The 288,358-nt window shown below is 38.3% G+C and overlaps 2 protein-coding genes across 10 annotated transcripts; both read right to left on the bottom strand.

Moving 5' to 3' along the window:
• Nucleotides 1-146,836: 146,836 nt before the first annotated feature.
• On the bottom strand, nucleotides 146,837-215,108 carry HSD17B4 (hydroxysteroid 17-beta dehydrogenase 4). 5 transcript variants are annotated; one of them, XM_062018779.1, is made up of 25 exons: nucleotides 214,964-215,108; nucleotides 212,072-212,125; nucleotides 210,587-210,694; nucleotides 210,028-210,087; nucleotides 208,094-208,115; nucleotides 207,915-207,961; nucleotides 207,139-207,223; nucleotides 205,307-205,494; nucleotides 201,403-201,494; nucleotides 200,782-200,806; nucleotides 198,228-198,356; nucleotides 192,784-192,890; nucleotides 191,870-192,103; nucleotides 191,361-191,412; nucleotides 188,509-188,580; nucleotides 185,984-186,087; nucleotides 182,514-182,579; nucleotides 170,300-170,369; nucleotides 166,967-167,073; nucleotides 166,565-166,651; nucleotides 164,104-164,193; nucleotides 163,663-163,683; nucleotides 162,044-162,182; nucleotides 152,170-152,297; nucleotides 146,838-147,344 (listed from the first exon to the last, which is right to left on the bottom strand). In XM_062018779.1, exons 1-25 carry the CDS (start codon nucleotides 215,019-215,021, stop codon nucleotides 147,255-147,257), a joined length of 2,235 nt encoding a protein of 744 aa, XP_061874763.1. In that variant the 5' UTR covers nucleotides 215,022-215,108; the 3' UTR covers nucleotides 146,838-147,254. The 5 variants fall into 5 exon arrangements, with proteins under 5 accessions (XP_061874765.1, XP_061874763.1, XP_061874768.1 ...); XM_062018784.1 differs by lacking the exon at nucleotides 214,964-215,108 and adding an exon at nucleotides 214,543-214,560; XM_062018781.1 differs by lacking the exon at nucleotides 166,565-166,651 and having other exon boundaries at nucleotides 146,837-147,344.
• Nucleotides 215,109-226,086: 10,978 nt separating this feature from the next.
• Nucleotides 226,087-288,005, bottom strand: TNFAIP8 (TNF alpha induced protein 8). Of its 5 annotated transcripts, none has more exons than XM_062018178.1 (2): nucleotides 287,916-288,005; nucleotides 226,087-228,009 (listed from the first exon to the last, which is right to left on the bottom strand). In XM_062018178.1, coding segments are annotated over exons 1-2 (567 nt in total). In that variant the 5' UTR covers nucleotides 287,917-288,005; the 3' UTR covers nucleotides 226,087-227,443. The 5 variants fall into 5 exon arrangements, with proteins under 5 accessions (XP_061874162.1, XP_061874165.1, XP_061874160.1 ...); XM_062018181.1 differs by lacking the exon at nucleotides 287,916-288,005 and adding an exon at nucleotides 281,025-281,048; XM_062018176.1 differs by lacking the exon at nucleotides 287,916-288,005 and adding an exon at nucleotides 246,030-246,121.
• Between the last annotated feature and the right edge of the window lie 353 nt (nucleotides 288,006-288,358).

Raw genomic sequence — 288,358 nt, 5'->3', positions numbered from 1 at the left:
AAATGCCCAGTGTAACTGCTCACCACCCGCAGCCCGGGGCTCAGCCCGGTACACCAGTTGCAGCTCCCACACCTCCCTCAGCGCTGCCACGGCCAGGCCGCTGCACTGATATCCTGAGCGTGACTTCATATGGACTTGAATAGCCTGGCCACGCCCCCTGGTGGTGACTGGGGAGAGTTAGCTAACAAATCTTTCTGGGCTGCTCCATTGTGGCAAGACATTACTTCCCACCTGGAAAAGCTGGTTGTGAAGGTGTGAAGTATAGATGCCCATGTACCCAAGAACTGGACCAGTGAAGAACTTCAGCATAACCAGTAAGTGGACAAGACTGCCGAGACTGAAGGGGCTCAAGTGGATTTGGACTGATAACTCAAGGGTGAGTTATTTATAACTTGGTTGGCCCATGACACATCAGGCTATAAGGGAAGAGATGCAACATACAAACGAGCTTGTGATGGATGGGTGGACTTAACTTTGGACACTATTGCACAGGTTATCTATGAATGTGAAATGTGCTGCCATCAAACAAGCTAAATGATTGATGCCTCTGTTGTATGGAGTATGATTGCTGAAATAAAAATTTGGGGAGGCCTGGCAGATTGACTATATCACACTCCCATAAACTCACCAGGGAAAGCACCATGTGCTTAGAATGGTGGAAGTGACCACTGGATGACCACACCTTATGCTACTGCTCAGAACACCATCCAGGGACTTGAAGGGAAAATCCAATGGTGACAAAGTATCTCAGAAAGGATTGAGACAGACAATGAGACACATTTCTGGAACAACCTTATAGACACCTGGGCCAAAAAGCATGGCATTTGTAGGGTCTGTCACATCCCCTATCATGCACAAGCCTCTAGAAAAACTGCACTATACAATGGACTGTTAGAAACCACACTGAGAGCAATGGGGGGTGTGACTTTCAGTCATTGGGATATACATTTAGTGAAGGCCATTTGGTTAATCAACTCTAAGGGATCTGTCAGTTGAGCTGGCCCTGCCCAATCAGACATTCTACATACTGTGGAAGCGAATAAAGTCTTTGTCCCATGGGAGGGTCCCTGTATCCAAGCAGAGGAAGAATGCCAGGAGTCATCCTTATCTGAGAAGAGAGAAGTGGCAGAGCCCATCTGTGAGAGACTGAACACATCCCCCATTCCCTGCCCCACTGAGTTGTTGAGGAGGGAGGACGTAGAGATATTGGGAGCAGTGAGCTGGGCCTGGGAAGAAAGGAGGGATAGGGGAGGGAGATCTTAAAGTGCTGTTTGTGTTTTTCTCGTTACCCTACTCCCTTTTTGCATTTTGTTCTGTTCTGTTTCTTGTAGGTAAAACAATAAACTTTCCTTACTTTCCTCTCCAAGTTGAGTACTGGAGTCTATTTTACCCGGAACCATAATTGGTAGCGAGTCTTCCCTGCCCTTGTCTCAATCTACAACATCCTTGATTATCTTTTTACTCTCATTTTGCTGGGGCCTCCACCACCATAACAAGAGTGGGAGGTGGATGAGGGGCACCAAGCAAGAGACTGTTGTGATGCCTCATTGCTAGCTGGGCAAAACCACAACAGTCCTGTTCTTTTAATAGTGAGTGAGTGTCAGAAAGGACAAATGATCCAAGAGGAGTATATCTTTTCAATTTCTCTTTTCATTCTTTTACCATTAAAGATAAAACTTTCTGTAAGTTTCCAAAACAAATCTCAGGAAGGTCTCCCTACACCTCCCTCTAAGAAAAAGGACTTCATTAGCTTTCACCTAATATTAGGTCTCAAAGTGCTTATACATGAGAAGAAGCATCAATATCTTTACTGGGAAAACAAAGGCACAGAAGAGTGTTTCTTTAAATTCCTGTGAGTTAGTGACAAATGGCAAGCAAATCTTTTACTTCCTGTTATAAGGTTTTAGCCACCCAAAATGATAACTTTCAGTCAACAAAGAATTTCCAAAGACCTCTCTCATTGTGCCTCTCTTTTTCTAGAGCAGTGATGCTGCAGACAAATAAAAAAAAGGCTGGTGTTCTACATCTGTCCCCTGAACACTTAAGTCTAGTTACTGCTAGTCATTTTCACCACATTGCAAAATTATTTTTCTTGGTTCCACTCTTAGATTCTCAATTATATAGTTCAGTTACAGCCCACATAAGAAAAGTCTATTTTGACCATTGACATCAAGATACAAGATTACTTTTATATGCTACTGTATATGAAATAGTGATTGTTGAACTGTTCTTTTAATAGGTAATGATTTAATTGGGAGGCATGTTTCTAAGAGCTTACATTTCTTAATGTAATTTCTTCCTTTCAGTTTATTAGAATATACAGGTGTTTTTTATTAGGCTAGGAGGCACCAACAACAAGGATTTTCCTTGCTTTCCTTGTTCTGTATTTGTAAAGTATCACAGTTACTAGTGAAATATTTTTCTGTACAGTTAGTTGTTCTGGAATCATCACTAGTAATTTAGTAGGAATTAAATACCTACAGCATGTAGGTTATATCTTTTGATTCTGCAAACACAATATGGGGAATACTTCATACTGTGAATTCATGTGGTTGACATTTAGAGTCTGATTTTGCTTCTTACCATTACACAGTATATCATCAGTTTAACTACATATCACAATAAGGAACTTTGCTAGAAGAAGCAATATCAGAAACCTGAAATGAGCAGAGGTCATTTTAACTGCTTCAAATATGTTCTTCAAATATGTATTGAAATCAGCAATATGTTTCAAGCTTGATCCTCATGAGAACAATACTGGGAGCAAAAGACTGCACAATACTAAGATTTTTGTTCAAATACATAAGACTAGTCCAAATTGCGCATACACAACTTGACTCTAAGAGGTTTGAAAAAATATATATAGTGTCTTCTATATTTATTTTATAGTCAAAGGTGACAATGCTCAAAAATTACAGATTTTTTTTAATCTAAAAATTACTAGATTCTGCCCATCACAAAAGTCCAAGAAAATTCTCAACAGACATGAAAGTTCCTCAATATTTCACAGGATTACACCTCTGCTTGTAATCTTGACACTGTAGAAAGTTTCTGAGCAGCTCCACCTCTTGCCAGCCGTTAATTACTTCAATTTGTCTTTATATCATTGAATGTTATAGATCTAAAAGTGAAGGATTTCATGTGAGATAGTCACGTAGACATTTTTCACAGTAAATGGAAGCAAAAAACAAAGTTTTAGTGGGCAATTAATCCCATTCCTCATAGATGTCCAGTTTAGGATAAAGAGAATTGTTCTTTGAGGTTCTGCTCCCTTTCCAAAACCTGCCAAGAAACTCTAAATCACAAGCTCAGATTGAATACGTTTTTTAAGATTAATGAAGATAGGTGACATAAATCAGTACTAAGATTTACAACATATAAAGCTGGATTTAATTTCTGAAGCAAACTCTCTTTTTTTTTCCTGACAGTATTCTGTCAAATCCCATTCCTGCTGAGAACTGAGAACTCTGAAACAGGTGAATTGTTTTTGAAATGGTCAGGTATTTTGCACAGTTAGACAATATAGCAGCTATCACATTTTACTCATTCCCTTCCCTTTCCTTAGTTCTTTCTCATAATATTTCTTTCAGTCCTTTCCTGTTCCTAATCTAAAGTTTTACTTCAGCAGGGCAAAAAGACCTGTGAGTAGTTTGGTTTCTTTTCTAATGGAACTACTTATAGTATATAAGTTTAAGTATCTGGCATTGTAAGTTTTCAAGGATGCAGCTATCTTTTTCTAAATATTTGTAACAGAAAAAATATACTAATTCTTGCCTTTCAGAAAGTAAAGTTATTTGTACAATTACTAACGGGTGTTTAAATGCATACTGAAGTAAAACTATTTAAATACTTAAGTAATCTGAGCATGATGGAAAATCATCACAATTAAGATTTTAGTTTAAAATATATTTTATGTGTACATATGGTTGAGTAGATTGTTGTCTGGATTTTATGCACTACTGTTAAACATAATTGGGGATATACAATCTGTATGAAATAGGGATGTCAGTGTAGAATGAGGAAAAACATCTTCACATCCAAGTAAAATTGCAGAAAGTACACATACTTTTGGCAACCACATAATCTGCTGGAAACATTTGTTTCTGGTTTATGATGGCTGCAACACACCTAGGCAACTTACCACAAAGACCATGACAGATGTTAGGAAAAATAGCTTAAAGGCAGGATATTCGGCAAACTTTTTTTGCAGAATAGAAACTGCTAGGTAAAACCAACCAAGCAAAAAGAGAAGCTGCTCCCCTCTACATATGAATTGGGTTTGTTTGGTTCTTTTTTTTTGCAAACCATTGTCAGTCACAAAAGAAGTCTGTAGCAAGTATGACAAGCAGAGAACTAATACAAAGGCAATGAGTCCAGCTGTATATTTTGTCATATTTGTACCTTGACCAAAAAAAAAGCATAAATCTGTGGGGTTTATAGTGCTGGTACTCAAACATTTACCTAATCTTATCTGTTTAAACCTCATGTAAATGTATATATTCACACTAAAGTGGTATGGGCAGTCTGGAAGGAAGGGCTACAAAATCCTAGAATTTGTGGCAAAAGGTGAGATGAGAAGAATGCATCAAGGACATCTGCTACACCCAGTGATGCACAAGCATACAGCCTCATAGCAGGCAATCAGCTAAGCACAGCAGATTCTATGAGTAGCAGTATCTCCTTTCTTCAACACAGTATTTTGCTGCATCATCATCATCATCACAATCATCAACCTTTCATGCAGTTTGTGTTCTATATTGCTGTGAATGTCTCTATGAATTCACTCTTGACATTGATGTGATAAAAATACAAAGTAACATAAAGATGATATATTTTTCTCTTCTAATTCCAGCCACTCCACATACCTCAGCCTTCTGCCAAGGTGTGAAAAAGTTTATGGGCTTGGCAGTAGATTTGGGAACTGGGTTCACATGCCTTTGCTTGAGAAACAACATGCCACCAGCAGCCTGAAAAGTGTTTAATAGTTGGAATTCACAAATCAACATGTCATATAAAGGCTCACTTGGGGATTTAGAGACCACAGAATAGCGCCTGTTTTTATCATCTGCAGATTATTTCAATATACAGCATAAAGAAACAAAATTACAAATTAAAGTGATGGCTGGTCCACCTGCAACACATCCACACCAACTGCCAATGAGGAAATAACTTCTGTGCAGGAGGATTGCTGAAGCAAAATCATGTTTATGAGGAAACGGGGATCAATATAACAAAAAATTCATTTGATTTTCAACCACTTAGTAAGAAATAGGAAGCACTGCAAAAGCAAAAAGATAAAGTCATCCTTTTAGTCTCATGTTTTCAAAGGTGCTGTGTATTTTATGTAGTAAATTCTGAACCCCCAAATTTAATCACTGAAGCCCTGTTGTTAGAGATGTCCTTCCACAGTTTTTACTGGAGTCCAAAATTTTTCCAAATTAAAACCTTTGTAAAAGTCAGACCTACCTTTTAGAACATGGGAAATGAAAGACGTCAATCATTATTTAACATCTGACAAATAAGAATAATTCAAAAGAATATACTGAAATTCCACCTGACTCCTTCTGGCATGCCAGTGCTAAACACAATTTCAAAGGGTCAGAAGAAGAAACAGTCCAAGAATTTTTACTGAGAAAAGCTTGTGATTGAACTACAGTCCACAAAAGGCAACCTACCCAGTGGTTCTCTGACATTACCACAAGTGGGTTTTTGGGTGGCCAGGAGTGATTGTATCATCACTTTGTTTCTTTGGCCAGATAAATAACGAGGTTTTTACTGTGTTGTAGACATTTATAACAGTAAAAATTACATTTAAAAACCTGGAAGTTGGACATAGTGTTCACATCAGGTCCTCACACTAGTGCTAACTGAGCTTCAAATTACTCATGTTGTGTAGGTAAGTCTACTCCCTGCATAAATGTGCTTTTGATTCTTTATAACTTCATGTGCTGTCATTTGACAGTCTAATGTTATTCCTTGAATACCATTTCATTCAGGCAATTTTTAAAGTCAGCAATGTAGAAAGTAAAGTGGTACCAGCAAGCTAGGAGAAACCAAATAACTCATTTTAGAATGTCATTTAAATATATTCAGCATCCATTGATATGTCACATTATTCCATGAGAAATTACTTCAGTAATGTGAAAAAGAAAAGAACGCTATTTTAACTGCACTTACAATTCAAAACTTACGAGGATAAACTTCAGAAAATGAACATGAAAATATTTTTAATGTTTTTAAAAGGGCAATATGATCCCATGTTTCCTTTTCTTCACCTAATACCTATGATTCTATACCACATGTAACAATAACAGCAATGGAGGGAGTTATATCTCTGTCTGTAAAGTAACCTCTATACCTAAGGGAAAAGAAAGTACTTAGCACTACATACAATGTCAGTCAGTATTTTACAGTGGGCCTCCCTGATTAATTGTGCTGTTTTTATAAGATAAAGCTTTCTGAAGGCACTTTATCTGTTAACAGATGATTTATAAATACATAACATCTGCATACTTCAGTAGCGGTATACATAGCTTTGTTAGCAGAATTTTTAAATATTCATCCTCTCCAAAGAATAATACAGATATGTACTGCCATTTTTTCTACTGCTTAGCTTCTTTGATCTATAAAGACAATGAAAGAACAAAGTCTTACTCATAAATTTATCTTTACTTTTAGTTAGCTTCACTTCAAACGTCAAGTTCCAATTGAGAAAGAATCAAGACATTGTCTATACTGTCATTCAAGAACACATTTGCCATTTTAGTAGAAGCTATTGCTTCTCAATCTTGCTCTTTGCAGTTCAACAATAAGAAAATTAAATGTGGTTACTGACTATTCTCTATATAAGTCTTGAACAAACAACACAAGACTGAATATTCCTCCTTTCAATCAAGCTAGTTCTTATTAATCTGTGATCCATATCAACCTTCATAATTCTCTTCCTATTCATTGCCACAGGGGATTTTTCTCTCATATTGTTGTTATTTATATTCCTAGCTCTTAAGATCAGGGCTGATTTTTATTTTATATCATCAGTAAATACAGTGAAATCTTCCTTGTCTTTATAATACTGAAATAGATCTTCTATAAAGCAATAAAAAATGTTTACATGTGTAATGAATATATAAATTAATTAATACATACATATTGTTCAGCAATTTACAGTTAGGATAATTTGATCCCAAACATATTTATTTAACAGTTTACCATCACAAATTTTTCAGGAAAATTTTAAAAATCATACTATTTTTTATATTTATATCTTTCTACCAGTCTATCAAAACATCTTCTTAAACTTGAATGATGTTGAAATCTAAATATTCCACAAAACTAATACACCATTGAAGAAGTTCTTAACCTAAGTTCCATTTCTCTTTCTACAATGTCAGTTATTTGAAACATTCAATGAAAATTCTTTCTATACTTTTGAAGTAAATAATCAGTTCAATACAAAACTGTTTCCCTAAATTCTTTCCCTTGAATATATTTTATGGCTTTGGCATAGCAAAGTATAACTAGATAAACTAAAGAAAAAAATATTATTATGTTTCTGGTTACTACAATATATTTTTTCCTAATTAAACCTTTGCTAAAAAAACAAAACAAACTACAATATTCACTTGTTCTAAAGAATACAAATTTAAACAAATCAAAATTTCTCAGGATCAAGGATCTTGACTTTCACATCACACAAGAGAAAATTTTTAACTTACAGTTTTGTTGCATGTACATGATTTTGAAATCTTAGTTTGATTTTCAGCTACTCTTCATATCAGAGATGCTTTTCTAAGTCAAGACCATACTATAAACCAGACTACTTGAAGCTACAAAAAAGCAAACTGTTATAGAATTATTTAGGCATTTACTTAGAATTTGAGTCTATAAACTTAAGTTACAGAACTAAATGGCATATAACTTTGATTTAAAAGGCCCTTTATCAAGACTAGTTTTACTATGTTAAAACAAGTAATATTGTATTCCATTTTGTCTCATTTCTTTAGAACAGAAAGATTACAAATGGAGGAGAGGAAAATGTATCTTTCAGTATAATCAATGTTTCTTCAAAGTGACTCCAGGACACAAAATTATTCAATATAAACATTTATAGAACAGAAAATTGACCATTTCTGTAAATGCAACAATCATCATCAAACCTATGACCTGGGTATTATCAAAATCTCCTCAGGATTCTGCTCCAAAAAGACAGTTGGAGTCCAAACTCAAAATAACCTGTAATTTTCTCTGCTATTTTTATTACACATGTAACTTCCTTTCTTCTCAAAAAGAAATCTATTCTCCATTCTTTCCTGCTGTGTTCTTGCCTGCAGACTCTGTCTCCAGGAAGACTTGCCATCTGAGCAGATTATTTTTCGATCTACCTTAGACTTGATAGAAGTTCCTAATGGAGCCTGTGATCTTTTTCCTACTGTGGTACCAGAACTGGTGATTCACCATCTCCATGTGTCAGATGACAAGACAGTTGTCTGGGTGATGTATTAGAAATGGGGTGGAGACTAAACTGGCAGCTAGCATAGGAGGGTAGAATTGAACAAGGGTGATTGTATTAGAGAAAAATGCCCTTGTACACTTAAGTAGAAGCTAGTGAAACGTTTTTCTTTCTAAAAGACAAGAATTCTTAAATGCTTAACTTGCAAGAAATGTGTTATGCTTTGAAATATGAGGGAAACATGTTTCTTCTTAGAGTAAGAAACTGTACCATTCCAGCTTCCTTGCACATGATACCTGGAGTCCATATAGAGGAGATAAAACATAAAATGTTGTGTCACCTAAGCTGGGAGAAAGTACAGCTTTATACATTTTAAAAAGGACCTATGTTATCTTGGCAAGCAATCTATCACCTAGAATGTAATAAAATCTGTAGTTTCTTTGCAATTTACTGCATATTTAACAACATTCACAGAGAATCAGCTCCTCTCTTAAATGAAAAAAATGAAAATACATTGACAGTTGTTAATGTATAACTGTCCGAACTTTGAATAGGAAAACTGGGTTCCAGAAGAACATCAACTCATCAAGAAAGCCCTTTTCTGTGCAGGTATAACCTTCTAGTTCCTCTTCATTTTCACCTAACCAGGGGAGGGAGGGGAGGGGAGGGGAGGGGAGGACAACTTTTTCCAAGTAATTATAAGATTGCAGAGGTGTTCAGCACCATTCCACTCTATACTTTTTCCTGCAAAGGAAATTGATTTGGAAAGAAAACCTTGCATTGTGGCTTCATCCTTAGTGAGAAAGTAAGTGAAAAGGAGGGTTTTTTTACTAAGAGGATACTTGGAGTACCTATCATATGGTGAGAAGGCATGAAATGGCTGAGCATGAGGGAAATTTCACCAATATGGTCTCAAAAGTATACTTAATGTGCTTTACAACCATTAGGTCTAAAGATTTCTCAGTATGAGGAATAGCACAGAGATGCTTCAGTGGCATTGACAAAATGAGACTAACTCTGAAATCAGGATTTTCTCATGATCCAATTTTTAGAAGTCACTGTTTTTAAAATCTGTCTGTTCCTTCAAAATGTAATAAAAATAATCACTGTATTCTTCTTTAGCTGTAAAGTGTGTAGGTTAAAGTAATGACAGTAGATTCCCCTTTTATGAATGTAGTGAATATATACTGGAGTCAAAGTTGTTAGCTAAACATAAAAATTGTAAAACTGAGAGAGAACTGAGGCCTATACTTTCATCTAGATTATTTGGTAGCATTTGTAACCGTAAATAGAGTAAGTTCTATATGAGCTATTATTGTCTGCTTTGCATTAAGATGGTTCTCTCTCTCATGTGGATTTAATAAAAACACCAGTGCTACTGCATATTTTCTTTTATAAAGGGCAACAACATAATCGTCTCTCTTCCGGACTCTCTACTTTCACAAACTGTAGGAACTTCATGAGACTCAGAGAGTCAAACTCAGTTGAAACTGGTCATTGGGGTCAAAAGGTTCTTAAGCAAGGAGAGAAAAGATAGTACATACTGTACAGCAGTACAACATGTGTAGTCTTCCTTTCTCTCTATTTTTGTGTTCTCCTAGCAAATTTGTTTGCCTACTCTATAGAGACCAATTTGAAACTCAGTTCAGAAACAGCCCCGATTCCTCATAAAATTTGGACAATGTAATTGACTGTAAAAGCTTTCAACAGCATTTAATCCACTCAAATGCTATGCAAAAGGTACTTTTCTTATCATTAGACTATTTCTTACTTTCCTCCGGAGAGCTTTCAAATTGTCATCAAAATACTGATCTATAGAAAGAAAAAGAATCAGTAAAACATAAGCTTCACCACAGAATACTTCTGTTTAATAATCTGGTCTCTTTGTGTGTGTTTGCATATGGTTTGCACAGCTGTCTCCTGCTGGGATGGTTTAACCATGACAAAGTGCTGGTGATTATTATGACCTGTATGTGCCCACAAAGCTAAAAGAACATCTAGTTTTAACAGCTCTTAGATTATGTCCTTTAATGTTAACTGAGGAAACCTGTGATTTTACAGCAATCTGTATCCTTCATGCTAAATAGATGTGGTTATTACTCAGGAATACCGGGCAATCAGTCTTTATAGCTGAAGTACCATAGTAATATGGTAAACTTTACAGTAGCCATAGTAATAGAGGAAAAAAATAAAATCATTAGGCCCAGGAAAATGGCATGTTCATTATTTATTGTTGAGTTTCATAACTGAAATATGACTATAACTGTGGTGCTCGGAAACCCTCAAAGAACTTTAAATGTTAATCACTGTCCATACACTTGTCCTTGCTGTTGTGTTCAAATTTGCCATTTGCACTGGATAATAACAAAAAAAAAAAAATACCCTTTCATTCAATTTATATATATATAGTGGAACAATTTCGGCCAAAGCACTCATTTTGAAATTTTAAACTATTAATAGAGGTTCATGTGTGTGGACAGTCTAAAATTATCTCTACCTTCCTATTTTGTGTGATTTAGATCAGATTGAAGACAACTATCGCACTAAAAGGGGACATAGTGGTCTGGAAGAAAATAAACCCCCTTGCCTTCTATCTCTCCTCATGGAGGTGGGAGGTCAGGTGTGACTAGGTGTACATTCTGAGTGATGCCTAATTTGCCATAATCAGTGCAGTCACGTCCACCTTCTGTCAACTACCACAATTCTGGATACACTGATAGTGGGCAACAGCTTCAGTCTAGTCATGCTCATGAACTAGCATGGCCACACTCTAGGGTTTGGTTGCATTCAGTGAGAAACTGTGATGACCAGCTACTTAAACAGTATGCAACAGATGTACAAATTCTTATGAATTGCCAGTGATAATGACTGTCCACAAAAAACATGTGCAAAAAATACATATATAAGTGATACAGTGCACAAAGTTACAGACAATACAGCCTGACTATAAAAAGTTAACAAGTAACTCTCTAGAGAGACTTCTGAGTTTCACAAAGAAGAGCTTAGTTTAAGTCTCACCCAAGACATCCAGGAGCGGGAGTGGAAGAGCAGCTCATACAGTGGTTGATCCCAGGACTCAGAGGCAGTCTGCAATGGCATTTCACTCAACTGGTTCACAGTGATGTCTTGTCCAATATCGCCCATTTCTTTAGCCATTTTTATACCTTCTTTTACCTTCAAGGTAGAATTTGAGTGACTCTAATCATAAATACCTTTACTGCGATTGGTATAAAATTCTCATGCCTCGCATTTAAAGGTAGAGCTTACAAAAAATTCAGGGCACCTTGGAGGTGGGTAGCCTTTGGGATGGAGAGTGTTCACAAAAAGGACAGCATTTTGTCAAGATTTGGCAAACTATTGGCTCGGGGTATCAAAAGTGCTGCTTCTCAGTTCTAGAGAACCATCTCATTCCCGTATCTAATGATAGAGTCTGACTGCAGAGTCTCCACTCTGCTCCACACTCTGTGATATTTTTCAGGCCATTGTTGTGCTGTGGATTCCTCACATACCAGCAGCAACTGTATGCACCATTTAAGCTTACTTGATTTTATACCTTTCCTTAATTGGTGAACAGCGCTATATTTTTAATATGAATTTTAATGTAGGTTTTAATTTCCAGGCCACTTGAGTAATTATGTCACAACAACCTATTTCAATTGCTGAAGATAGTCTAAACAAATATATTTCTTTCTTCAGCTTTATCACAACTTTAGTTATTGTTTCCACTGAAAGATGTTTTGAAGTTTTCATTGATCCAATTCTCCTAATGGTTTTCTTTATCCTAGTCCATACATTAAAAGCATTTAAGAAATAATAGATGAGCTTTAAGTCTCAAAAAATATCTAAGTTAGATCATCTAACTCCTTAAATTATTGTTTGTAGAATTACTTCTCTTTAAGTTGTTCTTTCAGGATGTGTACTTTGGACAAAAACCAAAACTCTGGATTGTCACTAAAGAATTTTATTATCATCCAGTTAAGATGTATTTAACATTTTATTTATCCAAACCTATTTTGTAAGTATTGAAATTTTCTGAAATGAGACGAAGTAAGTTTACTGCAACAAATTTTGATTATTGATTTTGAAGAATTTAAATGATCACAAGGGAAAAAAGATAGTGGATTAATGTAAAGCTTGTTGTGAAGTACACTACAAAAATAGCTTGCAGTGCATATAGACATTGAAATACTGTATATGATCACAATGAATGGGCTAAAAAGTGCCTAGAGACTTGTAGCAAATGAGCCACAACAATGATAATTACTATGGTGTGCAAGTGAAGTGATGTAATTTGTTTTTTCAAGTAACAGACTGGTTGTTACAAATAAGCCTTCTGCAGCAGTATATATACTATATACTATAATTGGCCTTTTAAAAATTACAGTTAAAACAAATTTAGTAAAGGAAAAGGTTTTTAGGTATTGAAGATGAAAACATTCTCTTCTGAGTGCAAACACCCAAAATTAAGAGTTTCCAAGTAAAAGTGATTTTTTTTTTTTTAATCCTGTTGAACAGTTTCAACACTTACCACATGACCTTCTGCACTGATTTGAAATAATCTTTTTCCATTTCCATTTTTTAATTGCAGGTCTCCTCTAAATCTTCCATGCACTTATGTTTAAACACAGGCAGTACTTTTAACATCCATAAAATAAGCATATAAGAAATTCTGTGCAAAATTAACACCATTACATCTTCTTTTTAGTAACAGTATTATGTATAAAACAGTACTAGTGTTGCAGAATAAGGACATGTTCTTCAGAAGGAAGTGATATTGAAAAGATCCTGCAAATTGTGACATTATTTTGGGAAGAATAGATCTATGTCTACATCTATGAAATTAATTTAAAACTGAAGCTGCTACTTTTATCTTAACCTACCTTGGAAAATTAATGGTCTTGCACAGTAAATCATTTCAGCAAAATATGTCCTGATAACAGTATTGTGTTATTCTGTATGATTTGGACTGATAAGAACCATAGCTAACAATAACGTTTACAGTGAGGACAAAAACTATGCCTGTATCCTAGAAGGTGCAATTAAATATTGAAATTTAATTATATATGTCTGAATATCATCATGTTAGTTTGCAATGTTTGAAAATTTAGCTGGACTAAATCTCAAATTTAACAAAACTCTATGGAACCATAAAAATGAAACAATGTGTGTAAAGTCAACATGATAATACACGGTACAAATCTATTAAAAAAAAAAAAAGGGAAATAAAATGAAAAAGCGGGCAAAACAGAACCTGAATGAAGTACTCTGAACTATCACTCCAAAAACCAGTATTAGTGAAGAAACTTTGCTGATGAGTCAAATGCCTTCACATTCTCCTGGAAGAATTTGTTATAGTACAGAAACAGAGGGGCTTTAAAAAGCCACCAGACTGTAACAGGAAGGAAATAAATTCTGAAAAAATCACAAGTGTGGGTCAATTTAATTTATTTCAGCCACAGTAACAGACTGAGGTTGTTTGTGCATTACTGCAGATGAAAAGGGTATATATGAAATTATCATATAAAAAAATATAGTGTTTTCAAAAAGAATCTGAAAATCATTTATAATAGAACCAAATTGCGTAAAAACTCAAACACTGGCAGTAAGATAATAGAAACATAAGAAATTCACAATGACCTGAGCTATTTATAAAAAATACTGCTACAAACACAAAGCCATGTAAAATTTTCTTCTTTGGAAGGGTGAGGACGCTTCTAAGTTTCAGTAAAGAAACAAACTAATACTTTAGCAAAGAAATCACTCCAACACAAAACAAATAAAGCAAACACAAAAGCTCTAAAATAGCTATGTGTTGTGGCTTGGCCCAGCTAGCATAGCAGCACCACGACAGTCTCTCGCTCAGTGCCCCCACTCACCCCCACCCTTGTTAGGATGGCAGAGGTCCCAGCGAAACGGGAGGAAAAAGATAAGCAAGGTTGTTGTGGACTGAGACAAGGGCAGGGAGGGCTCACTGCCAATTACGGTTCTGGGCAAAACAGACTCCAGTACTCGACTTAGAGAGGAAAGTAGGAAAGTTTATTCTACAAGAAACAGAACGGAATAAAAGCAAAAAGGGAGTAGGATGATGAGAAAATTGCAACCAGCACTTTAAGATCTCCCTCCCCTGTCCTTTCTTTCTTTCCAGGCCCAGCTCACTGCTCCTGACATCTCTACCTCCTTCCCCCTCAAAGGCTCAGGGGGGCAGGGAGTGGGGGATGTGGTCAGTCTCTCACAGATGGGCTCTGCTGTTTCTCTCTGCTCAGATGGGGATGACTCCTGGCATTCTTCCCCTGCTCCAACACGGGGTTCCTCCCCCGGAACACAGTCCTTAATGAACTTCTCTGGTGTGGGTTGTTCCCAACAGCTGCGGCTTCTGCCGATACAGGGTCCCTCACATGGGACGCAGTCCTTGCTGAAAATCTCTGGTGTGCATTCTTCACCACAGTTGCAGTTTCTGCAGTTACAGGGTCCCTCTCTCAGGACAAGGCCTCTTCTGGGCATAAGTTTAATGAGCTGTTTTGTCGTGGGTTCTTCCCCACAGTTACAGCTGTGGATATTGGGTCCCTTCCTTGGGACACAGCCTGCTCCAGCCATAGTGATAAAGGGTCCCTCCCATGGTACACGGCGTCTTACTGTCATAGTCACTGTCCCTGGCTCAGGGCCTTTAATGAAGTGAATTGCTGCCCCTGTTCCGGGGCCAGCTGTAGCAAAATGAGTCTCTACCCCTGATGCGGGCTCATTATTAAAATGAGTCTCTCCCGCTGATGTGGGGTCTTTAAAGAAATGAAAATAAATCTCAGCTTCACCAGTTCTCTCCATAGAATGCAGGGGAGTCTCTGCTCCAGCACACCTCCTCTTCTCTTTCATCACTGACCTTGGAGTCTGCATGGTTGTTTCTCTCACTGTTCCTACTCCTTGCACCATCACCAGCCAGAAGAAGAGAAAGGGGCAGAAGAAGGAAAGAAGATGGAGGAAGAAACCTCCTCTTCCTGCTTCTTCTTAAAAAATGATCGTGGAGGCGTCTAATTGGCTCAGCCCCAGAAGTGGGTCTGGCTCAGAGCTGGGGAGAGTTGCAAGCAACTTCTTACAAGAGCCATGTTTACAGCCCCTTCCCCCTTACCAGAAAAGGCTGTCATGTCAAACCGTGACACTATGGCATTGAAAAGATTCTGTTCCTGCAAAGAATATAAACCCGTTCAAATTTTCAAAATTATTAGGCACCTGGAGACTCAAGTGAATGTATTGGGGATGCTCAGAGGTGCCAGAAGAAAATATATCAACCTCTCGTTGACACCAAAGGCCAGTTCAGACTTTTAATATCTTAGTTGTAGTAAGTACGTATCTGCATTCGAAGGATGACCAAAAAAATCAAGGAAAGGATATCATCTCCCATATTTGTATAAAATAAATATTTATTGTTATAGTTATAAAAAGCTGTTTTCTAATAGTTTACAGACACAGATGCAATCCAAAGAAGGAAATCTCAAACTATATTAATTGAGTTTCAGCAAAGTGAACAATTTTATCTCTTTTTATTCTAAAGGTACTTTTCACTTCAATGTTAGGTCTGATGCATTTGCCCAAATTAGAATCTTTTGTTAGAAGAAAAGCAATTGGAAATGCACCAATATTAAACTGCCAGAGGATTCATACTTTAATCTCATTAGAAACAAGAGGTCTCATCCTTGTGTCTGATTTACTGCCTCATGTTCATAATAGTGGAGCTACTCATATAAAAATCACAAACTGTCTTTGGCTCTTGGGTAACTGTGCAAGACCCAGATTGCATTTTCCTGAAATGAAACTCAGAATATAAATGGACTTTCATAGAATAACTATAGTAGACAGAATCAGGTGCTGTAAAAAAAACTGCTGAGACTATCAGAATGTCCAGTTAGTGGGGCATTGACTTATTCCTTAGTATTTAAAGAATTTACCCAGGGATAGTTTCTGCTTTTTGTCCCTAAAATTTCCTGGTAGTAGCCTGGGCCACAATTTTTAAGCCACAAGCGCTTAAATCATTCTGCACTTAAGCATTTATACTTGCTTGAATAAGTAAAATACAGCATTATGATGAGTTCAGTAACTTTGAAACTGATCAGAGAGTGAGAGTAGTTCCCTGAGATCTCAAGATTTCAAAAGTAGAAACACACACACTGTTCCTCTCTGCCTGTTCTACCTGAACACTTCTCACAATGTGAATATACCAAACTCCTTGGATTTAAAACTCAACATTTGTTTTTATGGATATGTACCCTGAAATCTTGTACGTTGTAACAGTATTCAGAAACCAGATGAAAAGAAGATCAAAGAGGAAAAAATTCCAGTCAACATTTCTGAACTTTTATTAAGGAATAGAAAAATAATTCAAATTAGTTTTATTCCACGTACAGGAGAAGTAATGGCTTAATACTTCACAGGCTTCTAAATAGTCTCCATCAGGTACAGATTCCATGACCTGATTCTGACTGCAATAAATTAGCTGCAACACTTGCTATCTAAGAGCTAGTTGGTCAACTCCTTCAAAAAGCAGCCCACATTGATTCCTATAACAGCTGATTTATTACTTGACTCAGGTGAACACTTATTCTGAAGCCGTAAGGCTTTAGCTTTGTGTGAAATCATTTCCTGCCTAATATCTGATAGATTAGTTGAATTCTACAGATTTTAGGCAGCACTTGTTAACATTCACCCACCTCCTGTCACTCAGTTTGCGCTGCAGGGACAATTTCACACCATGGTGAAAGAAAGAAATCACAGCCAATTAGAATATTCAACTTTTATCCCTATATACACAGTTCATATACTTGTACAAGATGCAGTTTTTGTGAAAAGAAAATGTTTGTGTTTTACACTTGTCAGAGGTTCACAATTTCCCCGTCTTACCTTTCTTTCGTTTTTTTCTTCTTAAAACTAAAACGTCTACACATACTTTTGAAATTTAAACACGGTGTGAAGATGGAAAGAAAGGTGCTATGTTGGTCCTGCTGATGTAGAAGAATCCTTTACTCAAGTATTTACAAATTCATTTTTCTGTCTCTGTAGAAAGCAAGATTTGGAAGATTACATATACAAATAACAGGCCATACTAGTCCATTTCACTTGTTTCAATCCAAAATAATTTCTTCTGTCTTTAAAGTAGAAAATTATGGAATATTTATCTTACTTTTGTGAACATAGAACATTGTTTAACTTTATTTTAATCTACACATTCTTTATCCTCTCAACAATAGTATCAATTGCCTGAAAACAGTCAATTTATCTACAACCTCCTATAAAGAGTTGCACTATTGAAGCCTCATGGAGCAAAAGCACCTAGTGTTAAATCTATAGTAGGAAATTAAACAATGTCCAAGAACATTTCCAAGTGCTAGAATACAATTTTCATCAATGTTTGAGCAGTCCCTAATATATTTTTGGTTGTGACAGCTAGTACAGCACAAAATAACTTCTGAGCATTAATTGGGAGTTAAATGTCTCAACAACTATTCCCATCAGGCAACTGATGCTTTTCTACTCTGATAGTTTTGAGGCTAAGGGGTTTTACCAATCTTTCCACGAGACCAACCTCTTTGTTGGGAACATTCTAAATTCTTATAAACACTATATCTCATCATGGCTGATTTTTATTTAGGTAGATGTCAAGAAAACTGAGTCTGTACACTGGTATGCTTTGTGAGATTTTCCATGGTAGAATAGGAAGATCATGTTTATAATTCAGAATTTTTTTTTCTCTCTAATCTTAACAACCATGGTTGACTAGATGACCAATTCTCTTTTCAAGTTAAGAAATATAATTTTTTTGAAACTCTATTGCAATGTATCATATATCATCTTGTCCTGTCTGTCTTCCTATCTTAAACTTCACTTATTCCTTTCTTTCCATATAGTTTCCTTCTAAGTTTTCTGAAAAGGCTTTCTTGAGCTTTATAAATGATGACAACCAGAAAAAACAATGTTATGGTCCTTATGAACAGATTGAAGAATATATCATTTTCAGTTTTATTTTGTGCATATGTACTTTCATAACGTATTGGAGTTACCTGGCATTTCTTGGTCTTTAAGATATACCAGCTATTTAGAAACTAGTTATAACTGGTTTATTCACTGGGAAAGACAACATTCTGCTAGTAGTGACTTAAATCTTTAGTACAATTCTATCAGTAATTGCATATTACGATTTTATGAGTAATTGCAATTCTGTTGGTAAAATTTAATTATTTTATTACGCTTACATGAGTTCTTTTTTTCCTTTCTTATCAATGTAATATACTCAAGTAAAATCTGTGAACATTTTTTCTTCTCATTAAATATTTCTTGGTTTTATAAGCTTTTATAAGCACTCCTACCATCCAGATTTTTAATATCCAATTAATTTTCTGGTGGCTATTGGAAACAGTTGGGCAGACTGTTAACAAGAGCAAATTTTATCCACTTTTGGATATGAAGATTTCAGAGTATGACTTTTATTTGTCAATTTAACAGTGGCCCAAGGCTTGACCCAGGTTCAACTATCACATCATAGTTTCCTTTGTTTCTGGATCTATAAAGTAACAAGCCAAAGCAAACTGCAGCCTTAGACAATCATCCTAACAAAATTAAGCAGATCTTAAGGCCTGGGCATAGTTTTTTCTTAATTCAGTTTAAAATGACTTACTTCAGGAAGTACCCTAGAGTCAAGTGATGATATTTGTATAGACAAATGTGTTAGCGTCAGCGCAGAGCCAATTTTGGTAACAGGGACCCTGTAACAAGTTGCTCAAAACTTTACCTAGCTCTGATTTAGACCCGCTTCTGGGGCTAAGCCAATTGAGTACTTCTGTGATCACTTTTTAAAGAGGAGAAACCAGTAGCAAAGGGTGGAGGTGATTGAAGGAACGAAATGAGAGAGAAATGAATATTCAGACTCCAAGGACAGGGAGGGAGGAGAGGAGGACATACGCTGGAGCAGAGACTCCTCTAAATCCCATGGTAAGATGACAGCTGTCCCCCTGGAACTCATGGAGGATAATGGTGGAGCTGACATCTGGTGGTGGCTGGTGGTGGCTCATTGAGGTCCCTACAGCAGAGAGGGGCTGTGACTGTGGGGAGACGGTGTTGGAGCAGGGGAAAAATGTGAGGCACCCTTCTCTAAGGAGAAGAAAGGATCAGCAGAGAACATCTCTGAGGGACTGACCACAATCCCTATCTCCTACCTTCCTGCTTTGCTGAGGAGGTAGAGATACTGGGAGCAGCGAGGTGAGCCTGGGAAGAGAGAAGGGATGAGGGAAAGAGGGTAATTTTTTTTATCATTCTACTATATTTTAGGGTTTATCTGCTCTGTTTCTAGTTTGTAGTGAATTAAACTGATAGCATTCTCTTCCTGAAGTCAGGTAGTCAAGTTTATCTGGGACTATGATCTGCAAGTGTGCCCTCCCTGTCCTTGTCCTGATTCATAGAGCCCTTGGTTGTCCTCTCCATCCCACTAAGGGGCAAGGGAAAAGGTGGGGAGGAGGAGTGAGGGGCTGTTCTGTGCTTCACTATCGATTCTATTTAAACCATAATAACAATACAATAAGATTAGTGTTGGAACTTGTGTGCTGTTACTTAACTGTCACTTCAACTTTTTTTTAAAATAGGGGTTTTATACATGTGTGTATATATGTATCCATTTTACTGCTTTCACACCCCTCAATACATCTCTCTAATCAACTGTGAAATTTAAGAAAATAATTTAAAAAAATAAACTCTACACATTTCTTTTTCTGTAAATATCATAAAATTTGAGGGAATGGATTGAGACTGTCCAAATAGTCTTTAGATATTTAGGGATTTGATTTCCATTGTCCATGTGTCACAACCAGCAGTGAATGCAAATTTGTTTGTACAGGAAAGAGAGTCCAAAAAGGAACTTTGTTTTCTCCTAAGAAAGATGGCTCGATCTAGCATTGTTTCAAGAGGTAAAATCTTAATGTGGTATATAGATCCAGAGCACCATAAGTAATGGATTTAGCTGGCTTTCTAGCATTAATATTATTTTACTAATATTATGTATGTTTTCTCTGAAATCAATTTTTAGTGATTTCTGCATAAAGGAAGTACCAGACAGAGTAAAAATCGATGCCACTATATCTGCAAGCAAGACTTAACGTTGCACCCAAGTACTGCGGGCGTATTTCTTACAGCAGGTGAAGATGCCAGTTTATAGAAAAATAAGCCAGCTATGTTGTACCTTTTTTATTGTCAGGTTGCATTTGACACATTTTAAGCCAAAGATAATTTTCATCACGTTAGAATGTGAGTGGTGAAGTACTCAAGTGTCTCCTACTAGCTTGTGTTGCTGTATGATAAATAAACCAATATTTCAGTAAGGTTACAGATTGGTTTGCCAATTGACATTAAAGACTTGGGTCCCAAAATACCTCTTATCTATCTCAAAAATTTTTCACATTATTACTAAGATAAAAATGTTTAAAAGAGACATACAGAGGAGATGGAGGAAAAGAGATAAAAGACTGAGATCTCCCATCAAACAGATTTACAGACCAGGGTTATTGCTTCTCTTGTTCACTGGCAGTGTAAATACCTTTTTCCACTGATCATTGTACATGCAAAGTATTAAGATTTACCTAAGTTCCTTTCCTTTTATTCTTTTATCTTTTTTCATCCTCTGACACTTGTTTGAGAAAGACAAAGAAAATTATTGTTTTAATTTACAAATCAAGAAGCATTATGTATCATGCAGCTCATACATGCCATATCAGAAAGGCTTCTATTTATCTCTTTAGTCAATTTCAACCAGATGCTAGAGTCAATCTGAGGATACAAGATGTTCTAAAGACCTTCCCATTTACAACTTGATATACTTTTCATTATTTTTAATTAAATACATAGCTCAAAATATTTTCTACACAGTACATGAGAGAGAAATATTTTGGATCAAATCAGCTTTCATTTCCACAGTACCAAAACCACAGCTAAAGACAGATTTAGAAATAACAACCTTTCATGAAGCAGGCAATGAAAGGCAAAGAAAGGCCAATGTCACGCCAGTCTTCAAAAAGGGCAAGAAGAATGACCCAGGAAACTACAGGCTGCTCAGCCTCACCTCCATCTCTGGAAAAGTGATGGAAGAACTCATCCTGAATGTTATCACTAAACATATGAAGGATAAGATGGTTATCAAGGGGAGTCAACATGGATTCATCAAGGGGAAATCCTGTTTGACCAACCTAATATCCTTCTATGAGGGCATAATCGACTGGCTAGATGAGGGGAGAGCAGCAGATGTCATCTACCTTGACTTCAGCAAGGCTTTTGACACTGTCTCCCATAACATCCTCATCAGAAAGCTCAAGCAGTATGGCTTGGATGAGTGGACAGTGAGGTGGATCGAGAGCTGGCTGAATTACAGAGTCCAGAGGGTGGTGATCAATGGCCCAAAATCGAGTTGGAGGCCTGTGGCCAGTGCAGTTCCACAGGGATCAGTTCTGGGGTCAGTCTTGTTTAACGTCTTCATCATCAACCTGGATGATGAGGCCAGAGGGGACAGAGTGTACCCTCAGCAAGTTCCCTGATGACACCAAACTGGGAGGACTGGCTGATTCCCCAGAAGGCTGTGCTGCCATTCAGTGGGATCTCAACCGGCTTGAGAGCTGGGCAGAGAGGAACCTCCTGAGGTTCAACAAGGACAAGTGCAGAGTCCTGCATCTGGGAAGGAACAACCCCATGCACCAGTACAGGCTGGAGGTTGAACTGCTGGAGAGCAGCTCTGCAGAGAGAGACCTGGGAGAGCTGATTGATAATAATCTGAACATAAGCCAGCAGTGTGCCCTCATGGCCAAGAAGGCCAATGGCATCCTGGGATGCATTAAGAAGAGTGTGGCCAGCAGGTCAAGGGAGGTTCTTCTCCCTCTCTACTCTGCCCTGATGGGGCCTCATCTGGAGTCCTGTGTCCAGTTCTGGGCTCCTCAGCTCAAGAGGAACAGAGAGTGCTGGAGAAAGTCCAGCGCAGGGCCACCAAGATGATCAGGGGAATGAAAGATCTTTCACATGAGGAAAGGCTGTGGGAACTGGGGCTGCTTAGTCTGGAGGAGATTGAGGGGAGATCTTATTAACATTTATAAATATCTAAATGATGGGTGTCAGGAGGTTGGGACATTTTTTCTATAGTAGCTAGCAACAGGACAAGGGGTAATGGGATGAAGCTGGAACAGAAAAAGTTCCACTTAAACATAAGAAAAAACTATTTCATTGTGAGGATGACGGAGCAGTGGAACAGGCTGCCCTGAGGGGTTGTGGAGTCTCCTTCCTTGGAGGTCTTCAAGACCCTCCTGGACATGTTCCTATGTGACCTGATCTAGGTGAACTTGCTTCTGCAGGAGGGTTTGGACCAGGTGATCTCTAAAGGTCCCTTCCAACCCCTACCATTCTATGATTCTATGATAGGCAGAATCTTTGACTCTGTTCACTCACCTAAAAGTAAATATCTGTTAGTATTTAAAATAAAAAAATAGCAGTGGTTAATGGGGCATGGAGAGATAAAATTGCTGCAAAATCTGATGGTTACAACATTTTCACAGAGTCACAGTTTCAGTCCCAGCTCTAATAAATAAATTAGGATTTTATATCAGGTAGGATCAAGTTAAGAAAAGAAAATTACAGCCATTTTCATGAACACATTGTTATTCACTGTGTTATGAACTTCCTCTGGTTGTAGGAGACATTGGTTTGCACTCCCTGAGAGGAGGATGCTGGAAGTCATGGTATCAGCATAACAATGAATGTAGTAATACCCACAGCATCTACAGTGAAAGATAAGGATTGTTCTGGCATATGATGATTTTGTGCCTTGAGGAAATGAAGCATTTCTCAATTAAGCAATCAAATATCACCAAAAAAAAAAAAGCATCCTATTTATTCACACAACCCTATAGCTTATAGAGACAATTCACACACAAATTTTATTTACATGTGTGTTTATATTTTATGTTTATATTGATAATAAATGATTTTTTACAAACCTAATCCTTTGTAAAAACCTAAGGATGAGTAAACAAGAAGGGATGCTTTCACAAGTAAAACACAGTTAAAACATAATAAATAAACAGATCTAATCAAAAAATAATATTGAGAATAGAGAACATTTTTAAGCACATTCAGTACTGACTTCAATGTACTGTATAGCAATTAGCATCACAGAGTGGTATACAGTCCTACATAGTAATATTTCTCCTCTTGGTGACAAAATGTTTTAATAAGGCAAGTCAGAGCCCCTCTAAAGGTGTCATGGTTTGACATGAAGCCATTTTTGATAATGTGGAAGGGGCTGTAAAGATGGCTTCTGTCAGAAGCTGCTCGAAACTCTTCCCAGCTCTGAGCCAAACCCATTTCTAGGGCTGAGCCAATTAGGCAGCTCCACAATCACTTTTTAAGAAGAAGCCGGAAGAGGAGGGCCCTTCCTGTTCTTTCTTGCTCTTCTTCTTCCTTCTTTTCAGGCTGGTGGTGGTGCAAGGAGTTGGGAGAAAGAGATAAGCGACCATGTGGACCCAAAGGTCAGAAAGGAAGAGGAGGAGGTGTGCTGAAGTAGACACTCCACTGCATCCTGCAGAGAGGACTGGTGAAGCAGTGATTTGTTTGTGCTTTTCTAAAGAACCCACATCAGGGTCAATGACTCGATTAAAGACCCCACATCAGGGCCAATAATTATGCCCAGATTAGGCCGAGTCCCAAGGGAGGGACCCTGTATTTGCAGAAGCTGCAATTTATGGGAATAACCCACACCAGAGATGTTCATTAAGGACTGTGTCCTGTGGGAGGGCCATCGTATCAGAGCAGGGGAAGAATGTGAGGAGTCATCCTTCTCTGAGAAGAGGCAGAGACCATCTGTGAGAGACTGACCACATCCCCCATTAACCCCCACCCCCGAGTCATTGAGGTGGAAGAAGGTAGAGATATCAAGAGCAATGAGCTGAGTCCAGGAAGAAAGGAGGGATGGGGGAGGGAGATCTTAAAGTACGGTTGTACTTTTTTCATCATCCTGCTCTGTTTTTGCTTTCTGTTCTGTTTCTTGTAGGTAGTAGAATAAACTTTCCTTACTTTCTTCACCAAGTCAAGTAGTGTAGTGGTGTCTGTTTTACCTGGAACTGTAACTGGCAGTGAGCCCTCCCTGCCCTTGTCTCAATCCAGAGCATCCTTGATTATCTTTCGTTCTTCTCATTTTGCTGAGGCCTCCACCATCCTAAGTAGGGTGGGAGTGAATGGGGGACACCGAGCAAGAGACTGTCATGCACCTTCATTGCTGACTGGGCAAAACCATGACATCTAGTCAAGAATCTAATGCCCATGGGATTCAAATACCTTGTCTGAGAATCCAGAGGAAGATAAAGTACTCATAAATGTTTTCACAAAGAGCTTCTTTAATCATCTTTTTGAATGGGAAAAGAAAGTAATCTGAAATGCATCTGCATTCTCCAGTGTTAGGCAAACTAATTTGAATATCTATAAGCATATATATTTGCAACAGCTACTAGAAAGAAAAAAATGGGCTAGTCCACAGATGCTAGAGACCTGTCTATATGAACACTGAGAATGAAGCAGACCAAATAGCTAGAGAGCTTACTGGATTGCTAGAACAGAATGTTTTTAAGGTGTGATATGCAAAACAGAAGTATCATTATCCAAAGCATGGATACTTGCAGCATCATTTCTTTCTTTGACTTGTTTAAGTTTTAAAACTCTACAGTTTTGCTAAACATTACAACTTTTTCTTTCAGATGTGCATTTAACTTACATTGAAAAGGGTATAATGGACACAGAACCTGCCAGATTAATATAATAATTTTTCTCAAATCCTCAAGTATTCACACTAATTCAAAAGAGACGACTGTCCTACATTTTTTTGTTCTCTGGGCTAATTATCTTTTACAGAGCCATAGTAAACTGTTAAAGTGAATCTGGAAACAGAAACTGATTGCAAGAGCAGCTGAATGAGGATACACTCATCAACACAGTCTGGACCTCACTGCTGAGAATTGACAGCAATAATGCTGTGGAAGATCAGACCAAAAGAATGAAATTATGGTAGTCTTTCATATCAAAACTTACCAAGGAATCAGAGCAGCCAGATTTCCCCCTTTCCTAAGCCTAAAACATGTAATTTTGGCTCTTCTAATTGGGAGTAGTCTCTTCCTCTTCTCTGACTGTTGTTTGTGTGTTTGCATTTACAAATCTCACCATGAGAGGCTGGGCAAGGCTTCAAAATATCTTGTTATCATTACAGGCAACAAATAGCCATCTAAATGTTTCTTATTCATAGCCTAACCTACTTAAATAAAACCTCATTGTACAGTATCTTCTCTAAATGAAAGCTTTTTTTTATTTTTTTGATCAGCAATATACCAAAATATTCTGTTGCTCCACCTGAAAGCGCTCCATATGCCTGCACGGCCTTTGATAGCTGTTGGCAAAAAACAGTGTTAAGGATATACTCCTATATTATGATATTGAGTATATAGGAAATAAAGTAGAAAAAATAGATGAGTAGCAGCCATCTATGGAGTCAAATGGAAGACAGGTCATTAAAATTAAGTGAGCAGTGCTGTCAGAACCACAACAGAGAAATTCAAGCGAAAAAGAATTAAGAGACTGAATAAAAGATTACATGGAAATGCATTGCTACATAAAGATTACACAACCAGTTCTCATGAAAATCATTTTTCTTTTCTGTAGTAATAAAGCTGAAAGTCAATACCAGTGGGAAAATAGAAGTCAAATTTTTCATATGAAGATGGATGAGATTTCTTCCAAGTCATCAACTCTTTCAGTTCTATATAAACCAAACCTATCTGTACAAAAAAAGACTACAAGTGTGATATTTAATCAATAGGATTCTTGACACTGTTTTAGATTTTCTTATCTTGTCTAGTGTGTAAGAAAATGTCATGGTTTGACATGACAGCCTTTTCTGGTAAAGGGGAAGGGACTGTAAAGATGGCTCCTGTAAGAAGTCGCTTGCAACTCTCCCCAGCTCTGAGCCAGATCCACTTCTGGGGCTGAGACAATTGGACACCTCCACAATCACTTTTTAAGAAGAAGCCGGAAGAGGAAGATTCTTCCTGTTCCTTCCTTCTTCTGTCCCTTGTTCTTTTCCGCGTGGTGGTGGTGCAAGGAGAAGGAAGAGAAAGGAACAGCCAAGCAGACTCCAAGGTCAGTGATGAAAGAGAGGAGGAGGTGTGCTGGAGCAGAGACTCCCCTGCATTCTATGGAAAGGACTGATGAAGCAGTAATTTGTTTGCATTTCTTTAAAGACCCCACATCAGCAGTAGAGACTTATTTTGATAATGACCCCATATCAGGGGCAGAGACTCATTTTGCTAGGAACCCCAAGTCAGGGGCAGTGACTATGGCTGGAGGAGGCCATGTCCCGTGGGAGGGACTCAATCACTTCACTACAGACCCCGAGCCAGGATCAGCAATTTTCTTCATTAAAATTATGACTGGAAGTGGCCGTGTCCGTGGAAGGGGACAGAAGTTGTAACTGTGGGGAGGAACCCATGACAAAGCAGCTCATTAAACTTATGCTAGAAGAGGCCATGTCCTGAGGAAGGGACCTTGTATCAGCAGAAGCTGCTACTATGGGGAAGAACCCACACCAGGGAAGTTCATTAAGACTGTGTCTCGTGGGAGTGACCCAGTATCGGAGCAGGAGAAGAATGCCAGGAGTCATCCTTATGTGAGAAGAGAGAAGTGGCAGAGTCCATCTGTGAGAGACTGACCACATCCCCCATTCCCTACCCCCCGAGCCAATGAGGTGGGAGGAGGTAGAGATGTCGGGAGCAGTGAGCTGGGCCCGGGAAGAAAGGAGGGATGGGGTAGGGAGATCTTAAAGTGCTGGTTGTCATTTTCTCATCATCCTACTCCCTTTTGCTTTTATTCCATTCTGTTTCTTGTAGAATAAACTTTCCTACTTTCCTCTCTAAGTCGAGTACTGGAGTCTGTTTTGCCCAGAACCGTAATTGGCAGTGAGCCCTCCCTGCCCTTGTCTCAATCCACAACAACCTTGCTTATCTTTTTTCCCCCATTTCGCTGGGGCCTCTGCCATCCTAACAAGGGCGGGGGGAAATAGGGGGCACCGAGTGAGAGACTGTCATGGTGCTGCTGTGCTAGCTGGGCCAAACCACAACAGAAAATTATATTAATTTTTTCTTCTAAAATACAAACTATCAAAAAAGACACATATGAAAAATCGGCGAAAAAAATAATGAAGTATTTTCTTTATTAGTCTATGACGGTAATAACTTTGAAAACTTATTTGTAAAACACTGCACCAATAGTAAATCTGGAAATAATTTCTTAGGTTGAAAGCTGCTTCAAAATTTTATTTTTTATAAATTAAAAAATAATGTCAACATTTATCCAAAAACTATAAATTCTCTGGATGTCTTCTCACAGTTATGTGGATAAAAGTGCAGTTATTTATATGCATTCATCTTTTATTAATTTTTTATGGGATTTTTCTGTTTGTTCAAAGTTTTCTAAAAAAAAAAAAAAATTATAAACCTGCATATGAAAATTAAAAAACAGTTTTATAACATTTGCAGTCCTTACTATTATCCAACACAGAATTCTAATGTCATGCAGCCTTTAGATCTAATAACTTCAGAAAAATAAGATGATAAATCCAATGAATACCTGTCCAAATCATCCCAACTTTCATCATGTTTGTGGCTTAACTGAACCAATTGCCAGACAAACTACATTTCCAAGATGATCTGTCTTTAGGCAAGCCAAAACCAAATCAGACTATCTTTTCTAACTTTTTAAAGCAGTGCAACAGCACACAAAGTCCTCCACATTTAAACAATTGCAACGAACTTCATAAAAAACTGAGATTTTACTTCAGAGGAAAACATTCACGGGCTAATAATTTACCAGAACACTTTACCTTTGCTTCACATTCCTTCCAGATGACTTAGCCCAAACTGGATGCATCTCTTCTACCAATACTTTCTATAAAGGAAGAAGTAAATTATCATCCTTTTCTAAATGAGAATTACTCCTCTGAAATCACGTACTGGTTGTGCCAATGAAGCTAGGAGCTTCCTCAGAGGGCAGTTCAAAACAGGAGCATCGGACAGTGTTTTAACAGAAAAGCTAGGCCATACACACCAGTGGGACAGCTGTTCCAACAACTTGCAAGGTAGGGAACAGTTTGGAATAGTATGATTAAAAGCAATTTAAATAAATCAGGAAGCACCTTATATTTCTTGCAGACAGTGTTTGGTCATTCAACACTGCCAACCAAAGGTCATTTTTTTCCACACAAAAATGGGGATACACATTGTGGTGCCAACTTGAATTGCTTTTGAAGGTCTGACCTATACAGAGGTACTCTAAAACTCTGTAATCAACTGAGAAACTTTTAAAGTTTCTGTGTCATCAAACCCAGATTTTTTTTTTTTAAAGGGCTAGGTAGTCCTGACACATTGTATATAAACATACATGGGGATATATGAATTCTGTATACATCGATTTTATTTTTGAGCCTTAAAATTGTCTCTGAGCTTTACTACCAAAGTTATTCTCCTTCTGTAATCTTTCTGCCAGTCTCCATAAGATAAGAAGTAATGAGATAATGTCTGCAAACCTGTTGTGTGTTAACCGATCACTGCAGTGATCTTAATTTAAGAAACAGTTCTGAATTCATTTCCTTTGCTAAATTTCCAGTTGAGCCTCAAATTTTTTATAATAGAGCATTTCCTGGAAATATTTGCTATGAATTGAATAAATATCTATAAAAAATGACAGATCTTAGACATCCTTTTCCTCTCTAGAAGTAAAGGACTATCAGGAAAAGGGAAAGGTAAATATTACTCAACCTTAATTTTTCCATGCTGAAAAAAACCTGCTATTTTTAGGGGTGAGGAATATGTTAAAGATGTAGCAAATATGGTACACACACATGAAGATAATTTATATATAATTTTCACTGACATTTCAGATTTCCTCAGTTAAAGCTGAATCTGATACCACTTCCAGAGGCAGTCACAGAAAGGAGTATCAAGGCTTGCAGTGTGAAGAAGGCCGATGAAGAGGAGCCACACCATGCAAGACCTTGAGAACTTCCTGTCATAAAATTGTCAGTCCAGTACTGAAATTATTCAACAGTGAGCTAGATGTGAACCTAGAGGAGGCATTACACTTTACCTGGAAATTTAGTAAAGATTTTTACAAATCTTCCTCCTACTTGCTTTCAACACATGCACACATGGGAGCAAACAGGTTGCCTGCCATCCTGGAGGGAGATGCTGATTTCTGGTGTGTAAGATCTTGCTCCCCTACCAGCTGCTACAAGAGAACTAGAGGAAGGTAGCCCTTAAAGTTTCTGTAAAAAAACTGTTGAAGGTAGAGTAAGACTTTGGGCCTTTCCTCATACAGTGGGAGTGTTTGTTATCTAACAGACAGCTAAAACTACCCGAGGAAAGCTTGTAACCACAAGATATTGTGGTGTACCAGCAATGTCTAAAAGTAGATCTTTAAATTAACAAACTTCAATTGTATTAAAATATACTGACTACCTTCCTTTCTCTCACTTACAAGGAAAGAAGTATAAGCAACTCTGTCTGCAATTAGTTTCAGGATTATTATGACCTACCATAAGAGTAGGTACAATATTTCCAAATATGTGGAAAATGCCACTCTGTCCTGTTTTTGACTGAGATAAATTTCTTCCTAGTAGAGTGCTGTGTTTTGGATTTAGTATGAGAATAATGTTAAGAACATACTGATAAGCTAGTTATTGGTAAGTAGCTCTTGCCTTAAGTGAAGGACTTGTCATTTTCAGCAAGGACATGCACACAAAGTTGTGAGGTAGCTTAGCCAGGAGAGCTGACCTGGACCAGCCAAAGTGATTATCTGTACCATAGGACATCATGCTCAGGGTAGTTGACTGGAAGGGGTGGATCTCTTCTTGGAATGGTCTGGGCATTTATCAGTGAGTGGTGAGCAAATGCACTGCGAACCACCTGTGTTTCTTAGGGTGTGCTTCTTTTTCTCTTTTTGTTGTATTCCTTTACATTACTATTATTATATTTCTATTGTTATTATATTTTATTGTCATTATTACACTGTTCTTAACTCACAAATTTTACTCCTTTTTTTTATTCTCCTACCTCTCTCACCACAGGGGTGGAGAGGAGGAGTGAAGTGAGAATATGACTGCATGGTACTTGATTGGTGGCTGGCCTTAAACCACAATACACTCAAACATCAAATCTTTCCCTGTGTTGTTTGCCCAGTCCTACAAGCCTTTCCTTCCTACTTTGAGTTTTACAACATGACACATGCGGAAAAAAGAGTTTATAGAGTAGAACAGATAGATTGATAAAAATGATGAACTATGACAGAAAAAAAGTGTGTATAGGGATGTAAAGAGCAAAATACTTTCAGGGAGAAACAGAGATAAAGAAGGAAAAAGTATCATTTTATATTCTTAGAATCATATGAAAGAACTTTAAAAAATAAACATAAATTCTTAATGTTGTTAAGAATCCTAGTGTTATATTTCTGTCTTATGATGACATTATTTGAGACAGTTCTTTGAAAACAGAAAATCACGTGACCTACTCTAGGTGGTTCTGTTCTGGCAGGGGGAGTTGGGCTAGATGATCAATTGAGGTCCTTTCAACCCTTAAGATACTCTGATTCTGTGATTATCATATGTAAAGACTATGGGATATAAATCTCTCGATCTCTGAAATACATGGCAGATAGCACGCAGTCTGTCCCTGACTTTCTCTGATTAAGCTACATAAGAATTTCAGCAACACAGATTGTCCATTGTTCAATGCTGAGCTTTTCATGTAAGAGACGGGAGTCATATAGAAATTATTAAATGTAAGAATAATAGAACTATAGAGTTCTAATAAAGCATGTCATCAGTTCTACATTCTTGAAAATTTTAAGGTTTAATGTGCTATACCAGTGTTCACACAAGTGCAACATTTAGAAAATTGCTGCAAAAAAAAACCCTGTACTCTAAGGAAAAACTGTGATTAAGTTTATGGTCATGTTTTGTTGAAACACAGGATTTGAGTCTGTTCTGGTTTAGCAAGGAGCAGCTTTTGGCTTAGTGACAGGGGGAGCAGGTTGCAGTGAAGACCCGGTAAAGAGTTTGCGGACTCTCCCCCGGCTCCTGGGTTCACACCCACCTCCGGCCCGGCTGGGCCAATCTGGCGCCTCTGCCATCACTATTTAGGGGACAGGAATTCGGAATGCGAGTCAAGAAGTGTATGAGTGATACAAGATGGGGGCGACCACGCGGACCCTTCAGCCAGAGAAGGAGGAAGGAAGGAGAAGCAATAGACCAGAGACCCCTCTGCAAGCCGTGGCGAGAATGCAAGCTGTGCCCCTGCAACCTATGGAGATCCATGGCAGGGCTGAGAGTTACCAGCAGCTCCATGTGAGTGAGCCTGGACGGGCGAGGGACTGTGTGGGGAGACGGCCATGGCCCAGGCCATGTTGGAGAGCCTGCACGCCGCAGAGCAGCCCCACATGAGAGGCAGAGAGGAGCTGCAGCCTTTGGAATAAGTGCGCGTCGGAGCAGCCCGTGCAGGGCTGCCGTGTGTGTGAGTTACCCCACGGACTCGCAGGGAGGACTGGCGTGGAGTTCACCCGTCCTGAGGAGGGACAAACGGCAGAAGCTATGGGGAATAGACTAACTGAAACCCCCACTGCCTGCCCCCCCGAACCGTTCAGGGGGGGACAGGGTAAAAACCCCGGGATCAGGGCTCTGAGCCGGGGAAGAGGGGAGGTGTGGCAAGAAGGTGTTCTTAAAAAGGCTGGTTGGACTCTTCATTGATGTATTACTCTGTGTTTTTTCATTTTGGTTATGTTTTGGGTTTTTGGGGTAAGTTTTAGTTGATGTTGCATTAAATTGTTTTTCTGTTTTCTTCCCCAAACCGAGTGGCCTGGTCTGTTTTGTCCTGATCCTTAAGTGGCAATTAAGCTCTCCCTGCCCTTGAGCAATTCTCAGCCACTTCGGTACTCGTGGCTAATCGTGGTCTTTGTTCCCTGATGGGCCTAAACCACGACAGAGTCCTCTTCTATAACTTTTGTCCCATAGATTTTCCTTTAGGTTAAACGCAGTTAAAAGAGAGCGGTACTAACCTGAAAGCTGTAAGAACCTCCAGGACTAAGTTAATATTATGAATCAATGAAATAACAGTAGTTGACTATGGTTAGGTAAATCTTCTTTACCAAAGAATATGGTTTGGATATCCATAACAGCAGCCTCTAAATAGTTTTTCACAGAACAGCAAATGACTGCACAACTTAGAACATGCATCAACAGAAATAATAACTTTCTTCAATAAATACTGTCTTTGTTTAACAATAGGTGAGGGCTTCAAGTGTGACATACAACAGAGTTAAAATACGAAACTCATCTGCCTATTATGAGGCATAAGTATACTCTGAAAAGCAGAAAATCAAGCTTCTTTTGGTGAAAAAATGAAAGTTCTTAGAAACAGAAACATTTCTACTAATTGGATAAAAATATATTTGATAACTTTACAGTATTCACAAAAGTTAGGTTACAGAATTTTTTAATCTGAAGTAGAACCTGGGAAAAATCATGTTTAGGGTTAAAAAATTAATAACATATTCTGATACAGTAAATCTATAAGACATGCAAATTGTCATACTCCTCTGGGATCTGCTCAAATTGAATAACAAAATTAAACTTCTTGCAGTGATTCCACCTATGCATGTATTTTTAATTTCCATCACTATTTTTTTTACTTTATCTAAGTGATAATAGATGAATCATTCCGTCTCGTTTTGTCTGCATGTGGTTTTCACCATATTTTTTATTCATTAAATTGCTGTCTTTCATTCATTTTTTATATTCCAGATGATTTATCACCTGTAATGTACTGCATTACTTCAAGATTTTTGTAAATTTATACCTCTTGTTAGTTCTGTCTCATAATACACTGGCTTCATAATAACATACTGCTGCTTCTTGATATGTAAATTTTATAGAAATAATAACTAACACTGGGGTATTTGATATTTCTTGAAGATTAGTAGCTAGGCAAGGCAATGGGTTACCTTGGAAGTCTGAGGTTGTTAACTTCTGTTGGCTATGAAACATCCCCATAAACAAAACAAAAAATTTGCATGCCAAGATTACTTTTTAAAGACATTTATAATCAATAGTAAAGATTTATAAGGAATCTCCATAACTATGTTGGATTTTGGGACGTCGTATGTGGACTTTCTTAGAAAATGTTTTTGGGGAAACAATTTGAATCACAGCATACAGTTAAAAAAATTACATTATCTCTCAGAGTTATATAATAACTGATACTCAGAACCTGAGGTTTCTCCTTCCCTATATTTTATTGTAGATTTCGTCTGAACAAATTTTTTATAAATACTATCTGAAACAAAATATCTTGGAGGAGTTTATTGACTTAATCTCCCATTTTTCCAAGACAGAAGATCACCAGACTCTGAAATTATAACTGTAAACCTGAGGACAAGAGAAGAGCTAATTAGTCAAATGAACAACTCAAGAGTTTTCTGGTTCAGAAGGCAGTCAAAAGTAGGTTTACTCGAATAGCAATTCTGTTTCTTTTTTACAAAAATATAGCTCACACAGATTTCTTAGAAACTACATCCAAAACCTTAATTTTTTTTTTCTCAATTCAATTAATACTTAGAAACCAACTCGTACAGTGTCTCAAATCAGGAATTTCTTAATGTTGGACTTTTTAAGATCAGATACTTCAAGTGTTCAAATAATGATAGCTGTTTTAAAAACATTACCATAGGAAATTTATATTCAAATATCTCGACTATATACATTTGGTGAAATTTCCACCATCTTGCAAATTTCAGACAAATATTCAGTAATCATGAAATTTGGAACTTTTACATGCTAATTACTTGATCTTTAAATCTTTTTAAACATTGACTCAATGACTCATATTTATCTGAGAAATACATGGTATGGTATTCTGCTGGGGTTTTATAACCAGATGGATTAGATTTTCTGGTTAAGCGGAGAGAGAACAAAGCTTCCTGTTCAGGGCATCTGTTATACAGACAAAGCTGATACAGGTTTGATTGATAGTCTCAATATACCTCTGTTTAAAGATCAGTCTAGATATTTCAAGATGGAGCAAGTTTTTATCATGAATTGAATATACTTTGTCAGAATTTAATTCAAGATGAAACAGACCATGTTTTCATGCTTATTCATTTTGTCTTTATAGAGACCATGGATTAGAAGGCCATTATTGTGTAGATGGAAGAATAAGGAAAGTCATGTAATTCAAAGTTCATTTTAGGTGGAACAATCTTAGCTGTAAGGTAAGGAGATTTAATTTTACTAAGTTTGTCTATTAGCCTGAAGAGATGTATGTCTTTAAATAGAACCCATCATCAACACTTCAAACTAAAGCTTTGAAAATTTGTAACCCTTGGCAAACTGTTATTTTGTTCAACAGCATCCATGTATACTATGAAGATATCTATATATCATGGAAACAAGCTAACTCACACATTTACTAACCAGTGTAAATACATGTTGTGTGCTGTGAATCACCATCCTAGTAAATAGCATTGTAATCCAGAGGTCGATACTGTGTCCAGTCCTGTTTAATGTCTTCATTAATGATCTGGATGATGGGATAATGTGTGCTCTCAGCAAGTTTGCACAAAACTAGGAGTGGCTGATACACCAGAGGGTTGTTACAGACAGAGAGACCTGGATAGGCTGGAGAAATTATATGACAGGAACGTTGTAAAGTTCAACAAGTGCAAGTGCAAATTCCTGCAGCTGGGAAGGAACACCCCACAGGGACCAGTGTATGCTGTGGGCTACCCAGATGGAAAGCAAGGACATGGGGAGAGAAAGCTGAACATGAGCCCTCAAAGTGCCCTTAAGATAAAGAAGGTTAATTGTACATTAAGCTGTATTAGACAAAGTTTTGACAGCAGCTTGGAGCAGTGATCCTTCGGCATTATTCAGTGCTGGTGAGGCCAAACCTCAAGTACTGTGTCCTCAGTAAGAGAGACATGAATATACTGCACAGAGTCCAGTGAAGAGACACTAAGAGGATGAAATGACTAGAGAACTACCTAGGACGAAAGGCTGAGAGAGCTGGAATTGTTCAGCCTGGAGAACAGGGCTCAGGGGAAAACTCATCAACATATATAAATGCCTGCAGGGAGGGTGCAAGGAGGACAAAGCCAGATCTTTTTGAGTAGTGACCAGTGAGAGGACCAAAGATAATGGGCACAAACACAGGAGGTTCACCCTGAATATTAAGAAACACTTTCACTGTGTGACGAAGCACTGACAGAAGTTGTCCAGTGAGGTGATGGAGTTCACCTCCTATGAAGTGGTCAAAAGCTGTCTGGACGTGATTCTGGGAAATCTGATCTAAGTGATCCTGCTTAGGCAGACCAGGTGAATACCAGAGGTCTGTGGCAACCTCAAATATTCTGTCATTCTATTAATACATAATAGTTGTCATGGTGTATGCCATACATGGAAGTATGAAGTGCATTCTCAAATTTAGGAAAAAACATCTAATTCCTTTTAAAATGTAATAATTTTCCTTCTGAAAACTATTAAGCTTTCAGAATGTAAATCATTTGAGATCATGATCTGCCATTTCCTTAAGTCAGTTGTATAAAATACTATTTCTTTTTTTACTGAAAGTGAAAGTAACTGGAAAAGGACATAAAACATGTAGCTGATAGCTGTGAGTAAATAGCATCCAAGTGGAAAAAACTGACTTTGAGCCCTTTCCAACATCTATTTTTAAATGAAATCAGCAATTCATTAAAGTCTTGATCTTTGTGTCTTCACCTAAGATAGCAAAGAAATATGATTTGTTAAAAATCTTATGATGGTACAGGGAAACAAGTGAGATTATTAATTAAGGGTAAAAACTGCTAAACTACGTATGATGTCAGCATCAGATGCACCTTAGCCAGGATCAGGAGCAAGAAATAAGTCTTCTCTAAATTGAAACTAAATTATCTCTTGAGAATTTACTACAGAAGCAGAATAAATTGAACATGAGTGGCATACAATATATGAGCCTAGTGACAGAAAGAGTGTGGGGAAGGTCCAGCTCAACTGTCTCTAGCAGGCATATGCTGTATACTTTTGTCTCAGGATATTTCCCCAGTTCTGAAGAAGGCAGCCTTCTCCAACACCAGGACAGAAAGTAAAGCTACGGTTTAAATTGGAATTGGTCTGGCTGCAGATGAGCAGCTGCTGTTCACCCTGTTGTGGCAGCTGTGTGAGGGGGTAATAGCATACATGTTTGTGACATAAAGTGGTGCGCTAAAATGGAAAAAATAGATGTCTCCAGTTAACAGATAACAACCACTGTTTCACAAGCCTCTTGGACAACAGAGTCATAGAAAAGCAAAGAACTATGGACAGAATACAGAAATAATTCTCTCTAAAGAAAATGTGAACATTCTCCCTTTCAGGTTTTTTGTAGGACCCTGTTCAGGGCTGTAACAGCAACAGTGACATAATAGTGAAGGCTTTCCAAGGTTTTCTGGCCAAGATCCCTTAAATATGACAATGACTAATTCTTCCTGCTCTCTAACTTGTCACCAGGGAGACAGTAAAACCGGCTATTGGTATTCTGAGTATTGTTTTGCTCCAGAAGAAAGGCATCTGCAGTTTTTACTACTCCTATGCCTGATACCACAAATGTTCTTGGGACTTACAGAATAGGCGCAGTTCTTGCATTTTGGACTCCAGTAACTTTCCTTTACCTTTTAAATACTAGGGAAAAGGATCAAGTAATCACACTAGGAAATCTAAAGTCTTATGAAAGATACAACAAAAGCAGAAGCAGTCCAGCTACCTCAGAACAGCTAAGATTTATCCTTGGCCTGATAAAAAGTATCATTATTTCTGATATTTCAAGTTCTGCACAGTGCAGAATTTACTTGCAATATGCTTTTGGAGGAAAATTCCCATACTGTGGATTCTGGGCCTGCTGTGATACAGAAAGCTCTCAGAATGACAACTACTTTTATCATATTAAGAGATAAGGATATAGCAGGGAAAAAAAAATATGGTCAATAAGTAATAAATGTAAGTCATTTAACTAGTGACTAGTCCAAAAGAACTTTTAAAAAAACGAACGTCCAAAGAACACATTTAGGGTCAATGAAAAAGGCAGAACTATATCTCATAGACAGAAAGGAAAGTACCAGTCCAAAAGATCTAGAGATTTCTGGCAAAACGCTGCTTCAAATGTTCTACCATCTTATGTATTTTCTCATACTTTAATCTTTTGCCTGATTTGTAATGTGTTTTCATGCTGCGACAGTGTTTCTCAGTAAAAGATGCAGAAGTTTAGGACTATTGTTGTGCCTCCAGCTTCCTGTAAAACCCTCAGGCAGACTACTGGTTTTTGTCACACTATGGGTAATGACTTGACATGAATAATCCATGGCAGATCACCCATAAAAATTCAATATTATTCATTTTCATAAACACTAAAACACATGAAGCACACAATTTCAATAGCATCTTCTTCTAAATTCCAGTAAAATGAAAGGCAGTCGAACACCTAAAATCCCACTGGCTTTATTAATACAGGTTTATGAATTAAATCTGAATTCTAAAACTTCTGCCTTTTTTCTTTTTTTTTTTCTTCTTCTTTTTCATTAAGGCTGTACCCTTCACACTTTCAGAAAAAAAGAATTTGAGATTTCTTTGAGAAACATAAGAACTATCATGAAGCCAGGAGGGGGAAAGCTTGGTACTTTACCTATGACAAATAAGAAATTATAGTTAAAAATATAGGCTATTTCACAGTGCAAAAGCCTTCCTACCTAGTGCTAGGATAAAAATGGTATATGCTACCTTTGTCAGCACTTCAGACACTTTCGAAGTTTATGTCTTTTTTATAGACTCCTGGAATATTCACCTGTCTTAATTTTTCTTTCAAAGAAGCATCCAAGAAACTTATGTCATTTGCAGTACATCACTTTGAATCTATAGCTAATACTCTCTTTCAGTGAAGAATGTCAGACTCCAAGAATGGGTTCATTTAATTTCATCCTTTTTTCAAGGAAAATATCTGATGATTATATATGCTGCTATCAGTACCAATAGCCAGATAAATCATAGAATCATAGTATCATGGAATCATTTGGTCAGAAAAGACCTCTAAGATTATCAAGTCCAACCACTATACTAACACTGCCAAGTCAATCACTAAACTACATCCCTCAACTCCTCATCTATATGCCTTTCAGTATCTCTAGAGATAGTAACACCAACACCTCCCTGGGAAGCCTGTTCCAGTGCTTAACAACCCTCTTGGTGAAAAAGTTCTTCCTAATCTCTAATCTAAACTTCCTCTAGCACAACTTGAGATCATTTCATATAGTGCTATCATTCGTTACTTAGGACAAGAGACTGACCTCTATCCCACTACAACCTCCCATCTGGTAGGGAAGTAGTAGAGAAATTGGGAGCAGGGCAGGGGAGAAGGAAGGGATGGAGAAAAGGTGTTTTTAAGATCTTGTCATATTTCTCATCAACCTACCTCTTTTTTTTTTTGATTGGCAGCAAACTAATTTGATAGGATTTTTCCCCAAATTGAGTCTGTTTTGCCCGGCTATGGTGGTTTTGTCCACCATGGCAGTCTCTTGCTCATTCCCCCCTATCCATCCACACCCTCCTTAGGATGGGGGAGGGCCCAAGGAGACAGAAGGCAAAAAGGAAACCAAGGATGTTATGGATTAAGATAAGGGCAGGTAGGGCTCTCTGACAATTACAGTTCCAGGTAAAACAGACTCCAATACTCAGAGAGGAAAGTAAGTAAAGTTTATTCTACTATCTAAAAGAAACAGAACAGAAAAAAAAGCAAAAAGATAACAGGATGATGAGAGAATTACAACCAGCACTCTAAGTTCTCCCTCCTCCATCCCTCCTTTCTTCCGAGGCTCAGCCCACTGTTCCCGATATCTCTACCTACTCCCTTCCCAAAAGCCCGGGGGGTAGGCAATGGGGGATGTGGTCAGCCTCTCACAGATGGCCTCTGCTACTTCTCAGAGGAGAATGACTCCTTGCATTCTTCCCCTTCTCCAAAACAGAGTCCTTCCCATGGGAAACAGTCCTTAATGAACTTCTCTGGCTTGGGTTCTTCCCAACAGTTACAACTTTCGCAAATATGGAGTCCCTCCCATAGGACACAGACTCCTCTGGGCATATTCACTGACTCTGATGTGAAGTCTTTTACAAAGTGCAAACAAGTCTCTCCTTCACCAGTCCTCTCCACAGGATGCAGGGAAATCTCTGCTCCAGCACACCTCCTCTTCTCTTCCCTCACTGACCTTGGAGTCTACATGGTCAATTCTTTCTCTCCTCCAACTGCTTGCACCACCACCAGCCAAAGAAAGAAGAACAAAGCAAGAAGGAACAGGAAGAATCCTCCTCTTCCAACTTCTTCTTAAAAATGAAGACCATAATTGTCTTAGCCCCAGAAGTGGGTCTGACTTACAGATGGACAGATTTGAACTTCTTACAGGAGCCATCTTTACAGCCTCTTCCCCATTACCAGAAACGGCTCCACAAAAAACATGACACCAGATCAGAATTCATGAGTGATCCCTTCCCATCCTTATCTCGACTCATAAGGCCCTTGGTTGTCTTTTCTCTTCCCTAATCTTCAGTGGGAGGAAGGAGTGAGTGAGCAGCTGCATGATGTTTTGTTGCCATCTGGGTTTAAATCACACTACCACCATAGAACTCTCTCCCCTTTTATCACTCACTTGCTTTGACTGACTGAATGTAACACAGTTAATTTTCTAGCACCAGAGCAAGCAGTTCTCAGGATTTGATTTTCACACTGTTATTCTGTCTTGCTGGACTTTGTTAACTTTAGAATTTCACATTTTGAAGCAAACATTTCCAATCTAAATACAGAGAGCATAAGCACTTATGGAGCTGTCCATTTATTCCATAACTAAGTAGGAAGTGTATCAGTGTACCAACATGGTAGCATGCAGCCAAAAAGTGGTACTAATATTTAGAGGTAAGAATAAAAAATGTCCAAACTTTACTTATACTCTAACAGTGAAAAAGACAAGAACTGATATAATTGGTATAATATTAACCCCTTAGCTTGAAGCTTTAATTGCAGTCAGTTCCAGTCGTTTGTTGGGAAATTAATAAAATGATCATTTCAGAAAGACTCCAATGTGTGTGTGTGTGTGCAGAGCTATGCTAATTCTGCAGGATCCCATGCCTGGCCCTGTGGAATTTTAGTGCTAGGAAGAAAGAGACCTCTTAAAAGCAAATCTCTAATCGGTGTGGTTGGAAGCCCCATTAAGTAAGGCCACAAAGAAAGGTACTACCACAGAGAGTTATGGTGGCACACAAGCAGGAAGCAAAAAAAAAAAGATTTTTTTAAACATGAGATTCCACTTTTGATGGGAAAATAATTCCATAAGGGAATCTCTTTTCTTAATATTTTCAGCCTTAGTGAGTGAAAGTTTAGACAACAATTCAAATTTGGGTTTATTAATTCAGTCTAAATTCTAAATATTAGACAAATCACCTATAACTTTGACATTTGTCTTATCGCATTGATATTATACTGAGACTAATATGAAAACATCTTACAACTATAGTACCTTATCTAAGATCTTTTTACTACAGTATATAAGTGTGTAAGATTTACTGTTGGGCTAATATGTACCTCAATATAATTTTCCTTAATCTTTTAAGAGATCATATATGACACTAGGGAAAGACAGGTTATAACAAAGGAGAGACAAGTAACAGAAAATAAATTAATCACATAACACACAAATAGTGTGGACACACAAATAAACACTCAGAGATGTAAACTACATTTTGTCAAAATCAGAAATTCTGTGACAAAAATCTGCCTCTCATAACATGATGTTTCCAGAGTTATCTTCCTCAGGCTAAGATAAACTCAAGTTGGTTTCTATGCCATTAGTAATAGAAGGAAGCCATTATGACCTGTCTAGTGGCCTTTCAGATTGCATTTTCTCTCCTTTTTCTTACCTTCATTCAAAGATAACGTTCTTTGATGATTTCTCCATTGTTTGTAAATGGAGGAGACCTGGCACTCTTTAATCTCTCAGAACCTCTTTACTTTTTCCTCCTTAATTTTATTGCCTAGAATAAGTCAGCTTCCTGGTGTATTTTCTGCTGCATTTACCTATGCTTTCTCCAGGCAGTTAGGAAGCACCTTCAGGGTCTTTATTATAGGAATATAATAAATATATTCTTTATGTCTTTCTTCACCATCACAGTCCTCAGATGCTGCTGGCTTCCAGCATAGTCTTCTATAGAGCAGTAAAGTGTTTCCTGTATAACCATGGAGTCATCTAATAGCTGAGGCCTCAAATGTACTTTTGTTTTAGCCGGATGCTACAGCTTTCACCAGCAGAGTAACTAGCCATATCAGAGACACAGAAGACTTATTGTTTAATGTAAGGCAGGATTGTCTCATGTCAGTGCACCTTTAGCTTGCAGTTTTAGATCTGAAAGGTCAGGCTGATAAAATATGACCTTTCATAGTGCCTCTTTCAAACTTTCCTTAAACAACTCTTCCAAATATATCCTTAAATTCTAACATCTTGTACTGTTGGTTAAAAACTGATCAGATGAATATGGGTACAGTTTCACAGGATTTTCTCTCCTCGTAGTTTAATTTTATTCCACAGGGACGTGGTGAATCTCCATGATAATCATACATGTTTTATTATCATTGGTCATGATTAATATTGATAAATAATATAATTGTATTCAAATCATTCTACATGGTGTCTGAAGATTACATTTAAACAGTCTTCTCTAATTATATGATTTCTATTCCATACTTGTATTTTCTTTTCCTGTAATAGAAGATATTTCAGAATGTAATTCAACAATACATTAAACATAATGGAAAGATACAGAAGAAGTACTATTCCATGTAATTAAACAATAATGTCAACAATTAGATTTCACTTTGATGCTAAGAGAATGATCACATTTGCTTAGGCAGAAAAATGTAGAGTTCATATGAATCCTAATGTAGTATTTTGAAAACTTTTTTGATCAAAGACAAAATATTGAAAAAAATATGAAATGTTCAGTGCAATGCAGTTGAAAAGAGGAACTCCGTTGTTGTGTCACATCTTGCCATTTCCCATCAGTTCATCAAATTTATTAATGGAGACAATTTAGAGCAGAATATCTACTAAAATACTTGTTACATGACTGAAAAATAAATAAATTATAATAAACATAAAACTTAACACATACAGGCTACAAAAAAAAAACAGTAGACAAAAACTTTGAATGAAGACACAGGTACATTTGGGATCTTAGAATATATTATAAATTATAAGGAAGGTTTGACTATTCAAATGTCACTTTTGCAAGCTTTTACTGATTCTTGAATTACACATTATCTTCCCCGTATAGAATTCCCAAATGCTACAGTCCAAAAATGTCATTTTAATATCAGATGCTAAAGATTCACATATTTTCCAAAATACCAGCACTGTCCAGCATGTAGCTTAATAGTTTAACTACCTTGAACAGCACATTATATCATTTTTCAGACAGATGCTAGCACATTATTTAGGAAACAAAATATACCCTTTTGGTAAATGCAGAGGAGGGGGCTCAGGAACACCATAATTTGAGTAAGAATGCATTAAAATAAGACAAAGTTAATGGTAGCAGAGAGAAATCATCAAGAATTTCCACAATTAACAAAGATGCATTTTGCTGTTGATATAATCAGAGAGAATGAAAAGAAAAAAGGCTTTAAGCCAGCCACAAAAGGCATGAAAGGCCCTTTTAATCCTAGTATGTCCAATGATGTGTGAACAATGCTAATAATTTCAGAATACAAATTGAACTGGGTTTCTTATAATAATGGGGAAGTTATGTGACTAGTTTTCCCTTCTGACAATTGCAGCCTCTTTCAATGGCTACATACACTGTCTTCTTTTTCACGTTAGTGACTACTAACTTGACTTCTGTACCTGTTCATGTGATTAATTTTTCAAACATTGCATATTACAAAAGAAAGTACATTTCTGTGACAAGCCATCTACCTATGTGGTTCAGTGATACCAAACACTGCCAAAAGAGAGAAGACCATAAGAGAAAATAGTTACACATTCTATGGATCTTCCCAATTCAAAACTGTCTGTTCTGTGGGCAGACAAGATCTCCAAAGAAGTCAGAGTTCAGTGCAAAGAATTTCCATTGAGAAGCAGGATTTTAAAACGAGATTCAGAGGCTAAGAAAGGAGGGAGACATCAGCATCAGAAATGGGAATACACAAGTAGTTAACAGAAAACAAGAGTCTGGAAGTGAGACTAAATGGGAAAATTTTATGTCATGTTGCCTGCAGAGAAGGGGAAAAACACTTGCAGATGTGGAATTAGAAGACTATGAACAGGAAGAGCTAAAAAAGACAGTAATCAAAATGACAAGATTCAAAAGAGTTAGTTCCTTGGGGGACACAATGAAGCTCAAGTAGTTACAGAAAATATTTTATTTCCCCTGACAAAGGTGAGGTAGAGGAGAGAGAACTTGAGACAAGATGCTACTGGGTAGACCAGTGCAGAGAAGTTGGTCTTTAGAAGTAGAATGCTGCAGGAGGCTCTGAAGAGATGGGTAAGCATGTAGCCACCACCTCTGCCATCTTCACCCTCCAGAGGTCCTGGTTGATGTAGACAGCCCTTCACAGGCAGTTTTGGAGCTTTGTGGCAACAAGTCAAAGTTCTTCTCCGTATCAGACATCCACAACATTCTCTCCCAAGCATCCTATAGATATCTAGTCAAGCTGTTTTCCACGTCCTGTGTTATTCCAGCCTCACTGTTATGGATAGTGAGAAGGTAACATGAAGTTGGTCTGGTACATCAGTCCAATCGGTCAATAGAAATAGACAACCTGAGTGCATAGAGGATGGCCTTGATCTAGTGTGACCTATGCATCAAAGTACTTCCTCACGTCACTGAAAGAACTGGCTTAGGTACAGAAAATATTATACCTTGCAAGGAATAATAAGAAATAATTCCACTAGATGGGGAATTACATTTCTGAGGCTGCATAACAGCAATCCTTAAAGTGGCACACTGAATAGGTATCTGTCAACTTTAGATTTGCCGTTACTTCTTTGAGTGCACTATGTTTTGGAACATTACACTGAAGTAAGTGTTTGGATGTTTTAGGTGAATATCATTTTAGTTTATATTGCCTTTAATCCAAGTACTTTGTGGAGTGTCTTATAACACAAAAAGTAGCATCAAATTATAACACTGTAAGAGCCCCATCAAAGAGATTTTTTTAAAAAGGCCAAACATTGTGCTTCTTAATCACTCCTTACCTAGGCAAAATATTAATAACATCATTGTGAATTTTGTGCCAGTGACAGCTAAACAATTTAAGATATCATTGTGTAGAGCCATTTTCTGTAATGGGGAAGGGGCTGCAAAGATGGCACCTGTAAGAAGTTGCTCAAAACTCTCCCCAACTCTGAGTCAGATCCACTTCTGGGGCTGAGACAATTAGGTGCTTCATTTTTTAAGAAGAAGCTGGAAGAGGAGAGTTCTTCCTGTTCCTTGTTGTTCTAGTTTTCCTTCTTTTATGGCTGGTGGTGGTGCAAGGAGTTGGAAGAGAGAAAGAATTGACCATGCAGACCCCAAGGTCAGTGAGGAAACAGAAGAGGAGGTGTGCTAGAGCACAGACTCCCTTGCATCCTACAAAGAGGACTGGTGGAGCTGAGATTTTTTTACACTTCATAAAAGACCCCATACCAGGGGCAGTGACTATGCCCAGAAGAGGTGGTGTCCCATGGGAGGGACCCCGTATTCGCAGAAGCTGTAACTGTTGGGAAGAACCCACAACAGAGAAGTTCGTTAAGGACCACATCCTGCATGAGGAATATTGTGTTTGCAGAAGCAAGCAAAGCAAAACCCTTAAAATTAAAAAGCTCAGACAAGAATGTGTTCCCAACAAAGGCATGGCTGACCTCTAGTAGGACTCAATATAAGAAAACATGGACAACAGGTAAATCAACATGGTATGGCAAGACCCAAATTGCAGATAATAAACTTCATAATTATGAACAATAAAATAGTAAAATTAATCATCTCTTGATCTGTAAGAAAACATAGTTCCATCAAAACTAATATCCTATGATGATACAAATGACTTTTTAATTTAATTGCTGCAACACAATTATGGCAGTGTTGACTTGATTTAAATCCAGTAAATGTATTTGCTTACTCCAACTGAAACAATTTATTAGGAAATGTTTTTCATATGACTTGCTTTCCTGTATCCATAGAGAAATATATAATATTCGTTCTCTGAAATTGCTTTAACTGCTAACAGCTATTGGAATTTAACTAATTTCCAAACAAAACCTTACATTGTAGAAGTTAAGAAATAAAGGAAGAAAAATGTGTTATTGGACGTGGTTGTGCTGCAACATAGGTCTTCATGTTTTTCTTAGCAGTCTCAACTATGTAGCCAAAGATCCAGCCCATAAGTTTGACTTGTTCTCAGTTTGTGACTACTCTTCTTCCCTTACTAATGGCTGCAAACACAGAAGTTATACTCTTACAGTTTGATCATGACCTTATTGTTCTATTTTACTACTTTTATTACAACCTTTGTCAAAATATGTTAAGATTAAAAACCAGGAATTATTCATCTATAGCAATCCAATAAGTAGACTGAAATTGTTGATCTTTGGGACCAAAGAAACTTCATCGACCATCCTAGGAAACATTACAAAGAGTTAGTAGCTTAAAAAATGAGAATCCTCTTTATTAGGAAAGATAATAACCTACATACTCTCAAGAATCCGACTTTGACAAAGAGAAGCATTAAATGTAGTCCTTTATCCTTTTTGTTACTATGTCTGATCTTTCTTCTTTGTAGTATATGAAAGGTTTGAAGCCCCAGTAGTCATCTGAAATCTCAAGAAGAAAAATGCCTAAGCATCAGAAACAACCTTTGTTTAAATTAATTTAATCTTTAATTTGATTTAATGAAAGCTAATCAATAGGTAGTTGACACAAATATTCAAAAATTATTAATTGTTTCATATCATCTGGTCAGAATGAGTCACAACAGTGAAAACTGCCCTTTTCACATGTGTCTGCAAAACAATAAAAGATTGCAGAAAGGAAATCATGTGACGTTTTATACTCATCATCTGAAAGGTACTAATAACCTTTGGGTTATTGTGCAACCAAGGTTCATCGATCCTAATCAGTTTCAGCTCTAAATTCTCCTGAGGTGTGAACTGACAAGAGAAAGGTAAGGCTGACTCAGCAAGATAGCTCTTGCAGGGGAAAAGTCCGAATGCCTACATTTGAAAAACAGTGCTGCGTTGGAATGCTATACACCATTATACAGACAGTGAGAAATTTGCAATTAAGAGACCCAGCTTTGGCACAGCCTACAGGCACCATGTTGCAGGAATGGAGGTGGACAGGATAGAGATTTTACTCTGTGCTCACACAAAGCATGTTACATGAATTGCCCTAAAACAGGCAACAGAGTGCTAGCTGGCTGTAGTACTTAGCTGCATCTCACCAAAAAACACCTCGGGTGTTTCTGTAAATACCGCAGTTGTAATCTTCTCTGAGTTCTGTAATGATGCTAACTGTTGTAGTGTGTAGTTTTTTTAAATTTAAATAAATCTATTTAAATAAATAAATAAAAAGCCTGGGAGCTCCTGGCAGCCTTTATTTATGTGTCTCCTTATTTGACCTGAGGTAAAACATGCCTGCACAGCTCCTGAGCTCAACGCGGCATAGTTAAGGTCAGGATTGTAAAAGGTCATGCTTAATAGATTTTTAAATGTGCATAGCATTCCACTCTAGGGTAATTTAGAATTTTTCAGTTCTAGAGATGTTTCCAACTCAACATCCAGAGGAACAATGTCAGTGAAAAGAGTGAATAAGCCTAATAGCTCAGGGTATTTTGCACAACTTTTAACGCTAGGAAAGCAAGAGAGGAATTGACTTTCAGTGTTTGCAAATATCACTTGCCTTCCTGTTCAAACAATTACCTTGGAAATAGGAAGAGAAAGAAAATATGATGCAAAGATCTTTAAAAATGTGAATGTTGTAGGACTTTTCAAAATTTTCTAATATAATTTGTGTGAACTGTTTCTAAATAATTTTCATATTATACAACATCAAAACCTAAAGAATCATAGAATCATAGAATCATAGAATGGCAGGGTTGGAAGGGACCTTTAGAGATCATCTAGTCCAACTCCCTTGCAGAAACAGGGTCACCTAGATCAGGTTGCATAGGAACATGTCCAGGCGGTTCTTGAAGACCTCCAAGGAAGGAGACTCTACAACTGCTCTGGGCAGCCTGTTCCACTGCTCCGTCACCTGAACAGTGAAATAGTTTTTTCTTCTATTTAAATGGAACTTTTTGTGTTCCAGCTCATCCCATTACCCCTTATCCTGTTGCTAGATACAATAGAAAAAAGGGATGCCTCAGCCTCTTGACATCCACCATTTAGATATTTGTAAATATTGTTACGAAGCTCAATATTGTAAATATTATAAAAATCCACAGCTGAAAATTACCCAATTCTACATATTATCTTTACAGATAGTACAAGGGGAGAAAGTGAGAGGCAGTAACATTCTCCAGTCTTTTTTTTTTATTATTATTAAACCATGTAATTCTATTCTCCGTCATGGTTTCACAGCACTTTGACTTTGTTCACTTCCAGAGAGTTGTGCTAATATCCAAATTAGTCTACAAAATAAAAAATCATATCCCTTTTCAACACAAATTACTTGAATGAAAACATACATGCTCATTTTACTTAGGAATGTCAGTTTGAAATTTTTACAAAATTATAAGAACCCTTGCCAGTTAAAAACATGAAATGTTTTTAGAAAGAAGGTTTTAGCCTTTTGAAGTATGCTATAGACAATGCTCATCTTGCTGAAAAGTGTAGTTCATCTTGTTGAAAAGTGTAACTGAAAAGCTAATTTGTTACTAATACTGTATCCAGTGAGGCTCATCCTTGTTCCATGGTGGGGCAATGGAAGTCCATGGTGGAACAGATATCCAACTGCAGCCCATGGAGGTTAATGGTGGAGCAGAGATCCACCTGCAGCCTGTGGAGGACATCACACTGGAGTGGGTATATTCCTGAAGGAGGCTGTGACTCTATGGGAAATACATGCTGCAGCAGGCTCCTGGCAGGACCTGTGGATAGAGGAAAACATGTCAGATCAGGTTTGATGTCAAGACCAGTGACCCTGTGAGGGATCCATGCTGGAGCAGTTTGTGGAGAACTGTCTCCTGTGGGAGGGATCCCTCACTGGAGCAGAGAAAGTTTGAAGAGACCTCCCCCAAGAGGAAGCAGTAGCAAAGTCTATCTGCTATGAACCGAACTTAACCCCCATTCACTGTCTCCCTGGACCTCTGCAGGGGAGGAGGTAGAAACCTGGGAAGAAGGGAGGGGTGGGTTAAGATGTTTCAAGATTCAGATTTTATTTCTTGTTTTCCTACCCCATTTGGATTTGTAATAAACTAATTTTCTCAAGTCTGGTTTTCCTGTGATGGTAACCACTGAGTGATCTCCCTGTCGTTATCTCAACCCACGAGCCTTTCATAATATTTTCTCTCTCCTGTCCAACTGAAGAGGGAATGTGATAGAGCCTTGGTGGGCACCGGGAACCCAGCCAGGGTCAACTCAACAGACTTTGACATTTTTTTAAATTTTATCTGTACAGACCTCTTAATTGAAGTTCATTTTCTGCACATGTCCTAATGCAAACAGCATTTTAAATGGACTGTAGGTGGTTTTTAAAATGTCACACACTTAAATAAATCACACATTTCCTGCATAGTGGAATGTGCACATGCTTATGGCACAGTATCTATTATATTCATATAAATATGCTCTTCTCCTTCCATGTATGAGTGTGTAGGTGTAAACAGTTCTGTATAAATACACAAATACAAAGGTACTGTGAGGAAGGACACTTCTCAAGGATAAGGCTGCATAGAAAACAACACAAGATGGCACACATCCCCATAGCTCTCTAGTCATAGTATTGAGTCATGGGAATCAAGTTTAAACCATTTCTATATAAACCATCTTCAGGATGATGCAGACACATTTGGTTACAGCTGAGATACAGGAAAAGGGATTGCTCTTTGCTTTGCAAATTAAAACAGGAGATATTGATTTTCATGGATGAAAAATTTAATCTAGCACAGAGCAATTTCCGCTTCTGTATCTTTAACCAGCACATTTGAAAATCAAAAGAATAGTGTTAAATTGGAGACCCTATCTAGAGGCCCTGCAGCCAAAGTCTTTGTTTTGTCCTCAGAAGCACTGGCATCACAGTCTTCATATACAACAGCACAGTCCTCCTAACCAGCCCAATTCAGCAGGTTATCATCCCTCTTGGCTGCAGGGTAACTCAAATGGCTGACCCCTGTGCAAAGATACAGCATTGACTGCATCCCTCTGCCCATTCTGATCTTTAGCAACACATTGTAAACAGATGTTATGTGCTAAATGGTCCAATTACAGCTACGTTTCTTCCAGGTTTTTATATTTTTATTATCTGTTTCTTGACTACTTTTGCAAAAGGCAAGCATAGAATAACCATAATGGTGATTTTTCTGATCTTTACTACAGTCCTCAATGATCACTGTATGATTTAGCTAATGCCTGTTATAAAATACAAATAAGATGACAAAATACATCTGAAACAGGCTTAGTAAAAAACTGTGTAAAAGTAGTTTTGTACGATTAAAAATTAATTTGCCAAATAAACTTTAAAAAACAAGATCATTTCAATTCCTTAGACAACAGAATCTTAGGAACAAGAACTTTCACCTTTGCTTCTTGTGCTGATTCCAAGTTGATCTCATGGAGAAAATATTGAAATTCTATAACTATATTTTAATTACACATAAAAAAAACTTAGAATCTTCCTTTTTTAAAAAAAAAAAAAAAAAGTTAACTACCTCAACTAGATGACAGTTGCAAGGAGTTCCTAACACCAAAACAAAAGAAGTTATGGACACCATAAAGAAGCTGGAAAGAAAACTCTGTAAGATGCAAGGTCAGAGGCAACACCCCTGAGTCTTACCAGCTGCCTTGCAGTGGATGATTGCTCCAACACAAATCACAGAATCTCATTGACTGGAAGGGACCTTGAAAGATCATCTAGTCCAGCCCCCTGCCAGAGTGATAAGGGCACTCACTACACTCCACAGTAGCATCCTCATCTAGTGCACACAGTTCTAGCAAACTAACCACAACGTAAAATATCTTTGAGCTTCCCCACTCTACTCACCAATGTACATGAGTAGCCAAAATTATTTTAGCCTAAAAATAAACGCTTTCCACCACAGTTCATTCAAACCTGCATCTCTTGCAATTGCAGAGAGACAATCTATACCATTTTAATACAGTATTTCTGCTCATAAACCAAAAATTCTCCCCCAATTTTGTCAACTCTGTTGAAAATCTGATCACATGAAAAACAATGATATCTGCAATTTTCTATTACATTTTATCTTTGTACTGGCTGGTATGTTGATTAATCTTATTTTGCAATCAATCAGACTGCCTGACTTCATTTGTAGCAAAAAGAGAATAAAATTAAGTACTTTTGGAATTTACTAATAAAAGGTATTCTTAATTGATTTTAAAACTCTCTTCTTTCTCTATCTGAATGAATTTTCAGAACCTTTTACTTAGAGCATCAATTAAAAGCCTTCCATAACTGTTTTTTATACTGTAAGCAGTAAAAAAACTCCAGTATGTTTAAATGTAATTAAACACTGCTGTATCAATACCTTTAAATAAAACATGGTTATTTGCTGCCAGTTTGAAAGTTGTTCCTTTTCTCAATGTCCCATGTGTTTATAGTCAGAAATAAATATTAATGTTTTATGCTAAAAAGTATTTAGATTGCACTAATAATCATAACTGATATGCAATTAGCAAGTTACTAATTACATGACACCACATTTGCATAGAAATCCTAGCTGCACTGATTGAGTCCATTTCCACACTAAGATCTCACCCTTTACTTCACATTCACAGTGGACATTTGCTTAACCCTATAAAGATATCAGGACAGGATCTCATTGACATTGTCTTTACCTGTTCAAGACAAGAATAACCCTGAATTCAGGTCTTGAGTCCTTCTTACATTATCAAAGCACTGAATAGAGTACTAAAAGTCTTGACCTTTGACCATCTGCAAATATTGGGTCACATTCACATTCAGATACTTCTGTTTAACTAATTTTTCCAGGGGAGCAGAGATCAAGTGCCAGGTATGAGTTCTGAAACATTTACAGGCATCTGCACAGACATTTGTGGAGGCCAAGGGCTATTATTTAGACATTCACTCCCTGTTCTGTAGCAATTCAGATATTTAAAGACAGGAGATCTGACTTTGGCCTAAGAGTAGCATTGGTATTTTTTATATATAAAGTGCTAAGATAATTGTCTTTCACCTCAACCTTCAGAGATAAGCCTGACTTGTAGCAAGAGTTTCAACAATTCAAACTAATTTAAAAATATAGAGAGCGTTTAGGAACATAAAATTCAGGTGATTGGAATTTAATAATTCCCATGAAGGAAGCAATTCATGGCTTATCATAAACAACACAGAACTGGAATGAAAATCTTTTCCCAGAAGTTTTTTTTCAAGAAGCATCTTCCAGAGATATTACTAGTTTTGTTGTAAAGTCCATCATCTCAGAAAAACACAAAAAATACAAGCCTTTAGATTTACATGTCACATATAAACTATTCTGGTTTTGATAACACCATTGCAGTTGCCAAGATCATCTGCTTGCTTTTTCTTTTCTTTTTTTTTTTTTTTTAACTCATTCCTCTATTTTATCATCTTCCATTTCTCACAGTTATTCTGGATTTCTCTCTTCTCCGATGATGTACCTCCAGCTCTGCTTGATCTATTTTTAGAATGGTGTCAGATCAGGCATTGTCCTTTATCTGCTCCAGTAACACCAGCTTTCACAGGCTCTTACTGGGATGTTCTCAAAAAGCATTTCTCAGCCTTATGGCATACTCCCAACAACCACCAATATTTCTACAAACTGATGTCCTCAGTCAACACTTCCTCCTCTCAGTGACAAAAAACTACCTTCTGCTGTGCTGTTTATAAAAATCTATTGTTACATATAGAGGTAGCTAAGACACGTTTATTTTTACTTAGCTGTAAGAAAGATGTTTCTCATTCATTTGTTTAGGTTCATATAGTTTCTTATATCATTTTGCTGACTTAATGTTCCATTCCTCCAAGGACAAATGCAGAGTCCTGCACCTCAGGAGGAACAACCCTATGTACCAGTACAGGCTGGAGACAAACCTGCTGGAGAGCAGCCCTGCAGAGAGGGACTTAGGAATCCTGGTTGATAATAAACTGAACATGAGCCAGCAGTGTGCCTTTGTGGCCAAGAAGGCCAATGGCATCCTGGGATGCATTAAGAAGATTGTGACCAGTAGGTCAAAGGAGGTTCTGCTCCCCTTCTCCTCTGCACTGCTGAGGCCTCATGTGGAGTCCTGTGTCTAGTTCTGGGCTCCCCAGCCAGATAGCAACTGAGAACTTCTGGAGAGAGTCCAGCGCAGGGCCACCAAGATGATCAGAGGACTAGAGCATCTTCCTTATGAGGAAAGGTGGGAACTGGAGCTGTTTAGTGTGGATAAGGGGAGACTGCAGGAGGATCTCATTAATATTTACAAATATCTAATTGGTGGATGTCAGAAGGTTGGGACATCACTTTTCTCTGTTGTGTCTAGTGACGAGACAAGGGGTAAAGGGATGAAGCTGGAACACAAAATGTTCCATTTAAACATAAGAAAAAACTGTTTCACTGTGAGAGTGACAGAGCCCTGGCACAGGCTGTGTAGTGAAGTCTCCTTCTCTGGAGGTCTTGAAAACCCACTTGACACATTCCTGTGTGACCTGATCTAGGTGGACCTGCTTTGGCAGGGAAGTTGAACTAGATGATCTCTAAAAATCTCTTCCAACCTCTACTATTCTATAATTCTATCATCCTTTCCTATGATGTACTTCACTCATTTGTCACTGCCTAGTTAAAATGAGACTTAAGATCCTGGAGCAATATTGTCTACCTATATGCTCATTCAATGGGGACTAAAACTTTATTTAAGCCTTTAGATACTGCTACAATTGAAGCAAAGAAAAGACAATATGACATCAAAGCTCTATTTTGTTTTCTCACAAGAATGATTGTTAAACTGATCACGAAGCTCTGAATGATTTTTGTGTCATTCTGTCAATGCCATGAGTAATCTGTTTGTTCTTTTTTGTCCTTATATTTGATGACCTACCTTGGCCACTGGATACTCAAAAGCACTAATTCACCCCTGTGGTGAATCATCATTAAGGATTTAGATGTTTCCAATGAGTCATACTTAACCTTATAGAAAGTAGGACGCTTAGACTACATAAATTGTGTGCTTTAACCATAGTGTGTTTAGATGTCCATGTCCGGAAAACAAAATTATATATTCTAGTGGCAGTAAAAAAAAAGTTATTGAACAGTATTTAAACTGATTTAAACTCTGCATAAGTGAATTGATTTTTTTTTTTTAGTCAGTTAAAAAACATTGGTCAAAGTATACATAAGATAATGTTCCCTCAATTTTTTTTTTCCATCACTGCAGTCATGAGTTTAATAATCTTAAGAGCAATTATTTCTACCATAGTGTTCCCTACCTGCAAAGCCTGATAAAATAAAAAACTCCCACCCACAAAGCAACAGAATTTGTATCCAGACACTCAGAATTAGTTCAAGGACAGCATTTCAGAAATTAAGATCCATTGTTCGTGAAAATTTATTGCATCACATTTCCTTTAGTCTGCTCTTCTTTGCATTGCATTATCCAAATGCTAAGTGCCTAAGTTCTATTACAGAAATTGCCTGTGAAGATTAGTTATTTGTAATCAGCTCCCACATGCCTGCATAGACCCCCTGTGGTTAATTAGAAAGCCAGGCTTTTTTGTTGTTGTTAATTTCCAGTCTTATTTAAGAAAGAAATTAGGTCTTCAGAATGATGAGTGTCAAAGACACTGAAATGGGCAAATGGAAAAAAATAAGGCAACACAGTTTGCAAGCAGTATGTTGTAAAGATAATTTGTTAGCTCCAAGGGGTGCAATGTGGGAGATATTAAACTGAAGCTATACCCCTACACAGCAAATTCAGAGTCCAGTCTTCATTTGTCAGAAGGAGTACTCTGTCTGCTCTAACTACCTCCTGAAATTTGCCGTAACTGGCTCCCTGACAAACCCTCTTTCTCCAGCAGTAAGCACAGTACCAGGGAGATTCTACCAGTATTCTCACTTATTACTGCAAAGACTGTGAAAACTACTGAAAATTGTTTAATTTTTTAAAAGAAAGAATGTAATGAGACACACAATTGCATCTTATCTGCGTCATCTGTTAGGGGCAAGCAAGTTTTAGTTTCATTGGTTATAAAAAAATTTCAAACTGTAGTAACAAATGTAATGTAAGACAGTGCTGATAACAGTGATGTGCAATGACCTTAAATTACATATTTCTTCCTTTAAGACTCTGCAGAGATGTAAAGAGAGGCGATTGGTTTTTGTGCACAAATTACATGATATTTGGATTAACAAAGTCCAAATAAGTAAGGATTTAACATATTTCAGCACTTTCAGATCAAAATGTAAAGTACTTATCTTTGTTACATAACATGTAGTTACCATTAAAAATTACATAATCTCTTGCTAACTGAAATGTTAAAGTGCCTTAAGTGCCTGGTGCTTCACCTGTGTGTTCAGTCTCACAGTTTCAGCTGAAGGAAACTCAATGCCTTTATGCTGATGTAAAACTTACATCTACAAAAAAGTAACAATGAATAGAGCTTGCAGGTGTGCCTGATGCCTGGCACACACACCCTAGAGATAGATTTGTTTTATTTTGTTTATTGAAACTTTAAAATGTCCCTGGACAGAATAGTATGGTAGTATCCTAATCAAACACATATCAGCATGTCTTCTCAATGGACAGAACAGGAAATGGAAGCCAATCCTTAGTATTCAAATGTAAGTCTATAAACAATTTTAAACATTCAGTAGGTTATCACACATGCCATAATACATATATTTTATTGTCAATGCACAAGGCAATTTTTTTATAATACTGCAGTAGTTCAACCTCATCAGAATACAATCCTCTCAGCTTTGTTAAAGCCCATATTGCGAAATGGTAAATCAAATATTGAGTCATGTACTGTGACTTCCACCTTAAATAGGAAGAAAAAAAATGGAAAGTTAAGTTACCTTAGACAATGACATAACAGCAACTATTTCAAAATAGCCCTATAGCAATAATCTTGTTTCTGATTGGAGTTCTGTGGAAGAAAAAACAAATATTTTCTGCTACAGAACAGTGAATTTAGTCTTTATCCATAGATAGTATTGTAATACTAGATATTTACCCTTTAAGAGTGACTTTTAGGTTAAACTTTCAAAATAAAATGCAAGTATGCAAGGATATACGCATGTGTTCGTTTGTAAATTGTCTCTTAAGAAAATCTTAAATGACATATTGCTTTAACAAATTTGAATTGCTTCATAACTCATCTGTTGTGGAGTACTATTGTCTTCCTATTACAATGGCAAATGAAAGGTGACCACACTTGGACTAAATGTGGGTCTTCCAAGTTATATGTTTTTGTTTAATTCAGAATGCTCCTATGGGAAAAAGGCAAAGAAAAGAGCAAGGGAAAGTAAATACAAAAGCTAATGCTAGGCCAGAGGTGGTAAGTTTACTTTATGATCTGTGTATCTAAAATATCACAAAAGATAGGCATGTATGTAAAAAAGGACCTACTGAACCTTAAAAAAATATATCTTGAATGCTGTTTGTTTCCCAAAAATGTAAGATTAGAGCGAGATCATTTTTCTTTTAGAAAAATAACTAATTCACTTTAGTTAGCAGCAGTGGAACAGTGCTACACACCCAGGGGCCTGCCCACTAGCACTCTAAGCAGAGGCAGGCATGGGAGCGGGACCACACCGCTCCAAGAGAAAACCTGAGGTTGCTTTGCTAAGCAGGATGGGCACAACGGGTAGCTCATAGTTTCTGTTCTTTGAGCTTTGCATGGTCTATGCAGACGTGCTTGTGCCAGCCATGGCCCCCATCCCAGGGCTAGCTCATGACAGCACCACAGGCACACAGCACAGAAGGGGCAGCCACCAAACACCTTTCTCCAGTTCAAGCTGGCAGGTGGCTTCCTTGCACCACTTTCACCTCAGGTTCTGCCTCCTGTGAGGTGCTGAACATTCGTAGATACATTCCACCTGGGCATCCCTTGTTACTGTTATTTTCACTATTTCTCGCTTTCTAACCCATAAGTCACAACCAGCCTCCTAGACCCAGGGCAGTCTCTTTGACTTTCTACATATCTGAAGCCAATTAACAGTTACATCTCAGTTATTACGGCCTTCTGGTCTCCTGTCTCAAATGTGTTACAAAGATGTAAAGTTGCTAAAAATTTCTTTCCCTGCCATACCTAAACCTTTAAAACAGAGCAAGTAGGGTTCAGGTCTCAGTTAACAATGCTTTCAAGTAGGTCTCCACCATGCCAAGTGTCTGTGCCATTTTTTTCTAGCATGTACAAGGATCATTTTATCACTGTGAGCTGGACAAATTTATTTGAAGACTCATCCTGTTTGAGAGGTGCTTTCAGGGATGTACTTTAAGCCCACAATACTTAGAAAGCTCTCAAATGACACGTCGTCTCCAGCTGGGCTAAATGCTGTAGCTGAAAATCATTTCTTCTCCATCATGTAAGTCTGTTTACTGAGCTGTCATATACTCCTTCACTAGTTTAATTTTGTTTACTATATTCCTGTGTCTCAAGCAAATGTTCCAGCTACTTGGCTGCTTCGAAAGAGGTCTTAGACATCTAACACTAGAGAAGAAATCACAGCCATGAATCCTGTTTTTGCTTACTGGTGTCTTGCCACCCCTTGCACTGATTAGAGGAATCTCCGGAGTCTGTGCTGCACTGTGACAACTAAATACTTGGCTTCCAGTGGTGAATGAGCCTGAGAGCTTTATGCTTCGTCTTCTACTGGGCTGCATAAATACATCCTAACACTGAAAGGAGCATGGCCTAAACAATACGCAACATCTGTTCATGTACTGAACAAGTGTGCTATTAAGCTAGAATATGCCATAAAACTGAAGAATACCTTTTGAAAAGGAATCGCAGATTACCTTTCATTTGAAGTAAATTAATTTTTATATTTACTTAAAAAAACAACAAAAAAAACCCCACCAAAAACCAGCAACTTCAGTCTGTGTTTCACTAGCCAGAATCCCAGAATCCCAGAAACTCAGAAACACGGAATCACAGAATCTTAAGGGTGGACAAGACCTCGAAAGATTGTCTAGTCCAACGTCAGTGACAGAGAAGGATCACCTAGAGTAGATCACACAGGAATTCATCCAGTTGAGTTTTGAATGTCTCCAGAGAATGAGACTGCACAATCCATCAGGGCAACCTCTTCCAGTGCTCCATCACGCTCACAGTGAAGAAATTCTTCCTTGTGTTTCTTTGGAACCTCTTTTGTTTTAGCTTGTACCTGTTACTCCTTGTCCTAACATTAGACATCATTGAGAACAGTCCGGCTCCAGTCTCCTGACACCGACCCTTTATGGTGTTGTTAACATTAATGAGGTGTCTCCTCAGTCTCCTCCAAGCTAAAGAGTCCCAGCTCCCTCAGCATTTCATCATAAGGGAGATGCTACACTCCATCATCTTTGTATCCCTGCACTGAACTCTCTCCAGCAGCTCCCTGTTCTTCTTGAACTGAGGGGCCCAGAACAAGACATAATATTCCAGATGTGGTCTCACGAGTGCAGAAGAGAGGGGGAGGAGAACCTCTCTCGATCTACTGCACACAGCCCTTCTAATACACCCCAGGATGCCACGAGGGCATGTTGCTGGCTCATGGTCATCCTGCTGCCCAACAGGAGAGACTGACCACATCCCCCATTCCCTTCCCCTCTGAGCCATAGAGGAGGGAGGAGGTAGAGATATCGAGAGCAGTGAGCTGAGCTCAGGAGGAAAGGTGGGATGGAGGAGGGAGATCTTAAAGTACTGATTGTAATTTTCTCAATCTTCCTACTCTCTTTTTGCTTTTTGTTCTATTCTGTTTCTTGCAGGTAGTAGAATAAACTTTCCTTACTTTTCTCTCTAAGTCAAGTAGTGGAGTCTGTTTTTGGCAGTGAGCCCTCCCTGTCCTTGTCTCAATCCACAACAGCCTTGATTATCTTTTTTTCTCCCTCATCAAGGTCATTAATGAATATATTAAACAGTACTGGTCCCAGAACCAACCCCTGAAGGACTCCACTAGACACAGGTCTTCAACTAGACCCTGCCCCACTGATCAAAACTCTCTATCTTCTTCCCTTCAACCAGTTAACAGTCCACCTCACTACCTGAACATCCAGCCCACACTTTCTCAGTTTTGCTGCAAGGAAAATTCAGATAAACCACATGCAATACACTACCACCACCTATCCACCTGGTTATGTACTTTAGGTTAGATGTTAGCATATTGCTGCTACTCATGAATTCTCTCAAGTTCCTAGTACCTTGTGTTCCCATAAGAATGTATTTCATAGTAACTTGTGTTTTCATTTGTTCTGAGAGCTAGAAAACAATTGTTCAAGCAGCTGTAGAGCTTTCCACCTAATTCTTAGCCCTCATTCTGGCTGACCAATACATATTTATTGTTCTCTGCATGTATTACTTCTGAGTAGACAAATCTCAACTTATTTCTTAAAATATTGTTAGTTGAAGAACTGAATCTTAATTGCAACACTTAAAACAATCACAGCCAATTTTAGTCCTGTAATTTTACCACTGTCTAACTAAATGTTCTAAATTGAGAAGTATCAGTTTGCAAATGCTCATTAAATTCATTTGCCTGATGTAGTCAACTAATGTTTAAGTCTGTGAACTCCACTAATGTTAATGAGCAAGGCAAATACAAAGTTGATTGTGTGCATACTGTGCTTCTTGTTTGAAGATTATTACCATATAACAACTGAAAATCTTGTAAATAAAGCTTCATGATTTTACTTTCTGAGTTTATGTGAATTCTAATGCTCATAAATAGTATCACAAGACAACTATTAGAATCTCTATCAAGGCCATCCATTTTCTTGCCCATTAATGAGGACAAGTCCTTCAGCCCAAGGCTGAGACAGGGAAAAGGCTGAGCTACCATACTCACTCAGTCAGTGTTTTTTTCTAAATCTATCTACCCAAATTCCAACTAAAGTAAGGCATGATTTTGCTAAGATATGTACACATTCTTTGCATGACCTTGATAGACTCCACTAACCTTTTTCCATAATCAGGCATTTGGCATCTGTCATACTGGCAGTCTGACATCAACTTAATACTGAGAACTCACAAGGGTATAGTCTTCAGGAAAAACCTATTTGATATATGAATACTGTGGATCACCAGGTGACTGACTATTAAACAGTTCTCAACTCTCACATACCTATGTAGAATAAACTGAGCAAACGCATGTGTTGTAGGCAGACTATTCCTGGTTCTCTCTTTGAGAGCAACTCCTTATCATGAGCCATGTTGGAGCATCTCATCAACAGTATTTTGTATGTAGGCTAGGGAATGAAGATCTGACCACTAGGTTTGCTGTGAGCTGGACAGATGTTACTATATGACAGAATATATACTGTATACTCAGAATGTGCACTCAACAATAGTAACAGAAATGTTCTTAATCTACCTGATTTTTCAATCCTAGTCTTAAAACACTTTGTGCTAATACATTCTTTCTATTTATCATGGATTTTGAATCATGCAATAGCCCAACATAAATGTCTTTCACCTCACAGTTGTTTACATTTTTTTAAAAAGTAACATTAAAACATTCCATTACCTTCAAAAGACATGGCACGAATTCATGACTCAGCATGATAGCATTGCTCATACAAAAGGAGTCTGTAAATGTTCTGGTTTCAGCTGAGTTAAATTTAGGACTGTGGTCAGGGTATCTGCTGAAATGAATGCTGATAACACACAGATTTTCTGGTTATTGCTGAGCAGTGCTTCACAGCATCAAGACCTTTTCTGCTTCTCTCCCTGCGCTGACAGCAAGTATGCTGGGGTGCACAATGAGCTAGGAGGGAACATGGCCAAGAGAGCTGACCTCAACTAGCCCAAGGGCCATTCCATATCATAGGAGGTCACACCGTGGGGGGTAGTTGACTGGGAGAGCTGGCTCACTGCTCAGGCAGGTGGTATGCACTTGCATTGTGCACCACTTAGATTTAGAGCTTTTTCTTCCCTTTGGGTTTTATTTCTCTCTTGCTATTATGTTTCTTTTCATTATTATTATGATTACACTTCTTATTAGTAATGTTATTTTTATATTATTGCTCTTATTAATAATCTATTCTATACTATTTATTTTATTATTATATTTTATTTCTTTTTAGTTATTCAACAGTTCTTATCTCTACTCATTCTTTTATCTCAACTTATTTTTTTCCCCTGATTCGAGTGGGGTTGGAAGATGTAAACGTGGTACTTAGTTGCTGGCTGTCTGTGTTTCAAGAGCCAGAAGTTCAGGGAATTATCACTTACAGGGAGAATTTGTTTGCAAAAAAACTTCTGATAGTAAGCCAGTCTTCAACTTTTAATTGTAAAATGTAAAACGAATTCAATTCCCAAGGAAGTAGATGAAGGGACATAAATTATAGTCCTAGACCTGTCCTGAAATTTGGCTCTTTCCAAACATGACAAATTTCTAACTCTTTAGCAATCCCATTGGGATCTGCAAGTTGCTGGCAATAAATATATTTTGCTTTGAAAACACAACAAAAATCCTAATACAAGAAATCTTTTTTGTACATTTTTCCTTCATTAGGAGAAGTGAACTGTTACCTGAAAAATTCAATATTCTTCATTGCCTCCTAAGAACATAGCCATTAGAATGCTGTAGATTAAATAAATATTAATTTTAATAGGGCAACTATTTTTTTCTTAAAATCTTAAAATCTTAAAAGTCTTTTCTTAAAAGTCTTACTCATTGTATATGATGACTAAGAACACTCACTGTTTTGATTTCTTATCCCAACCTTTACATACAAAAATCCTTTACTACAAGTATTAACAGCCTACAATGTCTTCTGTGTTCCTTTTTGCGTGCCATGCTGAACCATCAGGGTTAGCAACTCTGCAGTCCACTCTTTCCTTCTTGGGATCCTCACAGCAGATTAATCATTACTTAGCTCCAAATTCCAGTTTGTCTTGCCATTCCTCGGTGATGACATGATGCCCAAGGATCACGTACAGAGTTTTCTCTGTACATCGAGCTCTCTTCTAAGATATTCCTCTGTAGCACAAGATAACAAACTCCTCTGTGACTCACAATCAACACAATCTGTCTGCAGCACTTTGCTTCATCTCCTGCTAATTTCCAGCTTTCTGGCTGCCACATGTATCTTCTTTAGGCTGGTGTCGTGGTTTGGCCCAGCTAGCACAGCAGCACCACAACAGTCTCTCGCTCGGTGCCCCCTATTTCCCCCCGCCCTTGTTAGGATGGCAGAGGCCCCAGCGAAATGGGAGGAAAAAAGATAAGCAAGGTTGTTGTGGATTGAGACAAGGGCAGGTAGGGCTCACTGCCAATTACGGTTCTGGGCAAAACAGACTCCAGTACTCGACTTAGAGTGGAAACTAGGAAAGTTTATTCTACAAGAAACAGAACAGAATAAAAGCAAAAAGGGAGTAGGATGATGAGAAAATGACAACCAGCACTTTAAGATCTCCCTCCCCCATCCCTCCTTTCTTCCCGGGCCCAGCTCACTGCTCCCGATATCTCTACCTCCTTCCCCCTCAAGTGGCTCAGGGTGACTAAGCCTCTTCTGGGCATAAGTTTAATGAGCTGCTTTGTCATGGGTTCCTCCCCACAGTTACAGCTGTGGATATTGGGTCCCTTCCTTGGGACATGGCCTACTCCGGCCACAGTGATAAAGGTCCCCTCCTTCGGAACACGGCCTCCTCCAACCATAGTCACTGTCCCTGACTCGGGCCTTTAATGAAGTGAATCACTGCCCCTGTTCCAGGGTCAGCTTTAGCAAAATGAGTCTCTGCCCCTGATGTGGGCTCATTATCAAAATGAGTCTTTACCGCTGATGCGGGGTCTTTAAAGAAACGAAAATAAATCTCAGCTTCACCAGTTCTCTCCATAGAATGCAGGGGAGTCTCTGCTCCAGCACACCTCCTCCTCTCTTTCATCACTGACCTTGGAGTCTGCATGGTTGTTTCTCTCGCTGTTCCTACTCCTTGCACCACCACCAGCCAGAAGAAGAAGGGGTAGAAGAAGAAAAGAAGATGGAGGAAGAAACCTCCCCTTCCGGCTTCTTCTTAAAAAGTGATTGTGGAGGCGTCTAATTGGCTCAGCCCCAGAAGTGGGTCTGGCTCTGAGCTGGGGAGAGTTGTGAGCAACTTCTTACAAGAGCCATCTTTACAGCCCCTTCCCCCTTACCAGAAAAGGCTGTCATGTCAAACCATGACAGCTGGATATGGCAGAGTCTGCCCTGTTGCTGGATCCAGCACATTCTCCAGTTCCTCAGGCCACTCTGGTCGTGCATAGTAATTGTGCTTGCAACAGAGATAAACAAGAAAAAAAAAGATTGCAAAGTAAAAAGTGAACACCGTGAAATACAAGTAATGATTGATACTCAAGCCTTGGCTTGAAATAGAGCTTTGGTCAGTGACATCAGGTACCAAAATTGAACATCAAGGTGACAAAAAATAAATCAATAAACAACAGTTTCATTTTGGAAATTACTGTGCATTTCCCCTCTGAGCAAAGTTGGATCCCAAACCCAACAGCTAAAAAGCATGTATTCACAGACCTCCAATAGGTAGAAAATGTACAACTAGCCTTATAATTGCAAACTTTTCTATCACAGAAATATGAAGGACTGTGAAAAACACTCACAAAGGTAGAAAGAAATATTACATATTGTAGTATAAATAAAGCTGTTTCAATTAGGTTTCATCAGAAGCAGGATTAGGACTATGGCTAATTAGCCTTTTCTTTAAGTAGCTCATGATATAAGGCTTCTCACCTATGAAATACAGCAGCAGCTGCAAATAAAAACAAATAGAAATCAAGCAGTCTATGAAGATTAAGAACATGTTGCTACAATCTGCAATTTGTTAATTCTAGTGAACATTTACATAAAGAAAAATGCATTCTAATTAAGGCAGCAGTGAAATGATAAGCATGTTTTTTACCAGCTTGTATGGAGGAAGATAATCACTCAGCCAGGAGTCCCCCCAACAGCTGCCTGAGCCTTTCCTTCCTGAGCAGTAAAATTCCAGCTGTGGCTGCATTCACAGGAATGACCAAGAAAGTGATAGAGAAGTTACAGCTTTGTATTGTACATCTAGTGTGTACATTAAAGGGAAAGAGGAGTAAAGTATTCAGTACAACACTAATTTCCATCTTGGATTGAGCTCTTTGAAAATTCTCCCACAAAAAAGGGTTTTCCAACAGAGAACGCTACTTTTACAGAATTGAAACATTTCTCAGGAAAATATGGGTTTCATCCAAAGGATTAATGAAAAATTCATGGAATATTTAGTTTTCACAATAGCACAGCAACTTTAAAATGAAATACTACTAGAATATAATGCTTCTGCCTTTATCAGACTAAATACTTTACTTCAAAGAAAATGAATATTTTGGTAGAGCCAGAAATTTGTTCTGGTGCATTTTATTTCATACTGGAAGCAAGAAACTTTTCATTCCTGTTGAAGTAATTGCTGAGTATGCTTCTTTCCAGACAGCGAAAATCACTCATCAAGTTTGCAATGTGGGATGGTAGTAAAAATGGGCAACACAATGCAAGTCATCCAAACAACAGTGTATTTTTCACAGACCTGGCATTTTCTAGAAGTTTCCATGCAATTTTTCTGGCAAACTGTGACAGCAAAGATGCTGTCAGAAATGAAATGAGTTATCCCTCTGAGAACAAGAAACCACTGGGAGAAGAGTGGGAGATTTTGTCATCTGAAGTTTCTTTAATGTTGGAATGAAGCCCTCACCACACATACCTAGTTGTATCAGGATATGCAAGAAAACTGAAGAAGCAGTAGATTTTCCTCCAGGCCAACAGAAAGTTGACTAAGATGGGAAATATGTAAATATCAAGGCACAAATCCTCTTTTCTGCACTTCTAAGGAATAGAGGAGTTCAGGGTAGTCATTTGCCACATTCAAAGAATAGAATAATTTATGCTGAAGTACAGTGTGTTAGAAATTCTGGAAAAAAAAATATACCTGATAGTCATGGTTTCATCTGGGGTAGAGTTAATTTTCTTCCTAGTAGGTTTACACATTTTGGGTTGGTATTGACGAGAATGTTGATAACGCAAGGATGTTTCATTACTTCTGAGCAGTGCTTCCACGGTGTCAAGGTCTTTTCTGCTTCCCCTGCACAAACAGTGACCGGACTGGTGGTGCACAAGAAGCAGAGAGAAAGCATGGCCAGGAGAGCTGACCCCAGTGAGCCCAAGGACTGTTCCATATCACAGGCCATTATGCCCAGTGTAGTAACTGGAGGGAGTTTTCCAGCAGGGGCCAATCAATGCTCAGGCATCGATGAGTAGGTGGTGAGCAATTGCATTGGACTTTACTCAGCTCTTTGGGATTTTTTACCCTTGGGCTTTACTTCCCTCTTTCTCTGTTATGTTACTTTTCATTGCTATTGTTATATACTATTGTTGTTATTATTTTATTTTATTTCCAGTTTACTTAGTAAATTTCTCTCAGCTGACAAGTTATATGGGTTTTTTTTTCCAGCTGTCCTCCCTATTCCATTGTGCAGGTGCTTTCAGTGAAAGCTTGTATGATGCTTAGTGCCTGTCTGGGGTTAAAATACAACAATCCATTATGGTGGAAAAACAACTTAATAGTATTCTAGGCTGATTTTTTTTTCTCTCTACTGACATTTTTTTTATCCATCTACTTTGTTGTGATGAATTCAAGAGAAAGTAACACAAAAGATAACAAAACAATAAAATGTCCTAGAAGGAACTATCAGAAGACAATAGTAAAGAAATAAATTTGAACAGGAAAGCTGCAGATGCTGTGTAAGAAAGTAATCATTGATTCATAAGAAAAACAGTGAAGTTTTTAATTGTAAGGAATGAATATAAATGAATTCTCATTTCCATCCTCCCACTGCTTTTTTGTCCCTTGCAACAGAGAAGAGAGAAGGAAGGTAGAAGATAGTAATATACGTATGCTACAATAGGAAATATGTAAATAACATTCTGGTATCTCTTGAATCATTGTCATAAGACTTCATATGGTGATAAATGGGTGATTAGCTCAGAGGAAAATAAGCTATCAGAGAATACAGGAAGCAGAAATATAGATGCAAGTAGAATAGGGAACTGGAAAGCAGAGAGGCATCAAGTCAATACAGAAAGTAATGTCAGAAGATTCTTTTCCTGGTGAAGAGGTGGGTTTAAAAAGTTACACTGAAGGACAAAAGCCATTAGAAGAGCCTAGGTAAATAAACTACTTGTAGCTCATATCCTTTCATGTATAATTCATATTAAAAGATTTTGATGATACCACATGGTAACAAAGTAATATTGATAACATGTGAAGCAGTATTAATGAAAACATATCAAATATTAATTTACTTTATTATGAGGGAAATGGGTGTATGTATAATACATAGAACCATAAAATGTCTATTATTTTAATTATATTTTCAATTAAATATGGTATTTGAATCTGTCCAAAGATGAACTCTTTTGTCATATGTTCTTTGTAGCTATTTCAGCACCAAGTCACCTATAAATATGCTGTGACTCGGGAAATATAGCTGAAAAGGTAATTTATGTTTGAACCATGATTCTTTCCTGCTTCTATATCTCACAAAACCAGACAGGTCCAGTTTACAGACAGGCCTTCCAGATAAAATTTGTGAATTTCCAGCTCTATTTACTGAGTTTCTTCAACCAAAAAGCAGAAGTTAACATCTACAAAGCTTTAGTAAATGTTAAAATGTTGGACATATAACAGGGTACATTGCACCACTGTGGCTCTTTCATATGTGTGAGTATTTGTTCATCAACATTGCCTGTGTTCTTTAGATCTGCTGGTCATTGTCTTTACATCCCTTTTTATTTTCAATGTATCATTGCTGAGCAATTATGTTTGATGTGTTTTCTGCCGATACACTTGTGCATTGTGTATAGGCACATCTCAATGTCTTTGTTCTTGCTCTAGCATTTTTTTGTTTAATTACTGGCATACATGCATATGTAAATGCACAAAAAACTATGCATAAACTCTTTATAATCCAATTAAAAGATAAAATATGTGATATGTAGAGAGAAAAAAAGCAAAAATAAGAACCAATATAGCACTATAAATTAAAAAAATTACCTCTAATTATATTTCATTATGAGCAGCTCACAGTCACACTTCAGCTGTTCTTGTATCACCATGCAAACTAATATTTGACTACTTCATCACCTTTTTTTTAATCTTTTCTGCTTCAATGCAAATGATGCATGAAAAAAAAAGGAAAGTTGCAAAACTATAATAAAAAGGAAGCCACAACTAACCTGAGCCAACTACATCACTTTGTTTAGTCCTGTTACTTTAGATATCTTTTTTTGATATTCCTCAGCTATACTTTTGTATTTAGCTCTGCATTAATGTTAATATATTTTCCGGTAAGTTCTAGAGATATATATAAACATAAATGTGGCACATATAAATACACACACATACAACTATATTTATGTGTACAGACATGCATAGGAGTGCCTTTTTCTTTAAGTACTTGGTATGAATGTTACAGTTTCATACTGTCACTTACAGAAATTCATTTCAACAGAAATGAACAGGACCAGTCAAGAAAACAAGTTCCTATCTTCATGTTTCCTCCCCCTCATTCAACATCTAAGTATGGTGGAGGAGGTAATTATGAAATGTCAGCCATGCTCAGAATTCCCAATATACATACAGGATATTTTGCTGTGAACTTCAAATATTATAAGAGTCGCTTAGTTTTCAAAGGTCATATGGATATATTTTCACTTGTTGACTTTTAGAAGTCTTCTATGGCATTTATTGTTGAGAGATTTGAATATTTTCTTATCAGTCAGTTATAGAATGAGAGTGACAGATACCTGTGACCTCTTTGTATGCATTCCATGTTAGTCCTTTTACTACATCATGTCATGAGGACTTGAATGGGGTTTTATGTATCTCATTCTTTTATGATCTGATTTAAGATCTACAAGAGGTAAGTTAATTTTTATCAATGTTTGTATAAATATACATATGAAACACATTTTATTTGTGTGTGTGTGTATGTGTATAAAAGACTGTGAGCATAGTTACACACACATGGAGATCAGAAAATTAAGAAAAATATTCTAACAAAGTGGTAGTGGAAACCTAGAAGATGATGTCTTTATTAATAAACTGTTTTTAACCAAAGTATGTTTATGCTTCACTGCAAAACAGAAGGCTTTTATTAGAAAATATATAGGAATATTTCCTGCATCAAAAATTATATATTTAGTAACCATCGGATAGGCTTCTAAGTTCTGTATAATTGTATTACAGAGCTACTATACCAAATGAAGCTTATTAAATCCTTAAATTAATTGATGAAGGTATTTTAATCGATAAATTAGAGTCATTTGATAACATAAGGGTTAGTAACTTTAATGAGTACAGGATGAAAAGTCCTCCAAGTTCCAGGCATCTGTGAATTCCAATACAATCATGGTAAACTTCAGCTTAGCAGTGGCAAATCTTCTTAGATAAAATGCAATAAATTCAAAAAATTTAAGTGTGTTTTGTTCTTCTTTGCTTATGAAAAACTTAAGTGTATAACAGCTCAGAGAAAACAATATTTTTACATAACTCAGGTTTCCTTTCCATTATCTCAACATTCCCTCTCTCTTAAATATTCATGATAACAAATATCTCCTAAAATTAATAATAATGTTTATTTAAAAGAAAAAAAATCTACAATTTAAATACTACTACCTTTCATATTAACAGTTCTGGTTTGTATAAATGATTGCAATATTACAGTATTGAAAACTTTATTAATTTAGGAGATTGTTGTTGACAGATATGCACCACACTGCTTCTCATTCACTCCTCCCCTGGTCCTCAGAGGGTTGGGGAGAAGAATCTGAAAAAAGAACCACCAATCCTTGTGGACTGAGAGCAGTGTAATAGCAAAAATAAAATATAAAGCCAACAACAACAATAATAATGCATAAAAGTAATACTAGAAAGTGAAATGAGTACAAAAACATAAAAAATTAAAAAGAGAAACAAAACACAGGTGATGCCCAGTGCTGCTGCCCACCACCCGCTGATCGATGCCAGAGCACTGATCCACCCCTCCCCACCGTCTCTCCACAGTTTATATAATGGACATGGCATTCTATGGTATGGAATATCCCTTTGGCTATTTTGGTCCAGCTCCTGGTCCTGGCCATTCTGCCTCCCAGCTTCTTGTGCACCTCCTCACTGTCAGAGCATGGGAAACTGAAAAGATAAGCACTACTTAGCAACTAAACCAGTGGTGTACTGTTCACATTATTCTCACACTAAATACAAAATACTGCATTGTACCAGCTACAAGAAAGAAAATTTACTCATTCCCAGTAAAAATCAGGACAAAGATATATTATAATCTGAATTTATGTTTATATTAACCAAGCAGTTAATTGATATCTGACAAGTTAAAGCATATACTTATATCAGAAAGGCAAGATTGAGTTTTCTAGTCTTCAAAGGAGGCAATTCTTTCTTATGTGGTAGGTTAAAAGATAACACTTAAGAATGATTTTTTTTTTAATTCATGCACATATGAAGTAAATAAAGATGTTAGACTTCTGTAACAGAATTTGACGAGCAGTAATCTTTGAGAAAATGGAGCAAGCCACAGTTAACCTGATGCATTACCAAGGCTATAGGATCTCCAGTCCTTACTCACATCTTCTAGTGCAAATGCATAGCTAAAAGTTTCAGTACCTCCTCCCAGTCTCATCAAAGAGTTTCTGGTCTTTGTTCCAATTCTAGATTGAAGATGCTTGGAAAATTTCCTACCACAGTGAGAAAGACTCTGCAACTATCAAATTGAGGAAAAAAATTACATGCTGACTACATATGTATGGCAGATGGTCTATTCATGAGCCAAAACCACTAAAATGACAACACAGGAAGGAGCTGAGCCAGTAAGAGAACGGTAACAGCCCATTTCCATCTTCAAAAGCTGCAGAGAAATGCTTTATCCTCTTTCCATGAGTTTATGGGAAAAAAGAAGCAAGAGGATTAAGCCTAAAGTGAACCACACTCTCTTCCCAGCTTCATCTTTACAGAATTTGTCAGTTTCTCAGCCTTACCCAAGCTCTCTCAAGAATGGTGAAGAGAAAATACAGCAATGCAAAATATCAAGGGGAGTCAACCATGTGGTCAAGTTAATAGAGCCCATACTTCAATATGTATTTCAAAACACTGCAAAAGTGATCAGGCTTACATCTGGGTGAAGCTTTTTAATTGAGATATCAAAATACTTTAATATGTTAAGACTCTTCTATTTAAGCACAACACAGGTAATCATAAAGTATGGGATTCCAAGTATTTAATATACTTTGAAATACTCTGTGACTCTGGCACAGATGAGGAGGCTACTTGCCTGGGGTCTTCCCAGTGACCTACAGCCCACTCTGCCCTGTGCCCTGGCAATTGAAAAGCTCAATCTTCATCCTCTGCCCATGCGAGATCTTCACCCAAGAATGATTTGGCACTCCCTCAGTGACTCCATGGGAAGAGGGTTCCTTCCCTTCTGGTAAGAAAACGTGGAAGCTATCTCTGTTCTGTCAAGAGACGTGCACTGGTGACAGGCAAGACTCATCACTGTTATATACCTGCCTGTTTTAGTGTATTACTTTCTCTCCAAGCTGTATTTTATCCCTTAGATTGAATTAATGTTCATTTTATTTATCTGTTTAGCCATACAGTAATTTCAAATAACTTTAGAAATTTTAAAAGAGCTAAATAAAATTAAGAAAGAATTCATATACTCTGAGGTTCAATGCCTCTTAAGAAATTTAATTTTTACCAAAAAGAGAGTAGAAAACAAACCATAAAGCCCAGTAAAGTTCTATTTATATCTCTGGTAGATATCTGTGTATATATTTTGTTAAATTTTGCAAATAAGACAAAAGTTATTTTCATTAACCTCATGAAACAATTTCTCAGTGGAAAAGCCTAGGGGAAAATGTCTAGTGAATGGGAGTTTGTCCTTTTCCAGCTATATTATTCTAATGACTAACTAACTCTTGTTACAAAATAAGTTACTAGCATCTAGAGGACTGTCGACCTGTGAATATGCACATGTGTTAATGTCTTGCAAATAGTCATCACTTTTTGCCCTAGAACTGGCCTGGATGCATGGGACTTTCCCTGTGCCTTATCTTCACCACAGCCCCAAAGAGCTAGCAAAACTACATGGATTCAGCACACACCAGGGCCAGGCAGGTCACTGCATGTATACAGGGCTCATTTCTCCAGTTACACTCCTTGAAAGGCAAATTGCTTTGAAGATAAAAGTCATTACTGCTCTTATTGCCCTGGTTTTTGAGAATAGCTGTAAACACATCATACCTATGCAGGTAATATTCAGAGACATATTTAGTAGAAACTGCAATATTATATTTTTAATATTAATGATATATAAATTCTTAAAATTTATCCCTGGATGGAATTCCACCTTTACTTGTTGTTGATTATGCTCAGGAATAACTAGTCTATTCTTACTTGCATTATCCTTTTCGCTTTTTGATATTAGTATCCTCACTAGAAAGAGAACTATTTCAACTAGTCCAAGATTTAGTGACAATGGTCTAGTCAACTCTTCCAGAATAGCTTCCAAATTGGTCAGTGAAAGAAAAGTTTGGTTGATGTAGATCCAGAGTACACACTGTTCAGTAACTTACAGATTCCTATCAATGACTTACAAATTGAGAGGGCTAGAAGTACATCACTGATATACTCAATTCTTCTTTTGCTTACATCTTAGACGTATTCACTGAAAACTTTTGCCTTTTTCTGCTAAGCACCCTAAGAGCACAAAACTGGTTATGCTATCTGAGTTTATCAAATCCAATCCCATTATTAAGGCAAATACATCACAGTCTTATGTAACAGTTTTTCCACACTATTACTCAGCATATTTGTAGATGTTTACCCTTCCCATTGATCCTTTTGACCTTCTCCATTTCTCCTTTTATTTCATACTTTCTTTCTTGGCCTCTTATCCTTATGCTGATAACTATTTTCTGTTTCTTGATCAGCTTTCTGGAAAGCTTCAGCTTCTCTCCTCCTAACTTGTTTACAGCCACCTCACTTACTCTTCTCCTAGTTTCTATCCCACTTGATGCTATACTTCCCTCTGTAAGACACAAGTCTTGCTGGCTTCCTTCTTTGAGTTTTTCACCAGCAAATGTTCACCAAATATAGGGGATTTCGTGCCCTCTTGTCCATAGCATAACAAAACAAAGACTCCACAAATTCCTGATGTCTCCATGAAACCAATCCCAATAAAAACAAACAAGCAAAAGCATGAACTCAGATTCACAGTAACATAATACTCATGCATAAAGGAAATGATATCACATCAAATTTGGTTACTTAAAATATATGTACTGTACAGTGCTTTAATAGCAATCTCTCTTTCCCTTTTCTTGAAGGTTTTAGAGGTTCTGTATTATCTTTCATTGTATTTGTAGGCTTAACACTCTTCCATATTAATTAATCTGCTCAGTAATCTTCTCAAAGTATATAAATAATAAAACATTCATAAATAAAGTCTAGTTGGTGTTAATAAAGACATTTCACATCAATGCTGCTCCTGTTTTGTTTTACAGTAGGCAAGGCATGAAGGTTTAGCTTGCAATTTCTTCTTCCGGCAATTTCTGCTAATGTATAATGACAGAGTCTTTCAGAATCCTGCCAAAATGTAAACTCTTTAGTCTATTAAAGACTAGAAGTTGCATGTCTATAAAAATGACAAAACATATCACACTGAAATTGACAGAACAGCTATAATGCAAAGGAGATGTGGCTTAATTAGAGCTTCCTCCCTAGATACACTGAATTTGCCGATGTAATTTTAATTATTTCTATCTATTAAATCTATGATCACCTATTACTACTGCTATATATCTCATCAGAAAAATACTCTTTTTAGGAAGGCATTGCCATTTTAAACAACAAAATATTACCATCTCAACATGCATTCCCTCATCATCAGAATTGCTGACAATAAGCAATAGAAAACTCAAATTCTCTTTCAACTTCTTTGCCTTTATGCCCACTAAATCTAGGCAAAAGTCAGGCTACTTATACACAGAAATTTAAATCTTTTTTGACCAATTAGATTACCTTGCAACATGTCTGACAGTACAATCGGGAAATTGAAATCAGTTCCCAACATCAAACAATACCAGAAGAAATAAAACCAAAAAAAGGACAAACCCCGTTAGAGAAAGATTGAGGCAACTGAGTTGATTGTAAGTGTTCAGGTATACAACTTTCACTGGTTAAAATGAATAGATTTTTCAGAGATGCTCAACATTCAGTATTAACAGTGGAAAGAAAAATAGAAATTTTCAAAAAACAGAGTTTATACTACCAGCCTTGAGTATGTTAAACCCCATGAAAGAAAGATGATATCATGAATATTATGCCTCAGCTTCCTATACCAACGGTCTTTGATTCTTTTTCCAAATTAAAGTCCAGTTCATAATAGGATGCATTTTCCATACCTAAGATGCTGGGGTGGAAGGAGTAGTATTTCTTTTCCAGATAAGCCAATAATTTCATGCACTATACCATTCAGTACACAATTCAACAGTTTTCAATGGTAGTTTTTCATCTTCCTATCAAAATTGTTCCATATTGTATGGACAAAATATGTGTTGAAATTCAAATATAAGGTAAGCACTCTAATCAACTTTTTTATTATTCTCAAAGTACAACTCTCAAAGTCATCTGATGTTTCAAAAACCCTAAGGAAAAAGAAAAGAGGTGGGGGGAGGGATGTAAAGCACAGCTTCAACAATAGAACTGATTATTTTTTTCACAATATCAGTTATGCAGATCTATCTTAAGAGTTATCTTAAGACTTAAGTCTCCTTCATCTTCTACAAGAACCTTAATGCAATGAATAAAAAGGAAGTACCCTATCTAGTGTTTTGAAAGTTCATCTTTTATCTGTATTTTCTAATCAAAGTTATTTTTAAAGACCAAAAGACTACTTTCTATTCAAATAGAGAACAGGAATCAAGAACACAGGTTTGGAAATGTTGCTACTGTTTTTTTTAAATTCACCTGGTTAAATCAGAAACTAGAATAGATTACATAACACAAAAAAAGGTGTTAATTCTGATAAGACTTCATTATGACAAGTCAAAATGCCACAGTGAAACTTTTCCTTGTGTCATCAATAGCTTTAAGAAAGTAGAATTTAATTTTTTTTAGAGTGGTATGGCTGTTTTGGGGATGCCTGTAAGAAAGTAGCCCAGATCTAAAACTAGCCGCTAAGAGAGCATTGGTATCCAGCACAGCAAAAATCATTCAAAGCCGGACAAGACATTTTACCAGATTTGGCAGACTCCTACTCTCACTATTTTATTATGCTATTATATGTAATTTGTATTGTGTCATGTTATAAAATTGTGTCTTTATATACTTACTAGCATACGTTATATATTCTTTGCTGTAACAAGGGCATGTCAAGACATAAAGCTACCAAGCTCTTACCATTCAGACGTTGGCAGCTCCAGAATTCCACCTGCAGCCAGCACATTGCCTCCTGCAGACCAGCAGCAGCTCCTCTGGCCAAGACTGTGCTAACATAGCTGTTGTTTCCAATGGATGGGGAAGAACACAGCTCTCCAGCCTGCCCCATGTGACATCAGCAGCAGCAGCCTTCACTAAGTTATATAATGTGTGAGGCCATTGCTTACACAATGTCTTTTCTCCAGAAACAGGCCACATCCTTGTGCTGAGATGTGCTGCAGCATTACAGCAGTGTAACCGTGATGTGCAAAGTTCACCAGCAGCATTCTGAGTCTCCATCAGCATGCAGGTCCACCAGCTCAAGTCAGGGGGGCAGACTACTGTCTGCTGTCATAGAGTGGCTTTTGGGACATACTTTGGGCATGAGAGGAGCATACTGGAAGCAGATGTTGGATAGGCTCAGGGATTGCTCCTGAGAGCAGTTCAGCAACAGAGTAGCTACTTGGCAAATAATACACCTTGAAGTTTGACACACATAGTTTGCTTTCATTTTTACCCTAAAAAAAAGCATTTTACATCACAAAACTTTTTTAATCTCTAAAATCTCTAAAAAATACAAGTGTTAATTCAAATCTATATTATAAATGTTGACACTAAACAAAATAATAGCAGTGAACACACATCAGTTTTAAAAGAACTAAGTAGACCACTTAATTTTTAAGTCTTTCCACTAGAACCTAAAAGCTCTACAAATATAATCCACACATTTTTTTAATATTCATCTTTTCCCAGTAACATATAGAATGTTTTAGCACAAAAGAAAGAAAGATAGGTGTTAGATACACGTAAAACATCAAATAGTAATCATCATCTTGTTATTTTACTTGGTAACATGAAGTTTGGGCCCACTAAATTCCATGGGGAAAGCAAAAAAAAAAAAAAAACAAAAAAAGTCATAGATTGCATAAAGTGTTATTCTGTGCTCTTTTAGACAGTTTTTACTGTTACTACTCCGTAATGTGACATCTCTCAGGAACAGAGAAAACTGATAGACATAATGAAGACTATTTGGCCAACTACATCGTATCACGACATTACATGAAAATTTAGCATACATAGCTTAATCTAGTTAAGATTTTTTCAAATTCAGACTCATTTAAAGACAAAGAGTACAAGGTATAGCCTGTACATCAAACTTCTTCATGGAGTAATGGGGGAGATAGGAAAAGGAGGGCAGAAAAAACAACACATGTTTTAAACATGAGAAGTATAGAAAAGCCCAGAAAGGAAGCCATTACCTAATGAAATGCCAAGTAACTTTTGTGGTTAAAAGTTCCAGCTGCTAAATCTGGATTTCTGTGAAGGTCTAAACAGAATTTAAACGCAGAAATTAACAGATAGAAATGGTATTTCTGAAAACAAGGACATTTGTTTTTCACCAAAAAAATTACAGTTTTGAAAATTTCTGCTCCACATCCTTCTGTGCTTTTAAATTTATTGTTACTACCCAGAGGGAGGAAGCGCCAGTAGAAAAAAAGTGAAAGACAAGCAGGAAAAAAGCCAAAGCTTAGAGCAGTACAGTTGAGGGTGCCATTAAACTTGGTGACTAAACCCTGTTCAGAGCACCAGAGACAGCATTTCCATTCATAAAGCTCCTTCTGCTGTTGTAGAAAATTATATCTTAGAGACATAAGGCTTGTTATTAGTTGAAAATATCACACATTAGTAGCTCTTATACTGTAGTCAGTTCTTATTCCAAATAACATAAGAGAATCTAGATATGACTTTATGATATTAGCATTCATGATTACAGGCATTCTTGAGGCACTCTCACCATACTTTCCAAAGTATGTGTGTTTTCACATTTGTTTGAACCATTATTTGCAGTATAAATTGTTATTTTCCCTTCTTATCAAGAATCATTTTCTTCCAAACTGCTCTGGTCATTAGAAGTTTTGTGGTCAGGGAGAGCTAACACAGCAGCCTTTGGATCCATAGAAAACAGCTTGCTTCACTATCCTGGAACTGTTCAAAAAAAACAGGAGAACTAGCAGCAGCTTGAGGTATCCTTATATTGCCATAGTTGGGTATAATTATGAATTTGTTTGTCCAGTTTTACCTGTGTAAAGCTTTACACTCATTTTGATCCCTTCTGTCTGTGCCTCCTGCTTCCCCTCTTCTCTTCCATATTAGTTATAGCTAAGCACAGGACCAAGGTTACAAATGTTTGAAGATTGTATTAGGCTGTGTTAAGTAGCCATCCGAGGAAAACTCTGCCACACAAAAAGCCTCTTGGGACAAAGCAATGAAGCCTTTTACTGGGGAAGCTACATTACAAACCTTTAGAGATACAGAAAGATTAATAGCTTAATTATACTATTAGTGTGGTACATTCTTAAAGCCTGCTTACTTACATCCAGAGGTCACCTTTCACGAAATAAGGAGGAAAAGAAAAATATGATAAAATCATTAAAATCAGAACCTTCAGGTACATCAGCTCACAAAAAAAACCAAAGACCCCTAAAGGACCTTTCTGAGCCCAGGACTCAGTCAAAATATTTAATTTGCTGTTGCCTACCCCACTTTAAATGTAATGAAATCAATTTAATTAAATAGCTGAATTAATAACATGTCCCTCAAAATTTCTTTATTACATTCACAGTGTCTCAGAGGCAGTCAATACGAAATGTACAGAAATATACTTAATTTTAAACATAACAGCCAGGGGGAAACTGCCACAGAAAAAAATGGCTTGAAATAGCATAAACCACTACTTCTGAATTTTAGACATTAGATCTCCTAATAAAAGAGAATTAATAAACTAATACATTCTGAGTAACTAACTTTTAAGTATAAATACAGACTACTATTAGGGCAAATTTTACAAAATTATTGCATGCACAGATGAACAGTGATATTTTGTGACCAAGAAAAATAATCCAAATACTATAAATACCATAGTTATATAACCAAAAGGAATTAGAATCAGAAAGCCTCACACAAACAGAAAAACCTACCAGCCCCAAAGTCACCTAATTTTCTCCTTAGCAAATATTATACATTTATTCTGCAATATTAAAACAAGAACACAAAAAAAAAAAAAAATCTCAAACAAAATATTAAATTCTTGATTAGCATTCCAAACTATTCACCAAAATAACTGTAATAACAGTCATTTGAGTTATGGTTTAGTAGTAGTTTGCAGATATCTACTTATTATAATGATATCATAATATAAATATTGAGAATATTAACGTCAATATTTGTGTGTGTGTTTTGAAACTCTGGATAGTATAATACTTAGCTAATGACTTTCTCGAGCTGATATAAATGATTTTGCTTACAATGAATGGCCCAGAACTAGACACAATATTCCAGATGTGGTCTCATGAGGGCAGAGTAGAGGGGGAGGAGAATCTCTCTCGACCTACTGCTCACGGCCCTTCTAATACACCCCAGGATGCCATTGACCTTCTTGGCCATGAGGGCACATTGCTGGACTCCCAAGTCCCTTTCCCCTACACTATTCTCTAAGAGTTCATTCCCCAACCTGTACTGGTAAATGGAGTTATTCTTTCCCATATGTAAGACTTGCCCTTGTTGTATTTACAGGTGTAAATATATAATCACAATTATTTTGGGTTTGATTTTGTAAATCATAATTTTGTATTTCATAAGCTGTGTCATCCAGAGTTGAGCATTTTCCAAATGAGAAATCAAAGCATTTAAATCCACTGATCGATCACATACTAACACAGTAATCAAATAAGCTATTAAAAATGTAGACATAATGCTGACAGCTGCTACTAGTACTTGAGCACATACTGTTGTACTTAGAGGCCTAAAGTGAGGGAACAGGTTCCACCAAACATGAATGTAAATGAATGTACATGAATACATGAATGTAAAAACAGATAAAAATTAACAATAATTGTGAAACATAGTAAGTTCTTTCTGGTCACAGCTTGCAATCAAATTGCTGTAAGAGGAGTGGAGAAAACATAAATAAACTGATGGCATTGCTGCTGCACTTGTGCAGGCTGCTCCCTCAGTGAGTGAAAGCAGGACACTGAATTTTGGCTAAGAATACATACACCAGTCATACTGTACAGAGCTGAATTTCTTTGCTAAAGAGGAAGTAGATTTAGGAAATATCAGCTGTCCAAGGTAAAAACAGCATGCGCTGTCCACCACAAGAATCAGCACTGCAGAAAGAGCTTTTTGGCCACGAGTTTGGCACAACATTAAAACCCTTCTCACTGAATTGCCAGTCACAACACTAAAATGAGCACTCCTGTGCATATGCACTGTCTATCAACATAATCCTACAAGTGCACTGCTCACTGTACTTGGCATCTGCTATGGATGTCGTGAATGTGGGTAAATGGTTCCTAAGGCCCATTTCTGACTACGAGATTGCTCAGAAATCTGACAGTGCAAATGAAGGCATTCTGAGGGATCAAAGAGGTTTTGTGGCAATTTCTGAAGTAAAAGATTTAAATATGTCAGTCTGAAAAATTATAACAGACTCTTTGTGTGCTATATTTAATAAGATTATACAAAGGCCAAAGAACATCAGCAATACATCCATCAGCTTGTTTACAGGCATGTGAGACAGTACTGGCAGCAGGCAGAGGTTGTAACAATGCAGTAACAACCACAAAAAGACAGCAAATGTTCCAAAAAAAACCAAGAGGTTGACAGATATCTGAATGGAGAAACTGGTCTTCACTATTGACATCCCTTTTTTAGTATCTATACACAGATTTTATAGTCTATTTCATTTTAGGCATGAAAGCTGTTCATATGAATTACAGAATCATAGGATGGTCACAGAATCACAGAATGGTAGGGGTTGGAAGGGACCTTTAGAGGTCATCTAGTCCAAACCCCCGGCAGAAGCAGAGTGACCTAGATCAGGTTGCATAGGAACGTGTCCAGGTGGGTCTTGAAGACCTCCAAGGAAGGAGACTCCACAACCCCTCTGGGCAGCCTGTTCCACTGCTCCCTCACCCTCACAGTGAAATAGTTTTTTCTTACGTTTTAGTGGAACTTTTTGTGTTCCAGCTTCATCCCATTACTCCTTGTCCTGTTGCTAGCTACTATAAAAAAAAGGGATGTCCCAACCTCCTGATACCCACCATTTAGATATTTATAAATGTTAATAAGATCTCCCCTCAGTCTCCTCTTATCTAAACTAAACAGCTCCAGTTCCCACAGCCTTTCCTCGTATGAAAGCTGTTCCTGTCCCCTGATCATTTTGCTGACCCTGTGCTGGGCTCTCTCTAGAAGTTCTCTGTCCCTCTTGAGCTGAGGAGCCCAGAACTGGACATAGGACTCCAGATGAGGCCCCATCAGGGCAGAGAAGAGGGGGAGAAGAACCTCCCTTGACCTGTTGGACACACTCTTCTTGATGCATCCCAGGATGCCACTGGCCTTCTTGGCCATGAGGGCACACTGATGTCTCATATTTAGCTTATTATCAATCAGCACTCCCAGGTCTCTCTCTGCAGAGCTGCTGTTCAGCAGTTTGACCTCCAGCCTGTGCTGGTGCATGGGGTTGTTCCTTCCCAGATGCAGGACTCTGCGCTTGTCCTTGTTGAACCTCATGAGGTTCCTCTCTTCTGTGCACTCATAGAAGGCTATCAAGTTGGTGAAACAACTTCCCCTTGGTGAAGCCATGTTGACTCCCCCCGATACCCATCTTTTCCTTCATATGTTCAGTGATAACATTCAGGATGAGTTGTTCTATCACCTTTCCATGAATGGAGGTGAGGTTGACCAGTCTGTAGTTTCCTGGGTCATCCTTCCTGCCCTTTTTGAAGACTGGCGTGACATTGGCCTTTCTCCAGTCCCCAGGCACCTTGCCTGTCCTCCATGACTGTTCAAAAATGATGGAGAGAGGCTCAGCAATCACATCAGCCAGCTCCCTCAGCACTCCAGGATGCATCCCATCAGCACCCATAGACTTATGAGCCTTAAGCTTGGCCAACAAGTTTTTAACCTCTTCCTTTTCTCCCCATGGCAAGTCCTCTGGGAATCTATTTTCCTTCTCATTTAATCTATTTCCCTTCTCATTAGATTCTCAATTGGGAATCTATTTTCCTTCTCATCAACTCAACCTGATTTTTCAGAATCTGCTGTTATGTTTACTGTGTGCAGTTAATATGGCACCCTTGTGTTTTTACATAGCTTTGAAGAATTCCTTGGCTTGTCCTGTGATTCCTACATTTAAAGATATGTAAGCAATATTTCTGGGGGTGGCAATCAACACCAGTGTTGTAAATAGAGGCTTAGTCTCCTGCTCTAATTTAATGGCTAAAGAGTCACCTCTGGCAAAATACCTCCTTTTCTCTCACTTTGCCAGCTTTCTACCTGACTCTTTTCCCAAGTGCAGACCTGATCCTTCACCCTGTAACTGAATGACCACAACAAAACAGAAAAGTAAATCTCTAAACTCTCTACTTGTAGAGAAAGAATGAGGGAAGAAACTGCTCTGAATTATGTTATTGGCTTGAGTTCAAGAATGAACTGGGCCAGTGTTCATTTTACAGAGTGTAAGGGAAATTAAGGTAGAAAACAGCACAACATTTGAGAAGTCTGCTAAAACTAACAAAATATTCTCTGCTAATTTGTTATGAAGACATGTACATAGGTGCACATAGTCACACCAGATAAAGAGGAAAGAAATTACTTTACAATTCAGTCACTGAAATTGAAGTACAAGCAGTAGAAAAGGACAAAAAAGGTTTCCTGAAGAGCCATATGAATGACCGAGTCACGCTCAGTCGCTGTTTGACAACTTTTTTTAACATACACTTCTTGTAGCACTTTGGAATTTTATACATTTATCTGCTTTTAATTCGGTGTTTAATGAGTACATGTGTCAGAAAAAATATTAATACTTCTGAAAATATTGGGGCAATCTGACATTTTACATCCACAGCAATACTGATGACACCAATGGAAATTTTCCCAGGTAAAAAAAACCCACAATAGGCAGAACTTGAATTACTGTAAATTGATGAAACTCTATTGAACACTACTGAAGCTAAATCAACTCAAGAACAGTCAGAAAGGTGGTCTTCCAGTGCTCCTGTGATGCTTGCAACCAGGCCTGGCACAACAGGTATGCTGTGTTACCTACACAGTGCATAATCCTGTCTCCTGGTAGTACGGGATGGAAAATGTACAGTGTACAAAAGGGTGTATTTATTGTCAGATTCCAAAGATCATAAATCACTGTTTTCTGGCATGGTCATGTCACATAGGCTGCTAATCGGTAGGCTGAGTTTTCTCTCACTCTGCATAGTATTTCATGGATTCTAACATTACAGGAAATCATGTAAAATCCCTACTATTTAACTTTTTAACCATAAAACATCTTGGTGCTAATACAGACATACTAACCATTCACTCCAGTAGCGTATTTGAGATGCCAGATTTCAATGTGTCTGGTTTGCAGTTCTGGGCACATACCCAGGCTGTGGGCATATAGCTTATTCTAACAAGTATTTCACCTTTTCCTGTAAAAGTCTGCAAATAAACTTTTCTTTTTCTAAACACACAACAACCTTGCTTCTGACTAAAATTGGAAGGATACATGTACACATGTCCATAGGTCTTACTTCAGGAAACATCAGAGCTAGGCTTATTGTTAGTTACCTTTCGAATTAAAACCATAAGAAATACAATAACAGTTATTTCATCAGAACAACTTTAAATAATACAAAGTGATAAGACTATGTCTCTCATTGCATACATTATCATGACAAGGCAAACAGTATATTACCTTGGCTACAATCAGCGATTGGCTGTTTTGTTTCAACTTTGGGACAGAGGATATTTTCCAGCTCATTTTTAAATCTGTTATTTCTGAAAGAGAAAAAAAAAAAAAAAGACAAAAAAAAAAAACCCAGATATTTCTTCAACATTGACATATAACTTTCAAACAATTTTATCAACTTTAAAGAAAAGCAAAGTTTAAACTCTCAGGTCATCAGAGTTAACCACATTTTTTATCTTAGAATATTGCCAAAGACAACAAACTGTAGGGCACATGTTGATGAAGCATTACTTAAAAATAAAGACAAGAATAGTGACTGTATTTAGTGTCTAGAATTATTATATTTAGTATCTAGAATTGCTTGCTTTAAAGGCTATGTTTCCTTCGTATTTTTGTGAATAAATGTATATATATATACATATGTTACACATACACACACGTAGACATTTAACATACACATACACATTTATCCAAGGCTTCTAAGAATTTTAATGCCAAAACCAATCTGGTAAGGGAATTTCTTGCTTTGCCTTTCACATCTTTTGTACTGCCAGACCAATAGTTGCAGCTTTGTCCTAATCAACAATGTTCCAGGTGAAAAAGCTGTCATTTCACTGAAGACTTTTCTGCAGGGGGGAGTTAGACTAGATGATCTCTAAAGGTCCCTTCCAACCTCTACCATTCTATGATTCTATGACTTCTGGTGACATAACAAAATGCAAGGCAGACATTTCATCAGAGAACATCTCTACAATTCAATTCACTCAAGCTGTCAATCAAACATTGTTTTACTGAATAAGTGACACCAAATGCTTGGCAAAAGAGCTGTCTGACTTTGGAGGCATTGTATAAAAAAGACTGGATGACAGCTTAACAAAAAATACATTCTAGTTCATATCTATTATCATCTTCAATATCAAATTACATAATACTGCCACAAAGGTGCTGATAAGTTCTTGGTCATAAGACCAAACATCAAGAGCTTATGGCTGCTTAGTTTAGATATGATTCTAATGCTCAATAAATATAACCGTGCTTAAATAGAGCTTGAAAGCCCACATTCAATACCTGACTCTCACAAGTAACAACCAAGCTAGGAAATTGTTAGATTAATCCTGCCTTAAATTACACAAATGTCTTGTGTGACTTCTCTCTGGATGAGGAATGCCTTGGCAAGTCAAGCAATGGCTTTGCCCTTGTGTTAACATTTGGGTTGAATGTGCAGCTGTTTGCAGTTTTGTTAAGTTAAAAATCCTCCCCAGTCACCTCATTGTGAATGCCAGCAATTTTGACCCATCAGATTTGTTTTCCCCATGCAATTTCAGCAAAGAATTGACCAGAGATAAGGACTTTAGTCAAGTATATCTCATTTTCAACATTTTTTCTTGAACAAATACACAGCAATTACTATTTCCCTCTCCCCCCAAAAAATCAGATATGAATTTAGTAATTATACAGTAAACCACAAAATAAATCCTACCTTTTAAAGCATCAGTTAAAATTTATCTTATCTCCCATATAACTTTGAATTTTTTTTACATAAGAATGTGTAAAATTTTCGGATAAACAGGAAAAACATGGAGTTTTTTCTCTTATAAATTCTAGAGGTAATTTTTACCTAAAATTAGAGTTCTGATGTAGGGATATGTTTCATTTTCTTTCCAATTATTGTAATCAAACATTAACCTTTTCCAAGCAGATTTAATGTGACATCACAGAAACAATCTGTAGAATGTCAACTTGTATACTGTCTTTATACAGTAGTGGTTTGGTTAAAATAATAATTTGCTGTATACATATTATCAGTATGTCCAACTCAGCTCGGGCATGTAACTCAATAAGCTGCAAAGAAAATCAGCTCTTAGGAGCATGTATTCCATTTTTAATCTGTTGACCTTAACATTTTTTAAAACATACCATGACTGCAAAGACAACAAATTTAGTACTTTCCTAAACAAACTACTTTTCTCACAGAAAAAAAAGGAATGAAGAAATATATTATATTCACTTACTTAACAATCTGAAAAATAAAAAATCTTCTTATACATTTCCCAAAAGATGTTTTCATTAAGGGTCTAGTTAAAGACTTTAACAGGTTTTTATTAAAGATCATTGCATCTTGACTTGTTGTTACAGCTTTGTCCAAGTTATGAAGACATCAGCATACATGGAAAATCAATGTTCTAGAATGTGTACCTACCCTGAATTTGACAGAATGCTGAAAAAAATACCCTTCCAAAAATTTACCCTTAGGAAAAAAAAAGTCTAAAAATCTACTAGCCTACTGCATGTAAATACAAAGGAGGTAATTTGGCTAGTGTGGCACTGTGCTGCTGTGGTGAAAGCTCTCTGGTAAAAGCCTAGTCAGCAGAAAGAAATGTTCCCTAAAAATACCAAGGTTTTTATCTAAATCATGATAAGGAACATCCAGATTCATCTCTCATTTCAGTTCCTATTCTGAAGGTTTGCCTCCAAGATGTAAATATGATAGCCGCAGAAGGATGAGACCTATAAAATTTATCCTGAAGAAATAAGAAAACTACTTTCATTACAAGTCAATAAATTTAATGTGCAAGACAGACTTTACGTATGTCTAACAGTAGAAACCATAACACTAAATATGAATAAAGAATTCTTTCAGGATGCAAAGCCAGGTGCAAAACGCATTGATCCAACCTCCATTTCAAAAAGGAGAAAGAGGTTTCTAATAGTCTATTGATTTTTTTCTAATAAGGAGCTCAAATGAGTGTTAAAAGGTGTCTTTAAAATGCATGAACATCTAACCTTGATAATTTTAAACGTTACATAAAGAAGAAACAAAAGTTTTCCTTCTCTCTCACATGTTTTTACTACAGAGAAATCAATTTTCTTGACATAAGTATGTTGATGTAATTGATAAAAGGTTTAACTGACATATTTTTCCATATGTGTAACTTGGAACATTTCACTATAATAAAACAATAAAAGAGATGATCTGATGGGGCTGTAGTGGGTTGGCAGGTTCTAGAGTACTCTGGAGAGTTCCTTTGCTCAATCTCTTTTTCTTTTTTGAGCCAAAAATTCACATAGTAACATAGTTTCTTCTCAACTATGACATCAGGCAGAACTCACTATATCCCTCAAAGAGCTAGGGAGCATCCTAATCCCACTTCTGAGGCACTAAGACATATGGTTGAGGATAGAAATTACCCTACAGTGAATTTCTTATACCATTTAGAAATTTAAAGCTAGTTTATGAACTACACTAAAACACTTCTATAATTGCTACAGCCAGATTCAAAGTCGACTAAATACACACTACACTTGTGTCAAGATCATAGAATCATAGAATCACGGAATGGTAGGGGCTGGAAGGGATCTTTAGAGATCATCTAGTCCAAGCCCCCTGCAGGTTCACCTAGATCAGGTTGCATAGGAACATGTCCTGTCGGGTCTTGAAGACCTCCAAGGAAGGAGACTCCACAACCCCTCTGGGCAGCCTGTGCCAGGGCTCCCTCAACCTCACCCTCACAGTGAAACAGCTTTTTCTTATATTTAAGTGGAACTTTTTCTGTTCCAGCTTCATCCCATTACCCCTTGTCCTGTTGCTAGCTACAATAGAAAAAATGGATGCCTCAATCTCCTGACACCCACACTTTAGATATTTATAAATGTTAATAAGATCTCCCCTCAGTCTCCTCTTCTCTAGACTAAACAGTCCCAGTTCCTGCAAGAGAGCAGGCTATCTTCTACACAGAGGTCAATTACCCACTCTCCCTACTCAGTTGCAGGGCTTCATACATGTCTTTGTTAGAGCAGACAGTTCCCAGTCAACCTTGCCAAGTAGCAGTTACTACTTGATAATCCTAATTGTCAGTATGTATGGCCACTATGTCCTCTCTATACCATGCACTCAGTTATGCAGCATTGTTGTATTAATCATTAGCCAAGGTAGGAAAACAAGTAAAGACAAACTTGAACAGATGAAGTAGAGGCAATTTAGGACATTATGGATGCATATTCCATGACTGAATTCTGTACAGACTGTAAAACATACCAGTCTACTTATGATGACCAATGATTTATCACAAAGTACTGAACAAAATCAATGCAGTATTATTGAATTCACTGAAAATGTTGACTTGTGCCCCTAGATTGCTATATAACCGTGAAAAATGAATACAGTTTTCCAGCATTTTTTCCATTTCATTTGTCTTTCAGATTTTCACATAAATTTCTTAATGTCTTACTTCAAGTGTGACTCCCCAGAACTGGGTATCCTCACATTCAAAGCAGTCGAGCACCAGTCAAGGGCAGAACTCATTTTTGTTAAGGAGAGACTTTGAGTAAATCTATATTGTGAATAGTAAGAATCCATTACTGAAGACTTTACTCCAAGTGTCTGTGGTCTCTTGGCCTTATCAATTTCAGGCTCCAGTCTAGACACTAGACTATAGTCTACTGAAAAGGAAGAACTCAACATTTCTAATTCCTTTCAGCAAATTATTGCCTTACTACCCACTCTCTTCAGTCTGACAAGGGTGCAGCAGCATTTGCCTATTTAGTGATTAATACAACAGTGTGCTACTCTGATTTAGCTTACTTGCTTACACAGCACCCTAGAAAGTCACTCTGCTGGTCCGTCTTAAATAAAAAATAAATTATTTGGATCAGAAACCACTTGCAACTCTAGTAATTTCTATCAGTCAGAGCGAATAGCATGTTGCTGAATTATTAAAAACAGTTATCAGCTCTTAGCTTTGAGAATTCCAAAAGGTGTTAACAGCACTGTAGTCATGGAAACACAATGTTGTTCTTAATGATATTAATTTGCCTTAGATTTAAACAAGACCATTAATATCTATTTCAAGGAATTTATTTAACTTATCAAGAGCAATAAATAACTCGGGTCCAGCAGATCATGTCAACAAGGCAGTTGGCTAGGGATTAGTCAAAAATCTACCAGTCATACTTGTATCATGTGACATTCCTAATAACATGCTAACTACCAACAATATTTCCACATATAGACATCTGTAATGTATTCAAAAGAAAGCATAATGCTGAGGACAATGCCAAATGCAATAAATATTTAGCAGTTTTGTTTTATTAGCTAACTAAGCAAAAGTGCATCAACTTTCTTAATTGTCAAATAGTAAAATGTATACACATGGTTAGGAAAAGTTTTCTCTATTGTGATTCAAGGAACAACATATCTAAGAGCAAAATTAAACCTGATGCCTCACTGAAGTTAATAAAATTCTATTATTAATTCTAAAATTATTCTAAAATGCCAGCACACTGGCATTTATTTTAACACTGTTATTTATGTCAAATCAGTACTATGTATAGAGAAATATATTTAAGACAACAGGATTTTAAACTAAAATGTGTCTTCTTCTGAATCATGAGATTCAGTACTGAGCATTTAACTGAAGCTGAACCACATTTTAATTTTCATTACACTCTGTGAATTGGAGTATCCTTTCTACCGTGATACTTACATGAGGACTACAGCATGTAGGATGATGCAGTTTTATGGTTGCCACTCAAAAGAAAATGCTGTGCAATTCACTTCTCAGCATGTAGTCTGGATGATCAATTGGTACCCAAAGGAGACCTTCGTAGCTTCAAGAGCACCTACTTGCCCCTCTTTCCACTCTAGCTTAGATCTGCTTCTCCGCCAGTGGCTGAAGGAGGGAGAGGACAGGAAAGAAGAGCTCCACATGCTATGTCTTGATCTCAGCCCTTTTTCTTTACAATATTGCCAAGGGTTGGCTCAGCAGCTCCAGGACCTTCTTAAATGCAAGGGTTGAGACTGTACAGGCCATAGTGTAGAGCAGAGAGGTAAACAATCTCCTTCTTGGGAGTGGTAATTAAACAAAGAATTCCACTGCACTTAATTTTTCTAGAGCCTAGGTTACATTTCTGCAGAACAGAGGAAAAAAGATGTCTAGAAAAGGATTAGAAAATGCCTGGGCAGGGAGGTGGAGGGGGAGGGGTGGGAAATGTGGAGGATATTTGGCTGAGACCTTTAGTTCTGTTATGCTTGGTCTAACATACTGTAATTTTGTTTTCACTATCTAATACTGCTACTGTAAAGATGAGTCTACAGTAGAGTAAATCACATATTTTCTTGGACTAGATAAGAAAGTTAAAATGACTGTACTGGATCAGATCAAAGACCCATCTAGCCTCTTCATTAAAAAGTGGATGGCTGAAGATTGCTACTTCTCACAGACTCCAGTGCTTTGAAGTTTTTGGACTTCGTGAGCCAATACTCATGTATCATTGTCTTTAATAGTTCTCAAAAGGACTGATCTTTCAATCAATTTCTTTTTCACACATAGTTTTTTTAATCATTTCTGTTGAACACTTGAATTTTTCATCTGTGTAAAAACTGAGCCACCAGCAGCATACAATAACAAAAAAAAAAAGCTGCAAATTCAATGCCAGCCTATGATCTTGCAGTAGGCTGGCCCCAGCTAGCAGCCAAGCACCCACACAACCCCTTACTCACTCCTCCCAAGTAGGAAAGGGATTGGGCTCCTCACTACAAGAAGGACATGGAGGTGTTGGAGCATGTCCAGAGATGGGCATGACATGATATACTTTATCACCCTAAAGATTCTCAATTTACACTAACTGAACATGATATCACATGTTGTATTAAGAATCAGCAGAAACAATTTACATATGTTAAAGTTTTCATTACCCAGGTGATATGCTGATTTAGCAATGCTAGCTAGTAAAAACGGATAGAAAGCAATTTCATTTATTGTGGCTACCATGAGTGAAAAAAGTCAGCCTTCTGAACACAGCAAATATTAATTTTTTACAACAGGGCCTAAAGACACTGAAAAAATATGTTGAAAAACACTGGTGCATTGATATCATGCCGAACAAATTTGAGTCTCTTTCTCAGTCTCATCTGATATTAGTACAAAAATTAGTATTTATTGAGATCTTGTCTTTGTTTACACAATTTCTTGAGAGAAAAATCACACTTAGTTTGCTCAACTCTGGAACAGAAATTTTTCCAGTATAGTAAAGACTATTTTAGTTAACAGCTTACTTCAAAGGTTCTGAGTCATGTCAGTAACTACATCTTGTTATGTCAGGCTTACAGTCCCAGCTAATCTTTAACAAAACTATGAAAATATTCTCACTAATGCAATTATTTTCTACTCCCCATAGTCACATATTTTAAATTATGCCAATGAACAAAAAGAAAATAGCAATGGAGGTAATGATGCACCCTTCACAGCTCTCATGCATATAGCTTTTTAGGCATAGAAAGCAAGAATACATAAAATATAGAAGTCTAGCAATGAGGAAAAAATTAGAAAAAATTACATAAACACATTTCATCAAAATATTTCAGCAAAACTGTCTTTTTCTGGTGCATAGGTGTGATGACAGTCAGACTGTAAGAATAACATGCATGATTTCAACTCTGTATATATTAAGATGTGAAGGAAAACAGTGTATTTTATGACTTGGTATTTCATGGATCTTTCAAGTCCATTTCATCATTTCAGATTATTAATCAGATAACACTCAGTATCTGATGCACTATAAACACCAGCCCGTTTTAAGCTAATCTTAAATGTAGGCAGTCTTGATCTCAGGACATACAGAACAAACTGTTGGAGGATTATTTTGTGGAAAAATATTTTGAAGAATAGTTTGACACTCTTCAACACAACATAAAAATTAGAGTCTAATGTGCTTCCAAGTTGCCTTCAGAAGAATTTGGATGGTTATTACTAAAAGCTTACTACAGTCCAGCGGTGGTTTACGACATGACACCTTTACTTGCCGTGATAATCAGTAACTGGTATTTGCATGACTCAGTATAGAATCTTTAGATAATAACTGTTATTACATGTCTATTCAGACACGCCTTATCTCCTAAGAGAAATGTAGCCTGTGGTGAGCCTCCTCCCCTCGAAGATGATTCATCTTTTAATGTAATAAAACTGAATAGAATGTTATCAACTGCTGCCACATATTCTAGTATATTTTTATTCCCTGGAATATCTATTGGATTATTCTAATCATTTCCTGCCCTGAAAATTGACTGCATTGTTACAGTATAAGAAGGCTTTAGCATAAGACAACAGGTCCCTTGCATCTTCCTAGGAATGCAATGCAATGCATTACTTGTTTTAAATGAAACAATAACTCCCAGAAATAAGTATTAATCCTACTGTCAGCTTATCAACACCAGCAGATACTGTTATTGTTAGACAATTTTAAAAATATATGGTAAAAAATTTAAAACTAGTACTAGTAGTACTAGTACTGGTACTAGTTTCTTTTACATTTTTTTTAATTAAAATGCTATCATTAAATTGACTGATAGTCTATAAGGTTTTTCATTATCTACGGGCATTTGAATACTGGTGTGAGAGAGTTTTCCCTTTTTCTGAAGCTTTTTTTTTTTAGTTTAGCAGCACTAGATATACCAAGTAAAAATATATTTATGTTTTGTAGGATGTAGAGGTTAGTGGAATGACATATCAAGAAAAGTGTGGCCAGCAGGTTGAAGGTGATTCTCATCCCCTCTACTCTGCCCTGGTGAGGCCTCATCTGGAGTCCTGTATCCAGTTCTGGGCTTCCCAGCTCAAGAGGGACAGGGAACTGCTGGAGAGAATCCAGTGCAGGGCCACCAAGATGATCAGAGAACTGGAGCATCTTACTCATGAGGAAAGGCTGCAGGAGCTGGGGCTGTTTAGTCTAGAGAAGAGCATCAATATTTACAAATATCTGAATGGTGGGCGTCAGGATGTCAGGACATCACTTTTTTCTGTTATATCTAGTGACAGGACAAAGGGTAATGGAAAGAAGCTGGAACACAAAATGTTACATTTAAACATAAGGAAAAACTATTTAATTGTGAGGATGACAGAGCCCTGGCACAGGCTGCCCAGTGAGGGTGTGGAGTCTCCTTCTCTGGAGGTCTTCAAAACCCACCAGGGTGCATTCCTATGTGACTTGATCTAGGTGGACCTGCTTGAGTAGGGGGGTTTTGACTAGATGATCTCTAAAGGTCACTTCCATCCCCTGCCATTCTGTTATTCTATGATTCCATGATAGAACAGTATTATAATTTAACTGCTGAAAAACTAACACATTACAAAACTGAAAAGAAATCAATCCAAAATAATGATTTTAAAAATACTTATTCATCATCGGGAAATTCCTTAACGTTGATTAGCATGCAAAATCTCATGTCTGCCGAGGTTTGTTTTGGAAATGATGGCAAATGCATGCATCCTGCTTACTCACTGCAGGGATTATTCAAGTAACAGAATATATGCAATTTTGAATTATGCAGTTGTCACCATAGTAACATGCCTATCTTTATAACAAACAATATTCTTACGACATTTACATTTATCAAAAAACAAACTCTATGAACTTAATCTTACATGATGGCATCTCCTGTCTCCATCATCTATATTTTTTTTTCAAAACTTTTTTTAATGCAAAATCAAGGACTACTTTGATTATATGTATCTTTGTTTATAGCAAGCCTTAGTTGCTTTTAGAATGTAAAATTGACTGTTTTATTCTTGTATCACTGGGAGCATACTCGACTTTTGCAGGCTAGCATGTTGTGCCATCACTTTCAATTTCCAAAGATTGCTCTAAAGGACAGTAGATATTCTTCTCCTTTCCAAAAACAAGCCATAATAAGGATATCTTAAATACACACATAATCCAAATTTCAAAATGGGATTTAATCATCTAGCTGATATCATGAGTCTTTTTTTTATCACGTTCTGTTTTCAAACAAAGGCCGAGTTGTTTAAAAAAAACCTTGCACAAGTCAGGTATACACAAAATGCCTTAGTCCAGAGGTCTGAGGAAGTAGAGAACTGAAAAGTAAAATCTGAGCAATTTAAGATAATGCATCAGAAAAAAGATCCATCTAAATCTTTTTTAAATGCATTAAAAAAAGATGCATGTTACTTTTTAAAACCAAAATATTCCCAACACATGGCTTCCACTTTTTTATTATTTTTTAAATATGCAATTGGTATCCAGACACTTCAATTTCTCAAAGCAAAAAATATCCTCCCCCCTTCCACTTCAGATGTCTTTCCTCTCCCATAGGTTACAATGTACCTAAGCTTTTCAGATCCTTCTAGTTTCCATCACATTCATTTGCAACCCTATCCAATGAAAAATGGCATGAGGGTTAATTTTCAAATTGTTTATTTAAAGGACAACATCTATTCTGGACTGGGGATTTTTTTTGTTGTTTTATTTTGAACATTTTTGCTGGTTTGTTCAAGTAAAAAGAAAGTAAATATGCACATACTCTTGCCAAGACAAATGTTATTCTACTTTAGGTTGTAAAATAAACCTGAAAAAAAAATCAAAAGCACAGACAAGAGGAACAATTTTTCAAGGGAAGTACTAGAATTAACTTCTTCCAGTAAAAAAAACAGAGGAAGATATATAGATACTCACACTTACATGCATAATCTGTATAATGTAGTCACTAACGTAGTTACTATTTGCCCAGCTCTTATAGTTTTCTCAAAGATATTGTCACATCTTCATTTTTGTTTCATGTTCTCAAGAAAACCACATTGTTCTGAAAAACATGAAGCATGCCAAGAAAGGAATTGAATTATTACTCTAATACAGTTCATCAAGATTTGGCTTTTAGAGATCATTACAAGAAATGCAACAAGAAGTTAAGGTAGCTTTCTAGAACTCAATTCTCTTTTTGCAAATTATTATCAAATAAGTACCAATGATTTACAAATGTTTAATTTCATAGGCTACAAATCTCAGAATGAATTGCTCTGCATTGGTCTTGACACAGAACGATTGAGAAGTTACACAACATTGAGTTTTACTCTTTGATTACTGATGCTGAACTATCTTTACATCACAAGAAATATTTTATTTTTATCAATTACAACAAAAGCTTAAGTCTACACCAGCAACTGGATGCAAGAGCTGCTCTGATTCCCTAAGGGTCAGTAAAAAAATAAAAACTATGAAGGTGTTCATACAGAGAAGTTGCATTAAAAAAGTAAGAAACGTCACAGCTATTTGTGTTGTCTTTGTATTACATAAACTTGCAGAATGTAATGGATGCTTATGAAAACCTTCAGAAATCTACAGAATTCTTCTTTAGTTATTTCACTGTCTCTTCAGTCTATGCACTTTGCCTAAGCAAATGATACTTTCACAGAGTAAAACTATCTCAGATGACTCCTAAGTCACACTTGCAAGATCCCTCTCTCCTTTATTACACTTCCAACAGCCTTACATTTTCTGTTGGATTTCCTGTCACTGCTTTAACTTACCTGAAAATACTCTGTTTTATATTACTTTGTTAATATATACCACAAGTCAAATTATTAAAAGCAATTGCTTTAATAGATTAACCTTGCCACAGCAATCTTTACGTGTTCATTGGGTCTAGAAGTTCCATCATGAAAGTGATAGGATGCTGAGATTCAATGATAGACTGTGGATCTTCAAGCTAAAATAGATATTGACCTCTATAGAAAGTGATTTCTCATTGGTTTTACACTAGAGTTCTGCAGGACTTTGCTGCACAGAAATGGCTGGGAGCAAGGTCTTAGGAATGTGAAATTTCTTTAACTTGTCTTAGTAGTTCGACATGTTTTGGCACGTTCTTGTTTCCAACTACTTAGGAAGTTTGGCCTGCATTCCCCCAACATTTTAGCCACTCCAAAACATTATTTTTCAAAAGATAAATGACCTGTCAAAATTACTGATGCATTACCAACTCCATGTACGGAACTATTAGCCATGTAGGCTGGAACAGTAATAGATGCCTTTTATTTCAGAACTTGATTAGACACAAAGGAGTTCTAAATGAATTTGATATGCTTCTTTCCCATAAATGTGGTGGATGGTACTTCTGAGAAGAGTGGGAAAAATAGTTAACAAAATCTCCTATGGTTTTGCACTGGAAGGAGTCAGTATGTTTTCCAACGCATGCCAGAGTTAGAAGTTCTAATTTTTATTTGCCTTTGAACACAGGTAACCACAACTCAAACAACCCTAAATATGTATTACACAATAGCCACAAATTGGCTGTGATATACAGAGTACATCTTATAAAATTTATATGTTTTGCATTAATATCAATCTATGTGTTCATTAACAATGAGTTTCAGATGGAAAGAAAATGTTTTAATCCAAAAATTGTTTTATTAAAATATTGGTTTATTCAAAGATTGTAATTTCAAATAGTCAAGACCAAAGAGCATAGTTTTCAAATTTTCACCAAATTTCTTCTCTATCTGCAACTTATTTTTAGATTTAGAATATTTCTGAGATTAGAGAACAAGTTGAATACTAAGGGTGTTCTGGGGTTTTTGAATAAGTGGAAAATATGCTATGAAAATTGTTCGTAATATGTATAAGCAAAAAGAATAGATGTGCATTGAGCAATACAAATTTGTAACCTGGATTCTGTAATCTTGGATTAACAGCCTTGAGTGACATAGACTTTGTTCAGAAGAGGATGGAATAATACAGTCAATAAGCTTTTAGTTGTATGCCTCTCTCTATTTTCATTTGCTTGTAAATAAAGCAAAGGGAAAGGATAGTGAATTAGACATAGAAACATGTTAGAGTGCATCAGAAAAAGTGAATAGACTTTGTAGTGGTCAGAGAAATTACTCTCTTTTGGAGAAGCTAAGCACGTATGTTCCAATTTCATTCCATTCTCTTTTATAGAAAGATGTCATTTCCAAATTCATATTATTTAAATTTAACTAAGCTATCTTGTTAAAATGAATCTGTATTAGATGTCTATAAATTCAGATATTATGAAAGGCTTTGAAGTACACATTTTTCCAATGTAAGTGTCCTAAAAGTGTAGGATGCCACCTCCATCCCTTAAAAGGGAGCATAAATGGAAAACGAAACACTTATCAACCAAACATTTTCATCTTGAACTGCTTGAATTCCAAGGACTTTTCTGGTATTAGTGCTCTAAGACATTTGTGGGGCATAAAAAGCAACATGCACCTGTATGAGTACACAATCTAGGGTAGCTCCACAGTAAAAATAATTTATGTATCTATTGAGAAGAAGACATTATCCAAAACACTGCAAGCTCAATTGACTACTGCTGGATTTGAGTTATTGCCTGTATTTTCTTGTATATGGTATATACTTTGAACTCCAGCTTAAGTCAAAATGCCACAGATGGCTCTTTGTTGCAGGATTTTATGTTAGTATTTCAGAAATACATTACATTACTTTTAAAATTAATTTAATACAGTAAATCATTTATATTACATTGAATTAATATTTCATTTCAGTTACTGCAATATGCTATGTTATCATTTAAATTAATTTCTATTATTTAAATTAATTCCTACTAAAATCTAAATTAACTCTACCCTACCTTGAGTCAATTTAATTTTTAGATGACTTTGGTTACTGAAGTGTTGAAAAATAATATGCTGAGAAACATTCCAGGACATGCTAGTGTCAAAGCACACCGAGATCTATATTTTTTCCAATACACATATACATCGAGCAGTCAAAGAAAAAGTTTCTCTGCTTTATTATGGATTACCACAAATACAAGAAAAAATCTACACTAGCCAGTATACTCATGATTAATAAAGTTAATATATATATCTCTCAAGCTGTTACAAATATTCAACCACAAATACTATCAGCACTCGATAGCTGCAACAAGTATACATAATAAACAGTACAGTTTACTACAAACCTACTATTGGTGAAACAAAGTTATCAATACTAAAACAGTAGATACATTCATGATAAATTGCTTACATGTATATGTATGGTATCAAGCACAATAAACAGATTCCAGAAGGAGGGCAAATCATTCCAGAGAGGAGGACAATCCAAACTGACCCCAGATGTGGGGCCAGAAGAGTCAAATAATTAACAAAGTCTCACTTCAAGGTGATACGCATCAGAGAGTTTGGAGCCAGCCAGGCACTCCTAGCAAGGGTCTAAAATCTCAAAGAAATCTTGAGCAGAGAGTCTACTTAGGAGGAGTACATGGACTATGGGAAGTTCTCATGGAGATAAGATCCATCTCTCATAAAATTAAAAGTCATTTCCATAGCATGGAGATATGATGACACCACTATTTAAAGCATCCAATAGACACTAATTTCACCTGAGACAGCCAATACATAGTGATGTTTTCTGTCCTCTCAGATGAGATTTTAATTTTCCAGGCTGTTTCCGTGCTGCTACTGATTCTTAATTTCTCAGGATATTGCCACCTTTTTTGATGATAACTAGCCATTATGGTTCTTTAATTTTGTGCTTATCAGAGTCACGTCAGGATGTGTTCAGTTATCAGATGCCCACCTGCACTTCCAAAATGAGAGCTGCACTTCTCAAGGATGCTTCACAGGCCTGGTTCGTGGGCTAATAATTCCCAAGCTGGCAGCCTTTTTTCTCTGTTAGTTTCTCTGTATTTTGGCAGACTTTTCTCTCATGTGCAGTGATTTTCCCTTCCAACCACCTTTCTTTTCTAACCTAACCTTTGTACTGTCTCCTTTCTGGCTACTCACGTCACCTCTCTCCAGGACAGCCTAAGCTCACAGACATACTCTGAGTGTGTGCAAGCATTGGCCTTGCTGATGTACAAGCAACACCTTTCATCTCCAGAACATAGGCATAATTGATGGAAACCCATAAACAGCACTAAACTGTTGGTGATGTACAAAGTGGGCTAGAATCAAACTTCGTTTTGCTGGCTGTACTCACTCTGCCTTGTTAGGTAGAGTGAATGCAGCACATCTTACTATTATAACTGAAGTCAGCAGATATGTCACTGAATACATAAAAAACCACATTTGCTGAATAATAAAATCTCTCTCTCAGAATCACTTTTTGCAGTAGTGTCACATGTTAAGACACAGAACTTAAAGGAGTTTCTGGTGAAAGTTATCCTTGAAGGGCGCTGAACTTGCAGGATGTGGTTATGAAATCAAAGTCAGGACATACAAGACTCAGGAACAGTCTGGGACTTTTAGTTCTGAATTCAAAGTAAAGCCTGGCTTTTCATATTTGTCTTTCATCTATACCTCTTATTTGTGGCTTCTCATATAAATGAGTGCACTAAGAGAATGTTAACTCTCAGTATGGAAATCATTTGGGTAGACCATAAAATACCATTCTGTTTCTCCACAGAAAGTTCCCATTACAGAAATACAACCATGAAAAATGAAAAACTGCCTTCTGGAAAATGACTACTACATAAAAGAATGACCAGTAAAACTAGAAAAGGTCAGCTATGCTGAAAAAATGAGATCATATCAGTGAAATGACTAGCAATATGTCAATGGCAGGTGCTGCAAATGGATTAAAAACCCAGGTCTCTGTGTAATCTTTCAAAAACCAGACAGTCAAAGTTGGCAGCTGTGGCATGAGGGAATCTCATAAATGTGCCAATTCCATATAAAAGTACCAAATCTTACATGTCAGGCTAACATTAAGTGAAATATTTCCACTGTGAAGGTCCTATTTAGCGCTTACTCCTTGTAACTGCTACAATCTGCAGTCTGAAAGTAGTTCTGATTGTAAAGACTTCTAGACTTTGTACTTCTTAGTGTCCATAATGATGGAAGTATTTTTCAGTTGTGCATGAAGAGTAATGAGAAAACCTTCCAGGTTCAGTTAGAGACAAATAACTTGGTTTTGAAAACTATAGACAACTATGTGCAGTGAGCAGATTATACACAATGATGGTCAGTTTGCTTTTTACAATACAGAACACAGTGGTCAACACTACAGTTAATTTAGACTAGTATCTAATTCTTATTCACTGCTATTTTTATTGCACTCTGCTGAGAATATAATCCTCCAGAGAGATTACAGTGAATGCACATACCTTCTTTGATGGGGGGGAAAAAACTATTAAAAATCAATAGCATTCAGTTTCCTCTGTCCCCCAGGACTTTACACACAGCATCTGCCATCAGTGCAGACCAGTCTCACAGAATACATAGGAAAGTGGGAAAGGAAGCTCACATATAGTCCAAGCTATCACAGCTTCTCTGTCCTCATTTCTTCCATTTAATTTGTGTCATATTTAATTTGTGTCATACATAAGTGGACAACAAAGTGAAAGATATGATGAAGTGACTTTATGATCTACCAATTCCCAGCTCCCAGAACAATGAGATTTAATTGGACACGATTTGTGATATTCTTGAAATCTGAGAAGTGACTCCAGGATTCAGGAGCTACCAGGACAACCAAGCATGGCTTGAACCTGAAAGAATTACCCTGGGTTTAGTAGATAAACAAAATTAAATTACTGAAGAAGAAGGTAAAAGTTCACTATCATCTTCCACTAATATTACATATGGAGGAGGAAAGTATCTGTTATCATATAACCTTACAGTAGCTTTTTCTTCTTTTGTACATATCTCCTCCCCTCACCCCCCACCCCCAAAAAAAAAAAAAAAAAAAAAAAAAAAGAGTGTTTTAGACTGTCAAAATGTCTGTAACTGGCAGAAGCAGAGCTATACAAGTTGCTGATAAAGTCCACTTGCTATTGTTGTACAATGGAGGAGGCATAATTTACTGCCTCTTGAAGATTAATGGAGTACCTTGCAGAGCTTCACATTGGACAACTAAACCCAGCAGCTGATAGCTACCAGCTGCAACCAATGGCAATACAGAAAAGCACCTCACTACTGTCCACTTGTCATGTGAAGGAGCACACAAGAGTAAGTTGCCCCTACTCTGATTCTTTCAGTACTCACAGCTTCCTTCAAGTGAGCTTAAGAGCAACATCATTCCCAGCTCAGAAGAGCTGCTTTCACAAAGCTCCAAGAAGAATTTAAAAACAAATACAATTACTTGGTGCCTAGCCTCTGGGTTCATGCAAATAATTTGAACATCACACAAAACTCCTGTATGCACTTTCTTTAAATTGCTGTGATTTACTCGGCATTTAATTGGGAAAAAAAAATCACAGGGATCAATTGAGTTTAACATTTATTCAGACTAATTCCCTTAACACATAAATTCCCTTAACTGATTCAGAAAAAAAAAAAAAAAATAACCAGAAAAAAAAGGAAAGAAAAATACTACAGATCAAATAGGGTAAGAGATTCTGTAAAATTCTACTAAAAGTGCTGTAGAAATAGAAACAGAATCTCTTCCTCTGTAAATCTACTGAGCATAAAATGGAGAAGTACTATGGTAATGTAGATCCCCTCCTGTAATTGTATATCTTGAGGAAATAGTCACTGATATAAAACAGCATTTCTTGTATTTCTTAAACAAATACAGCATTTGATATAAAACAATATTTCTTGTATTTCCTAAACAAATACTCTTACACCACATGATCTGATCAATTCATCTTGCAGTTCAAAATAAAACTACTTCCATAGTCTTAGAGTTTTTCAGTAAGACCCACTTTTATTAATATTGGTGAGTACCTAGAGACATATGGCATGCATGTACACATGTCAACATTCATACTAAATAAACTGACAGATCTATAATGTGAAAGAAAACAAAGAGTTCAAATGTTCACAATTCAATGCTTAAAATCCATGTGAATGGTGCTTTCAGGCTCTTTATATAAGAAAAAAAGATTATTACAAATGTAACATTGTTCCTTATGTGTGAATATAATCACAACAACTGATATTGCATCCTGTTTACAACACATGAATTAAACAAATAGGTAAGATATTTGAACTTATTTTCCATAGAATCACACTGATTTAAAACCTTTTTGGTTATGCAACAAAAGATAGACTTCTCTTGCAGCTAATGTTTGGTATTGAAATCCTAGCAAAAACCTGGGGGTTTTATATGCCCATGTTCTTGAGTGTCCTCATTTTGAGGGATTAAAAATAAGTTTTGTTTTGGTACTGATTTAATTTTAATAGGAAAAGTCAATAACTACAATGTTCTTGAATTACTACAATTAATTCCTCCACAAACTTTATTTGTCTGTTTTAAAACTTATTAGAAATTCTGTCAAATTTGGAACTGAACTCAAACATGTTACAATTACAGCTGACTGGCAAAACATTGTTCAAATGCTAATCTGGTGTTTCTGTAGACATTTCACAGAGTTCCTACTTTCATGAGCCTTCCCTTTTAATAAAAACAAACAAAACAAACAAAAACAACAACATCAAAAAAGCCCATCACAACCCCTACAACAAACCCACTACCAAACCAAAAGCTTTTCCTATATTTTGTTTATTTTCACTGTTTTCCGTGTTGACCACTTAGGAACTGTTTGTCATTAGCTTTTATTTTTTTAATAAACATAACGAATTGAATAACTAATACATTTTTATGTCAAAATGGTTGTTGAGAAAATCTACCAAACTATAACTTAAATAGATATTACAAGAATTTAAGACAGAATTTGACAGTCATTCAGTAGATATCCTGTTTCTCTAAAATAGTGGATCTGTTTCTTATAGCAGTGAAGCAAAGCAACACCTGCCAAAAAGCTCTTTTTTTTTTTTTTTTTTTTTTTTTTTTTTTTAGCCTAGGGAGGAAAAAGTAAAAAATATATGATCCAGAACAATACATTTTCATCCTGCTAAATGGATAGACTTCTACAGACTTTGGTTTTCCTTTTCCATTTAATTACATATAGACCTGAAACAAAAATATTTTCCTTTTATGTCTTTATCAAATTTGTGTACCACACTGGAAATAGATTGATATCAGCTGTAACTTAAAGTCCATCTTCCTATTTTTCTTCAAGGCTATAAACCCTTTAAATCACTGTCCTTCAATATACCCCAAATGAAATAAAAATCACATCACTGTGCCACGGATACACCTGAATCTACAGTACATCAATTATTTCATACCACTGCCAACATATGGTCATCCTTCTCACCAATAAGAAATTTTGTTCCCACACTGAAAATTTTCTGACACTGTACGTAGATTTGGAGCAGTCACACAACAGACCAAAACGCACATTTTCACAGAAATAGCGATATCTTTCCCATTTAGGCATACTACAACTATTGGAAATAACAGCTGCTCTTGTGCATCCAAACATCACACTGTTGCTTTCAATATTCAGTGTGCAAAATGACTATGTCAACACCTGCAACAGAGATCAGCAACTTCCAAACACATAATTGAGATATTTATTTGTATTATTTTCTTCAGTGCTGCAAATGAGTAAGTAGAGAAAAGAATAACTATAACACTATAGAAAAAATAAATATGTGTATCATGTCAAAGGAATAGTGAAAAAGTGAAAAACTAATAATTACAGGCAAGTTGCCCACATAAAAATTGTACATTTTTCTACCAGGAGACGAATCTTTAGCCATACATATTAACTTTAATTTGGATTAAACAAAAGTCAAGAGTGGATGGAACACTGTTTTAGTATAACTATGATATTCAGGAAAATAAAAAAATTTCAAAAAGCTAACAGAAGCTAAAATGTTAAGATAAATAACAACAAAAATTCAAGACTCAGTAAAGAATTGTAATAAACATATGTAAAAAAAAGTCAATTTCACTTACCAAAGAGGAATGGAATTTTAAGGAAAAAAATCTCAGATTCACAGAATCACAGAATCATAAGGGTTGGAAGGGACCTCAAAAGATGTCTGGTCCAAACTCCTTGCCAGAGTAGGACCACCTAGAATAGATCACACAGGAACTTATCCAGGTGGGCCTTGAATGTTCCCAGAGGAGACTCAACAACCTATCTGGGTAGCCTCTTCCAGTGCTCCATCACCCTCACAGGGAAAAAATTCTTCCTTGTGTTTCTTTGGAACTCTTTTGTACCAGTTTTTATCCATTGCCCCTTGTCCTATCATTGGACATCATTGAGAACAGCCTGGCTTCCGCCTCCTGACACCCACCCCTTATATATTTGTTAACATTAATGAGGTCACTCCTCAGTCTCCTCCAAGCTGAAGAGCCCCAGCTCCCTCAGCCTTTCATCAGAAGGGAGATGCTACACTCTATCATCTTGGTGGCCTTGCACTAAACTCTTTGCAGCAGCTCTCTGTCTTTCTTGAACTGAGGGGCCCAGAACTAGACACAATATTCCAGATGTGGTCTCATGAGGGCAGAGTAGAGGAGGAGGAGAACCTCTCTCGACCTACTGCCCACAGCCCTTCTGATACACACCAGGATGCCATTGGCCTTCTTGGCCATGAGGGCACATTGCTGGCTCATGCTCATCCTGCTGCTCACCAAGACCCCCAGGTCCCTTTCCCCTACACTATTCTCTAGGAGTTAATTCCCCAACCTGTACTGGTACATGGGGTTATTCTTTCCCAGATGCAAGACTCTACACTTGCTCTTGTTGATCTTCATGAGATTTCTCTCTGCCCAACACTCCAGCCTGTCCAGGTCTGGTTGAATGGCAGCACAGCCTTCTGGTGTGTCAGCCAGTCCCCTCAGTTTAGTATCACCAGCAAACTTGCTGACAGTGCCCTCTGTTCCCTCATCAAGGTCATTAATGAACACATTGAACAGTACTGGTCCCAGCACCGACCCCTGAGGGACTCCACTAGATACAGGCCTCCAACTAGACCCTGCCCCACTCACTGACCACAACTCTCTGCCTTCTTCCCTTCAACCAGTTCACAATCCACATCACTACCTGATCATCCAGCCCACACTTTCTCAGTTTTTCTGTGAGGATGCTGTGGGAGACGGTGTGAAATGCTTTACTGAAATGAAGATAAAGCACATACACTGCACTACCAGCATCTATCCACCTGGCCACATCTTCATAAAAGGCTATAAGGTTGTTGAAACATGACTTCCCCTTGGTAAAGCCATGTTGACTGCTCCTAATGACTTTCTTTTCCTTTAAATGCCTGGAGACATAATTCCAGCTATTCTTGTCTTGTTTAAAGCAAGACTATCTTAACATCACTCTACCTAAGCTCAAATCAAGAACTGCTGGAGCAAGAAAGTTTTTCCAGACATGAGTGTAGTGAAGACATGGCTAGGTAAGTAGGCAAAGCTTGAAAATACATCTATGCATAGGCACCACAATATTGTTAAGTACTTCAAAAACATAAGCATGAAAATAATTGTCTGGATGCTGATATATTTTCCTCTGTTTTAGGGATTAAAAAACTTCTGTATGACAGTCAATGCTGATTTCACAATCAGAAGGTATTTGCTATATCTGCAGAAGTTTCAGGGGTCTAAAATCATTTTGCTCTCTGTTTCTGGGGTATTACTTGAGATAACGTGAGCTCCTTTTATGCTTTTGTGCTTCTTTATGAGCACTGATTGAAATAGTTGGATTTTATAAATCATCATCTGACAACAACCTTTCACTCTTCATCCTGAACAAAAAAAAACCCCACGCCTGAGCATTTTCCAGGATATAACAACTTTCCAGCAACAAAAACATGGTTGGCTGCAGTCGAATCCACATTGGGGAAACTGCTGCTAACTGCTTCACAAATGAAAGTGAAAAAAACACACTTTACAGCTTTAAACAAGTCTCAGCAGACAAACCAAAACACTTGCTTAAGACAAGGAAAAGTTACCAAAGATCACTCTTCAGGATGATGGAGAGATTAAATTGTGCTTGTTAGAGAGTTACAGTTAATTGGGAATGCTCTTCCAAAGGTAGTTTCAAATTAATGGCAGGCCTCAGAAACAGGATAGTCAAAATGCCTTTCTGCCCCATCAAGAGTAGTATGTTCTCAGTTTAGTCTGGACTATCCCAAAACTACCGAAATAAAGGATAAGTATCAGTGTGACATGATTTTCTCTGGAGTACAGAGAAAAAGAGAAAGGCAAAGAAATAAAAAGAGACATCCAGTGCAAAAATAACAATAGTAAGCTATAATGAGAGGTTAACCTGGCTTTCTACCTCAAAAGTCAAAATGGTTTTGTTTGTGTTTTTTCTGGGTTTATTTCTTCTTTAGGAATGCTAAAATTCAGATCTCAAAAAAACCGTCTTTGCAGATTTGTCAGATCAGAACAAACAAAAATAAAATTACTAAGAAAATTGTTGAGTCTTTACTATTTTATTTGCAAAGAACAGTAACTATCTGTTTTTAAGTTAAATTTCGACTGGAAGAAAAGGGGAAGAAGGTGACAAACATGCCATAAAGAGATACAGTGGCCAGTACCAACTAATTCGCACAATTCAGATGTGAATTCTTTGTAATACAATCATCATTGTGTTATCAAACCACAGAAGAGCAGAGAATTCATTTACTTCAGAACACTAACAGCACAGAAGCTGTACACTAATGCAGGCTGCCTTGAGGACAGCAATGAAACAATCCAGCTCAGTCTCTTATGCAAAAGAAAAGTAGACATGAATGGAAGGCTGGTACTCTGAGGGCACAAAGTAAGCTAATAAATGACCTACAGGGATGCATCACCCTGCAGTCTTATTGAAGTCAAAGGGATATCCATCCATTAGGGATCAGGACCAGAGCTTGACATATGGTTTGCAGACAATGATCACAGCCAGGATTTTCTCCTGGTTTATGTACGTGATTTCTTTACTACAGACACAGCAATAGAGACTTTTTTAGTAAGCCTGCCTATTGCTTATAGCAGGTTTATCATATATATATATATATATATATATAAAATTTACAGAAATTACAGTGAAAGAAGTACTCCTGTTTAAATTGACTATTTCCTTATCATACACTTTCAAAATATAATCTATTATTAGAATGGGGAAAGATAGCACAGTATTATCATGACAAACAAGAAAATGAACAGATTTGATTTTCCAGTAAATGTAACAGACTGTTTGTTAAACAAAAACAAACAAACAAACAAACAAAAAGCCTTGCATGGCATTCAAAGGCCAGGCAGTAAGAAATATATAGCTCTGGCTACCTGTCTTTACACATGACAACATTAACAAAGAAAATAAAATAATATATCACAATACTATACCTTACAAACCAGAAAAAGTTAGTTCTCAATATCTGTGATATCTTCTTTTTATGAGGAGAGTACAACTCAGATGAGGATGACAGCAGAACTAGACTGTGCCCTATATATCCTTCATATTTTTCACTGTATTATATAAACCATAGAATGTCCTCACCAGTTATGTGAGGAAATGGTACATCTGAGGAACACACATTCAAACAGCTTTAAGAAATAAATAAATGTCTTTTGACAACTTCATGTCCTGAAGGATTCCTAAAGAGGGTCAAAAACACTTTGGTTGTTCTAATAGCAACAGTCTCATTTGTCCCCAAATAGGTCACACATTTACCATACATTTAACTTGTTGAAATGCTCCAAATGTGAGTGAAACAATTTATTTCACAGTAAGTAAAGCACTTCTTTTCAATTTTTGTTTTTGTCTTCGTTCTTTTGTAAAAAAAAAAAAAAAAAAGTTTGTCTTAGATTACTTCTTCCTCTTTTTTGGTTTCACCACCAAGAGAAATGCTCACTTTTCCACATCATTGAAAATTCTTCAGGTTTTCCTTTAAGACTGATTTGATGGACAGCTTGTTTTTGCAGAGTTGCTTCTGCATTCTGTTGAAGTCTTTCACGTGGCTGCATTCTCAGGGTTATTAAGGAACAACCCACAATTATCACCTCATAAAAAGACAATTCCTGAAAAAAAAAATTTCAATCTGTCATTCATTTTTCTTGATTTCATAACTTTACTCATATTCTGAATATTCTTTCTAATATTCTCATTTATTTCAATAATCATAAAATGCTCCTATTTTCATTACTATTCTAAAAAACATTATTTCTATTGATAAATATTTAAATCCTTTAAAAATCAGACTGGTAGTACCTGATATTTTGTTAATTTTTTTTTAAAGAACTTTATATAAAAAATAATTTTAAAATTATATACTCAGTGTAGGTAAGAATGACCTATCCTTAACTTCACTATCCTCAAATGTAAATGCTTAAGAAATTGTCTAGTAACAGTTTCATTTTTTTCTTTGTCAATATAAAATAACAAGTATTGTGGAGGATATGGAAACAATTTCTTAAGGCTAGAAACAAGAATACTGTAAGAATGGCAGCAAATACGTCTTAGAGTTAATAAAAATACTAAATATGATTAACGATTGGTTTACACTGGTTCATATTCTGTATTTTGATTGCGAGACACTTTTTTTACGCAACATGTGTTTCATCAGCATTTCTAACTCAAAGCAACCAAATGTTAAATAAAATCTTCTCTTTCAAAAGTAGAAAACTTTGTCAGCTTTTTTTTTTCACAGCTACAAGGGAAAATCTGCAAAGAAAGGACAGAGTAAATACTTCTGCAAAGACTAAGCAAGTCAACAAAAGTCACACATCCATCCTTTTCATATAGTGCATAAAGGCAAATTTCACTCAGCTCTTGGCATGAAGAAAAGGTAATGAGCATGCCAATTATTTTCTTAGACTGTACAGGACAGATTTATTATTGTTTTCAGACATGATAAAGATGATCTGAACTGCCCAGAGTGTTCGTACTCAAGTTGTCTTCTTGAGTCTACTTATTATCTGTCAGAAAAATCCATTTTCAGTAGAGAAATGCTATGCAATCACAGGTGAGAAATGCTATGCCATATTCCAGAGCACATATGTTACACCCTTGTCCCAGCTTAGGGGTAGTAGAGTGAAGTCAAATCACATATAGATTTCATGCCATGTTAAATACCCTTGCCATAATAACAAACCTTTTAATTGCATGATGGTTGTGTATTTGAACTTTGTTTGCAAAACCATGAATAATTTCACACTAACAGATACTCTACAGGTACCAAGTCCTTAGATTTGTGTAAAGCCACTCTTAGCTGAGTTGCCAAGAATTGAATTTGATGTCAGTGCATGGATGCTAACATGATCCTTGTTTTTCTGGGCTACTTTTCAAACTCACAGTAAGTAGCGTCTTTAAACTTCTAGTAAGTATCATGTTAACTAGACAAGGCTCTTCAGTGCTTCAAAAATATTAGCTAGCATGCTGCAGCACATTGGGTTTTCAGTCTAGGCACTTCTGACACAAAATAATACAATATACTTACCTAATTCTATCAATTAAGCATAAATAGCTGTATCTATCAGCATAATAAAATTTTGAGGCTTTTTGTAATGCAAAAGAGTTAGCTCCTTTTAAACACAACACTAATACTTATAATAGAACACATGACAGTGACCTAACATATACTATAGTTTTCTACAGTTCCCTAAGAGCAACAGTATGACTGGGCAGACAGGTTGCCTTTGACAAATTCTTTGACAAACTACACTAGGCTAAAACTTCATACTGATACAAGAATGCATCTTCTCTGAGGCCAAGTACTTTTTCAAAAGGTACAGTAGCAGACAGATATCCAAAATGTTTAATAGCATTTTATTGAGTGCATAGTCAGATAGGGTAATTCTAGTGAAACAAAGGTTTCATTTACTGATTTTTCTGGTTTCAGTGAAGCATGTAGTTTTAAGCTATGTGGGTTCCACATCATGGGGTATATATTGGCAGCGCAGTAAACAAAGGAAAATGAGAGTGGGATGAAAAAACTCCAAGCAAAAACAGCTGTAGACCAAAAAAAAAAAAAAAAAAAAAAGGGGGAAAATAAAATTTCTATTTTACTTTCCAATCTCACAAAGTTTTGTTTGATATGACTTTCTCAATACAGATTACATGCATAATTCCAACTGAGACACTGACAGGAGTAAGATGTTGAAGTAAAATCTTCAGTCTTTTATTAATGTGGCCTATATTTGATGTCCTGAAAAACAGGATAACAGACTAATGTTTCTGCAAGACTTGGAGACAGGATTTAAGAAATTATTCTGCTGAATAGCTACTCTAAAATAGTCAGTACAGCTACTTCAACAGTGGTTATCTGGGGCAGGTTTTTTGGTATTGTGGAAAGCTACAGGGCTGGCTTCTTTAAACAAAGATCTACTAGAAGCTTCCCCTGTAGCTGACAGGGCTAATGTCAGTTGATTCTAATGTCGACCTCACAGCTGACCCAGGCCTGGCCAATTACTGACTGAGGTAACACCACCCTGAATAACATATTTGAGAAGAAGTTGCTACGCAGTTGCTAAACTGCAGCAGCAACAGGGAATGAGAACGTGAAAACATTTGTGCAGATCAGTCAGTGGAGAAGGAGGGGGAGGGGGAAGAGAGTGCTTAGGGCCTGAAAGAAAGACTCCCCTGTGACCCATAGTGAGTGTGGGTAGTGTACATATATGTACTCATCATATGTACTCATATGACCCATAGTGCAGCCCATAGTGAAGCAGCTGTGCCCCTGCAGTCCGTGAAGGTCACTGGGAAGCAGAGACCCACTCGCAGCCTGTGGAGGAGCCCACACCAGAGCGGGTGGATGCTTGAAAGAGGCTGTGACTCTGTGGGAAGCTCACCCTTGAGGAAGTTCCCGGCAGGACCTGGGAGCCTGTGGGGAGAGAGGAGCCCAAGCCAGAGCAGGTTTGCTATCAGGACTGTGATCCTGTGAGGGACTCAGGCTGGGGCAGTTGGTACCTGAAGGATTGTTCTCCTGGTGGATGACCCACATTGGGGCAGGGTGTGAGGAGCTGCCAGAGCAGTTTGTGAGGAGCTGCAGCCCATGGGAAGGACCCTTGTTGGAGAAGTTCTTGAGGACTGTCTCCCATGGGGAGGGACACTACACTGTAGTAGTGCGAAGTCTGATGAGGCCTCCCCCTGAGAAGAAGCAACAGCAAAGTTCATCTGTAATGAACTGACCACAACTCCCTGGAAGGGAAGGGGGAAGGAAGGAGAGTCCTGGCAAGAGGGAGGGGTGGGGGAGGTGTTTAAAAGATTCCCTTTTATTTCTCATCTCCCTGCTCTTATTTTTCCTTTAATAAATCAAACCTTTCTCTCCCTAAGTTGAGTCTGTTTTGCCCATGACACTAATTGCTGAGTGATCTCCTTTATCTCAACTGACAAACTGCAAGTTATATTTCTCTCTCTCCCCTGTCCAGTTTAGGAGAGTGATATTATGACTTGGTGAACACCTGGCTAAACCACCACATTATCCCACATGTAAAACAGCCTATCATGTGCATCTCAAATGGTTACTAAAAGCATACACAAAGCACCTTATTCAGAGCATGGAAACTTTATAATGTGTTTATTGGCTGGGCTTTTTCATAGCTTCAAAATGTGACTCAATTCTTGTGGTATAAAGATTCTTCAATCTGCCAAATGTTGGGAACATTGAATGCAATCAACAGATTCTAATAGGAAAAAAATACTTTTTAATTACAGCTCATTTGATATTTTTGACAATTTCTGAATATAATGGCCTCTAGGTGACTAAGTTATATGCTGACATTGTTCATTACCAAATTCTCTTCCTTCTATTAATAGTTATTTTTTCCAAAACATCACTCTTCTTCAGACATCATGGAGTTCATTAGTGTAGTTCTGTGCGTCGTCAAGACTGCAGGAGTGCCACAAGCAAATATTTTCCCAATTTTTCCATTATTTTTCACCCAGGATATTGCCAAAATTTGAGTTTTTTATGACATTCAGAGGCCATATAGAGTCAAATATGAAACAGAAGTAAACTGTGAAAATGTGCAGGAGTGCTCCATTATTACTGCACTAGGAATTCCCATGCTTCTGAAAGAAGTGTTTGCGCAAAAAAAGCAGGAGTTTTTGTCACTTTGTAGTGGCAATCTGAAAATTAATCATCTCTTCTTTTATATCTGTAATTTCACGTCTCTTGGAGATATGTATATTTGTTGTTTAGTTTAGTACCTACTAAGTCTTGATAGACAAAAATATATTAGATCATGGAATTTATCTATATGTAATTTGCTTTCAAAATCTGAAATTCAACCAGAGTAAATGTCTCAAACAAATTAAGGTCAAAAGCCAGTCAAGTGACATTGTGTGATATTTTTGATTGCATAGCTGAAGTCCGTCCTCTTGGTTTGTTTACAGTAACAAATTCACAACTAGATTCAGGAAAAGCAAAACATGTATACAGAGGTCTGAAATGAAGAGGAAATAAACATCAAAGTGCTTGAATCCCAGATTTTTAACAAAAATCACTTGTTGTTGATAATGAAAATTATATGTCAGCAGATATATTAAGCAAACTATAAACCTTTAATGTTTATTAAAACACATAGACCTTATGTCCGATTTTTTTCCAATGAAAGAAACCTACTTCAAGAGACAAATTTGATCTCACATGTGATGAATTGTCACTCTCCAAAATCCAAGGCATCATAGAATAATTAGCAGAGAGCTGTGGCTGTAGCTTCTTGTGAAAAAAGGTCAGCCAGACTGTAGAGCACCTGTAAGATGAAATTTCCCTTTTTCCCAAAAACTCATGGCCCATTGTACATGATTGTAGCAAAACACATAATCATGCTATACAGCACTACTCAAAACAGTTCAAGACTAGCTAATTCAAAACCAAGACTAGTTCTAGCATCCAATACTATGTGCCTCTCTAAGTCCTGATCATTTGGAGATTTACCTGCGTCAGCTTTGAGCAAGCTAGTCTAAGTGCCATACATTTGGCCTCACAGCTTGGACATCTTTCCAGAGCACTTTGTCTTGGTATTCAAACCTTTTCCTAAACATAGGGACCATAAGGGGCATCTGGTTCCCTGTTTCATCATACCTTTGGCAGGATCAGTCTGCATCACTGGGAAGTTACAATGCCCCCAAACCTGCAGTTTATAAGGCCTAGATTCCCTCCATTTGAGATACAACAATCCAGCCAAATAGTTTCAAGCCTCTTTTCCCCCATCCAAGATGGGGAAAATATTTTCAAACTTCACCAGCCTGGTTTTCTTCCTAAGTATCCTTTAATTTAGAGCAAGGTTTTTCTCTCCTTCCCATACCAGTCCACATGTCACTGTTCTATGCCTGAACCTGTTCCTCTCTAATTTTCTTTTTAAAATGTGTTCCCTTTCCTTCCCTCCTCTTGAGCCTGGATAAAAGACATAGTATGATCCTAAGCAGTAGAAAAAGGGTCTTGATTAAGTTGTCAAGTTTTCTTCACCTATTAGTCATTTCAGAGTAAATCCTTTTAATCATGCTCAGTCGCTGTGTGATGACAGTATGTGGAGTTTCTGGAAAACACTGAGAGCTAGGAAAAACCTCTGATGAACAAAATTTGTAAGTGTCTCTTTAGAACACCAATTTGAGGCATTTAAAAGACAAATCTGGACAGACTTTTACAGTTACAGTAAATATATGCCTGACAAAGCCACATTGATAGTTAAGGTTCCCATCACTAAGCCTGGAGTTGTGGTAGCATTTTCCAAAACAAACCCATGCATTTCTTTTTTAAAAAAGAATAAGAAACAGTTCTTTCCCCGATTCTCTTCATCACAAACTGTTCAGTCATTTGAGGTTTCCAGAAAAAAACACAAGCCAAAACACTTACATACAAAACCTCCGTCTAATCATGACAGATAACCAAATAATAAGCAACATGGAACAGTGTTGCAAGATGTTAGACAGGTGTTTAATTCTAACCAGCTAATGGAATGAGTTGCAAGATGGAGTCCAGGCAGACATACTTTACGTAGCCTGAAAGAGCTACATGGCACCACAGGATACAGTTGTGCAATTATGCCCAGACTGGGTCCCGAGAGAAGTAAAATAGCTACATCCACAAAGCACTCAGCATTTTTTCTGCTCAATCCCCTGCACAGCTCTGTTGTGAATCTCACACCTTAACAGTGATGTCCCCAGGCTGACACAGCACCACAAGCATATCCTAGTACAGCCTTCTAGTCAATCCAGACTGATTCATTTTCATGCACTTAGCAGCTTAGGGGTGAGAAAAAATTAATATTTGTCCCAAGTGCTTATCAGATTGTAGGCAGTAAGGAAGGTAATAACAGGCTGCTAGTGGTGACCTTCCTGGCCTAGACATGGAGAAGTCCATCCATCCCTTGGGCAACCAATCACCCTGGCTTCAAGAGGCAGAAGCCACTCTCCATCATGATGTCTGATACTTTATCAGTCTTATCTTCTCATAACTAGTGTTTTTCTTACTGTTCAGCTTGTTTATTCCCATGAAACATCTCTCAGATCCCTTGCTCAAAAGTGTTTATAAACCCAGACTTTCTCCAAGTATCCTTGTTTTGGCTGGGATAGAGTTAAATTTCTTCCCAGTAGATGCTAAAGAGTTATGGTTTGGGTTTAAGCTAAGAATGCTGATAACACAGGGATGTTTTGGTTACTGCTGAGCAGGGTTTGCACAGTGTTACGGCCTTTTCTGCATCTCACCCTGACCTGACAATCAGTGGGCTGGAGGTGCACAAGAAGCTGGGAGGGAGCATGGACAGGAGAGCTGACCCTCAACTAACCAAAGGGTTATGCCATACCACAGAATATCCCACTCTGTATATAAACTGGAGGCAGTTGGCTGAGAGGAGTGGATCTCTGCTCGAGCATTAGTCAGCAAGTGGTAAGCAATTGCATTGGGCATCATTTGGAATTTTGTTTTTTTCCCTTCAGTTTTACTTTTTTCTCGCTCTGTAATATTTTTTTCATTATAAGTTGTTACATAGTATATGTTGTTGAATATTATACATTGCTACATATTATATATTGTTACATATTATGTTTTATTTTCATTTTAATTTAAACTCTTTTTATCTCAGCCCATAGGTTTTGGGTTTTTTTCCCCAATACTCCTCCTACTCCTTCCGCTGGGGCCAGAGGTGTAAGCAAGCAGCCCCAGAGTGCTTAGTTGCTGGCTGGGGTCAAACCATGGCACCAAGCTACAAAACCATGGTCTCAAAGTACTGCTTGAAAGAACAAGTTTGCTTCCTAAGACACAGCCAGCCTTCGCTTTCAGCTTGATGTAGCAGGCTAGCAGGGTCTTTTCAAGCCCATCTGCTCACTACTCATGACAACAACTTCAGAGCAGAAGAAATTCCTCCATTAATCATTCTGCCTTCACAATGTCATTTTTTATACCAATCTGTTGCGAGTTCTTTCCCACATTTAGTGCATATAGCAGAAAAGCTGTAATTTGTGTTATTAAATTAGACTTATTTCCATTATTGACTAAGATAAAATAGGAATAAAATAGTAGTAAACCAGATTTTTTAAATATTTTGCTAAGCTTCTATCAGGGGAAAAGAATGTAGAAGTAACACACTTTACACAAACTCTTCCAGGATGAAGTAAAAATTAAATGTTATTATTGCTATTTGATTGCTTGGAAAACACATAAAATACATTATATGCAGGAGAACCATATACTATAATTACAGATTTACAAATATCTAAAGGGTGGTTGTCAGGAGGTTGTGACAATCCTTTTTTCTACTGTAGCTAACAGGACAAGGGATAATAGGATGAAGGCAGAACACAAAAAGTTCCATTCAAATATAACAAAAAACTATTTCACTGTGAGGGTGACGGAGCTCTGGCACAGGCTGCCCAGAGGGGTTGTGAAGTCTCCTTCCTTGGAGATCTTCAAGACCCACCTGGACATGATCCTATGTGACCTGATCTAGGTGAATCTGCTTCTGCGGGGGGGGTTGGACTAGATGATCTCTAAAGGTCCCTTCCAACCCCTACCATTCTATGATTCTACAATTAGAATCCAAGTTGTGCAGAACTATCGGTTATCACCAGTAATATTAAGTGCACATATGGAGCTTAACAGAAAGTTTTTAGCAAGGATTATGGTAGCTGAGCTCATCTCAGAGACAAATTTCTTTCTATGGTTTAAATTTTAGCCCTACTTATGCAGAACACTTATTCTAATCCATCAGATTTTACTCCAGGATTAGCAGCTAACTCTTGATAGTCTTCCTACTAAACAATTTTTTTTTTCCTCCTTGGTTTACTGCTCTGAGGCTTGGGAAAGCCAACAGAAGAACTACAGAAGTGTTTTCCCCAGTAATTCTTTCTTCCTTCTTAAAAGACTTCAGCAGAGATTTTCTTACTTTCCTCTTCCCACAACATCTGTATAATTAGCACTGACAGTTCAATTCTCAGTTTTCAAATGCATAAAGTATTGAAAATAAGAATGTCATTACAGCTTGGGAGAAACCAGACTGAAACTGTTAAACAGAAACACCTTTCATCTGAAGCCCAAGGGAACCATGAAATGTCACTTTGATTAGAGATGATGAAACAATAAAAGACATCACACAAACCACACATCACACGCTAGTTGACTTAGACATGGAACTAATAGAAAACCTGACCAATTCATTGTTTCCTGGTGTTTGATTCTTACATGTTTAGAGGCATTCAATTGCATTCATTTTTTCAAATGGATATGATTGCATCTAACACCCAAATACTTCAGCAGTTCCTCTTAGTCAAGAAAGTATTTGACCATATCTTCTAGGCTGTGTGAGATAAGAGTTTAACAACCCTTCTCTCCCCATCATATTTAAGGCCCTCTCCGGAATGAGGTGAAGTTCAAGTCATATAAAGCAACAGTTGCCAATCACTTTCCTAACTCTTTGATGCCCGTGAGCCCGAAATAATGGTGTGAGGACCACAGAAGAAAGTGTCAATGCAGAAACAAGAAACTCTCCAGAGAGCAGTGCTGGTTTGGAAGGTGTGACCAGATTAACAAACCAGAAATAATAGGATGTGAGCTTTCACTTTCTCACAAATTCAACATATGAATTTATCCCATTACAGAAAACAGTGCAAAGTAATCCAAGCAGAGTGAAAATCAAACAAATCCATCTTGAGTACCAAAGGGAATGATAGTGTAAACTGACATGTGATGCAAAACTTCTTAGGAATTTGAAATGCTATTTGGGATATCGAATCTATCCATTAGAAACAGAAAGCAAGTTTCAAGTGTTCACAATAATTCAAAATTTAAGTTAGATTTTCCTTACACAGGCACATTGCAGTACAAAATAATACATCAGTGGATCGCATGTTGTTATTGGAAACCTCCAGACTTTCTGCACAGTACATTCCGTCATGATCCAAGAATTACTATCAAGTCAGCAAAGGCATTTGTGTTCTCAATCTCATTTTTCTCTTGCAAAGTCCAATACATTTTACCCCTCAACAAAAGAGAAAGTCTGTTTTGTGTATGGTCTCTTTCCTTACAGTGGCTTTCTGCATTCAGCATTTCTGAAAGGGAAAGGAGCACCAGCAGGTTCCATTGCTTGGTCTGAACGCTGTAGCTTTTTGTTAGCCTGTCTTTTCAACATGCATTCATCACTCCAGTATGCCCCCAAAATGCCTCCTATTTCTCCCTTTTGTCTGTTTCTTTCCTTCACTGGAAACTCCTACACCCTGCTGCTGATTTCCAACCAGCTTTCTCCCACTTCACAGCATGTGGTTTTTCAAAAAATGACAGTGATATGATACAAATAGTCTCCTCCTGGTCAGCTTTTCCACTTAAAAGAAAACTGATGAATACTCATGTTAAAAAGCCCAAAGGAGCCTAAGCAGCTAGTTATTAACTACATGGGGCGGGGAGGAAAAAAGGTCTCAGAAATGTCAGTTTGGTTTTCTTCAAGTTATGACCATGAGTAAGACTAAAAGCAGATAATCACTTGAGATCATATTGGCATGTTTTGACAAGGGCATTATTTCACAAGAGGCGTAAAACATTGACCTAAGTAGCCCAAATTAGGCACCCAATCAGCATGATCTCATTCTAAGTTTGCTCACAAGGTTTTGAAAGAGTTTTGACAAAACAGTTGCTTGCCAAGCACATTGTTCCAGCACATGTTGCCTATCCTTCCACATGCATCATGGTTTTACTTGCTTTTTTGCAAAGCTTACACTAAGCTATGCAGTGGCAAAGCATGGCACACTATTGCGCGTTGCAACACAACCAAAAAAAGAATTAAATTGGTGAAAGGAGTTGCTTGTGCCATTAAATTAAACTCAGAATGTTTTTTACAAGAATGTAGGTCAATGTTGTTACTTTTCTAATTTACGGCTGGTTTAAGGCCAATGTAGAAATACCAGTAAGAAGAAATCCAAAAACACTTCTTGGAACTGTCTATTGTTTCTATTAGTACATTTGTATAGAACATGTATTTCTGATGTTTTCCCATGTCATCATACAATAAACATTATGGAATAAACACCATGTCATCATTAAATTCTAGAAGAAACAAGTTCCAACAAACGCATGAAATACACAACAGCTAAAGATGAGATTCTATTCTGATTTTGCACACTAAATATAACAACTGTTTCCCAAAAGAAGGTTAGAAAAATGTATTGATAGTAAAAGCATACCTAGAAAATGGATTCCAGAGTGAAACCAACAAATGACTGAAGGAATTCACAATGTATTCCTATTAGTAAGGCAAAGAAACACATTGTTCTACTAGTGTAACAAATGCAAATGGTTAGTATCCCATTAACTGCTAGCCCTATTATAACGTTACAGCTTTCTGTGCCCTTGGGACAAAATGATCCTAGTGGTCTAAGCATCCTTAGCAGAGCACAGATAAAACTGTGCAAAATAGCTGTAAAAATGATAATGTGATAATTCAAAGCATCTGTGACTGAAGATGAATAAACAACAGTAAAATGGCTTAGAAATCTGGGCTGCCAAGCAGCTCTGAAGCCAAGACAGAAAACAAGTGGAAAAATCTCAAAAATATAGCACTGCTTTCTTTTTTTGCCCATAGTAGGGACTCAAATGTTCTCACTACTGCTACAAACCTGAGAACACACTATACATGTAACTGAGCTATGTCACTGAAGTAAATAAAAATAATGGATTCACCAACCAAAGTGTCACTTAATCAAGAGGCAAAAGGAAGAACTGAAGTCTAATGTGAGTTCATCTGAAACCAATTCCATTCAACTGCAAATATCTTACTATACTTCACATGTAGGTGATTTCAGCACATATTTGCTTTATGTTGCAAGGGGAGGGGTTTTTTTGGGGCAGCAGGGAGCTGCAGGGATGATTTCCATGAGAAGATGCCACTGCTGGCCAAAGCTGAGCCTATCAGCAGCATTAGTAACACCTCTGTAATAACATATTTTTAAAATGGTAAAAAGCTCTGTGCAGCAGCAGCTATGAGACAGGAGTGGGAGAAACTACAGGAAACAGCCCTGCGGATACACAAGTCAGTGAAGGAAGATAGGGAGGAGATGCTTCAGGCTGGGAGCAGAGATTCCTCTACAGCTCATGGTGCAGCCTATGATGAGGCAGGCCCTGCCTCTGCAGCCCATGGAGGCCACAGGGGAGCAGACATCCACCTGCAGCCTGAGGAGGACTTCATGCCAGAGCAGGGAGATTTGCCCAAGAGGAAGCTGGGATTCAGTCTTAAAGGTCTCTTCCAACTGAAATGATTCTATGATTCTAAGCCATAACCCCATGGAAAGCCTGAACTGCAGCAGGATTCTGGCAGGACCTGTGATCTCATGAAGAGAGGAATCCATGCTGGAGCAGGCTCCTAGCAAGATCTGTGGCCCTGTGGAAAAGTCCACATAGGAGCAAGTTTTCTGGCAGGATCTTTGACCCCTTGGGGACCTCTCTGCAGTAGTCTGTTCCTGAAGGACTGCACCCATGGAAAGACTCCACTCTGGAACAGGTGGTGAAGAACTGCAGCTCATGGGAAGGACTCAAGTTGGAGAACTTCATGGAGGACTGTCACTCCTGGGTGAGAACTCACACTGCAGAAGAGTGTGAGGAGGAAAGAGCAACAGCGATGATGTGTGACAAACTGATCACAATCCCCATTCACTGCTCCCATGTGCCACCTGTGGGGAAGATGAAGGACTGGAAGTTAATCTGAGCCTGGGAAAAAGGGAAGGGTGCAAGGAAGGTGTGTTTTATATTTATCCTTACTTCTCATTATCCTATTCTGATTTTAGCTGGCAGTAAATTAATTTCTTCAAGCCCACTCCATTTTGCCTGTGACGGTAATTGGTAAGTGTCCTTACCTGTCCCTACCTTGACTCATAAGTTTTTTTCTGCCCTGTGGTGTTGATGTGAGTGAGTGACAGTGACATGGTGGGCACCTGGTAGATAGTCAAAGTCAAGCCATAACACAGTAACATCAGTGCAATGTAATCAGACTGTTGTAGAACAGCTAACATAATACCACAAAAATTCCAAATTAAGAATCTGGAAGGTTATAAAATACCATGACAGAAAATAAATAGATGAAAAGCTGAATGACAGCTCATAACATTATGGAGGGAACATCATCATGTAGGAATGCCTCTCCTTGGATTGCATGAAATCATAGAATGTCTGAGACCACTGCTACATCTGTGTTTTATGTTAGTCCCAACTAGAGCAATATGAGAACATAGTAATTTTTTACACAATGAGACATTATCCTGGGAAGCTGCAGCTCCAAAGAGGACTTGGGAATCATGGCAGGTAAGAAGCTGAACATCAGTTTCTGGGCCAACAGGACAAGTGCTTTCATGATTGGATTAACAGAGAAATCCTGAGGATTTGAATCACCCACTACAAGCACTCTACAATTACATTCAGATTTGGTGTCAACACTTTTAGATGAAATTCATAATCAAAGAGAACTTTAAAAAGCCACAGAAAACTAATTAACTTGTAAAGTATGCTTTGTGAGAAACTCAGAATTTCAGTCTTCTTTATATCTCAAACACGAGGATAAAAGTTGTTAAGGACTTTAACAAAACTTATGTGATCTCCTTATAGCACAAGAAACATAAACAGATCATCAACAAGTGGATAGAAGCTGAAGCTGTTTCAAGTCAGATCACATAGCACAAACCACATTACAGAATCTCCCTGATTGGCCATTTTAAAAGAGGATCAAGTCTTTTCACCCAGTACTTAAATTCTAATTCAGAAAATTACTTTAGTCTACACTGACAAGACTAGATGATCAAATTTCTAAAGGTCTTACAGGCTGTAAATCTACAAAATTAACCATGTATCAATGTTGGCAGCTTTGAGTTTTCAATACGCTAACATTTAGGATCCTCCAAGAAGTGGAAGAATGTGCTACAAAAATAGCTATTTTTCTCAAAATATATTCATGTAGCCTTTTCTTAAGGGTGCTACATGCAGATCTGACAAAATATGTCTTCCCCATTGACTTTCTTATAGACAACAACAGAGACTTTTACAATAGTAAATATGTCTTGCAGTTCTCGAAGCATAAAAATTCCAAAGATTCTGTCTCTAGAAAGAGGCTCATGAAAATTTCAGTGTGGAACATTGTACCTTCTTTTTTTTAGTTCTTTTCTTTTTTTCTCACCTCCTGTAGTTATCATGTCCTGAAAAGAGGAAGATCAGTCAGAGTGATCACTTGAAGATCATGGTTTCTATACTAGAAAGACCATGAGCAAAGATTTGGAAACAAGGGGGAAAGCTGCCAGCTGCAGGTTGCTCTGATTAATGGGAAATAAGAAAGAGCAGAGATGGACAAAAATACTTCTGGGACTGCTCAGATGCTGCTTGGCATGTCCTGTGGCTGCTTTGGATGGACAGAATCTGGCATCAGAAATGGGCCAAAATAGAGAGAGCAAATACATGAAGTTCAAATTAAAAGTACCACAATTTAACAACGCTCACATACAGATTCAATCAATGTATGACTGAATCTTTTTTGCAAGGTATGTTCAATGCTTCTTATACACAGTTTGAAAGAAAAATGATTACTTTTATATGCTCTTAAATGTGTTTAAATGTACATCATGAGTTTGGATTTTTTTTTTTTTTTAAGCTACAAAATGAAATGTACAGCAGAAAACACACCCTTGGTAGTTCAAGAGAGTTATTACAGGAATCTGGTGTTAGTCGAGCAGTTAAGTAAAATGCAGACTTACAGCAGCTCTCCCACTGTTCAAGTTAGCATACAAAATAAATGGGGCTCTGCTTGGTCTCAGGAGTTGAAAAAACAATCAGAGAGATAAAAGCAGCTGTAGGTCATTCTCTTCTGTCCAACTCCAGTCTCCTCCTGCCCTTGTGCAATTGTTTAGAAAGATGATCTTCAAAGCTCTGCCAGGGCTTTAAGACAGTATCTTGCTAAAGAGTGCAGCATAAACAGATTTTTTCCTTTCAGAATAACGATGGGCAATGACATCTGGGAGTAATACTTCTAATCTCACTAAAATTAATAAATCAACTTTGATGATGCTATTTACATGAATAAGACTATTCAGAAGCACTACACGCAAGATAATGTAGAGAATAAACACTGATACTAAGAAGACAGCTCAAGCTGGCCCAGGGTACAACTTTTAAAGACAAGCCAGAGGATGATGGAGATTACAGAGAAAAAAAGGTGAAAACTAAGACTCTTAGCAAGAAAATAATTGCAGTAATTTTAAGTCCCTCAAGAGCAAATAAACATACACCAAAATAATATTTGGAAGGAGATCAAGTTTTATGCATAAGGCAATGAAGCCAAAATAAAAAAGAAAAAAGGACTGAGGTTCTGGACTCTGAAAGACCTTCCCATAGTTCAGAGGGCTTATCCTTCCTGAAGCAGCCCATTCTGCCACTAATCAAAAGCTATGCACACATTTGTGATTAAGATTAAGGAGTAAAGAGTCACTGGGCTACAGATGATTGATAGTCTTCACTCTCTCCTGCAAAAATCCAATTTTCTCAGAAAAATACGGCTGACATTTAGAATATACACATACTGTGGTATTTGCTAAGGTTTTAAACAGTTATGAGTCTGAAATTCTGAGGAGGTGGTGCTTTTTTTTCTGAATGCCTGATTAGTAGAGAGAAGAAAAGCCAACTGAAAACTTCTGGACACACTTAACATATTCTAGGCCTCAACCATTATACAAAGGAAAACTGCTGGCACATTCAAGTTCTGAGCTGCATCCTTCCCACTCTGTACAGCAGTCCGTAAGGGCAAATGTCGAGAAGCACTTCACACCCTTGAACTTGACTGTCAAATCTAAGACTTAGAAACAGGCCAGAGGTAAAGTAGGGAAACACTGCACAACTGCTCTTAGGTTTTAGGTTTTTCAGTTTTTCTTTCATGTGGATTTGGGTAGCTTCCATAACAGACACAAGCAGTAGAAAAGTCAGGGTTTTTTCCCCTTTTCAAAAAAGAGTAGTCATACATTTAGCTTCACTTTTCTTCAATGGCTTTAAAGCCGTTTTATTTAGCACAGGGTGCATTTTCAACTTATTTAAAGAAAGCTTTCAATAAGAAGACACCTTAAACTTCACAAATTGTTACATGATATGGCTAAATTGAGCCTCATAAGGCTAAGGTCATTAAACTGTAAATCTGTAATGTCCACAATGGCAATAACAATTAGTCTGAAATAGGCAGGAATACAAAGTTGGCTTCACTAAGTGTGGACTGTGCGGGCTCCTGTACCCTCCACTTTGCTCCCAATTATATTCTTCCAAGCACAGTCCCCCATGGAGCACAGCGAGGAGAAGCAAAACAGAACAAGCTGTCCCCTCCAACTGGGAAACAGGGCAGGACAGGGAATGCAATGATAGGTGCCCTTCATCTGCACACTGGGCTGAGATACAGAAGGCTGACCACTCTAAGGAAGAGCCAAACTGGGGAGGAACCTCCTGCACCCGTCCAGGGAAACCTGTGTGTTTAAGTAAGCCCCTGCACTGCCTCTACACCAATGCACGCAGCCTGGGGAATAAGCAGGAGGAACTGGAGATGTGGGTGCAGATGCGGGGCTACGACCTCAGTGCGGTCACAGAGACGTGGTGGGACAGCTGCCATGACTGGAGCACAGCCATGGAGGGTTATGTGTTGTTCAGGAAAGACAAACTGACAAGGCGTGGAGGTGGAGTTGCTCTCTGTGTGAGGGAGCAATTAATGTGTACTGGACTGTGCCTGGGTGGGGATGAGGAGAGAGCTGAGTGCTTATGGGTAAAAAGTTATGGCCAGGGCAAGGCAGGTGATATTGTTCTAGGAGTTTGCTACAGGCCACCTGATCAGAAGGAGGATGTGGATGAGGCCTTCTACAAACAGCTGAGAGCTGCCTCACGATCAGTCCCTGGTCCTCATGGGGGACTTCAACCACCCTGATATTTGCTGGGATAGCCACACAGCCAAGCACACGCAGTCCAGGAGGTTCCTACAGATTGTTGACAACGACTTCCTGTGGCAGATGATCGAGGAATCAACAAGGAGGGGTGTGCTCTTGGACCTGGTACTAACGAATAGAGAGGGTCTGGTTGGGGACGTGAAGGTTGGAGGCAACCTCAGCTGCAGTGACCATGAGATGGTAGAGTTCAAGATCCTGTGTGGAAGGGCCAGAACACAAAGCAGGACGTGACCCTGGGTTTCAGGCGAGTCGACTTTGGCCTCTTCAAACATCTACTTGGATGGATCTCATGGGATACAATTCAAGAAGGTAGAAGTGCCAATGAGAGCTGGTCAGTCTTCAAGCACCGCCTCCTCCAAGCCCAGGATCAGTGTGTCCCAACATGCAAGAAAGCAGGAAAAGGAGGTAGGAGGTCTCCATGGATGAGCAAGGGTCTGCTGGGACAACTCAAGCAGAAAGCAGCCATCTATGAGAGGTGGAAACAGGGGCTGGCTTCTTGGGAAGAGTATAGGAACATTGCCAGGGCATGCTGGAGTGCAACTAGGAAGGCTAAAGCCCTTCTAGAGTTAAATTTAGCCAGGGATGTTAAAGACAGTAATGAGGCATTTTTCAAGTACTTCAGCAGCAGAAGGATGGAGAGGGGCAATGTGGGCCCACTGCTAAATGCTGAGGGTGCCCTGGTGTCTGAGGATGCACAGAAGGCCGAACTACTGAATACCTTCTTTACTTCAGTCTTTACAGCCAAGGCTGACCCTTGGGAAGCCCAGTCCAGCAAGGATAGTAGGATGGCCAGGACAGCAGAGGACTTGCCCTGGGTGGAAGAGGTTAAAGACTTGTTGGCCAAGCTTAAGGCTCGTAAGTCAATTGGTCCTGATGGGATGCATCCTAGAGTGCTGAGGGAGCTGGCTGAGGGATTGCTAAGCCTCTCTCTATCATTTTTGAACAATCACGGAGGACAGGCGAGGTGCCTGAGGACTGGAGAAAGGCCAATGTCACGCCAGTCTTCAAAAAGGGCAGGAAGGACGACCCAGGAAACTCCAGGCTAGTAAGCCTCACCTCCATTCTTGGAAAAGTGATGGAAGAACTCATCCTGAATGTTATCACTGCACATATGAAGGATAAGATGGTTATCAGGGGGAGTCAACATGGCTTCACCAAGGGGAAATCCTGTTTGACCAACCTGATATCCTTCTATGAGTACATAACCAGCTGGCTAGATGAGGGGAGAGCAGTAGATCTCATCTACCTTGACTTCAGCAAGGCTTTTGACACTTATCTCCCATAACATCCTCATCAGAAAGCTCAGGCTGTGTAAGAGAAAACAGACAGACATGCAGCCAAAAATGCAGGACTTTACTATCAGAGTGAGACGGAGTTCATATTACAAGATAACTAAATGTAATCACACTTCTTCTCTGAACTGCTCAACAAGACATGAGGGTGCACCTCATCAACTTTACCCTCTTTGTCCCAGTATTTTTTACCATTCTTTTTAAACATTTTTTGTCTCTCATGCCTTCAATCTTTCTCCTGTTTACTTACTCTGATTGCTTTATTTCAGTTCATTTAAACAAAAGACTATCATTGCACCAAAGGTGTAGAAATCTTCATTATAAAAACACGGACTAAAACCAGTCTACAACATTCTGCTTTTAAGTCTAAGGCGAGATTATGTTTCAGATAGTTCCATGCCTAGACTTCTCCTAATCTGGAGGATTATAGGAAAAAGTTTCAGTGTTACAAAGCATTGCTCAGTGCTGAACCATCAAAGGGTCATGAGGTTCAGGGAGGTCAAACACTTTAGCTATGATCACAGATCAAGGTCACACAACAGCTCTGGAAAAATATCTCAAAACCTAAGCTCCAGCTTTTAACGTCAGCTAACATCGTCTTATATAGGTATTATTGCTTAGTTTACTGGCATAAAAGCATTCATGTATGAGATGCTAATTGTGACAAGCTGCCATAAAAATGGAGGAACATCTCCAAACATATTTGAAACAGATGTTGAGAGCAGTATTAAGACATGGGACTGTACTGTCCTCTGGAACACGAGAAAACAAATGTGTCAGTATTTTCAAAAACAGCACTAAACTCCTGTGAGTGGATTTAACACACCCTATCAAAACATCTTGCATTGTATCAGATTAAAGAAGAACAATATTGGGTCTGAAGTGCTGAATGAGGTTGCAGGCAATGGATAAGATTGCTATTAACTGACCTGCAATACATCACAGGCTGCTTTGCCAGCTGTCTAGAAAATCAGACATTTATGGTGCAGCCAACGTAACATCCAGGAAGTGTGCTGATCCTACTGCTATTATTTTTTATTAATATCATTTTCTGTCTCCTAAAAACAAAAAATCTTGGCCTAATGTAGGTTTCCAAAGACTGTAGAGAAAGGACAAAACAGATACGGTCAAGATCATTCATTTCTGCTTTCACAAAGTTTTACTACAGCTATTTATATTTTTTAAAATACTGTCAAAGGAAAAGTTTTTGTTCACCTCTAACCAGGAGACAGTCGTTTTTCATATCAACACCTTGATAGTTTGATAGTTTTAACCTAATTCCCAATTATGAATACAGCTTCTAGTTAGAACTCAAGTACTGATTTATATTTTTTTTAATCAAATATAACAGCTTTATAAAACACAACATTTTGTAAAGAGAAGGCAATCATCCTATCACCTACTTCAGGCTGTAAAGTATCATACCAAGGAAGAACAAAACACAATAAGAAGTTCTGAGATTCACTATGGAAGAGATAATTAGTAAGGAAACAAAGCAAAGTAAACACTGCACTTGTGACACAGGCAGTTTTTGAAGTCATGCTCTCTTCCTCTCTCACAATTCTTTTCAGCTAAGCTACAGCTTTCACATTAATCATAAACCAAAAGAATACTGCCTAGGAAAAATAACAGATACGGAATAAGGTGGAAAACAACTGATTAATGAAGGGGTTAGGGAGTCAAAAGTTCCTGAAGAGCTCTGACTGCCAGTGCTGTCCACAGCCAGGCAGAAGAATTCAAAGAAGAAGCTAGAAGCTAGAAGAATTCAAAGGTTTTTCCAGGAAGCACTGCAGGGATGGCTGCCGATAATGAGCTATTCACCTGGCATGAGTCCAAGTAAATACAAAGTTTCAGCTAAATGGGGTAAGAATAACGATGATAGTTAGAAACACTACATGCCTGCAAGTTAGAAAAACTCAGAATACAGTACACGCATCCTGCAAGAGAGTTATTGACTAGTAACTCAGATATGGTGGAAAGTTGTAAAGGTGAAGGAATTAGGGTATCTACTTAGCTACTGCAGAGATAACCAAACAAATAAATTAACTCACTACCATTTCAAGGTGACAGGATTCTTTACTTCTGAAACGCATACAAAGTATGCAAAGAATGTGTAGTGGAAGACAGCATAACTCAGACCACTGATGCAATCCAGATATGCACACTTGCACACAGAGGTACACAACACAGTCTCCCTTTTGGCATGGAGCAGTTGTGACCTTTATTTAGGATAGTGGAAAGTGACCCAAGGAGTAGACGCACACTTACTACTCTTTGGACTAGTATTCAGTTCCTGCCTGTGCTGCATGTCCCATTCAAACCACCCTACTCATTTTCTCCCTCCAAGTGAAATGTCAAATCTATTTTTGCTTGGGATTCACCTTCTTCAATGACTATGCCTCAGATTGTCAGTCTCTCTCTCTTGCCCTTGCACCAAGAGGAATCCAGCAAGATTTGCTTCTTGCTTCTACTTGAACACAGATGTAAAGGAGGATGATCTGCATCCTTTCACTGTTCTTTCCAAAAGAGATAATATTCACAGCCACAGCCCAGCTACTCTGTCTATTTTTCAGATCAGCAGGGAGAACAGCATTATGCTACAAGAACTGGACTTGCATAGGATTCAGAAGACAGCTAACTTACAAGACTTTTCAATCAGAATTGATTACATTTACATTTTACTGTAGATAAGAAAATAATCTCCTTTTACATAACCTCTCAGGAATAACTAAAGTAGGAAAAGGAAAAAACCAAAAAGCTGAAAGAGCAATAGACTTCCATACACTTCTGCAGTGGTTGTGAAATAGCATAGATTTACCCTTGAAAATCTACATCTGGGCCTATATTAAAAGTAAGATTTCCATGCCTATAATTTGTGCTGTCACAGTCACACCATTGAAAACAGAATATTTTAACAGAAAGTGTAGATATTATTCTGTGTCATCATCTTCCTTAAGCACACTCAATAAATCATTTACAGGTACTTTTTGCAAGGTTGACAGAAGGAAACTGATATGAAATATGACTATGGACTTCAACAGTGTACAGCTTAGGTAAGTACTAAAAATGTTGATTCCCTCAGAACTGGTAACCAGATGTGTTCAGAACAATAAACCAGCTAGCATTTCAACAGATATATACATGGAATGATATCATAGTAGTGTCAAAACTGACAGAGTAAATTGAGGGAAAATAATTGGTACTGTCGGGAAGGAAAAGCAGAAGACATGAAGAAGAATCTAGATGTTAAAAAAAAAAACAACCTTGACAAGGAAAAAAAAATACCTACCTCAATGTATTAAAAGTAGTCTCTACTAATACCTTTTTCACCTCAAAGCAGTATTTTATCATTGATGTACCTGCTCCAAATGTTGTTTGGTATAAAATCACTTTGATAAGCCTTTCAATAAAGTACTGTCCATTTTAGGTAGAATGAGATGCTAACAAATTTTATGTCACAGATATCACAGTAATCCTACAACCAGCATAAACCAACACACCACCTCTACTAAGGCCTTACAAGGGTTGAGATAAAACAGTCATGCATCACCTAACAGTCCTACCTACCCATTCCAGGTCACTAGTCACCTTTTTACAACAGCATTATCTTGTTGGCTAATATTTGGTTAATGGCATATTATATCCAACTCCTTTTTTGCCAAGTGGTTGCCTGATGAATTTAGAGACAAGCAAAGCAGAAAACAGCTGGCTGTGGCTGTATGCCAGGAATGGTGAAACAGCCCCTCACCTTCTGTTGCCTGGGTTGGCTTGCAAAGGAAAGGACAACCGCATGTTCCAATGCTTGTAGGTAAGACAGGGATCTAGGACAACTGTATTTGTATATAAGATCAACCCTAACTGAACCACAAGTATTTTACAGAGGATGAGCAGTGAAAAGGCAGCTAAAATAAGAATGGCCTTCACCTGGAGCACCTGTGCAACTGGAGACAGCAGTGAATATGGCAGCTGGTCTGGTTACCATCCACTGCAGAATGACTTCTATAGCATCTGTAACCACCAAAGAGTACTGAGAGAAGGGTGTTTAACCCTAAGCTTTTGCAGAAGCTACACTTTCTGAAACTTTTTAGAGCTACTCCAGAAAAGGTAAAGAGATGGATCAGAAAAGCATCTGGTACCCAGCTCTGCACTCAGATCCTTCCTCTGGGCTGAAACATTCTGCTTCACTGCTGTCTGGAATAATTGAGCAACATTTGGCATAGAACTGAACTAGCACCACCATCTCTCTGCTCAGAAGAAAGAGAAACATGGATTGTGCAGGCTGTAAGCAGGCTTTCCTTCACTAATATGTTAGACTACCTATATACTCTTTCAGCCACTAGGCGCTGAGTCTTTCACATTGTACATAAAAGTATTGACCACTGAGATATAACTCATTAAAAATAAACAAATTCAGAGAAAACCACAACTATAAAAACTGCCTGTCTCATTATAGGAACCAAATTTTAAAGAAATTGAAAGGATCCCAGTTTATTTTTTTTTTCTCCAGCTTTTAAGTTGTTGTTGAGTAATTCACACTACCCAGTACCACTTAAATACTAGTTTATGTGACTTATCACATCAAATTCCTTTTAAAGTGTTCTGAAACCTTCAATTCCTTAATGTGTGCTTTTGCTTTGTAAACAATTACCACAGTCTGGGTAATTCTGAAATATTTTTGACAGCCAGCACAGCAAAACACCTGTTTCAATCTACATGCTCTTTCAAGAGCCTGGATTTAACTGATGTTTAAAACTTACACTGTCAAAAAGCATCAGCTCATTGTGGTAGGCACGGGATAGATATATAATAAATTAAAATCACTGCACAAACACACTGTATTTTAACTCAGACTGGATAAATTGCTTCCTTTCTCAAAAACTATTTATATTGTTCTACATATAGCATCAACAAATAGAAACAATTTATATTGTTCTACATCTAGCACTGACAGAAGTGCTACACAATGCTATATTTAATTTCAAGAGGTAAACTCTTGCACAGGACTACTCAAAGGCAGCTAATTCATAAGACTTGAGTTTTCATTAATTATTCTAAACAATTTTTATATTAATTTGATCTCAGAAGCAAAAGTCTATGTTCTAAAGTATACATATCTCCTGCCTGAAGTGAAAAAAACTGAAACATTTTTGGAGAAAAAGTTAGGAGGACAGAAAAGTTAGGAGGACAGAAAAGTTAGGAGGACAGAAAAAGAAAGCACTTGCCACACAAAAAAAATCCAACATGGAACAGGAGATGCCAATAATTGTATTAATTTTGGGTTATACTGGGTTTCACACAATCCCCAGGTATAGATAACTATGTCTATATGCAGGGATGTTCAGACATCTCTGTACCACAAGTCTGAGACCAAAAGTAATAGGGGGCATACAGAAAAGATCTAATACGATTACCACAATTTGTATTTAGTGTTGTGTTAAAAGGGGGACAGAGTGCTTTGACCAGAAAATAAATCCCCTTGCATTGTAACTCTCCTCATTCAGGTGGGAGGTCAGATATGGCTAGGTTTAAATTCTGAGTGATGCCCAATTTGCCACAATCAGTCCAGGCACATTTACCTCCTATGAACTGCCATGACTCTGGATTCACCGATAAGTGGACTGCACCTTCAGTCCACTTGTGCTCATGAACTAGTGCAGCCACAGTACAGGGTTTGGTCTCATTCAGTGAGAAACTGCGATGACTAGCTACTTAAACAATGCAGTTTTTTCATGCAACAGATACACAAATTTGTACGGATTTATGGTGATAGCAACTGTCTGCAGGAAAAAGCATATGCAAAAATAGATATATAAGCAACATAGTGCAAGAGGTTACAAAATAATACAGCCTGGCTATAAAAAGTTAAACTGAGTAATTATTCTAAGTCTCACCCAGGGCGTCCTAAGGCAGTGGGGGAAGACAGGCTCAGTCCATCGTCTGATCCCAGGAGTCAGAGAGAGTCTTCCCTGACTTGTTCACAATCGTGTCTTCCCCCAACACTCTCTTTTTCCTTAACAATTTTATTCCTTCTTTTAACTTCAAGGTGGAGTTTGAGAAACTTTAGTCATAAATACTTTTATACGATTGGTGTAAAATTCTCTCACCTCACATTTAAAGGTAGAGCTTACAAAGAATTCAGGGCACAGACTCAAGAAGGAGTGATTGCATCTTAGAGGCAGGTAGGAGATGTAAGAGTAGGGCAAACAATCATGTGGAACCCACAGTCAGAGAAGGAGGAAGGAAGGAGGAGCGCTGGATTAGAGACCCCTGTGCAACCCACCCATGGTGAGAACATAGGCTGTGCCCCTGCAACCTGTGGAGAGCAATGGCAGGATTGATAGTTGTCAGCAGCTTTGGGAAGACCCTATGCCAGACGGGGTGAGTGTTGGAGACCCTGTGCCAGACAGTGTGAATGTTGCAGACCCCAACTCAGGGTAGGTGAGGAAGAGCTGCAGCCCTTGTTCTGCAAGCCAGAACGGCCCATGCAGGGCTGCCAGGCATGTGAGGGACCCCGCACTGGAGCAGAGAGGGCTGGTGAGGAGCCCCCCTGCCCTGAGGCAAGACAAGTGCCAGAAGCCATTGTGAAAGGACTGACTGAAACCCCTACTCCCTGCCCCAGTGCACTGCTCAAGGGGGAAGGAGGTAAAAACACCAGGATCAGATGCCTGAGCCTGAAAAGAGGGAAGGGGTGAGGGGAAGGGGATCCTAAAGGGGCTGGTTATACTTTACATCATCATCCTAATCCATATTATTTTTGATTGAGTATTTCTGTTTGTTATGGTTTTGGTTGTTGGTGGATTACATTAATTTCTGTTTTCTTCCCCAAATTGAGTAGTCTTGTCTGTTTTGCCCAGGACCATAAGCGGAGAGTGAGACCACCCTGTCTTTAGGGAGTTCCAAAGGCCCTTGGTACTTATGGCTGATCATAGTCTTTTGTTTCTGGATGGGCTTAAATCACTACAGAAGGTTGGCACAGTTATCAGGCTAAAGCTTTGCTTTAAAGATAGAAAAGTTGTATCCCACACTCACATGCATTAATGCTGAATGGATGAAATTACAGTCAAACAGAAGAGTAGAGCCAGACCACACAGCCAATGCATGTAAACTTTAACGTCTCCACACAAACAAGATTTGTCACACTCTCAGAAGCAGTCAGTTCAGCAAAAAGACACCAGGTTAGCTCTAACCAAGTTGCTGCAGGTGCTATCAGAAGTACAAAGGTCAGCAAAGTGGCACAGCCCACTCTGAGCTCTGCTTCCCACCAGCCCTCATGCACTGCACTGAAGTCTCTGTAAGTCGCTCTGGCATGCAGTACAAGCTGCATGGAGGACTGCGGAACTTCATCCACTGCAACTGAGAAGCTAGCAATTCAAACAGAAAATGCAGAAGAAAAGGTGCCTCTGAATGAAAGATACTAAAAGACATAACGAGGTCTAGGGCAGTCAACACCAATCTTGGTAAGGCACCCTCTTAGTATAAAGTAGCATTAACATTTCAAAGGAGGTTTTCTACAAATTCCCTAACTCAACTTCTACAGTGTCAACCTGGTCATCATTAAAGAAAACATCAACAACCAATCCTTGGCAATGCAGTGTAACTGGAGAAATAAGCATGAGAAAAGGGCATTTTACAGGCATAGTAAATACATATTCAGATTTAGACTAAAGAATCATAGAATCATTTCAGCTGGATGAGACCTTTAAGATGAAAGAGTCCAGCCTTTTTCCTAGCCCTATCAACCATTAGATCATTTCCCTACATCAGAGTATCCCTAAATCAGAATCAGAGTAGCTGACACAGAAAAGCTATTCAAAATACTAGTTGTACACACCTAGAAAAGGCAGCTAAGGTGGACAGTGCCAGGTAAGCAAAAGAGAGTAGGTACAAATAAATGTTGTAGATAGATTCCCAAGTTGAAATGCAAGAGGTTTGCACTAGATTCTGAAATGGGTGCCTTGAAATAAATACCACCATAAATCACTAGGAATTGCTACTGAGTATCAGTCTTCCTTGTCATGACTGTAACTATGCACTGGGATAGCAGTGAAGGTTTACTTTGCCTCAGTCAAGTCACAGAGTTTCACTCCCAATGTTGAGAATGTATGGAGGTGTGTAGATAATATTTTTTTAAAAACTCAATTTCGATTTGATTTAAATTAGGCTTTTCCACATTCAGAAAATATCATAAGGAGGAAAGAAAGACTGCCAATGAGAGAGACTTACTATTTATTTTTTGGCTTACAAACTTGGGAACTTCAGGGGATGCCATCCAAAGGGACCTTGACAGGCTTGAGGTGTGCAAACCTAATGAAGTTTAACAAGGCCAAGTGCAAAGTTCTGCCCATGTGTCAAGGTAATCCCAAACACAAATACAGGCTGGGAAGTGAGTGGATGGAGAACAGTCCAGCAGAGGACTTGAGAGGCTGACAAGAAACTCAACATGGCTCAGCAATGGGTGTTTGCAGCTCAGAAAGCTAACTGTATCTTGGGCTGCACCAAAAGAAGTGTGGCCAGCAGGGTACAGGGACGTAATTCTCCATTTTTTCTCTCATGAAACCCCACCTGCAGTATTGCTTCCAGCTCTGGGGTTGGAGAACAGAAGGCTCAGGGGACACCTTCTAGCAGCCTTACAGTGCCTACAGGGACCTAGAAGAAAGCTGGGGAGGGACCTTTTACACAGGCATGCAGTGACAGGACAAGAGATAATGGCTTCAAGTTGAAGAAGGTAGATTTAGATTAGATGTAAGGAAAAAAAATATTTACAGTAAAAGCAGTAAGAGACCAGAAAATATTGCCCAGAGAGGTTGTGGATGCTCCATGCCTGGAGATAGTCTGTTGCAGGCTGGATGAGGCTTTGAGCAGCCTGGTCTAGTACTTAAAGGTACTTAAAAGGTAATTAAAGGTACTTTAGGTACTTAAAAGATGGGTAGAAGTGGCACATAAGGACATGGTTTAGTGGTGGGCTTGGCACCCATGGTTCAGTAGTGGGCTTGGCAGTGCTGGGTTAACAGTTGGACTCAATGATAATGTTTTTTCCAATCAAAATTATGTTATGATTTTCTTCATGTAAAAAATGCTGAAAAAGAGTCATTAAAAAAACTGATTCATAACCTAGATCAATATGTCAAAAAAACATTTCTAATGGCTTACAAAATTTTCACCAAACTAATGCACAGACATTGGAAATATCTCTTTACATTTGTAAAAGCTTAATTGATAAAGATTATAATTTTATAGGACCTAATGTTTAAAAAATAACTCTTGCCTTGCATATAGAAGATGTATTACAGAAAAGTTTTGAAACCTCATTTTGTTATATTCTCATCTAGTTTATTTTGGGGGTTTCCTAATTTAATCCAAATTTAGATTTCTCCTTCCTTCTTACTTTAAAGTATTACCTCACTACAGACTCTTGGAAGCCAAGAACTTTCAATGATTTTGAAGTCACCAGCATATTTCTTAATGCTTGGCTTTTATCATAATGAGAGAAGTCTTCTATCAAGACACATAAATGAGAAAAGTAATTATTCAAAAGATTACTTACAGCTTCATAAATCTCAGACTTACCAACCTAGATTTTGCTCTGGAAACACCTCAGCAGGTCAAAAAGCACATCATTATCTCCCTTATCAGAAAGAGTAAATATCACTTCAAAAGGACAGTTGTTATATGTTACATACCTTCAGAGTTCGTCAGGATAGCTTCCTTGCAGTGTTCACTCTCGCAAGAACAGTGGCATATCTCAAATCATCCCTGTTAGGAGATAACTGTGGTCTTTCATACAGTATGTCGTTAGTAAGATATTCACAATTCTGCAACAGAAAGAAATGCTATTAACATAGGATACTTAGAAAAGCATAAGGTTGTGTGTTTGTTTGCTGTCAGGGCAAGAATACTCATTCCCCAGGGCAGCTTTTACCTCACTTAGTTTAATGCAATAAAATTATAGACTGGCTATCAGCAGATTTCTCTCATACAGGCACTGAATCTTAAATAGACAAAACTGGATGCTATGAAGACAAGACAGAAACACCACTAGTTTTATAAAAAGACATCATAAAAGTTACAATCCCTCTGACTCACAGACCATGTATTCTGAGGCTACTCAAATTCTACCAAGATCTAACAGGGTTCTGAGTTCAGCAATGTACCAGCTCCAGTTGGATCATCTTATCTAAATTTTACTTCCCTCATGTCAATGCAGATGGTGGCAGTGCACTACTACTCTTCACTAAAGTCTGAGGAACAGTGAGAAAATAATTTCATGCTGATGATATACCAGAGGACTTGTTGAGATCCAGGTAAAATTTACATAACATGCAGCATTTTAACATTCTGGGTTCAGTTGTAAAATGGAAGACTTGTGTAGATAATGATGGCTGCTTCAGTGAGAAACCAACAAAATTGAACAAGTTGTTGTTATTGCCTATGCATGGTAACTATGATATCACTTAAGAGAGGGGAATCCAAAATTACACATGCAGCAGGAAGAAATCTCACAGTACATTAGCACCACAGCAAACCAGTCATCTTGACTAATACATGCAGATTTTTGCAAATTGATCTATCATTTACTCTAAAACTGTTAAAAAATTTGTCTTTCCAACAATGTAGTTATCATCTTTGCCTTAGCTAAATAAACACTACATTCACACCTAACAGGGGAATTTCCACTTTAGCTCTTAGAGAAGATTTAATGTATTCTTGTTATTAATGATTTATAACACTTGCTCTCAGATTTCACTCATTCTGTTGCTGATGTGTTTTTTTTTTTAAATTAGTTCTTCTGTGACAGATGTCTATGCATGACTTTAAAGAGACATTCTTGCAGGGACTGTCATCAGTACATTGGGGAAATATTTTAAATATTTAAGACAGTATTATTAATGCAACAAAGAAGATCAGAGTAATGAAGAAACATGGCACTGGAATTACAGGCTATTTTTTCATTACTAGAAAGCAATCGCAGTCCAAGAATTCCTGATATTTTCAGATCTTCTAGACTCAGTTTTCTAGAAATTATTACATACTCTCAGACTTACAAAAGACTGGAATTCTTAAACAGTTCTGGCAAGTGTATCTTTCAGACTACTTCTCTCCTGAGGAAATGGGACATGGAAAGAGAAAACAAGAAAGACAAAACAGGACAGTATAACATTAGAAACATAGTTTAAGAGCTCATTCTACTCATTTGTTACATGGCCATGAGCAAGACAAGTAGCTTCCATGTAGCAAATTTGTCCATTATTTTGATGAAAATGGAGCCTATGTAAACAATACAAGTACTGAGTGAGTACAAGGATTTTGATATCAGTACCAAAAAAAAACCCCACAAAAAACATGAATCCCCATCCAAGGGATTTTAAAAAAAAACCCATCAAAAAAACCCTCTAGACATTGCTCATTTCTTTTCTTATATCAAATACTGTAGAAAATGTAGGATACAAAGTAACTGCTTCAACCAGTAGTAACTTTAGCCCAAAAACATAACTAATATTGTGGGTTTAATTACTTAAAGAGGTCTTAATATGAAACTTTTTTTTTTTGTTTTGTTGAACTTTTTTCTTGCCGTGCTTGGATGAAAATGAAATTTAACATAATTACATATAGAAGTACTGGAGAAAGACACTGATATTTGAGTCTCCCAAGCAAAGTCACATCTGACTGTCAGAATGAAGTTAACATTCACCTACGAATCTATAAGAAGCACTCTACAGCACTGCTGTTGATTTAATTCTCCTTCCTGTCTGGACGGATTTTTAATTAAACAAAAACTTCCAAAGAACTTATTATCAGAGACTATTCTCCTGGCTCTTTGAAATGATTGATTACCATCACTCCACTTATTTTGTAACCATACTAGCAATCAATGAGAACAATTACACTTACAACATTGTAAACAGAGAAACACAGTATTTGATGACCCTTTAAAACTTCAATTATCCTTGGAGCTAAGTAATATTGCTAAAACACTCCATCTATATTAATGATTTATATTGCTGGCCAATTGCTGCATTAATTAGATAGGCAACCTGGAGTTTCTGACTTTTCCCTTACTTTGGATTACAGAACATCGCATTCTTTCAACAGGTTTTTGGTGGGTAATGACAGTAATGTGCCTGTAATTTTGGTTTTATCAGAACATTGCTTTCATTACCTTGTCATACAGAATACCATGAAAACAATATTGATATTCCAATTACAGAAGACATAAACACCACTTCTGGACAAGCAACACATTTTCTGTCTCAATTTAAATCTAAACAAGTGGCTACACAGAAGGCAGCATTGAGATGTATGTTCATCTGAACAATCTATGTCACAGAATACTTATGTGGTGGTTTTTACCACATAGATCTCAAAAGTTTAAGCAAGGTAGTTTTTACTTTCCATACTGATGAGACGACCACAGAGGCACTTAATTTCCCACAGACAATAGATCCTTGTCCGAAACAACTCAAACTCCAGCTTCACTTGTTCTCCTCCTTCTCACCAGCTCCTTCCCTTTGCCTCATACATCCAGAGAAGCTCCCAGATTGCCGAACTGGCAACCTAAATTGGAGATCATCACCTGAGACTGTCATGACTTCTTCATATTATAATCGTCAAAGTAGGAACCAGTAGTTTCAAAATACAGGACATGCACAAAGTTCAGGCAGTGTTTAATTAATTCCAGGCTACATAAAAATGACTGATAATAAAATCTGAATTTCAAACTGTGTACGCATTTGCATATTCCTTCACAACTACAAAAAAGCAAAATAATAGCTTACTTATAGGTGCATTGCAGTTTGGATTTGAAGATTGATGGTAAGAGTTTGTGAAGAGCAATCCAAGCACTATTTACAGTACTGAATTTGTTAATCACTGATAACATCCATACCTACCTTTGCATCAGGAGAATTTCACTGAATACTAATTACATTACAGAATTATTTGTCAATTGAGAAGTTTCAAGTTGGTGTTTCTCAAAGTGCAGTTTGTACTTCCATGGCAACTCCAACTACTCAACACATTTGTCTTGCTCCAAACACACAAACACTAAAAATCCAAGCAACAAGCACCAGAAGCTTTAAACTACCATTGTGAAGAAGAAGCCGAACAGAGAAACTTCTATGTCTGCTAAAATCACTGATTATAGGCAGGAAACAGCAGCACAGCAAAGCTGGTCTCAGAAAGACAGTGACAGTAAATCTAAGGAGACTGGAACACAGCACATCTGAAAACAGCGTGGTCTCCAAAGACCAATTTATAGCCAAGAACAGAAGGAAAGTGAAACAACTACACTGATGCAAGTGTACGGAAAGAATCTTTTTTTTTTCAACAAGAGTCTTCATTTTTTATAAAAGGCACATACTAAGGTTTGTTGCAGAATGTAGCTAGAATTGCTATAATTTATAGATTACTATTCCTAACAATAAGATTTTGTTATTTGTTGCATGTAAGACAGGGCAACTACTCCTTGTGAAAAATGACATATATAAGGAAAACAGTGCAACAGTTCCACAAAGCCATCTACATTGAAATAAATAAACCTAAAGAGATTAAAATAGGAAATTAACTAGCATTTAACAGCTAAGGTTACTAGAAATCTTGTATTAGCCAATCACTATCTGTAGTAAAAGCTAGAAATGCATCTGAGCATATTTTGCTATGTCACGTACGAACCAGGAGTAATTTCAAGCTAAATGCAGAACATGAATAATTATTTTGAGTTAATGCAACCATGATAATTAGAGCATTTGAAATGGAATGGTGATTGGCACTACCAGAGCATAAAGGGGTGCTAGTAACAAACATGGTAAGTCATTATCTCTGGTGGGAGGGAGAGACACAAGTAATTACTACCTACAGGTCACCAAGGAGTTGGTTGAGATGTATTGTGAGTGAAATCGTAATGTATTACAAAACCAGTGTTTTTATTAAATCTATAATTTCAGTATCCATGGTTACACTCCAGCCTGGATGGAGTCAGGCTCTCTGCTTCCAAGTCTGCCTGTGGAAAGCACTGCCTGTGTAAGGTCCTCTCAGAGAGCAAGACCAAGATGCCAGGAACCACATAGTTGGCTTTAAGAAAAATGTTTCTTCAGTCCATTATCAGTTCTGTGCAAATTTGTTAGAGTTATTATGGTCCTTTGTGGTCTGCTTTTACTTGCTCTTCGTAAAACAATTCTAAGGCACTCAAAACAGTGACTACACTGGTTTAAAGTACAGCCTGGTTCCTTCAGATACTACTTAAAAATAAGTGAAAAAGCATGTATTTTGGTTGTTATCTCTGTCAATCACATAGCAAGAGAGTGTTCCATTAAATATACATGTTAAAACTCCTGAGCACAGAGAATAGTAAAGATGTTTACAGCCATACTCTGTTTTCATGATGGTTAAATTTCTATGTTTAAAAAAAAAGGAATTCTGCATCTACCACCAAAAAGTGTTTCAAAACCCAAGATCTCACTGAGGCTTTCTTTTTTGGCTCTTCTGAGGAGAAACAGTTTGTTTAGAGCAAAACCACATGAGAGTACTACTCTCCCCAGTTTGGTACACGTTAATATCTCCATTTTGGTCTACTTACAAATAATAGTTTATCAGCCCAAGAAAACAATGTTTTCTGTAATTTTTCTCCTAGCTAGATATCAGTAACTACCAAGGCTCCTTAAAGACTTCTGGCATTGAGGAGGCATTTAAAAATACAACTCTCTAACTGGCCATAGGAAGATGCTTACTGGCAGAGCTTTGCAAACAACTCCAAAGAGTTGAAAAACACTTACATATATTTTTATTATTTATCTTCTGAGTCCAAAGCTACTTGTTTTATAAGAACTATTATGAATCACATATATTACAGCCTCTAGTGTCTAAACCACTGGGTGGTGGGGAGGGAAGTTACTTTTTCTTAGGTCCCTTTGACCTTCATTGGAAAGTGTCCCCAAACACCTGTGTGCTGCAGACTCTCAAAGACTGGCTACTGCACTTACAGGAACCGTCACAAATAACCATGAAAATTTCTTCACTAGTCACAATCCTGCTAGGAAGTAGCAAGAAGCCATCATATGATCTCACACCGTCAAGCAAGCACTTATTTAACAGTGTTCATCCTCTGAAGAGTAGTTTCACCAGCCCTTTTAGAACAGTGAAAAAAATTAAACAAAAGGATGTCATTCTAAAAAAAAACTATTTCACTGTGAGAGTGACGGAGCCCTGGCACAGGCTGCCCAGAGGGGTTGTGGAGTCTCCTTCCTTGGAGGTCTTCAAGACCCGCCTGGACATGTTCCTGTGCGACCTGATCTAGGTGACCCTGCTTCTGCAGGGGGGTTGGACTAGATGATCTCTAAAGGTCCCTTCCAACCCTTCCATTCTATGATTCTAGGATTCTATGATTCTAAGATCACCTCCCAGAAGAATTTCTTAAAGTCAAACTGGGGCTTAGTCAGTTTTCACCATCACCAGCTTCACAGAGAGTAGACTTCTGGGCACTTGCTTAACCCAAGTGAATCAGTGTTGTGGGTCACAGGTCACATAAGGAACATATTTCCTCATTAAAATTTCTTCTTTTTATCTTCAGAAATTAAAAAATCCAGACAGGTGGGTTTCCTGCCTTTCTCTTTTTCTACATTTATATTTTTCCCTGAAACGCCTGGTCACATATGTGAAAAACAGCACTGAACAACCAAAAAATCAAAAATTCATTTAAAACATATTCTGACCAAGAAAGGTTGTATTTTCTCTGATACAGTCCCCAGGTAGCCTCATTTTATCTTTCTGAAAAAAAAAGAAACAACTGAAAAACTGCATGTATTATATCCAGTCAGAAACTCTGCTACCTTTAATCGCCTTTTTCTTACAGGATTACAATGCTATCAGCACCACAGCAATTACAAGCTCTGATAATGTAACAGCAGATATCCAGAATTGCATTGCCCATTGTTAAAAAAAAATAGGCTGAGCTTCACACAGTAGAAGACTGAACTGTGCAGAGCACAAATCAGTTTTGACCCAAAAAGGAACAGGCGAGCAGGAAACAGGAGGATCAGGCAACTTCATGAAAAGGTTGGGCAGTTTTACAAGTCTCATGCATTTTACCTCAGTGCAGAGACAAGTATAGAACAGCACACAAAAAGGCAATTTCAGAGAAACTTCCCTGTAAAGTGCTTTGAGATTTAACAGAGGCATGTGGATTGATGCAAGCAGCAATTTAATTTCTGTTTTTCTATGGGAGTCTGCCATTCAAATAACATTGGAAACACTAACTAGACTGTAGATTCTTAGACTCTAGTTTGAAATTAAGGCATTCTTTTCTATTTTTTTCCTAATCCCATAGGAACAGGAAATCATTTGGATAAAGTTAGAGGAATCAAATCAGATCTAAACACCGTGATTGGCTTTTTAGCACGTATAGCAACATATGATTTTTGAGTTGGACTGTGAACAAACACAAACTTGTATCTACTTATTCTGTATTTTACTTAGTTCACAGAAGTCCTGGAATCTCAACTGCAAGACTTTTCTGATAACTTTCGTTTCTATCCTGACTCAAGGCTGATATGTTAATGAAATCTACGTGTCACAATAGACTGTTCTTTCCCTTTCCAAATCTGAGTTTTCATGACCTATTGACATTGCTACACTAAGCTATGCCTTCACAAGAGAAATGGTAAAATGGTTAGGTGTCAGGTGTCATGGTTTGACATGACAGCCTTTTCTGGTAATGGGGAAGGGGCTATAAACATGGCTCCTGTAAGAAGTTGCTCAAAACTCTCACAGGCTCTGAGCCAGACCCACTTCTGGGGCTGAGCGAATTAGACACCTCCACAGTCACTTTTTAAGAAGAAGCCGGAAGAGGAAGTTTCTTCCTCCTTCTTCTTCATTTCTTCTTTCTTCTATCCTTTCTTCTGGCTGGTGGTGGTGCAAGGAGAGTGGTGGTGGTGCAAGAGGAACAGTGAGAGAAGCAACCATGCGGACTCCAAGGTCAGTGATGAAAGAGAGGAGGAGGTGTGCTGGAGCAGAGACTCCCCTGCATTCTATGGAGAGAACTGGTGAAGCTGAGATTAATTTTCATTTCTTTAAAGACCCCGCATCAGCGGTAGAGACTCATTTTGATAATGAGCCCACATCAGGGGCAGAGACTCATTTTGCTAAAGCTGACCCCAGACCAGGGGCAGCAATTCACTTCACAAGACACTGAGCCAGGGACAGTGACTATGGCGGAGAAGGCCATGTTCTGTGGGAGGGAACCAATCACTTCCTACAGACCCCAAGCGAGGGTCAGTGATTTTCTTTAAAACTACGGCCAGAGTAGGCCGTATCCTGAGGGAGGGACCCAATATCCACAGTTGTAACTGTGGAAAGGGACCCACGACAAAGCTGTTCTTTAAACTTATGCCCAGAAGAGGCTTTGTCCTGAGGGAGGGTTCCTCTATCTGCAGAAAGTGCAACCGTGGTGAAGGATCCACTCCAGAGATAGTCACCAAGGACTGTGTCCCGTGTGAGGGAACCTGTATCGGCAGAAGCCGCAGCTGTTGGGAACAACCCACACCAGAGAAGTTCGTTAAGGACTGTGTTCCAGGGGAGGAACCCCGTGTTGGAGCAGGGGAAGAATGTCAGGAGTCGTCCTCATCTGAGAAGACAGAAGCGGCAGAGCCCATCTGTGAGAGACTGACCACATCCCCCATTCCCTGCCCCCCTGAGCCGTTGAGGGGGGAGGAGGTAGAGATATCGGGAGCAGTGAGCTGGGCCCGGGAAGAAAGGAGGGATGGGGGAGGGAGATCTTAAAGTGCTGGTTGTCATTTTCTCATCATCCTACTCCCTTTTTGTTTTTATTCTGTTCTGTTTCTTGTAGAATAAACTTTCCTACTTTCCTCTCTAAGTCAAGTACTGGAGTCTGTTTTGCCCAGAACCGTAACTGGCAGTGAGCCCTCCCTGCCCTTGTCTCAATCCACAACAACCTTGCTTATCTTTTTCCTCCCATTTTGCTGGGGCCTCTGCCATCCTAAAAAGGGTGGGGGTGAATGGGGGAGAGAGAGAGACTGTCAATGCAAGAGACTGCCATGCTGCTGTGCTAGCTGGGCCAAACCACAACAGTAGGTATAGGTAGGAAAGAGAAAAGAGGATGTATTGGTTAAAAAAAACCTGACACTTGCTGAAACTTTTTAAAAAATATTTTAAGATTGTCAGAGTTCATATGCCTCTATAATCAGAAATTAGAAAGTTTAACCTTAATCTAAATGGGATATTTATTTAAATTTGAGTATTCTCATTTGTTCTTTCAGCTTATATGAGACTCATTTTTTATTAAAATAGTATTTATTCTAGTGAAAAAAAGCAAGAGACACCATCAAGGCATATGTAGCATATGGAAACACATGAGGAATAAGATTCTAAAATGGCTTTAGCAAGATAATACACCTTAGACCATATAATTTGGACAACTTTACATGTTACTGAAACCTGCTCGATGCCATCTTTGAGACACAGTGACTTTGTAACCGGTGATGTAATTAAGACTACGAGAATTTTGGCAGTACTCAGTGGGAGACACAAAGAGACTGACCTTTTACAGAGCTCAGTCTATACCCTGATCTAAAACCCTATCATGCCAGTTCAATGCACCTAGCTTTATACATATTAAACATTTTAATTCTATAGTCTCAGTAATTTAAAGTCATAAACATGCGACACATTCATAGCCTAGCATATTTTTCCTAACTGACTTCAGATCTGCAGATGTCTAATGCTATCTAGGTTAGTCTTATGGAGATAGAGCCAATGGCCTAAAAGGCTGGATTTCTTACTGAAGATGAACTGTCATCAAGAACTCATTCTCACATGAGCATAAAGAAATCTGCACCAAGTGAAGTAAAACAAAAAAGTACACTGAAGGAATTGGGAGATACTGGTATTTCCTTTCACTCTTTACCCTTTCAAAGATTACAACCAGAAAGAAAACAGCATGATTTCTCCTTTCTTTACAATCTTTCTACATGCTAGAAAGAGGTGACATTATGCAAGGACAAAGTCATCACATTCCAAATACTGCTTTGCCTCTAAGGCTTGTAGAGGGTAACAGAAGATGTAATTTCATTGACATTGACTCAGGGCATATTGCATTATACTGAGGAGTCTTATTTAAGAAAGAAGAACATTAAACTATTTTCAAAATGCTTATTTATGGAGTTTAGAATACTTTCTTTGTTATACCACTGAATTCTTTTATTTTATAAAGCATTCCAATTTATCAAGGTGACTCTTGAACCATGAAGGACAGTTGTTTTTACAAGTAGTGCAGCCCAACAGACTATAATACAAATAACCCTTAGGAGTGTGGTGCTTGTAGGGAGGTGGGAATAAGCCTTGGAGAGTTTAAGTTTATCTCTCATGTCTCTGCTTCTTCTCCATTTTACTCATTTTAACATTTTCCAATTATGAATGCACTTGTCAACATTTAAAGAACTGTTATCTGTAATTATTGATGACAGCTGGAAGGTGTCCTGAACTTCTTTGAAATAAACTAATTCAGAACAACTCCAGTGACTAGAAAGCATAAAATTCAGCACAGCTTCTCTGGGGCCACTACTAACAGACAGAAAGCTTATATAACTTTCCCTGTTATCACTACCCTGTTGCTTTAATTACAGGACTCATAAACGATTGAAGGGAACATACATCAGTAGAATTGCAGTTTACATTTTGGAGACTGGACATAATTGCTAGCCAGCAGGAATATTGTACTGAATGTAAAATATGTCATAATTTAAAAAACCATACCACTTTACATGACCAGGTTTAGCACTAAGTCACTTATTCCAAACAACTGAAATCTTATCTCCAACTTCTACAAAGTTTCATGTCCAGACTTTACACTGATGTTCAGACAGCACCTTATTGACATGTAAACAAAATTAATCAAAACAATTTAAATCAGACATTGCAATAAACAGCAGTTTTGCTCTCCTCTAGAGTATATGCACCCTTAGGAATTTTACTGCCAAGAGGCTTGTAAAAGTCTCCTCTTTTGCTAGAGAATTTAGCAATATTGCTAAAGAGCTACTGAAATTTTCAGCTGTTGTGGACTTGTGTGGAGCCACTTTTTGCATGGTAACAGAGGGAGAGAGCTGCAGTATTGGTCCCATTAAGCAGTTTTCAAAATATCCCCTGGCTGAGTTTTGGACTCACCTCCAGCCTGGCTCGGACAATCTGGTGCCTCTGCTATCATTATTTAAGGGAAGCTTGCAGCAGAAGAGGAGCTGGAGTAGAGGTACAAGATGGAGGTGACCATGCAGACCCCACAGTCAGAGGAAGACGGAAGGAGAAGTGTCAGACTGGAGATCCCTCTGCAAACCGTGGCTAGAACACAGGCTGCACCCCTGCAAGCCATGCAGAGCAATGGAAGGACTGAGAGCCACCAGCAGGCCCAGGTGAGTGCGCCTGGATGGGCAGGAGACTGTGTGGGGAGGCCATGGCGCAGGCTGTACTGGAGAGCCTGCGCGCCGCAGAGCAGACCCACACGAGAGGCAGAGAGGAGCTGCAGCCCTTGGGTTGAACACACATCAGAGCGACCCATGCAGGGCTGCCCAGACTGTGAGGGATCCCATGGTGGAGCAGGGAGGACCAGCCAGGAGTTCATCTGCCCTGATGCGAGACAAGCAGCAGGAGCCATTGGGAAAGGACTGACTGGAACTCCCATTCCCTGCCCCCCATGAGCTGTTCACAGGGTGAGGAGATAAAGACACAGAGGTCAGGGCCCTGAGTCCAGGAAGAGGGTAGGGGTGGGGGGAAAGGGAGTTGTAAAGAGCTGGTTGTGCTCTTCGTCATCATACTCCTCTGTACTGTTTTCTGTTTATGTTTTTGTTTGGTGTTGGATTAAATTAATTTTTGGTTTCTTCTCTAATTTTAGTCTTCTCTGTTTTACCCTGGACCAACATGTGAGCCCTCGCTGTCTTTAGAACATTCCAAAGGGCCTTGGCACTTACGGCTGACCATGGTCCTTTGCTCCTACATGGGCCTAAACCATGACCTTGGCAAACAAGTGGGTCTTTGCAATCCAAGCTAGTGACACTCATTCTTCAAAAACATTCAAAGCAGCAGCTACCCAAAAGAACGTGGTGTATTGCTGTTCTCTGTCTCTAGGTCTGGTGTAGAAATGGATACAACACCATACTGGTACTGTTGTTGCTGGATGACAAGAAAGGTCCCTAAAAATGCTCCAGATGAAAGAGCTACAGACAGATTTGAAACTTGAGCCCCCAAAATAGAAAGACACTGTTCTAGATGAAAGCAGCTCAGAATGATTCCACTTGAAACAACCGCCTATGGAACTGACTAATATTCCCTTGTGTGAATTCTCTTAAAGATATCTGGCTTTATTGTTTCTGAGAATACTAGTCTTCAAGGACAACAACCATGAACAGAAAATTTTAATATAGTAAGAAAAAACAAAATCCAAACCTTCCAATTCACTTTAGGTATATATTCCACATAGCAAAGTATCCTTACCTTCAACAGTGTCAGGTTAATTTACCAGCTAGCCTGAGCTAACTAGAACATTCTGAAGGTAAATACATTGGTGTAGAAATGAAACCAATGTGACAGAACCATTAATAATGGCTACTTGGGCCACATAGCAGATGAAAGAATCAATTAGCCTGGGTAAGGAGAGCAAAATGAAGAGCCTTTTGCAGTAAAGGAGGGAGCACTTTTTATTACTTCCTATGACCAAGTCATGGTTCAGGAAAAAAGTGAAATCAGGTTAAAGTCTAGGATGTGCATCTCAAACACCAGTGTAACTGAAGAGTGTCTCTTTTGCGTTTTTAATTAGATCCAGTATTGGGGATGCAACTGAAGCATGTAGATTTTACGTCCAACAAACTACACTGGATAAAAATTATCACAAGAGTACCTCTAACTGATACAGTTCTTGGATTATTCTTTCATCCTCAGCCAACACACTTGGTAAAGCGATATACTAGACTGAACTCCAATCTGTTAAATCACAACAGCTTTCATAGTACCAACTTCTCTTGCCTGAATACTTTTTCTTCCAAAGGGAAGGGAAAAATAAACTTATAAGTTGTCTGTCTGCTCCTTGTAGTGCAGTGCTTTAAGGTTTCAGGCAATCTATAAGTCTGAGAAAAAAAAACCTAAACAAACCTGTTGTGAATTTTCAAGACCACATGACCTACAGTAAAAAGCATATTCTTAAGTGGATATATTGGTAATTCTTTCCTAAAGTTTGTTCCTGCTTTTTCTTACTATACATTTTTATAGCATTATAAATAGATTTATAGACAGGGAAGATTTATGTATAAAAAATTCTGAGTGTAGCATGTGCCTGCATACACACATAAAGCTGCTATTAACCAGCCCTTCTCATACAAATTCTGAAGAGAAAAGCTGCTATTAACCAGCCCTTCTCATACAAATCCTGAAGAGAAAGTAACAAAAGACATCTTTAATTGTCACAAAACTGCTTTAGTGAATAGAAGCATTGCCTACTTATATATGGAAACAACTGCTGTGAACAAGGTAATGTTAAGTGGTTAAAGGACATTGCTTCAGTCATTTCTACCGGACAGCCCCTTTGAGGTGTTGAACATCACATTTCTCCTGTTTTCCATTATGTGATCAATGTGAGACACTTCAGAGTCATATTTTTCCATCCAAAGCACGGCTGATAGTACAGCTGTGAAAAAATAAATCTGTGGAGAATTTGCCTCTGTATTACAACATGTAGAATTTATTCTCAAACTGTCAAACTCAATTGCAGCCCAAAAGTCTATGGTCTACTCACACAGTCAGGGCAGTGAACCTTAGGTGGCTGAATTCTTCAAAAAGGTATCAACACAAAATAAGTCTGAATTAGGAAAAAAAAAAAAAGACATTGAGCACAGAAAACATTAGTCACACTGGTGAAAATAGATTTACAGGTGTTCATTGTACCTGTTCATTTACAGGTGATCAGTGACTAAGAGCATACTTTCTTAAGGAAAACATAAGGCTACAGCTGCTACCTCAGTCCTGGCCATAGGTACAAAATGAGGAATTCACTCTCATACCCTTCTCTGCTACCATGATGCTGGCCCTCATCAGAATGAATCTGAACAATTTGATTACAGTGGACAAGCTTTCATATGAAAAAGTTTCCCCTAAAGAATTAATGCGTACCACTTTCCACTTAATTTGTAAAAGTTAACGTCTACAAAATCGACTCTCTAAATAAGGTGGACAGAGGTATAGTTCAATAGGTTTTTCCTAAACAGGAAAATAATCTTAACGATAAGATGTAAATAAATGGAACTGACTTCCATCTTCCAGCTGCTTTAATAGGATCATGAGAATTTAATACAAAAAATATTAATTTCAATAACAACCAGCCAGACTCATAGAAATTAGACAGCTTATCTAAGGCAATATAAATGAAGACTGACAGACATATAGAAGGTGGTATCAAATATGTGTATTGGTTTAATTTTGTTTTGAATTAATATAGAAATATATGCATCTTTGTAAGAACTACATACATTTTATTTAGATAAACATGTGCAATGAGAAAACTATGATTCTCTGCCACTGCTGAGAAGCCAAAAAGGGACAGTATTACCAGTTAATTAATTTGTTAATTTAATTTTAATTATTATTAATTAACGTTGATTTTGTAATTTTCTGCCTATAGCAATTAAACCAGCTTGCATACTAGCAATATAATGAATCATTTGTAAAGTAGCCTTCAAATCTTTCAATCATTCATTCTGAACTAACTGAAGTTTCTGTCTTCTGAAGTTCTTCACTGCTGTGGTAGATGATGAAGCAGTTCAGAGTTTGGCATAATCTTTCAGGATCATTTCCAATTTCTGGCTCAGCATGATGTTCCCCTTCACTTTTAGTTTACCAGAAAAGAATGCCTACAAAAAAACAAACACAGAAGGAAGGGGAAAAAAAAAAAAAAACCAGCTGTGTTCAACTCTTCACCCACAATACAAAGAACTGTTAGAAGCAAAGTCAAGCTAAATAAGGTTGTTTAGTGTTCAGGAGAAAGCCTTCAGTGTGCAATGCCTGGTGGTTATTGGCTATTAACAGAAAACCACACAAGTACAATTTTAATAGCATCTGGAAACACAGTTTTCTATCTGGAGTGCAGGCAAGGCCAAGTCTATCACTCAGGGGAAAAATAAAAATACAAATTAACTTCAGTGGTCTCCATTTCTTTTCTACCTATAGTATAGAGGACTGCTTCACCAGGGCACAAAAATAAAGCTCCTAGTCCTCCTCTCCCTATTCTATTGTTATATTCTTACATTAAATCAGAAAATGGAAAGAAAAGGCCATTTAATGAAAATTAAAGGCCTAACAGAAGGTCAGCTACTTGCTCAAATTCATAACAAATCCAAACAGGAATTTGCACAATATATGTACACAGAGATTCCAAAGATATGCAGTGGCTTCATGCATAGCGTATTACAATAAACAAGGACTACACAAGGTTTCATTGTGTTTGCAGAACCATAGACCAACCAATATTTCACAAAAATGCTGGTATATTACATTTTTTTTATCTCTTGCTTCAAAGAGCTTTACACCCTGTTTCAATCCAGATCAGTGTTTTTCCAAAACTAGTTTTGCTTCAACGTAGCTTTGCAATTTGAATTCTCTTTGAAAGTTCTAAAAAAATGTGCCTCTGCATAGTTCCATTAACTTGAAATACATTCAAAGAAGGAATCGACAGCAAAAAAAATAATCTGAATAGATGCTCTGAGCTTCTTTAGATGAAATACTTCAAAGAAACTAAGGAAATACTACTGCCTAAGAAAAGATAATGTTGCAATCACAGTTGTTTAGCACTTTGAACAGTATACATCAACATTTTGATTTTAAACACTTTATGCCTGATATCCTGATATATAAAGACATACGAAGAAGGTCAAAAAGGATTTTACTCATGTGGTATGTAGGACTTAAACATTTGACATCATCATTAGTCTCCAATTTTACAATCAAAGACTCAAAAAACTTCTGCTTGGGATCAAAAAGGAACATTTGATATATGACGAGCTTAATTAAAGTTCTAATTTGCTCAAGCTTTAATCTGTAAGCTGACTTATTAAATTTGTGACAATTTCATTTACTTTTACACAAGGCATTTTTATTAGTAAAATTTATAGTTTTAAGCAGCTGGTTACTCCAATAAGCTAAAAGTGCAGACCTGAATTACATACATTCCTTAAATCTTTCTTTCCCTTAAAAATCTTCTGAGTAAATTTTGACCAGTTTCAATGGATTAATGCGCATCTTGAATGCACTGAATGTGCATTGAATGGAATGATAAGTGCCCTTCATCTGCACACTGGGCTGAGATACAAAAGGCTGACCACCCTGAGAAAGAGCTAAACCGGGGAGGAACCTCCTGCATCCACCCAGGGAAACCTGTGTGTTTGAGTAAGCCCCTGTGCTGCCTCTACACCAATGCACACAGCCTGGGGAATAAGCAGGAGGAACTGGAGATGTGGGTGCAGATGCGGGGCTACGGCCTCATTGCGGTCACAGAGACGTGGTGGGACAGCTGCCATGACTGGAGCACAGCCATGGAGGGTTATGTGTTGTTCAGGAAAGACAAACTGACAAGGCGTGGAGGTGGAGTTGCTCTCTATGTGAGGAAGCAATTAATGTGTATGGAACTGTGCCTGGGTGGGGATGAGGAGAGAGCTGAGTGCTTATGGGTAAAAATTAATGGGCAGGGCAAGGCAGGTGATATTGTTGTAGGAGTTTGCTACAGGCCACCTAATCAGGAGAAGGATGTGGATGAGGCTTTCTACAAACAGCTGAGACCTGCCTCACGATCACAGTCCCTGGTCCTCATGGGGGACTTCAACCACCCTGATATTTGCTGGGATAGCCACACAGCCAAGCACACGCAGTCCAGGACATTTCTACAGATTGTTGATGACAACTTCCTGTGGCAGATGATGGAGGAACCAACAAGGAGGGGTGTGCTGCTGGACTTGGTACTGATGAATAGAGAGGGTCTGGTTGGGGATGTGAAGGTTGGAGGCAACCTCAGCTGCAGTGACCATGAGATGGTAGAGTTCAAGATCCTGTGTGGAAGGGGCAGAACACAAAGCAGGACGTGACCCTGGGTTTCAGGCGAGTCGACTTTGGCATCTTCAAAGACCTACTTGGAGGGATCTCATGGGATATGATTCTAGAAGACAGAAGTGCCAATGAGAGCTGGTCAGTCTTCAAGCACCGCCTCCTCCAAGCCCAGGATCAGTGTGTCCCAACATGCAAGAAAGCAGGAAAAGGAGGTAGGAGGTCTCCATGGATGAGCAAGGATCTGTTGGGGCAACTCAGGCAGAAAGTAGCCATCTATGAGAGGTGGAAACAGGGGTTAGCTTCTTGGGAAGAGTATAGGAACATTGCCAGGGCATGCAGGGTGCAACTAGGAAGGCTAGAGCCCTTCTAGAATTAGATTTAGCCAGGGATGTTAAAGACAGTAATGAGGCATTTTTCAAGTACTTCAGCAGCAGAAGGATGGAGAGGGGCAATGTGGGCCCACTGCTAAATGCTGAGGGTGCCCTGGTGTCTGAGGATGCACAGAAGGCCGAACTACTGAATACCTTCTTTACTTCAGTCTTTACAGCCAAGGCTGACCCTTGGGAAGCCCAGTCCAGCAAGGATAGTAGGATGGCCAGGACAGCAGAGGACTTGCCCTGGGTGGAAGAGGAAGGGGTTAAAGACTTGTTGGCCAAGCTTAAGGCTCGTAAGCCTATGGGTCCTGATGGGATGCATCCTAGAGTGCTGAGGGAGCTGGCTGATGTGATTGCTGAGCCTCTCTCTATCATTTTTGAACAATCACGGAGGACAGGCGAGGTGCCTGAGGACTGGAGAAAGGCCAGTGTCACTCCAGTCTTCAAAAAGGGCAGGAAGGACGACCCAGGAAACTCCAGGCTAGTAAGCCTCACCTCCATTCTTGGAAAAGTGATGGAAGAACTCATCCTGAATGTTATCACTGCACATATGAAGGAAAAGATGGTTATCAGGGGGAGTCAACATGGCTTCAGAAAGGGGAAATCCTGTTTGACCAACCTGATATCCTTCTATGAGTGCATAATCGGCTGGCTAGATGAGGGGAGAGCAGTAGATGTCATCTACCTTGACTTCAGCAAGGCTTTTGACACTTATCTCCCACAACATCCTCATCAGAAAGCTCAAGCAGTGTGGCTTGGATGAGTGGACAGTGAGGTGAATCGAGAGCTGGCTGAATGACAGAGCCCAGAGAGTGGTGATCAATGGCCCAGAATCAAGTTGGAGGCCTGTGGCCAGTGGAGTTCCACAGGGATCAATTCTGGAGCCAGTCTTGTTCAACATCTTCATCAACGACCTGGATGAGGGGACAGAGTGTACCCTCAGCAGGTTGGCTGGTGACACCAAACTGGGAGGACTGGCTGATTCCCCAGAAGGCTGTGCTGCCATTCAGAGGGATCTCAAATGGCTTGAGAGTTGGGCAGAGAGGAACCTCATGAGGTTCAACAAGGACAAGTGCAGAGTTCTGCATCTGGGAAGGAACAACTCCATGCACCAGTACAGGCTGGGGGTGACCTGCTGGAGAGCAGCTCTGCAGAGAGAGACCTGGGAGTGCTGATTGATAAGAAGCTAAATATGAGCCACCAGTGTGCCCTCATGGCCAAGAAGGCCAATGGCAGTCTGGGATGCATCAAGAAGAGTGTGGCCAGCAGGTCAAGGGTGGTTCTTCTCCCCCTCTACTCTGCCCTGGTGAGGCCTCATCTGGAGTCTTGTGTCCAGTTCTGGGCTCCTTGGCTCAAGAGGGACAGAGAACTTCTGGAGAGAGTTCCAGCACAGGGCCACCAAGATGATCAGGGGACTGGAGCATCTTTCATATGAGAGAAGACTGTGGGAACTGGGGCTGTTTAATCTGGAGAAGAGGAGACTGACGGGAGATCTTATTAACATTTATAAATATCTAAAGGGTGGGTGTCAGGGGGTTGGGACATCCCTTTTTTCTATAGTAGCTAGCAACAGGAGAAGGGGTAATTGGATGAAGCTGGAACACAAAAAGTTCCACTTAAACATAAGAAAAAAACTATTTCACTGTGAGGGTGAGGGAGCAGTGGCACAGGCTGCCCAGAGGGGTTGTGGAGTCTCCTTCCTTGGAGGTCTTCAAGACCCGCCTGGATATGTTCCTATGCAACCTGATCTAGGTGAACCTGCTTCTGCAGGGAGGTTGGACTAGATGATCTCTAAGGGTCCTTTCCAACCCTACCATTCCATAGTTCTATGATTCTATGATACACTGCCCAAGATTTCTCTTTGCTACAGTAGTAGCAGTATATTAGAGTATTCCAACAACAAATACAAACTTCCTGCAAAATAAGCAATCAAAACAGCCTGAATGATCAATCGTAAAAACCTTAACCTTGCAAATCATATGTTGTGACAGGCCCAGAAACAAATAACTAACTTTGTATTGCCAGGCTTTAAGTCACTTGAAGTGTCTTTGTCTCAAGGGATAAAGATAGCATAAATTACTGATCATGTCTTCTGATTAATTCAATATAAGGTAACGATGTGCTTATATCTCATCTGACTCTGGTTTGCACTGTCGAAACATCCAGTGTTGTGCATTTTGGAAGGCAAACAGTCACGAACTAGAGCTTTATTTAAAGCATATAGTATTTTAAGCAAGTATGAATGTCTGTGATGCTAAAGTTTTACCTTTTGAGGGTTGGTCTTTTGTTGTACCACATCCATGAAATCCTCATCAGAGAGAGTGAAGATGGTATCAGCAGAAGTTTTTGCAGGTCCTTGATATACTACTCCAGAGCCATTCTTTAAGTCAATTGCTGAGAAGCAGTAGCAAAGACAGTATTATTTCAAACTAAAGATACAATTTTAAGTCCAAAGAACACTACCCTCCTTATCTATTATTATGAACCATCGAGTCTAAACACAAATCTTGAGCTAACAGACACTTAGGAAATGAAGTGGTTTGATTCTGCTTCTTTAATGAAAGAAAATAATTGAGATAAGAATAGGAAAAAAATATTCCTGTGCTAAGGGATGGGGAAATATTCCTTTGCTAAGGGGAAGGGGATTTATAGCAAGGACTGTCATTTGGAAATTCTTGCACTGAGGCTAAAAAACATTTTTAAACAACGCTTAAAATTCACAGGATATTATTTAGTGCAGCTGCTGCAAAAATATTAAATTTAGGAACAAAGCTGTGATGTTTTACAACAGTATCCGATATTCAGAGAAGGCAAATGTGGTGGTACTCAAACACACTGCTGCATTTTCCCTGCTCTGCCCCACAGGCAAGAAAGCCTGTTCTGCTTCACGCAAACAGCATTTAAAGCTTTGCCAAATATCTGTCTTCCTCTTCTGGAAAGCCAAAAATTTCTCAATGTGTCTGGAGCCTCAAAATGTTCTTTTCACACACCAAATGACCTGCCAAAATAATCTATTACAAGGCTAACACTATCACATACTGTGTCATCCATTTAAAGGAATATTAGAAGAATATTTTGACAGGAGGTGTTCTGCCAAGTCTTTATCAAGTTTTGCAAATTCTTGGTCTTTCCCTTTACACCTTTTTCACATTGTTCCCTCCTGCATTTTAGGCACAGAACAATCATTATTTAAATGGATGTTCCTGTAATGATGTGACTTTTCTAATCACAGACTCATGGCTGGCATCAGTTGGTTTCTCTTAGTTGACAAATTTTAAGACACTCGCCTAACTCAGAGACTTAGTTCTGCATAAAATATCTCGCTTTTTACAATTGTTTTTTTCTGAAAGGGAAAGGTGAACTATACACACTGGAAAGAGCTTTTGTCTGGTTTAAGTCTTTCATTCTCTGAACACTGTTCTAATATTTGTCCAGTTACAATAAAACTAGAAGCAGGAATTAAGTGTAAAATGCTGTTCAGTGAGAAATGACATACTGGATTGTTATTATATAATATATAAAAAATAAATTGATTTTAAGGTAAACTATAACTTCTGGAACAAATTTAGCAGACATCGATAACTTGATGCAATAAAATGTATTTGCAAGTAGAAGCTTTGGAACATTCCTTTGATCCAAAACAGCTACTATAGTCTAAAATCATAAAGCAAGCCCTTAAACATTGCTCCTGTAGGTTATGCGTACACAAAATATTATTTAAAACAAACAAAGAAACAAAACATCATCTACCGAATCATGAAATGCAAGTCTGACTATTGATACCAGTTCCTCAGATTAAGTTAACCAAGCTTAACTGTCAATGGGCTTTTAAAATACACTTCTGCTCAAATGCTAGCAAGGTTATGAGCCACAACACTGTGGCCAAACTAGGCTCTCCTGGAGGCAAATAGCGCTGGTCTGCAAGCCCCACACATGGCTTTCTATCATACTTGAATTTCTTAATTACTTCTGGACTTAGGAAATCAAAAGAGCATGAGTTATTTCTTGTGCTTCATTTTACAGGTGTTTTGGGTTTTTTTCCTGTGTCTGTCCCTATCCTTCCCAGATTGTTTCAGAAAGGAACTCACAATTGTGAAAGCCTGACATTACATCTCCCAAGACAAATTAGACCCTCTTCTCTCCTAGTACTGGCTGGAAAAGTAGTTTTGATATATCTCATTGCTAATACTCATCCATCAGACTCAACAATATAAAGTTTAGATGATAAAAATTTAGAATTAAAAAGGTGTAGTGACTCAAGAAGGTTCTGACAACTCCTACATTTTAATCTGAATATAGATTATCTATAGCATTGAATATAGCACTTAACATTGCTACAGCCCCTGTTCTCCATTTCCGATGCAAATCTCAAGAGCATTGCCTATCAATTCACATCTATAACTGTAAGGTCTCAAAGCACAAATACATCTGTAAACATTGCATAATCACGGTACCATGGGCAAAACTGTTGTGTTTAATCAAATCCTTAAGCTACCTCAAACCAAACCTTATTAGATTTTTTTTTTAAAAAAAAGGACAAAAATCTGATAGCATGGGCCATTTTTTTCAAAAAAATATGAAAATACCACTTCCATTTCCTCCTTACTAATTTCAAAGAGCATTAAGATTTCTGCTAAGGAAGAAAAATAGAAAAAAAAAAATCAGAGCAGACACAAAAGACCCCTGTGACAACAAATACTGTAGTTTTGACAAAAAAACATGAAGGACCTTCTACAATTAATTGACTCAGTCTTTTGTTTAAGCTTTATCATAAAGTACCTTTGTCATCTCTCATGCAAGCAGAGAGGAAAAACAAAAAAAATCAAAAGCAAGTCTCCTAAACCACCAAAAGAACTAATAGGAGGAAATGGAGTGCTGAAATATGAAATCTAGTGAGTCACACTGGAGAAAATGTTCCAAATGCTTTATTTGTTGATATTGTAATGACAGAAAGAACTCCCCTCCTCATAGAGAATGGAGAACTACCTGAAAAACGTTCATTTTTTGATGGGGTGGGGGGAGGAGAGGAAGGGTTAGAAACATGTACGATCATTTTTCTTGCTTCTTGACATACATATTGCCCAAGTATTCATAGGCAAACTGAGACTAAACTACAGCATTGACATAAGAAGTGGATATAAACTAGCAATGAAAGAAATGAGCCGAATACCAGATTCCAACCACCAGAGCAGAAAAATTTCAGCTTTCCAAAATGACTAGAGAGTGTGCCTTCTTGTAAAACACAAGCAATATAACACTGGTGTCTACAGTAGCAGGAAGTGGTCATCACACAAATCTCCTATATATATCTTCTACATCTATCTCCTGGATACAAATCTCTATAGTCGTTGCCATGGTCTCATTCCTGCAGCATGCATGCTGCACTGTAATTGCTGACCTGGTACTGGCCCAACTATGTCAGTGCTCAGGTGGTTTGTGACCTGGGCAGCTGCCAAGCAGCTACCTGGTGCACTGCTGGTGTAGCTCCACTGCTAGTAGTAGCAGATGAGTAAATAACCAGCTGGCTAGATGACAGAGAACAGCGGATGTCATCTACCCTGACTTCAGTAAGGCTTTTGACACTATCTCCCACAACATCCTCATCAGAAAGCTCAAGCAGTGTGGCTTGGATGGGTGGACAGTGAGGTGGATCGAGAGCTGACTGAATGACAGAGCCCAGAGGGTGGTGATCAGTGGCACAGAGTTGAGTTGGAGGCCTGTGGCCATGGGAGTTCCACAGAGATAGGTTCTGGGGCCAGTCTTGCTCAACACCTTCATCAACGACCTGGATGAGGGGACAGAGTGTACCCTCGGCAAGTTCCCTGATGACACCAAACTGGGAGGACTGGCTGATTCCCCAGAAGGCTGTGCTGCCATTCAGTGGGATCTCGACTGGCTTGAGAGTTGGGCAGAGAGGAACCTCCTGAAGATCAACAAGGCCAAGTGCAGAGTCCTGCATCTGGGAAAGAACAATCTCATGTACCAGTACAGGCTAGAGGTCGAACTGCAGAGAGAGACCTGGGAGTCCTGACTGATAAGCTAAACATGAGCCAGCAATGTGCCCTCATGGCCAAGAAGGCCAATGGCAGTCTGGGATGCATCAAGAAGAGTGTGGCCAGCAGGTCAAGGGAGGTTCTTCTCCCCCTCTACTCTGCCCTGGTGAGGCCTCATCTGGAGTCCTGTGTCCAGTCCTGGGCTCCTTGGCTCAAGAAGTACAGAGAACTTCTGGAGAGAGTCCAGCACAGGGCCACCAAGATGATCAGGGGACTGGAGCATCTTTCATATGAGAGAAGACTGTGGGAACTGGGGCTGTTTAATCTGGAGAAGAGGAGACTGACGGGAGATCTTATTAACATTTATAAATATCTAAAGGGTGGGTGTCAGGGGGTTGGGACATTCCTTTTCTCTATTGTAGCTAGCAACAGGTCAAGGGGTAATGAGATGAAGTTGGCACACAAAACATTTAAACATAAGAAAAAAACTATTTCACTGTGATGGTGAGGGAGCAGTGGCACAGGCTGCCCAGAGGGGTTGTGGAGTCTCCTTCTTTGGAGGTCTTCAAGACCCACCTAGACATGTTCCCATGCAACCTGATCTAGGTGGCCCTGCTTCTGCAGGAGGGTTGAACTAGATGATCTCTAAGGGTCCCTTCCAATCCCTAACATTCTATGACTTTATGATGATTCTATCAGTAGAGGTGTTTTTGGTGTTCTTTGCTCCTGAGAACATGCAGCTGTCCATGGCTGCTACATATAATAGCCTTTCCCTGGCCATTCACATGGCTGACCCACTCAAAATCAGACATCTGAAGCATGCAATACTGTGCATAATTTAACACAAATTAAACTTCAAGTCCCTTTAAAAATCAACTAGTTTCTTAAATATGTAAAATTTCAGTATTACATATCTGTCAGAAAAGCAGAGTCATGCTGTTTCAGTGGATAAAACAGTAGTTATTTTGTTTTTTACTTGTATAAGTAAGTGCTATATTACAGTTGTTAAATATCTATGAGTTCTTTTCATCTGTAAGATATTGTTGTCAGAGGCCTAATAAAACGGTCAAAAAACCCAACACATACAGGCTAAAATATTAGACATTCTATAGCAAGTAGCCAAGTGCCTGACAGCTTAAGCTTTGGAATACAAGTTTTGCTTTGACTTCAAAAAATGTCTTGCCATTTCTGAAACAGAAACATTAAGGGGTCAGTTTATTTTTTGTTTCATTTGGCTTTTATTTTCCTTTACAGAGGGTAACTTCAGGACAAGATTCATCAATAAAGCTAACGGAATTAAGTGTCACTCACTCTCCATAGCCTAAAGTCATACTGCACCACCAATTCTTAAACAGTTTCACCATAATTTGTCAGGTGTTCACAATCAGCTGCACATAACAATTTCTCCTGAATTCTACTAACAAAGTTTTATTTTTCTGAGAACCGGAAAGGAATACAAGTATCTTCTGCCTTTAGCAGTGCCTTCAGAAGCACGATGTAAAGCAACAGATGGGTTAACTCTTCTGAGTACTATTCTAGAGAGTCATTAACTATCAGCTAACAAATCTCCACAGAAATGTCTTTTCTCTATGGGAAGAAGTTGAAATTAAGTAGCTTAACTCTAAAAAGAGGATAAATATTTTATAATCATTGAAAACAAAGGAAATTTTTCTACAATATAAATACACAGGAGAGAGCAAAGCATGCTTTGGAGACTGGAGAAGCCAACTGGAGAAGTTAAAGCTGGGTTGTTTCAATTAAGAGCTTTCTTGAAAAATATGAAAACAGAGCTCCAGTATCACTAAATTTATTCCTTAGGTGCTGATACTGCCAAAATCTGCACTGTTTTATCAGGAGGATAAAAACATGGCTTCACATCATCCACAGAGAACTGCATAGAAGGTCATCGCTAATTAAACAGACTAGTGTTACTAATATTAGTGCTACCATCAAGAACTGTCTCTGCAACAAAAGAAGCTAAATCAAACTTACGAATTTACATCATCTAAAGTAATAAACAAGAATCTTGGCTTATTGCAGAGAATAGTAATCAAAAGGTTACAGTTGCAATTAAAACAAAACACTAAAATTTAAGAAAAACCATTGGGTTTCTCAAAGTTTAGGAGCCACCAGAACTGCATACACGAGAATGAATTTCACAGTGGTTATTAATACTGTCTTCTCTCATTTGCCTCCCTCACAGCCTCTTCCCAGATAGGAAGGCTCAAAGATATTAGCAGAAGACACTGGAGATGCAACCACCAAGTAAGACGGCAATGTGCTGGAGGGCCCAGATCTTTTCTAATGCTGTCATTTGCTGCAGTTTTCACAACAGCTCAAGGCTATGCAAAAGCAACAATTCAAAAAAATTAAAAAACCCAGTACAACTATGTAACAAATTTACTATGGGAAAGAGGCCTAGAAGGTAGCTGAGAGAACCAGAAACACTGCATATAAAACCACAGGAGGCCCTCAGAAAGAAGCCTAAAAAGAAGATACAAAACAATTAGCATCAACTAAGGCTTAAAATAAAGTCTTCCAAAATAATCTCTCTCTTCACATTTGCATTTTTTCAGTGATAACACATCATAGCCGTACAGTGAAAGTGTATGCAATATCCACAGGAACCAAATTCTAAATTAAGTCCCAATTTGCTTTATGACAGCTCTCTATATTGTGGAACCTAATTCTCTAAACAGTAATTTTAACTTGAGAGAAATTGTTATAATCTGACTTAGGGTAACATTTACAAAACTGTTTTAAAATTCTGTACACAGAAGATCCAATTAATAACCAGCAGCTGAATTTAAATGTAGTGTAAAATAGTTAATTTCTATTGACAGGGTTGACTAACATTAAAATCTGAAGCAGGCATCAAACTAGTCAAAATAGTAACACAAAATTAAATTCAAGCTACAGGAAAGGCAACATCTTACTATCAGCTTCAGTTTTTAAAGCAAAAAATAGTTTATCAAAGGCTAAAATTTCCAATTGTGTACAACAGCTTCCATTCCACGTTCACAACAGCAGAAGTCAAGCATTCAAGCCAGTAAATGGCACTGTCAGTGTTACATATTCTAATTTGGCTTTCATAATTCATGTGCATTACAGAAGTCTTGGTAATGACCAAAGATTTGTCAGAAATCTTTGGGGTTGCCAACAGTTTCTTAACTGAAAAAAAACTGTCTTCCTTGAATGTAAGGCCACAAACTACTCTCTTCTTCCACACTCACCATGCAAAATGAATTATGTCTAGCATCTGGTAGAAAAGACAGTACATGATGTTGTTCTTGAGTACTGAATAATAAGGTATGCAAACAAGCTAAAAAAATTAAGCTTGTTGATTGTTTACAAATCTTGAATGTGTGCCTCTGGAGGTCTATTTTTTTGCTTTGTGTGTTTGTTTTTTTTTTTTTTCAAAGAACAGAATAGTGTTTAAAGTAATTCCCAAAAAATAAAAATTCTGTTATGGAGAGAAAGATATACATATATGTATAGTTATCTTGCCAGTAGAAAACTGCCATTAGTTAAATAGATAGAAACAGTAGTATGTTAATCATTCACATAAAGACAAAATGTAATAGGTGACACTACAGTTGTCACAACTGCGAACATTTGCCAAGTGAGTTTACTGAACTACTTTAATGTTGCAAATAAATATTTAAAATAGTAATTAAAATGGTATTTTAATTATTTTAATATTAACTATCTTCTGCTTTCTTTATTCTTTAACTTGAGATTTCAAAGACACACAAAAAACCATCAGACAACCCAGGAAGTTCTTTGAAAAAGTGATACGCAAAAAGAGTACTTGCATACCAATATCCACAATCGGAAAATTAAGCAACACTTTGATAGACACCTCGATATTTACATTCTACCTTACATATTTACTAGACCACAGAGATCACAGCAATTCTTAAGCACTAGCCACTGTTTTGACACCTGAGCTTGAAGGAACTGGCCATACTGTATAAAAATTTGTAGTAACTTTCTCAAGATTTTGGAAATGTTTCATTTAAGCTTGTAACAGCAGTCAGCAACAGGAAGAATTTAAAATAATGGATTATCTCCTCCTTCCTCCATCCCACAGGGAGCTCTAAGTAGCTCCAATTCATATAGGAGTACAGATATTGTTCCTTGCAACAGAAGCAGAGGGAACAGGACACAGCAAAGTTATGTCTATTTAATCCCTTTTAGCTAGGGAAATAGGCATTGGAAGAACACACTATTTTCCTCCCACCACTTCAGTAAGTTTTATTTGAAAAACATAGAAGACCAACTCTTGAGGTATGTATTCTCACTCTCCGGATACAACAGCAAACACATCCACCTGTTTCCTCTCTAATAAAACTTGGTCTCATGAGGCAGGTAAGGCCACTTCTCAGGCCTAGATCTTTATGTGTGTTCTGTCTTCAGCAGTTTGCAACTTAAAGTCTTCCTGAAGATGAAATTTTATTCATGTCTTTAACAGTTCTTGGCAGATTATCTTTCCATTGATTTCTCTCTCCATTCTTTTAACTACATACTGCTGTGTTTAGGTGACAAAGAAGTTCTAAAATTAAAGACAATGATAAATCATCTTGAAGATAGTATTCTGGTTGCTATTATAAACATGACATCATTTATATTACACTTAATTACACATGAAACAATAGACAAGATTGAGGCAGTGTACAGATAGACTCTCTAACATAAGTATCCACTTTCAATGTTTTGAAGCCTTCTGTCCAGGTTCTAGGCATGCCCATCATTTAAATTACTAAGTATAAAAGTGCAAAACTGCAGATGGTAGTAATGCTTAAGAGCAGTAATGAGTTTTAAGATATCATGAGTTATATTATGCAGCATTTCCTCCTCTCTCATTTTAATATATAGGTAGTCAACCTGCAAAATCTACACAGGTATTTTTAATATACTGATTGCCTGCTATCCAAGTGAAAATCGCTCAAAAATTGCTTCAAAAGCAATACAGAAGTGGAACAGAAGTACCTTGATCAATCTACATATGAAATTTCTCATTACACTTCGGAAAAAGGTAAAGTGAAAATTATAGAATCTCTCTGTAAAGGGAAGAGTAGTTTCTTAATAGAATAACTATTGAGAATAGATATTGCTAAGACTTATAGTTTTAAAAACTTAAGAGTTTTAAAAAGTCTCAGTGCGTGGCACTAAGCATAAGGTAGACTTAATTTGACCTATCAATGTGTCAGTTTCTCCGTCAGTGTCAAAGACCAGCCCACCTCATCTGTTATATCCCCCAAAAACGGTTCCAGTTCTAACTGGACCCAACCATTGAGACTAATCCAAATGAAGCAGTTTAAGTGGCAGACTTGACCCAAGACTTGCACTTTTCTGCAAAAAAAGGGGCAAAAGTCCTGGAAGTTACAACCTGCCCATGGTTTATTCCTTTGGAAGAACAGACCACTTAGAACACCCTAGGAAAAGAAAAACAATTAAAAAAAAAAACCAACAAACAAAAAACCCACTAGAAACTTAATTAATTCCATATGTCCAACTACTGAAATTAGACTGCCGTTTTTGCAAAAATACATGTCATTAGAAACTGAGCACAAGAGAATTTAAGACGAGAAGTTTTGGAAGAAGTATTTTGCCTCCATTAGACCACTTTGTATACTCATATAATCTGCTTTACCAAGAAACACTTCCTCTCTAGCCCACTGCTGCTTTAAGTTTCGTCTCTCTACATCAACCCAGTCCCTTGCTTAAAAGGTGAATAAGTATCATTATACCATCATTAAACCCTGACCTCAGAAAACATGACTGGAAACAAATTCAGATGTCTTTGCAATGAAGTGACAAGAACAAAGCAGTAGAAATACAATACCTATTTGTTTTAGATTAGTTAGTGGGTACATCATCAGTAGACTAATTACTGAAACACACTGCTCTTATGAGGTCAATTCAGCCTGCTTTTCTAAGTGCATTGGCGAGCCATTCTGAAAAACGTAAACTGAAATGCAGTTCTAGAGATTGCAGTTTTCAGTATGCAATCAGATCTTTAGGTCCCAGTGAACATTCACCTATTGCTTACTTTCAAGATATCAGTTTAATTAGAATGAGTATAATTAATGTCACTGCATTTAAAAAAAAGCATTAGTGCATTACATAAAAGCTACAACTTACTCCACTGCATTGCTGTTTTTCCATCTTTAGTAATGTCCCATTGGAACACAGCATTAACTTTCTTTACCAATTCATTCCCCATCTCCTTTACACGACAAGCAATTTCTTCAAACACCAGGTCGCTCTGCAGCCCTGTAGTCTTAAAAATGAGAGTACGAAGAATTTAAAATTTAAACTCCATTTAAAAAGTACTAAATATGTCTATTAGTTCAAACACTGTGTCCAGGGAAATCTCTATTGCAAAATTATTAAATGCAATTACGATTCTTCAATCACAAATAACGACCTCTAGCAACAGATAACATTAAAAGAGTACATTCTAGTAGAAAATATGTCATGGACTCTTCCTTGAGAATTATTTCAAATATTGCTTTTTCAGTTATCTTCATTCATCAACACAATTTAAGAAATGTTTTATAATCAGGGCTCTAAGGATTTCTAAATTGCCCTTTATTCCCTTAGGAGGATAATCATTGCCACTTTTTCCATGGCAAATGGCATATTAGTTTTCAGAACACAAAAATGTTTTTACCAGTACATTTTTTTAACTTGACATAGAAGATATTCAAAACATACTGCACTATGGACAAAGCCAGAACTCCAGCATAGACACAACGTGTTTATCCTTGAGTGAGTTTCCAAACACATTTATTTTGCAAGTCTTTCATTGTCTTTGTTTAAGAAATAATTGTACGAGATAAAATGCTGCACTTTAAGAAGCTGTTCCAGTGGCATTTTTCATCTAACTGGAATTGCAGCAAAGCTCACATAGCCTTACTTGTTCTGCTGTAGCTGTACACCACAATGCAATACTACTCATGCTGCTATCCTATCACCTCCTTGGTTAAGCCTAACATTTTCCATTATACAACAGAGTTCCCAATGATATCTAAATTTGCCAACCTTCATTTACTCAGGCTAAGTATCCCCTGGTGGATGTCTGCCTCTGGTGGATGTCTGCCTCTGTCAAAGCACCTCAATTTCTCAGAGTAAGCTTAAAGAGAAAATTCTGTTCTGATCATGTTAAAAGACTATAATCTCTAAAATCATTTCACTGAAAAGTTCTAATGCTTATGTGTTTCAATTTCAAACGAAGATTTGACAATAGTTTAGAATGTCAGAGGACTAAATATAAACAGCAAAAAAATATGTTCCGGGAATTTTTCACAAAGTTGATATGAATGCCACTATCTCAGCACTTCACAAACTTTAATCCCTTGCAGGAAGGAATCAACGAAGGGAAAAAAATGATACAGTTCTTTAAGGTAATGAATGCACTGTGCACCTGTGTCTTCTAGACCACATTAAGAAGCCAGGACATCCTCATTACCACATGTACAATTCCGTCTTTTATGGCAAGTCTAGTATCCAAGGCTTAATGCATGCATGCAAAGGATTTTTTAAAAATATTTACAGTATAAACTGTACATCATGTGTTAGGCCGAACCACATGGACAAATGGCTGCTAGATCCTTCTTTCAAAAAGATTTAATGACAAAACTATTTTGTTCTGTGAGTACACTATCTTGTTTTCATTTGTTCTGTTCTTCTAATGCCTTTCTGCAACTCTATCTCTCTCTGAAAAAAACTGAGAAAAGTCACAACCTTCTGTAACTTACATGGAGTTTGATCTTCAGCATCTGCAAATGAAAATAAAATGCCCGATTTACAGATATGGTCCCAAATTATACAGACTTGTCTCAGTCTTAAGTTATCCAAGTTCTCACAACTTTTGTCCTTCACTGGTGCACATCCTACTTGAGTCATAATACACAGCATAAAGCTTATCTTTACACATCAATTTGCATCAAGCATTTCAAACTTTGTCAGCCCTTTGTGTATCTTAAGACATCTCTATTTTTCCCCTCAAACAGATCCATGAACCTCTGCAGCTTGAATAACGTGAGTGTTCACATCCCTAAACCCATATTAAGTACTGCAACTACTTAAGTACTGCAAATAAGACTGGTAAGAATCTAAGTATTTTTCCCGTGATTTTCACAAAAATAAAGCCTAATTATGCTACTTGGTCAGTTAAGACTTCTACTGTTTTTCCCTACCTTCAGAGGCTCCTGGGCAGAAGGTTTATTCAAGGCTGGTACTATATCTACATAGCCCCCTGCAATTGCAACTTCTCCAGTCTCTTTGACCTGTGGTGGGGAAAGAAATTGTGTTAAGGAGGTAACCTGCTCACAAAAAGTCTCAACATAAGGGCAACCAAAGAGTCTACCTTACATTTTAAAACCATATATGAAGAAAAAAATAAGTTCCAGAGTGAAAAACCCACCCCATAAACAGACAGTAGTCTGTTAGGCAACTTAATATACTATGCTTTGCAAACAGTTCTTCAAACAAAATAATTCTTTGTTTCTTGAGAAATTACATTGAAAAGTATTGCTGTTTTTCTCCTCACAAAATGGGAAAAAAATTACTTATCTCAAAAGTTGCCTCGAGTGTTAACAGGATACTGTTAATGTTGCTTCATAAATAGTTCTGAGAAAGACATTGTTCTAAAATGTTTTTCCTTGAGGTGGACAGACAGTTGCCAAGAGTTCATCTATACAGTTTCATTGTCCTCAGGTGCCTTACACTGCAACTTGAACTAGAAAATTCTTTAAGCATTGTAAAACCAGAAAGCACGCCTCAAAGACTAAAAAATATCTAAATTTCCTCCCATTTAAATTTTTTTAATATTTAACTCAGAGAAGAAAAGGTGTTTGACATTGTCTCTTTAAGTGGTCTGACAAACTATTCTGATTTACAACAGAAGATGGCAAAATGATTCACTGACAATGCATATAGAGTTATATGACAGTTAGCCAAAATGGATGAACATCCAGTACTGCATAGGTGAAATTAATACAGAAGGACTACATAATAACAATTACTCAAATGATGACTAACAGCTTGTCACCTGCTGCCACTGCACGTTAGACAATGCTGAAAAGGGATTTAAACAGAATATTTAATTTGGTTTTCTACTTTGAGTTTGATTTAACCAGAGTTTATTACAAGTACAAAGATGGCTTTAAACTAAATTGAATGTGCAACAAGAAACAGAATTCTGCACAATTCGTAACTGTTGAAAGAAGATGGTTTTCTATAAACATGTTAAACACAGCAATTTCTCTCCAAAATAAGTTATTCTGCATGAGAGGGAAAAAAACCTGCAGCAAAATCCTCCTAAACTCTACATATTAGCAATGACTAAACCAAGCTCAATCCAGCCTTTAAACACAACAAAACATCCTGCTCAGTTAAGAAATTCCAACTAGCTTTGAAAAATATCATGAATTCTGCTACTTTTCACTGTACATACAAACCCTGAAAAGTAAATATCTAAAGTCAAGAAATTCTGTCAGGACTGGGTGCTAGTACCGTTTACATATAGTTGCACCATCTCCAATACAGCTGTCATCATAGCTCATTTGAGGCATCAAACTGTCTTGTTTACTACTAGTAACCACAGATGGAGAGTGTATACAGTAGCCCCAATGTTGTTTTTCTGAGATTCTATAGCTGCTAACACTCCTCAGGTCTGCAAACAAAATTTAACTCCTTAAGTCAACATTATTCCACAAAGCTGTATTCCTGTCAAAATCCCAATCCTAGGTCCCTACGATGACTCCTCATTTAATTTTGTCTGCCCAATCCTCCCTGCAGTTGCAATTATCCCAGTTGTGGTACTCACAAGTCAACAACTGGCTACATTTTTACAGAGATGGAGTTCCAAAACTTTAGCCAGTCAAAGCAATATAAAATGTCAACGCATAATAACAAAGTCCAGTAGCAAATCAAAGTTTAAGAAAGTGACAGTATCACAGGATGCTACAACAGAAGCAATGAGTATTTACTTTTGCCTCTACATGGAGTATTTCTTCCTTAGATTCCAGTAGTTATCCTACCAAGTGTAGAGAGGATTACAGGATAACCACACAAAACGCTAACAGCAATGTAGAAAATAAAATAATGCAAAACCTGGATTTATAAAATTGGAAACTCTGCTTTATTGTACAATGCTATGTCAAGTTGCTATGCAACTTCCATTCTTATGTAAGGTATTCTGTGTAGATGCAGCTTAACTCAATTTAATTTTGTAAAAGTCTACCTGCATAAACTTAACTATGAGAAGTTGATTTAACACGAAGAAATCTTTTAAAAAAAGATGCATACACAAAGTTATGATTAACTGCAGAAAACAAGTACAAGTTATGCTGATCCAAGAATGATGGCCTTTTGTTCCTCCTCAGTGGGCAAACAGAAAAATGCAATGCAATGAAATTAATTATCATACTACTTAATATAAGGAGTGTAATAAGTCCTATGATTATAACAGTATTTTTACTATAATCTTAGTGACATCATAAAATAAATTATAATATTTCATGGTATTTATTCATTTTCTTACAAAATCTTCTTCAATTATATGTCTGATGAGACGCCTTTTTTCTGTTTTATCTCATACCCCCCGTTATTTTAGCCAGCACATCTTCTTTGGCATAGCAGTTAATGTGTTCTGACCTTGGTTTGAAAATGGATTCTATTTCCTTCCTTCCACATTTCTGTTTGTAAAGTTTGCCCCGGAAAGACTGGTTTTGCAAAGCGAACCTAAGGGGGGGAGGGGAAAGTAACAAAAAAGGGGAGGGTGTGAGCAGATCTTTTGTACATACATGTAAAGGTTAGAAGCACAGGTTCTACTGACATGAGAAAAAGCAAAGAGAAAAATCAGTCAACTTACAATGTAGAAAGCCTAAACATTTAATTAAACACACTAGACAGAGGCATTAAAATGCATGCAGCAACAATTAAAAGCAATTGTGGCAGTTAAGACAGTGAAGAAGACTGTTCCCACTCTAAAGTACTATTTTTTGCACTTAAAGCAGGGAAATCAAGAAAGTTAACTTGAAGAATAAACACACCGACCTTGATCGCCTTGAATCTGTTGACATCGTTATTTGCAAACTGCTTCAAAACATTTCTAGCAGCAAACCCAAAGGTGCATAGCCCATGAAGTATAGGCTTCTTAAATCCTGTGTAAAAAGTAATACTTTAGCATTTGTTAAATTAGGAGTTTGCATGTTGCTTCCACAGATATCTATATTTTATTCATAGTATTTTTCTCCAATGATAATCCTTTTTCTTTTTAAGCTTACTTATCTCACTGAAAAAGTGTGTGTTATTATTTTTTCTAGTTTCAGGCAAAGGAAAGCTTTCATGGAGAACTGGCATTCCAAAAGTGCCTGTGAGTCTTCCACAGCATAAGTAGAATTAGTCCTTGTCTGTAGAAGTGACAAAAGTAAAAATAAAGTTAGCTTGTTTAGTACGTGCGCATACGCACACCAGATACACGGTTACATGCAAGTATGCATATCGAGAGTGAGAGGCATTGTAATGACTGAGACTATTTGATGCTTCTTATTTTGAATTTGGCCAAAAGACTTCAAACAGAGTGCAGACTTCAGGATTAACTTTTCTGTATTCAGAAGTGGGGGAAAAAAAAAACAAACTGAAAAGATTTCAGGTATTTTTTTACCCATATAAACAAAAAGAGGAAAAAAAATCCAGTGTTTTGCTTATACTGACATTTTTGTTCAGGTTTCCTCACACTTCTATGCTTTGGAGCAAGAGCTGAACCTTGTCAGAAGATAGGTTTGTATTAGCGCTGGATCCTCTCCAGTCCTATCCAAGTCTGACAAAATAAACTCTTATCAAATCTCAGGCCAGGTTTCAAAGTGCAACTGGTACCTTTAAAGATGATCCTTGTGGTGATTGGGTTTTGATCCCTTAACAAGTTGCTCTGACCTGACAGGGCATGTAAACAATAATTGATCACACTTGCAGCAGCCCACAGATTTGAGACAGATCTGTCCAGTTTAAGCTCTGAAAATACTTGCTTTGCCTGGAACTCATCTGCCACTCTCAGTTCCCTGAGTCTGCTTTTCCTGAGCTCTAAACAACTCCTCAAAGCATTGACACAGAATGAGAAGATGTCTCACGAGACAATAGCTGGGAGAAAAGAGCAAAAAGAAACCCCAACCAAACAAAAAAGAGGAGATGGGAGAAAGCCTAGTCTGCAGAGAATGAAAATATGTACAAGAAAACACAGACTTTCAAGACAGAGACAAAAAAAGTCACTAGGATGCAATGCTGTGAAAAATGGGAATTCTGAAATAGGGCCCAATGGCAAGACAAGACTAAGAGGAACAAGGATGAGAAACATTGACTCATTAGGTTAGGAGAGAAGACATGACATAAAGACAGGCTAAAAGGAACACGAGTCTGTTTTCCAGCTGTAAGTATCCCATTCTAATCATACTGCCTTTTCTTTCCTGTAAAATATTTGAATACGCACACTCTGCTTTGTACGCTGTACACAGAGATAAAGCACAAATATGCAACGCCAGTAATCTGTTTTAAAATTGACTGCATTATTGTAACAGTATTAAATCCAATATCTCTTATCCGGAATGTTCCAACAACACTGAGGCTCCTTAAAAGCTTAGCTCAATTCCCCATGCAAGAACCAGAACAACCACTATTTTCAGAACTCAGAAATAAATATGTTTGGTACTATTCTCTCTGGTATTTTCTTTACAAAACTAACATGTATCCAAAGAAAAATCCATAAGGCAATCAAGGCACTTTTAATCTAGACTAAAACAAAAACAAAGCAAATGGCTGTTCATTTTCTATTATCTTGAAAATGTAAGGTACAGGAACAAAGGCACAAGACTATAAACAGGTGCTTTCACATAGTACATCTCATCTGAAACATTACCCACAGGAAGGCTTAACAATAATCCTGGAATAGTCTGAGTGCCTTACACTGAATGCTGGCTCCCAGGGAATGCTCACATGAGCCAGTCAAAGAGAACATTTACAGAGATTAAAGATAAGAAAGTGTGTGAATATATTATTAAAAAAAACCCACAACTTCTGCATAACTATAAAAAATATCTGTGGAATATCTCTACAAAAATATTGCTTTTAGTTTGAACCTATGTTTAGTACAGGTATTTGAGTAGGATACTGCCACAGTTCCAAAATCCAGTGTGGCAGTTCTCTGTTCAGACAAAGAGACTACTTCACTTATGGAGTTAATTTCATTCATATGTTTCAATTATAAATTTACATTTTTCTCTTACAGTATTTTCAACAGTAATTGGGTGATTCCATCAAAGTACTTATCCAATATCATCAGTTGAACAAACACAATAGTTGAATAAACCAGAGAAATGTCTCTATGGACTCTGATATTTGATTGTCATTATTTATTAACACAAATTTAGATAGAATTATACAAACAGAGTTTACCAAACAACTAGTATGTATTTATGAAAGGAGATGATTTGTGGAAGTATGGCAAGCACAATCTCAGCAAGGAAGCACAGCTGTGTTACATTTATCTTGGTAACAACAACATACAGTGACACTTCCATATTAAAAAGAAGTCCCTGGAAAACTGTAGATCAAGTATTACAGACCACTATTTTCATGTAAAGTTTGATGATTGCATACATATTCAGGAAAACCTCTTACATAAATCACACTTCTATCTGCCTGGGATATACCACTAGCAAGGCCTGAAAAGAACTCTGAAAAATACCTTTACAATAAAAAAAAAATCAGAAAGTAGACTTTTCTTTAGTAATTACATTTCTGCAAGAATCAGTTAAAGCAGTCTATGGTCTATTTGCTTTAACATGTACCATTACAGAAATGAACAGGTCACTGTGCTAGCCACAAGTGGAATTAGACAACTTAACAGCAAAGATGTGCTAGCAAACACTCTCTGTCGCCCTCCTGAGATTTATTGGGATGGACAAAACTACACAGAAGCACAAAACATTCCACTGGGACCAACAATCTTAAAAATATTCAGATGGAATTATCTATTGAAGAATATATGGATTTGTTTCTGAATCTTCTGATAGTCAATTATTATTTCTGGTTATGAAATAGAGACTGTAAAGATGGCATAGTGGCAACAAACAAACCTTAAAAGAGAGTAGGAGGCAGGTTTCCATTGTAGGTAGCCCTACATCATTCCACATTCCTAGCTAGAAGCAATGCTTTAACATGAAGCATCACACAGAACACTAAAGACATGAAAAGGCGAGTCTAAGAACAGCTACAAAAAAAGCACTGGTTCTTTTCCCGCTTGTCAAAAGACGTACAGATTAAATGAAAAAAAGGTTACAAACATTTAAATCATCCCTCATTCAAATATTAGCACAACGGTATCCCCCAGCTTACCTCCAAGAGCAGCAAAACTTGCATCAATGTGTAATGGATTCCAATCCCCACTCAGCCGATACAGTGCAGCCTGCAGAAACAGAGAAAGAAAAATGGGAGGCTAACTGCTTGGCAGAAACAAGTAGGAGCCACTCAAAAACTTAAACAAATCTATCACAATCTATTTTACTAGTCCTCAGATAATATACTCTACAACAAAGCAAGTAAACAAGAAATTAAATGTTACTGTACAGAAAAACTACCAAAGATGCACCAGGAAATGTGTACAGACCATGTGTGGTCTTGTTACATAAGAAAATAACAGAATTGCTTAATGGGAGGTAAAAAACAACCTACTCGGCTGACATACATATCCAGCTTAGCTAAAATTTGCCTACAGTGAAGTAAAGCATTTTCTAGAATTTGTTCTTTAGCTTGAAGTGTAATTTTAAGGAGTTTTTTTCCATGACAGATTCATTCACAATTAAAAAACAAAAATCCATACTAATTTATTTTTTAAACACATACATTACTACATTTTTTTCAACATTTGACTCCTCTTAAATAGATCAGAAATATCCTTATCCTTCCCTTTCAACAGTAACATAACTGATTAATTGATACTCTTGATTAGGCAGCTTCATGAGTAGCTGGTCTCAACAGTAAAAATAAACCAACAAAACCCCACAGTAACACACCAAGTTTTCTAGACAACTTTTGTTTCACATTAAATATTCTCTTTCACTGATAAATAGTAGAGAAATACAGATCTAGTGTACTATATATACTGTGAATGCAAATAAATCTGAGGAATGATGAAGAATATGGCTATTGTGCTTCAGATTCCCGTCTCTTTGGGGCCTTAGCATTTTCATCATTGGATTTTATATTTGCTGTATGTGTACAGTGGCCAAGAGTCCATAACGTGAGTGATGTGACAAGCCAACCTATGCATCTTTCCAGACTGAAAACTTATTCCCTAGTCATCAGATTACAGTGAAATCCAGTGACTAAATGATTGTGAAGAACTCTAGCACAACATCCATAAAGGTACAGACTAAAACAGTGCATTACGTTCACTAATGCTAGTAAATACTTCCAGAATTCAGTGGTTTATATGGCAGCACATGCAAATTGAATATGAACTGAATTGCAAAGAGTTTTAAAACCAAAAACAACTTTTATTTTAATAGAGCACATTACTAGCCTTTGGAATTCCCTATCATTTAACATTTTCTCCAGCATTTTGGACAGGGATCATAAAAAAATGGTATATGTTTTCCCAAATGAAGGCAAACTGCACTAAATTCTGTTTGAAAGAAACAAGCTAACAGATTCTTCAAAATTCTAAAAAAACAAAAAAATGTTTCTAAAAAACATTTTGATATATGACTAAGTTTCTTTTATCACATCTGAAGAAAAGGACAGTGTAAATGATGTTCTGAAGTCATATCATCATTTTAATTGATAATCCATTTGCTTTATTTTTAGTGTGTTAATATTCAAGTCCACTTGTTCAAGTATATACAGCTTGCACACTAAGCGCAAATTCACTCTCTCTTTTTTGTCCTAGCAGCCTTCACCAACACCGGTGGTGTTTGAGTCTCATTTGTGGTGGAATGCGAAAGAACTTGTCACTGCTTATGTGTGTGAGAGGTAGATAAAATGCACTAAACAAGGCAAGAAAAAAATCCTAAACTGCCCCACAGCGTAAGCACATAAACATTAGAAAAGCAAGTACTAAGGTAATACTTGTCCCTGCATACACTGTTGTTTACTCTTTGTGAAATACTTTCCCTTTAGAAAACAAAAATCTATCAGTAAGATGCCATCACTAGATCTGAACGTTCTAACTGTAATTCTACTCTCACATTAAACATACACAACTTTTTTTCTTACTTATTTTCTAATTGATCCTATAACTTCTTAAGAAAACAGTAGAGACTGGAGATTTCATACTAATGTAAGGCTGCAGTTCAGATGGGACTGACCTTCTAAAAGAGTCAAAGGAGAAGGCAAATGCTTTTTTGCTGAATAAACGGATAACCTGAAATTAATCTTAAAGCATCACTAAGAAGTAGAAATAACTGAAATCAAGATCTCCAAAAGGCAGTAAGTATCCTGCAGTGCCAGGACTATTAAGCTAGCAATCTACAAGCCAAATCAAGCCCAAAAGAGCAAGTAAAATGAACTGCCAAGTGATCCTATGCCATAGAGACAATTTTACAGGGAGCACTCAAGAAGTGCATGGTAAAATGCACAGTGTTTGTTGAGGGTGGAACAGGAAAGCAAAGATCATGTAAATATATAAACACACCACAAAAACAGCTGGAGTGAAGTGGTAAGTAAGAACAGACAGATAGAAATGGGCTAACAATTACCATCTATGAAGAGCACCTGCTCCTTCACTTATTGTTCTTTCTCACCTCAACTCTCACACCAACAGATGGAAGACAGGGAACTACGAGCACAATCACACTCGCACTCACAGACAAAAAAAAACCCCACAGCAGCATGGGTTCAAAGAATCTTCACATGGTGCACTTCTGACTTGCTGTGTCTTTTTCGTTGTCCCCACTCTTGCATGGTTTCACTGTTGAAAGGCAGAAAGGCACCACTAGTTTCTTTGCTAAAAGCTGTCTAAGACTTAAAGTTACAACACTATGAAAGAGACTTCTGGTGAGCAACAGACCTTTAGTTCCTTTAAAAAAAATTAAACTGACAATTTAAAGAGAGTTGCTGTTAACACAATTCTGCAGAGTACCACCTGTCATTACCAAAGCTTTCTTTCAAGACAGTCTAAAATCTAACAGCAAATTGCCACTCTTGAGAACTACAAAATAAAAACTGCCAGATGTTAAACAATAAGATTTAATAATGAAATTACTTTTAAACTAAATTTAAATTCTAAGGTCTCACTTTCATTCTTCCATTAATATTAATTTTTACAAAAGCTGTCTGAAGGCTGTTTTCATGAGGGAACTGTTGTGATAAATTTTAATTGAAATTAAGTAATATTTAGTTGTAGTACTGGAAAAATCAGTTCATGTATGACAAAAAAGACGAATTTCTGTTTCAAGCTCAAATCTCAACCAAAACCTAGCTATGCAGCTGTTGCTTACTAAAATTCTAGTAAGAACTAGGCATTTATTTGGGGTGATGGTAAGCACTGCTTGGGAAACAATAACTCTACCGTACACTTTTCCAAATTACTGTAATAAAAAATTCATAAATTTAAAAAAAAAACCAAAAAACAAAAAACAAACACTGGTCATGACTAGAAAACATAAGGGCTGAACTGAATAGAACAGTTACACAGTGGGTTATTTTCAGACTTAGCAAAGCCAAGTCAAGTCTGCCAACAAACTTCTCTTCATTTACCAGAGTCTTTGGTATTACTTCATTATATAAATTACATTCCACATGAGAACAGAGTTGCTTTAAAGCCTTGCTGGCTCTACTTTCTATATTCTCAAATAATGACATTTCCTGAAGTCTTGAGTGACAGCATTTTTTTTTTAAAAAAAGGAAAAAAAACCAAAGAAAACAATGTGATGCATCCTTGGAGGATGACAAGAGTCAATTATGTGAGGCATTAGATTGAAGTCAGTCATAATATGGTTAGATTTTTCTCCAATTAATAACACAAACTGTCAAGTCTCATCTCCTAACAATTTAGGAGTTCTGCCAGACCACAAAAGAAAAAGGCGATATCCAACCTGTCTGTGCCAATTTTTCAGTCTTGCCTGCAGACTGCAATAAAGGTCAGCAGTAAAGCTAACAGAAAAAGAAGCCAACTATCCATAATTTTTCCCTACTAACTGGGGAGAAAACGAGCTCTGCTCAAGAGCTTATCTTACCAAGTAGATGTGTATATACAGAACCATAGAATGGTAGGGGTTGTAAGGGACCTTCAGAGATCATCTAGTCCAATGCCCCTGCCAAAGCAGGTCCACCTAGATCACGTCACACATGTATACATAGGTTGCTGTATGCATATGAACATATACTTTACATAACAGCTTAAGTAAAAGCAAGCAGTCAATTTCATGACGGAAAAACAGCCACAAATTCAAGTCTGAATGAGCTCTGACTTAGTTTATGAATGTTTCCAGTTAAACTGGCAGTGCTGAGGCTCAAGAGATGAAATTTATTGTGATAAATAAACCCTATTGTGATAAATAACCCTAACTTAATACTTAAGTAATTCTCCACACTCAAAATTAAGTAGCTACATATCTTCTTTTTTAAATAATCACCTCTGTAAGCGTAATAGGAGATATTGAGAGAAACCAATACATAGAAAGAAAAAAGCATTTATTTGTTTCCCCAGATAAACAACTATTTGTCATAAAGTAGGCCTATGTGAAAATAAACAAAATTGGCAGTTTAAGTCGTTTATATTAGTTTTCAAGGCCTAAATATATTTTGGGGAAATCCAGATCACATATGATTCTATTTCTTAACAAGACCGTAATGAAGAAATTCAAGCATAGTTTCCTGGACTACTTTATGTTTGCAATCTTAGGTTCTTAGCAGTCTGGCCTATCCAAACACTACCTTATTCCCTAACATACCTTTGACACTCTCAAGAATAATAATTATAAAAATGTTCAATTAAAACACATCCATATGCGCAGCTATAAACAGGAAGAGGGATAATAGATATAAAATAACACTACATCTTTTCTCCTTCCTCAACCCATATTATTCATATATTTGCTGTTTATTACTAACACTTTGTGGTAGGCTGACCCTGACTGGATGCCAGGTGCCCAACAAAGCTGCTCTAAAACTTCCCTTCCTCAGTTGGACAGAGGAGTGAAAGTATAATAAAAGGCTCAGAAGTTGAAATAAGGACAGGGAGAGATAACTTACTAATAACCATCATGGGCAAAACAGACTTGACTTGGGGAAATTTATTACAAATCAGAATAGAGCAGGGTAATGAGAAATAAAAACTAAATCTCAAAACACCTCCCCTCTCTCCCTTTCTTCTTCCCCAGTCTCTAACTCCTCCCCTGCAGCAGCAAAGGGGAATGGGGGTTGCAGTCAATCCATCACAGATCAAGAATCAGCACTATCAGCTGGCACTGGCTCTGTCAGATAGAGGGGAAGGTTCTAGCAGCTCCTCACAGAAGCCAGCTCTGTAGCCTTCCTGCTACCAAACCTTGCCACACAAGCCCAATACACATATATTTTCAAATTTAACATCAACTTATATATTCTGCCAGATGCTTCATAGAACATTGCCATTTCTTAGTAGCATGGCAAATGTACAAGCCTTTCCTTTAATGATGCCTTTCAAAAAAAGAACAAATCACTTTGGTTTACGCAATTTCAAATGAAATAACAAATTTAATTTTTTTTACTAAAACATATGAATAAGAGGAAGGAACAAACTCTTGGTAACATAAAGCACCTTATTTAAATGAAACGACTGAGAGGCTATTACCTTTTCTTTTTTTGTCATCTTACCACTCTACTAGCCTGTACTTAAAACTCTACTATAATGTCAAGGGAGGTTCTTCTCCCCCTCTACTCTGCCCTGGTGAGGCCTCATCTGGAGTCCTGTGTCCAGTTCTGGGCTCCTCAGCTCAAGAGGGACAGAGAACTTCTGGAGAGAGTCCAGCACAGGGCCACCAAGATGATCAGGGGACTGGAGCATCTTTCATATGAGAGAAGACTGTGGGAACTGGGGCTGTTTAATCTGGAGAAGAGGAGACTGATGGGAGATCTTATTAACATTTATAAATATCTAAAGGGTGGGTGTCAGAAGGCTGGGACATCCCTTTTTTCTATTGTAGCTAGCAACAGGAAAAGGGGTAATGAGATGAAGCTGGAACATAAAAAGTTCCATAAGAAAAAACTACTTCACTGTGAGGGTGAGGGAGCCCTGGCACAGGCTGCCCAGAGGGGTTGTGGAGTCTCCTTCCTTGGAGGTCTTCAAGACCCACCTGGACATGTTCCTATGTGACCTGATCTAGCTGAAACTGCTTCTGCAGGGGAGCTGGACTAGATGATCTCTAAAGGTCCCTTCCAACTCTACCATTCTATGATTCTATGATAATGCAAGCTCTCAAATATATTTTTTAATTGACATGATTAAAAAATTATATTATGATCTTCACAACAGAAATAAACAAGTGGCAGTGGGGTGGTGATGTGTGCATATACCTTGAAATTAGCATCACAACATTTAACAAATTTTACAGTAATTACTATATACAAGTGCCCACAAACAATTTCAAGGGTTCTGAGACTATCATCTCTGCATATGGAAATCTCTAGAAAAAATAGGAAAAATTATAATAAGCCTGCAGTGGTTTCATATCCCTTTGTTTTCCTTGTATCATCGTCAGCTTGTTAAGTGCCTTTTTTCTGGCATGGTCTCTACATGTGAGAACTTATTGCAGCACTTCATTTTTTCTATCATGAATCAAATTATTTATGCTATAAATAGAAAAAAAAAAATATCACCTGAGGCTCTCAGGAGGCTCTCTTGTGCTATTCTCTGAAGTTAATTTAAATTTACATGCTTTCAGGCAATGCTGTACTACAATCTTTACAGAGCAGGACATAAAAAAACCCCCACATTTGTCCTATAACCATATTTTCATCAACCACATGTTTTCATCATCTTGTCACTCACATGACTTTATTGCACTCATTCAAAATACAACCTTAACTCAAAAACATTCCTGTAACTTCTTTTTCCTAATCTATTTAAAATAAATGTAAAACCTCTCTACAGAAACAAGCATAAGCTGCAAATAGCCAACTTTTTTGTTTTCTCTATATAATGTTATTTATATAGAGAAATTATTTAATGTTACTTAATCTATGCATATAGAATCATAGAACCATTTAGGTTCAAAAAGACTTTTAAGAGCATTAAGTCCAACCATTAACAATACTACCAAGCCCATCACTAAACCATATTTTTAAGTGCAACTTCTAGACATCTTTGTAGATAGTAACTTAATGGCTTCCTTGCGCAGTCTGACCCAGTGTTTGACGACCCTTTTAGTGAAGTAGTTTTTCCTAATATCCAACTTAAACCTCCCCTGATGCAATCCGAGGCCATTTTCCCTTGTCCTAGCATTTATTACTTGGGAGAAGAGACTGATCACCACCTTGCTACAACCATCTTTCAGGTAGTTACAGAGAGTGAATCTCCCCTCAGCTTCCTTTTCTCAAGACTAAACACTCCCAGCTTCCTCAGCATCTCAGCACCTCATCAGACTCATGCTCCAGACCCTTCAGCTTTGTTGCCCATTTCTGCACATGCTCCAGCACCTCAATGTCCCCCTTGTGGTGAGGGGCCCAAAACTGGACACAGCACTTGAGGCTGTTAAATGTTTCTCATGCATCTCTTTCCTGCCAGGATGTCTTTTTAATAAGTTTTTATTGCAAAGTCCACTCTTTAAGAATGGATTTGTGCGTAATTGTCTTCACAATTATTTCCAGTTCAATTCAGAGCTGCAGTCTTAGCTTAACTTGACACAGGACTAACTTGGACAGCTAGAGGACAGAAATGTGAGCAAGAAGAATGTAGAACTGAGAATGACAAAGGAAAGGAAGTACTTTCCTCTAGCCTTAAGTCAATGGACAATGATGACACTACCTGCAATGTGGCAGGTGCCAACTATTTCTCTTCCTTTACAGAAAATGGAAAAGAACTGTAGTTTAGAAAACAACCCACCTACTAAAAAGCAGCAATTTCTTCCAACTCTGGCAATGATTGATCTGTATCATCTGAAACAGAAGGTTTTAGATACTTTGTACAGTTTTGTATCAGATCCTATCTGAGGGATGAATTTACTGAATATTTCTAAAAATTTCTGAGTAAGTAAAGAAACTTATGCCTTATATTGGATTTTATTTTAATACCGATCACTGATTCACATTCTCAAAAATCAGCATCAGATCCTATATGCCACTCCTTTAAGTACTCTCAGTACAATTAAAATACTTCAAACATTAATAGATATCTTTATGGAAACTATAAGACAGTAGAAAAGGTAGTGATTATCAGCAGCACAAAACAATTCCAGCTTTTCAATGTACTATTTGAAGACCTAACTTGGACTATAAGAATTTTATGGACAAACCAAAGAAAATCTATTGCTGAAGAACAGGAGCTCCAACCTGTCACTAACCAAAAGATCACTTTCCTCTCCTTAGTCCTTCTCAGGATACAACTTCTTGCAACAAATAACACAGGAAAATCTCACCTCCTATGCTATCTCAGCACATACCTTGAGCCCTCCCTTTGGCTGTGGAAGGAGTTCTTAAGGGGAAGGAACAAACACTATTTATAAATGCCTGCATGACTGTAAAATATATCATAAAGCATTGCATACAAAGGGGATTAAGACTACAAACATAGCAAGCTTTATTTGGAACTTTTATCTTTCTGGAGACTCTGCAACACTTAAAACATTATCATAGTTTTCCAAATGAAAGCAACTTAAAAATGATAGGAGATGAAAAAGCTCTTCCTCCAACAGACCAGTACAAGTCTGTTTCATCAGCTCTAACAAGGAATTAAAAAATTCAAAAGAAAGGAGGGCCAATCTTCCTGAACCTGGAAACAACAGGAAAGTATCATGTGCTTGAGATACTCAAGTTGCATGTAAAAGTAGCTCTGGCAGATGCTCACATGTGATAGCTCACATCACAGTGCTTTGCAGAGACTGACACGGGCTACAGTCGCGTGTACACAGATGATCCCGAAGCCTGTTAGGCTGAGACATCATGTTTAGGAAGATTTACCTAAATGGTCTTTTATATCTCTGTCACACACACACAGAGTCAGAATTTAAAGTTGGGGAATGTTTTAGTGAAAGACATGATACATTTGCAAACAAAATTTCTGAACTGTTGACCATTTTTTAAAATTAAGACATTCTCAAATGACCTAACATGAACAAAAATTTTTAACGCCTGCAAACTCTGAATATTATAGCTTTAGTTTTTCCACACAGGCAAACAGAACAGGTAACTTTCAGGAGAAAGAAGGAAGAAATAGTAAACAGTAAAAACAATAAACAAAATTAAAATGATTTCTTTAAAAATTCCATTTTATGAGTGACTGTTACACTGTTTATTTATTGTCACAACATTGTGTATTCTGAGTATTAATTCTTATTTTTGAAGACAGAACAGTTTAGTTCTTGGCAGACAATCTGCAGAATATCAGAGTGAGTGATTCCACAAACAGGAAAAAAAACATACCAACCGAAAGCTCTCAAACTCAAGATTCTGTATTTGTCTTCTTCCACAAAAATTACATGCTTCACTTGGACATTATCCACTCTAAATACCTGCTGCAGCTTATTTTGTGTCATCAGAAAATGAATTCCCAAGGAAACTCTTAGAGAGACAAAACTCTCCAGAGATCCAAGTCATCCATTGCCTGCAATTCTTAACTGCATTAGGAAGCATTCAGCAAAATCAGTTTGATTGATTAATTTAAAGCCCTGGCTCAAAAACTGGAAGGACAAGAGTAGGTTGGTGATACTGAAGCTCTGTAACTACATTAAATATTCCCTACAGGGTTGAAATTGAATGATTCATTTCTTGCTAAATGCCCTATAGTCAAAACACTCTCTAGACTTCTTGATCTTCTGTCAAAAGTCTGTTTTATTCAAAAGATTTATGGCAATGTATCTAGTAAAGCATAGCTCAGGTTACAGCAGGAGAACAAGCCAGAAAAATACCACAACATATGCAGTTCTCTACAAGGCAAGATGGAAAAAAATTCACCTAGTTCTTAGCAGAAAAATTCATGAACACACAGAAGAAATATTTCATCTCCTTCTTCATCAGGATGCAAATTTTAAGCCTTAAAGCCTTTTAGAAGGTCAGATACTTCTAATTTTTTCTCAACCATTTTTCATCTCTAAGCAGCTTACACCATGCAACTGCAACTCATTCATAAGCACTGGCTGGTGTTTAAAGTACTTCTCAGGAATGGGTACAGATTTGAAAGAGATAAACATTTATTATAGTACCTGCTATTAACCTTTGACTCTAACTAACGAAAAGGATTAGTTTGTTTTGTCAATGGTCACAGACATAATACAATCATTTTTCAATGAACTGTAGGTGGCTGTACTCCTTCTGCTGAACACACAGTGAAGGGGGGAAATGGTTATTAGCCCTTTGTTGCCAGTATACTCTTCACTAAGCAGCACTTCTTCCTGTCTGAAAATGTAAAAAACATTCTTCCTCTTGGAAAAATCTTAACCCAGTGTCATTGTGTTGGACCTGAATATAACTTTCAAGACAATCAGTCACTGACTTCAGTGAAAGATAGAAGTCATCAATGTACACTTTCAAAACATGAATGATGGTCTACTTATCAGGAAGTTTACTACATGGTATTAGTATGAAAAGCTAAGGGGGAAAAAGGCTAATTACAAAGAGCAATTTAGCCACATAATTGTAGCGATACAAAAACTGAGTGGCTAATGTGACAATTAACTAAAATTATATCAATTTCCAATGATAACTCAAACACCATCTGTAAACTGAGTCTTTCAGTCTGTCCCACATTCAATACTAATTCAATAGCTAAATGGCAACAGTCATTTCTGCCAACACCTTTTCCATCTAAATCGTAAGAAAAAAAACTTCAGAAACTTCAATGAAATTTGTGTGCCAGCTTCCACTTTCAAAAACAATTTTTGACAGTTTTGTGTCATTCCAAAGATACATAAATGTAAAACCTAACAACATTACGCCAAGCTGTCCTTTACATGAAAGTCCATATTTCTCCCCATAAAATTCTCAAGTTCTCCACATTCTTAAGTTCACCACTTAAGCACAGACGTTACTGAATAGTCTGTATGGTAAGCCTCTTGCAACTCTCAAAGTCCACTGGCTGTGGCTTATGCAAGATCTAATTGGAGAGGAATTCTCTTTTTATATCTACCTGTCTGAGTATATCTTAAATTAAAACAAGTGCAGTGGATACTTCGTGCCACTTCATTTGCAAAAATCCATTTTGCAGTAGCAAAGTTTCCCAGTTTCTGCATTATGGGGTCACTATCATCTTCTTTTATCTCATGAACTTTGCATTTTATACACAGAAACAATTCCAGACATGTGTTTGAGGGTCAGAAACTAAGATTATCATATGAGCAAAGGCATCATAGAAGTCTGAAAATCAATAGACCTGTAATCAATTTCAACATAAACATGCAGAGAATATGAACTAGGGTTCCATCACTCAAAGCAAATACTTTTGACTACTGAGCCATTAGGGTTGCTGTATATCTAATACGGTGCCAGCTGCTGGAGAGCACCTTACACTACCTTTAACCACTTTCCAGAAAGAAAATAATTTCCCTTGCTGACTTCCCATGAAGCCTATTCAGAAGAATTGGACATCTGTACCTCCTAGACCAATGCTGTGAATTCTAGGATGCAGCACTACATCAGTGATAGAAACATAAATGCTGACCTAAGCCCTCTTTCCAGGTCTGAGTAGGGCTAGCTTATACTTGTTCAAGCACATGAATCAGCTAGATAAGATTTAAGTTTAATTACTCCATACATAATAAGAGGCTAAGGAGACATCACTGATACCGTAGGTCAGCTGATGCTCAACATTTTAATTGCATGTCCAACAGCTACAGACTCCTGCCATGACTACTTTGCTTTTGAAAATACTACTCAGTGTCTGTAACTTCAGACTTTCTGTGTTACCCGACACCTGCATATGTTCACCTTCAGAGGAAGATATATTTATTTACTCATGGTTTTGCCTAAGCAAAGTAGATGTCTGTGAACCAGTGGAATCATCGAAAGATGGAAGCATACCTGGATGGACATTTGTCAGTATTTTAAGTTTCCCTGACTACTACTACTACTACTACAACTACTGAAATTTAACTTTTTCCAAAGTGTAAACTTTAAGCACTTTTTTTGGTCACAATGTTTGCTTGCACCATATGCTGTAATTTTTTTTATTTTGAACCTCTTCCCTTTTTTAAAACAGAATACAAATGTTCATCTCCTCATTCTAGATATATTCATATCTAGATATGAACAACTATAAAATTGTATGACCTTATAAAACAGTGTCATAAAAACATAGCACAAATTTTAGTTTTATGTTATACACGTATATATCAGAAAATTTGAACTATTGCTGAACATCATGTAAGACTCATTTCTCCGAACAAAATAAACATTTTCACATCTAGAGCATACAAAACATTACCTGATCAGCTGTTGTGACATCAGAAATAACAGCATCAGGAGGTCTCTTGGGTGGACTTACTGTCACCTAAAGCAAAAACAGTAGTATTAGTATTTCATTGCAAAGATACTGTATCCATACCCATGCCAGAATGTCAGGTATGTGTAAAACAGAACTGCATTTACAAAGCCTTTAAGGTTGCTCCTACCCTTTCTACATTGAGAAACTAATAGAAAAAGATCTTTAGGCTAGAAAAAGTCTCTTATCAAGGTTAGCTTTACAAAGATAGCAGTTCTGAGGCACCAGACCTGGCTAAGAATTACATGTTAAGAGCTGATCAGTTTGATTACATTTTTTCCAAATTATCCAAAAAAAGCTCAAGCAAGAATTATTCACTCAGAAAAAAATAGTTGTCTCATAGAACATTAGTGCTTTGGAACACAGAAATGACAGTGAAACTTTTAAAATAATACTTTAAAATGTGCAATGGAGTGCAAAATTATTTACTACCTCATCCATGCACTACATCACTTTTGTTTTTTTAAGAGCTGGAAGCTCTTTTTTTGTTCTGCACTTTTTTCTTTTGTTTTTGCAGTTACATGCTGCATACTGAGACGCACGTTATTGTAAAAAAAGCTGTTCCATGTGCAATCTACAGCTTCATTGTTCAGTTCTGAAGATATAAACTTTACCAACAGATTGACAGAGAACATAATAGATCAGGCTAAACATGGAACAGCATAACCAATTAAAAGCTATTAACGTAGCTGAAATCTTTTTTTCCCCTCTCCTTCTTGGATTTTCAAAATAAACCAAAAAGAGTCCAAAGAGAAACTAGCATGAGCTTTAAAATGAAAAGATGCAACTTGAGTCTCATTTGTAGTAATCCTACTTAACCTTAGTGTTTGTGAGCTCTTTACCAAATAAAAATCAAAATAAACGGAATGCTATGTAGTTTGATGTCTAATAACAGCAAAGGCTCTTTACTGTTTATTAACAGTAGAGCAAAGCCACATCTTGAGTGGAAGACTTTAGAACATTACTTCTACTTTTGTCACTTCAGTGAACCAGATAAATCAGCTTCAAAATAAAGACACTGCCTGAACTGCTTTCAAAACAAGCATGGGTTGAGAATCTATTTCCAGTTCGGTTAAAGAAACTCAGCCTGACCTACCAAGCCATTAAGATACTAAAACTAGACAACACGTGAAGAATTAAACTCTTCTGCCAGTAGGACAAGAAAGCTCCAACATAAGAGGGCAGAGATGATGTAGAAAACATGTTGCTCATCATTGATCTCAATTTGAAATTTGGTCTCCTTAGTTTGTAGACATCATAAATGTGGAAAGTGACAAAAAGACAAATAATTTAATACATCTGATCAGCTTGTGATTTCTTTTTGGCACAGAGGGATGTGAAAGTGTTTTTAACCATGAAGTTTTGAAGAGACGAAGTAGGAAAACTTATTCTTTGAAACTAGCCTCTTCCATGCAGAGGCCTCTGTTGAATTTGCTATCAATGTGTTGTCTTGACTAGACTACATTTTGATTTCTTCTGTCACAAGAAAGATTGCTGCCTGAAACAGACACTGTTTGGGCTTTAAAATGTAAAGTCATTTATACAGCATTCCATACTTCACTAAATAGAGTGAAGAAGTTGCAGTAGCCTGAAGTGCAATGTCTAACTAAAAGAGTACCACAGAACTATACAGGATTCCTTGGTTATATATTATATATAGAGATCAGCAACTCTACCTTTGAACCACTATTTTTTTTACATGCACTACCATAAAATCTGATTACAAAAGGATTAAAAGTACCATCAAAGACTTTTATACACTGCCCACAATAATATTCTGTGATTTTTCTTTTTATACTACAAAGAGGCTTTTTCCATTTCTCTTTGAAGCAGCATGCATTACAAGATTTGACTTGTAAATTTACACATGGGCAACCTCTAAAGAATTGATACAGATTTAAGGCTAAAAGCTTGTAAGCTTTACTTACACTCAAAAAACTCAATATTATCTACAGTGTTATACATGTAGAAAATCTAACTATTTAATTTTAAATTTTAAAAAATATTGATAATACTGTTTATTCAGTTGACTATATTACTGTAGTGCCTCATAGCTCTAGTTTGCAACAACATTTGGTCTTTGCTGGCACTGCCCTTAAACACAGTACTAAAAGAGACAACAGACGTATGTCAGGTACCTGAACAGACACTTCATGCATGAAGTGAGAATTATAATGCTACTTCTCTTTGTTCTTCTTTATGCTTCTGAATCTCTTTCATGCAAACACATAGATTTATAAAGAGCTACACCTAGAGATCTCTTCTAGAAATTGCAACTTCAAATCTAACACCACATATAGATTTACAAAGAACTACATCTAGTGGTATTTTCTAGAAATTATAGCTTCAAACGTAACGTCACATATTTGAGTGTTTCTCAGCTTTTTACTAAGCTAGGCTTTTTAACTGGAGCAACATCTTGCAACATAACATACGAACATACCTATTACTATAAATTTAATACCTGAAAACAAGTTAGTAAGCCAAACATGAACAGTACCTGTATACATACCCATGAAATTATCACTAGGTATCAATTTACTTTTAAGTTTAAATAGCCTCCTCACCTCCTTAAACAGAAGAAAACAAAACTCCGAGATGGAGTGGCAGAACACACTAATGCTAAACTGATGACACATAGGCCACATACTTCCAACTGGAGAAGTAAGCACTGACACAAAAATTGAAACACTGTCATTACAGCAGAGCTGAGATACATTTAATCAGGACTTTGTTACAACAGAGTCTAGTTGGCACAATCCAACAGCTCAGCAGTAGGTCTGTAGACATAGTATCTAAAATCTCAGTCCTTTGTCATTCTTCTTGCTATGCTCAAAGAAGAGCAGTCAAAAAAATCTGCTATTGAAGTTACATGTAAAAGAGGTAGAGCTCCTCATATCTACTTGAGAAAACTCAAGACTCAGAAACTAAAGTCAATTCTCTGATCCTCTTCGAAAAGATCTACTGCAAATCCTCTAAAGGAACATTCTCTCCATATCATTTGATATTAGTGTCAATGTTATTTTAATTTCTGACACCATTTTTTAATTACAATTCTACAGAATTTAGATTCTAAACATTTTCCAGAGAATCTCCTATTCTGTTTTCCATTGGGATATTCCACATCTGTCATTTCAAATATTTCAATGTAGGAATATCTCATCAGTTGCACATTTAGCAATTCAGTAATCTCACTAATTGTCAAAGCAAAACCATTAGTTTCCCAGGCCCTAAATAGTACCTTTTCACTCAACTTCTTCAGTGAACAGAAGTATTTAAATTTCATTTAAGTTTGTACTGCTGCTGCTCAAATGCTAGTTTATCCTTCCTAGCTGACACAGCAAATATTTCTCTTGTAGTATTGATATAAGTTCTTGTGGGGTTTTTTTAAAGACGAACATGTGTAAATTTACCTTGGCCTTTTCTGATGTTCGTTTTCCACCAAATCCTCCAGCTCCAACAAAAAACAAAGAGAACTGATTATAGCACACTAGGTCCTTTCCACAATAGGTATTCACTGAAAGAAAACAAAAGAGAAAAGTCATATATTATATACCTTTAATCTCGTTTTTAAACAGCTAGCACATGTTACAGGAGAAACATCTTCAAACGTGATAAAGCTCACTTTAACGACTAAAGAGATAATGGTTACTTTGATGTTGCACTGTTCCAGGTCACTTGCTTACTAGTGAACTGTTCCAAATAACATTGTCATAAATTTTATCTATATGAAAGCATTAAGATTTAAAAAACAAGCCATCAAAATACTGATGACATGTAAAGTGTTACAAATATTTGTCAAGAGAGTCATGAAAATAATATTTATTTCAGCATCTCACTGCATTAGCTAGTTATTTAAGAATGACAGAATTGTGTCATAAAATATGACATATTAGAAGCTATCACTAGTGTGTAAAGCACATTACCAATTTGTTCAATAAGCAGTACTAGTACATTGTGGACAAAGAGCTCCAGAGCAAGCTTTAGTTTATGGTTACCTGTTCGTTCCTTTGAAGAAATTAAATTTCTTACACTGAAGTTTAGCTGGGACTCAAGATTCCTATTTCCAGTTCATGCCTATTCCACTCCCTTACACCTTAGATTGAAATTTACAGTATTGTTGTGTTCATTTCCAGTTACAGAACAAGTTTTAAAACCAAAGATTCTACTCACTTAAAGAACTTCTGCATATTGCAAAAACAGATAAGCTCAATGTTACGCCAGAACAGACTCAAAACTCAGCTGGGGAAAACAAAGATACAGTAAAGACTTTTCTACGATTTTATCTATACCGAAGGAAGAAAGCTCAAGAGTTTTTAGAGATTCACTGCCTATCGTCATGGTTTTGCAAGGAGATACTTTTGTTCAGTAACAGGGGCAGGGGGCTGCAGAGAGTTCTCAGACTTCCCTCGCTGCCCCCCTCCATCCCTGGTTCTTGGTTTCAGACCCACCTCCAGCCTTGCTGGGCCAATCTAGTGCCTCTACCTTCACTATATTTAAGGATGGGTATTTGAAGTGCTCGGGAGGAGGTGTAAGAGTGGTACAAGATCGAGGTGACCATGTGGGTCCCATAGTCAGAGAAGGGGGAAGTAAGGAGAGGGCTAGACCTTAGATTCCTCTGCAACTCGTGTCAAGAACGCAGGCTGTTCCCCTGCAACCCATTGAGGGCAATGGCAGGACTGAGAGCCACCAGCAGCTCCATGTGAGTGCACCCAGATGGGCAGGAGACTGTGTGAAGAGGCAGCCATGGCACAGGCCGTGCTGGAGAGCCTGTGTGCCACAGAGCAGCCCCACACAAGAGGCAGAGAGGAGCTGTAGCATCTGGGATGAATGTACATTGGAGCAGCCTGTGCAGGGCTGCCCAGCCTGTGAGGGACCCCATGCTCAAGCAGGGAGGACCAATGAGGAACCCGTCTGCCTTGAGGTAAGACAAGCACCAGAAGCCATCAGGAAAGGACTGACTGAAACCCCCATTTCCTGTCCCCATGCAATGCTCAAATAGCAGGAGGCAAAAACATCGGGATCAGGGCTCTGAGCCCAAGAAGAGGTGAGGGGTGGGAGGAAGGTGGTCTTAAAAGGCTGGTTGTGCTCTTCATCATCGCACCACTCTGTGTTTATGTTGGTTATGTTTTGGAGTTTTATGGTTACATTTTGGTTGGTGGTGGATTAAATTATTTTCTGTTTTCCTCCCCAAGCCCAGTAGCCTGGTCTGTTTGCCTGGGACTACAAGCGGCAATTAAGCCCTCCCTGTCCTTCGGGAGTGGTACTTAAGTCTGATTGTGGTCTTTTGTCCCTGGATAGGTGTAAACCATGACACCTATCAACTTATTCTTGCAGTCTAATTTACCAAGTCAACTTGGCATAACAACACAAGATACGAAAATTCTGAAAACTTTACAACTTCCTGAAACATTCTAATCTTTTAACTTGAATGTAAGAGGAAGCAAATGGCCTTTGGTTTTGTTTTGTTTAGAAATAAAAACACAGACATAAAAAAAGAATGCAGGACATGCTCTTAAATCAACACATATGACTAACCTTTGCAAAACCACCTTAAAAAACAGCAGCACACATGTGCACACAACTTCCCTTACTGATAGGTGGCACAATTTAAAATGGCTGCCTTCAGATAGAACTAAGGATTATTATTTGATCAGTTTGCACCGTACACTATCCCACCTACACAGGAAAAATCCCAAATCTTCCCTGAAATCTTTTTCCAAAGACAGTGTTCTTATTTCAGTATGTTAACAACTCAAGAACAAGTACATTACACACTTGCACAGCTATTGCTAATTAGCTCATGTCTCAGCTCTTAAGATTTAACAAGGTAACAGTCTTTACTTTGGAAAGGCTAGTAGTTACTGGTATAGCGAGACAAAAACTTGAGCCTATCAAATTTTACCACATTCCCTCCAAAAATTATAAACCGTCTTACCATCTATAAGCAAGACTGCTCCTGATCCTTTGTCAAGAATATCAGCAATGGTTGAAACTGAAGTTAACTGCCCTGTAAGAAAAGGAGAACAAATATATGCTGTAAGGTTTTGCTACAGGAATGAACTCCACAGATCTTTTTCTACTCTTCCTTACTAACAATGATAATAATAATGGTAATAATAATCATCGTAATAGTCGCAGTACTCGGAGTCACAATGAATATAATAAAAGTGTTTGGAAATCTTCGCTAATTTTGGTTTGTAAATGTGAAGAATCTTTTTTAAAAAAGGTTTCAGGTTTCTTTAATAGGATCTTGCTAAAGTTTACTTTACATAGCTAGACACAAACCACATTTCAGACTTAAAAATATCAGTGATCGAGAATGCAGAGAAGGCCGAACTACTGAATGCTTTCTTTGCTTCAGTCTTTACAGCGAAGGCTGACACTCGGGAAGCCCAGTCTAGCAAGGATAACAGGATGGTCAGGACAGCAAATGACTTGCCCTGGGTGGAAGAGGAAGGGGTTAAAGACTTGTTGGCCAAGTTTAAGGCTCATAAGCCTATGGGTCCTGATGGGATGCATCCTAGAGTGCTGAGGGAGCTGGCTGATGTGATTGCTAAGCCTCTCTCCATAATTTTTGAACAATCATGGAGGACAGGCGACGTCAGAAGCTCAGAAAGCTCAGGCTGTGTGGCTTGGATGAGTGGACAGTAAGGTGGATCAAGAGCTGGCTGAATGACAGAGCCCAGAGGGTGGTGATCAATGGCACAGAATCGAGTTGGAGGCCTGTGGCCAGTGCAGTTCCACAGGGACCGATTCTGGGGCCAGAATCTTGTTCAACATCTTCATCAACAACCTGGATGAGGCGACAGAGTGTACCCTCAGCAAGTTCCCTGATGATACCAAACTGGGAGGTCTGGCTGGTTCCCCAGAAGACTCTGCTGTCATTCAGAGGGATCTCAAATGGCTTGAGAGTTGGGCAGAGAGGAACCTCATGAGGTTCAACAAGGGCAAGTGCAGAGTCCTGCACCTGAGAAGGAACAATCCCAAGCACCAGTACTGGCTGTGGATTGACCTGCTGAAGAGCAGCTCTGCAGAGAGAGACCTGGGAGTGCTGATTGATAAGAAGCTAAATATGAGCCAGCAATGTGCCCTCGTGGCCAAGAAGGCCAATGGCATTCTGGGATGCATCAAGAAGAGTGTGGCCAGCCAGTCAAGGAGGTTCTGCTCCTCATCTACTCTGCACTGCTGGGGCCTCATTTGAGTCCTATTTCTGGTTCTGGGCTCCCCAGCTCAAGAGGGACAGGGAAATGCTGGAAAGAGTCCAGCACAGGGCCACCAAGATGATCAGGGGACTGGAACATCTTTCATATGAGCAAAGGCTGTGGGAACTGGGGCTGTTTCATCTGGAGAAGAGGAGATTGAGGGGAAATCTTATTTACATTTATACATATCTAAATGGTGGGTGTCAGGAGATTGGGACATCCCTTTTTTCTATAGTAGCTAGCAACAGCAGAAGGGGTAATGAGATGAAGCTGGACCACAAAAAGTTCCATTTAAATATAAGAAAAAACTATTTCACTGTCAGGGTGACGGAGCAGTGGAACAGGCTGCCCAGAGGGGTTGTGGAGTCTCCTTCCTTGGAGGTCTTCAAGACCCGCCTCGACAGGTTCCTATGCAACTTGATCTAGGTGAACCTGCTTCTGCAGTGGGGTTGGACTAGATGATCTCTGAAGGTGTCTTCCAATCCCTACCATTCTATGACATCACTAACTTCAAAGATAGCTTAAATCACCAAAGTACACAAATTCAAGACGGCAGAGATAACTACAGTTCTACAAAAGAGAAGCTCAGGCTAGAGCCTGAGTCTGTGGGTTTATGAAGTTTGTCTCTAAAGAGATTACTGATCTAGACAGATATGTAACCATATATGTTTATATAATCAGGCTACAGAATGGAAAAAGTAAAAAGTATTATGAAGTACTGGCAATCCATTATTAATGATCAGATTTCTTTGAAGTTAATGGATCTTTCATAAATCTTGTTTCAACAAGAAATTATGCCATTTACTAGTAGCTTGCAACATTTTTTTTCTTTGACACTTGGAAGAATTTTTAAATAGCTACGAAAGTCTTGCATGAATCTAACAAGCATCTCTCAAGTGCTGCATTCTGGGAAAACATAGCCATCTGTGAAAAGAGCTTGCTACTGCAGTAACTAATATCTTGAGAATTTTGACAGGAAGAAAAGTAATATTTTTTAGGCTTCTCATTGAGATGTCCATACAGGTAAACAGATGCAAACAATGCTAAAGAATTTTTAGCCAGGCATTCCAAAAGTTTTATGATAAATTCTTACAGAAAGTATTGTAACTTCTGCTAGTACCAAATAATATGAGTAATTTACCAGCATGTAGTGCATTCAATTCTCATATGAAAGATTAGGCTTGAGATTACTAAGTACACTATAGAAAAGCAAAAACTTGGCAGGCATTGGAACGGCCTGCCCAAAGAGCTGGTGGAATCACTGTCCCTGGAGGTGTTTAAGAGAAGGTTGGATGCTGCACTTAGGGAAATAGTCTAGTGGCTGAGAGGGCTGTGACAAAGGCTGGACTCGATGATTTTAAAGGTCTCTTCCAGCTGAAACGATTCTATGATTCTGATTCTACATGATCCAAATAACACAGAGTTTCAGAATTCCTTCAGTAAGGCAACAGGGTGCTTCTCCCTCACCTAAAAGGAATATGCAAAAAAGTCAGCTTGAAACAGAGCTTCTGTATTTCCATTAATAATATGGCTACAGGAACTAGTGTCATAGAGGAAGGCAAATCTGCAACACAAAAAGACTGACCTGAGGTTGGTAATGGTTTATACAGTTCCAGATATTGCTCACCATGCAGCATCTATGTAAAGAAAGGCAACACTATAAAAATTATCAATATATTCTCTTGTTTAACTCAGCAAAATTGCAAGGAAATACACAGTTATTCTAGAAAGGGGTCAGAACAAACAAATTAAAAAAAAAAAAAACAAAACCACAATGTCCAAGTTTTTTGTTTTTCCAATTTCATCCCCAACAGAAAATAATTCAAAGAAAGTATTAAACTCTTTGTGGTTTAATAAAAAGCAAACAACAGTAAATACAATAGTAAACACAAATTAAAAAATTGAGCATTTATATCACCTTAAGAAGACACAGGTTATTCAAGTGAAGTAAGTAATTTCTTAGGATGTAAGAATAAAAAACATTGAATTTTCCTTTATTCTAGAATAAAGGGAACTTACTAATATTACAAACACACTAACTCAAGTCAACTTACACAAAACACGAACAAAATCAGATACTTAATTCTTCCATACCTTTGCAAGATCAATATTTAGTCCTGGAAGAGAAGGAACACCATCAAACATTGAAGCCTGAGCAGGAATTACTGCAAAGCTAGGTAAACAGCAGAATTCTTCACTCCTCTCAAAGAGAAATTTTAGGTGATCTCGATCCTTAGTTGACATTCCCACACCAAGGGCATACAGAATAGGCTCTAAGTGAGTATATTTATACACGTTGGTAGCCAACTCCCGGCCAACAATGCTTGCCTGGAAATTAAAAATCAGCATAAAGTAAAACTTTGTAATAGTTAGTATTACAATTATATTGTTTCTATAATTGTCATAACAAACAAAATTCCAGTTTGAGCACTTTATTTATAGCCACATGTAAACTTAAAGTATGAGTAATAAATATACCATGAAGTATTAATATATTTTTTGCAGTACAAGCAACCCTAATGTAATGCACTATATCTTGCTGCAAGTAATTTACTTCTATAATAAGTAGTGTAACTTCATATAGCTCCACCCCCTGTAATTCATAGGAACTTTCTAAAATAAACCACGAATTAAAAAAACTAACAGTGTAATAAGATTGAAATGAGAAAAAATTATGTATCGATAGAGAGGGAGCCAGAGCAAAACCACATTGTCCAGCACCTCTTTTCTAAACAATAACACAAGTAAAGAGGCTTACAGAACTTATAGGCACTTGCATTGTGTATTATTCAGTCTACTTAGCCTTCAGTTTTCCCACTGTCAAGGGGAAAAATAAAGAGTTAGAGTCTGGAGATGTTTCTTACTCTGTTTCCTCACTTCACAGTTTAAAACTCACCTTTGTTTTTGCACATAGTAAGCCAGAGTAATAGAGATGATCAGCAAAACAATTGTCTCTGCTCAAGGTTTTCACCTAACTTTGAGTCCATCTGGTAGGCAGAGGTACTCACCATGTCAACAGATGAAGATGCCACTGATCCAGAGCTTGTTGAATTCATGGAAACATTCCCTTCAGACTCTATTTGACTTAGAGCATCATTTAATACACTTATGGACTCTAGAAAAAGGAATGGAAAAAACCCACTCATAAATAGCCATAAATGACATACTCCAGTTAAACATATGACAAAGCTGTCACTAAATAAGATATGGCCCGGTACTTCCAAATTCATTTTTAAACACAATATACATCTACAAATTGAGAACAGTGCCATACTTTACAGATATCTACATAACAGCTAATGATAAACGATCTCTAGGCTAGTTCCATCACTTCTGCACCCAGCAGTCAACCACAACACCTACCTAATTCAAGCACCTGAAACAAAACCACTGCTATACAGCACTATTAAAGCCAAGAGGAATATGTCAGTAAATACTTTATTTTATTCCCTGAACCATAATGCTCATTATGACAATGAGCATTAGACACCCAGTGTCTCAGAAGTAAAGATCTGAAAGCTTTCAGGGTTTTTTCAGTACTGCTTTTCCTGTCTTGAAAATTATCTGCAATACAAGTAACAGGTCTCATCCCCTGGCAGTTACCTTCTTTCCCAAGTCACATAAGTAAATAAGTCTGACGCTTGAACAACACCAAGATTACAAACAAGATGATGCATGGCTGAGGTACAGAAATCAGCTATGGTAAAGGCAGGCCAGCAAGAACAGCTTGCTCCTTGAAGGTCAATATGGGTAAAATCAGTATTAAAGAGCTATGTGCTAGAACAAATCAAACAGGAAGCGGCCGGAATCTAGTACTTGATCATATAAGAGTCTTTCATATGAGACTTAGATTATTGCACTAAACACAAAGGCTATGATTAAATATATTGTTATACATCAACTGCAACATGAGATTGCCACAAAAAAAAGACAAAACATTACAATATCACTGATAAGTGAGGTTTTGACACCAGTAAGGACAGTTTTGACAGTCTTTATTTTGCATTCGAGTACTGAAAATAAAAGAGATGGGGAGGGAAGCACAGAGTGGTACATGAGTTTTCAGTAATGTAACCACACATAGATGTCTGAAATTAAAATTTCAGCTAACACTTAACTATGACAATTTATACTTTTTAATACATGAATCTACAAGCTGAGTAAGGCTCTTCTAAGATCCAAGAAATAGCTTGCAAGGTATAATTTTAGCAGAAACAAACCTAGCAGGAAACTTTTTCACTAATATAATTATTTTTATATTGGTTTTAGAGTGTATTTTAAATTGTTATACTGTCAGTGAACACTAAAACCTTCAATGTCCACTACTCCAGCATGGTCTGCTATTATAGAGCTAATAGTTAGCAGAAAGCAGGGAAAGATTAACCTGAAGACGAAATGCTGAAAACAGTAATGGCTGTCTCTATCCAAAAGTATTCTGCTCACTTTCCAATCAGGGAACACTGCAAATGAACTATAGCCTGTAACTATGGACAAAACAGCACCAGGGTTGGACTGTTTTCAAAGACATATGAATAAGACTGAAACCAAAAAGCAGGTTTTTTTCTTTAGATACACACACATACACAATTTATGTGTTTTGTATTAGTTTGTGCTATGCCAGAGATAAATTTTTGAAATGTGTCAAAAGTCAGCTAGTGAGAACACTCAAGTTGTTTTCTGTACCTAGACAGCTTCTAAGAGAACTGAAAGTGCAGTGAATATAAGAGCAGAGTACAGGCCTCTAAAATAGTACATTTAGCTGAAACTAGCTTGTACCTTCACAACTGAGAGGAAAATTGAGACAGAGAAATGGGTGCCTCAAACACGTAGTAGTCATAATTCTGTTTTTCTAGATCACAGAACCACTGAACATACTCATCAGAGCAATACATACTACAGAATGCTTCATACAGTACACAATCTGTAAGTCAGGGAGGGTTATCTTCCACCTATCTCATGACACGATTTGATTTTGCCTGTTGCATAACAGGAGCCCAGGACTCCTCAGCACTTCAAACAAAGAATCACGTTACCATGATAAATATGTCAGCTTACTAGCTCTAACTTCAAAAAAGAGCCTGAGTGATTCTTTTCCAGTACTAGTTAAGTCCAGTCACATTATTCTGCAATTGCTACTACCTAAGGGCATACAGGGAGCTGCTTACAGTGATTCACTGATGTACGCTGTAAGTCAATTTCCATGTCCTAACCTTAAGGCTCTGATTATGCCTTGCTCATCTTTTTGAAAGACTTCTGGCTTTTCTGAAGTGATATAAAGTAAAGTAAAACTATTATTTCAGTTTGGTCATTAGTAAGAAAAATAACATCATTATGTAAGTGACAAAAAAGCTGTAACACGTAAGTCACTGCAAATTGATTGCTGCCTCAAAGGCAATGACATTTTCATATTGCATTAAGTAGACAGTTACCTTTCACTCCTGGTAAAGGGAATGTAGCAGAATATATGCCAACATGACTACATCTTTCATTTCTTCAGTTTCCTAAGGCCTAAATCCTAACATAACGTATTAAAAAAACCCAAACAAGTTCTTTTCTCAAATGTTTCTGTTCTTAAAAAAGCATCATATAGTGAATGCACAAGTATTTGTGTCTTTTGCTAGTTAACAGGACTACACTTGAAGCTATGTGGGAGTAGAAAAGAATTACCCATTCTTTTCTACAAGTACATTAAGGAATAAATCTGTAAAGCTTAGGAAACAACTATAGAGAACATTCAAAGACACTTGAGGCATTAAAAGGAAAGTGAAAAGGCAGGTACAGTCAATTGCACTGACTGCTTTTTGGGAAATGGTAGGAGTGTGGGGAAAAGACGGTACAGCTGCTCATCAGCAGCTGCTCATCCAGAAAGATGTAGGTTAACTACCAGGAAAGACTGCTCTCCTGAGCACACTATCTGAGTGACTTCAATGAGTTAATGAATTAATATCAATTGGCAAATCAACTGTCAACTAGCAATTTTCTATTAATCAAAATGGTGCAAACCCTTTAAAACCATATAACTCAGTTTATGCCAAGAGAACAAGTTAAGCCTACAAACTGAAGAAATCCTTAAAAAAGTTCCAAAGACAAATTCAGATATTTTTATTTAAATTGGTTTTAAGAAAAATAATTCAATGTTTTCGTTTCTTAAAAGACCACCACTAAAACATAAAGATGAGACAGTTCATTTATACAGTTTTCATGAGTTCAACATCTGGCTAAAATACGTAACTATGAACATGTTGTAGTTAAATGGCAAATGAGTGCTCTCCTAGGTAGGGCTCTAAATGCATAATTATTCAGACATTATACATGGTGCATTTAACTCATTTAAGATAATTACTTACCCCTATGCTTGCAAAAATGATAATTTCAAGTTAAAAAAAAATTCACAATATCAATCCAACTATTCCATTATGTATGACTTATGCATGCAAGGAAAGTTACCTTTAAAAAAATCCAACCAACCAAAAGATGACACTCCAGCTTTTTTGTACTATGGAACGAATACAGTCTAACTGCTTTTATCAGTATACCCAAACTATAAAACAAGATTCACATATCTGATTATGAGATTTTATACTATAGTACAAGTAAATACTTTATCTAATAGGTTTTTTTTAATAATTATACATAATAGTTAGTACATGATTTCTCCTCACAGTATCAAATTACTTAAATTAATGAAATCTTCTGTGAGAGTTTAAACTTGCAGATATAGGTATTGCCCCTTCCAGTTTTTAATGCGAGTATTCTAATTAGCTTTCCTTATTTAGCAGCTGAATACCTTCAAACAATAAAGTGGAGACTTTGGTGGGAGAAAAAAAAAATAATACAGAACTGTTCAACTAACTTTTTCACAACTTTCCTCAACCCTTCTACTGATTCTCATATACAACCAATTAACACAAGAGTCTTCATTCAGCCTAACAGTATCTATAGCCTGTTGTCACCGAGAAGACAATGCTTAATTTTGGTTAAATTCATAACAAAACAGAAACTAAGGCATGTATACTTCACGGGAAACTCATGCTGATGTAATACTTAGAACTTCCTGACTGTAGAAACGTGCTATGTTGCATTGCAAGCACATTTACTTCAAAAGTCAAAAATATTGTCCACTTTTTTTCTCCAAGTAGCATCAAGAGGCAGATGTAAAATATTACATGTAGTGTTGAAGCAAATATTATTTCAAAATAAATTCTCATCTACGCTTCTCTTATAGCAACCCACACAAAAAACACAGTACATGGGACAGGTTGGAGAACAGACGAGAAGCTATAAAGCTGGAATTAAATTGCTATAAATAGCACTCCATAGCAGGATAGAGAATTATAAATTGGCATACATTTGCAAAAGGGATATCTATAAGCCAAAGATCAGTAAGCAAGGTGATACAGAACTACTGTATATCTGGTTACATTCTTCTACCAAGATCTGACAAAGTGTCTCCTATTCTGGATTTCATTGAGGCATCTAAAAACATATCACTAAGGTTTTAAGAAAATGACCTAATGGATTTCAGGACCAACAGCTTAAACATCTACAGCATATCTAAGTATCTTTAAAATTCAATTGGCATTGCATGTAAGGATATTTCTTTTCTTCTTCCTGCAAACGCTTAAAAGTTGACATTTCCCGACTTAACAAATACTCAATCTTTGAACTAAGTAACATCATGTATAATAACAAAACCACCATGAGTGATACCAAGCACGTGGAACTCGCACTAATAAACTAAAGGTAATGTTCTTTGGAAATCTTGAAAAGTAGTCAGAAAAATTAGCCTGTACGGTTCATTTACAAACGATAACAACTATGGATCTAAATAAAAAGACTGTTAACAAAGAGAAAGTTTGTAACACCAAAGAGAAACAAGTGCGGTAGCAGGAAAGATCAGAGTCATTTCAGATAAAAATAATGGGAAGGAATAAAGAAAGAAAACCAAGTATTGCAAGAGACAGTCATCTTGGTCATCAGCCAAGGGAGTGATGTTACTCAGGAGTGCAAGGCAGTAGAAAAGAACTTCTTTGATGAGTTACACCAAATGACTTAACCAGAGAGCTTTTTGGTAAGGAAACGTCTAACAGTAAAATAAGATTCCAAGACTGAAAAGAAAATGCTATCTCTCTATTAAACTGCAACTACCTGTTCACAGGTGCAATCAAATAAACCACCACCATTAGTATGGCTGTAATATATGACAATGGTGGGTTTCCCTAGAAACAATTAAGAATGATAAAACTGTCTTAATTCTACAAGTAAGAACACAAAAGCTTCCTTAAAAAGATCTTACCATACTGAGACAGTACATGATTAATGCTACATTTACAAAAGAATCCACTGGTTCTGTAGACCAGTGAAGTAAAGTTTCAGCAAACACGTGACAGGAAAGCAGTATCATCTAAGATCTGCTTGTCTAAACTATTCACATTATTAAAGTCTTATTTACCTTGGATACTTCTGGGTTTGCTGGCGTTATCAAAGTCACAGACCTTCTCCCATTTATCTCTCACTGCTTCGGGTGTCATTGGCTGATTCTTTCCTCTGACAATAGCACCCAAGGACCGCTCCCAGCGCACTAACGGGAAACATGACCCAGAGAGTTGAAGTAACAAAGCTTTTATTCACTTTATATCATTTTCATCTAGGCCCCTACATTCAAGATATTGCAAGACGGAAAGGTTAGTGCTCCAATTTAACTCTGGACACAGGACTCCAGATGAGGCCTCACCCGGGCAGAGGAGAGAGAGAGCAGAATCTCCCTCGACCTGCTGGCCACACTCTTCTTGCGGCATCCCAGAATGCCATTGGCCTTCTTGGCCACGAGGGCACATTGCTGGCTTCTGGTTTGTTTATTTATCAACCAGCACTCCCAGGTCTCTCTCTGTAGAGCTGCTCTTCAGCAGGTCAAACGCCAGCCTGTACTGGTGCATGGGATTGTTCCTTCTCAGATGCAGAACTCTGCACTTGTCCATGTTGAACCTCATGAGGTTCCTCTCTGACCAGCTCTCAAGCTGGTCAAGATCCTGCTGAATGTCAGCACAGCCTTCTGGGGAATCAGCCAGTCCTCCCAGTTTGGTGTCACCAGCCAACTTGCTGAGGGTACACTCTGTCCCCTCATCCAAGTCGTTGATGAAGATGTTGAACAAGATTGGCCCCAGGATCGATCCCTGTGGAACTCCACTGGCCACAGGCCTCCAACTCAACTCTGTGCCATTGATCACCACCCTCTGGGCTCTGTCATTCAGTCAGCTCTTGATCCACCTCACTTCCCACTCATCCAAGCCACACTGCCTGAGCTTTCTGATGAGGATGTTATGGGAGACAGTGTCAAAAGCCTTCCTGAAGTCAAGGTAGATGACATTCGCTGCTTTCCCCTCATCTAGCCAGCCAGTTACGCTCTCAAAGAAGGCTATCAGTTTGGTCAAACAGGATTTCCCCTTGGTGAAGCCATGTTGTATCCCCCTGATAACCATCTTTTCCTTCATATGTCTAGTGATAACATTCAGGATGAGTTGTTCCATCATCTCTCCAGGGATGGAGGTAAGGCTGACCAGCCTGTAGTTTCCTGGGTCAACCTACCAGCATAACTTCAAGCTCAACTAAAAGGGCTCACTGTTTTTAACTAACATTTAGAAAAGCAATAGCACTGGTTTTAAATTTCATTACAGACACAAGAGACCAACTGCTCTCTGAAAATATTACATCAGTTTTAGGATTCTATCTGGTGATATATCTGTAACTTGTGTATACCTACAGCCATTCTCTTCTGATGTGATTTTGGCGATTAATGCTGGGAAGTCTCCTGAAAGCTTTGGAAAACTATAGGGTAAATGCAAAAATCACTTGTTATTTATGGAAGAATGTTAATATCAGTAATCAGCATCCCCAAATGGTCTCTGAAGATGTATTTCAATGCTATAACTTGAGAGAAGCTCATAAGGCTGATGTGAAATCAGTTCTGGACAGATACAGACTTTCTGCAACTAATCCTTAATCTGTCATGTTGGTTTTGCTTTTAATTAGCAATAGATAATGAATAAGGTCATACTGGTATCTTACCAATTATTAACCATTAACAACCTGATTTCATTTCAAGGACTTCAACAGTAGCCACTGTAATGTTGAAAAATAGTATTTTCTTTTGACCAGACTCCAATCTGTATTAAAACTCAGCTCGTTGTGGAGGGCAGCAAAATGTTTTATGCTAGCTGCCCCAATTTGTTTAATCTACTACCTGGGAAAAGCTACACCACAACTTTCACAAAATGGACACAATCTTTATAAAATGGGAAAAAAAAAAAAAAAAAAAAAAAAAAAAAAAAAAAAAAAAAAAAAAAAATCGAAGAAGGGAGAAACACTTAGTGAAATAATAGCCCTAGTTCCAATTCACTGCTTGCATTAGGTTCAATATATTTAGAAAAAAAGTTAAGACATTTCACACATTGCATTCAGATTTCCATCCAATAAGCCCTCAGTATTGTCTGTGGGTTTTCTTTAAGTTTATATTTAAGATAATTGTTGGAGTCACTCAAGTAATTAGCTAGCATAGCTACCAGTTATTAAGAACATGCTAATGCTTATCACTGCTGGTTTTTTAGAAGTGTAAATAAAGGTGGAAAGCAACTAAAAAGAAGTCTGTTTACCAGTTTACGCTACTTTTCCACCATAAGGAACTGAAGCTATCAAGAAAAGGCAGCAACGTATCCTTAGCGTGAAAAATTAAGATTCTTCTTGATTTCAATTATACCCTTGGGACTGAAGAGTTAAGATTACTTAGGCAGATTTTCTGTTACTATTAGCCATCTCAAAAGCATAATAAAGAACATACTTAAGTTACCAGTTTACCCTACACATAGAGAAACCTGTGACTTTTACTTAAAATAAGCAGTCTCCTCGGAACCCTTGAGTTTTACTAATCTTTTCTCCCTAAATAAAAATGTCTCTAAGCTTTTGCTGCCAACTGAAAAAAACAAAACCGATCCTGCACACAAAATACTTACATTTTCCAATCCACCCAGCTCCCACCTGCCAAAAAAAAAAAAAAAAAAGAAAATCATCATCTTACTACATGTTACAAAGCACGGTTTTGGTAATGTAAGGTAACAAAACTATTCTTCAGAACAAACACAACGTAATAAAATTTTCTGAACTATTGTTCATTGTATTTGACAGTTCAGTTAAGCAATGTAAGACTCCAAGAACAAGAAATTACAAGCTAAGAGTGTAATGACTGACCATACCTATAATGTATTCCATAAGTAATCCACCCTTCTTGCCAATTGCTTTCTATGGTTTGAATGATTTATAAAACAAAAAATTTAAGTAGTGGCTTTAGTACCTTTTCAAGCTTATAAGTGTACAAAGATAATTGTAATAATCAAATCAATAGTATTTGAGGACACACCAGAATTTTACAAGGTTGTTACTGGCTGATGTACTTGTCATATATAGCAAAACAGTGTCAACAAGTCTTCTGTCTACACTGAGAATGTAGTTATCCACATCATAATTCAGCTTCAGCAAAAGGGTTAAAATTAGAGAGGCTAAAGCAAATCATTCACTTCAGGGGAAGGGGAAAAGGCAAGGAAAGAGGGGGAAGAATGGGAAAATTTAGAATTTACCTCAAACAGACTGCCATTCTCTGTACAGCTCTCGTGGCAAAGCCAAACAACTAAGGGAGCAACATACTCTGGTTTGAAAGCATCGACCAGATCTAGAGCAAATTAGAGGGAAGAACTGTGAAACAGAAATACTGTATGATTTCACCAAATTATTCTTACTCTTTCTGATGAACAGCAGAGACAGGGATAGTTAGTCAACAGTGCTCTGCCATGAAAAAAAAAAAGGACAAATTAAATAAAACATTTCAATTGTAATTAACTAGGAACAACTTGTGAGATGCCTCCAGACACAATGCCACTGGTTCTCAGTCAAACAGAAGAAAAACTGTCTAAATGTTGGGAACACTGTAATGTGCAGACTGGAAAGCCAGGTACCTTCCTAAATTTCCATCTGACAGGCAGTCTGAAACAAGGACAAGGCAGCTAGACATAATCCTGACAGGGATGTACCTGAGCAATTTTGCTTTTAATTTGCTGGTCAGTTATAAAGAAAAGACAATAGGAAAAGAATTTCAGCTGCAAAATATTTGATGAACACCTCATCTGGAAATGCTACTGCTGGGGAATTAGGAACCCTGCTAAATTTATATATCAACTGTACTTCATTGTCATCTGGCACAAGAGAAAACCATCTGAACGCAGAGACATTGCTATGGAACAGAGTGGCTGTCCAGTCGGTTCCACATATTCTATCCATTGGCTGAAAAGAAATAAAACTTCATACAATTTCTCCTTTTTTCAGCTTTTAAAATATTACTTTTTCAACAGCAGATACATAGTTGTTCTTTAGCTAAAGGCCAGTAGGCATTTTCAAATATACCCTGACAGATGAAGAGCTCGTACAGTTTGGCATTACAGGTATTCCTTTAATATCTAAGCTGAAGTAACAGTTGCTCATTTCTCAAAGTTCCCCAAAAGTAAAAGGAAATTGGTATCTATTTAACATGGTGTGCTGTAAGTGCATAGCAAAAGTATTCCATTCTATGCCACACATCAGTCTCAAAAAATAGCACTAGACTCTTATCACTAATGCTATTAATCCACTATTAAAAGAATTAAGAAATAGGTCATAGAAGTTTAAAAAAACACATAATAGACATAAACTACATTTAGAATTCTAACAAGAATAACAATAACTGGGCCAAGCTGAACATACTTAACCATGGCAATGGTGAAGCATAGGTGCTTGCAGATATCCAAAGATAAACAGGAAATTACTAAGATAACAAGGATAAATTGTTCAGATGTAGAGTTTAAGAGTCCAAATCTTTTAGGAGCATTTGAAAAAGAGGACAGAGATGGAGGAAACAAGCTAAGAAGTGATCAGAACTGTAACTATCTTATAAGGAGACTAAACAATTTCACTCTTCTTAAAATGACTAGGAAAGAAATTTAGAATGTGGTTGTATCACTCTATATGTTCAGAAAATTCCATATTTAGAACAGTGTTTTAATGCTTCAGGAACTCACAGCTGCAAACTCAATACACTTGATCCTCTGTAACTGCATTATATTTCTGGGGCCTAGGTTTACCCTGACAGATTTACATCTTGAGTGACTTGATCTAGACGGACCTGCTTTAGCAGGACTAGATAATCTTCAGACATCCCTTCCAATCCCTACCATTCTGTGATTCTATGATTCTGTGATTTCCTGATAATTTGGATTATTTAGACCTAATCATAAACTAGGATACTTCACAAAAAAACTTAACTAGTCAAACAAAATCATGTATTCAATACATGCATACCTGTATCAAATCTATGACTCAATAAGTTTTTTATCTGTCTGAAATATGTCTGCCTACCACAATAGAAAGGAAGGGTGGTAAGGAAATTCAACAGGCTAATTCCAGAAGACTTTTGAGAAACTTCCTTTCATAGATTTCTTTTTCCGGTGTTTTTGTTTCTTCTGGTCATTTGCCAAAGTAATCAGTCACTCTATTTATCCTAAATTTATACTTTACACATAGTTGTCTCCTATGATGTTCTTCACATTGACTTCACAAGGCAGTACTCTGTTAAAATCTTTTCAAACACTCTGTCCTGGTTTCAGCTCAGACAGTTTAAGTTCCTCCTTGTAGCTATTATAAGGCTATGTTTGGGATTTAGGATGAGAATGTTGGTAAGACACTGATGTTTTAGTTGTTGCCAAGCAGTGTTTACACTAAGCCAAAGACTCCTCACCTTTTCATACCACCTGAGGGGCAAAAGAAGCTGGAAGGAGACATAGCCAGAACATCTGTTCCAAACTGGTCCATGGGACACTCCATACCATAAAATGCTCAGTGTATAAATGGGGGAAAGCTAGCAAGGGCCACTGCTCAGGAACTGGCTAGGCATTGGTCTGCAAGTGATTAGCAGCTGCATTGTGCATCAGTTGTTTTGTTCATTCTATTTATTTTATCATTAATATTACTATTTTCCCTTCCTACTAAACAGTATTTATCCCAACATATGAATTTTACTTTTTTCTAATTTTCTCCCTCATCCCGCTGTGAGCAAGGAGTGAGCATGTGGCTGCATGGTGTTTATCTTTCTCCCGAGTTAAACCACAACAGTGCTTTTTGGTGCATAATGTGGGGGCACAAAGGCTTGAGATGACAGAACTGACAGAGTGTGTTAAAAATATTTGTTATAATCATTCATTATATTAGTTTAACAGTCGCTGGTCACAATATTGATTTATTTACTCTCAGACTGTTGTGCTTGTTCTCAAAGTTGCAATATGTAATATCCTGGTTGCCACATATGTTCCCTGTTTTGCTGTTTGTCATGTCTGAGGCGTTGGTTAAGCTTATTATTTTGTTGTACTTTGTTACACTGGCTTATGACACAATAAAATCGAGGGTTGTGAGACTAATGTGGTATTTCTACTTAGCATTGCATCATCTCTGTACTTCGGAGCCATCTTTTGGAAGTTATTTATAATTACACTACTCACTGTTTCTCCTTGGAGAACCAGTCTACAGGGAAGACATCTTAGCTACAATAGCTCTTCCCATCCTAAATCTGAAACAAAGCACTATACTAGCTACTAGGAAGAAATTAACTCTATCTCAGCTGAAACCAGGACACATTCCAAGATTAGTAACTGTGCAATAAATAAAAACATTATATATTAGGCAACTCAGTTCATTATAATCTCCTGCTGATCATGGAACAAAGAAGTATATGTATGACATCTTTAATCATAGAATCATAGAATGGCAGAGTTGGAAGGGACCTTTACAGATCATCTAGTCCAACCCCCCTGCAGAAGCAGGTTCACTTAGATCAGGTCGCATAGGATCATGTCCAGGTGGGTCCTGAAGACCTCCAAGGAAGAAAACTCCACAACCCCTCTGGGAAGCCTGTGCCACTGCTCCTTCACCCTCACAGTGAAATAGTTTTTTCTTATATTCAAGTGGAACTTTTTGTGTTCGAGCTTCACCCCATGACCCCTTGTCCTGTTGCTAGCTACAGTAGAAAAAAGGGATGTCCCAACCTCCTGACACCCACCATCTAGATGTTTGTATGTTGTGCAAGAAAAGGTATTTTGCAATTAGACAATATTACAAGTGCAGATAACTTATGCATATACCCAATTCCATATCTGATGACACAACCAAGCTTTTCCACTACCATAGCAGAGTCTTGGAAGACATTATATCTAAAGAGCCTTGACACGTGAAATGGCTTTTGTAGATTACAAAAGTTGGCTTATTGTGGCAGAAAGTAATAATTTCTTACACCAGACAAAATAAGTAAGTTTACAGTACAGAGAGAAAAAACCAAAAGGAATAATAAATTTTCAGTCTACAAAGTATAAGGATGAAAGACTTGCATTTTTAAAAAGATAAGAAAGTTAGCTGTGCTTCAGTTAAATTAAAAATAACAGGACATGTAGACCTTAAATGATTCACCTTGTGGCATGACAGTCTGGGTCAGTCTGGATCCAGCAGTAGGAGCAATTGTGTTGCAGTGGATGTTATACTTCCTGCCTTCAATTGCAATTGTGTTTGAAAGACCCAAAAGGCCAAGTTTTGCAGCACTGTAGTTTGCTTGACCAAAGTTTCCATATATTCCGGCAGCTGAAGAAGTCATAATTATTCTAAGGAGACAGGAGGGAAAAGGAAAAAAAAAAAAAAAAAGGTTCCATGATGTCCTTACATTTTTTAATTCTACACAACAGCATTCTCCAGCTTTGGCATTTTATTCCCTATTTTCCACAAAACATAAGTATGCAAATAATAAACATTATTTTTCTGTTTTGCAAGCAGATCCCTTTTTAATGTTTAACTGACAGCAAACATCTGACACATCCTGAAGTGTCACAGTAGCAGAAAAATAACAAAGTCATGAGCCTGTTTGAGTTATACTGGAAAGCAAGGACAGATACTCTGTGACAACAGGGTACCATATAGAGAAAAGTACTTTCATGTTCTAACTGTATCTCAAAAGCTGTTATAAGTGACAAATGGCTTCAGCAGTCAGAAGAAGATTATTTCCTTGCAAATTACTTCACCTTAATATCTACCCAATAATATGTGAAGACACATTCTCACAGAATCCACATTCAGAGAATCCTAAAATGCACTAAACACATGGAGGAAGAAAATACCAAAGCCTTGCCCTTTGATGCTCCGCAACACTACCGCTGTGGAGATTAGTGAACTGTTCACAAGAAAGTTCTAAAATCACTGCAGTTCAGGGCTGGTTTGAGGCATTAAAACATTGTGCTACATGTCTTCTTATAAATTAGAATTTAAAATAAAAGAGTCTATAACTTCACTTTGAAAAAAAGCCTTACGAGAATCTGTTCCAATCTACTATAAACATACTGCACAGTTGAGATCAAAATCTACTTCATTTTTATTATTTGCCTCACTGACAAGAATTTAATGTTTTTAACCTAAATAAAGAGATATGTTACAAGTGCTGGCTCAATAAGATCAAGAAGAAAAAAAGCTACAAAACCTATCCAAAGCAGGTGTTTTGCAGATGGCACACATCCACACATAAACTGCAGAAGCGCTCACTACCATTGGTATCTGAGCAGAAAAGGAGCCAAGGGAAGTGTTTTCCTAAATTGAAATGTAGCCATGTATTCTGCCTGCTGATCCTTTCCCTTATCGTTACATTTCAGTTCCACAGATGAGAATTAATGTCAGTTTGATCACAGAATGACAGAGTAGCTCATATAGTTTTCAATACGAGAGTGCAGTTATTAAAACTTATATAAGCACATCAGTGTTTTGACAAGGAAAAACAATGACAGTGTAAAAACTTAAAAGGTTTGAATTCACCACATTCTTTCAGTTAACACAAACCAAAATATACTAAAAATAGGCCCAAAAGTACATTTGTCCAACACCAAAAGGAAAAAAAAAAAAAGAGCCAATGCCAACCAAAAACAGTAGACCAGACATGTCTGTACTTGTCATTTGAAGAAGGAGCAGGAGAAGAACCCTTTGGACTTGCAGTACTATTCAAGTAATCAACATTTCTAAACAGTTCTCATGAAAATAAATGGTATTTCTATAAACCTACAGTTCCTATCTGAGATATTTGCATCTCCATGGTAAAAAACCTTTAAACATTTGGCTGAGGAAGCAAAGAGAGGAACTAAACATTTAGACTGAGTCTCTTTGATACCAATGACAGTGAAAGAAAAGGATGTAAAACTTATCCTTCACTGTCAGGGCATACATCAGTCTGGTATACTCTAGTGAAAAAGAAAGAGACAAATTTTTACCTGCCAAACTTCTGATTTTTCATATGATTCCATGCAGCTCGGGTGACCAGGAATGATCCCCTCAAATGAATTCTATGAATTATATCTAGGAACAAATTCATGTAGGTTTAATGATTCCAGGATTTCATCTGAACAACTTATTTTCCCCAACAAAAACTACACTCTTCATACTCTTGAATTGTTAATAAAAACACAGTAGGCATTTTTTTTCCTTTTTTGAAGGATCAATTTGAAGTCCTTGCCTGAACATACACTGATGTCTTCTTGGTGTTGGATGGTGCTCTCCTGTACAGAATTCATAAGCATTCAAAATTCCTGTACTTAAGAAGAGTCAAACAAAGACTATAGAAGCTAGACCACCTACCAGCTCACTAAAGGCTCCCCCTATTCTTCCCAAGGGACATCAGCTTTCTTTCCTCAGTTGTTAGTTCTGAGTCTTTTAAGTCTGTTTAGTATTCATCCAGTCAGTGCTGGCACTAGGAATGCGTTCTGTTCACAAAACCCACTGTGAGTTTCACATGGCTCTTTTTTTGTATTACACTTGGCACCTAGGAGTGGCAGCTAGAGCCTTTCTTACCCTTTGGAACCAAGTACACCTACCAGCATTGCAGCACAGATCAGGTTTGCAAGCTGAACAAGCTGAACAAGGCAGATGAATACAAACAGCTTACCACTAAGCAAAAGATAATTCTCTGATCTGGCATAGTCAGCCTTTCCAGAGTCTTCTTCCTTGTATGTTTCACACAGAAAGTACATTTTAAAGTTTATCAACTCACCCCAGTCTTCATCACTTATCCGAACAAATGAACGGTCTCTTAGGATCCTACATTGCAACATTAGGATAACAAACAAAACAAACAAGTAAAAAGATTAACAAGTGTTTAAATGAAAGTGACATCTCACAAAAAAACACCAAAAAAAACCAAAAAAAACCCCAACATTTAGGCTTACTCACCCAGCATTGTTTACAACAATATCTGAAAAAAAAAACCCAAAATAAACTAAGTGAATACACTGATAAAATACAAGCTTGTTTTTATTTTTCTCCTACTTTCAAATAGATATATATATATCTCTCACACAATCACAGATTCTTAAGGGTTGGAAGGGACCTCAGAAGATCATCTAGTCCAATCCCTACCTGCCAGAGCAGGATCTCCTAGATTAGGTCACACAGGAACTCGCCCAGGCAGGCTTTGAATGTCCCCAGAGAAGGAGACTCAACAACACATCTAAGCAGCCTGTTCCAGTGGATCCATCATCCTCACAATGAATTTTTTCCTGTGTTTCTTTGGAACCTCTTATGTTCCACTTTTATGCGTTGCCCCTTCTCCTATCATTCAATATCATTGAGAAAAGCCTCGCTCCATCCTCCTGACACCCGCTCTTTACATATCTGTAAACATTAATGAGATCAACCCTCAGTCTCCTCTTCTCCAAGTAAAAGAGCCCCAGGTCCCTCAGCCTTTCATCAGAAGGGAGATGCTCCACTCCCTTCATCATCTTGGTGGCCCTGCACTGCACTCTCTCCTGTCCTTCTTGACCTGAGGGGCCCAGAACTGGACACAATATTCCAGATGCCGTCTCCTGAGGGCAGAGGAGAGGGAGAGGAGAACCCCTCTCAACCTACTGCCCACAGTCCTTCTAATATACCCCAGGATGCCATTGGCCTTCTTGGCCACAAGGGCACATTGCTGGCTCATGGTCATCCTGCTGCCCACCAAGACGCCCAGGTCCCTTTCCCCTACACTACTCTCCAACGGTTCATTTCCCAAACCATACTGGTACATGGGGTTATTCTTTCCCAGATGCAAGACTATACTTGTCCATGTTGAATTTCATTAGATTTCTCCCCACCCAACTCTCCAGCCTGTCCAGGTCTCGTTGAATGGCAGCACAGCCTTCTGGTGTGTCAGTCACTCCCCCAATTTATTATCATCAGCAAACTTGCTGACAGTGCCCTCTGTTCCTTCATCAAGGTCATTAATGAATACTGAACAGTACCAGTCCAAGCACCAACCCCTGAGGGACTCCACTAGACGTAGGCCTCCAACTAGACCCCGTCCCATTGATCACCACTCTCTGACTTCTTTCCTTCAACTAGTTAACAATTCACCTCACTACCTGATCATCTGCACATTTAAATTACATATACTATTCTATAGCTCCTTGTCCCAAATAGTTTAATTCTGCCATCACACAACAATTAAGACAAGGAAAAACACTTCAGTACAGGCAAGTCTCAGCCTGTCAATGGAATAAAGGCTGACAGGGAGGTACAGATGAAGAGTGCTGGCTACCTTGGACAGTTTTACAGCTTGATCTGAATTCAGAGATCTCCCATTTATGCATTTTTTTGCTGCCACCTTTGTTATAGTAAGCCCAAATGATAACTGGAAGAACCATGGAGTCAGAGAGCCACTAAAGCAATCTGGACCATATTTTTTTTCGTCAAATATTTTTTAATTAGTGTTAAAGCATTTTGATCTTAACATAGGCAAATGCACTTCCAAATCACACTAGAGCATCTCTGACACTTCAGCAACAGTAGTTACCCTAATTTTACGCAGATGATTATAATACTTCATGAACTCTGTGCTTTGAGACAGAATTTGTTCACCATTACTGCAGTACCAAAATTCTGAACGGTAGGAAAACAAAAATTATACATCGAGCGGTAAACTTCTTCTAAAAAGTACCAAAAACACAGAAAAGTTGCCCACTCTGATCTAATGTGGAAAGCCCCTGATTAAGGTTTCATTAAGGATGTCAGGGGTTGGATGAATTCTACAGCTGTAACACTGTTCTTCACACAATTGTTGTCAATTGTACTGTTTATAAAGGCTTTGCAACTGCAAACAAGTTACAAAAGGAATTAAGCAACTGTACCTATCCTCCCAAATGCCTCAAGTGCTGTCTGCACAAGCTTTTCACCATCTTCCACCGAATCTGTAAGAAAAAATGTTTAAATTTTCAAGTAAAATGAACTGGATACACTGCACTTCATGGAATTACTTGTTAATATCCTGGGAGCTCAGAAAAATAGATAGTGCACAACCCCAGTATAAAAGAAATTCAAATTCAACCACTGTTTGCTTGAGACCTAAATGATTCTATGATTCTAACACAAATCCCACACAGTATGTCTAAGTGGCACAATGTTTGTCATTGCAAGAGAAACAAGAAGTAAAACAAGTAAAAATCATCCCTTCCCACTTTGCCTCTGACAAGTGCAGATGAACAGTTTTTTAGTATTTCAATATTACCAAAGCACATTAAAGTGTACTACGGGAGGAATACTAATTAAAAAATAAAAAATGATGCACTTGTTTTTAGCGGCTGTTTCTCTACTCCACATTACATTACACCTATTTAAGTTACCTGGAATTAGCAGGCTGGTACTATTCTTACAGAGGAAGCACTACACTGATCTGTAAAAATAACATACCATAATTGGGTGCTGCTTTCCCTCCTTTTGCTCTGATTTCGTCGACAACTTTGTCAGCAGCTGAGGAGCTCTTGCCAAATCCCTTGAAATCACCTCCGAGATCATTCACTGTGCATCACAAAGAAACAAATTTTTCATTGCTAAAAGAAATTCAGGCTTTACCATCTCTCCTTATCTCACTATCCCACTGGGAGTTATACGGAGTACTAAGAAAACCTGTTGCATCTGGATCCTACAGAGAGTCTCAGACGATTAGAGAAAAACAGTAGATCACATTGTCTTTTAAAAGGAGTATATCATGGGAAACAGAACTTTTTTCTGCACCTTGCATTCAACTTGCTTGCCCTGCCCAGGCTACCTCTCTAATTATGTTACTGCAGTTGAGAGATTAAGATCAAGATTACATACCAATCTTAGGTGATTAATTCTGGTCTCCTGTCAAAACTGCTACAGCTACTGCACAAACTGTAAACAAGACTGAGAAGACTTTGTTCCTGTTTAATTGAGTAGTTAAAATGTTACTAGTCAATTTCACTATTGAATATATCAAGTGGGACCTGCCTTTGTTTACAACTGCTCACTGTACTGGGCATCATTACTGGTAGCTGCACGGAATCATCATCAGTTTCCTGCGTTGCTGTGTTTTCAGTTTCACAGTTTCATGGAATTCATCAGGGGAACACAAGCACCCCAAAAAAATCCATACACCTTATATTTTGACACGGATTTTTTTTTCAAATTGTAAGAAGTATGTTTAAATGTGCACAAAATTAAATTGTAAGAAAAACAGAATTGACTGTGGATTTATATGCAGCATGGGTACTTTCCTGAACAGTCTTTTGCTGTGGTGAATTCCAGCTTTCTGCCTTCTAACTTTAAGTCTTCAAGAGCGACTCGTAGTGAAATCCACAAAATATGTAAGATAATCTTGCTGGTCTTGATGACAGATAGCAAATGTAAGTCTGGTGTATCATTACAAAAGGAATTATTTGTGTCCTTCTTTAAATTTTAAAGTCTCCATGTAAAGAGGAATATAGCTTGCAGGACATATGACAAAAGCTATTCTCTACTACTAAGACCAAGAAAGTCCCATCTGCAATCCTGTACTCAACTTTTTGTGACACTTCAAAAGAAATGTAGAAACAGTGAAGAAAATCTGTATGAGTAAATGAAAATGCCAAAGCCCAGAAATGAGCTATGTGAAGAATAGGAGAGAAAAAACCAAAAAGAAACAAATAAACAAACCTGAAAACAACAAAACACAACACCAACTCTGGGGCAAACAAAACAAAAAACCACCTAGCCTGAAGTAGGAAGAATAAAGACAAAGCGTGATGAAATTCTCAAGTACATTAGCAGACTGATGAAAAAAAAAGGAGGGAAAATCTTCAAGCTAAATAGATTGATATTTACCAGTTCAAACAAACAGCTAGCATAATTCAGGTGAGAAAATAAGCAATAGGGATTACTTAACACAAAACTTACCAACTACCGAAGCTCCTCTTTCAGCAAAAGCCAGAGCATATGCTCTACCCAAACCTAGTTTAAAAAAATAGAATTAAAAAAAGAGTCAATTTTTTCTCCTGGATCATTATTCTGATTAAAAAATACACAAAAATGAATTGCATGAAGAAAAAATGCACCAAATCAACCCAAACATTTTGAAGGTTCAATGTAAAATACTCTTTCCTCTAGGAGTTAGAAGTTTCACACAAGTTCAAAAGACAAAAGAAAACAGAGGAACTGTAAACTAAACCTCCAGAAAAAAACACCATCTCAGAATTAAAAAAAAAAAAATCCCCTTACATACTCTTTGATATTGCACTTGACAGAACCATCAGGGAACACTGTTTGCTGCTGACACTGAGCTTGTGACAGAAAAATATATTTGTAAGGCAGAAATTGTAATGTTTTCACGTAAACTTGAGGAAGGAGGGTATGTTTCAAATTAATCAATCACATTCTAAGTAAATAAGATACTTTCCTGGTTAGAGTTAGTCTTTAAGATTTGAAGAAGAACCTAAACAAAATTTAACTGTGGCTCAAGACACAGTGACAAAAATCCCTCCGATTGGTCAGATACAGAGGAATAACTTCACACTACAGTTAACCAGATGCATCCATCAGTTTACACCTTTACCCCAGCTTAGACTCTAGGCATGTAATACATTATTTGTTACCATAAATGATTTACAGAAATATTATCCACTGTACCAGTTAAAAGTTACTGAAATCAATGATAATGATCCTTTTTTTGTTGTTGTTTAAATTCCAAAAGAAACCGAGATTTAAATGATCAAAAGATGATCAGTCAAAGTTTTTGAAAAGGCAACGGTATCTCTTTTCCTCTCACAAAACCGTTCAAAGTTAGCTCTCAAAAGAAAAAATGGACAGGAAAAAATCAGAAGCTTAGACTGCTTTGAAATGCCAATAAAATGGAATTTTCCTTAAGACTCCAATGAGCCTCTGCAACAGAGAGTATCACATATGAGGGGCACATACATCCACCCTCTCATGTAACCCAAGTCCAAGGAAACTTTTGTTTCACTGTGAAAAGACACACAACTGAGAACGGGCAAAACTCAGACCATGCGACATGCACTAGTATTCTCAACTGGCAGGGAAGGACTGAACACATGACAGGAAGGAACAATACTTAAATTATTTCAAAAGAAAATGCTGTGCACTTTTAGATGTTGGTGTATGTGAAAACAGGTCTCACTTTAAAACAAGTCAGTGATACAGACATTTTAGGTACATTCGCACCTCTGATCTGTTCACTGGAATCCAGTTCAAAAAGTGAATGTTGACAAACAATGCTATTAGCAATACATTCTAACTACAGTACTGTAAACTAAATAGAAGCAAACCAAGAAAAAATCTGAAGTTAATAGGGCTTCTCTTTATCTCAGCTTAATCAATTGCTTATCAAAAAACTATTGCAAAATAAAACATTCAAGGACACTTTTCTCTGTTAACATCATTTTCAAGCAGCCTAATAACAGAAGTACAACAATCACTGTACCCACACTTATGACAAGCAAATTTTGCTCCATGCAATGCTTTTTAAAAGCTTTGTTATTGCCAAAGAGTCTTTACTTTCATATGACCCAAAGCCTTAATCTGTTCTTCAGTGAAACCTGCAATAGAGAGAAGCACACAAATCTAGGTCTGGTAAAAGCTGAAAACCATCATGCAAAGATCTGGCTTCAATTATTCTCATGTCTGTCATTTTCAGGTGCCATCAGCCAACTAATGTTCAGTGTTTTCCACAGAATCTCATAATCTTGGTCCCTCTCTGCAAGACATCATGTAACCTAGGCCTCCAAAATTACTCCTCTGGCTACAGGCAGCTCCACAAAGAAACCAAAAGAGTTCACTGTGGGAAGGCAGAACCTTCTTTAGTGGATGACAGAATGAGGCTCCTTCAGGAGCTCATCACAACTACAAACTTTGCCTCTTTCTCATCCACAGTCACAAGTCATATCTTTGCCAGATGTACCAGAGTAGGTAAAGGTCAATGAATGCATTCAGAGAAAAGAAAAACCAAAAAAAACCCCACCCAAAAAAGCAACAGACCCCACACCACAACAACAAATACAAAACTATTTACTGTCAAAACTAAGCATTCCACTGCAGAATCACATCCTCTGGAGAGGCCAGGCCCACAGCCCACCAACATCACAGGCCAGCCCTGCTGCCAAAAGGCACTTGCTGCCCACCACCCACGTCCGTCTGCCTCCAGACTGCCTTCCAGGGGAAGGTCAGGGAAAGCAGCAGGCAAAGCTGTCAAACCCTCGCTGGAACAACGCTGTGACAGGCCACACAGACTGCAATCCCCAACCACCAGGCCCATGGCAAGTGGAAGGGATCAAGATACTGGAAGAGTACGCCGAGCAGGATGCATCCATTACTGCCAGGTGTCAAACGCAGTTGGTACACTCCCGTGTACTTACATGACAGAAAGCACTGATTTGGAGGCAGTGCCGACGGACTAACTTTAACGAGTACCGGGGCTCAGATTGAAGCGCAGCATCTTGAAAGCGCCGCCGGGCACGCGGCGGTAACCCCTGTACAGGCTTGGCACTGCCGCGGCGGCCCTGACGAGCGAGGGCCGGCACCATCCCCGTGGCCGCGCCTTCTTCCCTCCGCCACACGGCTCTCCTCCGCGGGAAAAAAGCCACCCGTTTTTAACAAACGAAGCCCTCACAGCCGTGCCCAGCTGCCTCCAGAGCGCGCGGGGCACCTGTCGCGGCCGCAGGCAGCGGCGGCTGCAGGGCGCCCGCCTCGCCCGGCCTCCTGCGGGGCCCAGCCGCCTCCTGCGGGGGGACGGAAGCGCCGCCACATCGGGCGCTGAGACGGAATGGTGCTGCTCACCTCCTCCGGCGCCGGTCACCAGCACCACCCGCCCGTCGAACCGCAGCCCGGCCGCCATGGCGCTGCCCTGCGCCCCGCCGCGCTGCCGGAGCAGAGCGAGGCAGCGCAACTAAACGCACGGCACGACACGCCGGGCAACACCGCGGCCGAGGAGCGGGGGGCGGTACCACGCATGCGCCGCGGCCCGGCGGGGAGCGGCCTGGGCTGCTGCGGCGGCGCCGTCCCCAGGGTGGGGGGAGGGAAGGAGGAAGCACCGTATGCTACCCGTGATGGCGGCGGACGGTTGCCTTCGGGCCCCAGCCCCGCATGCGTGCTGCGTTTCTGCACCTCTACAGCCGAGACGAGCCGCTGGTGAGGTGCAGGGACTCTCCCGCGGAGCCCGTCTGTCTGGCTCCGCGGAGAGCCAATCTCCGCGGGTGTCTACAGAGGCCCCAGCCTTTTAGCGCAGGGCAGATTTCAAGACGCGGGCTGCCTGAATGTAAACATCACGCGTCCATTTAAAATTAATCTTTGCGTCTTCTGTATAAACTTTTCATTATGTGTTATTTTTTGCTTTATTTACTATGTCCCAGTCGAAATCGTTGCTTTTAGTCGTTCCTTCCCTGGTCGTAGGAGTTCTTTAGATAGAGCAGTTCCTGTCAAATACACCGACTTTCCCCCTCACCTCTGCCTCTGCCATCAGACATTGCCTCTTGGCGTGTGGAAGGCTGTACTACCGGGTGCGTGTGACCGGGCGCTGGAGGCGCTGCAGCTGTCCTGTGCCAGGCACGGCCCGATCCAGCCAGCCCCCTGCAAGACACAGACCGGCCCAGCAGCCAAGACTGTAGTGCCTCTGTGACAACCTATGTAGGGAAGTGGGAAAGAAATTTATGGCAGAAACAGACCAGCAGACACCAAGGTCAGTGAAGGAACGGGGCGAGGAGGTGCTCTACGTGCTGGAGTGATGATTCCTCTGCAGCTTGTGGTGAGGACTGTGGTGACGTAGGTTGAACCCTGTAGCCATTAACAGTGGTAAGCTTTTCTGGCAGGAGCTATGACCCCATGGGAGACCCATGCTGAAGCAATCTGTTCCTGAAGGACTGTACCCCATGGAAAGGAGTCATGCTGGCACAGTTCTTGAAGAGCTGCAGCCCATGGTAACAACCCTGTGGTAAAGCAGGGGAAAGGAGCGAGGAGGAAAGAGTAGCAGAGATTATTGTATTTTGTGGAAGCAGCCAGAAGGTTAAATAGGAATGAGCACACCTGTTCATGGAGATGGTGTCATTCAGAATGCAATTGTGTTGAAGTTTCGTATGACATCTTCATAGATGGTACTTCAGCAGTAGATCTAGTTACGATTTTCCAGTGTTACCCACCAAACTCAGGTGATGCCAAACTTTATCTGAACTATGGACACGGATGTCATGGAGTTATTTCTTGCTCACAGTCCTAGCTGACTGAGAGCACCATAAGCCTGAGCCTCTGGAAGCTGCAAACTCCCTGCTTCTTTGCATTAAAATCTTTGTCTTAAATCTAGGAGGTGCTCAGAGAGCAGAGGGTGGTCTACGGAGTGCCCAGGATTCAAAGCAGCCAACTAGCTTATTTTGTTGGGGAAATAATCCACATATTCCCTCTGCACAGATGAACTGTAATTCATAACCTTTAATGCACTGTTTGTAAAGTCTGGATTATTTCTGGAGCTAGTAGAAAGAATAACTGTTACTGCTGCAGATAATATCCTTACCTGGTTGGTGCTTTACTGTTAACACTAAAGAGAAGTCATATAGTTACCTGAGTGACAGCTATTTGATTACTTCCAAACTAGAAGAAATTAGTATTTCTGACCTCAAGTAGTCCTTAACATTCACTCTTTAGAAGTTTTAGGAGTAGAGATATATTGCGTGTGATTTTATTACACTTTGAACGAAGGAATGACATTGAAATACTGTAGTTGCAATTTGCAGTGTGTCCACTAGAGAGAGCACTGTGCTACGGTAAAACTAACTTCAGCGATAGGTAATGAAATCCTTTTATAACGAAACTGAAAAGAAGACTTAAGCACAGATATAATCAAAAGAACACTGCTTTTAATACACAGTGGCTTTACTTGGCCATTAGAATCATTGGTGTGGTGGCATCGTGTATGCACTGGAAACTACAAACTCTGGAGGCAGGTAGTGGAACAGATGTCAGCCTACAAAAAAAACCCACAAATTTTAATTAGGGGAAATGTTGAATGTGGGCAAAAACAACCCTTTGCACTGGACATGTGTTATTGTGGTATAAACAACTAGGGCACAAAATACCCTCAAAACTAATTACACTTCCAAAGTTTGCCTCATTCCTTGGAATGCAGTTCAACAGAAGAGCAGATGTCCCAGTGGTGAGAGGCCTGGAACAGCCAGCTAAGTGTCACAGGGAGAAGAAAAGGGATAGTGATGGGTCTGCACAACTTGGTGGTCCGAGGAAGCCATTTCCCTGGATGGCAGAGCCTTGAGTCAGTTTGCAATTGCTCTTCCTCAGGAAGCGACAGATTGAGCTCATGACCATCTGTGAGCTTTGGTTCAGGCCCCGCACTCAGTATTCTGTTTATTGTTGTTACACCGTGGGACTGGGCTCCCACCTGGGAGAAGAGCAGGAAGTCTCCAGGACAAAAGTGGGAAGCCTTTAGGGGAAGAGCCTTGCTGGGTGCTGCAAGAGATGCCTGTCTAGCCACTGCTGTGGCATATAGTGTACCTTCTGTACAGTGCACAGAAGACAGCCTTGCACTGATGCAGTGTGTAGCCAGCATGCTATCTGCTGAACAGTACAGACTGCTCATGTCTCCTTCCACGTCTGTTAGTGAGGTTAGGGGCTTATTCTGTCCTGTCCAGTAAGTAATTCAGATGTAATTCGTTAGGGTAGGGAAATGCATGCAAACTAACAGCACAGATAGCTGATTTAGTACCTAGTTAAGTCAAAATTGTGCATACACTCAGACAGGAAATAGTCACAGGAACTGTGGTCATCCTTACACCACCAAATTTATTTGCATAATCCCTTATAGAGCCATATCTGTCAAAAGCAGCATAGTTCAGTGTGCCTGGCTGTAAACAAGTCTTAGGAGAACCTAGTTTGGTTTCCATGCTGGTTCTGGCCTCTTACATGATCTTGAAAGGGCCATTTCAGGTTTAGCTCTTCAAGTTCCATGGCCATCTTTGTCCTAGTGTTTTTAGATGATAGGCTAGTCCAGAAAAGAGCTCTACTCTTGAATTTGCCTGGAAGCTAGTGGTTATGTGCTCCAAGTAAGATGAGACCCTGAAACACTTCTACAGCACAATTTGTCCTTTAGGAAGCTAACAAACAGGCCTTGTTAGCAAGTCATGATCTTTTATAGCTTCCTCATTTTGGTTCATAGACTGGGATTAGAATACACAAAAAGTTCACACTTCAAAACAATACACAAAATTGGAATTTCCTCAACGGATTTTCTTTCTGGAAAATAAAAGAGAAAGGGCATTGGTGTTAAAGATGTCACTTTTATTTTTTATGGGTTTTTAATACAAAGAACCACTCAGAATGGAAAGGAATTTGATAACAGTTGGAAGTGATTTGTTCACTGAGTCACACAGCTATCAGAAAATATCTGCATCAGTCTGAAATCAAATACGAGAGTAAAACACTACCACTGTTAACCAAAGTGTGGTGACACTAGGTGGAAACTTGAGTAGGTATCAAACTGAGTTTTAAATGAGAGTGCCATAGTGTGAGATTAATAGCGTGATATCCAGATTGCAAACTCACTCAGACAGGATTTAAAGTGGTTGAAACTGGTAATGAAATAAGTGAGTTAAAAAGGAAGACCGAATCTTCTTTATTTTGTCTCTTAGGGAGCAGTGTGAACTAATATGTATTTATCACTCATTTTCTGATATAGCAAGCTTTTTATACTAGGAAAGATTTGCCAAAAACCCCAAGCAGTACACTGTAATACTGAGTATGATCACTTTTTTTTTTATTGTCTATTTTGCTTCAATGCCTAGAGCAGGTAAGTTCTCTTATGAACGGTGAGATTTCATGTTGTGCACTAACCCAAATTCATTCTGTGTTCTAAAGCCATTCTTGCTACTAACAGGTTAGGTAATTTGGGTTATTTTTGCTTTATCTCTAAACTTGGGGTTTCATGTGTTGTGGATGCTGTAGGAGTCAATCCTATTGAAAATATTTTCTACCATCTGCTGCTGTAGATGGTGAGCACCTTTGAACCTTTTACTCAGGAGGAATAAATTAACTTACTGACTTGCTTTTACTCTGTATTTCTCAGTATTGCTGCAAGGCTTGTTTGGATCATAAGGCTCATTTTCAAGTACTTTATTTGCTTTCTAAACAGTTTTGCTCATGGAGATTCATAAAGCTCTGTTCACTGGGAACAATGATTTCTCTGCAAACTTGCATGAAGGCGGCAAGCAGATGTTTCTGGCCATGACCAACAACTAGGTATTTAAATCCATCTTAAAAGCTGTGTCAGCCTTCACTGAACACTACAAATGCATGCCCTACCACAGATGGTGTCTCCCCACAGCCTTAGTGCTGTAGGAGTCCCCAGGGTTTTGAAGGCAGACCCTCTGTCCTTTGACGAAAGAGCCCTGACTTGCAGTCTGGACATGGTTGTTTCTCTCCCTCCCTCTGCAGCCATCCTCTGGCTGTCAGTGCAGAGTGCAGAAAGGTCATTGAGAGGTTTTGGCTCTGAGCTGGTCACAAATATTCTTCTCATACAAACCACCAGTATGGCTCCACTCACTCTACTAAGAACTCTCATAGTAGAAGTGGTTAGAGAAGACTAATTATTTTGATTAGGCATACAATTTTATGTGATTAAAAACCCCCACTGAGGAATTCTTCATAGCTAGTATAAAATGTTTCTATTGATTCCTTTCATCTGCAGGAACAGCAAACAGCGTTATTTCAATTGTAATTTGCATTCTCTTGCATTCCTTTATTTTACTGTGAGCCTACAGCCATTAGTATGTGGGGTATTTTGCCATTAAATCAATTATTTGTCATCCTTAGAACCTGAAAAGCAGCTTTCCTGTTGTGATGTGGAGGAACAGCCTACTGCGTCATTAAGAGTGGATATATTCTTATCAACCAACTGCAAATGTAAATGCAAACATTTTTATAGCTCTTGTCAACAACTCACATCACAGGAGGTCTCATGTCCCTGTTTTGGCAGGAAATGTTAATTTTGGCATTTGTCACACATACCACTCAATTAAGTGGAAAATCCATGCTGAGGGCACAAGCAGAGCGCTGTATAAGCTCTCCATTTGATTCCATCAAAGACTGTGTTTAAGGGAGACTAGAGCCCCACGTCCGTCAGGGCTTGGTGGACTGCTGAGCTGCTATGTAGTAACACATTAGTAGAACAAATTAATAAAGCAGAAACTAGTTACCTATGCACCTCTACAGCTTTGAAACTACATCCTGTGGTGCAGTGTTATGAAGGTGCCACCAAAAAGTTGCAGCATTGCTTCCATAACACAACCATTCCATTTCATCCAGAGTGATTCTGTATGAAAAACCCACTAACTTGGTCTCCTTGTATGCAAAAAAAACCCCAACAAAACAAAAACACCACATGGACTAAAATAAAGAGGTGAAAGGACTAGAAAATACAGATGAGCTGCATCTTTAATAAATAGACAGAAGTCGTAAAATGGCTCCTTAGAAAACTGATTCAGTGCAGTTTCTTCCAGAGTTAAGAGCTATATTGGGCTTTAGAGCAGCCAAAAATTCCAGGAGGTTCTGCTCATAGAATAAATCCAGGCAGCTCCTTTAATAAACAGAAAACATGCACCACAGATAAGCTACTTTTAAATTGTGCCTCCTAGGATGGCCTTTTCTCTCAAGCTGCCACCAAGGATATTCTAGAATTTTTACTCTCAATCTTACAGAAGCACTGTGAACAACAGCACATATAAACAGCAGATTTCCAGTTGACTCTCAGAAATAGCTGCTCCAATAGCTTCCATCCCAATGACCTCAAAAATGTAAATTAAAGCCAAACACCACAGGTTCAGATTAACTATATTCTATGGTGAGAATTCCTCCCCAACCTGTAGTAAAGAGCAATTTTAGTCAGCTCTCAGCTCCAAGCAGTAGCAAAGACTGCTTTTCATTGATGCTGTTTTGTAAAAAGCCTCCTTCCCCGTTTGAGTTTTGTAGAATGAGCTTCTCTGTTCTAGCTTTGGGATAAAGTGTAGGTTGCAGTATCACTGGAACTGTAAGCTTAAACATGTCTTACTTAGCCAAAGTCAAATGTCTATGCTTAAGGTAGGCAGTGGACCTTATCACAGTGAGGATGGCAAAGCAATGAGATCCTTGTCTGATCACAGCCCTTTCTTCCAGAAAAGTGCTGAGCTTTCCTTTCCACTTTTTCCTAATACTTTCTGAGATGAGAGCATAGCAAATGTACCTTTGGGAGTGTCGGTACTGTTGAAAACACATCAGGTAGCCTGTAACTGAGACAGCTTTTCAGTTGGGCCAGGAGACTCACTTTAGTTTCAAGGATGAGATCATTTTTTTGTTGTTGTTGTTGTTGCTGAATTATCAAGATGCTTGAGATACAGAACTAGCTTTCTTGAAAGTAACAGCAGATCTCGTGTCATGTCCTGGGACTAATATATTCATTCCCTCACCCCAGCTCAAAGGACTATCTCAGTCTGGTTTATTTCTGCAGTCTCTTAGCAGGCTGAGCAGATGATATAGAGTTGCAGTTCTTGACTCTCCACAAAATAAAAGCAAATCCCAAACAAAGGAAAAAAAAAAAAACCCACAGTATCTCAAGTCCAGCCAGTGGAGTAAACTGAAAGCATCGGAAAAGTGCTTCTGGAATGGGGAAAGGCTGTCCTTTCATGCCACCAGAACCCTTAATTAATGGTACTCAACAGCCAGGGGACATTCTTCTCAGGACCCAAGCCAAGTCCTGATACTTAAATAGATGCCTCAAATGAAATGAAACTAAATTCTGCTGAAGAAAGCCAAATAATTTTTTCAAAACCATTCCACTGTTGAGTAGAACTGGTGCATTGCAACTCCCATGCAAAAAGGAAAAATTAATTACAAGGGCTGGTGGTATATGGGCCCTGCCTGGGCTCCTTTTTTCCATCTACACCATCATACTCTCTGTATTAAAAAAAACTCACACGACTTAAATTTAACAAGATTTTTTCATCCACTATTAGTTGTGGCCTGACCAGAACAATCAACAATAAATGAATTCTGAAACATGTAATTCAAAGTGTTCCATAAATGTGTTGCAAATTAAGACTACTAGGTTGCTACATTCAAATATGAGTAAGGCTGATACTCTGAAACAAAGTGCCAGCAGGAACTGGAGAACAAGTGGGTGAAAAGCCAACAATTTTCTCTTGCAACAACCTGCATTTATCAAAACTTTCAGAATTACAACAAAGCAATTCTCCAAGCACAAAATATACTTACTGACTGAAGGAAAAAACAAGGTATCTAGGAAGAAAGATATGGTGAACAAGTCTGACTTCTATTTTGTTTCAGATGGTATTTACGTGCATTGTAAAAACACATTTGAAACCCAAGAATTTAATACAAATTGAAACAGGAATAATTGGTCATGAAGCCAAAGGAAAGTGTGATTTCTAAATTCAGTGTTAAGGTTTTTAGACCAGACAGGGGAAAGTCTTACATGAGATGGTAAAATTCATTTATATCTAAATCGCAGTAACTGCAGGAAGCTCCACCTTTGTCTTCCACCTACCACACAGATATTCCCACAGAGGAGAAAACAAATAATAGCAAACATGTTTTGGTTACTTGGGAAAGCTGGACAAGTAATGTGACTCCATATTCCATTATTCTTGTTTTAGTCTGCTTCTTTCCTTCATATTGTGTAATTATGGAACATCCTAGCTATGAGCTGCCTCTTTTCAGTTTACTCCCTAATAGAAAGAAATGCCAAATGATATGTTTCTTCAGAAACTGCTGGTGTGATAGCAGTAGGAATGTACAGATTGTTAAGAGGATACACTGTCAGTTCCTGTATTTCACAAGATTGTAATAAAGAATGGGTATTGATTCAGGAATGTTCTGCCAAAAAGTACCAGCTTTAACACTGGAAACCAGAACTCTATCTAGAGAGTTTAAGATATCTTGATTTATAATATAGACCAAATACTATCATAACAGAGAGTGCTCTTAGACATAGCCTGTAAGGAGATCCTACACCTTTATTTTCATAGAGGGAAGATGAATGACCTGGTAAGAGATATGAATGACAAAATTGCAGTATCATTTCAGCTGCAGTATGTAAACTCCAGCACAAACAGATTAGGAATTTCGTATGGATTAGTTTTTTAGAACTTCTTTCTCTGTAAGAACAGATGCAAGGATTTGCTTTTACAAATTGGATTGTAATGTTATTACAAATAAGTAATAACATTACTTAGTCTAAACTTTTGGAGTTGGAGCCCCAGTGTGGGTTTGGGTAGCAGTTTTTTTTTAAGATAGATAGGAAAGCTTCCTCTCCCAAAAGCAGTTTCATTTATATGTGAAACATTGAAATAAGATATCACAGAACTTTCTGGACCACTGTAATCTCCTCTGACGGTTGTTTTTTCCAGAGCACAGATGTTTGCCACTTAACCACAAATGTTCGCTGACCTGCCAAAGTCACAAATGGAAAACAGTTTTAACAAGAAGGTTTCTCTGCAAATGGTTATGCAAATGGGAATCTTCATTTCATGTTTATGGTAAAGTATATCCCCTGTAATGCATTCAAAAGCACTAATTTAATTTTTTTTACCTTTTTAAGACTTAGAAGCACATGTACTGAAATCACAGCTAAACGCTTACTATATTGATGGGGGTATAGATCATGTTCAAAACAGTATTAACAACTAAGTAAAGACATAGGTTATTCTTTCAGATCTCAACTTAAATAAAACCCCAACCAAACAAAAAAACAAACAAAACCCAAGAAAATGGTACTTAGCACTGGATTTAGTTTGTGTTTGTTGTTTTTGTGGGTTTTAATTAACTGAAAAGGGTGTCATATTCTATCTACTGCTGTCCTTAGATGCATACACAATGGCAAAGTGGTAGGAAAGGAACAGACCTGTCTGAAGAGCAGTTCTGCTGCTCAAAAGGGCAGGAAGAACGTGTAAGGTCAAAGCAAAAATATGGTACCATTTCACCAGATGGTGAACTCTCCATCACAGAGATCATCTAAGCCCATGCAACATGCAACTTACCCGTCTGTACTTCTCATAACTCTGTCATCTGTGACAACGACAGACTTACACGTAGTGTGGATTCCTTTCTATCAGACCATGAAAACAAGGATGTTCTAGTCCCTTGGGTTATAGCTTACCTTTAAATAGTCACATTACAGCTGTTATGGCTACATTTGTCAACAAAATCAGTTTGATTCTTCCTTGGGACAATGTAGTCTTCTTAGGGAAATATGTGTGAAAGCAATTGGCCATCTCCTCACTCCTTTATTTTACGGGAATTTGCTTTAAGGATGGGGTTGAATCTTTTTTTAGAAACCACATGATTTGGTATGTTCCCATAGAGGAAAAAAGAACAATCCTCACAAGTTCCTGTAGACTCCTGATAATCTCTGTACCTTTGAAAAGGAAATAAATCTTAAGTGAGCTTAAGAACAACGCTTTTAAGTTATCAAGTTGTGTCTTTTTGCTTGTCTGTGGTTACACATAAATATAAGCATAATTAAGAGGTGGGCAAATGTGCTAGTGATTCCCTTTCAAGGTGGTACACACAAAATGGCCATGATAACCTCCTTACATCTTGTTTTCTTTGGTGTTTGATATGTCTTGCATAATGCCTCTAGAAGGCTGTAAATTTAGTTTTAACTTCCTCAGTTTCACCAATGTACATTTTTACAGCATTAGGCACTATCTATTAACTACACTTTGAAAGGACATTACAGATATGACAGACAGATCTACAGTATTGAGATTTAAAAGCCTATTGTAAAATGAATCCATGATGACTGGGTTTTAAGATATTAATAATTTTTACTCTATTAAAACACTGTGTTGCAACACTCTTAAAGCACAGATTAATGGCATTATCCTATCTGTAATTACACAGTGCTACTGTAAGCTTTCTTAAAACTCTTGACTGTGTCAAGTTCCTGCTAGAGCGTTGATGCTTTAATATGACAAGTGTATTACAAGGAAAAATTCTGAATTTTTATTCTTAAAGCCACTATTAATGTATGCTGCAGGAAAATCCATCAACTGCAAAAGTATACAGTTTCAGTGCTATGTCATGTCATTTATAAAGGTAGGTCTTTGGAAATCTAGTACAATTCTTTTTTTTTTCCTGATTACAGAATTCAATTGTCTATAATGAATGCCAGACAAGAACTCTTGTTACAGCATCTTAGAAGAATGTAACTGGATTGTGAGCTAAATCTAAGTCCATGAGCAATTTTCACTTCTAAAAAGTAAATGGCCAGATAGTGCAACTGAGTAAGAAATCCCTGTATTACTGTAAATATACATAATTTTACTACAGTATGGCTCATATAAATGTTACTAGGTGTCTTTTAACAGTGTGCAAAGCCCACTATAAGCAATTTTTGTCCCAGAGAAAAATAAAATTTGAGCAGTCAAAATAATCTGGGTCATGTATGATGAAAATATTTCGTGATTTACACAGCACATGCATATATGACACCTGGTCCTAAACAAGGTACCGTCCTGTCCTCCTTTCAGAAACTGTTACCTATGCTATTCTGGAGAATCAGAACATGATTCTGAAATATGATTTCTAAAGAAAACTCTTTCAATTTATAGAAGTCAAGTTCCTTTTTTATCCTTCCCTCAGAGAGAAGAATTGGGAAAGAAAACAGCTCTCTTCTCCTAGGTGGGAAAAGAAAAGAAAAAGCAAATGCATCACAAATTGTTTTACAGTTTGCATGATTTTCTTTGTGATGCTGGACACTACTGGCTCGTATAAAGTGAGCTCACATTTTGGAAACACATTTCTCTGTCACATTTCTGGCACCCTTCTGGGAATATTCAGAGATAAGTGACCAAACATACATGAATAAAAGTAAATTTTCTCAAAGAAAAAACAAACAAACAAAAATAATCACAACTACTGCTGAAGCCAGATGTCAAACCATTTACAATGCAACAAAGGGGAAAAAATAGCGAGAAAAGTTCAGAGTGCAAATATTCTTTGGTTTACTCATCAAAACAAAAGGACACAGCAAACAGCAATAACACTGGCAATTAAATAAACAGCAAATTCTTTATATGCTTCCTAACAAAAAGTCTTCAGATGTTTGAAATGTATTAACTTCATGCATTTAAGTACATTACAGTGTCCAGAAAGTCACATTTTTTTATCCCCAGATTACAAGGCAGAAAGAAGTTGAGGAACAAAAAGAAGGATGGAAGGCAGGAAGGGAGAAAAGAAGAAAAAAAGTTACTCGAGATTCCATTTCTCTAATAGTTAAATATTATATAACACATCAATAAAGTTAATTTCTGTTTCTAGTTGCATTTTGTACACAAAGCAAATTAGCCTGGAATTTATTTTCAGATGATCACGGTTTCTGAATTCACATCATCACATACATCAGCCTAGTGTACAAATTCTACTGACTCACATCTTTTCAAAAGGAACTGTGACCTATAAGTAGGATTCTAATTATCTTAAGGATATTTATAATAGAGAATACGTAAGTCACTGTGTTTTACCTTATCATAGGCAGAATGAAAATGACGTACCGCAGGCAGTTTCTAGGGAATACTCTTCCCCAGTTAGGCTATGTTAATGTAGCTTATTCCTCAAATAATCCCCATTTAATCAAGGAAGCAAGCATCTGTGCGGTTCTATAAGGATCTACATTCAGTAGACTTGCAGACAGGAAGTTTTCACCACTGAGCTGGAGATGAACAAGCCTGTTAAGATTCTACATGACAGCATCACTGGTATTATGTAAAACTGGATGCTCCATAAGGGCAATGTTAGAGAGCTATGATCTGTGCAGAGAGCATAAAAGGTAATAAAGGAGTTAAATATATGTATTTTACAAATAACCCAAAGAAATTATAGAGTGTACCATCACCATTATAGTCTGTTACTAACATTACTGGAATCTGATAGTTTAGAAATAATTCTGTAAATCTATGATAGACATGTATTGTCTGACAGCATATTGTCTTGGTTTGCATATCTGCCTTGCAAGACTCTACTCTGTTTAGACTCTTCTGTTTTATTGTCTTTATCCAGCTGTTTCTGCAGGCAAAGCATGGTAAAAAACAGTCTTTCTTCCAGATGGACTGTGAAAAGCAACAGATAGTTCATAACAAAGAATCAATTTAATATTTGGAAATATTTGTCATAAAGTAAAAAAAACCTTTTTGCATGCTCCCTTATTCCTTCATAAATCAACAGTGTTCCGTCTACTAATAATACATAAGCAGTCGACTTTAAAACAAGTACTTATATGTTCCCCTCATCTAGCATTTTGTTGACACCATCACAAAGTTTCTGCAAATGGAGTTTATAAGGTCCAAAGGGATTGTACAAGGCAGCCAAAAATTCACAATCAGAGAAGTGATCGAACACATTGTTGACACGTCCATGTGACTTTGCAGTTAGGTGGCGCTGAATGATTTCGTGAAGTAGCTCTCTACAATCATTTAGCAGCTTGGACAAAAAATTCCTGTCAAAGGTATAATCCACCTGATGGAAACTGACCACAGTCTTAGCCAGCTGATGAACCTTCTTCTTGAATTTCTCCATCAACGCTATTTCATCCTGATTAAATTGGTTGTTCCGGTAGAGTATTGCCAATTTAAGGACTATTTTAATGAGGTTTTTTATTATTTTCTCTGCTTCCTTTTTATTTTGTGTATATTCCTTTGTCACTCTGTAGAGCTCATCTAAAACATCACTGCTTGTATCATCAATCAAAGTAGTTGCTATTGATTTGGACACCATCTTTCCAAGGATCTTCTTCTGGGCCTGAATGGCCAGACTTTTGGAGTTGAAGACATCTGTGGCCACTGGGGAAAGAAAAAAAAAAAAGTATGCAGCCAATACTTCATGACAGACATCCTATGGACGTTAATTTGTGATATCTTTCTGTGTCTATCTGTTCACTTTAGTCCTACTAACTGCCACAAAAATAGTACAAACTTACGTATTTAGTTGCAGAAACCTCTATCTTTTCAACCCCTAAAACTCTGTTGTCTTTAGGTTTATGTTCTTGTACTGGTTTACTTTTAAGAAAACACAAAATGAGACAGAACTTGTTAAACAATGTTTTAAAAATCTCTCTATATATGGATTGAATTGATTTCAAATTGGGGCAGTAAACCCATTCTATTTGATCGGATGAATCGTACATCTGATCTGTTTCTCACAAGCAATGAAATTTGAAACAATGACTCTCCCAATGTCATGACAATTACCACTGCTACTCAATTAGAGACAGCTCAGTGAATCAGCTCTTGTAAAACTTTTTCAGTGAATTCAGATCCCACACATCTATTACATTTTTATGTAATGTATTTTACACATATATGTATTTTAAAATACAACACAAACAAAAAAGTCCGTTGTCAGCAAACAATTCTGAGACTCTCTGGATGCAATTTGAAGAAGCTAGTTTTCAGAAGGAAAGCAAGTACAGATTCTGTGTTCTATATTTAACACAGAAATAGCCAAAACTGGTTTGCAATTCCTCAAATACTTAGAAGCCCTCAAACATTCTTTCAGAAACTTGTTCTGTTAAACTTGTTCTTACAACTCATGTTCTGTTGCTACTGACAACTACTTACAGTACATTCCCTTTGCAGCACCTCCTCCATTTGAATTCCTATTTCCAGGTTGACCAGTCTGGGAGATGACTCTTTGCAGTTTTCCTGAGGTCTCAGAGAGGCTGAAGGGAAGCTTCATCTGTTTACATTCACTTCACATATGGAAGGTTTGCTTTGCAAACACAGGGCTTGGAAACTCAATTTTAAGTCCTCGAGTTTGGAAAAGGTTTCCTCTTAACTGTTTGCATTTGGGCAGATGGGTGTGCTCAGAAGCAAGGTGCCTCTGGGGTTCCAGAAAATAGAAGGAATTTGCCCTTCAGGATATCTGAGACATAAATCCATTTATTTTTCTTCAGCAGCACCTTTTGAGAAACTTAGTAACAAGCTCAGAAACTTCCAAGCAGGTCTGCTTCTTAGGACTTTCAGTGCATACCTCTACTTTGTTTTGAAGCATGAGTGTTTGAGCACTTTCAAAAACAAAAAACCAAAAACCCAAAAAAAACTGAAACACTTTACTACATGAAGACATTCTCAAACCAAAAGGACTCATTGTGAACTGAGATCTCAAGACAGACACACATGCATGTTTCTGAACCACAACGATATAGGAAGATGTTAAAGATTCTAAGCAGACAATCTGAACTGAAAATAATTTATTAACTTCTTACGGTTTTAAATACAAAATGGCAACCATTACTATTCAAATAAAACTGATCAAAATATTTCAAAAAGTGGTCAAATACTACAACCCAACAGAAAAAGCTTTATGAAGTCCTATAGATAGCTCTTTTCCTCCAAAACAGGAATATAAATTGTTCTTTCATAACTTTATTAAAGCCTTCCAATTTACTGATTGCTCATGTATTCTGACACTCCACAAACACATTTAGGTGTTCATACTAACAGCAGTTGCCATTTCAAAGTATCTTCCATAAATATGCAGACAAAACCCTCCACAATGCAATATATATGTATTCTTCAAATGTCTTTCCCATGGTCTTTAGGTATTCTTATAAAATACTAACTGTATCACACAGAATGCTCCACTATAGTTGAACAGAAATCTGTGCACCCTGCCTCCGCAAGTCACACAACACTCAGATATGGTTCTAACAATTTACACGTACCAATCTGTTAAATTTCAATTTCAAGAAACTGGAAGCATGGCAGTTTTCTAAAAATTTTAGAGTAAACTCACTTTACATTACATAATTTAACATTTGACAAACTGGAGCTCAACATGTAATTACTATAGGTAAGCAAAACAGGAATTGCTCACTTACAAGAGATGTTAAAATTTGAATGGCATTTGTCTTAAAATAATCCAACTGTCCAAAACCTACCCAGCATTGCCTTTTTTTTAATTTGCTTTGCAATACACAATAAGTCAGATTAATTATTAATATGTTATTACATGGGTTCTAATTTTATTGCTAAATGCATAAATGTCCTACTTTTATACTTCAATCAATCAAAAAAGGAACTTGCAAACTGATTGTATTTTATAGTCAGATTTTCTCCTCATTACCAATGGTAGAAAGACCTAAAATATGTTTGCAGTCAATTGCTTAAATAAAACTGAGTTTAAGCAGTAAGATCACAGACCTCCTTCAGATAAACGTACATATGTCCTTAAAAACCTATAAAGTTATTACTTACTTGTTCATCAAGTGGAATTGCAATTGTTAAGGCTAACAGCAGAAAGAGAGGCAAAATACCCAAGGTGAAGACCGGCCTGAGTCTTATTTACTCTGCTAATTTCAGCACATGTTTTATCATGAGCTTTGAAACGCTGTCAGAAGCTATCACGGAGTGAATGTGGGTTTTTCCCCCTCAGTGTAACAGCAGCTCTACTCAGCTACCTTTCTCTCTTGCCTGAAGTGCTTCATTTTCTTTTGGCACCTCAGAATGCAAATATACATCGCGGTGGTTTCACTTCCTTGAAAAGAGAGCCGAAAGGAAATTGCACTGCTGAGCCAGCACTGCAACACCAGGAGCCGTTACCGCTAACCGACAACTGGTACAATTAGCAGAAAGCCAGGGAGAAGAAAGGTCCTGTGACTCGAAAATGCAGGGGAAGTGTCAAGAAGAAATTAGAACACGTTAACCTAGTATCAGCAAAAGTAGATACATGTACTGGAGACGCCTAGCTCACCATTCACAGGGTGAAGGTCACCAGCAACACCTTCCAAATGTGAAGAGCAGTGCATCCCCCTTTCAAACCTCTGACTACAATATCTGCTGCAAGAAACTGAAAACAACCCTGTAAATCCACATGTAGACAAGTGCTTAAAGCAGACTCATTGCTTAAAGCTGTCTCATTTTTGTATGGCAAATTCTATCTAGTCATCTTTTAAGTAATTAATTGCAGTATTTAGCTCGGATGTATAAATCTCTGACCAGACCTATTACATTGACCAGGTTTCATTCTTGCATTTAAACTGGTAGCTTGCTGTAGACCAAGAATATGGGCAGGTAATCCCACTATTTTTAAGAATCTCACAGGTAGTTTTTTCTCAGTACTGTTTTTTATAGCTCCGATTTCTTTCATATGGAGTTTTACATTTCATTTTTTAACAGTGTATCATATACCCCTTTGAAATCATTGAGATGCCATTTTCTGTGCAATCTATACAAATAAACATGATTATGTTCTGTACAGTCCCTCTGCAGTGATCAGTAGGTGGCAGATTCAACATCACTTGCAGCTGAGTGTATTCTACCTTATGTACATTGACAATGAATACATGAGTCACTGAGTATTTTTAACCTTATTGTAATAAAAGAAGAGCCAGGCAAAAAAACCATTCAGTTAAAACTTCCAGTGAACCATGTTAAATTCCATGGGCAAGTCAAGAGATGAGCTTTCTGACAGAAGTTGCATTTCTAACATACATACTCTATATGTTGATATCACAATCCCAGTGGAAGAGAAAATGTGACTGTGAAGCCATTTATAACAATGCTGCTGCGTGAGACCCAGTTCTCAGTTTAGTCACTTGCATACCATGTATTGCACTAGAACCTGCTAGGCACAAGGTCCAACAGTGCCAGGGGTTTTGAGGCAAGGCATAAAGAACACTTAGATGGGATTTGGAGGAATGAGACAGCACCGACCAGGTGCTTCAGGCAGCATTTAAGAGACTGCACTACACAGCTTTGAGAAATCTGGGAACTGATTTTCTGCTAGGCACCCTGTGTGGACAGGTCTGTCCATCTCTTTATGGACTGTGACAAGAGCTACAGCTAAAACCCCATAACGCCGTATGAATTGTGTCATTCAGTTAAACTGATGGAATGAGAGAGCATCTTTTCCCTGGAGGGAGGAAACTTGAAATTGAGTGGGACTGACAGCACTGCCTCTCTGAGTGTATGTGACTATGAGTCATGCACCTCCAAAATTGGGAGATCACCTACTAAGGGATAAAAAGAAAAATTATTGATTTTTAACTTTTTCCTGTGCCTTCTGCTTTCTGGGTCTTTACTGGACTACCCTTTTGTTTTAGGAATTATAAAGGCCAGAAACATTAAAAAAACAAATACACTGAGGAGTGCAAATATGTGACTTCATATACAAACACATGACTCCACTAAGGTAATGCTCCAATGGCGATAAACTGCAAGAGCTAGAAGTCCTGAAGTACAGAACAGACAGAAATGGAGTCATAACTCTGCTAGCAAGGCTGAACAGTTTTCACAATGTACTTATTACGTGACATAAGATTAAAAACTAGGTAGTAGGATACAGACTACGAATTCTTCAGAGATAAATAAGGTAAGCTTATTTTTCTAGCTACCACCATGATTTATAGCCTCTTCTAAATAACTGAGTGAGTGAGTCATGGTTTCAAAGTATGACTTTCCATAGTTTGGGGGGCAGGGGTGGGGGGGTTTGTTTGGGTTGTTTTTTTTAAAAAAAACAGTAGAGTCAGGGTTTTGATTCGTGTCTAAGAGATCTAAAGTTTCCTAGGTGAAAGGTACGTTAAATTTCATGTTATTAAAAACAGAGATAAAGACCTTGCAATGTAGAAGTCATTAAAAATTTACAGCAGTCCCCAGACCTCCCATTCAGTGTATTGGCTGGTCTCTGCATTCACAAGCATTTGTTCACTTGTTGGCTTTTCAAAAGGTGATGAAAACTGAAGTTTGTACCAGATACACAAGACCAGACAGCGCTCTAACATCTCTCATTCTCCAACCTCAGATATTGGGCTCTGCAACTTCTAAGCTGGCTGATGGCAGAGGTAAAGAGAGACCACAGAGTTTATTGAGAAAAGGACTGCAACAGGGCAGACAGATTGGACAAACACCATCAGCTAGTGGGAAACTCAGAGGGTAAACAGTTAAGTACAGAAGAAGGAAGAAAAACCCAACCAAAACAAGGGCCTGATAATAGTACTCATTTCTTCCAAATACATCTGTGGGTTTTTTTTTTTTTAATTCAGATACATGAGATCTTTATTAGAAGAGCAAGTATTTTACTTGGCACCATGTTTTTAAAAAGGAAGATTTATGTAAGAACATAAATTTTAACTAGAAAAATAGTTCAAACTAAAATTTTCAATGCATACAAAGCACTCATTCAAAAGGTAAGTAACCTTTGCCTCCAGTTCTCTTAATAGGTACAGTAAATTGTACTAAATTCTCACTCAGTGTAATCTTTACCAACTGGGCACACTATGTATGAGAATGTTACTCATGCAACATGTAATAATTTTAACACACTGGAAGACCTTCAAAAGAAAAAATACCCAGTCTGAAGCCAAGCCTAATGCATGGCAAATATTGCCTGAGCAGGCTTACTGGATTTGAAAGTCAGTTCTGAGGATGGAAGTCTCTGTGAAGCAAGTTAATCAAGCAACTTAGGAAAAAGAAATCTGGATAATCAAGCATTTTTTGACATACACAGTATGTCTAATCTGCATGCTCATACTGAAACTGAGCATACATTCAGCAGCAGGAACACAGGAGAGAAAATGAAAGCTAGTAAACACCATTGGGAACACCTGTTTCTAATATGTAAAGTGCTGAAGAAGTCACTGTCAATATGTTTGTGAAATGCTTGTGATATTGTTATATGTTTCCTGATTTTCATAGAATCATAGAATGGTAGCGTTGGAAGGGACCTTTAGAGCTCATCTAGTCCAACCCCCTTGCAGGCCAACCTAGATAAGGTCGCATGGGAACTATGTCTAGGTGGGTCTTGAAGACTTCCAAGGAAGGAGACTCCACACCCTCCCTGGACAGCCTGTTCCACTGCTCCATCACCCTCCGAGTAAAATAGTTTTTACTTATATTTAAATGGAACTTTTTGTGTTCCAGCTTCACCCCATTACCCCTTGTCCTCTTGCTAGATACTATTGAAAAAAAGGATGCCTCAACCTCCTGACACCCATCATTTAGATATTTGAAAATATTAATAAGATACTCTCTCAGTCTTCTCTTTTCTAGACTGAACAGCCCCTTGGAGATATCAAGAATAAAGCAAACCAAGTTGCTATCTAATTTTAGCCTTATTGTATTAAAATGTCCAAAACTTCACCACGAGCAAAAGATGACCAACTTTCTAGCTGGGGAAAAAAAAAAAAAAGAAAGAAAAAAAAAACAAATAAACACCCACTTTTTTGATTAAGAGGTGAGAAGAACTGCCAAAACAGGCACCTGGAGGTTAACTCTGGGTAGTGCGGCAAAGAAAGATGCTATTTCCAACACGAATGTATGTGCAGAGTTTTGCAGTCCCATGAGAGCAGACTGTGCCAACAAGTTATTCTGGTTCTACATGCCTGTGCTTCCCACAGCCACCCTGTGCATCATATGATGCATTGACTGAAGCTGATTAAAAAATATAAAAAGCCTCCTTAAAAGCTTTTTTCCTAGAGCCTCTGCATGCATTTTCATCAACAGTGCAGCTTCAATAAGATAAAGAAAAATCAGATTAACTTCTGATGACTGCTTTTAGACAAGCAGACTTCAAAATATGCTGGTTATTAAATGAAGAAAATGGCAGTCACACAGAGCAGGGGCATGAACTTAACTTGGTATTTCACTTCTTCACCACCATTTGTTATCGGTGCTGGAATGTAACAACAGGTGCTGTGGCATTAAATGTGCAGCCTGTACATTTCAGCTGTTGCCCATTTCAAGGCTACATCAAGTTCGCCTGTATCTACCAGATGTCCATGCACAGTCAATACTGTATAAATCTTTTCTTAGAAAATGAAGTGTATCTTGGGTCATTCCTTCTGATCAAGTGAATGGAAAGCAAGTACAGTCATTTGTTTTGTCCAGTCCTAGAAATGTGTACCAAACTACAGCAAGGCAGCAGTGCTAAGCTTCCTAACCCAAGCAGCACTTCCAGTAAAATAACACAGCCATTAAAACGGAATGTTTTACCAAAAGTTAAAGCTTTAAAAGTGGCATCTAACTGTACTTACAACTATCCTGGCAAAAGGAATGTCTTCTGACAAAAAAAAAAACCAAACCAAAACAACCCAACTTAGCTGTAAGAACAGGACCTAGAATGTAACTGCAGAGCTTCTGGCTTGAAATGCAGAAGGAGAAATGCTTAGTCTAGCAGGCCTCACAAACTTTGAATCCATTGGAGATACTTACATTTGACATAGCGGTAGAGGGGAAAGTTAAGAGGAAGTTTGAAATACATGTAGCAAAAATAAAACAAAATGGAAGGTCGAGATAAGATGGTAATATGGCAAAAGAGGAACAAGGAACTCAATTACAAAGACAAGGCAGCAACCTGGCTGTCAAAATGCAAAAGACATATACTTTGAATAGTATATGTGAAGAAAGCCATAGCAGAGGCTTCAGAGAGTTCAAATGACAGAAAGGCTTGTGAATGATCTTGCAATGGCTTTAAAAGGAGTTAATGATGTTTTTCCTGTATTTCTAGTTCCAGTTCTCTGTTCTTGTCAATGTTCATCTGTATGCTATCCTGCCTGCTTCTTGCAGACAGGATGGGAGTCTCTTGCTTGCTCTCTTTCAGTGTAATGTTGAAAGAAGGCTGGATTGCTAGCTTGCACTTTGTTTATATATATTACTCCTGTATCTTGCCCTGAGAAACTAAATTACATCTATTCTCCACCACATCCCCCAATTTTATTTCTGTCTCTTCCTTCCAAAGAAACTTCTGAGACACTGAAGACTGCCACAGGTACACGCCAGATAAAGGAAAAAAAAAAAAAAAAGCAGCAGTGATTCCCAGAGCACTCAGTTCTTAGGTGTCTGGTTACTGCACTCAATATCAACATTGAAATGAAGATTATGAAACGCAAGCAGATATTACAGATATTCAGATATTTAATGTTGCAAATATATTTACCACTGACTAAAACTACACAGTCTCCAGAGGTCCCTTTCGGCTCCAACTGTTCTGTGATTCTGTAAAACCTGCATCTATTTTGTGGTTCACTCCTCAGGGCAAGGTATACTGAGTGCACTGATCTTTACAGCTGTTGGTTACTACTGAAGAATTTAAATGTCCAGCTTCCTTACTCTGTACTGGCATCAAAAAGTATTTTTAAGTAGGAGATGAACAGTACTGAGTAGTTACAAAAGGATATCCACCAGGAAAGGTTGTTGAAGCTTGAGATTTTCAGGATTTTTATCCAAAAAAAGTAAAGAAAGAATGAATGAAAATTTGGACTGGGAGAAGGAAAGGCATGAAGTGGTGAAAATAAACACTACCAAACTAAATTTCAAAATAGTTTGATTACACTGTTTCACTGAAACAAAAATATCAGCAATTTCTCTTTGCCTCACCTTGTTACTGCTATCCTCTCCTCCCATACTGCATAGCATCACTTAATAAGCTACTACAAACCAATCAACATCTAAATCCACAATCATTTACATCTCTTTCAATTGATATAGTATCAACTGCTTGTTTCAAACAAAGGTTAGTTTAAACATACATCCAGGGCAGTGATATCTTGCATCACAGTCTTCTAAACCTATCTCCAGCACAGAGGACAAGGCTGTGAACTTGGTGAAGACATCTGCCACAGACGTAGAAACCAGAGCCAAACTTTACTCTTTTCTCTTCCTGAAGTATCCATTATTTCTGTTCACAGCTGCTTAAATTTATGATTCATTGTTTCAAGTTCTTTGTTAGCTTCTTAAGTAAATTCTAAGTGACTATTTCTCAGTGAATATTTTAATACAAATGGTTTTAGGTGAAAAGAAACATTCATTCATTTTCTGTTTTCCAGGAAAAGTAGCCCTTGGATTAAGTAGCTGAAATATTCACCAATTCACCAATACTTACCAGTGTCATTTAATTGCTTTTGCTAATATTAAACCAAATTTTTCTTTTTTCTTTCTAAAAGTAGAACTACCTTTGTAAAATAGTTTGGTAAAGTGAACACTGTAAAAGCAAAAGTAGATCTCATGAAAGCTTTTACATTTTGAAACAATTAAATACCTGGATTTTTCAAAGTAAAAATTTCCTACACACCTCAGTGAAGTGACTTAAGTGGAAGCTTGTCTGCACATCCACTGATCCAATGCTTTACTAATTCCTGTATGAAGCAAAATCAAGTCTCGAAATCAAGGGTAGAATCATAGAATGGCAGGGTACCACACTCTTAAGAAGCCCTCTGAAATCACAGGTCAGCTACCAATGCCTTAGAGAAACCTGCAATTTCTGACCTTCATAGATATATACAATACATCTCTAAAATATGTTCCTGGATTTCAAATTACAAACCTTTCAAGGATAAACACTTTCAAACAAACAAAACACTAACTCCCACTTCACTGCAGATTATTCTCATTACTGCAAAGTGCCAGCAGGAACAGGACTCTTCTGCAGACATTCCAACATTTGTACATTGTATGGCAAACTTAAGTGCAGGTTTCCCCTATTGCTATGCAAAATAGGCTCTTTGATCTTTCATTACTAATCTGTATAAATATACATATTAAATTCAGTAAAAGGTAGTAAAAAAAAAGTTTATATAGTGTGTATCCACTCCTCTACAAAGCTTCTGCTAAAACAGACCTATAGTGAAGACTTTGGATCCCAAGCTACCCAGGCTGTGCGCCAGCTCTCTACTTCTCATTGCTAGCCAATCGAGCACTAGAAATGAGCCACAAACTAGAACTGTGGCAGAGAATCAACTAAAGAAACTGATTTGAACTACATCCCAACCCAGGCAGGGAATCTTATGAAGAAAAGTAAAACGTATGAGAAAACATCTCAAAAGGATGAATGTAGAATGAAACATGCAAAGGGTGGTTTAACCAGTTTCTCTCCTTACTCAAAACAAGACTGTGCCCAACTCACAGCAGATTTAAGGCTTGTGCTTTTGCCAATGTTATAGTTAAAAGAACCAAGTTGCTGGTAGTTGCACTTGCATCGCTAATCTCACAGTGTTCAGTAGTCATAATGGAGATATGTCCATAAAAGCATACACTTATCAGTATAAAACACAAGTAACTTGGCAAATCTACTGATGCTGATGGAGAAAATGTGAAAATCTGTAACTTCCAGATTTCCCACAGTACACAAAGCCCCAAACTAATGTTAATATCTGTAAGACTAATGTTCAGAATTATTCTGTTTATTAATGTAGAAACAATAGGTTTCAGCATTCAAGATTTCTGACAAAGTCACACATAGCAACTATCACTACTGACAGTACTAATACTGGATACATAAAATATCTACCTGATAAGACAACACCAAAAGTTAATCCTTAAACATATAGATGAAACTATTTTTAGCCTACTACTTCTTCTACTGAGTGTGATGTAGGAAAAGAGAAAAGCAGAAGTTATTTCATAAAGCAGCATAAAATCAGTGGGTCTTTCACAGGTCTTTATGAGATACTCTCCTCTTACCATTTTTTGTAATCGAATTGTAAGAAAAAAAAAAGCAGTCTGAGGAGTTGAAATAAAGCAAATGAAATCTATATTGCACGTTATTTATTAACTGAATGTGTTTATAGATATTCTAAATGTCTGAGGAAGGGGGAGGAAAAACAATTCACACCCAAAAAAGCTGTATGTAATAACACTTACAAAAATGTCAGACTTGACAGAAGATTTGGCCCAACGATAAAATCATTACTGATGAAAGGAAAAATGTGTGCTCTTGAGTAAAAAATTGCAATTAGTATTTGAGTGTTACATTTTCTTTATGTTATCCCTGGCATATGTATTACAAAACAAATAACTATTCTTAGAAGTCAATAATTTAGCCTGTTGCTATACTTGGAAATAATACTAAGAATACAATCTCTCCAAACATAGGTGCAAGGCCCTTCTCTTACTGTTCTGGTTTAGCAAGGAGCAGCTTTTGGCTTAGTAACAGGGGGAGCGGGTTGCAGTGAAGACCCGGTAAAGAGTTTGCGGACTCTCCCCCGGCTCCTGGGTTCACACCCACCTCCGGCCTGGCTGGGCCAATCTGGCGCCTCTGCCATCACTATTTAGGGGACGGGAATTTGGAATGCGAGTCAGGAGGTGTAAGAGGGATACAAGATGGAGGCGACCACGCGGACCCTTCAGCCAGAGGAGGAAGGAAGGAGGAGCAGTAGACCGGAGACCCTTCTGCAGGCCGTGGCGAGAATGCAAGCTGTGCCCCTGAAACCTGTGGAGATCCGTGGCAGGACTGAGAGCCACCAGCAGCTCCATGTGAGTGAGCCCGGACGGGCGAGGGACCGTGTGGGGAGACGGCCATGGCCCAGGCCGTGTTGGAGAGCCTGCGGGCCGCAGAGCAGCCCCACACGAGAGGCAGAGAGGAGCTGCAGCCTTTGGACTGGGTGCACGTCGGAGCAGCCCGTGCAGGGCTGCCGTGTGTGTGAGTTACCCCACGGACTCGCAGGGAGGACTGGTGTGGAGTTCACCCGTCCTGAGGAGGGACAGATGGCAGAAGCTATCGGGAGCAGACTGACTGAGACCTCCACTGCCTGCCCCCCCGAACCGTTCAGGGAGGGGCAAGGTAAAAACCCCGGGATCAGGGCTCTGAGCCCGGGAAGAGGGGAGGTGTGGCGGGAAGGTGTTCTTAAAAAGGCTGGTTGGACTCTTCATTGACGTATTCCTCTGTGTTGTTTCGTTTTGGTTATGTTTTGGGTTTTTGTGGGTATGTTTTAGTTGATGTTGCATTAAATTATTTTTCTGTTTTCTTCCCCAAACCGAGTGGCCTGGTCTGTTTTGTCCTGAACCTTAAGCGGCAATTAAGCCCTCCCTGCCCTCGAGCAATTCTCAGCCTCTTCGGTACTTGAGGCTAATCGTGGTCTTTGTTCCCTGATGGGCCTAAACCACGACACTTACCTAGATACTTCTAGTTCTCAAAAGATTCGCTGACTTTTGGTCCCTCACCTCTAACCTCTTTCTCATTTACCACATAGAGTAGTTTTTGCAAATTCCTCAAAGAAAATATCCTGAGGGCCTAAGAAGTACTACAATGTAGCAACTGCCATCATCAACAGATAACAGGAAGCAAACTAAGTCTCTGATACAACAGTTACTTCTGTAACATGAAAAAGACGGGTGGAATTTTAAAACAAAGTACCACCTTACTATATATGAAGTACTGTTGTTCAGTTTTTGGCTTCCCAATATCTCTCAGAGTCCAACTGAAGCCAGTCCAGCAAACAGTCACGAAGATTGTCAGTCAGGGAGCAGCAGTTCATCTGTGATTCTCACTGTGGACCAGATAGCTCACATGACTGTATTTCGTTTGAAATTAAACACGTGAGTCTTGCAGTTTGCTATGGATTAAAAGATTTGATTGCATAAGCATAATTATATTAATGGAATTTTCTCAAAGCAATCTAGCATTCAACCCAACAATCACAGCTAAATGATTAACCTGTTAAGAGTTTCAGTGATTCTCTTAATTAACCTACCAGCTACAGCTAGTGCTTATCCTGCGGTCTCTGCTCAAATTACCACCTAGCTTCCTCATCTGCTTCAGCTCCACAAGGAAGAGATTACTAAGCACTTGGGGTACAAAGTGTTCTGCAGAAGACAACTACTCTATATGAATTTCCAAATGTAGTATACAACATAACACACCAGTTCCACACATTCAGTTCTGAGCCTGCAGAAGGCGGCGTTGAGAGTAGCCAACTAACTCATTCACAGATAGGTTACCTTAAAGATTACCCTAATTTGGCCAGGAAAAGAAACCCAAGCATTCTTTTGCTTTTTAAGGGGAGAGCTGCAGAGCTGTTTGCAGTGTCTTATGGTTTAATGGCCGTAAGTCAGTACTGTTACCAAGAGATTCAAGTGCCCACATCCAGATGGAGCTGCAGCACCTGTACTACAAACCATAGCAGTTGCATTCCTGTCCTCAAAGCCCTTCATCAATTCCTTGCTTCATTAAATGTACAATGCTTCAAACTGCATTAAAAAAAACATAGCAGTTTTGACTTGCTTATGTACTGTAGTCTTACTTCCTCCAAATTTCCTAGTGCTCCTTCTTCATTAGGCTATGGAGTTCTTGCTTTTCCTTCCACCTCTACCATTTGCCCTAGCAGTCCTTTCCTCATGCATATGTGACAGAGTACTACAGTGCCCACTTAGTAACAATCTTTCCTTTCTAATTTCTCATTAGCTTACTGCCTTTTTTCCTTCTTTACTAAAGTGATATCTTTTTACCTTTAGCTTGTCCTACTAATCTTGATTTCTAAAAATCTATAGAAGGGATTACACAAAATGCCAAATTGTTAATCATTGCTCTGATTTATAGAGCTGCATACATGATATGTATGATCTCACTAATCTTTTAATTCTCTTCATTGGCATTAGAGAAGTTATCCATGGAATTAAAAAAATCCTCAAACTGACTGCTCGGGATCTCTGACACATCAGCTGATGCCAGATGATTCTTCCTGTTCCTGAACTGAATTGTTCAGACTACTCTCAACAAAGGGTCCCCGTTTCACCGGCCTTTACGTTTTACTGAAATTATTGTGTTGACAAGAGAAGGTAGGTGAAAAACAGGTAAGATAAAGGAAGCCCACAGTCTGTAGTCCTGGGGGCAGGGGGGATGCAGTATGTGTAAGGATAATGCTCTACTTGCACAGTTTGGATCTCCCTGTTCACTGTGACACAAGTATAAAAGGTTCTAACATGCCAGATTTGGAAATAGTGGGATGGACAATTATATGTTATGGACTCCCCATTGACGTTTTGGATGGAAAGTGGCCTGCAAGAGCACAAGAGCAGAAAATTTGTCATGTAAAATAAACATGATTCTACCCTGGACACTTTCACACAATGAGAGATGATTGCAAAATGTCAAAGTAAATGTATGACTACTTTCAAGAGGGAGTACTGACTTCTCAAAACAAGTGAGCGCTCTGCGATTTTATAGCCCTTCTGCTATGCCTCTGCTCTGAGCTCTAAAAGGAACAAAACAGGTGAGCTCATTCCTCAGTAATCTCATTTGGATTAAAAAATACTAATTTTGTCTAAAAAATCTCTGAGCACTTGTAGGAATGCAGAGATCTCTCTCTCTCTCTCCCATGAAACATGATACTTAAAGCTAAGTATGATAAAGGTGTAACACAGGCTCTCATTGCTTCCGAGTTTGTAACACAATATCTATCATTTCATAAGACTGTGTATTACATTCACTCTGATATCTGTTATTATTTTACTTTTTCTTTGGGGCTTTATTTCCTCCTGTTTTTCTAAATATACATCAAAACTTTTTTGAATCTTTACATAAATTTTGGTTTCCTTCTACTGAAGAAATACTATGCAAGGAACCCATTAACACCACAGTAATTTTAACCAGTATTGGCACTTATGTTTTCGTGATATGTACTTTTAATATGACAGCATTAAGAATGTTTCCTTCAAATCTCAGAAAGCAATAAAGTTAAGTAACAGCCTGAAACCTTCCTTGGTACATGACATGCCACCATGCAACACCAGACAGAAATTATGCCATGTAGCTGAATGCTATAGTCTTCTTCCAGACTTTACCATGCTCTGTTTCATCCAGGGTAAAACTACAATAAAAGGAGCCAGGGTTATTTATATCATGACAGCTGGAATCTGTAAATGTAGTACAGATTGATGCTATACACACATCAACACACAGAGAGATCTTTACCCCGGTGTTGTGGTATACAGATGAATACAAAGATTGTTCTAATGTTACGAAGCAGCATGATAGGAGAAAAAAAAAACCTGTTTCATGTTACCACTCTAACACAGACCACGCCAAGATCAAATGCAGAAGCTGGAAAGCCCAGATACACTGCTGCATACTCCATATTCCAGCAATTAGTACAAAATACAATTAAGTAATTACTATCTTCCAGCAACAACTGTTTACTCCTAGTTCTTGCTAAAACTTAAGATGTGAGGTCAAAGACTCAATCTTTATTTGATTAATTCTAAAAAAATAAAATCTTGACAAGTTCTGCATCCAAAATTGTCCTTGATTTTGATTGTCACTTCAACAATGGGTATAGATCATTTTTCAGTAATAAAACCGAAGATTTTTTTATCTTGTTATGCATTTTTTTTAGAAATAATCCATATTAACCCACTAAATCTACTTTTATAGACATCCCAATGTTGTCTAAATACCACTATTCACTTGTACAGAGCATCTGGATGTGATATGATGCTCACTTCAGCGTAAAATCATTGTCAGAATATACATGATGTTTGACACTATTATTGGGCCTTCAGTGTTGCCTTTCATTCAGACTTATTTTCCAACATGTGATCTGAGTCACACCTGGAAACTGCAATGGAATTTCAGGGCATATCTCGTCACTATGTCCTGGCAAGTGATCCTTTCCTGACCAGCTGATCATCTCTGCTTTGGGGAAAATAGAAAAAAATCAGTATTTGCTTTCAAACAATATTAAAAGTTTATATTTTTCTGTAACCTTCTCCTCTTTTCACTTTTAGCACATATCAGATTAACCACTACCCTTTCAATGCTAGCTTTGGCCTTCAAATTTACAGAATCTGGTAAAACAACTATTTTATAATTGTCCAAGAATATCCTATAGCCCTTCTGAAATCAGTTATAGACCTTTACCTACTAATTCCCTGGCTGGACCTCACTGGGTAAATCACAATTTCTCTTTTAAAGTGACCTTCAGTCTTGCACTGTAGAGGAAAAAATTACCATCACCACCATCCCTGGCCTTTGTAAATCACTTAAAAGATTACATATATTCAGTGTCAAAAGTCTGAGTTCCAAATTCAGTTTAAATTTGTGAAGCATCAACTTTCTTTATGCAAAACGCAGTTTCTTGTTGAAACAGAGACAGTTAGTTGAAAGACTATGAATGCCCATCTTAGGCCATGTATGCTGGACCACTACAAATCCACCTGTATGTGGCCATATTTTTTAGTACTTTAACAGTGATTTTTCATGACATATTCAGTCAGACTAGGCAAAATAATGCAAAATCTATATATTCTACATATTCGCATGTTGATCCCAGTCTTTACTCATTCATATACATACTAATCCTCCTTTCCTCATGCATCTTCTAAATTATTCCTTTACATATGAGTGTGTATTACCAGGAATACATTTATAGACCAACCAAAAACCTTCTCAGTGTCCACAACTGCTACTGATTTTATTTTCCATGAGAACTTATAAAAACCAAAGGGCAATCAAGCCCAAACATTCTCCCAGCCCCAAATAACTAACCAAAAACCTACTCTTTCTTCCCTGTCTCACACACCCATTGAAAATGCTTTTTTCAGCATGAAGATCCTGGCATCTCCAATTGTTTCAAAATAAATGCACAGAAAGCCAAAAAAAATTCTGAGGATCTTAAGAATCTGAGTCATCTAAAAGGTAAGAGGTCTCTTTAAGGAAACAAACAAACAAAAAGACTACATTTCAAATATAGACAACTTGGTAAATTGTCTGTAGTTTCCTATGTGAAACCTGAGGATCAGTCATGCTGTGTCACGGATAATGATCTCTCCTTCTATAAAACTGAGGGAGGATACCCATATTGCCATGTTCTTATTCACATATTATCTTTTTCAAACAGTTTCTATAGAAACTTTTTTTTTCAGTTCTGCTTTTCAATAAATCTGTCCTACAGAATCTTCTTGGGAAACAAAAAAAACCAATAAAACAATAAAAAAGGAAAGATGCCTTTTAGTTCACGTCCATTTGACAAGAAGAAAGACAAAAACACAGAGAGGGTGGTTGTAATTCTTATTATATAGGACATCGTGCTTCCTTACTAACCAAGTTTTACCAGCATTATTAGCATTAGGTTTGATTCAGTCCAAGCTGACTTTTCTGCATATCAAAACACTCTTTTATGCAAGTAAGCACACAGAGGTCTGGTGATGTTATTCTTCAAGTGAAGGAAGCTGCAGAGTGTGAGAGGAAAACCATCTGAAGTATGCTGAAAATTGTTTCCACCAAATACAAAATGATTAAGTTGCCTTACTGATAACTGTTTAGGGATTTTTAGATTATTTTTCTGAGCCACACTAGATCTCTGCAAGTTTGAGTGTCTCTAAAGGCTATTCATAACCATGAAACTTAAATTCTGTTCTAAGAAATCTAGTGTATAACCCCACGAGTACCCTGTTCCCTCTTCTGTATAAATGCTCTTTTGTATATAGGCACTTCCAGGAAATTGCTCTCCTCCTCCTCCCCTGCTTCTTGCTCCATACTGTCCTCCTTTGGCTCGCACCCCCTTCCTAATCAACACGCGAGAATAATTGTGTTTTTGTTGGAGCATTGCCAGCTCCTCCACACGTTCCACTCTAAAAGGGTAAATGAAACGGCGTAGCTTTGGCACTCTCAGCTTTAGCACACGCACAGGCATGCACGCACGCACGCACATGCATGCACCCTCATTCGGCCGGGGAAGTAAGTGGCACCAACCCTATTCCCAAAATAACGACCTTTCACTTCTCCCCCATGCAACTTCCACTTTTGCTGAAAGATACACTGCTTCCAAACAAAACAAAACAAAGAAAAAAATTTCTTCCTCTTTCGATATTCTACTGATGGTGTTTTGAAACACCGCTTCTGTCAATTACCACTCCATCTGTGAGTAAATTACCATTGCTGAGAGACACAGACAGACATTCCTGGGTGCCAACACTTCGGTCACTTCATAGCCAGCGAAAGCAACAGGACTTCGGATGATTTCGCCAAGGCGTTCTCCCCCTGCTTTTCAGTACCCGAAAGCTAAAGCGAGCAGGAAATTCTCCTCCACGCTCACAAAAGCGGCGCCACCGCGTACGTTTCCTCTCCTGCGAAAAACAGTTAAAAACCATACCTTCCTTGGGTTCATCGGCCTCGGAACTCATGGTGTCAGCGCAAGGCACCGGGGATCTGATCACAGTGACGCGCGCGCCGAAAAGCAGCCGCGAGTCAACTTCTCAGAAATAAAAAACAAAAAAAAAAGGGGGGGGGAAGAAAAACGGTGGTGAGGGGGGGTTGGGAGAGAGGGAGGGCTGGGATTTTAAGGGGAAAAGTCTATGTATTCAGCAAATCACAACCAAGCTACTTGCAAAGGATCCCGCCCCTTTCTCAGCTACACACCAGCGGCTGTCTGGAAGACAAGCACCTTCACAGAAACCCTCATTTTACTTGCCAGCAGTCGCCGTTTATGCATTTCATTCTCCCCAGTCTGTAGGAAGGGTGGAGTTTCACTTGTTGCAGCTTGCCAGAGTGGTATGAGAAAGCAAGCAGGGGAGACCAAAAAAGCCCTGAGAGAGCAGCAGTGTCTGATTGCCGTAACTGACAATCAGATCGGGGCTCTCTTAACTTGCAGGGAAATCTAATTTAAATAAACTACTTTTTAAGCTTAAATTGTACGTTTCAACACTGTTACTATCTAGAATTTGTTCTATAACCTCTGTAATTACACTGACTAATACAGGATGACTAAATGCATGCTTAAAGGATGAGAAGCAGCAGCTTTCTTTCAGGTAGTTTAAGCTAAACTATTTTTTTTTTCACTCATGCTCGGTGCAAGGTGCCTTATACCCTAAAAGAAGCAATTCATCTTTCCTTCTTGGAAAAACTGATTTCTTTGCAGTCTCCTCCCTCTGCATCCTAGAAAAGATCATTATTTTTAACTTATTACATGACATTGCTTTACAGCACAGCAAGACAAATGGGGTCTTTTGCAGCCACCCCACAACTTGCCATGCATCATACACATCTTCAGAGAAAATCAGGGGGAATTACTTGGAAGCTTATTTTCTGACTGGCATAGCCTCCAGTAAAGTCACTGTTGAAAGGAACCATCTTTTCCTCCTTATTCATTTAATATGTTTTTAGTACAGCAAACAGGACCAAACCTCGGAGGAAATGTGACTGATAGGAGAAAAGGAGAGGTATGATCTCAGAAGTCCTGATGGTTCTGCCAGCACCGATGTGCAAACTTCCACATACCTCCCCCTCACAGGGTTAAATTCGGGGGCCTACAGGGTTGTCAAGATCTGTGTGGAAGTAAAGCTATTGACAGCTACTAGCAGTTAGCAAGCCTGTTACTGGAGTCAAGCAGAAGTGGATAAAGTCAGAAAGCACAAAAGTTTGTCAATTGCACAAAACTGGGGCACATAGGAAAAAAAAACCAAAACAACTTAGGCATTTCAGATTATAACATTCAGTTGTGTTTATCAAAGCTTATGGGTAGACTGTAAGTAGGTAAGATGGTCTCAAACACAAAAGCCATGGATCAAGAAAGGTGGTATGAATTCTTCAGCCATGGCAGATTTGCTTTGAGGACCGATGTTAATGATACTTCAGAACATAAGAAACTTTTGTCCTATTTTGAGAGATTTTATTCATTACAAGAACTGTCCTCAGCCGTGTACTTCTCCCATGCCTGAGACAGACAGATCTCAGTTTAGTTAAAGGCTCTTGGTGACAATGACAACTTTTCATTTTGCAATATGCAAACTCCCCAAACTATTAAAGACATCCTTCAAGAAGCTAGCTGCTGTCTTCTACAGGCCTCATCGTCTCCCACAGTGGGGCAAACTGCTGCAGCTGCATCCTTCAATGCACAGAGAAAGAAAGCAAGTATTAACCTAAGCATCACTGAAGTAATTACAACATTGGACTAGCTGAAGAAGCCATAGTTTCAAGTTAAAAAATACAATATATTTTTTTTAATTGGTTTGGGTAACTACCATTTAGTAGACAGAAACCAAGCAATATCTCACCACCCCCATAATAGAAGAACAGGATGAAACACAGTCAAAATGAACTGCAATAGCCTTTGGGATCTTTTAATCAAAGTGAGTGTCAGTAGCAAGAGAAAATAGCCAGAATATAGGCCAGTATCAAGAGCCCTATGTGAACAGACTCACACAGTAGATGAATGCCTTTCATTATTTCAGATGACAGACATGGAGAGAGATAAAGGGCCTTGTGGTTGAACGTCAGCGAGTTCTGCAAATTAAGATTTCTCAAATCTCACAGAAACTTCAGACCTCTCAGGAAAGATAACAAAAAACCTGATTATTTTGTTCTGTTTCCTCCCTACAGTATCAAGATGACGTCTCCTCACTCAGCCCTACTCCTCCTGCATACAGGGTCACAATTCAGGCTCCAGAAATATTTTTTTATGTTTCAGTTTTGTTATTATGCTTCTTAAAATGCATCAGCTGAAAAGGCCTCAACCAGACCAAAGAGTGTTCAAGTAGGTAACTTTCTGATCTTAGGTTTGGTTTGTAATGGCATTTGATCATGAGGACATTACCACCTTCTTCAGAGACTGCAGTCAATGCACTCCAACAATTTTACTTAAAAGGCTGTTAAAAGTAACAAATAAGGCAAGTAAAAATTAAATAGAGTCCACAGATAACAGCAGAGCCCAAGTAGGCAATGACACTACCTCACCTGCAGGAAAGAGCCAGTTATTGGAGCATCCAGACTGATTTTTGGATCCCAAGATGAGCAAAACAGCCTGGAAGCTTAAAAAAAGCCTCTCTTTGTTCATAAACTGTGCGTGTGATGAGAAGAAGGAAGGACAAAACAAAGAATGAAAAAAACCTCTAAAATCAGTAGATACAGCTAAATTTCATAGGGCAGATTCTCTTGTGGCAAAGTAACTTCCTAAAATGAAGAGTTCAAAACCCACCACACATGTGGACAGATGCTGTCTTGGAGGGAAGAGTAGATTTCCTGCAGGAAAATTAAATATTTTATGTTGCATACACACACAAAAAAAATGGATTTGCATACTAAGGTTCAGTGGCTAAAAGTCTAGAAGAAATCAAGCTGGGTAAGACAAGGGGGTACAGTATAGTCTGTTGCAGCCTTCCCTGCTGAAACATAAACCTTCTGGTGTTACTTTACAAAAGGCTTAGTTGGGTTTAGTTTGGTTTTGTTTTTAGCTCACTGTTTGAAAATTGCCCTCATTTGTGCTAACACTTAGGCAAGGCCACCACAGAAAGAACAGATTGCAGATAGGCCTTGGCTTACTACAGGAATACACATAGCATTGTGAAAGGATGGGTAGCTGTGTCAGCACATCCCCAGCTGAGCTCAAAACCTTGCTCAAGTTTTCTGTCTGACGGACGCTGGGACAATTATGTTACAGAAACATTTTCTTATTATGTGCATAGGTGACAAATCCTATCACATCTTCAATACATCTTAAAAATCATAGCAGCCCCAAAATGGTGCTAAAATTACTGCCAAGAAGATTCTGAAGCTCAATGCTGAAATTTCAAAAAAGACTATAATGTTCAAAATCAGAGGTAGAAGCACTGCTACATGAAAAGTTATCAGGAAGAAGCTTTCAAAAGGAGGCAGCTGTCATGGAAGTAAGAATAAAAATCCCACTGAAAAAAAACCCATCCTAGAACAGTTCTAGAGAAGGAAGTGGTAGTGTAAGACTTCAGATATTACATATTCATGGGATTTTTTTAAAAAAACAAAACTGCTCGCTCCTTGTTTGGTTAACGACATTAAAGTTGTCTGGCAATGTTTCTGCTGTTCCAGAACATCACATTCAATGGGTTGCTGACTTTGAAATAATAAAAATAGGGTCAACACCCAAATTCAGCTCCACGCTACAGACAACAGCCACCAATCATTTTCTCTCTCTAAGCCAACCGCGTATCTCATTTGCCAGCTGTAACTGCACTAAATTATTTGAAGCTGCATGACTGAACTGAGGAATTCTAGGTTTCTCACCCTGTTCACAACTGTGAGAGAGAAGAAAGAGGCCTACAGATGCCCCAAAAGACCAAAATACACATGACTGCAGGCATGGTTTCCTTATGCTATGCCAAAATCCACGCCATAGAGATATTCTTTCCTGTGAATTAGTAAGGATGAAGAATTGGTGTGGATCAATGATGAGACAGTAAGAGTGTCACACTACACTGTCCTACATAAGATTTTACCATTAAAGTACTGGCTTTCATGGTACTACTACAAACAAAGCTTTACAAGCAGCTCTTTTCACATGGAGTAAAGCTGAAGATGTCATACTCAAACACACAGCCTAGGGATTATGTAAACTTTGCCATTTAGCAGTCATGCAGTAATATAAGGAAAGCTTATATCACTTCTCTTCTGTAGCCCCAACATTTCTCATACAAGGGGCTTGGGTTGACACATTTTCAACTTCTGACACTCTTCACTGGATTAGAATTACAGGCGCAATACACAAGTCTTCACACAGGACATGAAGAACACTGGATACTGTCCTGAAGCACTAACATATACTGTTTCTTTGTATGTCTCATTTGAAAAATGTAATTAGAAATTATGTGATCCATCTGTCACTGTAAATGTATTTCAACAATTCCAAAGTATTCCATTTTAAACTGATTTTTTGAAGTGGAATGAGATGTAAGACAGTTGCATTTCAATCCCAAGCAGAAAGGAGTGCAGCAGTTCTGGCCTGAACACATTTATGGAATCTCCAAGCATGCTGCCCTATCAGAAGGACACCAAGACATTTACACAGGATCTCAGAAAAAAGACAGTAGCTCACAGAAAAAAAAAAGAGGACAAATTGTTAAATTAACAATGACAACACAGAAGTGTGCCCCTGACTTGCTCCATCGGTCCTTTTCTGCATTTCTTCCAGTACCACTGCAACCTTTTCTTGGGCAGGCAGATCGTAACTACACTGAGCTTCAAGATGCATGTGTTGACAAAACATGCTATGTTGTTGTTTTCTGGCCTTTCCCTACTGGTTTAGACTGTTGGATGAGCTCTTTGCTCTGAGATCTTGCAGCATGAAGCACAGAGCTGCTGCCTCCACCAGCACCGCCCATCTGGCAGAGATCCAACTGCCAGACATCCTCACAGGTGCTAGCAGTGCAGCTGTGACCTGCCTTCTGTGCCTTCTGCTGCTGCCACACACAGCAGATGCTACATGTGCCCAGAGGTGGTGAGAGGAAAGGTGTGGAGGGACTGACACATAGCCACAAAAAAAAGTAAAATTTCAGTTTTCTTGCATTGTATCTAAGTTGTTCTGCTTTTAGTTGTGCACTTAAACAGTTACATACAGATATTCAAATTAGCAAACCAAGAAGCTATTTTACAGTTATTTCCTAACCCAGAAGTAGACCAACACCATCCGTAGTCAATATTGCCTTTACTATTGCGAAAGAGAGTGCAATATGCACCGTCTGTGTAGTGTGAGCATAACAAAAACAAACTCTCTTACGCAACTTTGTTAATTTGAGGTTTAGTATTATTTTACAGTAAAAAGAGGACTTTGGATTAGCTGTGTGATTTTAATCGCACTGTTCACTGTTTATACCAGCCTGTAACTAAAAGATTTAGATACAGAAGCCCATCTGTTGTTGCCACAGCCTGACCTTACTCCTGATTTCTATTTGTTTTCTTATCATCTAGCACAAAACACACATGTATTAAGATAACCTAGATAGTGCTTGGCTTTTAGCTGGTGTCAGAAATACTGTTTTCAGCATTCCACATTTTCGTAAAACAGCACAAATGTAACATTTCAGTTACCTACAGTGCACAATTTCTAAGCAATCTGTATTCACGTGCATAAATCATGTATCAAATACTGTTTAATCTTAGGAGAATTCAGTTCACTGAAAGCTAGCAAGACAAAATAAATCAAAATTTTAGCAGCTTTACCTGAACTGAAAATACGAGTCCTCCTGGTTTTGGCCTTATTATCACTGCTTGCAAGTCATAGAATCATAGAATGGCAAGGGTTGGAAGGGACCTCTAAAGATCATCTAGTCCAACCCCTCTGCTCAAGCAAGTCCGCCTAGATCAGGTCACACAGGTACACACCCAGGCAGGTTTTGAAAACCTCAAGAGAAGGAGACTCTACTATGTACCTGGGCAGCCTGTGCCAGGACTCTGTCACCCTCACAGTAGTTTTTCCTTAAGTTTAAATGGAACTTTTTTTGTGTGTTCCAGCTTCATCCCATAACTTTTCTTCGCAGAAAGATGTTCCAGCGCCCTGATCATCTTGGTGACCCTGTGCTGGACTCTGTCCAGAAGTTCTCTGTCCCTCTTGAGCTCAGGAGTCCAGAACTGGACACAGAATTCCAGATGAGGCCTCACCAGGGCAGAGTAGAGGGGAAGAAGAACCTCCCTCAACCTGCTGGCCACACTCTTCTTGATGCATCCCAGGATGCCATTGGCCTTCTTGGCCACGAGGGCACACTGCTGGCTCATAGTTAGTTTATTATTATCAACCAGCTCTCCCAGGTCTCTCTCTGCAGAGCTGCTCTCCAGCAAGTCAATCCCCACCCTGTCTTGGTGCATGGGGTTGTTCCTCCCCAAGTGCAGGACTCTGCACTTGCCCTTGTTGAACCTCATGAGGTTCCTCTCTGCCCAACTCTCAAGACGGTCGAGATCCCGCTGAATGGCAGCACAGCCTTCTGGGGAATCAGCCAGTCCGCCCAGTTTGGTGTCATCAGCCAACTTGCTGAAGGTACACTCTGTCCCCTTCATCCAGATCGTTGATGAAGGTGTTGAACAAGACTGGCCCCAGAACCAATCCCTGTGGAACTCCACTGGGCACAGGCCTGCAACTCAATTCTGTGCCTTTGGTCACCACCCTCTGGGCTCTGTCATTCAGCCAGCTCTTGATCCACCTCACCATTGACTCATCCAAGCCACACTGCTTGAGCTTTCTGATGAGGATGTTATGGGAGACAGTGTCAAAAGCCTTGCTGAAGTCAAGGTAGATGACATCCACTGCTCTCCTCTCATCTAGCCAGGCAGTTATACTCTCATAGAAGGCTATCAGGTTGGTCAAGTAGGATTTCCCCTTGGTGAATCCATGGTGACCCGCCCTGATAACCAACTTTTCTTACATGTATATTGAGCTGGCAGCCAGGGTGAGTTCTTCCATCAGCTTTCCAGGGTTGAGGTGAGGCTGACTGGCCTGTAGTCTCCTGGGTCCTCCTTCTTGCCTCTTCTGAAGACTGGAGTGACATTGGTCTTTCTCCACTCCTCAGGCATCTCATCTGTCCTCCATGATCATCCTCCATGATGGAGAATGCCTTAGCAGCTGCATCAGCCAGCTCTCTCAGTACTCTTGGATGCATAGGTGTCCAGCATGCCCAATAGGTCTCTAACCTCTTCCTTGTCCACCAAGGGAAAATCTTCCATTCTCCAGACCATCTCACTGTCATCTAGGGACTGGGCTTCCTGAGGGCTGGCATTGGCAGAGGAGATTAAGGCAAAGAAGGTATTCAGTAGTTCTGCCTTCTCTGCATCCTCTGTCACCAGGACATCTTCCTTGTTCATAAGTGGGTTCACATTCTTCCTAACCTTCGTTTTGCTGATGATGTATTTGAAAAATCTCTTCTTTTTTTTCTCTGCATACTCTAGCAGTGTTTGCATACTCTTCCCAAGCAACCAGGACTTTTTTCCACCTTACATAGATTTTTCTTTTCCTTGAGTAGTTCCAGGAGTTCTTTTTAGATCCATGTAGGTCTCTTTCCTAATTTTCTGCTTGTGGGGGCACACTGATCTTGGACTTGCAGGAAGTGGCATTTGAAGATAACCAACTTGCTTTGGCACTCCGACTATCGAGAATCCCAGCCCATGAGATTCTTCTCAACAGGTCTTTGAAAAGGCCAAAGTCGGCTCACCTGAAGTCCAGGGCTCTAACCTGGCATGGTGTGTTGTTTCCTTCTTCCTTATCCTTAAGTCATTTTTTCACCTTTGCACAACAGACCTCAGATCCAGTCAGATGACAATGCCTGTGGCACCTGCTGAAGTGCTCTCAGTACTTCCACCTATTGGGCAAACCCATGAATGATAGTTTGCTGTACGTTTCTAACATGTGGTTAAAGGAGTTATAAAATGTCTAGCCTCAAGGGATCAGGTGATCTCCCAATAGCATCTGCACTAGAACTTCATTCTGTTGTCCCCCCTCTCCTGTGCTGTACTTCTTGCCTATTTCTGTACCCTCCCTACTTCTGTTCAGCATCCATTCTCTCCCTGATAGTAGTTTATTAAGGCCTGTCCATTCTTTCCAAATGGCAAGAGTAATAGGTGGGAAATTTAATGTCATACAAACCCACACCACACTACTGGTGCAGCTTTCATTTAAAGCTAGTAAAATCTAGGGCTTCAAGATAGAGTAAGCTATAGAAGGGTATGCCTAAAGACCTCCTTTCTGACAGGAACCAACAGAATAAGGAGCAATACAGGGTGGCAAACAGCTGCACGGTGAGCTCACTATGTTAGGGACAGGAAGAGACAGCATATAGGGAATAGCTGCTGGTTTCCATACAAATGCAGTAAAACCTGCCTTACAGAGCCTCCTCACCTCCGCTCTTTTCCCCTAGACAGAAAACGAACAGGGATGGTGTAGAAAGATTTATGCACAAAAAGCTTCATAAAGTTAAACCTGATTAACATTGAACATAATTTTGCTGTGAAATTTGGAAATCAAATTAGTTTAATCTGCACAGTTTACAATGTCCCTCTGCACAATACTCACATTCACCTCTATATGTTTTCAGTGCTGACAGCACAACAAAGCAACATAATAGCAACCATCTTGCAAACTGTCAAGAAAACTGTCCAGTGTGCATCTTCTGAAGCCCAGTCACCACTACAAGCATGCTGACATTGTTCGTTTCAAATATTGACAATAGTTGTTTCTAAGCTGCCATTGCTTCTACTCAAAAGCTCTACGGTCAAGACGTGGGGAAACGACTTTGCCTCAAAACACAGCATTCTTCGTAAACGTTATCTGCATCTGCCACTAATTGTTGGATGTTTCATCCACAGCACAGCCTCAGCACATGACTGGTATGATGTCTTAGACTGATCCCCACCTTTCAGCTTCCACATGAATATAATTTGTCACAAAACAGTGCACTGCAAGGGTGTGAGACTGCTCTTGGCTCAGCCCGTTTCACTGGCTCACCATTTTTTCTCAAAACACCTGTGAATTCACACACAGACCAATGGCATGACTTCTGACATGTGAACTTGGATGTCATTCTGTAGCCTTGACCATAGGTATTACATTGTACAAACTCACTAATAATAAAAAGGTTTTTATTGTAGCCACATATATACCATGCACTGAGAGGCGCTTGTTTATCCAGCAGTTACCAGTTACTGAAGACAAGGTTTCAGTGGCCATTTCTCAAAAGCAAACATGCCAAATAACATTAAACAACTTGGCTGCTAATTACAAAAGGGTGAAGATCAATGAGAGCTGTTGAATATTCAGGAGTTCATAGAGGACATGACAGAACTTACAAGACAGATATATAGTCAAGGCTGGAGGTCTTCCAAGGGCCTTTCATCAAGGACTGCAACAGGTACTCATATAGGCTTATAGCACTGTTTCTTCAGATAAAACAAATTTCACTCATTATTTAAATTTTACCTTTAAAAGAAGCACGTGGAGATTGCTACTGCCAACACAGCCGTATCAAGCAAAAAGCAGCACTGAAGAGAGTGGTGAAGGCACTTGCATGAACAGAGACAGGAAGGTGCAATCCTCCTGGCTGGTAAAGAGCACAGCGTGTCTGAACTAGTTTTGTTGCACAGAAAAATAAGATACTCAGTGGTAGTTCATGATAAAATTATATACACATATGTAATTATATATAATATGTAGTTTTAGTATATTTTATATAAAATTATGAAATAGCTGTGTTGTTATATGATATTGCAGCCTTTGCAAAAACAAAAGAAATATCTAAGAAGACATACAAGTAGCAGAATGCCAAAAACATGAAAAAACCCTGCACCAGAAACAGAAATCACATAGAAGTGTCACAGACTCCCTTGGGGAATGGGGAGCCAATGTGCTACACAGAATCTGACAGCATCCCCACAGGCCATGAAAAGAGCTCTGCTCTCAGCAAGACTTAAGAAAAGAGGTTTTGTCAGACACTTATGCATCAAAACAGCTCTGGAACAATTTTAATTGGAAATGGATATTTTAATTAAAACCAGAAAATCTAATATCACGTAGCCAAAAGTAAATAAGGGCTTGAGAATAAAGTGCCTGAACTAGTGTTAAATACAGTATGCTTTAAACAGTGCTACTGGAGTATGTGGCTAAGAAGATAGTTTTTCCTTTTTTAAAAAAGGTATGGCACTGCTGCTGACAGAACAGAAAATTTAATATTACCTTAAAAAAGGAAAAGTGTTTGTATAAAAGCAGTGGACATACGTGAAAACACATGTGTCTCGGTTTGCGAGGGCTGTGTTCCAGTTCCAAGTGAACAATCCAAGTGTTTTGCTAACTCAACAATCAAACTATGCCCTTTTACATGCCAAAGCCATTAATCATGCAGTCAAAATACCACTTGTATATCAAATGCAATCTTATCTAGATAAAATTTCAAATCAAACAAAACTAAAAAATACTAAGATATGAGAATAATCTCCTTTTAGTTCAAATTTAATTAAGTGATAAAATAGGGATTTAAATGGATATTAAACCTAAACAGTTTGCTCTTTAAAAGTTCAGTTTAGTTACAGTTTACTTTCACAATCCAGATGTACCTAGTTTTGTAGCATTTGTTCAAATAAACATATTGATTTCTGCATGTTCCAAGTTAGTTTATTATTTGCCTAAACCTTAGACTGAAGCCACATTAAGAATCTATAAAACTACTTGCAAGAACTGGATTTCTTGTGGGAAAATATTAACTAAGACTATGCTGAACGAGTGCTGCAGTTCTCAGTATCCAAACAAATTTAAGAACTCAACATCTGTGGCAGACTTAGAGGGAAGAATTTCAGCACTTGGATTCCCTGGACCATGGCAACGCTTTCATAACTAAAGTACACTCGGAAGAGCAGCATATTAGGCTGGTCCAAGTGAGAGTGACTAACTAAGCAGTAGCATCTTCATCTTCTCTTCCACTCACTATGCCAGCAGAAGCATGTGGTGTCCACTTAAGCAAGATCTCAATTATAGCTAACCTTTAATATCTATCTTATTGGCTATTAAACTTTTAATCTAAAATGGCTAATTTTACCTTTTTTGAAATAAATATCTTATACATTAATTTCAGCTAAAACTAAGTATTTCACAAAAGGGCTTGGACAATTTCTAATCTAGTTATGGCAACTGAAAAGCCATCCCTTGTCCATTTTTCCTGATATTTGGCAGGCTTACACTGGGGAGCAATGTAGGCAAATTCCAGGTGTAAACTCTGTTTAGCATTTTAGCATTACATTAAAGCTCAAATGTTGGATTTTTATTGATTGCTATGAATTCCAATTAAAAAAAAAAAACACTTGGAATTTTTGCAGGAGTTCAAATGAATTTTAGTAGCCATCTAAGCTTTCAAGTCTTTTAGACAGGAAATTCATGCATCAGCTCCTACAGTGCTTTAGCAACACTGATAACAATGGGGCTAGGCCAAATTGAATGCCACTTCGTAGGGTTATTTTAAGACTTTCATGAACTATTTTGTTTCAAAAAGAAAAGTGAACAACAAGTTCTGAACAAGACTTCCTAATCTTTTTTTGCTCAAAACTGAATTATGGCACATACTGAAAATTATTTACTCTGCAGGCAGCTGGTCTGTTAGGGCTGTGTTACTGCAATTCTTCCTAAAGGCTGAGGATTTTCCGGTGTGCTTCCAAAATCTGAGGCTCACACACAACAGTTGGTATCTTCAGTAAACAAACGCAGCAAAAAAAGAATAAACACTTCTACCAATCTTGAAGTTGTTTGCACACAACGGATATGACACTTTTGTCACAAATCCTACAAAATAAACAAAATTTTGAGTGCTGCACAGAGGTAAAGCCTCAAAAGAGGCCTATCCACTCCTCCTTGCACATCCCACAACCATCTCGCTGACATCCGTCAGCGACTGATGTAGGTCACAGAGAATTTGTTGCTGGTTTTGGTCAATGCCAGAAGGTGGCATCAGTGGCCTGAATGAAAAAAAAAAGCAGGTCTTCGGGACTGTGTTTTGCTCCAGTCTAGGGAACAGAGCAGGATCAGCAGCAAAGGGCTAGTAAAAAAGTCGAGTGGCTTCACGTACTGCCCCGCATTAATATTTTATACTGCAACTCACACAAAAAGGTTGAAATTGTATTTCATCTGTATACGCTAGAATGGAAAACCTGGAAAATAAAATGCTCTGATGCTATGGCATTGCCTGAAATTGGTTTTCAGCACACCAGGCAGCAGCAGAAATTGTCTATCATTTTTTCCAACCCAGGTCTCAGGTATGTTTGATTTATGATAGACTTAAATCTATCTGGAGAAGGCTTAAACTAAGACAGAACTATAATAGATGATATAATGGTAATAACTGAGCTCCATGAAATTAAAACCACACTAAAATTTCAAGTATCATTTCAAGATAAGGATACTACTGTGCTACTCATTATGCTCATCCCTTGCCCCCTATTTCTGCCTGCAATGACACAGTTCAGCTCTGCTCTGCCTGTAAGTTTTTATTTTCCCCATTCTGCCATTGCCTTTCCAGAAACAGAATAATACCTTTTCTTCGCCCAGAAAGGAAGGTTTTAAGATACCTATATCTCATCTTTCCCAGCTTCAAAGTCAGTTGCAGCCTCTCCTCTCACCAGACACGCAGGATTACTTTGCATGCAGAAAGAGTGAACAAATAAGGGAGATGGTGAATGAGAGAGAGATTTGGACTGAAGTGGTCTCCTCTATTTCAGGAATTCAAATGGGAGAAGAGAGACTCTTCATGTTGTAGGTCAACTCTGTGAACAAGAAGTCATGCTTAAACAAGTTCTAGGTCCCCAGAAAGGTACAGGCAGGGTGAAAGCAGTGGGGAGGGAGACATGAGCCCCAATCCTCATCTAATCATCGGGAATTCTGACAGCCTCTCACCAGATGTACAGCAGTGATACAAGGTTCAATGCCAAGAAGTCACACATCTGACTACTGTACAGAATTAAAATGTCCATCATAACCAAGGAATGCCAGGGATAGAGATCACATATAGAAATTGCACTAAGCCTGCAACACACCCCCGAGCTACATTTTCCTCTGTGTCACTTCCAGGAAAAGACAAAGTCTCAGTAATACTGTGAGAATTCAAGAATCTTAAAAGAGTTTTTTCTTTTAAAAATTAAAGGTAAGTCAAATGGTGGAGTAAGGATGGTTTACCTACAATTAGGTAAATTACAATTACAATCTGGGGACCAACTCCTCGTCTTTTTTTCCCAAGTATTAGTCACCTTTTTTTCCTGCATGTCAAGTAAAACCTTAGCAGACTTCTTTTTTAAATGCAGTTAATCTACAGTAACAGAGACAAGTAAGACAAATTAGAATATTCTTTTTAATCAGTGCTGGATAGAGACACCTGCCTATCTTGTTTAAGAAAATTTAAAAAATACTAAATCTAATTTTTCTACTTCTTAGTAGCTTTAAAACATTTAATCCTAGAAATATGTACAAATGCATCTGCATTCCCCATGGGAAAAAAAAAAAAGCAGGAATTTCTACTACTTAAAACATTACCTTATTGTAAGCAGACCTATCTATAAGGAAGCTATTCCCCAACATCTTGATCTGCACTTTAAGCCAATGTAGACTTACGAAGTTTTCACCTCTATAAGTGAAACTGAAAAAATAAATCACCATTTTTTATGAAATACCAGACATGTTATGCCTGGCTTAACTGTGAAACTCAGAGAATGGTACTAAAGGACTGAAAATAGTAAAACAGAAAGCTCAAATGTTCACTTGGCTATACATCTGTTCCATTCAAATTTGATTTTTATATTCAAATAGGCTTACTTGTCTCAGTGCAGCTGCCTATGAGTAGAAAACCATAGCAGGTCTAGGCGATGAACAGAAAAGTGGAGGTGAAATGTAGCATTATGAGGCCAGGCTACAAATATATTTAACTCAAAGCTAATGCAACGCCTTCCCAAAACTTAACATCAGGAAAAAAACAACAGAAGCTGGCCAAACACAGTGAATGTGTTTGGGCAACATAATACTAAAGCCCTCATGTTTTCCCATTTCCTGAGAGTTTGGTTTGACAATCCTCCGTGGTTTTCACTCTACAGTTTATACTGTAAATACAGACTGACCTTCAAATTTGTGACTAATTTAAGATAGCTCTTCAACAGCCACTGCACAAGTTACCTAATTTATTTACAAAATTCCTGTGGAATTCAAACACAGCAGACTCCACATATAAATCCTGGAAATCGATAAGAAAGTTTAGCAGTTTATCAAAGTGAATCGGGTAAAAAAAAAAAAAAAAAGAAAATTTCACTGCAAAATCACATGCATGACAAAATCCACAAGGACAGCCATCTCAGCTGTAGTTAACAGATTTTTTTTTACCATACTGGATGCAAGGAAGAAACAGAAATTCTTATTTCTCATTGCAGCTTTCTGGCATTTATTCCAATAGTAATTAGAAATAGATTAAATACAAACACTCACTAGTGAATGAATAGGAAAAAAATAAAAACAGAACTTACTGCACTAAAATATGCAAGTATCTAACAATAAAGAAATCTGTCTTAATACAGTGTTTGGAGAAAAGCATTGTCAAAAGGTTTTTAAAATTTTGCTAATCAAAACTGGTATTTTATGATGACTGCTGAAAAACATTGCTGCTTTGGCTCAAGAGTCATCAACTGGATCAATTTTCTTATTTCTCTAGCTTTTTAAGAATAATGCAAGTACACTGAGCATTAAATGTTGCATTTTTAAGTGATATGGTTAAACAAATGTCAGTATCCCCTGAATAACTCTGGGTGATACAGGCTTCTCTGGAACCTTCTATGACGATGCATACATGAATGTACATAGGAAGGCATCTGTGGGGTACCTATTTTCTATCTATTTTTCCGGATCCTTTTAAATATGGTATCTATGAACATTTACCTTTCAAAAAGTCTTATACATGTCAGTCCTTTAAATACAGCTTGAATATTCTTTGCAGAACTATAGATGTACACAAGCCAATGTGCACAACAGAAACCAGAAACAGAGACACAAGATATAGCAATGTATTTGACAAACACAGAGATTTATGCTTATCTTATCAGACCTTTAACTCAGAGCTGCTTATGGCTTTTCACCAAATGGTGTCTAAATGAAGTCAGAACTGAAGTCGGTTTGAGATGCTCAGCCTTGACTGTGACTTAAAAGAAGCTGTTCCTAACCTCAGTATACAAAGGAAAAAAACGAACTCCACATCTGATATTTATTCTCAGTTCAGGACTTGGCAACACTCATGCATTGAAAAGCCTTGTTTCAGAGGTGAAAACTCCAGGATACGCATTTTGGCGTGAAACACGCACTGTCTTGCCATTTGAAGTAGGGTGTCTGTCTCCACAGACAAACTATGTCACACATGTCAACTTTTCTCCCCAGTGTTCAGGCAAGCCATTACCTAACCTACTGGTGGCTGTAAATCCTACATAACTTGTCCAGCTCTCTTAAGGGGTCCTGATCTCCACTTCAGAGGTATGCACTGCAACCTCTCCGCAAATAAGACATCAGCTTTTTCATCCCTAAATCTTTTATGGCAAAACCCTCAGGTATAAAGCAACACATTTCTGGTTTCACATAATACTGGTTGCATAAACTAAAAACACTGTAACTACAAATACCTACTCTAAAATTGGCTGTACACAGAAGTTCATTATACTAAAACAAGAAGTTATTTATACTAAAACTCAAACTAGACATAAATGTTATTTTGGCTAAATAACACAAATGATACATTATCTTCTGCATCTGAGCAGATCTGCCAACTCCCAACAAATAAATAATATCTGTTTCTGCACTGAGAGAGAGAGTAGATATTCATCAAAGTGCCTGATATGCCTCCATCAAGAACTAGGTTAGCAACATTATGAAAGATAAAGTCCAGGTAGGGACAAAAACATCAACAGCATCTATAAATAAGCAATTGCAGGGCTCTTGTTTAACGGCTCTTGTGATGCCTGGTAGTCCCTCAAAATAGAATATATCTATTTCTATTTTTACATTTTAATGATTACAAAGTTTTGGCAACCAGTTTCATCACAGAAATTAAGGAATTTATTTTTATGCCAAATGTTATCATCCTGGTCTGTATAAACCTTGATTTTTTTATAAAATGAAATGGCAATATTAAACTGCCTAGCTGGTATACAGTTCTGAAACATTCCTAAGGCATGCATACTTCATCCACAACCACAGAGTTTTCCAAATCCAACTCTGCTGTATTCCTAAATGTGCACATTACCAGTAACCAATACTTTTAAGAGATACGGTGCACTCACATCATGTCTAAACATAACCACTAAGCTGCTTGGACAGGAGATATGCTCATATCTCATCCCTTCAGGAAGACACAAATAGTTGGCGCATGCTGTCGCATTCCAAATTTCTTTACAATCTTTGAATCTCAAAATCAAATGACAGTGCTTGAGATAGAAACACAGAGGACTAGGACTTTGAGTACAGAATATATCTGGAATAACCTCCAGTAATAAACAGCTTTAATGTGTTGTTCATGTGGGTGCTAATTCATGTTGACCGTCCTTTTCTTCCAGAAAAAACAGCAGGCCACTCATGGTTGCAGCCCTGAAAAGCTCCTTTGCAAAAGATGTAGATGCCTGATGTCTTTTTCCTGATCAAATGAAAATACTAAGGATGCAGCTGAGGTCTGACAGGAATACACTGGGCATTATTTGCATAGGCTAACACTGAGTTTAAAATTGCTAAATGCACCTGTTGGGGCTGAGAATCCCACACATTTATGTGGCTGAAACAGTCTGGACAACAAAAGAGCAAGGATTTGGGAAGGGAAGCTGTCCCAGCACTCCAAGGATTCCTGAGGTTTCCTCAGGAAGAGGCAGAAATGCTTAGCAGAAACACGTAACTCAGACTGAGGGGGCAGGAAAGAATCCAATTGTAATGTTGGGAATCAGTAAATTCAGAAACAGAAAAGCCATTGCCTAAAATAAGCCTTAGGAATTCTTAATTCAGAATATGTTATCTTGTACCTTTGTCCTGAGCCTCTCACTAGCAGCCTGTATGTCTAACCAAACATGAGTTATCTTGCTAGACAACCTATCAAAAGTCAATTACTTCCTTACACAGGAGAAAGATCTCATACTTCTGTTTATGTGATTCATCATGGTTGTTAGCTATCAACACTAAAGCATGACAGCTGTTGAGTCACTGGGAAAAGGGAGATATCCCTCCATACCACATGTAGCTGTTGTGCAGAGGTGTGCAGAAATGCTGTTCCTTAACCATCCAGTGTCCTACCACGCTGAGGACAGTGACTTCCATCTCATCTAAACCTGGATGGACAGTTCACCAAAAACCTTGTTTAGCCGTGCATCGTTCAGAAAGAATCTTAAATTCTCAGAAGGAGAATTTATTATCACAGCTGTCATCAGGGAACACCAATACCTTGCATCAATTTATGTGGAATATGGAATGAGATACCCCGTCAGTCGATGACATCACACAGTCCACTATAGTTTGGATATCATAAACGTAAGATGTGATGTTCATGATGATACAGTTGCAAGGGAAATGGAAAATGTACAGTCTGTGTTCAAATGCAGTAGAGAGGAAGAATTAAAACACCACTTCTGGCAGGCATTCAGAGATGTGGTAGTGAGATACAGTTGGAGGCAAAGACAGGAGGAGTCTCTATCAGTACCACTGCTTCCTTTTCTGAAAATATGGATGAGTGGTTGTAATATTAAGTGACTGAGGCAAAGTTTGCACTTCTAGAGAAGGTTAAATTCTGTTTTAGCTTCTTTCAGAAAAAGTGTAGAAAATGAAAAGGAACTTGATGGCAGAGCTTGAAGTCCTTGCTGTTGTGACTAATGTGTCTTGTAGGAAAAAATCAAAGCAAGATGATCTTCTGGAAGAGTTATGCAGTCAGATTATTTCTTTGGGAAAAGAAAATTATTTTAAGCATTAAAGTCCAGTGAGTGTAAACTGTTAATGCTGACAGAAATTATTTCCATTTACTGTGCTAGTCTCTAGAGTAGCTTGAAATACTAGTTTTATCACAAGGATATATTCAGATTTTTGCTAAAAAAGTAGAATAAAGCTGACAGTTATTTAACAGTTATTTAACATAGTTAACAGCAATGAGAGAAATCAGTTCAAGATTAATAAAGAAGCAGACACCAGATTAAGCAGTAAAACTACGTGAAACTTGTGTTTTCCGAGAATTTCATACAGGTATAATATAATGATATTCATTGCTTTTGACATCAGACACCAGCCTACCTCAATCTCCACAGCAATCAGATACTAGGAGAAAATCTCAAGAGCCTTTGTCAGATTCCTTGGACTTGTCACCATACATTAACAATTTTAGGAAAGGCTGTAGATAATGGAGATGTATGACACTCTTGACTGAGGCAGCGAGGAGGACACTTTCTGAGGTATCACTGTAGTGCAGCAGGCAGAGAGCAAAGCATGGTTACATCCTTTCTTGTCCCTGTATAAGGGGAAGCATCTTGAGGCTATATGAGTTCAGGTAAACTAAAAACCAAATTTTTTTAGACTATTTTTAAATAGAGTGAAGCTGACACAGGCCAATAAGGATCATCCTAAAATGATGACTCTGAATGCTATATTTACTGGTTGAAAATGTCACCAAAGAGACCTTAGCGTTTGCTGAGATCACTGGTATTTTGTACTCATGCTCAAATGTCCAAAGTCTCCACTTCCAAGAACAATCTTCTTTGATGGAGAAAGAGAAAGTTAAAGGTCTGATGAAATTCTAAACCGAAGTGTAGTAAAATATTTTGTCAGGATTGGTTCCACTGTTACTGCAGTGATTTCAAAATCATGAAATCACAGATTTATTAAGGCTGGAATGTATCTGCTGAGATTACTTAGTCCAAATCACCACCACCTCAGACCCAATACACTCTGCTAAAGTAGGTCATCTAGGACTGTATCCAGTTGGGTTTTGAATAGCTCTGCAACCTCTCTGGGCACTCCATTACACTGTTTGACTACTTCACAGTAAAATACTGTCTTCCTATGTTCAGACGATTGTGTTCAATTTGTGCTCTAAGACTACTGTCCTGTCATTGCTGAGAAGAATCTAGGTCACTCATCCTCGGAGATAAGATTTCTCTAAGACTTCTCGACTTCAAGCTTAACAACTTTCTCAGCTAAAAAAGCACACATTGCTTACAGCACTCCCAGTTTGTTCCAAAGTTGATGGTCTGTCTATCTGAGCAATCAAACATGCATATGCATTAGTGGCTTTTGCACTATGAACTTGGGACATTTTTAAAACTGCAGCTTAAGTTCTCCTCGCTTTAAGTAATCACTTGTGAACATAACATCTGTTTGTCCCAGATGTCTACCTTCAACAGTGGTGAAAAGCAGAAAAAGCACAAGTGGTACGGTCACCAGCCACACTGTCCCGATCATCTCCAGCTCAGGATCGATCAGAGCTTTTCCATCAGAGAGGAAAATATAAACAGGAGGGATAAGGAACATAATAGTTCATATGTATGTAACGTGGGAAACACAATTCATTAGGTTAAGGCTTTTAGCTTGTATAACTAACATGTGCCCTCATGGCCAAGAAGGCTAATGGCATTCTGGGATGCATCGAGTGTGGCCAGCAGGTCGAGGGAGGTTCTTCTCCCTCTCTACTCTGCCCTGGCGAGGCCTCATCAGGAGTTCTGTGTCCAGTTCTGGGCTCCTCAGCTCAAGAGGGACAGGGAACTTCTGGAGAGAGTCCAGCGTACGGCCACCAAGATGATCAGGAGAATGGAACATCTTTCATACAAGGAAAGGCTGCGGGAACTGGGGCTGTTTAGTCTGGAGAAGAGGAGATTGAGGGGGGATCTCATTAATATTTACAAATATCTGAAGTGTGGGTGTCAGGAGGTTGGGGCATCCCTCTTTTCTGTTGCATCTAGCAACAGGGCAAGGGGTAATGGGACAAAGCTGGAACACAAGAAGTTCCACTTAAATGTAAGAAAAACCTATTTCACTGTGAGGGTGGAGCAGTGGCACAGGCTGCCCAGAGGGGTTGTGGACTCTCCCTCCTTGGAGGTCTTCAAGACCCACCTGGACATGTTCCTATGTGACCCGATCAGGGTCAATCTGCTTCTGCAGGGGGTTGGACTAGATGATCTCTAAAAGTCCCTTCCAATTCTACCATTCTAGGAGTTTATAATTCTATGAATTGTTCTTCCTTTTCTTTATAATTTTAACAAACCACAGCTGCTGCTGTGCAGTGTGAATGGTGCAGTGTGGTATATTATTGAAGGTAAACACTTAAAGCCCTCAGTAGAACGCCATGTTGAAAAGTGATGAGTTATTTACTCATAAAAATATGAGTCATTTTAGAAATATGGAATGTTCTGAACAAGTTAAAGAAGGGTTTTAACCAGAGAAAGAGGTTAAGCTTCTTGGTAATTATCTTTAAAAAAAGAAAATCTCACCTTAATTTACATTTCCAAAACTTATTCTCAAGAAACATGAATTAATGAGCAAGAAAATAGAAAGTCTACTTGTCAGAAAGAGGATTCAGACACTTCATTCCTCACAGCTTTCACTGTTTAAATTTAATAAGGCTTCAGATTCAGAGGCTTGAGTTTCTGAGGAATTAACTATAATTGACAATAAGCTCTGGAGAAGCCTACTTTAGGCATTAGAATGTAATCCTTAATTTGGAAAGTAAAATTAAAATGTTTGTCACATAAAGACAGAGTGCTGCCTCTATCATGAATTTGTAGAATATTTGGATTTGCAGATCAAAGTCAGTAAACATACTAAGATTTACTGTCCTTTCTGTCTCACAGGTGAGTCAACAGAAGTGTACTGTGTCTGGCCAGGATGGGGTTAACTTTCTTCATAGTGGCCCTTATGATGTTTTGTATTTGTGACAAAAACAGTGTTGATAACATAAATGCCTACCAGTTTTCCTCCTCTGGTTAATATTTAAAGTATTTTTTTCCAGATCCCAGTGCTTCCTTTGCATGCACTGACCTGTCATTTGCATTGAAAATCTATACAGGATTAACAGCTGCAAAAGAAGCATACTGCTAAAACTCTGCATGGTTAAGAGTATAAACACAAGAATATTTTGACATGCATAAGTGTGTTACTACACAGTCGTTTACTGAGATGTTTATACAGCAAAGAGTTTATCTAAAATACAAAATTCACACATGTGGTTTGCAGATGCTATATCAGCCCTTCTCATGTATGTCCTGGAATGCAACCCTGCCATTGCTAACACTGAGAAGACAGAAAGAGCCAACTACAAATGAAATCACTGGACATAGCTAAAGAAAGGTTAAAAATAAATTTAAAATTTCAGCATCAGCATCTTTTGTTTTCCATATATCTATTGTACTTAAGACATTCCTAGATCAAATTTGCCTGCATTCCATGGTATAAATCCCAAACAGTACAGTGGCACAACATGCACCTTAGGGACCATTAGCATTACTCAAGGTCAGCTTTCTCTGATATGCAAATTTACATTTCAGAAACAAAGCCAAGTTGTATGCAAATACTCAAAACTCCAACAAAAGAAAACCCACCAAAACCAAAACCCCAACTTTAAAAAGTGGCTTAAAGAGAATCTTTCCTAAAAATATCTCAGAATCCAAACTATACAAAATTTCCTAAGACATTGTTTTACATGGATGTTGATTAAACTGATTTAAGGTTGAATAAATTAGATCTGTAACTTCTGCAAAACAGCAAACAGAGGAGAATGGAAAAAGAAGAAAAGTGACCTGACCAGCTACAAGACTGTCAGTTTACACCAGCCTTCCTGGTAGTGAAAAGCTTTTTAAAGAAAGCAAGACAGATAACAAAACTGTAACATAATTCAGAAACAAAAGCAGGTCATATGAAAATAACCTTCTATCTTCCCCACTCCAGACTTATCATATGGAAAGCTGCTAGTGAACGACATGATTGTTGGTGCATAGTTGGACGGTGGATTTGCTAAAGGGGAAAAAGAGTAACAGGAGGTACCAGACAGGTAAATATCAGGCTAAAAGAAGGTTCCTTTAACAGTTTAGGTAAGGCTAAACCTTGCAACATATTTAACAAAAACTTCAGTAATAACAGTTGGCTCAAAAGAGTGTGAGAGTTTGTGTGATGCCTCCCACAAAGCTGACACATGTTCTTAACACAGAAAGATGAAACACGCAGGAAAAAGTGAATCAATCTGAGCAGAGCTAGTTTCAGTGAAATGGGATACAGACCAATATTTCTAAGTGCAAACTCAGACTGAGTTTGAGAGAAATTTATGAACACCAACTTTCAAGTATTGTCTCCAAATGAAGTTGTTACACAATTCCTAACCCCGAGACATGTCACACCAACTCAGCTTGAGAGCTTCTGTGGCAGCAGAAACATTTGTTTAGCTGTATGGAACATCAGGTTGTGGAACTGACTCACAAAAAAAAAAAAAAAAAAAAAAAAAAAAAACCCCAAAAAAACCTGGGGGGGGAGGCTATCCAGTCTGATGATAGAGCTCCTCAGTCTGATGAACATGAATGTTTCTGCTGACACAATGAGAGAAATAATACAAGCATGGGAGTAGGATTGGATGACATTTTTGGCAACCAAATACATGTGTGAAATTAGTGCTTACTCACTTGAACCCTTCAGCAAAGAAAGGATATAATCAGCTAGAAACAAAAGGAAAAGGTCTTGTGCCACAAGGTCATGACAAATCAACCAATCTGTTACTGCCCTGAAAAAGATAAGGCAGCAATAGTAGGACGCAGACTCCTATCTCCATACAAAGGATGACACAGACACTTGGTATGCAATTAAACAACATCCCACAGATTCACCTCTTCTACAGAAACTCATAAAAGTCATGAATTGTATAGGCTTAAGGATGCCTTGTTTCTTATCCCATACGCAACAGTAAGCAAATACCATAAGCCTGTTAACCACTTAGAGACCATACAGGTCAAAAAATAGTTCCAGACATCTATTTTCTGTTCTGAGGTTGAAAATCTATTATCTCACATTACAGCATTTCCTTCAGTTATTCAGTCCTTGACCACAGCTACCGGTCCTCTACTCTGGCTGTATCTGTTGTGCCTAGCCCTTCACTGCTTGATTACATAGTCAGTCCTGCACTTGAAAGAACAATTACATCACACACTTTTCCAAAAATACTACTCTTGCATAGCCTATTTTTCAGATCAAATTTCCATTATGATCAGTCAGGCATTAAGAGTGCTCGGTAACTAAGGGACATTACCTGCCCTCAGCAGTTTTGTGTAGGTGCACCACATTTCTTTCTATCTGCTCACCATGCTCCCAACCTGACAGCATTGTGGCCATCTCAAGACATAAATTCAGGCCTGCCACAACAACATCCCTAGCTTGGCTGTCATTGCATCATATCTGACCTGTCAGCATCGGTGATTGATCCAGTTCACTTCAGCAACCACCCCTTTCACTGCACAGCACCCAGTTCTCCTGGTGGAGGTGGGCAAGAAGACGATACCAGAACCACTCCCCACAAGAGGTGGGGATCATGCCCACAGGCTCATATTTAAGGCTCACGTATGGTGCTGGTTTTGGCTCAGATAGAGTTCATTTTCTCCACAGCATTTGGTATGCAGTTATGTTTTGGATTTGTGCTGGAAACAGTGTTGTTTTGGTTACTGCAGAGCAGTGCTTGCACAGAGTCAAGGCCTTTTCTATTTCTCACCCCACCAGTAAGCAGGCTAAGGGTACACAAGAATTTTGGAGGGGACACAGGTGATCTAGACTGACCAAAAGGATATCCCAGATCACAGAATGTCATGCTCACATATAAAGCTTGGGGAAGAAAGGAGTGATGGCATTTGTCTTCCCAAGGAACCATTCCATGTGACAGAGTCCTGCTGTCCTGCAGATGGCTAAACTCCTGCCTGCCCATGAGAAGTGGGGAAAGAATTCCTTACCTACTAAATGGTCTTTATCTCAGCCCATGATTTCTCTCACTTTACTGATTCTCTTCCCTGTCCTGCTGCGGAGAGCATGTGTGAGGCTGTGTGAGACAATTACCAGTTGGGCTTAAATCACGCCATCTACTGATGCTCAAAATGCTGTATATTTTCAATATAAACAAATATCAAGGAGCTTCTTTCCTGTGGACCGAGTATTTATCTTATTAAACTGAGCCTTTGTCACCCTCAAGCCAGCTCTAGGTGAGCAACTACTTCAAGCAGTTCCTGTTCAGAACAAGCACCATTTTAACGTTCTTCACTTGAAACAAGGATAACTTCACCTGCCCACAGATTTTCCACCATTGCAATTAATGTACATGGATTAATCCTGCCAATGTTTGCTAACAAAGTGGCCTGTAGTTTTTCACACACATACAAAGGAAAGGAGCCAAACACACCACATCTCATTTTTCTTCACTCAAGACTTCAGTTGTAAGCACACACCCAGAACCTCACAGTTCCACATACCCTTGAGCTCCAAAAAGCATCTGGAACACCATACACATTGCTCAGAGCCACTTTCACAGCTAAGCATGAAGAAAAACATGTCTTGCCATATGTTTGCTAATCATGTGCTTAACAACCCAGTGGTAATGCAGCCAGATGGACCTTAATGTTGATTAGTCTTCCAGGCTGTACCACAAATGGTGTTGCAGTGCAAGGTCTATCTGGAGCAATGGTACCATGAAATCCTCAGTAGAGGAGCCCACCAGTCTTTCTCCAGTAATAAGAGAAAAGAAAAAGTAACACGTATCAATTCCAGTAGAGGTTGAACTCTACCTAGATATGCTATATATGTAGGGAAAAAAGGCATGTATGTACCTACACTGTTCAGGAAAGCAGCATTCAAACCAGCAGAAATGCAAAGCAGTCGAAGGGAGGGAGTGCCCATTCTGTAGCAGCAGGTAGAAGAGTTTGGCTTATTTACTTTTTCAACAAGCAAGGTCACTACAGAAGACCTCAGTATGAAAACATCTAAGGGATGAACAGCAAGCAGGTAATGGAAAGAATTATTTCAGTCCACAGGCTGATATGAAAACAAGGGAGAACGGAGCATTCACCAAAAAAAAAACCCAAAAAACCAAAAAAAACTTTAAACACCAGAAGCATTCAGTACTACAGCAATCCTCCATCATACACAATGAGTGCAAGCGCCAGCACAGAATTCAACTGAAGTTTGACTGCAACATGAGATGTGAGATGTGGTTGCTTGCTACAGGAGGACCTGAAGTCCATGATTCAGAATACAGGCCTTTGCCTAAAACATAGGCACCACCAGCCTAAAGAAACTGGTACATATGTATACCAGATGAGGACCAAAGCAATGTCTTTCTTATAAAAAACAACTAGGGGAATTCTTAATAATTAAGGCAAAAATTCTGGCAGGTGTCATTATTTCAGGTTGACAGCACAAACAGAATTAGTATGGATCACAAGATGATTAGTGATAAAATACTAGAAAAGGTTCTCTAGAAACTGAAGTGGATAATATTTAATATTAACCGATGAACAGCACTTAAGTTTATATACAGAAATGTAATACTGTTTTTTAAAATTGCACAGTCAGTAGGACTTACAAAATTGTTCTTCATTAGTTGTACTCTGATATACTTGAAACTGTGAATATTACTTATAAAGTTAAATTTCTTTAAATATATCTTCCTACTAAATACCCCCCCAACATTTAATGAAGTCATAGACACTTTCCTGCTCCTGTCATGACCAAAATAAGCTTCAAATATTGTAAATTCAGTTTCTTTCTTCAATGGAGAAACTTGAGAAGTGACTTTTTTTACAGTTTCTGTTTGGAAAACAATGGAAGAAAAAAAACCTGAGTGAAAGTAGCAGATGACTGCAGCATGAGAGCTGGTTTCAGTCTATGCCCGGAAAACCTTGTGCTCGTTTTAACATGCATTGGCTGAGGCAATTTCTTAACAGTTCAGATTCCTGGCTTCAAGCTCTCCTGTAAGGAAAGCAGTATCAGTCACCAGGGGATTCATCTCATTGCATAGTCTCTACAACAAATACATTCATTATTTTGCAAGAGGGCAAACAGCTGCACTTCCTGGAATGTGCTGTAACTAGTCATACTTACTGCCAGGTAATGTTAACAAAACACAGCACATTCAAAACCGAAACTCTCATTATTCAAAAGACACTCTAAAATTTCCTTATTATACAGACACTGACAAAGTACACATTCTTACAGCTATCCTGTGCCACATGTTGTAGTTAACACAAGGAGGTGCTTTGCTGTTTTAACTGTAAGAATTTCATTCTAGGTTACACAAATAACCTGTCAGCGGGGTTACAGATTTTCATGATTTTACCTGTGAGAAACAGCTTCCCAATATACACATGCCACCCTAGAAAGCATGGAGCAAGCAAGTAAGGGCTCGTCTCCCATGGCTGACAAACAGAAAAGGGCATTCTTACAAGAGGGGTAAGGAGAGGTCCAGAGCAGCTCCCTCCTATTCAGACTATTAACATCGAACCTGTGAATGACCAGGAGTCATTGTCCAAGTTTCTACAGTCAAGCTCTGCTTTATACAGGAATGGAAATCACTGGGGGAAATAAAACCCCACAAAACTAAGTAATGCTCATAAAAAAAGCACAGAATTAATTAAAAAATACATTCTCTCAATATGAAAACACAGTCGCTTTCAAATATGTAGTACTCTGCACTAAAGTGCTTCTTTCTTCTAAATGATCTCAACAAATCCACTCTTCTATTTAAATTTCCCAGAAGTCATATGTAGATCTGATAATACTTCACAAAAACATACAAAATTCTTAAGCACGTACGTGATATCACAAGTCAAAACCCATACAGTAACAACAGGATCTGAAGTTTCACAAAGTTAAATGAAGCGAGCCTCATGCAAACCGTATCTGATTTTGCACTAGCTAGGAACATCTCCTAAAGAAAACATCTAAAATGTACCACTTCATATTATCCCTGAAAACAAAGGATTAAAAGTTACCATTCTGTACTTAGAAGTATTAGAAATATGAAAAAGTAGTATTTGGATTTCTAAATTCAGACATTTAAGAGTACTAAACGAGATCAAGACAATTCACACCAAGACCACACTAGGGTAAAAGAGGACTTGAGGATCTTGGTGGATGAAAAATTGATGATGTGTTGGTAAAGTGCACTTGCAGACAAAAACAGTTTCAAGATGGTGATTCTGTCCCTTTACTCCACACTGGTAAGACCCCAGCTGGAATACTGCCTCCAAGCTCTGGAGGCCTCAGTACAAGAAGAACACAAATCTGTTGAAGCAGTCCAGAGGAGGTCCTCACAGATGATCAGAGGGCTTGGATACCTCCTCTATGAGGTGGGAAAGTGGGGATTGTCCTGTTGTGAGGTGGCTCTGGGAAGACCTTTTTGTGGTCTTGCAATACTTAAACAGGAATTATGAGAAAATGAGACACACAGAGATTCTGCTAAAAATGAGAACACACAGTCAAGGAAAATAAACAGAATTCCAGGATGCTGCAATTAGTGCTTGACTAGGCATTTTCCCAAGAAAATTTAGAGTTAAAAATTGCTAAAATAATATTTAAAGAGTCTTAACTGACAACACAGAGTCTAACAGAACAAGGGGAAAAGTAGAATTAGATTTTGAGAAGCAATTTACCTTGTGGTCCCAGGCATTAAAAAGTTTTAATCATAGTAATCTCTGCATGTTAGTAATGCAGCAGAGCACAGTTAGGACACACTATGTGTTAGTTAGCTTATGCGTAACTATACACTGCTGTAACAGAGAAATTTTAGAGAAACTTGTCTGCATTTGACACTCTGAAAGAAAACCCAAAACTATACTCAAGATCAGACATTACCAGTTAATGGAAAACGGTTCATCTAAATGACTGCAAAACACAACTGAAATAAAATACTTCTATTTGACCATGTAGAAGGAAGCTTTATCCAAATGGAAAAGTCTGAACTCTTCCATTCATGCTGAGTAAAAGGAGCTTAAAGTTTCATACAGACTGCTTTTCTCCACCAGACTCTTTGCAACTTGGTTTAGATTTGTTCATAACAGCCTACACTTCAACATCCGTAAACATATGTATGCTGGCGCACACAACCAGCGCTATAGCCACCAGCTATAGCCATCATTCACTTACACACCTCTACTGTCAATAAAAGATTTTGTGTACTCAGAGGAAGTCATTTTCCTTTTGTGACTATTATTCCTCACTGAGTCATCTTGGGCTGCTTTCACCTTACACTACTCAAATATCTCCCAGGGGATTCTGAGGAAAAAGATCACAGGAAAACAAAAAATACAAATCTTGTATGGAAAGATCACACAAACAAGAGGAACTGCAAAACTTGCTAGTCAAGAGTAAACATTTACATGTAAATAGGTATATGTATAGTGCCATAGGTATTACAAGAATAGATGGGTGTAAAATTCATTACTTCCTTTACAGCACCCGAAACAAACAAACAAACAAACGAGAGGAGGGTACTAAGAGCAAGTTATTACCTCAAGTCTTCCCACAGTTTTAAATGTCATCTTATTTCATTAGTTTATGTTAGAGTAACTTCATTAGTTTATCCTCCCATTTTCTCTCAGGTGTTAAGATGGGCTGTCAAAATATCACTGCTCTAATCTTCCTGAACCAGACAGATTTGTGAATAGCCTCAGGATTCCCATAAGGAACAGAACTACTCCATCAATGCCTCTTCATGGCTAAAAATTAAATGCATAAATAACATACTTTGAAATAATCTTAAAGGAAAAAAAAAAAAGAGGTTATGTTTTTGAACCACTTCCCTGACATTTTCTCCCTCAAAACAATCTTATGTTGAAAGTTTCCTTTCAAGATTCAGATCCAAAACAGGCGTTAGTTTTGCTATAAACTGCCATGCATTCAATATTACAGATTAACTATTGCACAATAATCATGTTAATACAGACAGCTATTTCCTATTTCTATCCGTACTGTAACCAGCCTAAGTTTTCAGATACAGAAGCATAACTTCTGGGATGCAATCATCTGGCACTGTGCTCTGCTGCTGGCTCAGCACACACCAAGAGTCCCAGATTATGGAAGTAATTGGAGTTGTGGGAGCACATCATACCCTACTGTCTCTTGTCATCCCCCACCACACATCTCTAGGGTCTTCCACATGGATACATGAGTATGTTGAATAGCACATTTCCTAAGAGGAGCAGTAGTGAGGTGCAGGTTGGTCTCTTCTCTCCAGTAATGAATGACAGGACAGGAGGAAATGGGCTCAAGTTGAGCCAGGGAAGGTTTAGGTTGGACGTTAGAAAGAACTGCTTCACTGTCAGGGTTATTAAGCACTGACATGGGATGCCCAGGGAGGTGGTGGTGTGACTATCCCTAGAGATATTCAAAAGACACGTAGATGAGGTTCTGAGGAACATGGTTTAGGTTAGGGATGGGTCTGGCAGCATGAGGCTGGATTTGATGATCTTAAGAGTCCTTTTTCAACCATAACAATTCTATGATTCTGTTCTATTCTGTGATTCTAGAACTATCATCAGACAGACTGAATACTCCAGTTCTCACCTCAACTAGATGTAGATACAACGTTTTGTACAGCAAGTTCTGAGAGCTAGTTACTCAACTGCCATGCTATTTGGACAGACCTGCCAGAATACAACAGCCAAGGAAATACCATCGAATTGTTGTATGAGAATTATTTGTTCCTCGAGTAGATCCATTTAAGTGATTTGGTCTTCATCAGCTTGTGAAGGACTGCAGTGCCAAGCTAAGGTTACAAGCACTGATGACCTGAACATGTGGTCTACGACCACACCTAGAGAGAACACTGTAGACAGTAACACAATATGCTTTTTTAACTGAAAATTTTAACAGGATATACTGACATCTTTGTATGTTTAATTTTGAAAAGTTATCATTTTCCTAGTACTTTCACTCTATAGCTTGCAAATCATAGGTATGAACAAGCACAAGGCATGCTATTTTTAGGATTACCATACAGCAACACTAAGCACTTGAAGAAATTGCCTCCAAATTAGCCCAGCATAGTAGCACCGTCCTTGTGGGAACTTTAGTTGAAGTTAACCAAGCAGAGGAAATTAAGCAATGGTCACTGCTCTTCATGCAGTCTGTTGACATCATCATTTGACAAAATGTTTGGCTTGGATGGGCATGCACTTTCCTGGGTGAAAAACTGCTTAGATGGTCAAGAGTCATGGTCAATGGAGTTAAATCCAGTTGGCAGTCACTCACGAGTGGTGTCCCTCAGTACTGGGGCCACTCCTGTTTAACATCTTTATGTATGATCTGGATGAGGGGACAGAGTGCATCCTTAGTGAGTCTGCAGATGACACCGAGCTGGGTAGAAGTAATGATCTGCTTGAGGGTAGGGAAGCGCTACAGAGAGATGTAGATAGGCTGGATCACTGGGCCAAGGCCAATGCCGATGCCATGAGTTTCAACAAGGCCAAGTGCTAGGTCCTGCACTCGGGCCACAACAACCCCCAACAGTGCTACAGGTTTGGGGAGGAGTGGCTGGAAAGCTGCCAGGCAGAGAGAGACCTGGGAGTGTTGGTTGACAGTGGCTGAACATGAGCCAGCAGTATGCCCTGGTGGGCAAGAAGGTCAATGGCATCCTGGCCATACAGGAAGAGTGTTGTCAGCAGGAGCAGGGAGGTGATCATTCTGCTGTACTTGGCTTTGGTGAGGCTGCACCTCTAAGACTGTGTCCAGTTTTTGGAGTACGTTTTCTATGAGGAACAGCTAAGGGATTTGGGGCTGTTAAGCTTGGAGAAAGGAAGGCTGAGGGGAGACCCTGTCACTCTCTACAACTACCTGAAAGGAAGCTGTAGCATGAGGGGGGTCCGGTCTGTTCTCCCTAGTAAAAAGCAATAGAACAAGAGGAAACAGCCTCAAGTTGTGCCAGGGGAGGTTCAGGCTGGATATTAGAAGGAAATTCTTTACTGAAAGGGTTGTCAGGTCTTGGAATGGGCTGCCCAGGGAGGTGGTGGAGTCACCATCCCTGGAGTTAAGTTGCACCATCCCTGGTGCATGTTGCACTTAGAAAAATGATCTAGTGGTTGAGAGGACTGGGAAAAAGGCTGAACTCAATGATCTTAAAGGTCTCTTCCAGCTACAACTCTATAATTCTATGCTTATTTACTTCGTATGTGCAGCACAACCTCAGAAGACCAGTACACGGTCACCAGCCTGAATCCAGTAGACAAAAATACCCCTATCTGATACTGGAGTATTACCAAAGGAAGATGGTTTCTCCGAGTAGATAACCACAATCTTGTGGCAGGGACACTTTATGTGATGTGCCTGCTTCCCCACAGGCCATCCCAAGAAGATGTGGCCTGCCCATTGTGTGCTTCTACTCCACACATCCCTGTGGTCCATGGCAATGTGACAGCCATGCTCGGGTTGTGAACTTTGATTAATCGTACAATCATCTGCCTGCTTTTCTTAATGCAAGTGTGTGCTCTAAGGCCAACAAGCCTTCAATACGTTTTTACTCCCCTGAAGTGTTTTCATCTCATATCCACCCGAAACAGAAGTAGTCTCTAGAAGAGGTTTAGTTCACTGATTTTACTTCTTCCTCACAGAAAACCCTAAGTTCACTAAGCACAAAAAAGAACTGCCCTGTCAATTAGTTTCAGGCTACCACATCGAGTACCTAAATCACTTCTTCTGTAGCATAAAGAGGCTTTGAAGAAGACCTCTCTTCTACTTGGCACCATTGTCAAATATATTTTATTACCTTTAGGTTAACTTATTATGGTTTTATCCAGTCCTTCATACTAAGAAAAAAATGACCTCAACTTAAACATATATGAAATTTTTGTCTTCAGTCATTTATCTTTGGCCTCAATTAGTTCATTTAAAGTCCTTGAGATTTCTCTTTATCCATATTCTGGTATTTGATCAGGTTCTGAATTTACTCTTCCTAGCTAGCTGTCGTCACCGATGTATTCACTGCCATCAAGACTGAGAATATGAACATTCAAATTTGTTCTATTACTATTCACTTTTTAAATAGAGTGGTTGTAAGGCAAATAAAGGTGAAATCGGTCATAACTGTATCTTCAGCTGAAAATTCCTGCACTACTTTTCTCGCATACAATCGGAAAACTAACAGATTATTCAATGGTGCATGCTGTGTTTAAGTTTGGCTAGTACAGAGATCTGCATTCCCACATTTTTAAAGCTAAATTTCGAACTCCACTGTAATCATAGACTTTCCTTCCTCAAACTCAGTCACCTGCCCACAACTTCTTGTGCTTAAGCAGAAAGTGGGCTTGGGTTTGTGACATGTTTTCCTGTGCACATTACAGCAGCACATACTATGCTTTTAGATTTCTGCAACTTTTCTTGGTCTCAAATGTTGACTCCCCATCAGCCGGATCAAAAAACCCTGAAAATCTTTTCAGTACACCATGTTCTATGATCACTGGAACTAAATACTCGGCTTGATACATAGAATTGGGTACTTCTCATAAAGCAGGTTCTCTACACTTACATGAGTCGGGTTTTATTTCAAAATCTTTAAATTTTAAGCAAATTATTAGAAAATTAATATGCTGAAAAACTGAGAAATTTCTAAAAAACTACAAGCAACAAAAAACAACTTTTGCAAAGCTTACTGGAAAATACAGGCAAGCCAATCAGTGCTCAGGGATGATAGACAAGATGAACAGCACTGTACAAACTGCAGTTAATAGTAACGACCATGTCCTGTGAGATTAATCTTTTAACACCATCTAGAACACGCTTTCATCAGATGGATCTTTTTGTAACAATCCAGACTTCCAGTACTCTCTCCTATCCAGCCTAATAGCTGAAGTAGAAGAAATGTTTAAACTGCTAATCATCTGAGTTTATATTTGAACACCTTTCAGGAATAAATAAATAAAAATACACAAAGAATTTTACTGCCTATCGCTGACTTTACATCCAGTACTCCTCATCTATTTCCCAGTCATCCACCTGGTATTAACAACAAAGTTCACATTTCAAGTGACTTTAAACTGTCTACCTGTATGTATGCTACTTATACAGCAAATACTAATAGCAAATCTGCACAAAAGCATTTAGTTTTAATCAGCATACTTTCTGCATCATTGACCAATGTGGTGTTTTTCAAGCCAGTAGAACACAAATTCACAACTTTGATCGTAGAGATTTCTCTACAGTTCAAAGGTTAATCACATTTCCACTATTATTCAACGCTACTTGTAACTTTTAAGAAGTTTTCAAAAGTTTCAAGCAAAAACAGATTTGCATTGTTGTTTAACGTGACGCTAATCTAATACACTGAAGTATTCTAACAGATAATAAGTAAAGTAGGTGTGCCTGAAAATAATCAATTCAATTCATATAAACTAGCAGATAAGACTTTGATATAAATTTCATTAAAATACAGAAGCATCATACAAAAGTATCGGGATTCCCATTACACTGTTTGTAGTAATAGATCTGTAGTATCTTATTTCATCACACAGGAGGCTAAAGCATTCTGTCATTTAACCACATTATTATTAACATTGAGTACTACTCAGTGATAGAACAAAAAAACTGTAGTCAAACAGAAAAATACCACTAGCTTCCCCTCAAGTGTGTTTAAAGTATCCTGAAACTACTGGAAATGACAGGAAGATGCTCAGAAAAAGGTTGCTATACTCATCCTGAATCTGCTTGAGACTTCAGCAGGAGCTATCCCTACAAATGAACTTCAGGTACTTTATATAATTGCTTTCATTAATTTATAAGAAGTTATAGGGGGAAATAGAAAATATTAAACCTGTCATCCCACCAATGCAGATCTGTCCTTTAGCTCTCTGTAAGAGCCAGTTTGCATCACAAGGTTAACCCTGAAATGAAAAAACACAACTTCTCCATTTTGGATGATTTTTGTTACATAAAAATTTAAAAAATAACACAGACAGAAAAAGTCCTTGAGCTGTATTACTCGGTATATCCCTGTAATAACAGCTATAACTGAACATCTAATCAACTGCTTTCTTCTAAGTTGACTTGCAGAGTCTTGGACCGCTAAGCAAACTTCAAGGATCCCAAAATAAGCTCAGCTTTGTCTCTCTTGTTCTACCCTCTGCTTACATTCTTCTTTTCTCCCTTCTATCTAATACAAAAAGTTTCTACTTTTTAATATAATAAAAAAAATAATCAAGTTCCACATGCCACTAAACTCCCCCTAGCTGTTCACAAAATCATCCCAGTCATGCCAAAAAGATAACACAGCTACAAGTGCCAGCAATACCATAAATAAGACCACTTGAGAAACAGGTTTTATGCCTGGAATCCCAAACACTACATCTTGAAAGCCCAACAGTAGCAAATTATTTCCTTGACATAAACTCAACAATTAAAACGTATCATGGGCATAAAGCTATAAGTAGGTTGGCAAGCTATCCTCAGAAAGGATTTATTTTTTAAATAAAAAAATTCTGCAGTTAGTAGGCATAGAGACAGTACTGTACACAGGAGTAGACAAAACATCAAAGTCAACATTCATTTACTATAAAATATTATACTAAAATGGATTTGTTTTAAAAAAAAAAATCCAACAATTTTTGTTGGCTTTCACTTCATCTTGTAAGGAATAAAGACAAAACTCAGATGAAAAGAACGCAGAGTTTCTGCTCCCAGATGAGAAGGAGGACTGTGGGATGAGCTGAAGCTAAGTAAAGGCTTCTTCACAGGACTTGAAAATTATTTTAATACACTACAGAAAATAGGTTAAGCAAATATACAAGACACTTTTCCACCAAAAAGAGGAAGGATATCATAAATGAACACATATCTAATTATGAATACTCTAAACAGGCTCAACAATCGGGTCTTAATTACAGGCTGTTTAGCTAGACTTACCTTACCTAGGTTTTTCATGCCTGTGCATACTCACTGCTTGGAGAGCACCTTCTGTAGCAGATGAGGAAGGAAGCCATAGGCACCTGCCGGAACAAACTACTATTTCTCAACAACACTCTGAAACCACACTATCTAAACCATTCTAAATTGTACAAAATGTTTTGGGAAAGATGAAGGTATGATTTAGCTACATGTTTAGCATTAGCTAACCACAATATACCATACAGAACTCTAAAAACTGACTGGTTCATTCATATAAAACTGTGATGTTTTATTGTTCTGGTTTAGCAAGGAGCAGCTTTTGGCTTAGTAACAGAGGGAGCGGGTTGCAGTGAAGACCCGGTAAAGAGTTTGCGGACTCTCCCCCGGCTCCTGGGTTCACATCCACCTCCGGCCCGGCTGGGCCAATCTGGCGCCTCTGCCATCACTATTTAGGGGACGGGAATTTGGAATGCGAGGCAGGAGGTGTAAGAGTGATACAAGATGGAGGCGGCCACGCGGACCCTTCAGCCAGAGAAGGAGGAAGGAAGGAGAAGCAATAGACCAGAGACCCCTCTGCAAGCCGTGGCAAGAATGCAAGCTGTGCCCCTGAAACCTGTGGAGATCCATGACAGGACTGAGAGTTACCAGCAGCTCCATGTGAGTGAGCCCAGACAGGTGAGGGACTGTGTGGGGAGACGGCCATGGCCCAGGCCGTGCTGGAGAGCCTGCACGTCGCAGAGCAGCCCCACATGAGAGGCAGAGAGGAGCTGCAGCCTTTGGAATAAATACACATCGGAGCAGCCCGTGCAGGGCTGCCGTGTGCGTGAGTTACCCCACGGACTCGCAGGGAGGACTGGTGCAGAGTTCACCCGTCGTGAGGAGGGACAGACGGCAGAAGCTATCGGGAGCAGACTGACTGAGACCTCCACTGCCTGCCCCCCTGAACCGTTCAGGAGGGGACAGGGTAAAAACCCCGGGATCAGGGCTCTGAGCCCGGGAAGAGGGGAGGTGTGGCAAGAAGGTGTTCTTAAAAAGGCTGGTTGGACTCTTCATTGATGTATTACTCTGGGTTGTTTCGTTTTGGTTATGTTTTGGGTTTTTGGAGGTATGTTTTAGTTGACGTTGCATTAAATTGGTTTGGTTTTTTTTTTTCCTGTTTTCTTCCCCAAACCAAGTGGCCTGGTCTGTTTTGTCATGAACCTTAAGCGGCAATTAAGCTCTCCCTGCCCTTGAGCAATTCTCAGCCACTTCGGTACTCGAGGCTAATCGTGGTCTTTGTTCCCTGATGGGCCTAAACCACGACATTTATTAATAGCAACTAACATAGCAGCAACTCCTCTCTGTTCCTGAAAGCAAAGCAGCACTAAAAACCCCTTAATAATTATTTCTGTAAAAATAACACTAGAATGCTTCCAGTAAGATGAGGCAGTTATTCAGATATTGTTGTTAAAAAAGTTTAATCATACTCTAGGAGGATTTCATTGCACATGTCCAGTGAGCACTGGAGAACGCAGGAAGCCATGGGTTTGGTTGACTGAGTGACAGGAGCAATGACACATTTACGGCTGGAGTGCTTGGCTAGCATACTCACATGGCATACTTCTGACCAAGAATACTCCTCATCATCTGAAACCTACTGCTAATATTTTTTTTCAGGATTTTCAGATTAACTTGCAGAACTCCATCTGTACTTGTAGGCAAAGTAAGTTCTTCAGCAAGTGTAATATGCTGCAGTAATGTCAACACACTTTTGATAGCTGATACCACTAGATGCAAATTGGGTCCAAAACAGCTTACTTCAGCTAGAAACTAAAGGGGAATTTACTTTCATGGAGAGTCACTGTGGTTGCAGACGTTGCATTTCCCAATCAATCACTGAAACATGGTTGCATTTTGTTTAATACAAACTCTACTTCAACGTGTCTTTGCACAAAATTATATTTAATTACATTAATATGCCAAACATCATTACCACCAGTTCATTCTGAATTCTGGGGCTTCCAGACACAGACACGAAACAGGCCAAACACTATGCTGAGGATCTGGAGAGCCCAGTCCACTCCTACACACCTCCTCCAGATGATTTAACAACTATCACTCAGACACATAACCAAGTAGCTACCCTTAGAAAGGACTGCGTCTGGCCTGATTTCCTTAAGATAACAGTACTGTACTCTTAACCGCATTATTCCACCATCTGGAAGAAAATGCTGAGTTTTAATGTGTCTAGTTTTGTTGACCTTCTAATATAAATTGAACTTCAAAATTAGGTATTCAAAAATATTCAACCCTGTTTCAGGAAGAAAAACACAATCTTGGATTAAGCCAGGCATATTCAATACTAAAATTCACCTGTTAGGAGATACACTTTTCTTTAATGAGAAAGTATTGACAGAAATGTAGATACTGATTTCTTCTGGACTTAATCCTCAATGTATCTCTTTTTATTTGGTAACAATATCTTCTTAACTTAATCGCTAACATATATCTTTTTAATTTACCAATGCTAGCTAATGATTTTCTCATCTAAAAGGCACCTCTGAAGTCCCTGCAAGGTTTGCTCAAGACCTGAGTCACTTTTCACTCTCTGGGTTTTTAAACAAAAAGAGAACTGAAAATAAGGAATAGAATTTGGATCATTTAAAGGGTGTGTATTTTGTTTGATATGTCATCTCACACACCTGCCTTGCTAAAATCAGGGCTGCTGCAGAGATCCTAGAAATTACCACAGTGAAATAAAGAAAGAAGTGATGTTTTGGCTACAAGCAACACAGTCAATGACCAGTTCAGAAAACAGCACCTGAAGCACATGATCATCAGCTTCTAATTAAAATCGTGTGTTCTGTATTCTTCCCCTTTTTTAAGACTTGTTAGAGATGGTAATGAGACAGGCACATGCTACTGCTCTGCGAATTACATACCTTAGTCTCAGGGCACAGAGCTCACACTTTTCAGGAGACATGAGATCAGTCTGTCTTGAAGGTAAAAGGGGAAATTCTGGTTTGAGAAAACTCGAGAAAGATAGTGTAAAAACACCAAGTTATACTTCCTGCTTGCTTGTTCAACTGACAAAATGCCATCTTAACTTCTGCTTGACCACAGAAAACATTTATTCTGGGTCTTATGATCTGAAGATGCTGGAGGCATAAGGGAAAAAAAATACCCATAACTAATATCAAGCCAAGCTGCCTTTCTTTGATTATGAAAGTCTGTCTCAAATAAAGATAACAAGATTTTCCGTTACATCACAGTTAAAAACTCTTGCAAACCTTTCTACTACAGATCAAACAGACAACATGACTGCTCACAGCTTGGGCATACAGATACAAAAACCCTCCAAAACAAACCTAAAAAGCTTCTAAGTTACTTTGCTATTAGTCAGCTTCTGGAGCACCATATTCTGTGTATAAATACTTTGAACAACAGACAAGAGTACTAGAATTTGTTAAATTGAGATACACATCGCAGCAGTATGTATTGACGCTTGCTCAAAGAAACAGATAGACAGACAGATAAGGTATGGTATTCCTGTGAGAAAATTCTTCCAAGATAAACTACAAGTTAATTTGGTTTTTGTTCATCAGATCAATGTAATCCACAAAATCTAACTTAAACAAATTATCTTGTACCTAGTGACAGGACAAGGGGTAAGGGGATGAAGCTGAAACACAAAAAGTTCCATTTAAACATAAGAAAAAACTGTTTTACTGAGAGAGTGAGAAAGCAGTGGCACAGGCTGCCCAGGGAGAGTGTGGAGTCTCCTTCCTTGGAGGTCTTCAAGACTCACCTGGACACGTTCCTGTGTGACCTAATCTAGGTGGACCTGCTTCAGCACTGGGGCTAGACTAGATAATCTCTAAAGGTCCCTTCCAACCCCTACCATACTCTGATTCTATGAAAGCAAAGGACATTTGCCAGTGGGGGTAAGATAACAATGGTTTAAAGGACCTACCTGAAGGTGGCAAAATATAAGAAATGGAAAGAAATGTACTTTAAAAGGATTTAAAAAAAAAGAAAGGGAGCAAAGTACAGTCTGCATCCTTGAATTGTATCTCAGTGATGTAAGAGGCTACAAACCAAATTCACAGAGAGTGGTCAAAGCTGCTAGAAGGTTATTAATACAGTAAAAACTAGGGAAATCATACCGCCAGCCACTTAGATTAAGCAAATAATTATTTTGGATATATCCAATGTTAAGACTATGACAATTATCACTTGCTAACTTTTATTTTTTCCTTTTTATCTTTTGATTGTCCAAATGTAATACAAAAACTAGAGAGAAATTCTAAGCCAAAACTTTTGTTTAGGGGTAAACTCAAGAGAAAACATCTGCAATCTGGAATTCATCATAACAACATCACTTCTCAAAATTCAGCTATAGTTTATATATCATACTTTGTAATTTAATACTTTTGTTATTTGTATAAATTAATCTGTACGGACACACTATCTGCTTTAAGGACTATTGAGTATTTTACTGCCCATGATTTAGAGGACTTCTCTTGATGTACTGAAACAAGAAATTTACTAAGGTTGTTCTCAACCATCTGATTATTTCCTCAGATATTTGAAGCAGCAGATATTACACTTTACCTAGCGGTAAATATTTAAAGAAAACACAAAATAGGCAAATTAAGCCAAAAAGTACACAGAAATCTAGGTTTAGTGAGGTTAGGCTAGTTACTATTTAACGGAAATTAGCAGCTTCCTGTTGTCAGGGCAAACAGTAAGCTACTTCCATTCCAAGTCTGTGTTTTTTTGGTCCCACAAATATCTGCGTCGTAACTTTTACTTTGAAAATATTCCATGGAAAATTTTGCTTCCAGAATAACTGAAAGTAAGTAGGCAAATATAGTAGAATATGTTCGTTCCTCTTCCTGCTTCTAAGTATGTCCCATGTTCACCTAATCTTGTCTTTCAAATGAAGGTCTTTGACTTCCTTCCACTGAAAACTCTCACTCCCTGGATGTCTTTTTCCTACCAATTCCCTCCCATTTAGAGCCCCAGGAAACTTTTATATGCGGTTTATTTGGTAACAGACGATTGACACTTCTTAGAAAAGGGACTGCAGGGGTGAAGCAGAGAGGAACATCCAAATGCCTTCTCCTACTACTTCAGAAGCAAATTCCCTTGAGGATGGTTTGGTTTTCCTCCTCATTATCACTTTTTTAAATGAGACAAAGCTAAAAGAGTATCCTGTTCCTGTAATGTGCAGTACACGCATCATGTGCTTGCTTAAATCAAAACTTTGAGGTCTGCAAATATGTGATGCTATGTTTTTGCACTATTCATACAGGTCAACAATATACATAGCACGGTGAGAAAGGGAATGTATTCAGCTTCATTTCAAAATGTAATAGCTCATACTTGCACTGTCTCCAAAGTTGGCTAAAATGCTCATTAATCACTGCAAGGAAGAAATAATAATCAGAAATTTCTACCACAAAAAAACAAAGATTCCTATCAAAAGGCATTAAATGGAAGCTTTATAATACACACTGTCGATGGCTTTTCCTACTTTTTGAAAATAACATCCCCCTAATCTCATGTGCTTTGCACCACGGGAATGGTGTGAGGGATCCGGACTCCACATAGGCACGACACCTTCACAGATACTGCATGGTCTGACTCTGCAGCACTTGCTTGTACCTGGCTCTGCCAGTAAAGAATGGTAACTCTGAATCCCACAGAATGCCCACAAGCAATTACGTTCATTCAGGCCAGTGATGCTTTGGAAACCAGACCTGTGATCTGTGGCAATGAAAAGGCTAGTCTGCTGTGTAAGGGCTGCAAGCTATCAGTGCTCTTTAAGTAGGAAATCTGCATTGAGAGCTAACAAGAGATAAGGATAGTTGGCAGCAGCCAACCCAGCTTGTGAGTGCAACCAACAGCTCCTCATCTGGCATCTAACTCCTCAGAGTTTTGACGAGGCAGTTTGTAACATAAGTAGTTTCGCTAATCAGTTATGTGAAGTAATTTGTGAAGTAGCACAATCAACAAAAAGTGGCACATGCTAAGGGAAACATCTAAGATAGCATTTTGCATTCTGCTTTACCAGTGCCTACGTGTGGTCAGGTAAGACTGTGAACATGTAAACTGCCAGCATGGGAAGTGTGACCATCGAGATTTCTACGAAGAAAAAGCCCACGCTGAACCGTTACCTCTCTTACTTAGTGGTATGTAAGTGACACAGAAACTGATTTTACTGTGAGAATTTTTGCCAGTAGGATTTCAAAACGAAACCTGGGCATCTCAGAAAAGTTTGTCTTTCACCAGCACCATGCAGAATCCAGGTGCATTACCACAGTTGTTGCCTCTGCCGCTGTTTTGTGCGAGCTCAAGCACACTGAACAAGGCGACGGCTCCCTTCCGGCGAAAGCTAAAATGCTGCTAAAAAAAAAAACCAGCCCATAAAATGGTCCTGCTGCCCGAGAAGAGCAACAGAGAGAAGACGGAGGATGAGGTTTCCGCGAACGGAAATCCCTCTACAGCCTTCACCCAAATACATTTTTTCTGTGTGACGAAACTTCGGACTTGGGTGCTTTTCGGCAGCTCCCGCCCAGAGAGCAGCTCCGGGGTGCTGCCGGGGCAGGCGGCAGCAGCAATACCCCGACCTGCGGAGGCTTCCCGAGTCCCGGTTCGGGCACCTCCCATGCCGGAACCTAGGTACCTCCGGCGCGGCTCTCCAGCACCGGTCCGGGGCCCATCGTCTGCAGCCGGGCCCCAACGGGGCTCCGCCGGGCCCCACGGCCCGCTCTGCCGCCGAGGGCCTGTCGGGCCCCACAGCCCACCCTGCCGCGGCGCGGCTGCTGCCCTCGCGCGCCCATCCCGCCGGCGCGCAGGGGACGGGGGCTGCTCAATGCGGCGGGAGCGGGGCCCCGCGCCGCGGAGCGGAGTGCAGGAACTTACTGTGTGGGCGCGGGACGGCGGCTGCTCCTAAGGACTGGCGGTGGGAGCGGCGGTGCCGAGGAAGTGCGGGCGCGGCCGAGGCAGCCCTGGCTCCCCACGCTGCGGGACGGGGCGGGGCGTGAGGGGGCGGCTCTGCCCTCCGCGGCCCGGCGCCGCCGCTCCGCCACGGGGCGAGGTGGAGGGGCCGGGGCCGGGGCCGGGCGGTTAGGCGGCATGGCCACCGGCAGTCCGACTACCCCCAACTGCCACCGGCGCCTTGCACAGCCACGGAAAAACCAGACGGCTGCTCGCTCAAAGTACGCACCGACGAAAGCTTCAGGGGGAGAAGAGTCGGTTAAACACGCCTGCGAAAGAAATGACACTCTCGCTGCTGATGCTAGTGTACAGCTCTTCTTTGGTTCTTTCCGTGCTTTGCTATCAAAGGAGGCGGCATAATTTATTTC

The sequence above is a fragment of the Colius striatus genome, chromosome Z (assembly GCF_028858725.1).
Source record: "Colius striatus isolate bColStr4 chromosome Z, bColStr4.1.hap1, whole genome shotgun sequence".
NCBI classification, from domain to species: Eukaryota; Metazoa; Chordata; class Aves; order Coliiformes; family Coliidae; genus Colius; species Colius striatus.
Note: the sequence above shows the minus strand (reverse complement) of the source record. Positions and strands in the feature narration are given on the sequence as shown.

Coding starts and splice junctions, on each gene's coding strand:
- HSD17B4 (XM_062018779.1), bottom strand. CDS start 215,021: ATGGCGGCCGGGCTGCGGTTCGACGGGCGGGTGGTGCTGGTGACCGGC. Junction 210,088..210,586: donor GAAAGCAGCACCCAATTATG/GTATGTTATTTT, acceptor TTTTTCTTACAG/ATTCGGTGGAAGATGGTGAA. Junction 198,357..200,781: donor AGCTGGGTGGATTGGAAAAT/GTAAGTATTTTG, acceptor GTTTCCCGTTAG/TGCGCTGGGAGCGGTCCTTG.
- TNFAIP8 (XM_062018176.1), bottom strand. CDS start 246,060: ATGAGTTCCGAGGCCGATGAACCCAAGGAAG. Junction 228,010..246,029: donor GGCCGATGAACCCAAGGAAG/GTATGGTTTTTA, acceptor TTCTTTCCCCAG/TGGCCACAGATGTCTTCAAC.